This window comes from Lycorma delicatula, chromosome 6 (genome assembly GCF_047948215.1).
Source record: "Lycorma delicatula isolate Av1 chromosome 6, ASM4794821v1, whole genome shotgun sequence".
Taxonomy (NCBI): Eukaryota; Metazoa; Arthropoda; class Insecta; order Hemiptera; family Fulgoridae; genus Lycorma; species Lycorma delicatula.
This window is the reverse complement of record NC_134460.1, coordinates 118625836-118914193: the sequence shown is the minus strand read 5'-3', so window position 1 is coordinate 118914193 and position 288358 is coordinate 118625836. Positions and strand designations below refer to the sequence as shown.

Sequence of the window (288358 nt, the reverse complement as noted above, 5' to 3'; positions counted from 1 at the left end):
ATACCACAAAAATTAAGGTTAAATATCTTGTTAATTTGTATAATTTTGTTGTCCTATTTTTGTACTGATGTTCTCCAGAGTGTTTCAGGAACAGTAAATAACAATACTTTAAGCAATTTAAGTTGGAACAGAACAGTAAATTATGCTTAGATAATTGTACGGTAAATTGATGATATTATAACCAAAAATAACATGAAAATGCTAATTTCAAAACAATCAAAATGATGACCAGATTATGACAGTGAACATCTACATGAAATGAGTGAGTATATATTTAAAGTTAAATAGTTTACAGGATAACAATGTAAAATCTCATGCTTTTAAAAAAGCAGTAAAGTTTCTGTTTTTTTTTAAAATTATTTATTTTTATTGATATAATAAATGGTTAATTATTTCATGGAATAATGCTTTGGAGTTGAAATAGTTTTAAGTAAAATCAAACAAGTATTATAAACTAACCTTATTTGATAATAACACAAATTTAAAAATATTGCCCAGTACTTTATATTAGATATTACTGTTGCCCTATTTGTCGTAGTAAAAATTTACTGCATTCACTATAAACGCATTATATTAGTTATGTATGCATTATTGAATTACAGTCTAGTACAAGTTGTATTTTATGTTAAATTAGTGATTGGCTCTCTCTTTGTCTGTTTAATGCCAAGAACCACCGCAATCATTGTGCATATGCTGCTGGTGCGTTGAAAATATTATGTTTTATTGATCCTCATTTTCTCATATTAGTAATTGATCCTCATATTAGTAATCTTTTGAAATAATTCGTTTATATACATAAATTATCCCGGAAAAATACATAGAAATCCACATAAAATTATAAAGAAACTTATAGAAATACATAAGAAATGGACTTAACAAAATGTTATCACATATAGATGATTGCATAAATGTGATGGCGTTTTTTTCTGTTAACATAAAAGGTTACATTGTTAAAAATATGAAACTTTCATTTAACAAAACCGGTGTTAATTTCCGCATTTGCATCATGAACAACCCGAAAAATTTGATCGTTAAACATTCTGGCAAAGAGTGTGAAACTTTCCATCCCGCGAAGACATTACTGTAGATATTTTCACCATACTTTTTTATGATTCGTATCTAATTTCTTCTGTAATGAAAGATATCATAACCATATGCAACGCTCTCGCACATTATTTAATTTAAATCCTTTTTTATTAAGGCTTTGATGCAATGTTTATAAATCAATATGATACTATTTTTTGAGGAAATGTAAACTCATGTGTGAAAGTTTATTTGATATTTTTGTCAATAAGATATACTGATTTATGTAATGGCTTTCTTCAACTGTTATGTACATTTTTAATTATTGGTTCCATTTTAATGATTATTTAGTGATTTTAATGATTATGTTATTTTTTGTTAAGTATTTTCGATAAATTATATATATATATAATAAATTATATTCTATTGGTTTTTTTTAATTATTTTTTGTGTTGTGTATTTTTTTTTTTTTGGTTTAAAATGTATTTATATTTTCAATGTAAATACTATTGATGGTAAAATATAATATATGTACTGAAGAACAAAGATCACATGAGAAAAAAATAATAGTGTGGACAAACAAACTTTGGAAGAAGCAACCAAACATTAATAATTTTTGTTTTTGACATCACACTTTGTATAAATATTATAAATAAAGAGTAAAGAAATATAGTGTACTATAATAAAGTCATTCAATATATAGAGACAAAACATGTTTAGTTAAAAATATATATAAGTAGGTGTATGTTACTTTCAAAATCATAAAATCATTAGTCAGGAACATCTGTGTAAACTGTTAAAACTGTGAATAATAAATACTCTTGTATATGTAACTATCATAATTGCTCAATAAGTCCTCTTGAAAAGTACATTTTTGAATAAAAAACTTTGATGGTAAGATTAATGTTTTAAAGGGTGTAAAAACCACCTAAAATGTATTATCGCCTTATTAAGTTAGTAATACAGGTGTTAATCGTGCAAATTTTTACAAGCAAGTTTAAGAGTTCAAAAGTGCCCGAAATTTTAATAGTAAATATTTAAAGTTAAAAGTTTCAAAATAATTTGATTTGATAATTAACACAGAGGAATGATCAATCAAAGTTTCAGCTGTAAATGTGGAATCATAGATTGTTAAAATTATTTAAGGAGACAGACAAGTTATAGAAAAATGTTTTGATGGAATTAGTAAGATAAGTACCAGCTGTTGTTTAGAACAAAAATGGATCAAAAGAGTAATTTTCATTTGATCATACAATAAATGCAAAAATTCATTCAAATGTACATTGTACTACCACTGTAAAACAGGAGTGAGACTAATTTTATTACAGCTTACCCATAATTTTAAATAAACCAGATTTCACATATGAAGGGAAATTAAACAACACTATCCGATTTACAGTGGTTTATTATATGTCTTAACTTTATAATAAAGAGAAGTAAAAGTAGTCAAGATAGTATGAGCTTGATTAAAAAAAAATGTAAGAACTAAACCGTCAGAAATTTTAGCTAAGTATGAGGTTAAGGTTAGCTAAGTATGAGGTTAATTTAGTCATATTTTTGTTTATGTTGGTAGTACTGTCGTGTTGCGTAGATGACCCATGCGTGGTTTAATTGTTGCTATGTCTGTGCAGGTTTGATACTGCTAGGTTAGTTCCATTATCGCTGCCCTGCCGTTAACCATGGCCGCTTCGCTTTCTGTTTGCACCAAAGCAAGAGCAACGTTCAGTGATCCGTTTTTTGTGGTCGGAAGGTGTATCAGGGGGCGAAATTCATCGAAAACTTCAGTACAGTACGGGGACAGTGTGTTGCCGCAACGGTGTGTCTACGAGTGGGTTGAAAGATTAAAAAATGGTCGTACAATTGTTACGCACGACGAAGGAGCCGGACGACCGTTTACCGCCACAAATGAGGAAAACATTGAGCGTGCACGTCACATGGTTTTCTTAGACAGACGAGTAACTATCGATGAAGTGGCACTTCGTCTGCAAATTAGTCACGGTTCTGCCTACGAAATCATCCACAACAGAATTGGATTTCATTTAGTCTGTGCAAGATGGGTCCCAAAACAACTCGCACAGCTGCATAAACAAACATGCTTGGACATCTGCCAGAAACATTTGGATGGCTATGGTAACGAACGGGACATCTTCTTAGACAGAATCATCACTGGTGACAAAACATGGATCCATCATTTCGAGCCGGAGAGTGAACGGCAGAGTATAAATTGGAAACATCCAAATTCGCCTTGCAAAAAAAAGTTCAAGACCCAACCATCCGCAGGAAACTGAGGCTTACGGTTTTTTGGGATTCACAAGGCCCAATACTGGAACATTATGAGGAAAGGAGCACGACAGTAAACAGTATGCGTTACAGTGAGATGCTTACTGCCAAGCTGAAGCCTGAAATTCGAAGCAAACGCCGAGGACTGCTGTCGAAAGGTGTTGTTTTGTTGCACGATAATGCCCGTCCACATACTGATGAAACGCTCCAGAAACTCAATCTTGAAGTACTGGCTCATCCTTCTTATAGTCCTGATCTTGCCCCTTCTGACTACCACTTGTTTGGTCCACTCAAAGAGGCATTAAGGGGCCGTCGATTTACCTCGGGCTAAACGGTGAAAGAAGCGGTGCATTCCTGGCTCGCAACTCAACCGAAAATCTTCTTTTATGAGGGCATCAGGAAGCTTGTGCAATGATGGAACAAGTGCGTTGAAATGCAAGGGACTATGTTAAAAAGTGATGTACATGTAAGTTTCCTATTTGTATTGCAATTTCATTTTTAACTTCATTGCAGATAATAATTGACTTACCCTCGTATAAACTGGTCATAGAGAGTCTGGTGCTTCACTGCCATTGGTAGGCTTTATAGTCTGTTGGAGACGATGTTGACCAGCAAAACATCATGACAAGAAGTGGCCGCCTTGGTAGAAGGTATCTTCAAAACCAACATGCAGAGGAATTAATGCGTGAGGGCTAGCCTTCAAATGGCAGATGCTGAGGGGACAGCCTGTAGAAGAAGGAGGTGGTTGGGGGTTCCTTGGGGTTGTTACAACTGTTGAGGTGTGCAGGACTCTCAAACTGATCGGCTTGGAGGCAATGATGACCTCTGCTTGTTTCCAGCAGCTATGTAGCGTTGCTCTGACTTAAATATAGACAGTGACCCCACTCCCCCTCATTGTGGTGCTGTAGATCGAACTCTGGACCCTACTGGACTGGTTGCTCCACGGGTGAATGGATGTAGTAAGGAAGAAGTTCTACTGTGAATGGAGGCGACCATGTGTTTTGCCGGAGCATGCGAGGTGGGTGGAATAAGGATAGTCTATGCATGGAGGTGGTTAGAGGCCCTTGGGTTGCTGCCACTGGTGATGTGGATGGGACTTCCAACACCTCCTTGTGTGTCCCACAGGAGAAACAGCATGCCCCAAGTAATGCCAATAGGTGGGTATTGTGGTATGTTGTCTTAGGAGGAGGTTGTTTATAGAGTCCCTGTCTCTGATTGGAAACCTCACACACCCAGTGGTGCAGGCTGCTGCAGTGGTTGTAGAGTTTTCCTCCTATGCAAAAAGAAAAAGAATAAACTGGTAGTCAAAAGGATTTCTTTTTAAAATTCATAAAAGAGGTTTTATATATATATTTACAAAAACATAAAAAGGTTTATGTAAAAAATTATTACAAAAAAGCAGATTTTGCAAAAAAATGAAAAATTAACAGAGGAAATAATTTTAAGGAAGAAAGTGACCTTAAATAGAAATATTTTTAAACAAAATTACATATTTTACATTGACTTTTGGAATTTTTTTCCATTTAAGTTCAGTAATGTAATTGATAAGCACGATGAACGCTTTCCTCAGCATATGTTATAGATGGAAACATGCTTCTAGGGAAAATGGTTCCCAAAGATGCTTGCCGATTACTGCTGGAGACTGATAAGTAATATTTCTGATGATGCAGAAGAAAAATAAAGAAAAACAGATATTAGGGAAGGTATACTTTAGGCTATATAATTCCGTAATCAGGTTTTCTTTAAATTTGTGTTACTAAATATCCTCCCTCCGATTTAATTTTGGTTTGCAGATTTGAAATTCCACAAAAAAGTACTACTTACCTTATTAAATTCACATAAAACTGGAATAACATTTTTTTTGTTTTAGAATGGTGGGAATCAGCAAGTTGTTGATAGTTATTTGTTTTTAATTTGTGTCTACTTCAAAAGGTTAAAATTTTTCTTTAATTTAAACAATATTGTGTTTTTTAAAATTTTATTTGAATTTTTTGATTGTTTATTTTATATAAATGCTAGAAGAGGTGTATGTATTTAAATGATTTATAGAAGTAAATTTGGTGTAAAATCAAGTCAAACATTCTTATTGAATGCTAGGATAGAAATTATTTGAATTGCAGAAAAAACACATGGTATTAAAACTATTTTTCTTTAGTGTAATTCATGATAATAATTTTTAACACTACATAATGGTGAAGAGAGCAATTTGTGTTTTTTTTATTAGGAAGGGTAAAATAATCCTCTGTTTATTCAAACCAAATGTGTAATTTTTTTTTTGTAATGCTATTTGACTTTTGTCAGGAAGAATGAATTAAGGTGATCGATATCTTTTATTAAATTTTACAATATTAAGATAAAATATTCTGATAAAAATTGATAACTTTCGTTGCTCTTCTGCTGAGGGGTTTAATATACTTCTTTTTTTATTTACAGCCCTGTTTGCCATGATTTCAGCTTTTCTTGTTCATTAACTTTAGAGAGAGGAATCTGAAACAATGAGCAAGAAATTTTCACCAGATTACAGTTAAATTATTTAATATTGTACGAGACAAGTGCACTGTTCTGCGATCATAAGTAAGTACAATATTACTTAAATTTAGTAGAAAAAAAAATTTTATTTTTCAATAAAATTTTTTAATAGTATTGCAAAAGAGAAAGCTGTTCTTTGAAGTCCTTCTCGATCTTGATCATTGGTAAAAAATAAGGTCACTTCATGTTTGTGTAGAATATTTGTACACTAGAAATACGTATTATGCTTATTAGTACAAATTGTTTTTCTACCCAGCATAATGAAGTGATGACCAAGATTGCCAACAGTTTTAGTGAAAATTCTTGTTAGATTTACCCTCCTTTTTCATCTTTATTTTTTTTGAAATCCGGAAGCTATGTACGACACTAAATGTTTATGTAATAATTATGAATTCGTAATTTTCAGAATTCCTAAAGATTTTCTTCAAACTTCAGATAAATTGAAACTCAACAAGGCTCGGCAGTAAATATCCAAAAAAGAAAGAGTATAATGTATTATATCACAAATTAGTATTTATTCCTGATTTGTAAAATATAACTTTTCAAATAGAAGATATTTTGTTAAAATGAATACTATAATTGATTTTCACCTGTCTGATGGCATGGCTTAAACCCAGTCTAAATTAATGAAGTTTCTTTTGCAGTTACTTTAATAGAATAAAAAATTATATATTGAAATGATTTTTCATAATTGTGACAAAAAAATCAAAGAAATATAGTATTTATATTTTTAATTAGAAGTCATTATTATTTGTAAGAAAGAAGTAATGTCTCAGGGTAATAATCACTTAGAAAACAATTTAGAATTTTTTCTAAATCCTTTCAAATTTTAGTTCTTTTGTTCCATATTTTATACTACCCCTCTTTTTCTTTCTTGCAACATTATTATTTCATTTCCAGTTTTATAAACTGGAACTAAGAAACCTAAAAATTCTATAGAATTTTTTTTCACTAATCGATCATTTCTGAAAAATAATGAAGTATTTGTATATTTGTAAACAAATTTTATGATTTTTTACATTCAGGAATATCATTATTTTTTATTAGAGCATTCATTATTTTCAATAATTTTATTTATAGAAGCCCTTTTTTAATGAACTCAACTGCAATCTGGTAATAAATATAATTGATTCAACTTATTGAATAAATATAAACATAATACATAATGCTTTTAAAAAAGGGAAAAAAAGACACTCACGTTTAATTAAAAACAAAAAAATATACAGTTAAACATTAAAAATTCAAACAAATCAGGACATAGATAATTTGAATCCTCGATACATTCAAATTTTTGAACGTACAGTATATTATTATAAAATAACATTATAATAGAACACTAAAATTAATTATGGAAAAGTAGTAAATACACAAGTCATTTATATATTTTTATTGTGGGTAGAAGAAAGTTACAGCTTGAACAATATAAATTGGTAATTTTAATAAATTGCAAAGAAATACCTTACAGCAGGCAACAGCAGACTATTTTTAAATGACCGAATATTTTTAAAGTAATAGACTATTAATAAAATATTTATTTTTAACAAATGAAAAGTTATTTGAAATTGAAATATCTGCTAATTTTTTTATGCATCATTAATTTACATTTTATTATTGCAAAATTTTTACCTTTTTTACATTAATAGTAACCGCATAAAACTCTTTAAGGCTCAAGGTTGATGTCATCTTTGTCAGAATCATTTTCACTAGTGTAAGTTAATTTTATGGATTTCTTTTTATCATTTTTATAAATCATTGATATATTTTAATAATATTTTGATATATTTTACTGATATAAGTGGTTGTAAATCTTTATTATAGTACTTTTTTTCACAGGGAAAAGGATATCAGATATGGAAGAAATTTATAAATCATAAAGATGTATTTATAATTAAAATTTGATTAGTATCATAATGTATAAGTGTTTTTTATATTATGTGCCTGTAATATGATTACAGACATAGATATTGTTAAGCTAATTCAAGGTTTTGCCACGATTTCCCTTGATACAATAGGGCAAATGCTGGAACAGTTCATTTCATTTTCCGTGGAATTTAATCTTTGATATCTTTATTCATACTTAAAATGATAAAAATAAATAATATTTATTTATAATTTTATTTCCTGTAATTAATTTCATTACCTGCTTACTTAATATGTCCTGTTAACCATTAAAACTTGAAATTTAGCTCAAATATTGTGATATATCTACATATAAATATAAGCCATTGATAACAATAAATTTTGAACTTATTTAAAGAAGTGGGGTATGTAACTCATTTAAATTTTTTTAATTTTTGTAGAGGCATCATAGGATCTACAAATTTGGTACAGTATTACACGAGTTGTTTACAGTATTGAAATCTGTCAGTCGATTGTACTTATGGGTGGGAATATAATTAGATTAATTGTTATAGAGTTTTTGTAATATATTTATGAACGAATAACTAAAAATTCATGAAGTGGGGAAAAAATTTGTTTATATAAGTTGTAATTCTATTAAATTTTATTCTCGGTCCGGCAGAGGGATATGGTCAGACCCTAAGTAAAGTAAAAAAAATAAAGTTATTCTTTGGTGGAGTGAATATTAAATAAACATTTCTGGTAATTTCTCATATCGATTAAAAATACTTTTCAACTTTTGTCAGAATGTTTTTTGTTAAAGTGCCTCGGTAAGCATTGAAATTTTTTTTTGGCCAAAACACCCTGACCCCTTTTCCAATTTTTGCAAAATTTTAATACATTCTGCCCACCCTTGAAGGTAGTGCTGTTGTCTACCAAGTTTAAAGAAAATTGGTTTACAGTGTCCAGAATTATGAGACTAAATACAAGGCCATCATACATAACCTACGAGATCTGTAAAGAAAGTAATGAGACTGGTTTAGAAGAACTTTTTATTTATAATCAAATTATACATGGACTCATAACCTTTGAAATTCTGAGTACCAGCAGTGCTGATACTCAGAAACCAGAATATCCTTCAGATGGTCAATTACATTTTTGTTAATGTTTTCTACTATTCCAAATGGTTTCCTTTGAAGTGTTTTTTAAAGTCGGGAACAGGAAAACGTTGCAGGTACTTGAGGCAGGTGAATAAGGTGGTTGAGGAACTACAGGAATGTTTTTCTTTGTCAAAAACTTATTAATTGAGAGTGCAGTGTGGCAGGTGCATTGTCATGATGCAGCATTCAGTTATCTTTGATGGCTGGTCTCACGCGGACAACTCTTTTCTGCAGTCTTTCAAGAATTTCTCTGTAAAAATATTGATTTACAGTCTGTCTTGTAGGCAAAAACTCCTTATGGGCAATGCCATTACTATCGAAGAAACAAATTAACATGGTTTTGATTTGCTCATTTTTGCTTTTTTGGGACGTGGTGAGTTTGAAGTGGCACACTTCAAAAACAAAACGTCAGAGCAAGGAATGGCACACTCCTTGCTCTGACGTGTTGTTTCTGAGTCGTACTCAGATATCCAAGATTCATCACTAGTAATAACTTTTTTTTAGAAAATCAGGATTAGTTTCAATTCGCCCTAGAAGATCGCGGCACACTTCCACTCTGTTGTTTATCTGTTCAATAATGAAGTTTTTTGGGACCAATTTTGCACAAACTTTTTTCATGTCAAATTCGTTTGTCAAAATTTGACTGACTGTGGTACGGTTCAAATTTAATTGTTCTGCAATCATTCGGACAGTTAATCTCCGGTCGTACCGTATCAAGTCTCTGATTCTCTCAACATTGTCGTCACTTTTTGATGTTAATGGTCTTCCAGAGAGTAGATCGTCCGCAACTGATTCCCGGCCATCTGAAAATTCTTTAAACCACGTAAAAACTTGGACTCGTGACAGAGCGTCATCTCCATACGCCCTTTTCAATTTTTAAAAAGTTTCAGGAGCATTCTCACAGAGTTTAAACAAAACTTGATTGCTCAACATTGCCTATAATTAGTATCGCTCATTTTTGTAACGCACAACAAAAACTCGTTTCACGAAAAGTTTGTTTACGTCTCACGTGGCAACAATGGACTAAAAATATTAATACCTAACATAAATCACCTGTTCATATAACCATTTGTTTACTAGTAATTTTCAGTGTTGCCACTTTGGCCGCCAAAAAAAAAAAAAAATAATCTCATTACATTATTTACAGATCTCGTATCGTTTAAAAACCGCGTCCTGCTACAGTTTTGGATGTCCATAACTAATATAAGCTACAATATTATAATAAAACGTCCAATGAAAAACATTTACTAAAAACAACATAGTAACCAAGTAATAATAATAGAATATATTGTATTGTTATGAACAAATAATATGCGATTCATCAATCTATGTTCGAGATGTTAATATGCGTAACCTAATATATTTTTACTTTATTTTTCGTAATGTTGCAATCTGTTCAACTAGTGAATAATAAGCAACCCCTTCCATGGCCCAATGAGATGTGGATGATATATAAATGAAGTCTAGTCTTGTACAGAATCAGGCCGATCATTCCTGAGATGTATGGTTAATTGAATCCGTACCATCAACATGCACAGGTATCCAGTGTCTAGTATTCAAATGAGTATAAAAGCAAGTAACATTTACTAGGTCTTAAAACTCAGAACCTTTGACTTCGAAAATCAACTGTTAAACAACTGATTTGCGACGACGAGTTTACCAGTGGACTAGGCCCAGGTGGTCTAACTTATTATATTATGAATTTGAATATTAACATACATCTATAAAAGTAAAAATCATAAATAATCCTTCAATTTTAATTTACCTTCATTAATTGTTTAAAATCGTCAAGTAAAATTAATTTAATTTTAATGAAGGTGTTAAACATTAAGATATTCTCTGTCTACTCATTGTTTTTTATTTTACGGCCAATAAATATATTTTTATTTTCTGTAAGTATACCGCATTTGCTCACGTAGGACGTCCTTTTTTTTAAATCCCAGCATAAAATATATGGGGTGGGTTTCAATTGAAGATTTATATTCGTATTGCACAACATATTCTCTTTGTTTCCTGTATTTGTAGTCTCAGAAAAACGGTTCTCATTTCGTTGGTAAAAATGAGTTCTGTAATACGTTAGCTTGCATTCATTACTGCGGGTAAAAAATAAAAAATAATTTGCGACGGTGAGGAAATCAAAAATCGTGCAGCAGCCGTAAATATGACATTCTGGAATCGTGTGTAAGATACTCGCGAGAGAGAAATTTAAAAATAGTTAAAAAAATAGAAGGAAATTTCACAGCGGAATACAGAAATTCCCCTAAGTAAAAGAGCACCTCAACTTTTTATATCTAAGAGATAAGTGCCAGCAAGAGTTGGCTGTATTTACAGATATGGCTTGATTAAAGTGTTGAGAAACTGCGAAGGAACTTCAAATACCGAACCAAGATTTTAAAGCAAAACAAGAATGGCTACGTCGTTTTATGAATAGGCATGGACTATCTGTAAGAAAAGTAAGTCGGATACTTCTGATGAAAAATTACGAGAACAAAATGGTTTGTTAATTGTGGTAAATAAGAAATGCCGACCAAACCCCGGTTTATTTTGATATGCCGGCAGATTCAACAAAACTTAACGTATTCGGGGAATAAAGCTATTCACGTACGCACTTTCGGTTATAAGAAAGTGTCATTAATGTTGAAACTATTCGGAAATGACATAAAACCTCCGCCATTTACAGAATTAAAAAATCCTTTATAAAGAATGAAAAATAACTAACCGGTGCAATTGTTAGGTACTAAGGAAAAACAATGGCTAGATAACGCGCAAGTACTTGATTGGGTAAGATGTAGATTAATTTTATTTAGCATGGCCCGTTGGTATATATAATATATAAAAAGTTTTTATAAATTGTAATTAACGCTTACCAACAATTATTAATAGTAATTATGTTCTAGTGCTTTTGGAAAATATTATTTCCATCTTCAGGAATATATGTTAATTAAATATATATTATAACGGTTTTATAAAAACTTTGGGTAAAATGTGTGTGGAAATATGGTTCGGGCGATCTTTACAAATTGAAAAATATGATACTGTTGGGATAGTTTCCTTGGATAAAAGACAAAAGAAGTAAAGAAAAGGCTTTGGGGAAAATAAAACAGAGCAGGTTCGTATTACATGTATATTATTCCACCAACTCTATGTTTGTACCGATTGGCCTTTCAGAGCTCATTTAAAATAATTATTTTATTCAAAGTGGATGAGACCACAGTCCGTGAAACGGCTCCTACCAGAAAAATGAAAAAGTTCATTTTTATGCGCAGAGTGAATATTGGCTATTTTGATTCTGAAGATCTGAAGAGCTTCAAGAAATGCCGCATTTCTAATAGCCTTGATAGAAGTGAAGATGATGCCGTATGGGACGACGACAACGATCTCGAACCTTCTGAAAAACAAAAATATTTAATCGGCTATGAAAATCAAAATCACGTAAGATATTCTACTTCAGATTTTAGTAATAAAATTTCTTTTGATCGTATGATGTTGCTACAGTATCGTCGTGTTTTTTGTTTCATATTTTCAAAAATATAGTTTTAAGTGTCGCAATACACGGGAATTTGTGTACTTTTTGTTACAAATATGAACCTTTACATAAATATACAAATATTATCATTCAACATAATTTGCTGTATTTATTGTGAAAAAATGATTTCAAAATAATTATTATAATAAAATAAATTAAAATTAACAAAAACATTTAACTTTTTTCTAAAAAAATAATTCCCACTTCGTGTGCACATCGTGCGCAAGCAAATGAAATTTTTGTTTATTTTAGAGAATATAACAAAAAGATCAACAAACTGTAATGTATTGTATTAGTGAAATAAAACAAAAGTTAAAAGTCGTTGTTTTTTTAACGTAAAAAGCAATTAACACTAAGTGTTGTTGGTATGTGTATGCGTGTTAACGCATCCATGCATGCGTGTAGTAATGCAAAATTTAGCCACTGTTTTCATATAATTGCATGCCCTAATGTGCAATGTTGGTTATGTTTGTATATTACATAATGAAAATTGTTTATTGAGTGATTACATTTTAATGTTTTGGATGCTTTCAGTCTGCATTACAACAGATAAGAAACAAAAATTTCTGTAAACTGTGTTTATTTGTTACGCAGTTCTTGTATTTTGGTATGAAAAGATTTCATACAAAGAATTTGTCAACAATAAACAGTCTTTACATTGATCTGTTTGTCGTACGTTTAGAAATTACAAACAATTGTTATTTATCAGCTTGCTTAAATAATGAACAAAAATAAATAACAATAACAATAGTTAACTAAAATTTATTACTTCATTTGATATTTTATTTGAACATTTGTACCATATATAACTTCTGTTCAATAATGCAGTTTTATTTAGTTGGTCGTTCTGTTTCACTTTGTCGATGCCTGTTAGCTCATATTAATTTTGTGAGTATTTTTTATTTTTCTGTAATTAAAATCCAAGTATGTTATAGTATGAGGATAAACCGAACCCTGAAAGAGAAAACATAACAATTGTTTGTGTAATGACTCTAGCTGTTTTCATCTTCACTCTTAATGCGACCTGAAGGAAAGCAAGCTATCAATGAAAAGCTTTAGACGTTTGAAATGCGGTTCTATTGACAAATTTTAAGAAACTCTTTGACAGGTCAGGTTGAAAATGTTAAAGTTTAGTGAAAAATAGGGAAGTAAGCAGAAATTATGGAAACAATTAAGAGCAGGAAGCTATTATAATCTTGGTCACACAATACTAGGAGGAAGGAGAGATGTAGGTAGTTTTTAAGTATTTTTTCAATGGAAAAATTAAATTGGTATTGTAGCCGAGTAATCTGGAACAATAGTGTGGAATAAACAATATTGGATGTTTATCGAGTGAACTGTTCCAAGCAGCAGTTTATAAAATTAAGATCATATGAAAATCGTCAACCTCCGTCGTGAAGTCATTCAAACACTTGAAGAAATGAAAACTTGACAAAACCGCTATGTAGGATATTATGTTGCATTAACACACAACAAATCTCCAGAATGGGCCGTGTTCAGCACAATGAAGATGAATCTAAAAGTTGAAAACAATTCCCTCGATTTATCAGTAATTATGATAAAGCTTCTAATTAGCTTTATCATAATTAAACAATAAAAATAATCTGGATATCAAGCTTCTTAATGAAAGCATGAACTTTGTCGTTAATAAAATATTTTTATCACGTCCTTATAGATTCACATTCAAGCCTTAAAGTGCGAAAACCCATCAGCTAAGTAAATTAACAGCAACATACACTCATTATTCCGTAAAAAAATTGAGAATAGCCTTCATTTATCCTGGAAAAATATTATTAATTCATCTCGCAATTCCAATAACCGGGTTAACATTTTCCCCGCGATAAGCATCTGACTTCTGTATGGAAAAGATGAGATTTTTTCTTTTCGCCCATTTCATTGCATAGTTTAGCAAACAGCCTATTTTGTAAAAATTAACCATTTTTACAGTTTTACAAAGAATTTGTTTGAGATTTTCCAGGATATTTTTTGTGGCAAGAGCATGTCTATGAAGGAAGCAGTGGTTCCATTTCGCCCTTGGTATAAGACGAATTTTTTATTTTTTCAGAAATCCTTTGTTCTTTCCTGTTATCGCCTTTGCACATCCCTACAGACTGCAATAGATTTTGTCCAATGTATGTTGTAGTTTTTTTTATTAACTTCATAAAAAACATCAAAAAGACATTGTCTTGTTGCATGACCAGGTATTGATTGCATAACAACATATTATATGATCGCCAACATTGGAAGCCACGTCATCGATTCGCCTTAATATTGTGTCGTTAGAACACGGAATTTTTTCTAATTTTTTGCTTCTTTCATGCCTATTAAAACATTGACCATATAAATTGCAGCAGGCAGTATGAGATTTTCTGCGATTGTATGGTTTTGGACGTCTTAGCTACTCTTAATGCTACCAGATAAGATGCGTTAAGTGTACTTTCATTAGTATGGTTTCATTTATAAATAACCCACCGGATTGGTCTAGTGGTGAACGCGTCTTCCCAAAATAGCTGATTTGGAAGTCGACAGTTCCAGCGTTCAAGTCCTAGTAAAGTTAGTTATTTTTACTCGGATTTGAATACTAGATCGTGGATACCGGTGTTCTTTGGTGGTTGGGTTTCAATTAACCACACATCTTAGGAATGGTCGAACTAAGACTGTACAAGACTACACTTCATTTACACTCGCACATATCATCCTCATTCAACCTCTGAAGTATTATCGGAAAGGTAATTACCGGAGGTTAAACAGGAAAAAGAAAGGCTTCATTTATAAATAGAAGTTTGTTGATTTCTCAGATATGTGATTTACTTTCGAAAAATTCAAAGCGTTCGCTTTTGTGATCCGGATGTTCAGTTTCCAAGTGTCGAATGAATTTTGATGGCTTCATGCTTTCATCGGAGAGAACTTGAAAGCAAACGACGCACCGTGGCTTTCCATCCGATGAGATAAACCATAATTTAAATAACTGTCATTGTGCGATTTTGTCTTTTAACGGATCGATTTACTGGATATAGATGGCTCATTTTGTTTTTTAAAAAAATTATCCATTTTGCATAAGAATATAATTAAAAAACAAACAAAAAACACACCGTTTGATCACACATTAAAAAACCGAAACTCTCAATTTTTATTATTTTCTATGAAACTACTCTTTTGTGACCCTCGCTACGCATTCGAACCTAAACTGAAAGAACGTCATTTCTGGGATTAGTATGGAATTCCTTAACGTCTCTTTGTCTGCTGAGAGCACGACGTGATCAGACGTATTATTTGCATGTTCGAACGTGACGCTGTTACAGCGAATATTATACAAGCAGACAAAATTACAAGGAGCACAAACACATCAGGGTTGGAACCTGTAAAATTGCTCATGTCAGTATACTCCATATGCATGTTAATACCAATTGCTATTAAGGCAGTTAAATAGTTAACTGCTTAACAGAGTTAGAAGTTTCATTAGGTTGCGGTTGGAGGGTTGCGATATTTCATTATCTATTTTTTTTTTTTTTTTTTTACTTTTTGAGGGTTGGTTGGTTGGTTGCTTTGTGGAGCTTGCTTTTTGGGGGTCCGACTACATGATCGTCGTACCCGAGGAAGTTACACAGTTCATTGCCGGCTTTTGCATATTTTTTCATGTGGTAGTTAATTTTGCTTTTTTTGTGTAGTGTTGGTGCTGAAACAACTGATGTTAATTTGGTTACTTACAGTAGTAGCATATTTTTTTTTTTTGTCTTCAGTCATTTGACTGATTTGATGCAGCTCTCCAAGATTCCCTATCTAGTGCTTGTCGTTTCATTTCAGTATACCCTCTACATCCTACATCCCTAACAATTTGTTTTACATATTCCAAACGTGGCCTGCCTACACAATTTTTCCCTTCTGCCTGTCCTTCCAATATTAAAGCGACTATTCCAGGATGCCTTAGTATGTGGCCTATAAGTCTGTCTCTTCTTTTAACTATATTTTAACAAATGCTTCTTTCTTCATCTATTTGCTGCAATACCTCTTCATTTGTCACTTTATCCACCCATCTGATTTTTAACATTCTCCTATAGCACCACATTTCAAAAGCTTCTAAACTTTTCTTCTCAGATTCTCCGATTGTCCAAGTTTCACTTCCATATAAAGCTCCAAACATACACTTTCAAAAATCTTTTCCTGACATTTAAATTAATTTTTGATGTAAACAAATTATATTTCTTACTGAAGGCTCGTTTAGCTTGTGCTATTCGGCATTTTATATCACTCCTGCTTCATCCATCTTTAGTAATTCTACTTCTCAAATAACAAAATTCTTCTACCTCCATAATCTTTTCTCCTCCTATTTTCACATTCAGTGGTCCATCTTTGTTATTTCTACTACATTTCATTACTTTTGTTTTGTTCTTGTTTATTTTCATGCGATAGTTCTTGTGTAGGACTTTATCTATGCCGTTCATTGTTTCTTCTAAATCCTTTTTACTCTCGGCTAGAATTACTATATTATCAGCAAATCGTAGCATCATTATCTTTTCACCTTGTACTGTTACTGCGAATCGAAATTGTTCTTTAACATCATTAACTGCTAGTTCAATGAAAAGATTAAAAAGTTACAGGGATAGGGAACATCCTTGTCGGACTCCCTTTCGTATTACGGCTTCTTTCTTATGTTCTTCAATTATTACTGTTGCTGTTTGGTTCCTGTACATGTTAGCAATTGTTCTTCTATCTCTGTATTTGAACCCTAATTTTTTTTAAATGCTGAACATTTTATTCCAGTCTACGTTATCAAATGCCTTTTCTATGTTGGTTTGTTTTTCTTTAATCTTCCTTCTACTATTAATCTGAGGCCTAAAATTGCTTCCCTTGTCCCTATACTTTTCCTGAAACCAAATTGGTCTTCTCCTAACACTTCTTCCACTCTCCTTTCAATTCTTCTGTATAGAATTCTAGTTAAGATTTTTGATGCATGACTAGTTAAACTAATTGTTCTGTATTCTTCACATTTATCTGCCTCTGCTTTCTTTGATATCATGACTATAACACTTTTTTTGAAGTCTGACGGAAATTCCCCCTTTTCATAAATATTACACACCAGTTTGCATAATTTATCAATCGCTTCCTCACCTGCACTGCGCAGTAATTCTACAGGTATTCCGTCTATTCCAGGAGCCTTTCTGCCATTTAAATCTTTTAATGCTCTCTTAAATTCAGATCTCAGTATTGTTTTTCTCCCATTTTATCCTCAACTTCCTCTTCTTCCTCTATAACACCATTTTCTAATTCATTTCCTCTGTATAACTCTTCAATATATTCCACCCATCTATCGACTTTACCTTTCGTATTATATATTGGTGTACCATCTTTGTTTAACACATTATTAGATTTTAATTTATGTACCCCAAAATTTTCCTTAACTTTCCTGTATGCTCCATCTATTTTACCAATGTTCATTTCTCTTTCCACTTCTGAACACTTTTCTTTAATCCACTCTTCTTTCGCCAGTTTGAACTTCCTGTTTATAGCATTTCTTAATTGCTGATAGTTCCTTTTACTTTCTTCATCACTAGCATTCTTATATTTTCTACGTTCATCCATCAGCTGCAATATATCATCTGAAACCCAAGGTTTTCTACCAGTTCTCTTTATTCCGCCTAAGTTTGCTTCTGCTGATTTAAGAATTTCCTTTTTAACATTCTCCCATTCTTCTTCTACATTTTCTACCTTATCTTTTATACTCAGACCTCTTGCGATGTCCTCCTCAAAAATCTTCTTTACCTCCTCTTCCTCAAGCTTCTCTAAATTCCACCGATTCATCTGACACCTTTTCTTCAGGTTTTTAAACCTAGTAGTAGCATAGTAAGAGTTAAATTAGTTTATTAATCTAATGTAATTATTGGAATTACTGAACCAATTTGAAAGAAATTACTCTATTTTTGGAGTTATTATCCAAATGACATAGGCTCCATAGTAGTCGTGTGACTATCCATCTTTAATTTCTCCTCCCTTATATGAGTTAATCATATAATATTAATATTAATCATATTAATATTACATTAAGATCTAATTGCAAGAAAAGCAATTAGATCTCAAACTTTCCTTTACTAAATGTAAGAGGAAATTGAAACATTTCAGTATGTGAACTGTTCTTTTTAAAACATTTTTATGAGAAATGGAAAAAATTAGTGTTTCAAATAGTTTGAGAATTCTTTCCCCAAGCCTCCTAGTTCCCCTCAATTAACAAAAATTAATTGAAATAATGCTGCATTTAATCCATTGTTTTTTAAAAATATCCTCTTATAAATTGGATCCTTTTGCAACATATACTCTCTGGCCCCCACTTTAATTAACAAATTTAAATACTATATTTGAACTATTTCTTTCAAAATAAAATAAAATTAAAAATTCTGACCAGTAAAAATATTTTAAAATTATTCAGAATTTTATAGTTTTAACTGTTAATATTGAGATAAGTTTTACCAAATAGCACTCGAGCTATTAAGCTTATTGCACAGGAAAGGAAGAAAAATCCACGGATCGATCCACCAATATCCCTAATCTCCTGGTGTCTGTACACAGTTGACACATAAATCACCAATTAGATCAAAAAAGATTTTTACATGGGTGGGAGCAGCATATGACTGATCGATCAACTGTGTTGTTTGACTAGGTTGATATATGCTGCAACAAACACTTTAAAATTATCCCTCAGAAATTTACAAGCCATCTGAGAATAAAATTCAAAGAACAACCTCAACTATCACCTGAATTATGTGGCGTGTGAAATGATTGAACTGACCTATAAAATTTTCAACTCGTATTTTTTATGACTATTTGATGTAATTTTTGCTACTAGTTAAGTAAACCCAGATTGATTTGAATGGAATAGGGCATTTATAAATTTCAGGGAAATTATCAGAGAATTTATTCTCTATTGTGTATATAATCAATTAATTTTGTTATTACAGAAGGCTGACCATGACTGGTTTTAAGAAGATTCTTGGTATAACTGATATTTTAGTTCTAATTAGCACATTAATAATATCAGTATTAATTGGTATTTACTGCAGATTTACTGGTGGAAAACAGAAAACTGTTCAGGTACTACATACATTGTATTATACACTATATAATACATACCTCATTACATTTAAGAGAAAAAGCAAGTAGAAAACAGAAATTCAAAGGTGTCATATGTAAGCTTTCTTTTAGTCTAAAATCTGACTTATGATGGGGTCAATATCTTTCTGATTACTTTGAGATATAGTTGATTCATTAACAGGTTCCAGTAACTTTAAAAATTTCTCTTAAAAAGCAATTGTGAAGTTGTGAAAGCACTATTAATAAATCAGAAAGTATAGTCATCATAAGATAAAAAAAAAAAAAAAAATTGAATAGTTGTATTGATAAGAACAATATTGCTATAACCTTTTTGGCTTAACATAGTCTTTTTTTTTTTTTAATAACTGGATTTGAAAGATCTTGATAATTGAAAGTACTACCAATCCTTAATTTGAATAAGTTTTATAAACTTATGGTGTACCATTGAAATTGGTTTATTTAATTTTGAATTTATTTAAATTGTATGATAACAGATAAACCAAAAAAAAAAAGAAAAGTTTAATGTTTCTCTAAGTGTGATACCATTTCTTGTACATTACAGATCTATAAATACAATTTTTCTGTCACCCTTAATTCAAATAAATTACGCTTCAAAAAAAATTAAGGAAAAATATAGTTAAAATTGTAAAATTTATAATTTTGCATGGCCATACCTGTGTTAGAATGATTTCGTTGATGCTTTTCTTTTATAAATAGCCTCAGGTACATCCTGAATTAATGTCTAATAGTAATTGGCTAACATGTTAGTATTCCATTTCCTTTTATAGGGGGGCTTTCGATCACCGAAATGTCTTTGTGGAAACATTCACCATGTTCTCATCACCTATGTCTCCAAGGTTGTCTGGGAAAATATCCAGGTGTGAGTGGAGGAAATGTGTTTACAAAGACATATTACATCCCATAGCTCTGTATGAAGTAAGAAGTTGATTAACAGTATCATGGTAATTGTCGGATTTTTGTTTGCTGAGAAAAGTTTTGCAAACGTCTTTAAATGAAGCCAAAGCTGCACTTTCTACATTATTTAACATTTAGTTAAATACGTCATTTTTGACCAATTCTCTTATTTGAGAACCAACAAATATTCATTCCTTCTTTAATTTTTCCTTACTTACATTAGGAAATTTCTGCCTGATGTACAAAAATCCAGGGCTGTCCTTCTTCATTGCTTTTGACATGGAGAGGGGTAAAAATACTTTTTGGGTTCAACTAAGGGCTCATGAATAATATTTTTCCCATTTGGAGTTAAGTTGTCTCATTTCTTTCACTCTTTGGTAACATAATATTTATCCCTAGCTCAGCTGTCCCATTTGCAAAGAAAACCATGTACTTAGTATAGTCTAACTGCATGCCTAACAAACTACCTATAACTTTCAAATTACCACACATATTCCAACTATGTTTTTATAATTTATTTTTTCATTTCAAGAATGTCTTTCATCACATCATACGTCTCTTTCAAATTAATACCAAGTGATTGGTATCAAAGGATATTTGTTACTGTTGTGTAGTAGAACCACTTGTAAACTATATTTGGACAAATTATGGAAAGATGCCACACCTCAGGTTTATGAACTTGTCTAAGGGCAACATAAGCTCATCAGTATTTGTGCAGTAAACAAAATTATTTTCATCAATAAAATACTGAGTAAGTTCTTTTTGTTGGCTTCGAAAGCCCAAAATTTTTGTATTTTTTTGACGTAAATTCCAACCTTCCATGGAGTCTTGATCCTAACAGTTCAGCTTGATTTTTTGATAAATTTAAATCCTTAACCAATCATTTAATTCACCTTGTGATATAAGAAGTGGCTTATTGAAAGATAATTTAAAATCAAAATCATTGCTTTCTTCTTCAATACTGCCCAATTCTTCATTGCTGCTTTCAAAACGTACATTCACAGGTGGCTCAGGAACTGGGATAATTTCACTGTGAGGTACAGGCCTGATTGCAGATTGCAATGAAGGATATTTTAGAAATTCCAGACACACTTGTTAAACAATCAGTTACGTGATCCTTTCGTTCATGCCAAACCATAGGTACACAAAATGGCAAAGCCTTCTGTGTACCTTTCATATGATGTCATAATATGTGACTATGATATGATTTAATTCTTTGTCTAATATTGTTTATTTACAGTTTACAAATTATGTTAATAAAGTTAAATAATAAAAAATGAGCTAACAAAATACAATATAGAAGCTTAAAATGCTAACTATATGTTGAAAAATGAAAAAAAATCCTTTAGTTAAAATTTAAAAATTTTTCAAAAATGGTGGGTGATAAAAAGATTCTGAGTTCTTATTCATTTTCAGTACAAAAAACAAATTAAAATCATGTGTCGCATGTTAGGAAACAAAAATGATCTTTATCAGTGTAATTTTTTTTAACTATCTAAATAAGAATAAGAGTAGTAGAATAATATCAAAATATATACACGTACATGCATACATATTAATATTAATATATACACATATATTTTGTTGGGCTGATGCTTTTATTGTTATTATTATTTTAATTTTTTGAAATCATATTTTTAATTTTTATTTATATTACATCTTATATTTATTGAAATAGATAATTATAATATGTTATAAATAAAGAAAAATAAGATCAACCTTACTAACAAATCTAATAAAATTATCAATAATAATAAAATGGTTGAATTTTTACATTTCTTTTAATTGTTATGACATACTGAAACAAACTGTCATTTGATAAAATTATCATTTAAATTGATATTATAATTTTTAATTTCAGGAATATTTATTTGGTGATCAAAAACAGAATGTATTGTCAGTTGCATTTTCCTTAACAGCTAGTTTATTTTCTGCTGCTTATTTATTAGGTTTACCATCAGAAACCTACACATACGGACTGAGTTTTTCGGTTACATTATTAGGAAAACTTATTGCTACACCATTAGCTGCTCATCTCTTTATACCCATTTACTTTAAATTTAAATCTATATCTCCATTTCAGGTAAATATTTAATAAATTTTTTTTTATTAATTTTAAAAGATATAATATAGTGTATTTTTTATTTTAAAAATACTGAATGTTATGTATTTGTATATATAACATATTTTATAAGATATGTAACATAGTGTATTTTTATTATTACCGAATGTTATATATTTGTAAACTGTATACATACAGATATAAATAAATATTTTATTTTGGTTAGTACCTTAAGTAGATCACATCAGGAAGAGTATGTGCTACACCACAGAAATGAAAAGGAACTGCCCCAGCATCAGAGAATATTTGAAATTAATACTAGACTTTATGGAATGTGTTCTATTGGAAAAGGGCTTCAGGCTACAAAAATGTTTCATGGTATTTTGAATCTGCCTAAGCCTTCACAACTTCACAAGCCTTCTGCAACTTCACATTACACAAAGATGTATAGGAAATCTGTTGAAAAATCATGACAGAGTCTATGAAACGTACTGCTGATGAAGCTGAATTCAGTTACTACTGAAGGCTACAAAAATGTTGTGTGGTATTTTTTATATCTGCCCAAGCCTTCATCTGCAACTTCACATTACACATAGATGCATAGGAAATCTGTTGAAAAGTTGTACCAGATTGTATGAAATGAGCTGCTGATGAAGCTGGAAGAAAATGTCATTGCTGGAGATGAAAACTTGGATCCTGTGATATTACTGTTGTGTTTGATGGTATGTGGCAGAAGCATGGGTTTATGTCAAAAATGCTGTTGCAGCTATCACATCCCTAGGTGTAGATAAGCCAGGTAAGTCCTTAATTATAGAAGCCTTATCAAATTTCTGCAGTTGATGCATGAAAACGAAAACAAAGGAAAAGAAAGACTATCATGCAAAATATTGTGTGAAAAACTATGATGCAAATAAAAGTAGTGGCAGTATGGAAGTCAAGGGTGCTGGCAAAATTTTTCAGAGGTCACTCGAGACGTGAGACATTGTTGTGTAAGGTTTTTGGGAGATAGGGACTCAAAAGCATTTGATACTACCCATGAAAGTAATTCCTATGAAAATAAAGGAGTAGTGAAGATAGAATGTATAAGCCATGTGATGAAAAGAATGGGAAGCAGACTACGACAACTAAAAAAAAACATGTGGGAAGACTTATCTGCTGGTAAAACTATCGGAGGAAAAGGACAATTGACGGAAAAGAAAATTGATGAACTACAATTCTGTTGTTCATCAATTTTCTGCTATAGCAAAGCAATTAGAGAGAATTGCAATGATTTGAACAAGATGAAGGAGGCTGTTTGGGCCATCTATTTACACAAAATTTCAACTGACAATAAACTGCAAAATAGTTTTGCCAAAAACTGCAACATTTGTTTTGCCTCCCACCACCAGACACACAGTATAAATATAAGAAAGCTGAAGGAGGTAACATACCTCCTCCACCCCAAACAAATTCACTTCCAGTTGCAGTCACGGAAGTTATAAAACCTATTTTCAAGGCACTGAATGAGCCTGAACTTCTAAGAAACTGCTTACTTGGCAGAACGCAGAATCTGAATAAGAGTTTTAACCATGTCATTTAGAATCGCATTTCAAAGAATTACTTCGTAGGGCTCAAGACTCTTCAGCTGGGTGTTTATGATGCTGTAATTACCTTCAGTGATGGCAGTGCAGGTAAACTAAAGGTGCTGCAAGAACTTGGTGTGGTAGATGTTGACGTGAACATGATTGCAGCACTACGGCAAGCTGATAATGTCAAGTGTGAGCAGAAATGGCAGCAAAATTGTGCACCAAAGATACAAGATTGAAAGGAAGAAAGAAGAGATTGAATTTAAAAGATGATGATATTTACAGTCTGGTATTATTTTAAGGATCAGTTGTTATGTGAGTAACAAATTTTCTTTTAATGCCATTTTCCAAAAATTAACTTTTTCAATATAAAATTAACCCAAAATCTTAGAGCCGCTTCAGCTCCAGACCTCAAATTTGGACAGTCTTTTTAATTAATTAATATGAGCATTTGGTACAAATATTATCAATAGTGCCTTAGTAGAACAATTATTTTGAAATGTCTTTTTATCAAAATTTTGGTTAAAAAATGGATAAATTAAAAGAAAATTATATAATATTTGTATGAATTATCAATCAAGATATCATTTTTACCACACCTTTAGCCAATATTGATTTTTAACTGGTAGCAATTCCAACATTTTAGCTGAAGTAGTTTCCAAGATAATGGGTCTTTAAAATCATCAGTTAACATGGGTAAGGTAGGCCGTAGAACTTCCCTTGAATAATGTCATAGGATGAGATGAAGAAGCTAAGTCCGGAATATATGGTGGGTGATCGTAAATATCCGATCCAAATGTTCTTAGTAAGTCACGTGTCGTACCCGCAACATTTGACGAGCATTATCGTGTAGGACGACGCCATCGGTCAGCCGCCCATGGCGCCGATTTTGAATTGCGCGCCGTAACTTACGTAGAGTTTCGAAGTAGGCTTCCTGCATTTATAGTCGTTCCACGTGGCATGAAATCAATCAGCAGTATGCTAAATTGACTGTGGCCATCAGTTTGCGTCCAAATGGCTGTGGCTTGACCTTTGTTGTCCTGGTTGATGATTGTGGATGACGCTATTCACTTGACTGCCGTTTTCTCTCTGGCGTGTCATACGAAACCCATGTTTCATTGCCGGTAACAATTGAATTAAGAAACTCATCACCTTTTTCTGTGTAGCGCATCAAAAATTCCAATGCAGATCCCATTCGGATTTTTCTTGTTCCGTTAAGACTTGCGGCACCCAACGTGCACAAACCTTTCTGAAGCCTAAATGGTCATGAACAATGCGACCGGTAACAGCTCTTGAAACATCAGGAAAAAGAAGGGCCAGATCGGAAATCGTTGAACGACGATTTTTTCTGATTTCATTATCGACGCGTTTCAATAAGTCCTAGATGATTATCGAGGGCCTCCCCAGTTCTTCATCACGCACATGAATTTTGTTATTTCTAAACCTTTCACATCATTTTCGGACGTTTCTTTCATTCATTACATTATCATCTTACACAGCAACCAACTTCCTATGAATTTCAGCCGGATTAACGTTTTGATGGTTTAAAAAAAGTATGACCAAGTATTTTCCAATTGGCGGCAAGATCAACTTTCCTATTCATTTTATAACGTAATAATTCGCACGTAATCAAAGATACTACAACGCGAAAAATTACAGATAATAATGCAGCGTATACATTACTAGCTTGCCCATGAACAACACAGGTTCGCCAACCTTAAGGTAAGAAATTTCCCAGCGGCCTTTATTTTAGAGATATCCCTCGTACATTCAGTAAATCATTTTTTTGTACGTCAAACAGTTAAACATTTTTGGTTGGTGTTTCCATTTTACTGCTGTGATTTACTAGTGACTATCACAGTAAACACACATTAAAAATTATGGTTACATCACAGAAGAGTAATAATATATTGTTTTTTGAATATTTTTTCTTTACTTTTTAAATTTTATAAATTAAATTACTTTTATTTTTCATCATATGTATTAAGTCTGAATTTGTTTTTCATTAATATTGACATGAATATTTTTACCAAATTTTTAAGTTGAATCTCAATTCTGTGTAAATTGTTTTTGAGAAACAATTTTAAACTCTTTTAGAAAGTATTTTCTTTTTAGTTGATCCTTAGATTAAAACCCTATATAGAACTACTCTCTGAAACAGTGTTTATTCTGAAGCCAATTAGTTATTAAATGCAATAAGATTTTAAAATATATACATATTTATACACATTACTACTATAATATGTAATTAAACAAAAATGATTTAAATAAATATGTTTCAGTATTTACAGCTGAGATTTGGTCAAACTACTAAGCTAGTAATATCACTAATTTCTTGTGTAGTAGCTGTTATGTATATGGCTATTATGATTTATGGTCCCGCTATAACTTTGGAATCATTAACTGATATATCACACACATATTCTATCATTGTTATCGGAATTATCTGCACATTTTATTCAACAATTGGAGGAGTAAAAGCTGTCATATTTACCGATGTATTTCAGGTAACATTTTAATGTTTTTAATGTGTTTATTAATGTCAAAAATATTTATGAAAATCTTCACTGCCCAAGAACATTCAGATAACTTTTTACTGTTTTTTTGTCAATAATTTTTTAATGTGAAAATCAGCTGTGAATAGCCACTTAAATTTTTGATATTTTTGTGATGTCAGTATATGACAGTGAATTGTATCAGATGTAGGCATTTTAGAACTGATGAAATATGACATTATAGTATTACTTTTTGTGTGCTTTAATATTAAATCCCATAATTACAATTATATTTACAAGGTAGACTTAAATTTATATTGATTTATATATGTATGAAGATATGGTAATGAAACTATCCAAAATGTTTTACAAAAATTATAAAAATAAAAATACCCTAGCATTGCAGGTTCTATTATATTATTATTAGTCACCCTCCATATTAACTTTTTTTTTTTGTGTAATTCACTTGAGCGATGTTTACTGAGATTTCTGTTATCTTATAAAAACATAAAAGAAAGAATAGGGACAATTTTCATAAAGACCATTTTTTATAGATTGTTTTATATAGACCATTTTATAGATTGAGGAACATTAATTGAGAAAAAACTTCATACAAGGTTACCACTTACAATGTAATTGTAAGTAGGAAATCATATTCTCTAAATATAAGTGAAAGACTGAGGATGGTTTGTATGTCATTCTACTGGAGGTGAATATACTGATTTATACACCAGCACCAGAATTGTAATAAATAACGTTGATAAACCCTTAAGTAATTCATACCTGTACCATCACTGATTTGTCAGGAAGGATCAGTGAAACCATTTTGAAGTAAACCTCTAATGCCAGAATTTTCAATTTTATTCAGCAGTAGGTGATTGATTATTCATTGATATGAAGGTTTTTCTTATTTCTAAATTTATTTCTTTAGGAGGCTCATCTTAACCAATAGATCCCCCATCATTAAGCCAATTGTCAACCATCAAACAAGAGATTCCTGAAGTTCCATGAGTATATAGGATACCCTCTGTCAGACAGTGCTGAGTGGTTTGGTTCTTTCATCAAGATCTCCCATCCTCAACAAAATGGAGGATGTTGCAGAGTTAGACCTATATCTACAAATTGAATAATGGGGAAAAAGAATAATTTACCAATCATCGGGTTGATTAGTTTAAGGTCTTGGCAAGGATTCAGTGATGTAGTTAGCTTAATTATTGTAGGTTTATTTAAACCACCATAATTTCAGTTATAAACATTTGTAATGCCATTTTATGTTATTGTTATGGAAGCCAAACTGAAAATTACAGGAAAATACACCTAAAGTAATGTTTGAACTATTTTTCATAAATTTTGGAAAAAGCGGGTGTTAAAGAGATCTGTTTTTAATTGTGTTAATTTTCAATATACTTGTAGTGGTTTTATCAGTTTTCATATTTATATGGCTTTCATCTTTCCTTATTTATGAGCTGTATCTATTATTTTGCGTTTACTAATGTCATCTTTTAACCATTAGAACAATTAATGTTTTATTCTAATTAAATTTCATGTGTTCATGCTTGAGTTACAAAATTTCTGCGATGCAAAAGTTTGTAATTAATCAGAACACATGGAAAACTACTTGTTTAAATGTTGATTTTTTTATTTTCTTGGATTTATTTTATAATGATCAAAATGTGTGTTAAAAACTTGGTATTGGTATTATTACAGCTTATCTTAATGTTTTTGGGACCATTAAGCATAATTTTTACTGCTGTTCTTGAAAGTGGTGGAGTCAAAACAATATGGAAAACTGCAGAAGAAAGAGGTCGGACACACATCTTTAAGTATGCTTTTATCTGTTTGGTTTTTAATATTTTCTTCATACTTTTAGATTCATTATGCTAAACTAGATTATTATTGTTAAAAATTAAATTTATTACTACAGTAGCATTATTATTTGATGTTTGGAAAAGCAGGTACTAAAATATCATAAATTTCTTTGAGTCATTGTATTAAGTAATTAATATATTACTGTTATTTAAATTTAGTTATGTTATGTAACTAAATGTATGTTTGATGCTGTGTACATAATTTATGTATTTTTCTATAGTTCATGGTATATATACTTCCATCTGGACTAACAGTAACGTCACAAGGGCATTCAATGGCAGTACAATTTTGCATTCTAGGAAGAATTTTTAATTTCTATATTAAACATTTTTTTGATTTATTCACTATAAAGAAGGTCATAGTTATAAATAATAATACAAATTTTATTGGAGAGATCTAATGCTTAAGATATTTTTTGTGGCTTATAATAAAATAGAAAGCGAATGAATATCTAGATGCAAAAAATGACATTTTCACCTCTGCCAAAATTGAGAAAACTGAAGAAATAAATTCTCAAAGTTGTATTTTTCTTTGAGAAAAGAAAAACTTTTGTATTTTTAATCATTAATATATTCATTAAAAACAATGAGAATAATAAAATTGAATTCATTTTGTTATTATTTGGATTCATTTATTTTAATTCTTTTTTTCTTTTGGGGAAGGGCGATAAACTTGTACATTATCATTACCCAGATATGATGTTTTGTTTCAAAAAACTAAATGTTAAAATTTCACAATTAAAAATTAATTAAAAACAAAAAAATCTTTAAAAACAATTAAAATATATCTTAAAATGAAAAATTATTATAATAAAATTACAATCTGCTTTGTGGCAAATGGCATAAATAGCTTAAACACAGTAATTTAAATTTTGGATATAATCAGATGGCCCTAAAAATCATAAAAAAGAAGATAACTTTGTTTTATTATCCCCTAAAATTGTTTGTTTGTTAGCCCTAAACCTGTGTTGTAATGCTGCATAACAGATACAATCTACAAGGATGTAGTGCACTGTTAGTTGACAGTCCCAGTGAGCACAAAGGGGTGCATCTATTTGTGTCAACAGATATCCATGAGTGAGCTTAGTGTGCCCAATTCGTTAACAGCAGGTAATAACCTCCTCTCGATGGTTATTTCTACATGAGGAGCTTCATGGTGAAACAGTGTTCTTAACTGGACAAAGTTTATTGTTCATGGTAGCATTCCATTCACTTTGCCAGTCACCTTGAACTACCCTCTTCAGGAAACAAACAAGATCATTTGAAGCAATGCAGTTGGTAAAAGTAGGCTGTAAAAAAGCCTCTTTTGCTGCACTATCACAGCGCTCATCTCCTGAAATTTCTATATGGCTGGGGATCCAGCAGAAGCTCACTGTTGTATTACATCTGGTCATTTGTGAAATAGCAGACTGAATCTCACATACAACAGGGTGTCTGGAGTAAACTTCACTAATCACCTGTAAGGCACTCATGGAATTTGGGCAAACAAGTACATATTGAAATGTTGGGCTAATTATACTTAAGGCCTTATTAATAGCAAAAAGCTCTGCAATGGAAATGCTGGGAAGGCTAAACATGTATTGTCTGTTGTCAACCACCTAATCATACCCAACGGAATCATCGTTTTTAGACCCATAGGTAAAATCTGTAGCATCTAGAATCAAGCTATTTATAATATCATAAAATTTGTTTCGCAGAAAAACTGGATGTGTGTTCTTCTTATTATACTGACAGATCAAAGCAGTAATCAACAAGAGAAGGCCGCCAAAGTGGACAACAACATGGAGCAAGAGTAAAAACTGGAGACAACTGTGCATTCCCAGAGCCGAGTATAGGCACCGAGCTCCGATGCCCAGTGGAGCAGCAGATCTCAGCCATTCCCACCAACATGTTGGTCAGAGAACACTGCACCAAAGGTTGGACGAGTTGGCCGCGCGCCCTAACCCGTGCCAAGGAAGAGCATATAATTCGTCTCCGCCCATTCCAAAGAGGTGGCTCACTACTGTCCACCACCAGACCCACCATGAGGCTTGAGCGAAACGTGCCTGTGGCAAGACGGATGAATGAATGATAGACTGCATGGAGCATCTTCAGTGTGGTGACCCGTGCTGACAAACAATACTGTAATATCCTATTTTACATTAAATCATGGTTTTCAAACTGCTGTAATCTGTAGAAGTTCACAGAGCAATTTAAAGCTATAAGAAATGCAGAGTTTTGCCTCTTAAGATATTTTTTGTTGTGTATGAAAACAGAAAGAAAAAATTGTTCAGTTTAACTCAAAAAACAATGAAAATCCTACTTTTGCATCTAGGCAGCTTAAAAATGTTTTATTTCTGTAACTTTAAGCACCAAGCTATTCTAACAGTAATAATTCATTTTATTTTAAATATTTGAAAATTAGTGAAAATGAAAATTACCTACCTCCTAAATTGATAAAAATTATCTATTACAAAATTTTGTGGCAATATTTTTGATGTTGCCTTTTATTAAAAATGATTAGGAAAACTATTTAATTTATGTTGAATGTTACATGAACATACTTGTTGATCTGGTCATTTAAATAGCTGTTTTTGTGAAATTTAGTTGGTTTATAAATGGTTTAATATTTTTTAAAGAATGTAAAGTTCAGGGATTTTAGGTGCTATGTGTAAAATATGGATGTAGTAGTTTAAATCTGTGTACGTGTTTCCTGTCTGTAAGAGGTTGATTTGATTGCTTGTACTACTTGTATGTGACCTTTGTGATCAAATATGCATCTGGTCTGCCCAATATATACTGCAACTAGTTTGCACCATGGGATAAATAAACAAATATTTAATTCTGATCAGTACTTAATATTATATTACAAAACACACGTTAAGAATGGATAAGTAGTACCCTTGAAGTAACACTTCAAGGATAAAAAAAGAAACTGCCCACACATTTGCCTGGATGAATCATGGGAAGCCATGGTAAAACCTCAATCGTAGCAGTCTCAAAATGTTTATAAAAAAATTGTTTGAAGATGCAGAGGTTTTAGGGGTTTTTAACATTTTATTAATATTGTTTAAAATCTCATTAAAAAAAGTAATATTATTTCTGCAAAAAATCTTCTAATTTTATACAAAATAAATTGATGGGAAATTCTTTTAAGTGGGTTAAGTGGGTTAGTAATTTATTAAAAATGACAATGGAACCATTAAAAAAGCTTTTTTTTTATTAAGTTGTTTGAAAACTTATTCTTATTTTTTGAGGGAGCACTTAGAGATATATACTTTAGGTAGGACTATACCTTGACATAATAAATATTTAGTAATAATGACAAGTTTAACATTTTATTGAAATGCATCAAATCAAAACAGCATGGTTTTATTTTGTTAAAAGACAAATCAAATTGATCATATCGTAGAATTTGTCAATAAATACCCAAATTTGTTTGTTTTGTTAATGTATCATATCTCTTATCTTATGTACTTTATTACGGTTTTAAAAGCAACATAGTACCTTTTTCTCTAAAGCATTGACAATTTTATGTAAATGTTGGTTGATACATTGTAACATGATATTAGACATTGCTAAGTGTGTTATTCATTTTGTTCTGTATTTTATGTACTTTATTTAAATATTAAAATTTGTTAAATGATTTATTTTGTTGAATTTTTCATCAAATTCATCTCCTGACACATTTGTAGACAGTGAGGAAATTAAGTTGCATTTAATATTTGTGGAAGAGGGTTATATGTATTGTGAATTATTGTATCATGTGTGTTCAGTTTTTTCTACATTTTTGTAAGTGTGCTAAAAGGTTTTCTATAATCTTTAACTTTTTTCATTTGTTTTGTGGTATGATATCAAAAAATGTTTTCAGTGTTATATTTTATTTCTATGTTCTTCATTATATATATATATTTTTTTTTAATTCTGTAATTATATTTCAACCAGGAGGATAGAAGCACATGAATCCACGGGCAAGCTTGTTTGAGTGTAAGATTTATTTTTTTGGGTAAATCAGATTTGATCTATAATTGCTTGATTTTTAAATAACATTTCTGTTAAATGATGTAATGTTATGTTCTCTTGTGCAGATATTTTAGTGCAATGTAGGACTGTGTGTTATTCAAATGTAGACTTATGTGCACTTTATTTATTATGTTAATGAGGTTTTTAATATACAAGTTGTTTAATGTCTGAACTTCTTTATGATCTAATGATTGTATCCATATTCTAGCTATCTTATGTATAAGGAGTTGAGTGCAATAAAATATTTAAAATTCTTATTGAAATTAAATCTCAACTTGGTGTTAGTTTTCATTAGATTAATATTGCTAGTCATTACATTTATTTATTTTTTATTTTATAGTTTAACTTTGGATCCGACCGCTCGTGATTCTTTCTGGTGTTTATTGATCGGTGGAGGCATTACATTTCTTGCAGCACTTGTAACAAACGATTCAATAGTTCAACGTTATAAAGTAGTCAGAGATTTAAGTGCAGCACAACTGGTATTATACTATGTCTTCCCGTTAACATTTATTTTAACGACATTATCGTTATTTTGTGGACTGACAATTTTTAATAAGTATAAAGATTGTGATCCAATAAGGTAATGTACAATTTGTTTTAAAGAATAAACTAAGAGATATATCTAGAAAGTGATATAGATTTATGTATTGTTTCTTGCTTTCAAGGTCTCCTGATTTTAGTTGACTAGCAATGAAACTAGTAAGTTGCATTTCCTTCCTAAGCTTCCTTTGAAATACAAACTGGAAGCTGAATAACATTTAACATACCTTGTCATATTGTGTGAACTGTTTGTATATATATCAATTACTTTTATAAACGATCAAAATTGTGTTTGAATAAAAGCCAGTAAGCACCACTTAGAATACAATGCTGCCAGTTAAAATAGATATTTATTCTTATGGCTGGATCTAATGAATAAGTAAACATTGTATACAAACTGCTATTACTTTATGGAGAACTCTGTAATGGAGTAGTAATTAATTAAGTAAGCATGTACAAAACATCTTTTTGAAATCAAATTGGCATATCAAAAATGTTTGAGAATAATTAAATTTGCAATTAGTGTAAAATTACTAATGAATATATTATTGTGCTGTTCACAAGAATAACATTTAATATAGATATGCGAGTGGAAATGTATTAGTTATAAAGGTAATGATTGAAGGTAGTCCTACTTTACTGAATTCCAATACTTTCCATGCTAAGTTGCATAGAACAAGTATCAGTCTAATCAGTGTAGTGAAATTATTTGCCTACGATCAAACTATATTTGATGGTAGCAGAAATCAAGCATTTAACAAGTTTATATAATTTTCAGAACTTTCTATTTCTTAGCAAGCACTGTAGAATGGCTAACTATCCATATGCATCGTATATTGGTTGACTAGAATTACAAGAAAAATCATGTGTCTTGTGACACTTATTCAGAAGTACCATGCCCACATTTTCAAGTAATTTTTTGTGTAAGTTATAGCAGTTTTTTACAGATTTTTTTGTGATATTAATATTATAGTAACCAAGTACAGGCACAAAGCTCCTTCCCTATTATTATAGGCATGGACTTAAGAAATGACAGGTACATTGACACTTCAGCTATGAAACTAATTTTATACTCTCAAAAACTAGCCCAGTTTATTCAGTGTGGTAACCGAATTAGATGGCTTCTTTTGCTAAGTGTGTTATTGGTTTTGTTCTGTATTTTATGTACTTCATTTAAATATTAAAATTTGTTAAATGATTTATTTTGTTGAATTTTTCATCAAATTCATCTCTTGATGACATGGTTGCAGACAGTGAGGAAATTAAGTTGCATTTAATATTTGTGGAAGAGGGTTATATGTATTGTGAATTAATGTATCAGGTGTGTGAATCTTACAAGAATAGCAGAAAAATAATTATTACTATTTTATTGTAACTTTTATTAGAAATGAAATCAAAGTTCAGAAATTTTGTGATTCTGAATGTTGAATGTGTAAATATGACTATTAAAAGTAGTAAATTAGTTTTTTTTTCAAAAAGTAAGTTCTATTTGGCTATTAAAAAAAGACCAATAATCACATTTTAAAATTTGTGAACTTATTTACAAAACTATTTTAGTAATTAACAAAATAACAAACCTATACATCTATAATTTAACAAAACTAAAGTATAAAATTGTTCTTAAGAAATCTGTTATGTATATGTTTTGATTAAGGATATTGTGAATGAATTTATTAAATTTTGGAGTACTTGTCTGCATTGAATGGCCTAAAGCTTTGGACCCTGATAAGTTATATTTATTATTGATGAAGTTCAAGTTAAGATTTAGTAAAATTCTCTTATTTGAATATTATTTACAAATGCCAGTATATTTAAAATCAAGAATTTTATTTCATTTATTAGCAATAATGTTTTTGATTCTGAGGTCTCCAAAAATCATACTAATCCTTCTTATTTTTAGTTTTTATAAATAATATAAATTACAAAATGTGTTTTGTATGTTAAAGACAATTCAGAAAAAAAAATTTCTAACTTTTTTATAATAGCTTTTCAATTATTTTTCTTTGACTAGTCTGAATTTAAAATCTTAGTAAGTCACAGTTAATTTGTGTTCATGTAAAACTATCTTTTACTAGTAGCCAAGCAGATGGAAATTTTTGCAATGGTCTTGTGTAATTAGTATTATGATATTAATAATGATATCCAAACTGTAGAATTATAACATATTCATATTAATTTCCATATAAACTGGGCCATTCACATTGAATGTCTACTACCAGTCAGCAAAAGATTGCATAATTTTTTTCAGACTTGTCTTTGACAAATTTTTATTTCAAATACGTCACAAAGTTTTCAAATATTACTGGCTTAATCACGCAGTATTTAAAATATATAATTCCAAAATAGGTCAAAATAACCAAAAAAAGTAATGTGGATCTGATTGGCCTTCTTGATCAATTGATATTATTACCTTAAAACTTATGGTGTTTTTTTCTTTTTTTTTTCTCTTATGTGCACATCGAATTCTAAGGTCATTAGCCCTCATCATATTCTTTAAAATAGATTTTAATTCACTAGCAAGTTCATCAGATGTAAGGGTGTAAGCCCTTACATTTTATTGAAAAACACAAAAACACAAAACATTTAAACACACACTAATATGCCCTGACACTTATATAAAAACACAATAAATAAAATCAAAAAATATTAAAATACCTAAAAAATAAATAAAATTCAGAAAGTCTTGACAGTACTATGAAGACTAAATAAAATTCATATAAAAGCTACTTCACATTGAGAATTCTTAAGCAAACATGAATCATACTGACTTTACAAACTTGTTAATATTCTGCTGGCATGTATCTATCTTTTCTTCTTTAGCAAGATAACAAGCAACTATCTTTTCTTCTTTACCATTTTCTAAATCAGCAGCAATATTATTTCTTAGTTCTTGCCTCAGTCTGAGGTCCTCATATGTAGTATGCTTTTCAAGTAGATGCTTGACTGTAAGCTGTCTATCAATATACTGCACATAGGCCTTTCTTTGCCATTTAACAAATATGAATTTGTTGTTATTCATGTGTAACAGATTCTGAGTCTGATCACTGCTACTTGTTCTTGGTTAGTCAGTTTCACGTCCTTTTTCCCTTTATATGGAGAAGTTTCAAATGCATTTAATTTTGTATTTAGTTTTCTACATTAATTACTCCATGTTTTTTGGATAATGTTGGTTAGACAATTTTAAACAACTGCCACACAAGTAGGAATTGTATCCATATTTTTCACAAATTGTTGCCATTCTGGCAGCTTCATGTGCACTTTCATTTTCTGAGAACCAGCATGCCCTGAAGTCCATACAAATACACATCGCTAGGCTCATCAGTTTAAAATATACAGAATGGACAGGATGTTTACAATAAGGACATCTTTAATGTTCTTGTTCTGAATAGCAGTTAGTGCACTTGATAAATCAGAACATATGAGCACACTCTTTGCAGAAATTTTCTGTGTAGTAAAGAGTTACTGTTTATCAGTGAGCTTTTGCTGTATAAACACTTGCCATATATGGCAATTTCCATGAATGGGCTTTTCCATTTATATAAATAGAGCATCCATCACCATGTTCAGTTTTAGAACCATCAGTATAGATTTTTGTATATCTTCATAACTATTGATGGTTGACGAAAATTCTTTTTGGATAATTACTGCTGATTTCTCTTTATTTTTCCATAAGAAAGATCCAGTCTTGTGCTTACTGCTGGTAAAAGCTGTAGCGGTATTTACCCTGTAGAAATTACTAATGTATTTGGTAAAGCAACTGCATATTTCCTTGTTAATTCATGACATTGTATTCTGACTGGTCCGAAGTAGGTAGCATGACATTCATATAATGCAGCGAAAGGATTGTTAAAGGTTTTATTGTTTATATGGGTAGGAAAGGCCCATATATTTGTTGCATATCTTAATAGTAAGATCTGTCTTCTATAATGTAGAGGCATTATACCAGCTTCTGACATTTAACTAGTCACTGGGCTTGTATGGAAAGCACTTGTGACATATCTGATATGATTGCATAGACATATCTGATTCTACTCTGTATTATGTCTAACTTTTGTAGATGGGACTTTTTAGCAGATGAATGTACATACACCCATAATTGAGCTTTTATTGAACAAACCCTTTATATAACTGCAGTAATATTTTTTTATCTGAGCCTCAAATGATGTTTGGTAAATATTTAACAACATTTAGGGGTTTCTTGCACCTAACTTTCAAGTCCTGTAGTCCTGTGTCCCCATGTAAGGGATTTACCTAATAGTAGACTTAAAAATCGTACATTATCCTTGTATTGGATTGGATGATCATTGATGGTGAAAATAGGACTACGTTGAGGAGTTCTCTTCCTACAGAAGTGTACACAGCACATCTTCTATGGTGAAAATTTAAACTATTATTCCTTGCAACTTCATTAAGGGCGGTTATCACTTTTTGCAATTTATACTTCATCATAACTGTATTGTTACTGGCTTATACAATTGTCAGATTGTTGCTGTAAACGCTTATGCTGATTTCTGCTGAATGGCTAATATCAGTTTGTTGATGGTAACCACGAACAAGCTACTGTTAAATGGCAAGCTATTTAACAGCAAAAATTTTGTTCCAAAATTTTGCTGACCCTTGAGTTCTGTTTTTGATTTTTTTTTTTAAATCATCATAATTAATTTTATTAGCTTCTTTGAATTGATTAGCTAATAATTCAGCAATTTTGTTTGTATTATCTAATTCATATTGAAGGCAAATTATGGGAGTAAAGTTTGAGTTTGTATGCCTACAAATAGCCTTCACTTTCTTTCAAATGTTGATGCAGTAGTGTTTCTGTTAGTGGATGGCGTATTGTTGCCAGAATTTTTTTGGAATCTGCCATTAACTTTTTGCTTTGGCCCTGTATTTTTGCAGATAAAACAGCTAATCTCATTGTTTGCCCTTTGATTATCCTTTTTTCCTCCTTTTTTTTGTTCGTCAGATAGCTTTGTGTTCGGTAAGTATGTCGTCACCTGTGTAGCTCCTGGTCTTCAAGTCATAGACTAAGGAAAAACAGATATTGACAGGCATGGTTCAGCTCTGTTTAGGTGCAGATTGAAAGGTGGGAACTGGGGGAACATTCATGGCAAGAATTGCACCAGCTGCCACCTTAATCAGGTGAGAAACAAGTCCGCCCTGTGCGGTTTTAGGTGGCCTCTGTGGTTTTGGTGAGACCGCCTCAGATGTACATGGGTTTCTGAGCCTTCTTAGGGGTCTATGAAGTAATCGTCCTCTTGAGAGGCTCATCTGACAGATAATCAATCGAACTTGAACCTCAGATGTGTTATCCTTCTTCCTCTGTTCAGATTCTTTCTTATTCTTATTCAATGCATTGTCTGGTGGCTGTGCCTTGGTCGGTCTTGTAATTTCTATTTAAGAGAGTGATTTCATGTTTTAGTCAATCACTTTCTCGTTGTCATTATGGCTAACATTGAAGCAAGCTTACTAAGGAGCTGGTCTGGATCAACTGTATGAGCAGGAACAGTAGCCGCTGCCTGAGCACAAGTTGTTGTTGCTCTCGGTTTGCAGTTGTTTACAATCTTTTAATTTCATAGTAGCTATAAAGTTTTCACTTTTTGAATAGCTACCTCATATTTGTAAACAGGACAGTTCCTCAATCAACATAAATGCTCTGTCCTTTGCAGTTATTGCAAGTGGGAGGATTCCTGCATGGCTCTCCATGAGTTTCTTCACCACACACACATATTTGCATTCTTTGACATTGAGCTGCGGTGTGGCCAAATCATTGACATCTAAAGCATTGCATCGGTTGTGGCACAATGCTCATTCATCCAGACAATGTATACCTGCTTGCAGTTTCTCTGGCAGGGTTGGTCTGTTAAAGGTGTGAGCATAAGAGGCAGAATGTAGAACTTCACCATTCCTTGTCATGTTCAGCATTTGGCACTCTGTTACTCCCTACAGTGATAACTCCTCTACAATCTCCTATTCAGAGCAATTGAGAAGATCTTAGCAGATCACAGCATCCTTTGAAGTATTGAGGATGCTATGAGAATCAACTCGTACAGTAAACAATTTTCTTCACCCCAAGAATCTTTGTCAACTGCATGTCATTGGTTGTTTCATTGTATATATCGTTCAAAGTTTTTCTTATTTTTTCATTGGGCCTCCAGCACAATTTTTTACTTCAAGAATGGTAATGAAAGGACTTACCTTCATAAAGTTTCCATTTCCTTAGTAATGATCAGGTATTTAGGTCTTTGTACAAAATTCTTCATAGCAGCTCTCTGCATACCTTTTTAAATCACTATAAATTATTATTCCTTTCTTGAAACTCTACTTCTGTTTTCCTTCTGGCAGCACAGCTGGTTCTATATGAGGGCCATGACAGCCATGACTCTCTGCCATGGTAGCTTGTTCAACTTGCATGATGATTTAATCCTTTCTGTAGCAAGGCTAGCAGCTATGGTAAACCCCCACTCTAGGCTATCAACCCTGGAAGTCCGGCCAAGTACTCCTGTGGAACCAGCATATGTCCTGGCAGAGACTGGATGCACAACCACTGCACCGACTCCATGCCCCCAATACACCAAAGCTTTCAGAGCTCCCATGCATCGACATACATGAGCACCTTAGCTACATGCTTGCCATTGGAAGACATGTGGATAGCAGAAGGGTCCTCTTCATTATACTTGTAATCACTTTGACCCTAGCTGCCACATTGCCAGCTCTAAAGATGGTGTGAGTCCATTTTCAAAATTGTTTTCAGTTTTTCATATCTGCAGGTGGTCGAAAAGTCCAGTCTGTATAATGACCTGAAGATGGAAGTCAGGTCACAAGACTTTGCTCAAATAGAACTTACTTTTTGTAAAAATGCTCATTTAACTGATAAATATAAGGAAAAGTTGTTGGAGTATTGTAACAGTTTGAATTTCTGAGAATAATTTGAATAAATTTTTATTTTGTTTGAATAGATCAGGATATATAAAGAAAAACGATCAGCTACTATCATTTTATGTACTAGAGGAAATGAGTGAATTCCCTGGATTATCTGGTTTGTTTGTTTCTGGTATATTTGCAGCAAGTCTCAGTTCACTTTCTGCACGCCTTAACTCAGTTGCAGCTGTTATAATCAATGATTACTATGAGGTAAAGATGTTTAAATGTTAATGTCAAATCATATTTACAATCTAGTTTAAAAGAGAATTGGGGCAATTTTTATATCCTCCACTCCACCACTTGTCTTGTGTACAGAGATCAAATTTTATAGAATCTTTATTATGTAAAAATAAAAAAAAAAACTACGTCAGGAATGTACTGTTTATTTGTTACTTTTTTAAACATACATTATTCATATTTTTAACATAAAAATAAAACTATATTTTTATGAATAGCTTACAACAGTATCAGCAGCAAGGTATATTAAATTTATGCAAAGAAAGATAAGAGATCCAAGTACATATATAATGTTTATTTTATAGTCATCCATCATTCAGCCAAACTAATAGTGTTGAGAAAGTAAAACAAAGTTATGAGAATCCATATCCAGTATCAGCCCCGCCTAGGGATGTTTAGTAAAATTCAGTTATAATACTCTATATACAGTTATACGCATATACACAAAATGATACATTTAGTGATATACACAATGATGCATTCAGTTTCTTCCACCTCCTTAGTGGAAGAAAGAATAAATTTATTAAATTGTTTACATAAGATGATTGTAAGTTAGTATTCAACCTTTATGGTGGGCTAAAAGTTATTTTCCCCTCTATGCAGACTTAAATTGTATAACATTTTGTAATAAGTCGAAAATGTTGGTTTTTCAGTGTGGATTCAATTTTTATTCAGTTCTTACCTTTTTATCTGTATTGAGAGTAATGGTGTTCAAGTACATAAGATAACAATAGTTTACACCTCATTATTCATGGAAAAAATAAGGATACTGTCCGTGAAGAATTACATGCAAAATTCATTAATTCTCCATTATTGATCTGTCAACATTTGTTAAGTCAAATATAAAATCATTTAAAATTACTGGATGTGTTGGAGGTGGTCCATTGTTAGGCCTAGAACTAATTTCATTTAAAAAACTTGTTATAGAGACATTAATAAAGAGGTCTCAAAACATCATCCAAAATGCTTCCATTGGACAAGAAATAAGTAGAACAAATTTGCAAAAGAGACTAAAAGCAATTGAAGTTTGTTTATCAGCTAAGAAATTTTGGCTGAATAAAAAATCTTGGGGTGAAATTTAGTGAGGTATTTATTAATTGTTGTGAAATACAGTCGCCGCCAACTAATGGTGAGCTTGGAGTGATGATGATTACTACCCAATGTAAAAACATGTTCCTTACTCTTAGTAATCTCCCTTACCAAATAATTGTTTTATTTTTAATAAATGAATGTAACAATTTTGAAATAAAATACAGCTAATTCGGTACTGTACATTATAAAATGTAATAACGGATGAAAAAGTATTATGTTTTACTAATTACATGGTAAATATTGCGATAGATGGTTAGAAAATAAATCATTTGTTTAATTCCTCAGCTAGAATGCTCCCTGAAGCTAGAACAAACATTCTGGCTCCTCGGATTGAAGAAGTTCTATTTTTTCTTTTCTTAGGCTTTGAACCTAAGTCGTGGAAATGCCAAAGGCAGCTGCAGTTTTTCCTTCATATCTTTGTATAGCAATTAAATGCTTTCATTTTTTAATTTTCATACAGCTAAGGATTCCTTCTTCATGAAATCATACACATTGTTTATAATTTTGCACACTTGTCCTCGAGGTTTTCATTTTTCACAACAGACTTAAATTCAGCCATAACTATTATGTATGTGAACGAACTACTTTAACAAGTTTGAACCGTATACCATGATAAAAACTTTTTACAAAAGTATCTTATCGTACATTGATTATATAACAAAATACATGACATGCCAAAAGAACCGTACTGAGAGGTAGAACCACAGAACTGAACTCTATATACATGGAAAACCAAAAAAGAAACAAAAATAAAATAGAACAATTTTTTTGTATTTAAAAATTCATATCACTTTCTTAACACTGAAAACACACAAAAATGCATTGCTTGTAAACAACGACTTTCCTGGCTACACCAGTCAAGTCATACAATACCTTACACAGCTTTTTCAATGTGAAAACTTTCCAGATCTGCTGGAAAGTCCTTGCAATTCAATCTAGATTTGTTTGTAATTAAAAATTCATAGTTTTATATACTGTTAATAACCGTAAGTTTGTGCTTTTCATTAAACTACACCACAGAATAGATACTGCATTGTTAATAGCTGTCTTATTTCTACTACAGTTTATTGTTGGTTTTTAATGTACTTGTATAAATACAGTACAACCCCATTTTACTGCAGAATATACTATATTGTCATACAACTAGTCTATTAGGACTTACTATATAGAATAGTATTTAAAGACAATTTTTGGACACATGGAGCTATTTGAAAGACTATCTCCTGAAGGACTATTGTTGCCTAATGGAACTTATTTTATCTTTATGTATATAATAAATACTGATTCCATATAGAATTTTACACTGGTGAATTTTCAAAATTACAACATGGCAGAATAATTTTAACCCTTGCAACAAATGTTTTATGCTGTTAAAAATGGGCCTACCGTCCTCCCTTATGGGGCAGGAGGTAACTGTATATATTTTTAATGAAACTATATTAGTAGAGACTGGATTATATGCAACATAAAAAGCTTGAAATATGCATGCAAATATGAATGAAAATTGCTTAAAATATGCAACTTTAAATAATAAAAAAATAGTAATTTTTAGTTTTTTTTTCAGAATCAGTATCCAATTAGTAAGTAATAGAATAACATATTGATAAATTCAATAATTAACAATTAGTTACTTTTTAAACATAAACAATCAGAGGTACTATTCTGCGGTTACTAAGTGCGCTCTAGGAGCCGTGCAGCTAATAGGTTTGGCCGGCTGCAATGTAAGATTTCATTTATTAACAAGGTACTCTACCAAAAGTATTGTAAATATAGCGAAAATATGCAACATCACTAGATTTTAAGGAAAATATGCAATAACCGGTGAGAATGAGGTTAATATGCAAATGCATCTAATTCATTCTCTATGTATTAGTTATACATCAGTTGAATGATTAAATGAAAATAAACTGATGTAAAGAAATTATTGCTCTGATAATTCTAACTAAAATGTAAACACTATTTTTCAATGATGTGTCTCAAATTACAATAAATTGTAATGAACAGTAAACAGCTTTTCTTTTAGGTATGAAAATTAATTCTTTTATATTGTATTATTGTATTATGATAAAGAAGAGACAACGATGCACAAATTAAATTGAAAGCAAAATAAACCTATTAGAAGTTTAAAGTGAATAAGCAGAAGAGTATTCCTAACTCAGTTTACCATTATCTAATATATAAATTTATAAATATTTTAGAATTTTTTATAGCATTAATTTATAGTCCTACTAAAAAATCTACTAAATTTTAATAAAATAAAATAAAATCTACTAAAAAATTTTTCCAACCATTTCTTCTACTTTTTATTCTGAAAATACTAAAGTAAAATATTTAATTGTTTTTTGTGATATAATTTACTGAAATCTGAAGATATAATGGTAATTGCTTCTTTAATTGGCTGCCATTTTGATGATGATTATTAATTGAAAGGGTGATTTGATACACCAATATTTTTCCCTCAAGATAGTTAAAGTGGTATATTATAACTTGGCTACAATTCTCATTAAACCAGAAATAATAACTGCTAATGAAAATTGTGATTGAAACAGTATAGGGCAGAGAAAAAGTAATCAATATAAATTAATTTTCAGTGTAGAATCTTTGTTTACCATTTGATGTAAATAGATATGCAATAAAATATTTAATGATCTCTCCCAACATTTTGCTTATATGAGCAACAGGCAATAGATCATTTGGGGTGTACTATCAAACTTTGAATTGAGGACCACATTCTTCTTAAATAAGATATGAGTGCATACATACAGTGAGGATATTTTTTAGGAGACTACAGTTAAAAATATAGCACACTGTTATTTAATTATAAACAGAAATCAGGTCAGAATACATATACAGAAATTTAAACTATTAAACACTTCTAAAACCAAATTTATAATGCACATGATAGATGACAGTAAAGCTAGAGCAGCATGGTGATTGTGAGCTAAGATGAATTTATTTATTAATTTAATTTTAAAATGAAATGATTGCTGCTTGCCAGTAATTACAAGATGTGTTCATTTGTTTACTGTAAAATAAACTCTACAATAACCAATAATCAATTTACCACAGAATAAGCATTTTTTTTTATTGAGCTGCAAACACTGGTCACTTACATGTTACATTACAATTTTATTGATAACAATTTTTTTCAATAGTATATATAATTTGCTGGTCTGTTCTATGCTCTTGATGTCTGTCACTAGATGACGTAATTCTACAACTGTTCAGTATCCTCCATAAATTATCAATCATATGTATGTAGATGCACAAACATATCTTCTGATTCCCATTCTAGGTCATTGGGTCTGGGTGTTAACCAATCCTCAAAGCCTCACCATCACCACTCACTCCTTGATCATTTCCATTGAAACACCTCTTCTTTCCACACCCTCTAGATGCTATACTATAATAGTATACATTATGTAGATGAGTATTGATATATAATTGCACTACACTTTCAAAAATATCATAATTTTTGTACTTATGAACCTTGGAGTCTAGTGAACATTATTGTTAAAATGATGTACCTTAACTGTATATAAAAGTATATGGGATTGATATACTGTATCAGGGTTCACTAAAAGAAGTAAATCTTTCTGTGAAGACAAAAAGAATTGTTTGTTTTAAGTTTAATGTATTTTACAGACTGGACTAAAAATTATTTATCCTGCCCACACTAATAACAAAACACTCAATAAAAAAGTTAGAGGTTTGACTTATTAAAATTTTTAATACATATAGAGGAAATGTTGAAGTATTAGCCTTCTTACTTTATGAATTCATCATAATAGCATTTAAGCTATTACTACTGAATTAAGCATTTTTTCCAATAAAGTTTTATCCTGACTTATAAATCAACTGAGTTGAGTTTAAGACAACTTTATGCAGTTCAGGTAATTTAAATTTGAAGAAAATATCATGTCTTTGACATTAACCTAAAAGGAAAAAATCACATTAACATGGTTGCCATTCAATTATTTCTCTGTATCTTATCCAATCAGAAAAGTTTGACTGCATTACTTTCTAACTTGAAGAGCATAGTGAAGATGTGCCCCATCTTAACGTCAGAATTACTGATGACTGTTTTCAAATACAGGATTATTTAATAGCTCAGGAATAATGGCTTTTTAAGATATAAAACAAAATTATGATAGTTTACTAGGCCGTTCAATTTAAAGCATTGTTCACGTGACTATAACACTGAGCTTTAACAAATTAGGATCTGCTTCATAATGAATAATGAAAGCCTCACTAAATTCTACTCTTCTGTCAATATTATCATCATGAAGTAATATGGCTTACCACACATATGCTTCAGTTCTCTTATCTTTTATAAAATTCCTCTGGATATTTCCAGCCTAATGGAACTGTTTTAGTTGACATTTGAGAGCTCTTTATTAGTATTTTTATAATAAGCTATGTGTTTTTTTAAAGTGCACCTAGTTTTTGAGTCTGATTTTGGAGGACTTCCAGTACCTCCAGAATTTTAAAATAATTTACTCAGTTTATCAGCTTATACAAATGTTGACAGGTCAGTAAGAGAAATTAGGAAACATTCCATGGAATTCTTCATGGACAGTAGTGATACCTTTATTATTTTTCCACTAATGCTGAAGTGTAAAAATCGTACTTGTTTATGTACTCAAACACCATAATTCTCAATATAGGTAAGAGAATGAACTGAACAACAATCGACTAATGATTATATTAGCTGATTAATACTTACTACAAATCTGTAATTTTCACACCTGTTTGATAATCTTAAGGACTTTAAAACTACATGCTAGGGAAATTGACTTTTAGCCACTGTTTTTGTGTATTTATGTTGTAATTGAGAATTAATGCAGTATTTCCATTGTTCATAATTCTCCTGTAAATCAAATAATTTCAGTAATATCTCATATTAACTGTATAAATGAGTGACTAGCCTAAAAATATAAAATCTTATGCTTAATAATAAAGATTCCTGTACGTTTAATTTTATGTAATTTTTCTACATAATTTATTTTTATTGATCAACATCAGCATAATAGAGTACAATTACTGTGTATACAGTATTATTTTGCTTTAGTAATTATTCCAACAAAGAATATCATTACACTAATTATTTGATAATTATATTATATTATGTTTTTAGAATATTGTTAAATGTAAGTCAGATAATCTTAGTTCATTATAAATTAAGAGTACACTTATATACTAATCAATATTTTTAAGTGAAAAGTACCTAAAAATAATGACTTATGTTACAGGAATTATTACCAAATCCTGAAGAACCCAGAACTGCAATTTATGTTAAATAGGAAAAATTTCTTAATAAGAAAAATACTGCATTTTATAAAAGTTTAAAACATATTTGTACATAAATACTACCTACTGAAAATTATTATTGCAGTAGAAGGTTCTAAAGAATACTAAGGAAACAAACTGTGTTTCACAATTAAAATTTTTCTATGGACAAAATTCAATTCTTTTAAAATTCATAACTTTATAACTTACTTTCTTCTATAAACGCAAATTGTCAATTCTCATTTATAATTCATTCAACATACTGGTATTGTTAATTAGGTGGCATTTCATTAGATTATGAATGGTAATAATAAAGTGCTTTTTTTACTTCAATGTGGGATGGAGGTATGGATAAGGTGATTAGAACCTTTTAAGATGTAGTCTGTAGAAGAATCAGGTAGGTAAATCATGTAATGAATGAATTTGTTCTTGTAAGAATACAATAGCGAGGTTTTAGATAATGTGGAACAAAGAAACTGAATTATTTACACATTATATTTGAAATGATAGGAAATTATGAACTCTGCATTTTAAAATTTAGGGTAAAATTTGAAATTTTTTAGCCAGAGTTGGAGCAAATTCATAAATATTTTTAAACATCTCTCAGTTGCTCAGAATGGTCACAAAGACAGCTGAAATCATTTAAAAGCTTAATTCTCTAAAGTTTTTAAGAATGTTTTATTATACAATTTTGTCTGATTTGTCATTAAAAGAGTTTAAATTTCAAATTAATATGATCTCTTACTGTCGTAGACAAGAACGTAGCAGGATAAAAGTAAAAATAAAAGACAAAGTGAAAGGACTTCATGGTTAAATGATTTGAGAAAATGAAATATCATAGATGTCTGTTTAATTGTTCAGTGTGATATTTCTTAAGGTTAAGATTGCCAACACTCAGTAGTATATGATCAAAAGAAGACACTTGCAACTTCACATAAATATAATTAATGATTCCTGTTAACTCTTTGCCAACATTTACTCTCAAATTAATGCTTCCTCCATAATGCTACACAAGAAGCAGATTAGAAATGTTTTTTCTAACTACCATATATAAGTTAGAAACACATTGAACATATCAATGAGTATAGAAGGTTTAAAGTTTTATTGTTTTTGATTTAGTGTGCAATCAACATGAGTACGACTTGCTTCGGAAAAAATATCAAAATGGTAGTCTATTTTTACCACACAGAATAATAATTGAATTCGCCGCTTCAACAATTCAGTGTCTTAGATCTTGAAGAGTAGCAGACTCAGGTGATAGAAACACCTTTTTTTTGTACCTCCACAGATAGAAGTGTCTGGGAATAAGTCCTGGTAATTAGAGATGTCACAGACGATAAACAAGAGCTTTTTGTTTATCAAAAAAAGTTTGATAAACTTTGCTTACAGAAGTGGTGCAATAAGTATTGCACCACTTTTGTGAATCGCTTTCATGTTCAGTGACTATCCACGGATTTTCACTCACTCAGATTCTAACATGCTGAATAAATTTACCAGATAGATGAAACATTACTTCATCTGAAAGAAATAGTTGTTCAGACAAATTATCTTCTTCCATATCCTTTATAACTTAATATCTAGATTTGTTTTAAGAACATGCCATACCATTGTTTAAAGAATTCTGAATTCAATGCTTGCCTGTGTTCTGGATTTCCTAGGGTTTCATGTGAGTTTATCTCAGATACACTTTTCATGATGTGGTAGGACAACTACTGCATTTCCATTTGGATATGCAACCACCTACTATAAATTTATAAAGAGGTGGCTTGTTGAATTGACAATGAAATTTATTTTGCATTTGAACAGTGGATTCATTTTTCACAAACTACAACTTACAAAATGATTTTTTCTGTAGATAAAAAATCAGTGCTACTATATGTTATTTAATGGAACTAATTGTCAAACTTTTAAAACTTTGAACCTTCCTCTGTCTGGTGGTGTGTAGTATGGATTTCAAGCTTTTGTAATTTCTTGGAAATAAAGATTAGAATCTCTTCCTCCTTTCTGAATATCCTGGTATATCACCTTTTAACAGTTTAATCACTCATATCACCACTATGCATAAATAGGTCATAAGTACTGGGTGGTTCAAAAAGAACTTCAAAATCACATAAAAATTTATTTAGATAACTTACAGATTCAGTTGAGATCTCTTTTCATAGCAAAACACATTAAGTTTTGACTTGTGTAGCTCATTTGTACCAAATTTGGCCACCAGTGTTGTTAAAAATGGGTATATATACTAGTGCAGAATGTGCTTACTGTGTGTTTGGTTTCACGATTTGCAGTCAGCAACTGCAGTGTAACTTTCATGCAGAGTGTGGTAGGGAGCCTCCTAGTAGGCATACTATAAACTCTTGGCACCAAATCTTCATTGAGACAGATTTTTCTGTTTTAAACATACAAAATCACCAGGATGCTCGTATGTCCCTGAACTGGCTGTGGAACAATTCAGAGAAAGCTTTGTACGTAAACGATTGTATGTAAACGATTGCACTTGAAGCCATATAGACTAACTAACCATGGTTCAACACATTATAGATGATATCAAAGTTGCTTGACTGTAGTTTTATGTGAAATTATGGATGGAATTGCAGACAACGATACATTTTTAGACAATGTAATTTTTAATGATGAGTCAATGTTTCACATTAACAGTAAGGTGAACACTCATAATACTGATTATGGGGTAGCGAAAACTCTCATGAAACTGCAGCACATTTGTGACAGCCCTAAGGTCAATACTTTTTGTGCCCTAAGTAAACAAAAACTGTACAGCTTGTTCTTTTTTCAGGAGGCAACCATAAATGGTATTGTTTATCTGGACATGCATCAAAATTTTCTAATTCCTCAATAAGATGGTGGTGACAAAGATGGATGCCATTACTATCAGAAAGACAGGGTACCTCCTCATTACCACCTAGAAGTCAAATATTTTCTTGACACTTGATTCCAGGTCGGTGGATTGTTGTGTAGGTCCAATTGCATGGCCATCCCGTTCTCTAGATTTCACCCTGCTAGATTTTTTTCTTGTGGGTTTCATTAAAGATTGGGTTTTTGTACCACCTTTGCTTGCTGATATTATTGAGCTAAGACTCAAATTAATGTTGCAGCTGCAGTGGTAATACCTGAATTACTGGCTAAAGTCTTTAATGAAATCAACTTCAGGTGGAATATATGTCGTGTTACAAATGGAAGCCATATCAAACCAAAGTGAATGTTCGATTACAAATTTGATTTGTTTTTCTATGAAATGGGACCTGAATGAAATCTGTAAATTATCTCAATGAATTTTTATATGCTTTTAAAGTTGTGAAGTTCTTTTTTAATCATCCGGTATAATTGCCTCTTGAATGGCTTTATGTATTCAACATGTACATACTTTTTATTTGTTACTGTAATGAATCCATAGGCTAGTACCTTGTATTTTATGAGTAAAGTCTTCTGATAAGAATAAAGGCTCAAGCCAGCTGGACAAAAGTGATAATGTAGATTACAGATTACACACAGCTTATATCTGTTGTATAGACCAGCTGTATTGAAAGATCCGTGAAGCTGTACTACACTTTCTTTCCTGGACTCTGATGTCTCTTTATTGTTTCATATCGTTCTGAATAATTGCCTTTTATAATTGTACCTGTTATGGAGTTTTGGAATATTACAACTTGATTTTATTTTTATTGTCTTTTACCACTTGTAACAATTTATTGATATTAGCTACTCTCCTCGTGGACAGTTTTTAATTAAACATCTCTTCATGGTTTACTACTTGGTTTTATTTCTTACTATTTAAAAGATAATTAATTTGAATCTTTATGTAAATTTTTCTCTCCTTTGAATGTTTATCTCATTCCTACTCATGTAATTTATGGTAACAATCTTTGAACAAAATAATTCAAACATATTTTGTTAATTTTTCTTGATTGTATTTGTTTATATTCCTTGATTTGTTATCTACACCTTCATCTAGTAGATAAGGATCTGTATAAAGTGAATGATATCTGCTTTCACTTAATTTGAATTCTAGATTCATATCAGTTCTGTCTGATAAAACCTACTGCCAATTTCATTTTTTCTTGTGGTTTCACATTTTAGCAGTCCATCTTTTGATATTTGTTAACCCCAAGTTTTCAAATTATCCACCATCTTTTAAAGATTCCCAATGACTTTCATATCTCATCTTTTTTCCTAATTTCTATTCATAATTAGTGATTTGCTTTATTGGTGCTAGTTCTCATTTCTCCCAGTTTTTGTTAATGCCAATAACATTATTCAATTTTATTCAGATATTGTGTAGTCATCTAATTTGATACTACTACATGGTTTGCCAATGTATAACAAGGGTTCTTGTTATACAAATTAATTACAGTGGCACTATTTGTTGAAACTATCTTTACTGATGTTTGAGAATAATTGCTTTACATATTAACAAATTACTGTAGTTTTTTTTATTCATCAGTCATCTGAGTGGTTTGATGCTTTTCTCTTTCTTTTCTGTTCATTGTTAATATTTTAATATCAACATGTTTACTACATCTAAAACCTCAGTTATATGTTGTAAATATTCCAATCTTTGTTTAACCTCAAGTTTTTTTTTTACCATCTACTCATCCCTCTGTGATCAAATTACTGACATATGCCTTAATATTTTTTCTAATCAATCTATTTTATTTCTTTATCCAAGTTTGTGTCACATTCTTACTATCACCTTTACTTATTTATGAAGATGAAGACGGTTGTAATGAAGAGGGTCTTCATAAAATACATTTCAAAAGTTTTTAATATTTTTCTTTCTAAATCTTTCTCTATCATTTATGTTTTGCTACCATTAAGTGCTACATTTTACACAAATATTTTTAAGAATATATTTATTATTTTTAAACTTATATTTAATGCTACTAATTATATCTCTCTACACAAAAGTTCTCTTGCTTATACCAGTATGTTCCTGATTTTTATCCTACTTCCTCCATCCAGGAATTTTATTACCTAGGTAACAAAATTTTGCAACTTCTATTATATTATAATTCCCTAACTTATACTCAATCTCATTCAATAACATTTCATAATATTTATTTTCAAATTAAATTTCTCTCCTATCAATGAATCCATTCTGTTCAGAATCTCTTTTAATTGACTTTTGGTTTAAACCAGCAGAACAGTGTCATCATTAAATCTTAAATCTTGTATCCTTTCTTCTTAGATAGTTATTCTTCTTAGATATTAATTTGATCTGATATTGGAGCTAGAAGGTCATAAAATGTAGAAATAGCCTCCCTACTATCAAGTAGTTTATTTGGGAAAAAATAAAAAATGACATTGCTACACATAATGAAATGAATGAAATTAATAAACTGAAAGAATTGGTTGGATAGAAATTTAGACAACTAGTACCAGATTATGGAAAAAATGTTACGATCACATTTTAAAAATAGAAGATGAGTATTATGAGGCAAACAGGGCTGTAGACATTCAGTCGGAAACAATGATAATTTTGAATGCTGACAACAACAATAATGATGAAGAATCTGTGCATTTGAGAGTGAAAATGTGTAATCAGATGAAATGGATGGGATTGTGCCATTATAATAGATTATTTGTATTTTAACTTTTAAATAATTTTCGTATATACTTGTTAGTGTAAATAATTGATCATTATATTAGGCTAAATATTTTGTATGAAATAAATGAGTTTTGTAATAAAAAAAAATTCTATTTTCTTTTACGGAAATAAACAAGATTTTGTTAATTTTATATAAGTAAATAAAAGATAAACAAAAAAATAAAGAATACATTAAAAAATTAGGCAAATATACAATCAAAGAATATACACACCAGAAGACAGACTTCTGCTATCTGCAAAATGGAAAACACGCACATAATCAAGCGAGTGCATGTGTATATTTTGTCAAACTTTTGTACTGCAATCCTCACCTATATCTAAAAATACCTCTTTCAACCTGCATGAAAATTACATTTACTAAACTTAAGCCTTGGCTTCATTAAATTAGTTGTTTCACACTACCTGGCCCTGATGCATCTCACTGAAGCCTGATGTACTAGGCTAATTTGCTCTCTCTAAGAGAAGTGGTGTTTTCTATATAAATAGCTCCAGTGGTGAGCCGAGTACAAAAATAATAACTAATTTGGTTACCACAAAAATCATGCAACAAATATTGTTTAGTTCTTTAAAAGCTTCTTCAGTACATTGTATTCAGATATTCTGTTTGAACTGTTTGAAGTAATGTCTAACTTACTAGTAATAGAATATAAAATGAACTCATTTATTCCCAAATTATTTGTTTTTTTTTTGTTTTTTTTAATATATGACGTCATTCTTTGTTTGGAAATTCTTGAACTCCAGGTTTTTTAAATGATGTTTTTAGATTGCAAAAAGGATGTGGTGCAGTGTGTGTTTGTAGAAACTCAGATTTGCAATAGGGTAAGTTTAAATATATGCCTTTGACAAATGCAAAACAATTTTGAAGATAATTCAATAATGTTTTTTTAGAAAAACATGTAGTTTAATTTTAAGTGGTAATTCTGTAATAATGTTTTATATTTACTAATATTAAGCTACAGTTTTTTATCTGTTTACTTTAAACATAGGACATCAATTTTACAGAAATGTTGTAAGTTTCCATATTTTGTCTGTCATTTTCTTTTAGTTTCATATTTATAATTAAACATTAAAGACTTTTCAGCAGTTTTCTAAATTACCTCTCTATTAAATTTAGGGGTACTTGTCAGTTATCCCTCTTTTTCTGTTTAGTCTCCAGAACCACCACAAGGTATTACTTCAGAAGATGATATGTATGAATGTAAATGAAATCTTGTGCAGTCTCAGGTCAACCACTGCTGAGATATATGGTTAATTAAAATGTCAGTTATCTGGATGCCATGCTCTATCATGTATTGTATTGTTCACACAGCTCATATGCCACCACTTGCCAAACAAGCTGTACACAGAATCGTTAGTTACTTAACCTTAATCTACAATCTTATCTTCTTTGTTATGGCAGTTTTTGACTAAAATAAAGTGAAAAATAGGTGGTGTTCAGATAATTGACAAATATATATACCAATTTAGGTAAAGCAAAAGTATGTTCTCTTTTTTTCTCCAAAAAGAGAATAATAGTGTATATTAACTTTGGTTACCTGGTTATTTCATTAAGAAACTAAGAAATATATAATAAAAGAACTACAATAATTTTATTTAAGTTTCAGAATGATCTGTTGATATATATATATATTTGTATTTTCAGACTTTATCATAAAAGTGATAATAATTAGTTTTCTATTTTAAGAATAAAAATTGACTATTTAAATTATTATTTAATAATAGTTAATTATTTAAATTAATAGATTATTTTACAATTTCATTTTTAAAGATTTGTTAAGAAATTATACGCAAGTTTCTTCTTATTTCTCCATGTCAGATATCTGTGAATAAGTTTCTAATTCAACTATTTAAATTTAAAAAATGCTGATAACTTTAAAGCTAAAATTGTTACAGAAATGGAACCTCAGATTTAAATTCTTTATTTTGTTATATGATTAATATATTATGGTGGGAAAAGTTGGAATTATTTTGAGCCTCTGGCCAATATAAAGAATGCTGTTGAAGCAAATTGCATAATTCCAGTTGCTAGTTGTAAGCATGCGTAATTGTTAACCTCTGATCACTGTGAAATCCTGGTATGGAACATTCCCCTTTGATGAAATGATTAGAAACATAACTCCTTTCTCAGCCTTGCAGATTAGTTAACCTCATGTTACCTTCTCTCACAGAAGTTGCTTCAAGATCATCTAAGTTATAGTATCAAACACACAGTAACAACAGAGAGAAGTTTATAAGGTAAAAACTGCTGGGGTAAGTTAAAGCAAATAACTAACTGACTGAATGAAGTAAAGTACAGTTTTAATTCTTGACCTTTTTGTAATTTCTTGAGTGTTTACAGTATGAAGTTTCCTTGCTATTTACTACTAACTCTTTCACAAACTTATAATATTTCATAAAATTTTATGTAAAAATGATGGCTGCTGTAATAATCTGAGCACTTAAAAATATACTAGTAGTACTAATCCTCCTAAAATGCACACTACAATTAAAAAGTCAGTACTAAACAGACACTAAATCGGTGTTAAAAATTTAACAGGTAGTGAATTACTTTAGTCTGGAGTGTGAGAAACATTATGAATATCTGACAGTTACTGATAAAACATAAAATACTAACAACCAGTAACTTCTTAACACATGCTACTAAAGGGTGTTTTAAGCAATCCATTTCCATTAGGAGGAGTACATTTCCCTCCACTGTAAAAAAGGTAAGGCTGTTTTTATTATCTATTTCTATTTTGGTAGTACATGAAAAGAACATGGATCCAGATGTTTGGTAACAAATGTGCATGCTCAAGCCAACACATTTTAATCATTGTGTAATCACGTAATTTATAATGTGAAGCTGTTAAGAGGTACATTTCCTCTCAAGCAATTTGAGTGAGCAAGATTTATTTATTCACCTGCACTTGGCACTGTATTATACAAATCCTATCCTCCAACATTTTAATTTTGTTTTCAAGGTGAAAGATTGTGCCTCGTTGAGCTGTCACCACCAAATTTAAGTAAAAGAAAGAAATTAGCCAATTAAGATCATTACATTAATAAAATAATATAGCTATAATAGCTTCTGTTACATTTCATAAAAAAAGTATGGATTAAAATGATGTTATGAAGCTGTTGTAAATAGAGTTAACATGTTAAATAAAATAGGTAAGATGACTAAATTATCTATAAATGGGTGAAACGTCTTTTGAAATTTTGTTAAATAAGATCGCACCTATCATTTTGAAACAAAATTCACTTTTGTATATCACTTCAGAACTCATTAAAATTTTGTTCCAGGCTAAAGGTACTAAACAATTCACCATCTTACATACTTTTGGCATCTAGAAAATGGATTTCATGCAGGGGAGTGAGTGAGCTGCTTTTGTCTCACGCACCTTAACAGTAACAACAGAGCTGTGCAGTGAGACTATTCGTGAAATGTGATAACATCTTGCCTTCATGGTATTCGTTAGTCACTATCTGCAATCCTGACTCTTCCTTATTGTAGATATAACTGTAGCACAGGACAAGCGCCTCCATGACACTGAGCTGCACTGAAGAAATTTCCCTTATAATTGTAGCTGCTACATTGACGCTTTATATTCATCTGCCACAGTAAAGTTGTTCCTACTAACCCCTTCCCAATGTGATTATGTGGGATTTTCTCGCATACGATATTTTATAATTTTATCATAAATTTGGGTGATATAAAATTAAACTCTAGAATTGTAAATATCTGTAAAATGAGTTTTCATATTTTAAAAACAAATCCTAACAATAATTTTAGGAAGATGTGTGTATTACAGCTGATAAATTATAATTTTAATAAATAATATGAAATGGCTTAGTAGCTTACAGTTTTTCATGTTTAATCAATTTATTCAGGTGAACCTTTTGGCTATCTCGCCCAGGAGAGGTGATTTTGCTAGCGACATGGAAATATACTACTGGAAAATTAACCCTATAAAATATAAAGTTGGTTGTCTTGCATCTAAATTTATGTAAATACTCTCATAGGAAAAAATCAGATTGTACCAGTGGAGTTTTAAAGGAATCTGTATAAATACTCTGATATTTGAGGAGCCTGGATATCTTTGTTTTTCAGGGAAAGAAAACAATGAAGAAAGATAAAATATAAGTTACTAGGGTTATTCAATAATTAAGCAGACAAACATCTGTAGTGAAGGAAATACTGAATGCAGGCAATTAAAACTTTTGTAAGTGTTAGTTGCGAAGAGTGTGTCAGCTGTTCAATTAACATATACGTAAACGTAACCTCTAGTCTTAGTTACGATGGCGTGTCCACTCGAATAAGGTACTTTTGAAGAAATGCGTTCTGTGAACCAATTTTTACTTTCGGAAAGTGTGCAACTGTCTGAAATAATCTCTCGGATGAACAAACAATAGGGCAGTAGTTCCATGAACCTTGCGAGTTTTTACTCGTGGGTGGAAAAGTTTAAAAGTGGCCGAAAAAACGTGACCGACGAGTACCGATCCGGGCGTTAGATTCTCGTATTGATTCACTAATCCAAGAAGACTGACGACTTACAGCCGAACAAATTGCTGAAAAATGTCGAGTGATTGTTGGTACAACTCATTCCATCATTCGAAACAAACTGAACTACAGTAAGGCTTGTGCAACGTGGGTTCCCAGAGAGCTTACCGTTTATCACAAAGCCAAGAGACTTCGCATTTGCATCAAACTCAAAAATCGTTTCAATAACGAAGGTTGCGTATTTTTAGATAGGATTTTAACCTGTGATGAAACTTGGATACATCATTTTGAACCGGAGTTCAAGCTTCAAAGCATGCAGTGGAAACAACCTGAATCGCCGTAAGAAATTCAAAACTCAACCATCGGCAGGTAAGGTCATGTCAACCATTTTTTGGAGTGGCCATGGTCCGATTTTCTGTGGTTATTTGAAGAAGCAACGCACTATCAACAACCTGTACTACTCGGCCATTATTAAGAACAAAGTCTAGCCCGCGTTGAAGAGGAAATGTCTGGGATGGCAGAAAAAAGGCGTGCTTCTTCAAGACAAGCTCGAACTCATACGGCACAACTGACGCTGGAAACTATGGAAAAGTTGATTGGGAGCACCTACCTCATCCTCATTACAGCCCTGATCTTGCCCCCTTCGGATTTTTATCTGTTTGGTCCCGATAAATGAAGTTTTGGGTGGCATCAAGCTCAACAACAACAAAGAGGTAAAAATAGAAAACTGGCTTTGAGTTCAAGGTAAAGAGTTCTTCGCTGAGGACATAAGAACACTTGTAAAAATGGACAAGTGGAGAAAATTTGGTGGCGATTACGTGGAAAAGTAGACAAAAAAATTATCTTTATTTAATTAACCATTTTTGCTGTACAGCTATTTGTCTGCTTAATTATTGACTGACCCTCGTACTTATACAATTTAAGTCGATTATTAAAACTCATCAGCTTGGTAATGAAACAAAATAATCACAATGAACAGTAGGGCCTCCCTTAACCGAGATGACCTGCCGCCGTGGTCGAGTAGCGTCTTGTCTTTCATCCGGCGGTTGCGAGTTCGAATCCGGCTCTCAGGCAAGGCTTCTTTTCACTATGCTACAAATCATTCATTAAATCCATAATTAACCGTAGGTACAAAATATCTGAAGTACATTAAACTAAAAAAAAAAAAAAAATAACTGAGGTGCTGATTACTCCATGCATAAATTTTATTATAGCCTATTACTGAAGATTATTCGTTTTACGCAATTACTATTTCGTAGTAACTAGCATAATATCATTTTTAATTTGTTGCTTATTTTGCTACCAATTCGATATAAATGTGGCTTGCCCGAATTCAAGAACTAAACTTAAGGTTAACCGCGAATTCCGTTGTCCGAGCCGGCACCTACAACAGGTTAGGTTGGCACAACAACCTAATTACTATTGTGCCAAACTATCTGCGCGTACGTCCAGGCCGGCCGACTGAAAGGCGGCCGGGGAGAGGGTTCTCTTCCACAAACATTGTGTTGACTGTCTGTCACTAAATCTTCAGTACCTCATTTGAATCATATAAGTAATGACTCACCACAGTTAACGTATTTCTATTGTATTATTTTATTACGTCATCGTATTTAAACTAATATTTATCCAGGGATTTGCTGATGCGATAAAACCGTAACAATTTTTTAACTATTTCATTGTAGGGTAAGTACAGTAAAATATCACTTTTTACTATTATTACAATAAAATTTATAAAATAGTTATAATAAACTGGCAGAAAAATGTTTTTAAATATTACACTACCTAATTATTTTTAGTACTATTACAATAACATACTTGGTCATCGTATTTTATTAAATAATTTCGCATTTTACTGGATAAGTTTGGATTAAAATAATATGTGTAGTTCATGCGATTGGTAAAGTACCGTATTATAAGATCATATTTTGATTTTAATATTATTCAAACTAAATACATTAATTAACGAATTCATAATAATTATTTCTAAATTACATACTGAGGTGTATTATCAAATAGTTTAATTTTGATGAATGTTAGTTTAGCAATTCACATTGCCGTACTACATGTGTCAGCGGATAGAAGCGATCATGATGTTTTCAATTAGCGACACGGCCGCGCACACACATAGTTTGGCTCAACAGTACCTTGGTTAAGAGAGGCCCTACTATCTAATTACGTAATAGGGAAATGCAGATTGTGACATATATCGATTAGTATCGATCTGTGACATATATCGATCGATAGATGTGTGGGATCTATGAATCAGAGACGAAGTGTCGGTTTGTTAATACTATACACTAGCTGAATGTATATTTTTGTACAAATATTTAATCATTATACTAATAAAATTTATTTAACAAAGGTGAACGTACTGTTAAACGTCACACAGATATTTGACGATCAGTCAATATCAATGACTGAATTTTATAAAGATTCTTTTAAAAATAATCAAATCCAGTTTCACAACAACGCTGCATATCTGTAACTTCATAACTTAAACGTTGTTGGCCTGGTGGTGGGGAAGGCTTCTAAGCAAAGCGTTATGGATTTAGTCAAATATTTTGGGTAACTTGTAGTGGAGGAAAGAATCTTTTGAACGAGACGCTCATGACTAGGTTGTCGTAAGCTGTTAGTGGTGGGGAATGTCTTTTTCTTTCGCAAATGGAAACTACTCGTCGTGCTTCTCATATCTATCATTATCTTAAGAGCAAAGTAACACGCAGTCGTATGTTAAATTAGTTTTGTTTAATATAGTATCCTGCTACAAGCAGAATTTTTTCAATATCACGCTCTGAATATAACCTATACTGACAGGTTTTTAGTCGTTACTCGATTGATTGAATTTTACTACCAGCATATTTTAAAATGTCCAAATTACTACGAAAAATTATTCATATAGCTAACGCTCCGAAACCAATCGGACCTTATAAGTAAGTAATTTTGAGTAAAAATCAAAAGATTAATTACTTTTTATTCTGTTGATTAGAGCTCTCTGAGTGACATTTTAGTTTTGTATTTTATTGATGAAAAGGAAGGAAAGGTTATTTCTTCGGCAGTTTATATTTTTATTAGCGCTCATACCCAATATTCTGTTTTTCTTAAAACAATGCATAATTATCAAATAACGTTATTAGCGAATGTTACAATTTATTTTAAAATTACATTTACAACGATTAATATAGAGTATATGTGAACACGGTCAGGTATAATACATTTTTTGAAATCGTTAAGGTGGTGATGATAAATGTATATTACGAATTGTTTGTTGTAGCCATAACTATTTCGTTGAATAGAATATATATATATATATATATATATATATATATATATATATATATATACAGACATTCAGACACGTATTTCTATACTTACATAAAAGAAAATCGCCCCCCAACTTTTCAGTCAAAACTGTAGATTGAGTTTAATAAAAACAATTCTAGGACTCGAATAATTATACATTTTAATGCGTAGGTTTTATGTGTATATAGTACCAAGTAGTTTAAAATATATAATAAACTAAATATATTATTTAGAAAGATCTAAAAGAAATTTCTAGTTTAATATTAGTGCAAGCTGTAGAAAACAAACATAATTTTTGAAAATATTTTATAACAGCGTTTTATAAAACATATAACTTAAGTATGTTTGGGTAAACTTTTTATCAAAAATTAAAAATCTGTAATGTATTAAACTCTAGAATTCATTATGTTAACATTAATACTTTCGTTAGTGTATAATTAATTTGCTTTATGTTTATTATTATTTTATATATATATATATATATAAAAAAATTTTTGAAAGTATATGTTTGGAGTGTCGCTTTATATGGAAGTGAAGCTTGGACTATCGGAGTATCTGAGAAGAAAAGATTAGAAGCTTTTGAAATGTGGTGCTATAGGAGAATGTTAAAAATCAGATGGGTGGATAAAGTGACAAATGAAGAGGTATTGCGGCAAATAGATGAAGAGAGAAGCATTTGGAAAGATATAGTTAAAAGAAGAGACAGACTTATAGGTCACATACTTAAGCATCCTGGAATAGTCGCTTTAATATTGGAAGGACAGGTAGAAGGAAAAAATTGTGTTGGCAGGCCACGTTTGGAATATGTAAAACAAATTGTTAGGGATGTAGGATGTAGGGGGTATACTGAAATGAAACGACTAGCACTAGATAGGGAATCTTGGAGAGCTGCATCAAACCAGTCAAATGACTGAAGACAAAAAATATATATATATACACACATACACACACACACAATAAATATATACAAAAGAATAAATGAAATATACATATATATATATATATAAGCCACAACTTGGAAGCCAGTATATATATATATATACTGGTTTCACTATATATATACCAAGTCACAGCTTTGTCTGGGCTGTATGGTTACTTGCATTTCCCATCATGGGTAGGGTAGGGGTTATTTAGCCAGTCAGTCCTTTCTCTTTAGCCAGGGTGTCCCCTGGACCCCTCCGTGTTTTTTAAACTCATGCTTGTGAGAATAATGATAAATTAAAGCCTGTTCAATATATAAAAACTATCAGTGTATTGTAATTTTTTCAGAGCAACAGTTTGGTCAGTACAGGACCACCAAACTGACTTATTCTTTGGTGATTGGGTTTCTGTTAACTACACATCTCATGAATGGTCGACCTGAGACTGTATAAGACTACAATTCATTTACATTCATACATATCATCCTCTGAAGTAGTACCTTGTGGTTCCAGAGGCTAATCAGAAAAAGAAAACCCACTAATTGATTTTTAGATTTCCCATCGCAGTTTCGCTCGTGAAATACATTATCAGAATTATAAACATAAATTACCATTACTAAATCTCATCAAGATTGATTCAATAGTGATAAAAAATGGCAAACATATAAAAACAATTTATGTCTTTTTACCCCTTAAGATATTAAAATTAAAAAAAACTGAAAATGATTGCTAGATATTTATCTGAAGAATATTTGCAAGCCCCAGTCCAGTGAATATCTCGTTTAGTATAGTTGGAAATGGGGAAAATTTTCAATCATTGGTTGAAACTTTTTTATCTTTCTTCACTCCTTTTACGATTGAATTGCAAAAATCTAGAAATTGGTTTTTAGGTATTCATATGAAGATTACACACATCAAAATTAAAGTTGATATTTTCATTTGTTACCGAGAAATTTAAGAAATGGTAAATTTCATTGTTACTCCATTTTAACCAGTTATATTCAGGATTTCTAAAAAATCCTTTTTTAATGTGCTCTTATACCGTAAGAAAAATGTATACAAGTTTTTATCAATTTATCTTCAGTAGTTTTTTACTGGGCATTGATGAATCAGTCAGTCAGGACAAGTTACTTTGTAGATACAGATAAACATATAATAAATAATTTTTTTAATTGTTTTGTAATTATGATTGTTTTCAACTATAAACTGTGTTATTAATTTTATATACTTTTGTTATTAATTATTTTTATTGTTTTATGTGTGATTTAAGGGTACAATTTGTCCCAGTAAGATTTTTTTTTGTCTTCAGTCATTTGACTGGTTTGATACAGCCCTCCAAGATTCCTTAACTAGTGCTAGTCGTTTCATTTCGGTATACCCCCTACATCCTACGTCCCTAACAATTTGTTTTACATATTCTAAACGTTGCTTGCCTACACAATTTTTTCCTTCTACCTGTCCCTCCAATATTAAAGCGACTATTCCAGGATGCCTTAATATGTGGCCTATAAGTCTGTCTCTTCTTTTAGCTAAATTTTTCAAAATGCTTCTTTCTTCATCTATTTACCGCAACACCTCTCATTTGGCACTTTATCCACCATTCTGATTTTTAACATTCTCCTATAACAAGACATTTCAAAAGCTTCTTCTCTTTTCTTCTCAGATACTCCGATCGTCCAAGTTTCACTTCCATATAAAGTGACACTCTAAACATATACTTTCAAAAATCTTTTCCTGACATTTAAATTAATTTTTAATGTAAACAAATTATATTTCTGACTGAAGGCTCGTTTCACATGTGCTATTCGGTATTTTATATCGCTCCTGCTTCATCCATCTTTAGTAATTCTACTTCACAAATAACAAAATTCTTCTACCTCCATAATCTTTTCTCCATGTATTTTCACATTCCGTGGTCCATCTTCGTTATTTCTGCTACATTTCATTACTTTCGTTTTGTTCTTCATGAGTAGTTCTTGCGTAGGACTTCATCCATGCCATTCATTGTTACTTCTAAATCCTTTTTACTCTCAGCTAGAATTACTATATCATCAGCAAATCATAGTATCTTTATCTTTTCACCTTGTACTGTTACTCCGAATCTAAATTGTTCTTTAACATCATTACTGCTAGTTCTATGTAAAGATTAAAAAGTAATGAGGATAGGGAACATCCTTGTTGGACTCCCTTTCTTATTACAGCTTCTTTCTTATGTTCTTCATTTATTACTGTTGCTGTTGGGTTCCTGTCAATGTTAGCAATTGTTCTTCTATCTCTGTATTTGAACCCTAATTTTTTTAAAATGCTGAACATTTTATTCCAGTCTACGTTATCGAATGCCTTTTCTAGGTGTATAAATGCCAAGTATGTTGATTTGTTTTTCTGTAATCTTCCTTCTACTAATAATCTGAGGCCTAAAATTGCTTCTTCCTTTGTCTCTATATTTTTCCTGAAACCAAATTGGTCTGCTCCTACACTTCTTCCACTCTCCTCTCAATTTTTCTGTACAGAATTCTAATTAAGATTTTTGATGCATGACTAGTAAAACTAATTGTTCTGTATTCTTCACATTTATCTACCCCTGCGCTTTCTTTGGTATCATGACTATAACACTTTTTTGAAGTCTGACAGAACTTCCCCTTTTTCATAAATATTACACACCAGTTTGTGTAATCTATCAATTGCTTCCTCACCTGCACTGCGCTGTAATTCTACAGGTATTCCGTCTATTCCAGGAGCCTTTCTGCCATTCCAATCGTTTAATGCTCTGTTAAATTCAGATCTCAAAAATTCAGTATTGTTTCTTCCATTTCATCCTCTTTAACTTCCTCTTCTTCCTCTATAACACCATTTTCTAATTCATTTCCTCTGTATAACTCTTCAATATATTCCACCCACCTATTGACTTTACCTTTCGTATTATAAATCGGTATACCATCTTTGTTTAACAAATTATTGGATTTTAATTTATGTACCTCAAAATTTTCCTTAACTTTCCTGTATGCTCCGTCTATTTTACCAATGTTCATTTCTCTTTCCACTTCTGAACACTTTTTTAATCTTGCTTCTTTCACTAGTTTGCACTTCGTGTTTATAGTATTTCTTAATTGTCGATAATTCCTTTTACTTTCTTCATCACTAGCATTCTTATATTTTCAGTAAGATTATGTCATCATTTATTTTCGACAGATTTACCTATATTTGTGCATTTCAGTTTGTTAAAATGTAATGGATATTAAAGTTTTTACAAAATATGGAATTTTTAATGTTTTTTTTAAAATTTAACTTTGAATGTGTATGGTGAAATACAGTGTGTAGTCGCATGAACATTTTATAAAGTTTGCTAATAAGTACTTAACTCTAAAATTTATAAAAGCATCTGCTACATTAAAATTTATAGTTTTTTTTATTAAATGTTTGCAAATGGGAGATAAATATTTATTATTAAGGAACACTTTTTATGATTATTAAAACAGGTTCCATTTTCACTGCTTAATCTTTTCTCTTGACTAATGCTTTATCTCTGATCTTTTGTTTGTTTTTTCTCCAAACATGTCTGTAACATGTATTTTAAGTGAAGGGCTAAAATTAATGAAATAATAGGCTAAGAAATTTAATTTTGGTGAAAACGTCTTGTGTTAATTATTATCTAATTGTTCAAAATTAAAACAAAACTTCTCAATTACAAAGAATAATATATTAAAACAGAATTATTATTTTAATTGCTTAAAAATGTCCAAAAAATATAAAATTTAAAAGGACATTCGTCTAAAAAAATTGTATTTTTGAGATCTTGTCAAATTTTTATCTGGTTTTAGTTGATTTTTATCTTTTTTACTTTTAATTCCTAGCCTTATGGGCTTTTGTTTAATGTATGCATTTTGAAAATTAATATATATAACTATTTTTTTTTTTTGTGATTTTAGTCAAGCAGTGCGTGCAGGTAACACAGTTTATGTATCAGGTATGCTAGGTGTTAATCCTCCGACTAATAAGCTAGTGGAAGGAGGTGCTTCAGAGGAAGCAAAACAAGCTTTGAAGAATCTTGATGCCTTACTTCAAGCATCTGATTCATCTTTATCAAAGGGTGGGTATCTTAATCTTTTTATGTTACCCATACTTATGTACATTCTTAAAAAATTCTAATTTTTGTGTATAGAAATTGAATTAAAATAAATTTTAATAAAATAAGTAGTTAATTCTTTACAAAACACTTCTGTTATGTATTGTGGTTGATAACAGTTAAATGACTTTGATACTCCTGTTTATCGTTTGTTCAAAGGTCATGATTCATCCTTTTTTTAATTATTTCAGTATAATTAATGAGTTATTTATAGTTTTGGTTTAATTTCTGTAATAGGAATATCTGAATAAGTACACATTACTTTTCTTAATTACATTTATGTTTTGCTTAAATAAAAGTTAAAAATTACATTTTTACTATTGAATGGAATCGGTAGATCATTTCTGTTTGTCTAGATTCAGTTCTTATTATATTACATTATATTACACAATTTGTGTTCCCACTTACAATTATCTTTCTTAAAGGATGGTGGTCTATTCATTGCCTTATTACTAGCAATAAAAGTTTGGTGTATTTATTCTACAAATTATGCAGAAAAATTTATTTATTTTCCTGCAACAGCTTTTAAAAACATTTCTCTGAGGAATAACTTGGCCGAGCTGATATTTACAGTAAGAAAAAACTAGACGTACATCTATTTTAACAGTCAAAACCTCATTTTTAATTGGTCATGACCTCTTAGAATACTACTGGAGCAAACTTCACACATATAATTTTTTTCATAAAACTGCTGATGTCAAGTTAAATTCAATTTTTCCCCACCAGTTTCATCGTATTTTCCTGATGGAATTTTATTATAAAAAGCTTTATATGCTGCTATTACATAGTATAATCCAAAATTACAACTGATATTAGTTACTGATTACTAGTTCAATACGTTGATTGATTAATTTTTATCACTTTTCAGCTCTGTGCAACTGAACACAATGACCATCTTTTCGTAATACTTTAGTTAATATAAAGGAGGATTTTACTATTTAAAACAAAGTTATTGTAGTTATTGTTTATTTTGTTTAATATAACACTTTAAAACCACCAGAATTATTGCAGAACATAATACTAAAATGAAATGTATTCATTACTCTTACTTGCACTTGAGTTACAATTAAGTTAATTAACTCAATTAACTTTTTAACTTACTTTGTGAAGAAATAAGTGTTTACAAAACAGTAAATTTTTTGTTTAAAAGTAAAAAATATTACCATCCAATAAGAGAAAAACTTATGAATTGTCTTTTAATATATATATTTTTTTTAAATACATGATACATGTTTTAATGTGGTAATATATTTAGATTTTCTAGTGTAAAGTATGTAAATGTATATCAATTTCATTTTCCTTTTTATCTTATATTCTTATTTTATTATTAATATTATTTTTGTGTATTATTACATTATTTCCTTTTTAAAATATTTTTAAAAGGTTTATATAAAACATTACTGTTCACTTCCTGAATATGAAATTAGGCTTACAGGATATCTTTTTTGAACTGTTGTGTAGCTCTTTTGCCATTGATGTTGCAGGTAAAGATATTGTTAGTGTTGCTTGTTTTGAATTAGTATGTAAACTTTTTTGATAAATGGTTAAATTAATATACTCAATGTGAGTCATGTTTTTTTTTTTTAAACATCGTGTTTTTACCAAATTAATATTTTGTAAGCTTTTATGTTATGTATAAAATTTGCCTGCTGTGCTTCAAAGATATTAGCTTTGTAAAATGTTCAAAACATTGAATTAAATTCAGTATTTTAGCTGAATATAGTATTTTACAGTATTTTAGTATGTGTGATAGAGATCAAAACCACATACTTGTCAATAAAATTTTAGTGTACCATTTCTTAGTCGTTTCATTTTCCATTTATTATACTAATAAATAATACATATATATATATATATATATATTGTTTTATATATTTATTGTATATAACTTATTTATATGATACAATAATGTATTTTATCTTTTACAGTGGTTAAATCAACTATATATCTTGATGATTTAAATGATTTTAGTGCAGTAAATGAAGTGTATAAACAGTGTAAGTAATGTTTAATTATTTTATATTTATTTATTTTTTTAAGATAATATTGTATTACAATAACTGCAGCTATGAATGAAAATCCAGGAAAATTATTTTTACAAAAATTGCTAAACAGTACTATTTGTTTTTATTATAAAGTCAAAAACAAGATTATGTTGAAATACTTATTAGCTATTGACATGTAAATTGTTCGTTACAGTTTAATCATAGCAGGAGAAAAAAACTGAAAAAATTATGTGTAATTTTGTTCCCATCCGCTGTTTACTGCTGTTCTATGGTGTGTAATGATGAATCCATGTTTCATCTACTGTTGAAGAAACTACGCAGAATTGTCTTTAAATAAGTATAAACGTCCTTGATGAGTGTACAGTGAAATGTGTTTTTGGTTGACTTTAACAAACACAGCACCTGTCAAGGAAAACCTTTTTATACTCAAATCATCACATAAAATGAACTGAACATGGACTATTGAGATTTTTGCAATATCAGGAAGCTCACAAACGGTAGTTACATTCATTTAATGTGGCATTATGATCATTTAATAAAATGTAATGGATTTTTATGATGATTTTGTCAGTTGTAGCAGTTTTTTCTCTTTTTTTTGGGCAATTTTTATCATCTTGAATGGATCTAGGACCACATTTAAATTCAGCACCCACTGTTTTACTGCTGAAAACTTTATAACAACTTGAATTTCAATTTTATCCATTTTTCAGAAAATGTCAAAATTTATTTACTTTAATCAACTGACACAAACAAGCAGTTAAATACAGACATTTATCTGATGCCATCTAAAGATGATACTTGACAAATATCATAATTATTTGGTCATACTTGGGCTTTGTCTGTGTCAGAATTAGAATTTTTCAAAGAACCCTTTTATTATGGACCTAAACCTTGATTGTACTGAAAACATTATTATTATCAGAAAAAGCAACTTTGATTGGTGAGTTGCTTGTGACTTAAGCTTGTTCTATAAGCATCGTAGCCATGCCAGTCTTTAGACTGAGATAGATAACTAAAATTCAAAGTTGAAAGTTCTAAGGGTCAAATCCTAGTAACTTTTATACGGACTTCAATACTACATCATGGATACTGGTGTTTTTTGGTGGCTGGGTTTCAAGTAACCACACATCTCAGGAATGGTCGACCTGAAACTGTAGAAGACTACACTTCATTTACATTCATACATTTCATCCCCATTCATCCTTCGAAGTAATACCTTACAGTGGTTCCAGAGGCTAAACAGAAAAAGAAAGAAAGAAGATAACTAAAATTATCTTTATAATTATTTATAGTAAAAGGCACAATACAACTTATAGCAGTAATTAATAACTATTTATATCTGTATTAAGAAATAATTTAATTGATTGTTAATAATTTTTTTGGATAAGATGTAAACTTCATTCCATTTACAATCTGATGACATTGTAATTTCTTGAAAATCTTAGAATGCATTATTCTGGAAATTAAAACATGTGAAGTAAGAATAAATGAAAATAGGAGAAACTACATTTAAAAACTGAATTTAATTAACTTCAGATTTAATAAATCCAGTCTAATAAAATAGAAGTAGTGCACCAATACTTAAGCATTTATTCAATTACATTAGACTAATATTTTTATTAAATTTAAGTACATCAGCATTAGCTGTCATGATATATTTCTTATGTTATACTTTGTTTCATTCTATCTTTTGATTCATTATTTTAAAACTTTCTATAATAAAGATCCATTATTTTTTATGCTTCTCGGTAAACGGATCATGTAACAAAAGTTGTGACTTATTTCCATTCTTTACATCTTTATAGAATTGAAAAAGATAATGAAATATTGACTATAAATCGTTGATCTAAGGATGAAGAGAAAACAGTTAGATGTAACATAACAAAAATAATGAGTATGTATGAACAACAATTAATGGTTTATGGTGATCCAACAATGTTAGGAAATGATAGATTATTTATTAATTATATAAAACAGATTAAAACTGATTTATCAGTATGGTTTATTTTTTTTATTAGATTCAGTAAATATTTGATACAAACAATATAAGAATTTTAACTTACACTTCTTCTATAATAATATGTCCCCTTCAAAGTAGTCCCCCCAGAGATGCAGTGCCCTTATGCCAGCATTTCTTCCAATTCTCAAAACATTTGTGGAAAACATTTTTTAGTGTAGCCTTAAGTTCACTTAATAGATTTTTATTCTATTTCATTGTTATTGTCCTTTTAATATTACTTTAATTAGAGGGAATAAGAAAGTCACAGGGCGCCATGTCTGGATAATATAGAGGCTGTGGCATCTGTATGGTGTTATTTTTACTAAATAATCACAAAAAAATAATAGTGAAGTTGAATTGGAACATTATCATAGAGTAAAATCCAAGATTGTTTGCCTACAGCTTTGGATGTTTTCTTCAGCTGCCTCACATAAACAGCATAAATCTGCTTAGTAACACTATTTATTAACCATACAACCTTGTGGTAAGAATTCATAATGGGTGATGCTGTTATAATAAAAAAAAAGAAGAAAACAGTAAGGAAAATCTTAACATTTGATTAATTTTTGCATGTTTTTTGGTGTTGGTTCTTTAGAAAGATTCTGTTGGGATGATTGGATCTTCATTTCAATACCATAACCATGTATCCAAGTTTTGTGACCTTTTATGACAAATTTCAGTAATTTTGAGTCATTAGCAGTGTCAGCTAACAATTGATCTGAAATTTTGCTTTTGTTCAAATTCAGTAGTTTTGGAACAAATTTTGCTGTACTTGTTTCATATCCAAAATGTCAGTCAAAATTGTTTCACGCAAGCCACACCTGATTTCACCTATTCAGCAACTTCTCTAATAGTGATTTGGTGATTATAGACCAAAATACTCTTTATTTTGTCATTTTTTTCATTGGTTGTTGATGTATTAGGATGTGCAACCCTTTTATTGTTTTCATGGTCGTCTTGAAACCATTTGTACCTCTCATAAACCTTTGTGTCAACAGAACAAAGGTCTTCTTTTCCTTGCCAAAGGCCTTCTCTTACATCTTCACCAGTTCATTGTACTTTATTCCATTTTAATGTAAAATCTAATGCAAAGTTTTTATTCTATAATTTTCTAACAAAATAAATCTTCACTCATAATTACATGTCCTAATTCTTGGCTGTCAAATTTGAACTGTGTGTCTAATATGTCTGAAAATATTGATCTACATTATAAATAATGATTCTGTTACGTGGGAAAAAGATGAAATCCATCAAAAAGACATAGTGTACAGAATTTAAAAAAATTCTTGTTAAATTTTGGCGAAACCTCATATAACATGTTTATTTTTGTCTTAGATTACTGAAACTGCAGATTTACTGATGTTCTCATTTTTATCTATTTCATTTTTTCCAGATTTTAAAGAACCATACCCTGCACGATCTACATTTCAAATTGCAAAGTTGCCTCTGGTATGAATGAATATTTTTATTTTTATTAACTTATTTTTCTGAGAATAAATTTTGCCAACAAATAGTTGTTTGTCAGAACTTTTAAAGAATTCTGTTGTTAAGTCATACATATCAGTTCCTTGAGTTAAGCATAAATGCAATTATTTGTATTATAAATTTGTAAATATAGTTAAAAAGACAAGAGTACTTACAATTTATAAATTCTATATATATTATTTCATTCTAATCTTTACTATATTAAAAAACTTAATTTTTATACAAAGAAAGTATTAGTAGTAGAGAATTGACTATTCTAGCACATCCTTTGATTTTGGACCAGTGACGTCACCAAGACAAGGAGCCAATGACATTGGGTGGTCAAGGCATTGGATAGATAAGTGATATCAGATGACCTTGATTTCAAGTCAAAACCATTGGATAGCATTGATTTCAAGTCCGAGGCTGTTGTAAACCTTGAATTTTATGTCTAGGTGATTCTGTGATTGTGTTCAAGGTCACAGCAATAATAAAGGTCATTACTGATGTGTTCTTGACTCTTGTACTGGGATGTCATAATAGTGATTGATGTTTTATAAATAGACCAGCTATTCTCCATATTGCTATGCATTCATTAATTGATGCTACTGAGTGCTACTACTTCTATCGGCAACTACTAAATGCTGCTATGCAGGTAAATGCTTTTATTAATTAGTTAACTGTAAGGACTTGAGGAAAACTAGCAGTGATAATGAATCTCATTCTTATGTATGTCTGCATGTAAATATTGGACTCTCTGTATGCATGAACAGTATGTCTGCAGTTCTCTGTAGGAGGACATTAGATTGTGTCTTTGAGGCAAGTTTCTGATACTCATTGTGTTGCTGTTAAACTTGTTATGGGTGGTCTTCATCTCTGTGTTGTTAGATCAATATTTTCAATGTAGAGATCCCACTTGAAATAATTTAGAAAAGTGAATAGAATTTGGTCTTGTTGGTAACTGTCCTATAATACTAGTTGCTGATATAGATGCTTAGTCACTTTTCTTTGATTAGTGGAGTCACATATTATATAAGTGAATTAGTTAAAGGCTTTGTTATGCGGTATGCATAACACGACGTGGTATGCAGACGTCTTTAATGTACATGGTAAGGAATTGACATAAATGTCCACAGATAAATGTGTTTGTATATACCTGGTTTGATAATTGTAATTTATAATCCAGTCAGACGGAAAATAACTCAGTAATTCGTTTGTTGGACGCTGACTCGTTCCAACAAACGTTTTCGTTCTGACTAGTAATGTATCCAGTATGAAGACCCATCGAAAGTCGGTTATTTTTAGTAGTTTTTTCGCGTACCATGTCAATTCGATAGCACACGCATGGTATTCCCTTTATTGAAGACGGCATCTACGACGATGTTTTTTATTCTTCCCGCCTATCCTCGCCGAACTTCGCTTTGAGTTTCATCGCGTTTGTAACTGGCAGTGCAGTAGCCTTTTCCGCGATACTCGAATCTCTGGCGTTGTTCCCAAGCGTGGATCGGCTGATTTACGATTGGCTGCTGCTTTGTTTGCTGTGTTCTTTACAGGCGGCGTCCAACCTGTTTATACTCGGATCGCTTCTCTGTAAGCGTTTTCTTAAATTCGTTCTCGGTCCACAGTACTGATACCCCGGAATATGTAACTACCGGCAATAGATCTATGTCTGTTTATCACTTACCAGCTATGATGTGGCACGTTTGAGTGCTTTTTTGCAACATAAGATCCTACCGTTTCTAAGGCTCTGGTGGTTAGACTTGCTAATTGTCTGCAACCTAGTTTACGACTGATGATCCGTTTGGATTTCCTGACCTTACCCTTATAAATCTGATCAGTGACAGTAGGTTTTGACGTCACCATTCCCTTGTTGGAGTGAGACTGAACTGTTTGCGATTATGCGATTATTCACTATAGTAATATATATATATATATATATATATATATATATATATATGATTGATGGAGCTACTTCATTTTTGTGCAGCTCCTGATCTGCAATTGTTATGTGTACTTCAGAAGTATTTAGAAACTTATGCGAATGAGGAAGGATCGGTAAGATTTCTTCTTTTGTATTCGGATCTGTGTTTGGTGCGTGTTCTTCACTTTAATTTAGATCTGTGTTTGTGTGCTATTCTTCATTATCAGACTCTTGTCTCGGTTATTTTTTTGAAAATCGATGTCCTCTAAATATTGCATTATAGGTCTAAAATCTGAATAAATATTTGACAACGTAGCCCTTAGTAGTTAGATACGATCAATTTAATGATATCCTAGCGTTCGTAACAACACTTCGTTTGGCATCTACCATTCCATCTTTGCTAAACAAAAAATTTTCATTGATTCTTTGGTTAATGCGATGGCTCTAAGATCAGCATTCCACCTTGTGACAAGATGCTTCGCTCTTGTCACCTCTCCAGAATTCATGATAACAATTTCTTTGATATCAATGTATTCTGTTCACTAAACAAGTTATTGCGTAAATAACTGAGGTTTACAATGTAGTTCTTATTAACGGATTCACTAACATGACATAAATGCTTATTTGAAAAGGACAGGACGTTGTTGTCTGATGGTAAAACTGACGGTATGGTCAAATCGTTTTGTTTTACATACGTGTAAAATCTCGTAAAACTTGTTCACATAACCATCGTCATCGGGACTTTCCACGTTGCACAACCGTCGTTTTTTGTATTGAAATTTTTGACAGTGGTTATGTCAAACGTTTCAATAATCCGTGTAAGCGGCAGTCTGTTAACGTACGCTCCACCGTGAAAACGTCCAAAACATTTGATATTCATCTTAAGACTGGTGAAAATAAAATATTATCTCTCCCCTTTATGTATCCGCCTTCTTGCAATTCTATAATGAAAACTATTTCGTTATTATGACCGACATGACCTACGCGGTTTAAAGCCACCAAAAGACGCAGAGGTGTAAAGCAGTCTTATCGCAAAGTTTGAATGGATCTTCCTAGTACACGTAATCTGGTCTATTTTGTTTGTCCTCATAAGCAGTCCTGATCCGGTTACAGGGCTTTCGTCTTCTTGACTTCCTAATCGCCTTGATAAAAACAATTCTTCAATAATAATATTGTATTTGTTGGATTTATTGGAAATTATGTTACTGGTCGTTTGACTTTTATGCACTTCCGTTTATTGTAATATTTTTCTATAATTGTCTAAATTCTTGGTTGTATAGTCAGCAGGTTTGTTCAAAAATATCAACTGATATAAGCTGTCGGTACCTTTATAATTTTTATTATCGATAATAGTTTTATTTCCTTCGGACAAAACGTCATGTTTTCCGATCATCCACCGGTCGTTTACGTTTTTATCCCGTAAACATTGTTGATTTTCTTCTATCCGTTACGACCAGATCGAAGTAATACTTTGCACGATAACCTGGTGAATTGGTGACGACGGGTTTATAGGTTTAGCGAGCTTATGTTGCGGTGTTTAAGAAAGTCTTCTCATAACTCGGTGTAGATACGCTCTCTTCCGCCTCTTACTTTACATCCACTTCCTCCTTTGTTTCTTCTTATTTTTTAACATCATCTATTTTTGTTTGTATGTCTGATTAAGTTTGCGTAAAGGTTCGACACGTTTAAAATGCTTTTCCATCACTTTTGCTACAGTTTTGTTTCAATTGAAATTGAAAATACTGTACATCTTTGCATGTAACCTACAAACTCACGAATCTGTTTACCGTTCATATCGTCTTTAAATTTACCAAGTTGCTTCTTGTTCGTTAAAGTAAAGCGCTAATGGTCAGGGGGTTAGCCAGAAGTATTGAAGAAGTCTTCAATACTTTGGCAGCTTTGGCAATACTTTGGTCAGAGGGTTAGCTAGAAGTCTTCCAGGATATCCTTATAGACATCTTGTCTGGATTTTGTACATTAGACTTTGTATCGGTCATTAAGTGCTTAATGTTATGACCATACCTATTCAACATGTAATCATGTGAAATCAGTACGTGATCGTTTTGCTAATGTGTAATACCGAAAACCCAATGTAGATCAGGTGATTAAAACACATTTTGGTTTTTTCAGACTAACCCAGCAGTATCGGTGTTGTAAATGAACCAAGATTTTACACTCGTTTAGCGATCATCTAGTCAAGTTTTCGTTTTCGTCAGTCACTAGTTTAAAGTCAATTCGATTACGTATGAATTGACTTTAAACTATAAACTTTAATTCTACGGTAAAAGAGATTTACCGCACACTACGTTGTTCATCAGTTTAAAATAATCTTTCGTAATTTTTCCTAGCTTCCGCCCCACGTTGAGCATTGAATTTAATGTACGGTTGTAACCACGAGATTGTAAGAACTCAATAGTCCTATGGAATTTGTTACAACCAGTCCGAGACGTGTGTACAGTTTTAAGTTTTTGAAATGTAGTACGTAACATTCCTTTTCTGAGTGTTGTCAAATGTTTTGGTACTAGACAACGGTTTGTGGCCTAACGTGTGATGAAATCATACCATCGGTTGGAATTTTCCGTTTGGGGGCAAGCGGGTAATCTTTATGAAGATCGTGGGGATGTTCAGGATACAATACATCAACCTTCAAGATGTAGCCATTGTCCCCGTCGTCTTCGATCGAATGAACGTGTCAGAATTGTTAATCTCCGTTCATACATCGAAAACCCCGATAGGGCAAGGGCTCCACCATGGCGCTCGTGTATTTTACCATAGCGTTCCAAGTAAAATGGAGGTGGTCGAGAAGTGACACATCTAACTCGCAGAAATTCCTAGACGTATCACGAAAACTCGGACATCGGATGGAAGTAGGATATCGAACAGAACGTAGAGGTCGATACCTAAGGTGCAACAGCCGAAGGTATTCCATACATTTTGAGCGTGGTCGTAGTCTTTGGATACGGTGTTCGGACGGTTTGCTGAAGAATGCATCTATTAGAGGTAGGGCGGTTTCGTTAAATTTACATTCGTCTGTTAGTACAGGTAAACCCCCTATTCATATGAGGTTTTGTTTGTTTCGGTCGTTGTAAACTGTAGTCATTCGTATAAATACGTTGTCCTTATCGGTAAAGTCTTTTGCAAGATTGCCACCGGACGCGTCAATCATTTTACGCCGGCCGGTTGAGATCAGGTATGGCGTTCGGGCGCGAAAAAAATAGGCGGGACAACGCAAGGTCATGCGGTGATCGTCAACGGTTCTACTGACGGAGTCTATAACTCGCTTTTGAACGAACATTTGCGTTGCTCCAATGACCCCCGCACTTGCAGGCACTTCCTCTTAGCACGACGGCCATGATGACCAGGATTATCCTTGAGGTACGTTTACTTTTATTTACCCACAAAACCTAGCAGACGACTGCAACGCTGTACGTCTGGGCTACCGACCTTTGAAATATTTAATATTAAAAACCGAAAAATAATTATTATATTTAAATATTATTATTTTTTAAATATTTTGCTAACTCCTCGAAGGGAAAAGAGAATTTCCCACAGGGTAAAGGGGAATTCCAAGATGGCGGAGGGTGGCGGGCTAGGTTAGGTTACTAAATGTTAGGGAAGATTACTAACCAACCGGGTTGGTCTAGTGGTTAACGCGTCTTCCCAAATCAGCTGATTTGGAAGTCGAGAGTTCCAGCGTTCAATTCCTAGTAAAGCCAGCTATTTTTACACGGACTTGAATACTAGATCGTGGATACCGGTGTTCTTTGATGGTTGGGTTTCAATTAACCATACATCAGGTATGGTCGAACTGAAAATGTACAAGACTACACTTCATTCACACTCATACATATCATCCTCTGAAGTATTATCTAAACGGTAACTGGAGGCTAAACAGGAAAAAAAAGAAAAGGTAAGATTACTAAACCCATCGGGTTGGTGTAGTGATGAACACATCTTCTCAAAATCAGCTGATTTGGAAGTCGAGATTTCCAGTGTTCAAGTCGTTGTAAAGTCAGTTATTTTATATGGATTTGAATACTAGATCGTGGATACTGGTGTTCTTTGATGGTTGGGTCTCAATTAACCACATCTCAGGAATGGTCGAACTGAGACTGTACAAGACTACACTTCATTTATATCTATACATGTCATCCTCTGAAGTAATACTTGAACGGTAATTCCCGGAGACTAAACAGGAAAAAGAAAGGTAAGATTACCACACTAAGATGCCACAAGATGTGATGTCAGAAGAAGGCAGCGATGGCATCAGAAGATGGTGGAGGGGCTGGGTCAGTGTCACGTGACCCAAATCCTGCACTCATTGGCTCACGCTGGCCCTACCTCCAACTTCTTGTGCCGTCACCGCCTGCTATCTTGTGAAGTCTTAAGATGGTGGATGCAACACTAGCGCTCCTGATGGCAACCAGGTAAACTATTGTTGCTGTTGTTTATTTCACTAGTACTTATGCGTGCATTAGTTTTTGGTACGATGCAGAACAGGATCCTAATATATGTCTTGTCATGTTTATGGATGATATTCTATACTTTTTCATAATTGTGGAGTGATCTGACAGCTACATTGTTTAAATATGATTGTGTTCACGATAAGACGATAGAGTGTGGAGAGCAGCTAAAGATGTACGGTTTGTGTTTATCCGGTTTTGAGATTCATTTTGGATGATAATATAAAACGCAAGGCTTCTGTTCTTCAAGTTGCAATAAGTATCATGAATAAGCAATAAGTATTCATGAATGAGTTGTCAAAAATGAATGTAATTTTTCTAGATGAATAAACGCGACAGCAACTCTAGTGATAGAACGGAAGATGAATTACGCCCTCAGAGACCAAAGATGATTTGGACTGAATGTTTGCAACTGGCTGTCGTTGAATGAACTGTAAAAGAAGGTGATTGCACGGCAGGAGTGCGCGAAGAAGCATTGGAACGGAAAAATTTCTCTGGCTGTCAGTGAGTGTATACGTGGTTCTTCGTGGTTTCTATTGCTTATTAGAGACAGCAGATGTTTATAATACATTTTTGACTGATTTAAACTTTTTGTTGTAGGATGAACGCCAAGCTTTTGAAGAAGTTGAATGGTCTATCCATCATATCGATTTCTAAACAGGAAGTGATGAAGGAGTAAGAAGGGATTCTTTCGGGTTTCTATCCTGAAACAAATTTAGATGCTAGTCTAAAACAACCAACTCACTAAAGTTTATTCTCCTGAGACCTACTTCCTTTTAAAGTCGTAGTACTTTATACCTAAAGTAGGTTGTAAAGTTGTAACCCACCGGGTTGGTGTAGTGGTTAACGCGTCTTCCCAAATCAGCTGATTTGGAAGTCGAGAGTTACAGCGTTCAAGTCCTAGTAAAGCCAGTTATTTTTACACGGATTTGAATACTGGATCGTGGATACCAGTGTTCTTTGGTGGTTGGGTTTCAATTAACCACACATCTCAGGAATGGTCGAACTGAGAATGTACAAGACTACACTTCATTTACACTCATACATATCATCCTCATTCATCCTCTGAAGAATTATCTAAACGGTAGTTACCGGAGGCTAAACAGGAAAAAGAAAGGTTGTAAAGTTGTACTTTACATATTACTGGATCAAGTCCTTAGAATTTATTTACTTCGTAGAGGTCAAATATCCTTTGTAATTTCCAGTACTTAAAGCAAGGTATGTCTCTATGCATTGTTTACATTGGCTGTATCAGCCATTTTCTTTAGAATGCCCTCTAGATAGTCGTATTGTGTAGCTGATCTAGTATGAAATTTATCTCATTAATCATAAACTAATTAAAGCTTTCTAATCACGTGCTAATTGTGGCTAAAAACTGATGTTCTTTTAAAAGTATAGTAGGTTTCAGTTATATGTCTTTTATAATACCTTAAGGGTTCAGTTAATATAAGTGATTATTTTTTATCTATGAATTTCTTTACTCGATTGATACTTGCCTCGTTAACATCTCTAGGTGTCAATGGGCCACACTCAACTTGTTATTACCGCTAGGTATCATCAAGTTCTCCAACTTACGAAGAACGCGCTTTGTTAAGAACACTAGGTATTCACGAGCCCCAAATCTTTTTATAAAAACAGATAAAAACGTTTTCACCGCTAGGATTCCTTGGGTCCTTATAGTTAACTAATTAATGAAAGTAAATAGCCCTGTGTAAAGCCATAGCCATGTATTAATTAAAAGTAAAGTAATTAATAAAAGTATAATAGCCCTTAGTAGTAGTCGATAAAACTAGTAGCACTTAGCAGCATCGATTGATGAATACATGTCAATACAGAGAATAGCCGGCCTATTAATACAAACATCAAGCTATCACCATTCCAACACCAAGGTACAAGGGTCAGGAATGCATCAGCAACTGTTGCTGTGATTGACTCAACGTCACCGAACGACCTCAACATTGAACTCAAGACCATATAATGGTTTTGGTGTTTACCTTGAGTTCAAGGCCATCCAATGACATTAAAGTTGATCTCAATTTTTTCGAATGACTACCTTGGACTTAAGGTCAGTAATAGCATTGACATTTGCTTCAAGATCGTTCAGTGATCTGACCCTTGACCTTGGAACGTCGTCAGTCCAAGGTTCGAGGTTGTGCTAGAACCGCTACTTCACTTACGCTAAATCAGTAATTTTTTAGGAAAACCAAATTATATTTTTAATTGCTTAGATATTTTTATGAGTTCTCTCTTTTTTACTTTATTCTGGTGTTTCTCTTGTAAATTATGTTGTAACTTAATCTAATACATCTCATCTTTGCTCAGGTTTTATTTACCGGTTTTATTTCAATATATTACTTTAAAAAATGTACTGACAAAATAAACTCCTGGGCTATAAATGAAAATGACCCTACTACTCTGACTGCATATATTTGAATCAATTGTAAAACATTAGGTTAAGCTTCAGGATTTTATATCTACATTAATTTAAAATCGCTAAATTGTCAAACCTGGCAGAACGGTTCACTCTTGAGAATTTCATCTTGCACAAGAAACATATGTCAAAAAATCAATTAAATATCAACAAATATAACTAATTAACAGTTTTAATCATACATTTTATACCTTATTTTTATATCTGTCTAATAAAAAAATAAAACTGCACGGCTCAAACTATCGTAAAGCTGAAACCAATGTGGAAACAGAAGCACCAGTCACAGACAATGGTCGCATAGTTGTATAGAACGCTTTGACGTTTGTTGTTTTAAAATGTTTTACTATAAAATTTGTTTTGGAATTATAAAAATTTAGTTACATTCACTATTAGGAGAAAAATTTTAGTTTAAAATAATAAAACAAGGTTAACATTAAATGCGATTGAAAGAAAATAATGATTTAATTAATATGATAGGTAAATATGTATTAATAATTGAGGAATTTTGTATTTTTGGGCAGTAAAACTGCAAAAAAACGAATAATACTAAGAATTAGTTATAACCAGTTACTTTTTTACAGTACTTCATTGATGTTAGATGTCTATATTGGTTCTCATGGCTTATCTATATTGGTATTTACAGTATCTTATCAGTAGATATATATGGACGGTTCTGAGACAAATACTTGACAACCGTACAGGACCAAAAGTCAAGAGCAGGTCAAATGCCAAATTTCTAGGGTCAGATCAAAGATCAAGTTAAAGGCCATGGCGGCGAGGGAGCTGATTTTCCGATATAAAAAGGGAGTGGTTTGTTTGTTGATAGTATTTGTTTCGCTTGGCTTGACAGTAAGCGAGTTATTTGTACTATCACAAGATCGAGACTCCATCAACAATACAACTTTTATCAAGGGAGCGTAGATACCTGGCGGTATTAACGAAATGCTTTTGGAAATATTTTATTGAGGGCTGCATTGGTTACTAGAAGGGGGAACCTCTAGCGGAATCAGATTTGTTAGCAGAATTGTCTACAGGACACATTAGTGGACCTGCTAGCGTTTGGAAAAGCCTGCACGCTAGCCTGCAGTTTTAATAAAATAATGATTTTGACATAATCAGGTAGAGGTAGTTAGTCATACAGATAGGTTAATCAATCATAAAGGTACACAGATACGTAAACTTATGGGTAGCTTAATAGAATGCGGGTGTCTGTCTGTTTCAGGATGGAAAATCCACTCTAATCGCTATAAGAAGAAATTCTTTTTGCGACAGATGGGAAGTCATATATCTATACGTGCAACCTTAATTTCCAAGGTTTATCTTGTAGACCAAATGCTTGCTCAGACGTTTTGCCTTTTTCTGGTTCTTTTACACTGGTACTGGTGAACGAGGATAAGTAGGACAATAAAGATTGTAATGATGATATCTCGTCATGTGAATCATCAAATATTTTGCAATGTAGTTTACTGTGAAAAAGAGAAGATTGTAGTATTCATAACATGTGCCTATCTGGTGATGTGTATCCTGTTCCTTTACAGTGACAAGGTGTATCATACGCAAAAAACCTTTGAAAGGGCTTATTGTTTATATTCGTAGAACTTTATTGTATATGTTGCTCGTATGCGTATGTAAGTACAATATAATAAAATGTAAATACTATCACTCTTCAAAATGGCTTTGACGAGGCCGCTTTCGGCCTCGTCAAGCAGATCGGCCTTGATCTCAAGTAATCAAAGAGGAGGAGGATTGGGATGAAACGAGTTCCCATGCTGCAGTGAACTCAGAATTCGGAATGAGTGGAGGATTAGATCTAGTCGTTAGCCAACGCTGTCCTTATGGTTCGATGCAAACTTCTCCAGCTCTCAAAAACAACATCCGCCAATCAGTCATATATGAGAGGATTACGTAGTTTTATGCAACTGCCACATGCGTCCCAACGTCGTGAGGGTATTCTTCATGATAGATACATTACGCATCATGAATGAACTGCAACAAAGAGGCGGTTTTACTCCAAGCGTTAGCAGACCAGGGAGACCGTAGGATGGAGGAAAAGTACTTTCACATTGTTTCTGTGGTCGATACTGATATGAAATCGCCACGCATAAGATTCCCTTGTCACTTAGTGACTGTATCACTGTAGTGTCATACGCCTTTATGCTGATAATCGGAGCAGATGGAGTGATGTCAGATTACCCCCTACATCATATACCAGAAATTATGAGGAGATCGATGTGATAACTCTTCACAGATTCTCACATCGGTAATTAACGTGCTCAGCCTGAGAAACATCATCCCCGCTGGGGAAGATGATAACATCCTGATCTCCGTAGGGGAAGACACCCGCCTTGTGATGATTCCAGTTATCACACCACGCCCTCCGTTCCTAGCCATAATAGGCTTTATTGGAGGTCGTCTGATAGACTCTAAATGTGATTACATATCACAGTCATCAGTGTGGCTTCAGTCAGGATGCCACCGATGCTTTTGTAAACATTTCTATTAACCCAATTTTGCTTTCGCCTTCGCTGTAGGCTTTTTCCAAAGATTTTTTGCTTATTTACTCTAATTTATAGCTCTACTATAAAAAATTTAAATTATATACTCATACCATTCACTCATCCATCCATGCCCACGATTTCTTAACCCACTCAGTGGTCATCTTTGGATGGTAGGCTATCTTTCATGGAAGAAGAACTTCCATATGCAACATTCAAGGGGTATACCTTTACGACTAGACCAGCTGATGGAGCGTGCTGGAAAGACGGCTCTCCCACCCAAAGAGAAGTTCTACAATCATTTAACCGGTGAGCTCGTGTCCGATAAGGATTACAAATGGGCGCAGAAACCGAAAAAACACATTAACGACAGGATTCTTGGAGAATGCAGTGGTATGTACCTCAATTCTGACGTGTTCGAAAGCTTCAGGAGTTTGAATGAGGGAGTACGGTCTAGACTTCACTCACCGATCACTACTTTACAGCCCTCGCTTTCGCGTTCGATGTCATGCTCCTGAAGATAAGGGTTGAACTCAAAACTGAGTATGATATGCACATATTTCTCGAGAAGGGAATACTGGGTGGCATAACAATTTGTGAGAAGAAATACGTCTCGCTCTTATTCCGGGCAGATTTATGACCTCAGCTCAACTACCAACAACTATCCTCATAAAAATTGCTCGTCCTGATATCGTAAAAGAAACTACCAGTATCCATATAAAGCAAATTTATTTCACGACTGTACTTGCGTTTCATCACACCATAGTAAAAATTGTACATAAGGGTTTTGTTTAGTTCTAGCATTTCCAGTCTTACATAGACGTTGAACTTGAACTTGATGTTCGTTTTGTGCGACTGGACCGCATACAGGTTTTCTGTATAGACTAACCTATCTGTCAGTTTTTTCAATCGTTTGGGGAGGATACAAGTTTCAATTTGATTCATTTGCGCACGTTCTCCATGCAATTTCCGAACACTGCACTATTCAATTTAAATAAAAAATTCTTTTCGAAGTTATTTTTAGCGATCTTCGGTTCACCGTACTCAAATCAGTGTAGCGGTTTAGCCATGCTTTCTGTGGACTTTAAGTATCAAAGTACTCTATGGATCTTGGTGACTATCAGCTTATCAGTCCATGCGCCATTGTTTGTTTCAAACTGATGTAGTGGTATACATATTTCTTTTTATGGAGAAGAGTGGTCAAAAGCTTTGACTGGTTGGGTCCGGGGTGTTTTCCGTTTTCGGGAAGTAATGTTAGGTCATGTGCTTGTCGTGAAGCCGCTCAGGATACTTTACGTCCACTTTGAAAACGTACCCTATCATATAGTTGTCGGGACCTGGGCGATCATCTCGACTGTTGCGGTCAAGTCCTTTTCCAACAGCCAGGCGAAATTTTTATTCAGGAGTAGATCTTTGATACTTGACCTTTTTGACCTGACTCTTGACCTTTGACCTGGCCCTTGATCTTGGACGGTTGGCAAGTTTTTGACCCAGTACACCATCCATATTTATCTATTCTCATCAGTTTTTATATCATCTTGTGATACATGCTCTATCCTTTTCTGTATTCAGATTTATTTATATAAATATTTTTCTTTTAATAAAGTTTATTTATGAAAAATTACATTTGTTTTGGCTAAGGACTTGTATTATTTATCTGACAAAAAAAACAATTAATCATTATCAATCGGCAAATATCATTTACCAGTTAATTAACTATCTAAACAGTGTCACTTTCATAATTACTTACAGCAGTAAAACTAACATTTCTTCATAAAGACAGTTCATAACATTGATGATAATTATGCATGCAGTTCTACAGTAGATGTAGTTTAATTGTTTTCTTTTTACTTTCCCGTAAATCTACGGGAAAGTAGATTTAGCGCTGCAGTAGAGCTATAGCTGTTGAAGAGAAAGAATTGTTAGCGGTCCAATATGGGCGTATGCAGTTTTCACCAGATCTTGATGTTTTGACACCCAAAGAACTCAAAAACCGGATGGAAATTTTCCGGATGTTTTTCACATACACATGATTTTCATGTGTATGTTGCCCTCTAATCACCATATATCTTCAGAACTACTGGACTGATTTTGGCCAGACTTGGTCAGATTAGTTCTCTATTTGGGGCATTGATGCCATTAAATTTTCAAGTTGAAAGGTAAAGGGGATGAAGGTGAAGAGCAAAGTCAATGTTAGTATCTCGAGATTTTGCGTAATTAAGGTCTTATTTTTCTTAGGCACATTTGTTAACAATTAAAAAATAATATTTGCAAAAATAGTTTTTTTCAAAATCACACCCCTATCCCAACAAATGCTCTGAACTAGTGGCTAAGTGGATATACTGTGTCAATAGTTCATCCTGCCACCACAAGTAGTGCTAGTGTAGCACTGACATACAACTGTTGTAGAAAAATAAAATGATAAATATCTTAAATTAAGCTGTGTGTGTAAGCGGTGCATCAAAAAAGCTATGTGACAGGAAAGTGCTACAACTGTGTTGTCAGCTTTTCCTTTAAACCACACTATATGTTAAAGCGATTTTTGTTGTATTTTAAGTGTGTTAGGCAAATAATTTTACAGTTTTGGCATGTTAAACCTTCTTTAATGTTTGTTTGTCTTTTCAACAGAATGCAAAAATTGAAATTGAAGTTGTGGCTCTTTCTGGTGAAGTTGTTGATGAATGATTACAGAAAAATATCTGAACCAAATAATTTACCATTTTATGTAATTAAAAGAACTTTTAGAGTATATATTGCATTTAAAAAAGAAGTACTTCTTTATTCGCAAGGATTTTTTAAATATTCTTTTAAAATTGCATTATAAAAAAATGAGTTATGTTATTTGTTAATAAAATGATGTAGTTATTAATGACATGTTTATAGTTAAATATTTGAATCCTTTAAAAACACCAACAAAAAACCTTGAATTAATGTTAAGGAAATATTTATTTACGTAGCCTAATTATAAGTTATAGATGCCAATATCAGATAATTTTTACATGTTTTCTAATGTAATAAATTGAATTAGTCAGTTTATAATTATTAGCATATTGCATTATAATCAAATAAAAGTTTTTCAAGTTTCAAAATCTCACAAAGTTTTAGATTCCACAATGAATAGAAACATACTGTTATTTCTGTGAAGGGTAGTTTTAAATATTTCTTCTAGTGATTTGATATTGTTATGATGACTGTTCATTTAGTATGCTAGTGTGAGATAATGGTTGCAGAGAAGTAGTTCATGTAGAACTCTGTTTTACATTTATCAATCTCTTTTTAACTAGTAAACTGTTTCATATAAGATATACTTGCATTGTGTGATTGCGAAATGCAAATATCTAATACCTACCTTTTCTTGTGAAATACAGACAGGTGAAGGCCCAAATATACCAGTTAAATTTTAATGTAATTAGTTTCCCACCATCATTTGTTATTTAGTTTCCTGTAAAGAAAGGAGTTTAGCTAGCATAAATCCATTTAATAATGATGTTAGTGCCAAGAAATAATATATTATTTGTACTCTTCGTGATGAAATCTCAGTTAATTGTTTTCGTATGCTACATCTGGTTTCTATGAGTGATATATTAAATAAACAGTACACTATAAAAAAAAAATTATGAATTTATCATGTCAATTGATTTTGTACAACTTGATAAGTAAAATTGTACTGTATTACAATGTAATAATTTAAAATTCTGAATTGTTTAAAAATCTTTTAATAATAATATTAATGAAGTCTACTGTTCTGTATTTTTAGCCAGTTTTTATTTAAAAAGTACATGTGGGTGAAAAGTTCCTTTACATGTTAACAGCGTAGTACAGTTATACATGTATTTAAACATTGTTATGAATACAAAACAATACAAAAATCAGTATATTTTTTATTTTATTTATTTTTTGTATCTTTCAGATTGGCTCTTTATTTCCCACCATAAGCTGAGTCCTGCATTTGTCACTTCAGTTAATGTGGGAGGGACATGATAGTCTCGAATTAAACCATGGCGGATGCAAGTACTTTCACTGTCAAGGAATGTTTGGTGGGTTCATGAAAGTCAGAACACAAAGAAGACAGTGACAGACATTTTGAGGGACTTTGCTTTATGGTTTGGAACACCACCGATCACAACCAATGTTATTTGCTTGGGAGAAGAAAACCTTTGTGACTCGATGCACCATGTAGCGGAAGGCCTATGACTCACACCTTGTGCATGCATATGAAATGCTGCTCACCTGTTTTCCGCATGCAAATGATAAAAAAAAAAAACATTATGTTCTCTGACGAGTGTGTGATTTATCGTAGCTTTTGAAATGGTAGCGGCTTTTTTTGGGCAAAAGACAATTCACACTTTTATGAGGAAATTGAGTGCAATCCGCTGCATGTTATGATTGGGCAGGGATATCATGATTTGGGCAGACCATCTGCTTGGATCTTATTTCTTTGACGGTTCTGTGAACCAGCACAGCTATCTTCACATAATTAACACATGGTTGCTTCCAATATTAACGGCAAGAGGAATAGCTGACATCACATTTTGCTGTGAGTGTTTGCACACAGCTAAATGAACTACTTCCAAACCGCTGGATTGGACGTGGAGTTCGAGACCTTTCAGCACCATTGCCATGGCCTCCACAAAGCCCAGACCTTGTCACACTGGAAAGTGCACCATGGGGGATAATGAATGAATACATTCGTAAATAACAATACGTGACTGAACTGAAAGACTCATTATCAACTGAAAGACGGAGTTCACTTCACATGGCATTTGAAAGGATCACCCCCGATATGCTGCAGCAGATGGACATAAGAACATGGCGACGCATCAACCTTTGCATCAAACATGGAGGAGTGCACACTGATGTTGTTGATAAATGGACCTTGAACCTTTGTAACAATGTTATTCACAACAAATGTTAATGTTAACCAAACATAAAAGTTGAAATATACTGTTTTTTGTATTCTTAACAATGTTTATCTACATATTTAACTATACTATGCATATAAAGGGACTTTTTGCCTACACTGTATGTACCCTTGAATGTTTTCCTAATTGAACAATGACCATCCAGAGCTGAAAAAAGCTTTGTATAAAGTGAGCAGTATTTACAATCCTCATCCTAAGAAGCTTTTACTGTATAGAGATGTCAATTGAAATCTTCATAATTTTGCAAAAAGCAATTTTTATTCTTTTTTACTTTTCCAACTTTAGTGATATATGCTGCTTGTAGCAGCTATAGCTGTAAGGAAAAACTTAACAAATTTGTAAAGAAAATCTAAATAAATTGGTCTTTTTTAAAGTTTTGTGCCTTAAGAAGAGATTAAAAAATATTTTCTAACAAAAAAAAACTAATAAATTGTAAATAATCTGTGAAACATTTTTTTATTTCAATGCTCCCAAATCTAAAAGTCTATTTTTTTCATACCTTTGGAGGAAAAGAATGTATTAAATTTTTGTAAAAAAATGTGAAAAAGGGTGGATGTAATACAGCCAGACCTAAAAAATGATGAATTTTTACTCTTACTGAAACACAATCACACCTATCTTATGTAGTATGATATTGTATCATAATTTTATTATAAATATTTTTAAAAAAAGTTTATCTTTTACAAAAATAATGAAAATCTATGATAAAAATGAATAAAATATAAGGCTTTAGTTGACATGCAATAAAAATCTTTGTTTTTATTTAGATAAAATGTTACAGCTAAAATTGCATGAAAATATGTAGCATGGTAATAATTTTTTTTTAATTTACATCTGAAATTGGCATAATTGACATTTTGTTAGAAATGTATTTTAATCTGTTTGGACATTATTTAAATTATTGTGCCATTTGTTAGGCTATGTAAGATTGCTTACTTTATATAATTTAATAAGGTTATCTATCAATTTCTTCTACAAATCATAACATCATGTTAGTTAGTAGGTCTGCATTTAGAAAAACAGAAAGCTTTTGATGCAATGATAACAGGTAGGTACCTATAGAGAGGCTGTGTGACAGAAAGGTTCGTGAAATGAGATTGCAGTTCCTTCAGTATTGGTTGGGGTGCCAACTGAGTAATACAGCTGGAACCTAAACCATTGTGTGCACTGTGGCCTGAATACTATACAGCTAAAGGCAATGGAGATTTGTAATTGTAATTTCTGAAGAAATATTTTTACTTTCCTGTCATCATAGCTCTAGAGCGATGCTACAAGAAGGAATGTATGTCAATCAGTGAAAAAATGGGGTGTGGATTTTTTTGCATTTCTCAGTGTTTCATGACCCAGGGACCCAAAAAACAACAAAAAGAGTGAGGGTAGTGTTTGTACATACGTGTGTTGGCATGTTTGAAGCTTAATAACTTTTGACTAGATCAACAAATTTTGTTGAAATTTTATACAGACTCCTGTGTGTGTGGAAATTCGTTGGTAAAATTTTTCAGTCAATATCTTCAAGGGTAGATAATTTTTTGGGGTCAATTTTCTCAAAATTTTGTAAACATAGTCCCACTTTATATTAAGCTCAGTACATGCTTATAATCTTATTTTAGCATTTAAAAAAAAAGTTGTCCTCAAATTCTCCCCCTTCTCCAAAAGTAAAAAAAAACAGTATCTTTTTATTTATTGCAATTTTTTTTACCAAATTTTGTTCTATGTCTTCCTAGGCATGGTAGTAGTGCAAGCAACCCAAAAAGATACTTTTGGGACAATATTATATATGAGGGAGCCAGTCAAAGTTAAAAATATCAATTTTTCAAAAATTCTATTTAAACTTATAATGAAAGTAAAAGTTTATTATAATCAACTTTTAATAATTTTACAATAAAATTTAATCATAATTCACCCGACAACCCCAAAAAAGAAATCTTAGGTTATTTTTTATTGATTTTACATTTTTATTTTAGTTTCTTCCATTTAATATAGAAAAAGTAAACAAAATTCTTGGAAGGGGATTTTGGAGGTGGGAGCAGAAAAAATAAAAAACATACAATTTTTAAAACTTGGTTTGTTTAAACAAACAGTGATAATTTTACAATAAAACTTCATCATAAATTATCTCTACTGCAAAAAAGAAATCTTAGGTAATTTTTTTCATGTATAATTACTTTTTCACTTCATAAGAATAAATACCCAATGCCAGGAAAATATTACAACTTTGTTGTCAGATTTTTTCATTTCCCTTTCACTTTATAAAATATGATGGTATTGTCCTCTTGGATAAAATATTCTGGAGATAGAATATTTACTAATGAGATCTCCTGGTGAACTCTCACCAGAAAATATAAGAAGCATAGCATTCTCTGAACAAGAGTATTAATATATAAGTAGAGTAATAGATTAAGACAGATTGAAAAGTGAGATGGTTAAGTTTTTAGATTTTATAGAAATTGGGTATGGTGGAAAGAAAGCAGAAGAATTATTGGAATGTGAAATCAGATGATGGAAATGTAGAAGAAAATAGTTATAATTAAGAAGGTAGGACAGGAGTAGGTGTGCTATTATAAACAATGTGACAAGAGACATTTTTTTTTCATCAGGATGGATTCAAAATCCAATCCCATTATTATTCTGCAGAGTTTATCTGCCTACATTAAGAGAAGATGTTGGAACAGAAAAGATGTATAAAGAAATAGATAATATAATTCAGTACATAATAAGTTTACGAGAAATTAATAAAAGTAAAAATAGTAGAGGAATATTGTATTAATAACTGTAAGGATTATTCATAATAAAATTTTCACAATATTTTGTATTTCCACTAGGATTATCATGATTGATTTGAGTGTTAATTTCTGCCATTCCTAACATTGTCACTCTAACATTCGTAGTTGACACATTTTGGAGTACCTGTATTCTCAAAAGCACTGAGTGCTAAAAGTAGTTTTGAGAATGAAACTAACAGTCATAAGTTGGGAAAATAACTCTCAAATCAATCACAATTATTCATATATTTTATAATCTGTACAAAATTAAATTAGTTATGAAAATACTCTTTATAAAAATCATTAAAAAATAAGATACATGTAGATGAGGCAGGAATGTTTTAATGATATATTGATTGCATATTTGGCAGACACAGATTTTAAAATCAAATAATATTTGGATCATTTAATATCCAGAAGCAGACATGTATGTTGATCTTAATGAATTACATTTTAATGTAAAAAATAACTTAATGAATGAATTTTATTTAATTAAAGAAGGAAGTAGGTACTAAGGTGTGGGATAAACTGTGGTTAAATAAAACACGATGACATACAGTACTGTGCAGATTAATCCAAACACAGTCATTTAATAAAAATTAGCTTTATTTAGAAAAAATCATACCTGTACAATTTGTGATTATCTAGTAAATAACATGTCCTTCTTTAGCCTTAATCACTTCACGTACAAGATTTGGTATCAAATCTGCACATCAGGTATCAGTGTACTATACATTTTTTGATTTCTTCATCATGAAACCATATTGATATTATTACTTCAATCAGGTAAATTTTAATGGTACTATTTATTTTGTAGATTGTTTTTTGTTTATTGCCAAAGATTTTCAATTGGGTTTAAGTCTGGGGAGTTGCCTGGCTATGGAAGCACTTCAATATTTCATTCTTCAAAAACTTCTTCCATTTTTTTTTTGGCAATAGTAACAAATCTTGTTGGAACACTATGTTGCCTTGTGGGAATTTGTTTTGAAGTTGAGTCATAACCCTTTTTTTAAAGAATCTTGGATATCAACATACCATCTACAGCAAGTAGAGAAAAATGGCCTTGGAATGTGAAACAACCCCAAAACAATTTTTCCTGGGGTTGTTTTATTGATTGTTGGATATGAGCTGGTGATGCATTTTCATCTGGCGCTTTTTGAAATTATAACAGCAAATATTGTTGTAGAAGATAAATAAGTGAATTAAAAAAGATAATAATTAGGTGGGGAGGAGATTACCAAGAAAGAAGGTGAAATGATAGAAACCTTTAATAACGAAAGATACATTAACTCATAGATGATGTTATATAAAAGATTACAAAATAAGAAAGTTCAAGAAAACATATTAGCTTTTTTTTAAATAAATAGGTAATGCTAATTAACAAAAAAAAATAATTTTAAAATAAATTTTGGTGCAACATAAAGAAGAATAAGAGGCATGTCAGTTACATGAAACCTAAAGTGTGCAAATATTAGAAAAGCAGAAGGAAACCCACTTAAAAAAAAAGATTGATACAGGGGAAAAACTATTTGATCATATGATACGAAAAAATAAAAATATGTGATAGAGTTGAGAGAAGATTCTATAATAAAATCAGAATTTTTAGCTCAGAGTGTTTTAAAAAGAATAAGATAGTATAAGTGGATGACATATCATGCAAATTATTTTATTTTTTAGGTTTTGAATACAAGTTTATGAACTTTGACTTCTTAAATTTCAATTAAACTATAGAAATAGAAGACCAAAAAAGGCTTCCAGTACAGAAAAAGGATTAAGACTAAAAATGTAATGTAGCCCTAACTCTTTTTAAATTATAAATTGTAAGAGGTAATAAAAGTTTTGAATCAAAAGTTAAAGAATGCAGAAATAATTCAAGGAGAAAAGATTAAGTTATTAAGATTTAATGATAATATTGCTTTAGATGAAGCTAAAAATGAGTTAGAAGATACTGAGTGATATGGATTCACTGATTGGTGAGAAATTTAATTTAAAAATAAATAAAGAGTGAAACATCTTTGTAGGTAATTATTATATACCAGAAAATAAAGCACTTTTTTTATTTAGATAGGACAATAAAGGATGAATAATAGATAATTAAAGCAGCTAACACAAGAAAATAGAGCCTTTATACAAAAAGAAATATCTCTTAGCATTAAACATAGAGTTGAATTAAAAAGAAATTCAAAAAGGTATTGAAATCTTAAAAATTCTCTTTAGAACATCTCTATAGCCTAATGGTTGTGGCAAATGATCGTAGGAAAACTAGAATGTTGGTAGATTACCTTTATAGTATTGTAGGAAAATTTTAAAACTACGTCTAACTTTATAAGGTTCAAATTTAACTTTTTTTACAATGGATTGTAGAAAAAAGAAGCCTGTGGTAAATTTTTACTTGAAGCAGAATTATATTCATATGTCATTAAAATGACTTACCAACTTTATTGAATTATAAAAAAAATAGCAACCATTGTAAAGGTTTATTAAAGCAACCAGGCTTATTTAAATTAATAATGAAAGAAGGTGGAAAATGTGCAGAAGACAAAGGTATATATAAAACAAATAATTGAAGATGTAGCATGATGTAACAAATACAGTGAAAAATACAAAGAAATGGGATAAGATATTGCATCAACCATCCAAGTAGCTAATGAAAAAAATTTATCAAAATTTTTTAGGTTACTCATAATATGGAAAAAAAAGAACATTAAAAATAGTGCAATATATAGAATAATATCAGTTTTGTAATTTGATATTAGTTTTTAATAGCTCTATCTAATTAAAAAATGTTTAAATGTTATTTTTTTAACATCAGTAATGGTTATTATTTCCATTAATAATAATTAGAATAATTTCTTATCAGTAATATGGAGAGGGAATTTATTATCACCAGTCTTTATTTGTACAGTAATTACAATTCTTTCATATCATTATAATTAATGAAAATTTAAATGTTTACGTGACAGTTATCATAGGTCACTAGTTAAGATAGTTTTGACTTCAGTTTGAACAAGTATTTCTGAATAGTTTTAGGTTTATTAAAAAATTCTCTTAATATTAATATAATCCAACTTTTGTAATATTTATTTTGTACATTATAATAAATTATAAAAAAAAATGTCTCAAACAATTCGTAAAATTATTACTGCAAATGATGCGCCAAAACCGGTTGGTCCTTATAAGTAAGTCAGTTTAATTATAAATTTTATTTTATTTCCTATTTTGATTATAATATTTAATTACATATGTTTTAATTGTAGATGTATTAGAACATAGTCATATGTTCAATTTTTTTTTTTATTATCGGGCATCGACTACTAAGGTCATTAGCCCATGTTAGTTCTTAAAATAAAACCATAACTAGAAGTAAAATTAAATAAATGAAAAAGATTTTTTTGAGTTAATTAATATTTTTAAAAATTTATTTATTTTACAAGGATTAAAAAAGTGTTTTCCCTATGAATACACAAATAAAATATAGTTTTTAACGCTTATAAAAATGATTGAAAGTACTTGTTATACATTTTATACTACCAAGTCAATAATATCTAAACTTTGGTTGTCATGCAATTATTTGTTTACAAATAACAAAGTAATGCTGTTATTAAAAAAAAAATTACAGCATATAAAAATTTCAATATTTAACAAGTGGACAATAAAGTAGAAATAATCACTCTAATTAATCAAGCTAAACATAAATTTAAAAAAATAAATAAATTGATAAATTAAAACTTTGCTATATTGTTTTTACTACTTTTTGTAAAAGAACACCATATGATTGAATTGTAAACATCTCTTTAATTCAATCTAACAGTTAAAAGTACAGTTGCATAATGGATGTATCAAGTTTCAAGGGTAAATTAATTAACTATATTCATTTGAGCTTAATTATTTTTTGTATACATTAATTACATATAAATTCTTAAGAAATGAGGATATCTCATATATTTAACAAATTGGAGCTTTTCACTTACTTCACTGCCATTATGTAATAATTGTTTGTGATCTATTATCATATTTATATGACTCCTTATCGATAAACAATTATAAATGAATTGTGATGGCATTAACTCGGCTCTCATTTTATGAATAAAAACAAGAAAATTAATATTAATAATAATGATTATATAAAAAAAAATTGTAATTGTACAAGCGATTATAAGTAATCTGCAATTATTTAAATGTGAAATACATAATAGATACAGTTTTGAAGTAATAATTTATAAATATTATCAGGGAATATGTGGACGTGACATTTCATTTATCAGTGTAAAATAACTTGTCATATTTTGTATGCTAATTTATTTAATAACTTAAACATGATATAATAAAATAATTATGATTTTTTTACTCAAAATATCTAAATATTACTCAAAACCTGGAAATTTTCTCTCATTTCCATATAGTGATCTATGTAATTTTATCGTAACTATCCTCAGTATTATAGGTGTTGAAATAAGTTTTGTGAAGCCCTTAGCAGATTAAATAACCAACCTATACTTATTATCTTGTATGAAAATTATATAAAGATGCTTATTTATTTTATCACATCTTCATTCATATTTAAATGTTCAAATATGTAATACAGAAAATTACATTGTAATTTTGTTTTTATAATTTCAGTCAGGCAGTACAAGTGGGAAATACAGTTTATCTTTCTGGTGTGTTGGGCATTGATCCATCAGCTGGTAAATTGGTGGAAGGAGGTGCATTAGAGGAAGCAAAACAAGCACTGAAGAATCTTGGAGCGATACTTACAAAGGCTGGTTCATCTTATGGGAACGGTGTGTTTTACTAATATTGAGTAAACATGTACATTATAAGATTTGTTGTTAGTATAGTTAATTGACTGAAGAAAGTCACATTACTAAGACTAACAACTTTTTCTCCATAAAACATACAAGTAGTGACTGAAATGTAATCCACAGTTGCTCATAACTCGCAAATGAAACAAATATTGTATAAAAGTAAATTTTATTTGCTATAAAAACTTGCATTTATTTTCCTATATAGTCACCATTAACAAGTGCATATTTCTTCCAATGGTAGCCCAGTTTTTCATTCCATCCATGAAGATTGCTGGTTTTCCTTGATCCACAAGCTCTCGGCATTCTCAGTTCATGAAGGTGAAATGAACACCCTCTTATTTGCAGAAAAAAGTGAAAATCACAGGGTGCCATATGTGGTGAGTATGAAGGATGTGGAACAGGTTCAGACTTCAAATTCACAAGAGTCTCAGTGGTTGCATGATGTGTGTGCCTGAGCAGTATTGTATTTGCAGAATTATCAGCTTCCTTAACCAACCCGGTGGGGTCTAGTGGTGAACGCATCTTCCCAAATCAGCTGATTTGGAAGTCGAGAGTTCCAGCGTTCAAGTCCTAGTAAAGCCAGCGATTTTTACACGGACTTGAATACTAGATCGTGGATACCGGTGTTCTTTGGTGGTTGGGTTTCAGTTAACCACACATCTCAGGTATGGTCGAACTGAGAATGTACAAGACTACACTTCATTCACACTCATACATTTCATCCTCATTCATCCTCTGAAGTATTATCTAAACGGTAGTTACCGGAGGCTAAACAGGAAAAAGAAAGAAAAAATTATCAGCTCATGGATTGGTGAACATCACATACACACACACACACACACACACACACACACACACAACTCTTAAGCTATTTTAATGTATTTATATATTGTATAAAATTTAGTCGACCTAACTTCCAGATATCTGTCATGTACAGATATTGAAATCCCAGAACATTGATAAAAAAATTATTTTTGTAGTTTCAAATTTTTTATTGTGGTGAACCATAGTGCCAGTATTCCATGCTCTCCCATTTTTCTTCTGCATTGTAATGGGTAATCCAAGCTTCATCTACCATCTAATTTTGAAAAAGTCATCTTCCTTGTCACAATAATGTTGTTTTAGATGCATTGATATAGCAGCCTTATTTGACATTACAGCAATGGTGACTACAGAAAATGAAAGGGTATGGATGAATAAGTATTAGAATGCTAGATGTAGAAATATAGAACATAGAACTGCAATATGCTTGCACTTGTTGCTTTGCGAAATATTTTGTTTTCCTGTTATGTTTTAGTGTGCATTAGACTTCAGCCGCTCTTTGTATTTCTTTTTTTCTGTCAGGACAGAAACAATCTTAATAATTGAATTAAAAAAAAGTTCATCATCAAATAAATCACAAGTTTAGAAATGTTTCACAAAACTATTCCTTCAATATTTTTAAGAAACCAGGTGACCAATACAAAAGATTAGAAATTATAAAAGTGATGGAAAATTATCTAAGTTTTTAATTTAGATAAGATTTAAAAAAAATATTTGAATGCTATACTGAGTTGTGATAGGTAGTGTCTATAATTTTACATTCTGATTAACACTGTAACAAGCTTTGCCTGAGCCATCCATTGTTTCTAAAAGAAGTGATCTTTGTAAATTTTTCCAATGAAATTTAGCTATAGTATCTAAATGTAGTGAGTTTTATAAAAACCTGATTGACCATTTATTCATATTTGATGCAAACATGAAGAGGGAGAGAATGGTGAGATACTGATTGACTTATGACAGATGATATTCTTGTAGACAAACAGATACTCATTCTCATATTAAACCTATAGATATTCAATGAAAGAAACAGCTATGATAAATGGTTATTGAAAGAAAAATAACAGAGATGCTCAAGAACAATTTTCTGTAGATATTCAGATGATGCAGCAATCACACCTGAACACATGCATCTCAATTCACTTGTAAGGGTGTGTCTTTTCATTATGTTTGTCATATTTATATTAGGTATAAAGAAATAATGATGGTTAATTTACTTACCTTTGTACTAGAAGCAGTTACAGTCATTGTGAATCACTGTTGATGATGGTGTAATGTTCCTTTGGTAGTAGGAAGAAAGTATTAAAGTTGAAAAGTATTGCGTCAGTATTATACATAGTCGTGTATATATATATATATATATATTTTTAGCAAATGTTGCTACCCTAGAATCATTATTTACAGTATGCTACAAGTCCCACTGGGGATAACTCAGAAACTTTAGACAGAAAGGTGACCATTTAAAAATTTTTCACAGTAGTTTCAAAGTGGCTTTTATAAACATCAAACCAAATTGTTGGTTTAAGGTGGTTTGTACCAAAAAATAGATCTTTTTGAAGTAGGAGCATTTGCAATTAAATTTGTTTAATGTTTCATTGTTGAGCAGTTATTTAAGAGATTCTGTAGATCACTTTGAAACTATCTGTGAAGAAATTAAATGGTTACCCTTTTGGTTAACTTGTAATGTCATATTTTTTAACATAAAAATTTTGTATTTCAATGCCCTTTAAAAAACTGTATCTTGACTTTTTATGTAACAAAAGACAGCTACTGCTTTAATTTATCAGTAGAAGCTATAATATTACCTGTATTACAATCATTGCAGTAAAAAATACAAATTAATATTATTTTTTAAATATATGGTTGACTGATACATGTAGTGAAATACAAAATAAAGAGGACTGCATGAATTTCATTATTATCCCTTAAATGTATTTTGGTGTACTGAATTTATTATTAAAACTATTTTAATCTTTTTAATTTAGGCCTTATTGAAAAGCTCCCATGCTCATTCAATTAGGCAATTTATTGCCGGCAACCAAGTTCATGACGATGCAAAGGTTGAGTTGTGATAGGTATTGTCTATAATTTTACATCCTGATTAACACTGTAACAAGCTTTGCCTGAGCCATCCATTGTTTCTAAAAGAAGTAATCTTTGTAATCTTTATATGAAATTATATTATTATTATTAACATGATCGATGCACAGAGTAATCAAGTGGATGCGTTTTTTCTTTTTCTTTATGCAAGTTCCAAAATTTGTATCCCTTTCGCTTATTGTTGATCTCAAGATATTTAACAAATCATCAAATGATTTTGTAGACATTCTTAGAAAATTAAAAAAATTAACTTCATCTTACCTTGTAAAAAAAAATACTGTAATGATTTCTTTTTTTTGAGATTCTTCCAATAAAGGATGAACCCAGTATTTTACTTTCTTTTTAAATATTTATTAATAATTATACTTACTTCCTCAACATCCACTCTGCTGACTGGTTTGTGCAGCACAGATAAATTCTGAGTTGCTGATTTGGTCTCTTACTCTGGGTCTCACTTTTAGTTTCCTTCGTTGCCAGCAACTGATCATCAAATGTGCAATGAGTCTTAATTTAAATACTGTTAGTTCCTCACAATTGTTTATGAAAAGAAATTAAATAATTCAAAATTTTTGTAAGATATGCAGTAATTTTTTTGTATACTCTATTTTTTTCTGGTCTTATACTATCATTTGTTTTGAGAATACTCTTTCATATTTCACAGTGTCTCAAATGGCTTATGTTTTTTTCATATAACATATATTTTATATTGAATATATTGTGAACTAGTTATTTAATAAATTAATTTATTTGTAAAACTGTCAGTTCAGTAGAACAACAATCTTATGTTGGTAGCATATTCAGATTGTTGCAGTCATCTTCTGTCAATTATAATTAAAATTTTATGAATAAAAATAAAATAATTAGTGTATTTAATTGCACTAGTCACAGTTTTATCACTGATTATTTAATTATCATCTCAATTAAAATTTTAGCTAGAGCTGTAGTAGATTCCTACTATCTTGTTTTGTAATTCAAAGAAATTTAATTCCAATTGGCTGATTTATTCCAGTTGACTGAAACTATGTGAATATGCTAACAGCACCATAAGTTGATTGGAGTTTTACAAATTTGTTCCTCGTTTTTTTATTTCAGAAAAACCTTCTGATGTGGATACCTCCCATGTATGACAACTTTCTTGTTCTAACAGACTTTTGGAATCAAAAAATCTTATATATGTAATTAACATCAGTTCTCCTAATATGGAAATTTAAATTCTGTTGCAGGAAATGTACATCTGATAGTAATCAGCTACATGATTCATTTTTTTATATTGAGAATAATGCCATTATAAAAAACAAAAATGTGTTTTTCTCCTTCAGTGCTAGTAAAATAAAGGTTACTCTCCATGAAAAATTTGATATGAGATTTCTTAATTATCCAGTAGTAACCGATCAATATGTTGCTGAACATAAAACTTGTAAGTATGGAGGTTTTGCCAGATGCTTCACCATTAGGTAGGCCCAGAACTAGGTGCAGTTTAGAAAATAAACAAGTTGTTGCAGAGACATTAATAAAGACCCCTTAAATGTCAACAAGAAAGGCTTTTATTAGGAAATAAATAACTAGAACAAGTTTGTGAAACATTTTAAAGCAGTTGAAATTTGTTTATTGGCCAAGACTACTTCATGAAGATGGTTTTGACGGAATTATATATTTTTGTAAGATATTTATTATTGTTGTAGAGCAGATCCTCATTTTTCTACTCACTGCTAAGTGATATCACCTGATGAAGCATGCTTCAAATCAAACGACTTAGTGAACCATTATAATTGGTTCATTTATTAATTGATTTATTTCTTGAGGTATTATTTTTCCTGAGCTAATAAATAACGCTGTGATTTTATTGTTGGCAAGAAGATGGAGCACCTCCTTCTTATGCTCTTCAAGTTAGCAATTACATTAATCAAACATTTCTTGAATAAATATGGATATATAAGAACAATTGGATATCATATTAATATGATTTTTCATTCTGGGAAATTATTAAAGATGTGGTAATTTCTTCAAACTCAAACGGCGTAAACTGCCTCAAGTTAATGGTTGAAAATCAATTAATTTTATAAATTAGGACAAAACTTTATTGGAAACGCATGTAATTAAGGTGTTAAATGTTGCCATGAATGCATAAGAGTGGAAGGATGATACTTTGCACACTTCATCTGATGTATATTAAATATATGTAACAACAAAGAACTTCTTTTATTAATATTTTATTTTAATTATTAACTATTTTCTTATTATTAATTGGGGTAATCTTTAACCAACCTATTTTTTATTATATATTTTGACCCCTCTGTATTTAAACACTGTTTTGACCAGATATGATCACTATAATTCAGATGGTTCTAAAAATCAGTTTCCTCTATCTGAACAATAAAATGTTAACATAATGATTGCTTAACTGGTAAATTAGTTAGATTATTATTAAAAGGCAATAAGATTAGTCTATTTTATTTGAAATAATGTGATTGAGATAATCTTGCAGTACATTTCTTACCTTTATTGTATGGAGAAAAATAAAATTCGTAAATAACGATTTGCAACACAAAAACTTTTTAACAATAATAATATAATATTAATGAATATTGATATGCTCTAAACCATCGTTTTATTTATTTTTTCCAGTGATTAAGTCAACAATATTTCTTGAGGATATAAGTGAATTTGGTCCAATAAATGAAGTGTACAAACAATGTAAGTACTTTTTTTTTATATTTACTCCTACAGTCATAATGTGACAAAGAAAACTAAAACTGATGAAAAGGAGAATAGAATAAAATAGGATAGATAATGTTGACCTATTTGTTAATTTAATGCCGTAAAACATGTTTACCACAATCTGAAAACATTATATTAATCTGTGAAAGAACATCTGACAACTATCTCTACTGAAGTTGTATATTGCTATACCTTATTATGTCAACAGTTTTGTTTAATCTTTATTTTGGGATCCTGTTTTATTAATGAATTACATTATAGTATATATAGATTTTATATCCATTTATTTATTTCTAAGATTTGATTTTCAGCAATGTTCTGGCATTTTTTTATCAGTTTATCTAAAATTATTTTAAAAAACTAAGGATTGTAAACTACTCATTCATTTGCTAGTAGTTAATTGTTAAATAAATAAATAATTTTTAAATAAACTCGAATTTGGATTAATTTTTTTAGTTGCAGAAAGTAAATAAACAAGTATTAGCCAAATGATCTGACATAAAATAAATGGTACCTTATTAATAGTTGTTAGTAATAAAACAGATTTTTTTCTCATTGTCTTCCCATTTTTCATTGATTTCTCAGTTTGACATTTCTAAATTTTTAAAGTTTTATCGGTAATTTATTTATGAAGAACGCCTCACCTCTGATTTTTATAAAATTTTGAATATATATTTACGACTTAAGTTACTTGTTACAAATGAAATTATTCATTAGAAACACATTTCACGTTGAGTTACATCCCTCATAAGTTACACAATACCCACCCAAAATTTCATTATTTAAACATTGTAAAGTGTAATGTATATTATTTTTATAAACTAAGTAATTTGGATTAGTTAAGATAAGAATAAGGTTAGTTTTGGTTAAGGTTAAGTTGGGTATGTTTAAGCGTAAGGTATGCATTTTGGTAAATATGCTCTGTAGATTATTACAGAATAAATAATTTGGTTTAAGTGAAATTAAGTTATGGTTCAGTTAGATTAGTTTTTTAATTTATGTCTTCTGAGAAATTGTTTAACTATTTGTTATTCTTATTTTGTGTCAAGATTTGAATATTTGAATAGAGACTTTCTTCAACATTTTTCCTCAATGAGATTTAAATAATGTCAAAGAAAATAGTAAAAAATTAAAAGCTACCTGTTAGACTGAATGAACTATATTACATTGTTATTGGAAAAATGATCTATTTAAATTACTTAGGAAGCAATAAAAAAACTTTAATTTAAAAAATGTAAAAACAAAAACTAAAAAAAGTTTGTAATGCAACTTTATTGAATTGTTAGTTATTAACATTTTGAAAAAAGAAACTAATAGTAGTATATAAAAAATAAATTACTTTAAAAGAAAGTTTAAAAAACTTTTTTCTTTTGGTACAGACAAAAGTTAGCTTGAGATAAGTAAGTAATTTTTTATTATTAGTAATCTTTTATTATTTTTTCTTTTGAATTTTACATAAAATTGATGTGGTACTGTGTACTAGCATTTAAGCATTCAGTAATAAAATTGAAATAATTAATATTAATGGATATTTTGAAATGTGAGGAATGAAATGAAGAATGATTGAGACTTATTAATTATCAAGGTATTTATCTTAATTATATTTTACTCATCTGCATAATTAATTAGTCATTGTTAATAAAGTGTTTTTGGATGTACTATATGAATTTATTGCAGCAATTTAAGTATGAAAAGCATCTTCTCCATTTGTTACACTTTTTTTATCTATTCTGAAAGCAGATGTAACTTCTTTTTGTCATGTATATTTCTAGGGGATATCAGTAGAACAGTGTTTAACATGTCAAAATGAACATAATACGCATAAAATATTTTAATAACAATATTAGTTTATGATGACAGTACAATGTAATATTTTCTTTGTGTTTTTTTCTTTTTTAGATTTCCAAGAGCCATATCCTGCAAGGTCTACATTTCAAGTTGCAAAGTTGCCTATGGTAAGAGGAACTAGTTTTCTTTTTATATGTTTTAGTGATATATATTTCTTTCATTTTCTTGAACAGCATTAATTCTGTTATTAGATTTTTTTGCAAATGTGAGTCATTTACAGAACCAAAGAACTGCTATTTTATTTACAGATGGATGATTTGATTGTAGTTAAACTGTAACACAGTGATTGTATAAAATCAAAAACATAAAATTTTTATCGTTTTGTCAATTCATGTAATTATAGGTTTTACTATCAGTTGAGCTTAATTGTGAAGTTTAGAAAAATAGATTACAAAACAATACATTGATTGGATAAAAATTTGCATAAATTTAATTTTAAAAAACTTGCCTTTAAAAAAATGGTGTAAAAAATTTTAATCTTTTTAAGAAGTATTTTCTGTATTATTTTTTGAAGCTTATAGAATTATTTTTTTTATATTTACCTCTTGCCCTAATTTTTCTTAATGTATAATAGATAAAATTTTCATTATAGAAAAGTTCTTCAGGTTTTCCTGAATCCCTTATAAAGTTTTTTTTACGTACTCAATGATGATAACAAAGGTTTGTAAAAATATCTGGGTAATCAAATTCTTGAAAAATCCAGAACAATATAAAAATAAAAATTAAATTACAAAATCATTTGTTTTTATCATGTGAATTTTGAAAATCTACTAAATCTATTTATAATTTAAGTAGTTGTATAATATGTACAGTTCTACAATATGTACAATATTTGTTTATTTGTAGAGTATTATAATTAATTGTTTGATTAAAAAAGTTTTTTTAATAATTTTTAACTCATTTAATAAAAGAAGGTGGTGGTTCTGTCTCACCAGTACTCGTTTATTTATTTTCTCTTAATAGAGAAATAACTTGCTGAATTTGTTATATGAATTATTAAACTGGAAAATAATGAAATTTGATTTAAACAATTTTTCAGTAAATACTGAAGAAATAGTATATAAAAAGAAAGTAAACAAAAAGTGAAGTAAATCTATTAAAAATAATGCAATAATAATTAACAAATTATTAATTAGAAAAAATACAATATTTATGAAATTTATAAAATAATATTTCTAATAGTGATTATAGAATGAATTTAAAAAAAACCAACTCTTGTTCTTTAAGACAATGCCTATCCTACTGAGCAATGTCTAATCTGAGTATGTTGCAGTTTGTTCAACTTGTGAGTAATAAATATCCACATGGTCCAGTGGGATGAGGACATTACATGTGACATGTAAATGAGGTGTCTTGTACAAACTCAGGACAACATTCCAGAAAAGTGCAATTAAAAACCCCACACTACCAAATTGCACTGGTATTAACTGTTCATATTCAAATCTATATAAAAGACAACTTCCTTTACTAGGATTAGAACCTTCAACATCAAACAAAAATCAGCTGTTAAAGCGATCATCATCGCTTTTATCAACAGTTGTTTAAGCTCACTTTATGCTTTTTATTGGGACTGAGATTTATTAAAAGGTAACATTTTTATAGATATTTCTAAAAAACACTTTCACGTCCTTCCACTGTGCAAAGTAGGGATAAAAAGTTTTTATGTCCTTTTTTTTCAATATAAGTAATTACTTTTAAACATGCATGGGAGTTTACATCTAACCCACATTATTTCCTTTTTTAGAATAAATCTTTAGCTATTTTTTTTCTGTATTAAAGTAAGTAAAATAGTAAAATAATTTTTCTATAATGAAATTTATCTTTATCTAAAAACCTTCTGAACTCTTTGTATACCCAACTCTTTAGTTACATATAAAAAATTCTTCAATTTCTTTAAATTCTTGTATCATTTATTTATTTATTCTTTTTTATACCTGTAGTACTGAGTATTTTTGTCTTGATCTTTACTTTGAATTCTTGATGATAGTATTGTTCTTTCTGAAATTGTTTTCAATCATCTTTCAAAACAGTAATGTGTACAAGAAATATATAATTTAAATTTTAAGTAGAGTACTTTGTAATATTATTTGCTGTATTTTTTTTCATGTTGTGCAATAATAGATCAATTGCAATTTATTAATTTCTTCTAATAGTTATCTTATATATATATATATATATATATATATATATATATTGTTAACCAGTATTGAATATCATTGGCTGTCACAGTCTTCAGAGAAATTCCAGGTATAAGACTTACCCTGATCTTAGACACACTTGTAAGAGTCTTAAAGCATTATTTAAATGACTTGCAGCTGTGCCATAAGGCATTATTTTGGTTAAAAAATTGGGAAATGCAAATTGGGAAAATGGGGAATTGCTAGTACAGTAGAGTAATTCATTATCTGTTTTTTTTTCTGTGCAGATTACATCAGTGTGTGATGAAGAATATCTATTTTACATTAATTATCGTGATGAAATATGAATATACCAAAAAAAAATCTAGAATTTTGCTTCCTGATCTTTTCTTCCAAAAAAGATTAACACACACACATGCGCGTGCACACACACACACACACACACACACACACACACACACACACACACACACACACACACACACACACATACACACACAGAGCACATGTGTACAGTGTTTAAAAATACTACTTCTTGTTGACAAAATTAAGTATTTAAACCTCATTCTTCACTATACGGTACTTGCATTGTTTGAAATAAGAAATTAATGAAATATGAATGAAATATTATATGCATACATATATACATGTATGCAGTATTAGAAATTAACAACTTATACAAGAAATATTAAAAATACAACATCAGTAACAGACATAACTTAAATTATAGCCATAAAATTCTTTTGGGTGTCTCCTAAATTCTAGGAACAAACGCCTACCACTCTTTTTTGGTAGTTAGATCTGCATTTAGAATCTTTTCAAGAAAGTTTCATAAATTATTACAGTACAAATAGAAGGTGCTGTAATTTCCTGAGATCTCATCTGTACAGTCTACAAAAATATTTTGAGATTTTCTTAGAGAGGAAGGTTTTGCTTTTCAATCAGTGAACAGTAAATTGAAGCTCATGGGTGGTATTTAAATTTTAGTGCTATCACATCCTTAGTTCTGTCTCCTAGCCATCAGTTATGGTTAGGTTCTCATAAATAAAACAACATGATCTGGTCTTAGGATTGAATGTGTTACGAGTTAAATCTGTAAAGCCATTTCATGAACAGGGCTTGTAGGTGTATACAAATCCTGACAAAGCGAAGCTAATCTGTAAGTAGGTAACCTAAAAATCCCAATTTATTATACGAACCAAATCATATTTAGTGTATAACATTACATTTCATGTGATAAGTATTATAATTTTAATGCTTCATAAATCTTTTAATATTTATTTTTTTGTTTTTCTTTCAAACAGAATGCCAAAGTTGAAATTGAAGTGGTGGCTGTGGCTGGAGAAATCATTGATAAATAATTACATAAAAATATTTTGAATACCATGTCAGTGGACAACATATGACTAAGTGCAGTATTTTACATTAAACATTTTTTTATATACTTATGTTACATTTGAAACATAAAAATGTCTTAAAATTTTTCCTTATATTTTTTTTAAAAGTAATTTATTACACTGAAAATAACTTATGTTGTGCATTTATTTAAGAATAAGAAGATTTTTTAGAGTCTATTTTAGGTATTTAATGATATGTCTGACTCCTCGTTGAAAAGAATAATTAAATTTGTATAAATAAGTAAATTTGATGGATTGATTTTATGATGTATTAAAGAAGGAAATTTCACTGTGTTAACTTCCTATAATACTGTAAGGATAAAAATATATCTAACGGTTCTCTGTTTCTGATAAATTATATTTGCATACTTTCTTCAACAAATTTTGTGCAGAGTATTAAAATTTTGAATATATTCTTTGTGAATTGACTGAGTTCTTAGAATATCAAATGTATAGAAATAAAAAACAAATCTGTATATTGTCTTCAAAGTGTATTTACAATAGATGTTGCTGTTCTTGGTTGGTTAAATTATTTTTAGCACATCATATTTCCATTTCCTATTGTTCTTTTTTATATTCTGTTTACTTACTAGCTGCAGATGTGTGCCACAGGCACACCCTCTGCAGCTAGGCCCTCCGGTTGGGTTGCCCTGGCAGGCGGCATCTCAGAGTGGGATTATTAAGTGTCCAAAATTGATTACCTATTGTATAAATAAATTTTTTTTTTTGAATGATGAAAATTGATATAAAAAGTTAAATTAGAAATTTAACTCTAGAAATTGATACTAATTAATCAGGATTTTCCGCTAGTGATCGGTACATTCTGGTGCCTACTTTTTGGTTATAGTTCATTATTTTATAAAGAAAAACAATCACATAAATAAAAAAATATGTTATTAGTATGTATTTCACATATATATCGATATATAATAATATAACAAGTATACACCTGACCACCACGAGACATGTACTAATGAATTAGGATTTTCCACTACTGATGGTACATTCTGGTGCTGTGCTAGGGGACACATGCACACATACACATGCACGCATGCGAACACATAGAGAGACATACATACAAATGCACTTTAGTAGGATAGGATAATTATCATGTATAGTCATCAAAGATTATTTTAAGAACTGATAATCAATATTAATCAAAATGAGGTTGTTATATATAAATACAATAATACATGTACCCTTTTATTCCTTTTCACTGTCTCTCTTGTCAGGTGTTTTCAGAGCTTGTGACTGGATAATTGATATAGTTTCTTCGATATTGACCTTCAGTTGTTCTAGTGTTTAGGGCTTTTTTTTTTTGGTAACCCCGAAGAAAAAATCTGGAAATATGAAATCTAGAAATCTCTGTTACTATAAGCCACGACTGATGACTTAATCACAATAGAATTGTTAATGAAAGTAGTTGTTGACTTTGTGAAGTGTGTTGTTGCACCAATATGTTGTGACCAACAGTGTTGATCTTTTTCTACCAAGATTATAATGAATTGCAATAAAAAATATTCTAATATCGATCTGCATTAATGATGTACTCAAAGAAGATAGAACTAAAAATTTTTTTCTGTGATATAACTGGAATTAGAGGCAAAAAACTGAATTTTTCAAGGTTAACTAATACTGAAATCCACCCTTTTGACTCTCTTACTGCAAGATAATCATCCGCCTATCATCATAAACAAATTTTATTATTTAAACCACATTATTTTATTATTATTTTTACATATTTGACATAGATATTGATAGTGAAAAATTGATCAGTGAAGTTTATGAAAAACCACCTCTATAGAATGTAATAGACAAACATTATCATTCTCAAGATATACGATGCAATCTACCGGCAGTCAGTAACTTTTTCAATACCTTAAAAAAATTACAACATTCTAAAAAACAATTAGAGACATCAATACTATAAATACTATATTAGCTACAATAATCTAAAAAACTGCAGAAACCGATATTATAAATACTATGCAAGCTTTGTAAAACACTGATTGACAGTTACATAAACTAGCTGTTGGTGATTCTAGTCTCTCAGTCATATGAGTCAAAGTCAGCTGTAGTTGCTCATAGTATCTTCCACTGGATGAGAAGCCTTAAGGTTCTCAGGGTAGTATGATGAATATCTGAGTGTGTTCCTCTGTATGATAATACTGGAGAGTCTTTAATTATATGTTCAACACCTTATTGGTGGGTACTGTCACATAAAAATTAGTTACAGGATTATATAAAAATAAGATTTTTTTTTGTAATGGTAAAAGAATTTTAATTTCTTTTTCAAATCTGCTCAAAATACAATTATTGATTACTTATTATCATTATAAATTAACAAAACCTTTTAATAGTATCAAATAAGTAAAATTGATTTTAAAATGTTATAGACAGTTAGAGAAACAAAATAAGAGTTTGGTACAAGAAGGTTTATCTTCATTTTTGAAAACATATTTTCCAGAGAAAATAAAAATATTCATTGAATTAACTATTATATAATTTAAAAAAATAATAATTTGGCTTAACTATAAGTTCATTAACTGCATCTGTGTCAGTAGGCTATAGACGTTTAAAATTTAACAATTTTTTTTTATCTTTACATAAATAAAAACAACTCAAATTTTAAGGATACCAGTTCTTGCATATAATACATTTAAATAATAAGAAAAATTTTATTTTAATAAATTTAAAAATTATTTTTAATATTATTCTACCCATCTACGACCAAATTGTTATATCTCTGCCATTGATTCTGAAGATTCTAGAATCTAATCCCAATCAGGTTTGGTATTTTTCACAGGCCACAAGATTCATCTTGCATTATGAAATTGTAATTCAGCATCAGCCAGCAGTTTCTAGAGAATAAAATAAGTAAATAAATTCATTTAAGTGAAGATTTACACGTAATAAATTATTTTTATTTTTGTATTTCATTTTAAAACTGTTAAAGATTTAGCACAAGGTAAGTAAATACATAAAATGTAACAAATTTTTGCCTCAAAAATCCTCTTTTTTTTACAACTTCATTTTTTTATACATCTCAGCAAAAGATAGCGTATATATATATTTTTAATATCCGTTAAAACAGCTTTTACATAAGTACACTGTTACAAAAACATTAAATTTGAATTAAAGGTAAGATAATCAGTTCTTAAACCAAACTCTTCAAATGTGGTATTTGAAATTATTTTATTAATACATACCAGTAAAAAATATATGCTAACATTATGTTGGACATAAATGTTTTAGGTAAGGTAAGACATTTCATTTTGGAGAGCAAAAAATTATTAACTACTTTTTCATACGTAAAAAAGCAAGTATTGTAAATCAAGTGAAAGTCTAGTTGGATATTGTAAATTACTATATTCTTACTCCTTATTGTTGCTATATCATAATACTAAAAAAAAGAAACAAAAAATGGTAGATTAGTTTAACCATTCACTTCTTAATGAATAAATTCTACAGATTTTACTTTGTGTGGTTGTAAATACAGTACAGCAATTAGGAAGTTAATAAATTTTTTTGTTAATGAAATAAGAAAATTTATTTTGCCACAACTCTACAACTAAAAATAATTAAAGATATTCAAAGTACTTATTTCTTATAGTTGAATTTTACTATCTAGAAACAGCATATTTGTTGAAAAAATACATATAATTGTTATTTTCTGTAAATAACTTAACTTCAATTCAATATTAATCGATGTAACATTAATTGAACATAATTTAATGATCAATTTTCCTTCATTAGCATAGATAATGTATACAAATTATTATTGGGTGACATATATACACGCATTTTTAACCTGTGATAACATATTTATTTTTAATCTTAGACGTGCATTAATAAATATCTTTAAAATTAAAACTTTATAGCATTATGAAAATAAAAAATCAGTTTTAATCATTGTTTATATGTAAATTGAGCAACTACTTTACATTCAATTATATGTAATATTCTACTACACTAAGTTTATTTTAATTTGAAGGATGATTGTTGAAAAAAAAAAAAGTATAATTCATCCATTTTAAAAGTAGCTGTTGAACTGTTTTAAGTTTCCTTTGTTATCTGCATTTTAGTTCAGGGGTTTTTAGTTTGGATTCTCCTTGATTTTTAAGTACTCATATAAGAAATAACTATAATTTTTATAAATAAATCAAATTTTACCATTCACTTTTTATATGCTTCATTTGATTACCAATCAAAACTTATGATTTATCATTTATTTCAACTGTATTTCAAACTTTTGATGTATATCAACCGTTTGCTTGTAGGTGGTTTTCTGATTTTTTATGTTTAAGAAGAATCATATCATACAAATTCAAATACACTTTATTTTTTTTTTATAAAGTTTGGTTTGTGGAGACCACTGGTGAAGTATATCTATATGATCAAAAATTCATTCTCCAGCTGTTTTAATCTATGCATTCTTTTCTATAATTTTTTTCAATGAGAAAAGGTTTAAAAACCTATTAAAATAAAAAATAAATAAATACAATTGCTTGTTCAAAGCTCCCTAATCCTCTTAGAATTACTGAATCAAAACATTCCATCCAATGAAACGGGCACAAAATCTTCCCTAAACCATACAATAGATATGACCTGTTTTTATAAAGAAACAAAATACTCTTTAAACATGCAATGTACCACATAAATCAGGAGACTAAATGTATGTTTATTAATTTATGTTTTTTCATGTTAAAAATATAGAAACTTTCTATTATTTCCATGAGAAATATAGAAAATATTTCATTAGCTTATTTTGATTAGCTTTTTTAATCTTTTGATCAAAGTTAGACTATATATGCTCATAATCATTTTACAGTTACTTTTTGAAAGTTTTTTTATGTTAAATTTCAGTATTATTCTTGAATTTGAGAAAGAAATTGAACCTACAGTTGAGTTTAAATGTACCTACAGTTCAGTTTATGGTTTAAAAAGTAAGTGTGTATGCGGTTTAAAAGAACTCTACCAAGCAAAGAAACAAACAGCTAACCCAAATGCATAGAAAAAGAAAATCAACCATTCTGTATTAATAATCAGAAGAACAAAATCAGGGAGTTAAGTAACAGTACATAAAATAAGTGTGAATTGTGTCAATCATCAATGGATTTTCAGAAATAAACTTTCTGTGAACGAAACAGATTTTCTTCTTTTGGAAACAAAGTCATCATAAATGATAAATTTTTGGATTTATTCTGTTTTTTATCAGTCGTTACTGTTATTGTAATAAGTAAATTTATGCTTTATTGAACTATGATTTGACAGCTTGAATTCATATTCCTATTTAAGGCACTTAAAGAACAAATAGTTGTTTCAGATCAGCACGATGGAAAAATCATTACAGGAATTAATGAATCTGAAATTAATTGAGTGATAGATGACAATGATGGAGTAAATTAAGATCACTGATCAGTAAGTAACTATCAACTATTTTCAGTAATTTTTTTGGATTTTAATTTTTTTATCTAAAGCTAATAAAACAAAAATGATTTGTTATAATATTAACACTTTGAGTGCCGCCTATACAGGAAGTAAAACGATTTTAATGGCCAATGTTTTTTTCTCATATAATTTCATTCAGTATCACAAAAAAAATGAATTGGTAATAACTATCACTCATTTGAGTAAAAAATACGTTTTTAGCGATTGTTTTTTTGTGTGGTGACGCATTGGCTTCACGCGCCCAGTAACAGTAAAAACATTATGATTGGTCATGTGATACCAATGTGTCACCACAGCACGTTGTCGAATATATTTGCTGTTTTAGTTTATGTTCACCAATTGAGTTAGTAGTGTTTGAGTTACAAGTAGTTCTGTGTTCAAGTCTGTGTTATTCTGCATTTACAATTTTTATATTACATATCGGTTCTGTATTCAATGTTTATTATTCTGTATTTCGGTTTACGTGTTTTATTTATTGAAAAATGAACAGAAGTTATGAATCAATGGAAAAAGAATTACAAAAACTGTGGCAGGATTTGTTGTCTGATGAAGAAAAAGATGACAAAATTTTCGGCAGCATTTACCTATCGGACGAAGATCACCCTTCAACTTCTGAGTCTGAAGAAGAGGAAGATGAACCACCATCTAAAAAGAGAATGTTCATTCAAAAAACAGGTAGGCCTAGCCTAGTATTACTGATAAAATTGATAATAATAATCATCCTCTTTCGCCGATTCCAAGTACATCATTTGCGGAGATGATAAAGGTCAAAGCTCTGTTGCTACTAAAGTAACTATGGCTCTCATGACCGATCTACTGGATAAGGGGCGTATGCTCTGCACTGATAACTGGTACACCTCAGTAGCACTAGCCCATGAGCTACTAAAATGAAACACTCACCTGGTTGGTACTTTGAAACGAAACAGAAAGAATAAGGAAAATTTTGCTGTTGAAAGCAATAGTAGTTGTGTTAAAATGGCATGACAGAAAAGATGTCCTAATGTTGACAACCAAACACACTGATGATATGATAGAAGTTGAGAGACGAAACAATCCTGTTCAGAAACCGAAGTGTGTCATAGAATACAACAAAGGAAAGGTATTCATCGATAGTTCGGACCAAATCAAGAGTTATTGCTCGTCTCTGAGATGTGGAGAGAAGTGGTACAGAAAACTTGCTGTGGAATTGCCTCCAACCAATGTTAGTAAATGCGCTATACTTATACAATCAGCTTACAAATGGAAACATGCAAATCATCGCATTCAAAGAATTGACAGGAATCAATGTTAGTGCCGTTGCCCCTCCTCCGACACCAGTAGACCAACCTCACCTCCTTGTTGATGTTGGCAGACAAGGAAGAAGGCGATGTCATAAATGTTATGAAGAAAAGTCAAAGGCCGAAGGCAGGAAGATTGCCGTGCGAAAAACTACTCAAACCAAATATAAATGTGTAGTGTGTGAAAAACACTTTTGCTTGGACTGTTTTTTTGGTATACATTAATATTTTGTCTGAAAAGTTATTTTTTTTTTATTTTCAAGTTGAAATTTTATTATCTATATTTTATTTTCAAGCCCATTTTCTAGCAGATTCTTTGCAATTGCTTTTGTATAGTTTTTGTCAATAAAAATAACATCATATTTTAATACTGATATTCTGCATTATTTCATTACATTTATCATAAAGTAATAGCCATGTGACACCAGTGTGGACTCACTATCAACAGGCCAAAAACAGTTTCATGACATACTGGCCATGCTCTTTCACTTGCCATGTGTTTTAATAGGAACTTTGAATCCAGAGCGGAGTTACACGGCCATATAACTAAACCTAACATGTGGTGACACATTCGACTCACACGGCCGTTAGATCTGTAACTCTGTGAATCCACGTTGGACTCACGGTGCACTTGTGTAACAAGAAAAAATGATTATCAAGATATTTACAAGAAGAAAAGATGATTTAAGTTTCACATCAGTAAGGATATTATTTTTTTTCACTGCATTGTATAGAATGAGTGAATAGTTACACTACTCTGAATTCATTAATCCAGGAAAGTGTGAAATTTGCTTTTAGTTTGATACTAACGAGTGAGTTGGTAATGATTGACCTTGTGTAGCAATAGTGTGTACATATCAATCAAATAATCTCCATATTTTGTCAGTTGCAGGTGTGCAAAAAAAGACTATCATGCATTTTACACAGTCCCAACATGCATTAATTTTTGAGAATTATTTTAAATTTCAGTAATTTTTAAAAACCCTGGAAAACTTTGCTGCAGCTTTTCTTCAATCAAATATACGCAATAAGTCAACAATTTCATGCATAGCTGCTTATTTTAGAAAATCCGGTAGTGTAGATTTATAAAGTAGTTTGGCTGGCCAACAGTTTTAAATAAAAAATCTTTCGAATCTGCACGCACATCCTTTTAAACATCTATATCAAAAGTCAATAAGAGGGCTATCTCAGCTTGGAATTTCATACGGGAGTGTCCGCAAATCCACAAAGAAATTAAAATTGCACATTGTACAGGAATTGTGAGAACCCAATCCAGAAAAAAAGACTCGATTGTTGAAAATTTATTATGCAACTTGTTCATGGCAATATTTGTATCTTGGATAAAATTTTCTTTAGTGACAAGGCTTGCTTTCATCTAAGTTACTATGCAAACAGCCAGAACAACAGATATTGGAGAGCATAGAACCCTTACATAACTACAATACTACATTACAATCAAAGAAGATCAGAGTTTAGTGCGCGATTTCTCAGAAGAGAAATAATAGAAGAGAATAATAGGTCCAATATTTTTCACAAGAGCAATAACAACTGAATACTACCAGCAGATTATAATTGATGTCGTCCACTGCTAGAAGAAGATGAATGTGATTGCTGGTTGCAGGAAGATGGTGCAACAGCCCGCACAGCAAATAATACAATGTTGCTGCTGCACGATCTCTTTGGGGAGAAAGTCATTTCCTACAGTTTACAGCTGCATAGGTCATATACCTCCCACAGATTTTTTTCTTTAATCTTATCTTAAAGAAAAAGTGTTCAGAAATAATCCTTGCGTAACTGATCGACTCAAACAGAACATGAAGTCAAAATATCCCACATCAGTACAGCAACCATAAAAAAAAGTGGCTGTTAACATAATGATGACTGTTAAGTTGTAAATGGAGGACATTTTGAATATTTATTATAACAAAATTACTGTAAGTTATAAAGTATTTAATATTTGTTTTTTTTTTTACAATTAATTGAATTTTTTTTTACATTGGTTCTATGCATTTTTTCCAAATGGTTTGTGTAACTTTTCTCTCATTATGTATTGTACATTTTGGAGTATTATATTTTGTTATATATTTCTTTTTATTTTGTAACTGCTTGTTTTATTTTACTAAATAATTCTTTTTTGATTGATCATTCAACTAAAATTGTTTCAATAAAAGCATAACATGTTTTGCAAAATCAGAAAAATGAGTTAAAAGGAATAAAAAGAATATTTATTAATTAAGACTTTTTTTTATTGGTGCAAAGTGTTGTAAATACTAGTTAAGATGAAAACACATAATTTTTTCTACTATTTAGTGCAAAACCCTAATGTAAAAATTTCTTAGTCAGAATTAATAAAAAAATAAAATAATTCTGCAATATTTCTGCTAATTTTGCAATTAAAAAGAATGATTTTCTGTATTTTTCAAAAATAATAAGATCAGTTGACTATCTTGAATGATTTATCACCATACAATCAAAACAAAACCTGCACATCTACTTAATTACTAAAAGACCATTGATTTTTTTGTGGTTTATCCAAAAAATAGTTTTTATACATAGGGTTTTGCCATTGGGCTTCTTGTATGTTGATTTGTTGGTTTCAGTAAGTGAAATAAATAAATGTACTTAACAGGTAAATAAATGGTAGCATTTATCTGATGCTCAATTACATAGTGGACAATCATCTCCTTAGAAATTGTAATGACAATACTATCAGTATGTTTAAGGTAGACAAGCAGTTCAACAGCATCATTGTGGAAGGAACTATATTGAAATATCATTGTACAGAAAGTGGGCCTCAGAGTTTTTATGTATTTTCAAATTCATCTTCTCACTTTGTCGTGAACAGTTTGAAGTAAATAATACTGTAAAAATAAATAATTTTACTTGGGTTCCTCCTAGTGATCAGACTTTATAATTTTTTTATGTAAGCATACCTTAAAATAATAAAAACAGATCAGGCAATCTTTGATCTATAAAAAATGTATATTGGAAAAAAATAAATTTATATCAGATTAAAATTGTTATGAAACTTCTATTACAGGTTGTGTTATTTCTCCAACATTTGTAGAATTTTTGTCTTCATCGTTATTATCATCATCATTTATATCCTTATTTTCTTTAACTAATGACTGTGTGTTATTATTTACTTCTTCACCGCTATTTTTTTCATTTTTATCTAATTTATCGTCAATATCATTACTATCATTTTCGTTATTAGTTGATCGATTAGTACTTGATTCATAATTTTCATTATATATGTTTGTATGTGTATTGTTGTCACTCATTTCTTCTGTATTCTTATTACTTGGTTCAACATTATTATTATTTTCTATTGTTTGTTTTTCAGTTACTTCATCTGAATCAATAGTCATATCATTAACAATTTTCAATGATGTGTTATCTTTTTCCTCATATATGATTGTGACATCCTGTTCAATTTCATCATCCTTATTTCCTGTAATTTCTTCATTTGTTCCTAGTGGTGAATCAGATTTTGGTGAGGGTGATGCCGATTTAGAAGGAAATGGAGGTGATGCAGATTTAGGAGGAGCTGATGGTGACGTTGCAGACTTAGGTGGTGGTGATGCAGACTTTGGTGGTGATGGTAATGATGCAGACTTTGGTGGAGTTGGTGATGATGCAGACTTTGGTGGTGATGGTGACAATGCAGACTTTGGTGGAGTTGGTGATGATGCAGACTTTGGTGGCAATGGTGACAATGCAGACTTTGGTGGCAATGGTGACGATGCAGACTTTGGTGGTGATGGTGACGATGCAGACTTTGGTGGAGTTGGTGATGATGCGAACTTTGGTGGTGTTTGTAATGATGCAGACTTAGGTGGTGGTGATGGAGATGCAGACTTAGGTAGTGATTCTGGTGAAGTAGACTTTGGTGGTGGTGATGGTGAAAATCTGTTTTCATATACTGACTGCTCTATCATTATTTCAGTTTGATTATCCAGTTCATTTAAAATAGCCTTATCTTGATCAATTATCACTTCTTTTGATGATACTGGTTCTGTTGTTTGTAATTTTTCATCATTCATCGCAAGTGGTGATGCAGAATTTAGTAGTGACACTGAATTTTTTTCTTTATTTACCTCAGCTGATGAGTCAGATGTATCTAAAATACCATTTTGGTTATCTTGTTTAGTTAAAACCATTATATCATGTCCATTAGTTATTTCGTTTGCTGATGTCGGTCGTGTCGGTACACTTTCTGATTCTGTTTTGTCATATTTATTAGTTCCATATTCACTATACCCATTGGATGTGATCTTGTGTTTTGTTATAGTTTCGGTCTCAGTTTCTGGAACTTGATGCCTTGGCAAAGGTGGTGGTGATCCTATGACATCATCACCAATAGAAACTGTTGGTTTTTCTAGTAATCGTGGGCTACTATTTAATGTTGTATTGCTAGTAGTAACGTTATTGTTTTTTTCTGATATGTCATCAGTACCTACAACTGGTTCATCAAAATAAACTTCAGTAATAATTACACCAACAAATTCAACATCTTGAGGAGTTGTCAATGTCTTACGAGATGAATCATCTGGTACTTGATTTAATTCAGGTGTTTTCTTACCCATCTGAAAACTAAATGAAAATATAAGTCATTAGGTGTTCTGAAACTAATACTTTTGAATGTAATAAATTTGTAATCCTATTTATGAATAAATGGTATCAAAATTTTTTACGATTGACAAAGACAATATTTTAAGATAACTTACCAACTTAACACCATGTTTTATAACTTACTGAAATCTAAATCTGTATTTAACATTTTAACATGTAAAATTCTTTGGGTCAGTTATAATCATTATCAATTTTGTTTGTTTATAAAAATATATATTCTTACTTATTGAATGTATAATTCATTACATACTCATAGTAGTACAGAGAATAGTATAATTTTTCAGTACCAAATGTGGATTTACCATTCAAAAGGAAAACTGGCAGTCAATGTTGTCTCACATGAAAAATTTCCTTGAAATCAGTTCATTGTAACGTACACCATCAGTATTATGTCCAGATGCCAAAAATATCTTTATATGTTTTGTGCTGCTGATCTTGGATATAGACTAGTCTGTCACAGAATTCAGTTAATTTTATCACTGAGGATTTGTTTTATATTTTTTTAAATTAGCAAAGACTTTTTACAGTTTAATGATTTTTTTTCAATTTAAACCTGACTTCTGTTAGAAAAGAAAGGACTTACTGTAAAATAATAATTTTTAAATGTGCTACTTTTTTATTTTCTGTTTATAATGTTATTTTTCATATATATTGTTTAATTTATTAGTTGATCAGATATTTATATTTATATTTAAGAAATATGATTTTAGTAACTTATGCCTTATTAGAGAGAGATATTTGTAAATTCTATATTTTGAGAATTGGGTTTCTACATATTTACTTTTAGCTTTTAAAATCTTCATTTCATAATATTATTTTTCTTATGATTTACTTTCAGGTTCTCCCTCTTTTATAAACAATAGCTGTCAAAATGTCTTAATAGAATAGCAATTTATTCATATGCAACTCTGTCATAAATTTATTGTTCATTTTGTCCATTCTACTATTATTAGATGTTTAGACTATTCTTGTACATATACTTATTTTTTCTCTTTTACTGCCAAGATACAGAGTAATTCCAAATTGTTCGGCAATTTCTCGGTAGATTATTCTGCAGTCAAAAATAGTAAAAAAATCATACAAACAATAGGTCAACCACCGTATTGGGGAAAGCTCTCCCAACTGATTTAGTGGTAAAAGTTCGGGCATCCATGTGGAGATTGCGAAGAGGCCAGGAGGCCTAAGTATTTGGGATGTGGTTTCAGGTTGGGCAAGTACCAGAACGGAATGGTGATCACAATGCATCAAATCTATATTTCATTCAGTTTCCCATCTCTTGCCTGTGGAAGAGGCTGCAAAGCCTCGTGATGGAAACATGGCAGCTGGAATAGGACACCACAACTAAGGAAAGATCCCTGTACAAGTTTATATGAGATCTGGGGGGATGGTATGCCTCAAGTTTATTTTTAAGGGCAACAGGTGCCCAGGTGCTCACCAACCATGTTAATTTGAATCAATATTTATTTTGGTTCCACCTGGCAGCTGATGAGCTGTGTGTCTGCAGGGAGGCCTAGTCAAATGAACGCCTGATGTTTGACTGCCCTGCTCTTGGAGGGGGGAGGGCAGAAACTGGGCCACCCTGGAACTTAGAGGTCAAGGGGAAAATTGGCCACTCACAAGCAGCAAGTTAATGTGGTGAGAGCCGCATTGTCGGACCATGTGGGAGTTCCTTGTTGTGGTTGCTTTGTTCAACCAACATCAGTCTACTTACTTAAGGGAAAGACTCTTATCGCACTGCTGTGGGAAGCTAACCTAGAGATATATGGTTGAACACCAGCCAATTAAGGCTCCAAGTACTTTAGTATGGTGGGCAGGTAATTGTAGGCATTCAGCGACCTAGGCGTGGCAGCGAATTGCTGTTTAGACGAAGTAAATCTCAATTTATGGACATCATATATCTTTTTCGTAGTTGACGGAGTGCGCCTACCCATTTTAGTAAATATATGACTAGTAAGCGGTTGGGATACGTAAGCTGGTGGTGTATGGCACCGCGCTTAGTCTGCTCATGCTATTAGGTAAGCTCTAGGAGCTATTTAGGACACTGGTCGCTAAACTGTTTCGAGGTTCACTAGCCGTTTGTGGCATAGACATTCGGTTTTATGCTTTAGGGCGACCTAATGGGGTGGTGGCGGGAGAAATGCCAAGCAAATAAAATATACGTCAAAAACCGGTTTGTTAGCATGTTTTCAGTTTGTGAAACAGTTAGCCATACTATCTGCTCCCTATGTGAAATTAAACTGTATTAAAATTACTGGGGTAAAAATCGAGGGGTAAATCTGATGCTTCTTTATGATTTTTGATCTCAGAGGTTGATAAAAGTGGTCTCAGACCTCTATTTCAATTAGATTTTAAGAAAAACGGGGTAAAACACGAAAAGAATCCATTACTAAGATCCAGTATACTGGTCTTGTTACAGTATTTTGTTTCTAATTAAAGTTGAATTCAAATCTGTGTTTAATTTTAATAGACGTTATTTACATCAACTATCTCAACATAAAATTCTTTACACACACACACACACACACACACACACAATGCTTTAATTTAATTATATAGTAATCATACCTTTTGTAATTTTGTATAACAAGTGAATATCAGTAGACATGATTAATATCAATAAATTTCAGTATTTTAAAATAAATAAATAATCTATTGTTGGTATTACATCTATCTTTTTGCCATCAGTTATTACTGTTAGCTACTAAACACAAGAAAATATAAGCTCCATTAAAAGAGTAAGCTTCATCAACTTTTTCAAGTTTTTTTTTTATGATGACCTGTGGAAACAAATTTATTAAATTCGATTCCTATTTCATGAATTAGTTATTTTGTGTAGTTCATATCCTTATGTACTCAAAGATGATGCTTCTCGAGATATTGTAGGTGATATGCATACATTATTTTCAAAATTTTCAGCTTGTAGACAAGTATGAGTATATACCTTTAGCTGTAATACGAGGGTCATTCAATAATTAAACAGACAAATAGCTGTATGGCAAAAATGGTTTATTAAATTAATACAATTTTTTTGTTTACTTTTCCACGTAATCCTCACCAAACTCTCTGCACTTGTCCTACCTTTTTACGAGTCTTTTATACCCCAGCAAGGAATTCTTAACCTTGATATTGAAGCCAGTTTTGTACTTTTTTCTTTACCTCTTTGACTCGTTGAACTTGATGCCACGCAAAGCTTCCTTCATCGGACCAAACAGACAAAAATCCAAAGGGGCAAGCTCAAGGTTGTAAAGAGGATGAGGTAGGAGCTCCCAACCTTCTTTGCCAATAGTTTCTAGCGTCAGTTGTGCCGTATGAGGTCGAGCGTTGGCTAAAAGAAGAAGCACGCCTTTCCTCTGTCATCCCGGATATTCCCTCTTCAATGCAAGCTTGACTTTGTTCCCAATCATGGCTGAGTAGTTTAGGTTGTTGATACTGCGTTGCCCCTCCAAGTAATCACAGAAAATCGGACCATGGGCACACCAAAAGATGACATGACCTTACCAACCGATGGTTGCATTTTGAATTTCTTACGGATAGGCGATTCAGGGTGTTTCCTCTGCATGCTTTGAGGCTTGAACTCCAGCTCAAAATGATGTATCCAAGTTTCATCAAAGGTTAAAATCCTATCCAAAAATGCATCACCTTCGTTATTGACACGATTTTTGAGTTCAATGCAAATGCGAAATCTCTCGGCTTTTTAATGAACGATAAACTGTTTGGGAGCCCACCTTGCACAAGTGTTATGGTAGTTCAGTTTGTTTTGAATAATGTATGAGTTGTGCTAACACTTACTCAACATTTTTCAGCAATTTCTTCAACTGTAAGTGGTCGGTCTTCTTGGATAAGTGAATCACAACGATAATCTAATGCCGAGGTCGACACTGTTACCAGACGTCCGGAGCGATGCTTGTCGGTTATGCTTTTGCAGTCACTTTTAAACTTTCCTATCCACGCACAAAAACTTGCATGGTTCATGGAACTACTGCCGTATTGTTTGTTCATCCGAGAGAAATTTCTGACTGTTATACACTTTCCGAGAGTTAAAATTGGATCACAGAATGCTGCTCTTCAAAAGTACTTTCTTCTAGTGGGAACACAATATCGTAACTAAGACTTTAGAGGCTATGTTTACGTAAAAATTAATCGAACAGCTGACCAACACTCTTTACAAGGTCTAACAGTAGTAAAAGTTTAGAATCCCAGCATTAAGTATTTCCTTCACCAGAAATGTTTCTCTGTTTAATTATTGAATGATCCTTGTATAAAACTAAACACCGATAGGGTAGTTAAGTAGATGATTTTCCATATTGAATATCCTATTCCATGTTGAATAAGTTATTATTTTTTATTTTCCATGTTGAAGCTTACTTATACTTAATTATTGCATTTGTCAGCTGAACACATGTATCACAGAAACACATAAGTATTTGTGCATCAAATCATTAATTTCTAACTACAGTGAGTTCTTGTATTTTAACTTTTACATAGTGTACATGATATCGTGTGAACTGAAATGAACAAAAATGTGTATGCAATTTTAACTGTGATGTGCTGTGCTTTATATAATTATTTTTAAATTTGTACTGTGGTACAAATTTTGTGCATTGTAACAACTGTAATATGAAGCGTAATACCCATTACAATTTATCTCATTAAAACACAATAATAATATAATACATCTTTTAATTTAAATTGTATCAGATGTAATCATTCTTATTCTTAAATTTGTTTGATTCATTTGAAATAAAGTGATATCTATAATCTAAAGCTTTTCTTTTCCTGTTTAGCCTCCGGTAACTACCGTTTAGATAATTCTTCAGAGGATGATATGTGTGAGTGTAAATGAAGTGTAAGTCACAAACATTCTCAGTTCGACCATTCCTGAGATGTGTGGTTAATTGAAGCCCAACCACCAAAGAACACCGGTATCCACGATCTAGTATTCAAATCCGTGTAAAAATAACTGACTTTACTAGGACTTGAACGCTGGAACTCTCGACTTCCAAATCAGCTGATTTGGGAAGGCGCGTTCACCACTAGACCAACCCGGTGGGCTATAATCTAAAGCTAAATAAATTTATTTTAACCTTACTGAGTTAGACATAATAACACCAAAGATTGACTTTTTTTTTACAGCTGTCATATTTTTTATATTATTCTAAAGAAAATTGTACAACAGAAACAATCTTATCACTTGAGACAAATATATTTGGTACAAATAGTTTTACATTTTACCTTCTATTCAATATAGAAAGTATTGCTTTCTTTTAATTTTTAAACTCATAATTCTATTGAGTATAAATAAAAATGTTTTGATGTCAAATAAATCAGGATGTGCTAAGTGCTGGGACTTACCTTTAATTATGTATCTGACTGGTTTTCATGAATAACGTAAACGTGAAATAACTGAAGCGTAAAGAAATTCTTGCCACAATGCTTATAATAATTATGTTGCATTAGATGTTACATAAATGTTGATATTTTAAATTATATTTAATATTTTAATTTTTCCTCCTTTTCTTAATATCACAATATGTATTATGCTTTCAGCCTTAATGCTGCATCATTTTATATGTTACAGTTGTTTTGTTGAATAAATTTCATTAAATACGTAAATTCAGGTTGTTGCCATTATTTGAATTTTTGCATATCATAATAGCATCATCAATAGCACTGTCTCTCAGTAAGCCAATGCTGAATTTATATAAACTTTTAAAGTAAAATAACATTTTTAAATGATGTATCTTGTCCATTGCTGAAGAACTAAGCTAAGTACAATCTGTAACAAGTTTTTATAACTTATTGTTCATAAATAGAGAGTTATGCTAAATGGTTATCTAAATAAATTAGAAAAGAGAAATACTACTCAACAACTAGTTGTTTTTAGTTTTAAATACATTCATAATTATGCATTATTTTGGCTTCTATGCACCACTGATTTGCCTATCAAGTGTGTTGATTTTGATTTAGTGTTAAAAATAGTTTTAGGCAATATTGAAATTTATTGTTTGAGTTATTATAAAGTACTGATTGCTGCATTATTGAAAAATAATAAGTTCAGTCAAAGTAAAATAGGCAAAACACTATCAAACAGTGCTAAGTGATTGAAGACGGAACATTGTCTTAACCACATAAAGGCTCCCACTAGGCATAAAGGCAACTGTTGTATGTACTCCCACTATACACACTCACCAACAACAAGTACGCAGACAAAAATTAACTACTGTGCAGCAACCAATTACAGTTACAAGGCATAGACTTACTATACTTTCAAAGAATAAAATGAATTGTGGAATCAGCTTATCTGTTGAAGAATGTGGCTTGAGCTTCCTTAAAATATAAAAAAAAAAACAAAACTAAACAGGTTATATTAAGAATCAAACACTTTTTTGAAGTCTGTTAATAAGTAAATGATTTACTTAAAAAAAAGGTTAACTCCTATTCATTCAAAAAATATTTGTTGGACATTTTTCTCTTTTTTCACACAACACATTACACATCAACTTTTGTAGATGAAGATACTATAAAAAGTAGGTTTTCTGCATGATGCACACAAGAATTTTGGCTATTTACTTATCTGCTGTGGTAAACCAAGCCGCTTCAGAATTAAAACCTTGTACAAAAGGGTTATGTTTCCACGATTAAAGTTTTTAAAATACTGACAAAATCAGTCCTGTTTTAATGTGGTAATCATCTTTACTCAATTCATGGGAAACTTGAATCCGATACAGATACAATTTAATTCTTTTTCTATCAGCTTCATGAGGACAACCACATATAAAAATTTACTTGCCTAATTTCCTGAAAGTTTATGTCAAAATAAAATGTTTTTCTCCTAAACATTATTCATTACTTCCATTAAATATTGATCTTTTCCTGATTAATTTTTATCACTAACAGAACCCACACTGCAATAGTTTTTAAACAATTTATTAATAACATTTTTTTTGTTAGTAGTGTCCTGCCAAACATTTTAATAAATTCATTTGTACAAAAATAAGAGTTTGTGGTAAAATTCATTTAATATTGAACATTTTCTTCAGTTGATAAACATGTTTATCACAACATATATAAACCAAATTAATCCAGAAACAGTATACGCTAAGAACTGTATTGATTCATTGAGATATAAGAGATTTAATCGGATGGTTTTCCCACTCATCAGCTTCCTCACACTAAATTTCCCTCATTCTAATTTGATGTCGAATATTATAGTGTATAAATAAATTCATATGTAGAATAACAGCATAATCTTACTTGTAAATTTATTACCCAGTTTATATAAGAATTGTAAAGAAATAAAACTGGTAAATATTGTAAGCCAATACAAAACTTTAAGAGCAACTTTGAAACAACCTAAAAATATAATTTTTAATTAAAAGGTTTTTTATTTTTACATTGAAGTATGAAAAAATTTATCAAAAAATAAGAATTTATCTCCAGTGCTTATCTTATAGGTTTCTGTGACACTCTTTTTTCTTATTAAAAGAAAAATAGGGAAATACCTCAAAATCTTTTCTGTTACTATTGTTGTAGATAAAGAGATGGGTTTGAATTTGTAAAATAATGAAAAATATACTAATGACTATTAAAGTATGTGAACTTTTAAATAGTCATTTTTATTGAATATTCTATTAACTGTTACAAAATACTTTTAGAAGTGGCTTACAGTGATAATAACTTTTCATAGGAATAATAACTTTTCATTTTTTACTCTAATTATGATAAGATATTAGTCCTATTTATTTTTACCAGATCACTAATTTAAAGATTAAATAAATAGGTTAACTTTATAATGAACTTTTTAAAACAAGGTTATATTCACAAGAGTGCATGTACACACACACACACACACACACACACACACACACACACACACACACACACACACATATATACATATACATACATACATACATACACACACACACACAAAATCAAATAGTAAGTTAAATGATAAATGCTAAAATATTTTCTAACATTGTTATTGTTTTCATTGTATTATATGCTGCTTACTAGCTTGGTGACTCAGCAATCAGCTAATTGCTGAATTTCTATAATAAATGTCTTAAAATACTGTTATGATTTCTATTGCAGCAATGGCGTATAGAAAGGAAGTTAATTAAGTTGAAACCTTATTAACATTTACATAAATAATCATTTAATTAAGATAAAAGTGAATTTACAAAGAACAACTTTTAAAATTACCTTAATGTATAAAACTATTTAATAAATAAAGATTAATTACATTTCTTTTTAATGAAGAATCAAAGTTAATTACAAAGGATTTTTTTTGTCATAATATTTTGATTTCTGTTTCATTTATTGAGCAAAATTAAATTTGATATAAAAACATGGGCTTTTACAATCACATGTATTTCTTGGAAATGGATCTTTATTTAAATAAGAAATTGAGATGTTAAAAATTTTAATATTGAATTTAAGAAGATTAAAAATTTTCTTTTACATTTTAACAAATTTATTTAATTTTTATTTTTACAACAATAAAAGCCAACATCATTTTACATTACTCATTATTTATTAAACTACAAATCTAAAGGTTAAAATTTACTTTTTATCCATATTCAGTGAAATTAATGGTTTTATTAAAATGTGATTCTTATCACTGACATTATGTTTGAAGTTCAGCAATAGAACTCTAATAAAACACTAAAATATACTATGAAACAGTATTCTAATCTTGCTATTAATACCATTGACATAAATCAAACTATGGCACAGTGTAAATGACATAACTTTTAAGAGTAAGGGTGAGGTTAGGAGACATGGGGAGATTTCAACTGTATTAATTGTGAAATATTTGCTATACACATAATTTTATAATTTTGTTATGTAAAAGGGATAATGTTTTTAAAAAAACTCAAAATATCTTGAAAGACCTAACATTATTCCATTAACTTGTAATGTCAGTGATTTTGTGGTACTTTCACAACATTTTGAGAATGTCAATTTGGTAAAACTATATCAAAAGTAGAGTGTTAAAAACCAAATCCTACCATACAAAAATTATTAATAAGTGCACACGTCTAAATTATTTTTTAATGAATTTAATGAAAAACCTTATTAATTATAACAGACTAATGTTAAAAAGTATAGGAATTTAGTCTATCCTAGATGACATAATTAACATAACACTACTTTAAAACGTTTTACCTGCATCCATATATTTCTTGTATAAATATTAACACTAAATATGAAATCTTAAATTTATTTAATGTTTTATTAAAAAAAAATACTGTAATATAAACCTGCTATGTTTGTTTTTAATCTTTTATGTATTAATAGGATAAGAATAAGATAAAAAACTCTTGATGATTTAGGAATCAAATATTGTAGGTTTTCAAAATAAATTTATTTGATTTGGATTGAAAATTTAACAAATAAAGATCATGATTTTTTTGTATGGTCTTTCATTAGTAAATAAAATGAAATTTTATTACATTAAACAATTATATATCTGTTTAAAAGTATATATATATTAATACTATAAAAATATTATCCCGATGAGAAAAAATAATATGAAGCAAGAAAAATACACAAGTAAAAGTGGTTGTTACTTTTAATTTATACTATTATTATAATATTTAATAATTGACAAAACTGTTTAGTTAATGGATACAGTAAACTCCAGATTAAGCCAGGTAATGCGCAGGATGTTGATTTATATATGAGTATAAAACAAAATTATAGATGATTCTAAACATTTAAAAATCTATAACAGAAGTTGTAGCAGCAAATAGGTTACACTTTGAATTCACCAATTTACCAGGCTCATTAGAATATTTTTGCTAGATCCCTTCATGATGCAATGCACTAAAAGATAAAATGGGTAGTGATTATATCTATTTATTTATAATGTTTGTTGTTACCTAGCTTCAGTTCTGGATGGGGACAGCTATATTTATCTAAATCCATTAACAAATGTTGAAGATTCAAAAATAAAAAACTTATAAAAATATTTTATCTGAGAGTAAAATTACATTAGTTAAAAAGTACAGTAACAAAAAAGTTTCTGCATTTAAAAAAATATATTTTAATTTATAATTAATATTATTTGTGACAATACCATTCCCATGCATTTTTTGTTTTCTGGAATTTTATTTTTTTACAAAAAGTCAATTGCAACCAATATAGTATTTTCATTGGCAGTTGAGTGAGGTACTATTTTAAGGTGCAAGCCACCATGAAGTAGGTCCAGTTGTATGATGCAACTGAAGACCAATGACTGAAATGAACTGATGAACAGACAGCCACTTTTGTACTTTTGTTTGGTGGATAAAGCACTTAATTTGACTCATAAGATTTTGAATCGATTACAGTACCATATTCTAAACATATCAAAGTTTATTTTTCACTATAAAGAAAAACATTAATTTTTTTGTAGTTTGGTTATTTGCGTTAATCTTTAATAAATCAGGAGTTTACTGAATGAAATTATACAAAGTATTTTAATTATACATATAAATAACATAAATACGCTATATGCTGCTAATTATATACATATATAATTTTTTTTTATATAGAATCTTCTGCATCCATTAGCATAATTAATTATTATTACTTAATACAACAATATATATAAATATTTAAACTGTACATAATTATTTGATTAGATACTATACACAGAAAACACTTGAAACTTAACAAACTCTAAATTAATATTTTAATGCCTTCCAGTAATTAGTGTACGATTAACATTTATCTATACATAGCAAAATCACAAAGCAACTACTACAAAACATCTATTCTATAATATACAGGTTTAGGTGCAATAGAATGACCCAAATAATTGTGTTTAATAGTATTTACTGACCATGTACAGTGTGATACATTCAAAATTATATATTTAAATCAGTATGATATAAATATTTTTAAAACATGTTTTTAAATGTCTTTTTCTAAACTGTTAGTTTTGGTTAGAAGTACTGATTGTTATAGAAATTTAATATGATAGCAGATCAAAAATTTCACAAGAATAATTTTTTTTATTGTAAAGATATACATTTTTTAAATTTAAACTGAACCAAATTTACTTAATACAACAATTAAAAATTTATATTACAATTCTTTCATCTGTTTTTGGCATCTCCAGAAATTGGTGCTGCTGATTTTTCCAAAGCATCAGTAAATATTAATTAATGTACATGTTTTTGTTTTTTGAATTAGGAAGGCACATATTTCCAGTGGCTGAGAAGTATCTTTATTTTAATTGTATTGTTCATTTAGTATATCATTGTTATGTTTTTATGTATTTTGTAAAGTTTGTGTTAAGTTATAGTCTTTGTTTTATATATTTGTAGAATATAAAATTTGTTAACATATTAATAGATTTGCATTTACCATCTGAGGTGATTGATTAATATTAATTCTCTAAAGAGAGTTTTTAGAAGTGTTCATTGTATCTTTGTCTGATCCACCTCTAATTTATCAATGTAGAACATTATGCAGTTGGATTAATTTCATATGAATTAATCAAGAAAGGGCAATCTATAATGAAATATAGAAATACACAATAATGATCATACACAAATCGAATACAACACATTTTTGACCACATTATGCTTCCATTATCATTTTTAATAAATAACTCACCCATCTATTTATTAACTGACCTATCAGTCATATATAACCTATCATCATATATACCATCAATTTATTTAAAATAAAATTAACTATTATTTTTTTAAGGAAACAGCATTGCTCTGGCAACAAGTTTTAAGTATAAAAACTCTGTACTTTCTGTATAACATTTTTGTGTGTGGTCAAATTATTTTTGTTAATAACTCAATTCTTATTTATTTTGCAGTTATTTTATTTATTTAGTGTCTTCAATTATTTAATTTTATCATCTTTTCATGAATTTATATCTTAAATCTTTGATATGGATTTCAACGCTTCTATTTTTTATTTCTATAATTAATTGTATTGTATATTTTGTTAAATAGATCTAATCAAGATTTTACCATGACAAAATCTTAATCCATCTTAATTCATAAAATATTTGTATTTTTTTATTCATTGAAGATGACCACGAAAGTAACAAAAGTGTTATGATTTGAGTTTTAAAATTGTTGTATTTAATAATTTTGGTTTGGTTTGTTATTAAAAATACTAATAGGTATATGCAATTTTCACCACTGTCATGAAAAATTTTAAATTAATTTTTTTCATAAAAAAAAATAATTTACAGAAAAACATATGTGAAAAACAAAATCATTTTAAAAAATATTTATTTTGTATTCATTGTTTTTTAGTTTATTTGGGCTATGGCAAGGAGTCATTTATTCATTTATAAATTGCACTTAGTATTACTTATCTTTGATTGGCATTTTGTCATGTGGTATTCTCTAGTAAACTAACAATACTAATCAACTCGCTCTTTCTTATACACTATTTATAATACAAAATTCTAACATCAAAGTTATATTTCATGAAGATCATATTAAGATATTAAAACAAAATAAAAATGTAATAAAACCTTTTTTACACAACATACTTTAAAGTGACACTTTTAATCTACACCAACCATTTATTTTAATTTTTCAGGCAATATTATTTTTCATTATTTTAAGCAGTACAAATTATACAATCTTTAAAATGGTGATATTTTGTATAGCAGAATTAAAACAGTATTTAATAATTGAGTATTTTTATTAGAAGCTAGAATATTAAATCAGGAACACCTTTGGATCAATCTATATGCAACAATCTTTACACTGCAGGGACAGTTATTTCACACGGCACATATGTACATATTCAGTTGACACAGCAATAAACAAAAAATAAAACTACACTAGACAAATAGCTATATATATTTTTAAAACACTGATTAACTAGATGAATTTATAGTTGAAAATAAATGTAAGCAATACATTTTGTATCTTAAATATCAAAATATTAAATAAAAACAACAATTTATTTAATAAATTTTTTTCTGAATCTCATCTGACATTCCAACATGGATTATGACCAGGATGATGGCCAGTCTTACCACATTGCCCCAATCTCAGCCCTGAAGCTTAGAAAAAATAAAGTTCTACAAATTGGTTTCTTCTGTGTCAACTGTATTACATATACTATCATACATTTTAATTCTTGGCAATCTGTTCTGTTGTATTGTTTGCATGGATTAGAAGAATGAATAAAAAACATGGCAAAATTTAACAGCTTAATTATGTTGTTTTGTTTATTGTTGTGTATGTCATATATTAATATGTATATATATATATATATATATTTTTTTTTTTGTTTCATATGTTTTTATAATATGACTTGGTTAATTTAAAATCAATTATTACAGGCAATAACAAATCACAGCACATTAATAAATTACAGCACAGCACAGCACAGCATTCACAAATTGTTTCATGAAATCATTGTTCATTTTGTAATTACCAACTTACTCAGCTTGTTCTGATGATTTTTGATTCGTTGAATCGTGCATCTTCATTTCTACTGGTGGCAAAACTTGTTCTAAATCTTCTACCATTGTATCCACATCTTTATCCACTTCCTCTGCTTTATTTTCTATTTCTTTTATTTCATCAACTTTATCTTTTATTTCCTCAGCTTTAGTTTTTGCAAAATCAAGTTTTTCTTCTGCCGCTGATGTTAAACTTGTAAACGTTGAACTTAATTTTTCTTCTGCAGTAGAGATTGTATCATTCATCTTCTCTTTAATAGTTTCACTGGCATCTGAAAAAAGAAAGTTTTTTTCAGAAAAATAAAGGTAAACTTTAATAAAACTAGGTAGCACAAACAATAAGCATAGATAAGTTTTTAGCTAGCACAGATTCTGCAAATTTGTGTATAAAAAGATGAAATATTTAAAAGGAAATCACCAAATTTGTATGTTCTTTTTTCTAAAGGTAAACATAATTGCTGCTGTTAATGATAGTTTTTTTAATTATTTAAAGGTATAATCATGGTGAAACAAAGCAGTATGATTTTACTGCCTTTTCATAGTTAAGATAGATGAAAAGTATTTTGAAAGAATTGTGGTTAATCGGGTATATTGAACTAGAGTCTATTGAAATAGAGTATAATTAAACATCTAGTTTAATTATTCAATGGAGGTTAAGGTTTTTTATTAATTTAATTAAAAATTGAATGAAATATGTTCATTTTTATTTTGTACTTCTAATGAACTAGTTATTTTACTTTTATCAAAATTAAATATAAATTTGTTTTAAATTTAATTAACACCCACAGAGATTTTTTCAAACATTACTGTTTTAAAGGTATGTCAGCAATATCAATTATATGAATAATGTTGACTGGTATTTTCAAATAGTGAAGTACTAGAAACTGACGGAATTATTTTGTAATTTGAGCATAGGCTCAAGCTAGAATTTTTCATTATAACTCAGCAGTTCGAAGTATGTTTTGGATAAACTCTGGTGTCATTTTATACACACTGAAGCTCTTAAAACTTTAGCTATTAAATAATTATTTCTTAACATTAGTAATATCTGAATTATATTTAGTGAAAAATTAAGATAGTCACTATTTTGAAATTTACAGAAAACAATATTTTCTTATTTATTTGTTTATAGAGAATATTAGTCTAAAAATATATGCCATATTACATATAATAGTTTGGTCTTGAATGTGTATTTGATCTATTTCTATTTTTAAAGGTATCAGTTGTTTCTATTTTTGTTAAGGAATTAAATATTTCTATCTTTTAAAATGATGGAAAGGAAGATGAAAAGTTTCTAGACCTACATTTACAAGAGTTTTTTTCTTGTACTGATGTTAGAAACACACTACCAAAATACAGGATGGGCTTTTTGTATACACCTTATAATGAGAGTATAATGAAAATTTCACAATCTATATATTAAATATTCTTTTGTAGTTGTATCATGAGTTTTGGAATAATTAAAATATGTTTAAAATGGAAACAACAGAACAAACAAAATTCATTTCCAAAAACTATGAAATTCTTATAAATTACTTAAATTTTTTAATGTGAACTTTATAATTACTCTGACACCAAAAAGGTGGTTTTGGATGCCAAATAAATTGTGTAATTTGGGAGACATAATCACATAATTTTTTGTGAAAAAAAAAATACAAACATCTAATAATTATAGAATAATTTTTTTATATTATTATAATTATTATTTTCATAACAAATCTTTTTTTTTTTTGCTTGATTAATTAATTCACCACAGAAGTTTGTGAAGCTTCTCTCTGGTAATATGAAAACAGAAATTTTGTAGTTTATGAAAAATGTCATGCCTGATCAGGATTTGAACCTGAAACCTGTGATTGAAAAGCCGAGACACTACCACTCTGCCATGGAGATCAGCAGAATGGTGAAAATTATATACAAATTTTTGTTTATTAATTTTTCAGTATTTTCTGATAATTATTTATCAAAAAAATTCCCTATTTAATTATCAATTTTAAGTCTTTTTTTTGTAAATAATTTTTTAATATTTCCAAATTTATTTTAATATATATGTATTTGAATGAACTTACAAACATTGCAATTTTTCAATAATTTAGTAATATTATTAACTATTAGGTCTATTGCACTTTTTTATCACAAACACAGGTCACAGTAGGTCAGCCATTCCAATGCTTTGGGGGTAAGATCATGAATGTCTTGTAGTGAGCCTCTAAAAGATGTATTTGGACAAACCAGGGCCAGGTGGGCGATGAATCTCCTTTTCAGCTCCACATCAGCTGCATTGTGGGCTTTCCATAGATATTGGATCAGTCTCTTATTGCAGATACCATGATTTGTGCAAATACTGTTGATTTTGCACCGTTGTCTTCTGGGAAGAGTAAATCCTTGTACCTTCAGAGTTGAATCTGTCACATGGTTGGAATTAGTGATATTCTGACCTTTCAATAGTGATGTCCGGTGATCCTTGTGTTGAAATTGTTAACCCAATCGGCAGCTGCTGCAGGTGGATGTCTGGACTTCAGTCTTGGGTGCTGCTGAGTGGGAAAATCTATATTGGCATGAAGAAGTAGAGATGGGATAACATTATATTTTCCTAACTGTGACTTGAGGGCTGCCAGTTGTCTAGTTTGGAGGAGTGCGACATTACTCAACAATGGCAGCCACTGGAACAAAGTTGTTCCAATGGTGGTTCTCATAGCCTGGTTCAGATATGTGTCGACAAGCTTGATGTGGCAGCTATTAATCGAGACAGGAGCACAATATTCTGCGGTTGAATGTATGAGGGCTAGTGCACTGATTCTTAGAGTTTTGGTGGTAACTCCCCAGGACGAATTGGTCACCTTCTGAATAAGGCTGGCTCTAGTTTTAACTTTAGCTGATAATTTTTCAAGGTGTTGTTTAAAGGTAAGTGTTCTGTCAAGTGTGGTACTGAGATATGTCGGGTGTGGGTTATGTTTCAGTGTGACTTCTTCATTGTTAACGGTACGGGTTCGTTGAGCTTCCCTGTTGTTAAGATGGAACTCCAAGACTTCAGTTTTATTCATAAAACTGAATTTATCGTGGGGGGAGGTGACCAGAACGTCACTAGGCAGTTGTCTTCCTCTATGGGGTTGGGTTGTACTGCCTTCTACAACGTTTCAAAATTATTACTATTTTTTGGAATGGGGGTGCAATTTAGCAAAAATGATTTTACACAAAAGATGTTATTTTTATAATTATTCACAAAAATATTTAAAAAAAAAAAATGCAACGAAAATCATCCCTTGTACTGCCTTCTATAATTCTTCAAAATTAAAACCATTTTTATGGGTGGGGGTGAAATTTAATAAAAATTTTTTTACAAAGGTTAATGTTCACAAAATTATTAAAAAAAATATATAATCTTAATTATGTAAAATCTGGCAACGATTTCGTTCTTCCCCCCTGTACTCCCACCCACTGACCTTTTGGTTTGAAAATGTAATAGCATCAATGCACTTCTATAGAAATATTATAGCCAAGTTTGGTGAAAATCAGTCAAGTAGTTCTGAAGATATAAGGTGATTTACACGTTAATATACACACATAGTGTGGACATTTTGTTGTTAAAATTTTGATGTCATTTTTTGGTTTTCTGGGGTCCTTAGGAGTCAATTCGTCAAGACTCGGTGAAAACCGGATATGCCCAATTTTGACTGATCACCATACTTCCCCTTCTACTTAGGGAAATGGGAAAGTAAAAATTTTTTAAAATCTAAAAGTTAAATCTTTATTATTTAACGTACATTGCCCAAACTAATATTATTATTTATAATTTTCAAATTATTTTTAACATTTACAAAATACTAATTAAACTTGTTTATTCACCAATTCAAGAGAATATAAATAAATTACCAACGGCATGGTGCATCAATTACAATTATAATTGCATCAATGACAATAACATCATGTTAAAAATCTTATTAAAACTAGCCGCTACAATAAATGGTTATCCTAACCTTGTGACCTCTGATTTCTTCTTGTTTGGGAAGTTAAAGAAATATTTTGCAGGTAAATGATTTTCACCTAAAGAAGACAAAAGTGTTAAGTTGTTAAATTGGGTGACAAATATAGATAAATTTGTATGCTAAGAGAATTTTGAGAAATTTGTCACATTGAAACAAGTACTTATAATGGCCAGATGATTTTATTGCAATGGATAGAAAATAAGTTTCACTTTGATGTTAAACTGAAAGTAATTTGAACAGTTATTTATTTCTAAACTGTATCTCACTTTTAACCTGGGGGAGGCTCTGGTCAAAGGCTGGTTAAAGGCACTGGCAGGAAAACTGATGTCAGATAGGTTTCACCATTAAGTGCTGGCCAATTTATACTATTTCTGTCAAATCGGATAGAGCCATCTACTGGATAGTTGGTCAGCTCTGTGAAAACTAACAAATTTAAAATTATTATGGTTGAATTTGCATTGTACTGATGATTGCATGATAAATTTATCACAAAACACTTGTCAATCCTGGAATGTGTTTCTTTTACAAAAAGATTACAGGCATTTTAAATATTGTTTAATCATACTGTTACTTGGTAGAATTATAAATAAGGATTAAATGAACAACATGTTAGAAAATCACATTTTTGATACCGTATGTTATTTGTTTATAGTTTTCTAAATTTTACTTTTCTGAAAATTTCTTGCAAATTTTCTCTTTTCAGTATAATATTTTACCTAGAAAAGACCAATATCTAATTATATCTTTTACTATACTGTAAAGTGTCCGTTAAGTTATATGGCGTGCAGTATAGTGAATTCCCAAATCAACTGATTTGGAAGTCGAGAGTTCCAGTGTTAAAGTCCTAATAAAGGCCTTTTATTAAAGGTTACTTTTACATGGATTTGAATACTAGATTGTGGATACCAGTGTTCTTTGATGGTTTGGTTTCAATTAACCACACATCTCAGGAACGGTTGAACTGAGACTGTACAAGACTACACTTCATTTACACTCATACATATCATCCTCATTCATCGTCTGAAGTAATACCTGAACGGTAATTCCTGGAAGCTAAATAGAAAAAAGAAAGAAAAGTATATAGAAGAAGATGAAATCTAGCTGAAAATTACGCAATAAAATTTCTTCAATAACTCAATTATTTGTGGATTGATTTTCAAAAATGAGTTATTTGTTTATTTTGAAAAGCTTAATATTTTAACTGATGAAATAGATTTTGATAAAAGTATCAATTACAGAGATATAAAAGATTAAAAAATGAATTGAATGCTATTTTGAAATATGTGAACTGTATTTCAATTGTAATTTTATATTTATCAGAGAAAGTTAATGTAAACATGTGTACCAAATATTATAATGATTCCTCAATTTGATTTTGAAATATACATTTTCTTTAGAAAGTGGTGCGTATAAGAATAAAGGAAAGGAAATTGCAATTTTGATAGAAAACATTTTATTCATTATGATTTGTAGAATTGGAAAATAAAAGGCTAGATATACATTTTTTAAATATTTTGTATATTGTCAAGTCTGTTAGATCACAACTAACATGTATTTTACCAAGAAGAATACATCAACAAATATACGTAGAGTAATTTTACTTTCATGTGAAAATAGGTTAATTAACAGAAGTGTGAAACATTTCATTCATCAATTTCCTTCATTTAGTCTATTAATTTTGTTTCAGTTCTCTTACACTTGTTATTGTATAAAATGCAATCTGTGAACAGCAATTTTCATTCTAAATCGGTGTTGAACTGTGTCACTTTAGGTGTTGTCACTAACCTCATTTATCAAAAGAAAATGTTGATAAGAATGCAGAATTATAAATAATTTGTTATTGTTAGGGTGCATTCTAATCTATCATAAACAACCTGTTTTATGTAGAATGGTATTATTACTAGCGGTAATAGTGTTCAATATGTTGTTATCAGAAGGTGCAGTTTGTGATTGATATAAATTGGCTATTATTTACCATGTACATATTGTATCTTGCTAATATATATAACTTACATGCTGACAAGTGATGAGGTCACAGTTTATGAACTAATATAATGGAAGCCCTATTTTGATTTCTGTGAGCCAGCAAATTCCTTTCAATAATAGCATAATTTTTTTTCTGTTACACATACAGAAGCTGAAATAATAAAAATAATGTCTGGGAACTCAGTTATTTTTTATGTATTTGTAAAACTTCAAATCTGTTTCATAAAAAAATTAAATTTTTCATAATAAAAAATAAGATTGATGAAAATAAATTACATTGGTTAGATTTTAAAATCACAGAGTTTGTTTTTGATGAGTAAGTTCAACAATAAATATTTTCAATAATTAAACATTTTAATTTTGCAGTTGAAGTATTTCTCTTTGACCCTTTAAATGTTAAATATACTACTTGATTTTATAAATTTCACCTTAAATTGTGCTTAAAAATAAATTATTCTGTTAAAATTATTGAATTAAGGTTTTAAGTTAATTTTAAACCCTTAAATTGGAGATGTAGACTTTATGCAAGGAAGATGAGAAAAGATTAGAAGCTTTTGAAGTGTGGATCTGGAGGAGGATGGAAAAGATAAAGTGGACAGACAAAATTAGTAATTTTGAGATGTTAGAGAGAGTGGGAGAAGAAAATCACTACTGCAGATTTTGAGAGATTGAAAAAGAAACTGGATTGAACTATGTTGTGGAAGGATTGTTCATTAAAGGTTGTCTTAGAGGGTACAATGAATGGTAAGAGAGGGAGAGGAAAACTGCTCAATGATATTAAGATAGAAAGAAGTTATGTTCATACAAAACGTTTTGCTTCAAATGTGAAGCTTTATCAAGTTGATAAAGCTTGATTTTATTTTATATTACATAATAATTGTAATATTATTTTAAAAAATATAATTTTTGGTTTACCTAAAGATTTATGAAAATGGAATATTTGTAATCTAAGCACTTTAACTGTGTAGTTGTATTTAATTTCCATCTTCTACGTAGTGATTTATTTGTGATCTGAATGTTTTGTGTTCCTGTCTTTATTATAATATTCAACTGAGAACTATTCATTTATATATATGGGTATATATCACAGCCATAATGCTAGGAGAAATAGTTAAAAGCAACAAAATTTTCTATGAGAAACAAACATTTATATGTAGTGCATCCACTCAGAAGTGGAAAGTTAATATAGTTTTATTTTCTTGGCTGTATATTTTTACAGAATATTATTTAAGGGAAAGTATACTAATAGAGTCAAATTTTGCAGCCAGGGTTTATGCAGATGTTGATTTTTCATAAATTCCTTTACCGAAAAACACAGTTTTAGCATTAAAAAATTTCAGAAGGATGTATGAATGGGTATATGCACTTGTGTTGGCCTCTTTTTTACTAGATACCTAGAAAAAGAATGGACTAATTTGAATGAAATTTGATTTCTGTTTATGGGACATTAATGTCATTTAATTTTGGTTAAAATTGGTCAATGGTTAGGGAGATGGATCTTATAGGTCCCATATGTCAAACATTTACTCAAAGGGTAAGTAAATTTTTTCAGATTATTTAATATCTTTTAGATAGCTTATCTAAAGATATTAAATCTTTTTGATGTTAAGATACTTTCTGATAATCACCAACTGATAAAAGAATTTGGAGAAAAACCACCTTTTTTGATATTTCTGGATTCATTCACATTCTTGTATTAATTAGATGATTCCATTTTATTAGTATGTCATTTTGATTATTTATTTGGGCAGTTCATTCAAGGTTGGTTAATAAAAAAGTCTTATTTTTTGCTTTGACAACTAAAAATCTTTTGCTTTTATTTTTTTATGATAGCTGGTAATGAAGATATCAAGGATATTTTCAGAGTAGCTTAACCAATTTTTATGAAATTTTGTACATCTTATTTTGTGCTTCTGAATAATAGTCACTGATACCATTTAATTTTGGTTTTAAGTGATCAAGGAGTGCGGAGATATGGCTAGCACTGGGCCAGATATCTTAAAATTTTCCCTAAATTTTTGAATACTTTAATACTTGAAACTGAATACTTTAATATTCCAGTTAATTCTCCTCTTCAATAGAAACCTTTCACGGGTGATAGCCCTCAGTATCTAGAGTTGCAAAAGTCAGGCTAATTTCTGGTGAAGTCAGGAAAATTAAACAATTTTTTGTCGGCTTTTTAAAAATAAGTCATTCTTGATTTTTAATTATATGAGTAATTTATGTTAAAAATTTGACTGATTTCCTAATGAAGATTTTTAACAGTAAGAAATTCGATTATGACAATAATTATAAACAATTTATATCATTATTTGAGAACATTGTTATATGTCAGGGATCGATTAATTATGGAGAGGTGTAAGTTGTATTATTTATTATTTAATGCTTAAATGCTTACCTACAAGTAATCATAATGAAAACTCTTGGATCTGGAATAAGCCAATGTGAGAATTTAAAGAAAATCAATAAATAATGATAATGAAATTTGCTGATATTAAAATTGTAATTGCTGATATGTGGATGTTTAAAAAATATTAGTTTGCAGAGAAGCAGATTGATGTTAGGAATATAATCTACTTCTTAACACTGTTAAAAAAAAATTATGATCTTTACTAAAACATTAACAACCATGAAATTTTGAGAGTTGCAGGTGGACGGATAGAAAATTAAAATATTTAGCTAGGCACTGCAGTAAGTAAGAGCATTCCTGAACCTAGAGTAGAATTAGAAAAAGCACTAGCTGATTTTATAAAGATGTAAAAGGTTTAACATAGTAAATAACTAACTTTACAGTTAAGGATCTGTTTTATGAGATGTTATATGGCTCACTGTATTGAGGTATGGTGAAGATGCAGAGCTCTTTAATTGCTTTAAATAAAATTAAGTCTTTTAACATATAGATCTTCAAATTCCTTCTGAGAATATCATGGCTGGGTAGTGTTACAGAGAATGGGGCATTGAGATGAATGTGAAATTATAAAAATATAATATATAGTAGCAAAAACTACAATACTTAGGAAATACAGTGAAAAGTAAAACATAGTTTTTCCAAATTATTACCATTAAAATGATAATTCAAGGCAAAGGGAGAGTTGGAAGAGAGAATTAGAAGGAAAGTTAGAGAATGGAAAAGGAGAGTTAATATCTTAAACATGAGAAAGAGTAATTTGAGAACAGTTCCAATAAATTATTTCAATAGCAGTTTAAAACAATGGCAGAAGGTTGCATATCATTCCCGGCTTCTTCCTTGGCAGATTTTATTTGGAATGCACCACTGGGTATTTAAATATTATTTACTTTTATTTTTACTTAAGTTCGATCAAATCAATTATGAAATACAAACAAAAAATTATTTTGGAAATCAATTTTACACAAAAATTTGATAAAAGATTTTAGAAATTGGTTTCTACATAGTGTTCCCAAAGGTTCTGGAGATATTCATTACTTGGTAGAGAGCACTAAATGTAGCAATGTTTACCTCATGTAAAAAAAAAAATTAATAACCCCTTTCATTATTATCTGATAAGTAAATATTTTAAGTAAATTTTGCGCTTTAATAAAAATCTATTTGATGTAAATAGAAGAAAATTAATAAAATGTGAAATCGGGTAGTCAGTAGGTGTCTTACCTGCTTGCTGATAGGGTACAGACTATAAACTATATTATCTAAGAATTTTAGGTCTGTTTTCATGCATAATATTTGAAGTTCATTTGAATAATGAGGATACATCATATCCTCATGACCTCATTTGAACAAATGAGGTCATTTTATTCACAATAAGAAGCTTAAAATCATTAAAAAAAAAAACCATTTTATAAAATCTAGTATTTACAAAACTATTAATAGTTAAAAAACTTTAATGACCACCATTTTTTAATTTCAAAAGGTTAAACTGTAAAATTTATTTTTTAGAAGACATTGCTCGGTACTTATACATCAAATTTCATAAAATATTTCAATTTGCTCTTAAGATATATATTTTTATTGAAAAAACACAAAATGGTGGACAGACGGGAAAATAAAATAGATAGGGCATTTGCCCACATAAATCTATTTGTTTATTTTGATATCCCAAATCATTCCATTATGTTTGGCCAACACCTCCTTGAACACTCTTTGTACCTATTTCCAAGGGAGGGGGAAATAAAAATACAGTGTTCAAAAAGTGATGGAACCTTATACAAAATTAAGTACGTTACAATAGTTGTTGAAAGTTGTCTCCATTATGTGATTCATAAAATTGAATATGGCATTGCATACTAAACACACGTGGTAATGTTTGTTGAGAAATTGCAGTGATACATCAATCAATTTCGCTCTGTAATTCGGGAATGGTGTGAGGATGAGTTTTGTAAGCAGCACATTTAAGGTATCCCCACAAGAAAAAGTCAGGAGGGGATAAACCAGGAGACCAAGGCCACAACCCTCTTGAAATCACTTGTCCATGAAAACACTAATCCAAGAAAGTCATTCTGTTGTTGGCTGTTTGAGCTGTAGTATTGTCCTGCTAAAACCTTGTGTACTCTAGCTGGTCTGCAGATATAGATAGTGATTACAAATTGTTGCATCATCTGTATGTAACACTCGCTGTTCACTGTGTCATGAAAGAATGTCATAAAGATTTGCCTACTTGAAATTGCATACCAAACACCCACTTTTTGTCCCTGTAGACTCATGCAGCAGATGTGGATTTTCTGTATACCAAATGCATGAATTCTGTGGATTCACATATTCGTCAAGGTGGAAGAACCATGACTTGACAGACCAAAACTAGTCATCGAGTTTTTCCCCATTTGATGTTACAGATAACATGAATCAATGACAGAAAGCTACACGTTTTCCATTGCATGCAGGTAACAACTTGTGAACAACATGAATTCTGTACAAATGCATCTTTAAACATTTGCGCAATGTGGGTGGGCACTACCAATGGAGAGATCAGACTAGCTAGATAGGTGTTGCAACAATCAACCTTTCTGGTATTAGCACTTTCGGTCAACCACTGTTACCTACATCTGCCACATTGTCTCTTGGAATTTGTCATACAGCCGCTTGATGGTGGACTTATTTGTTGTGCATGCACACCATACTTTTCTGTGAAAGCAGTCTGGGTCTGGGCATAACTGGCACATCTAATGTATTGAAAGATAATGAATATTCTCTGCTGGATTGTGTAACCATTTTTCCTCACTTTTTCAACACTGTATATGGGTACTGTGATGACCCTTGTTTAATAGAGTCAACTTCACATGGAGTACATACAGGAAAAAACAACAAATGAAGAGAAGAAATTCAACATTTTCTCCCTCGTAGAACTTCTCGTAGTATTGAAATCCATATAAAAGTAAGTAGTAAAAGCCTTTACTAGAATTTGATCCTTAGAAATTTTGACTTTGATTTCAGCTGATTTACGATAACTAGTTCACCACTAGACTAACCCGGTAGGTTTCCATTTATAGCTATTATGTTGTAGGAACAGAACTAAAGCCGGAAAAATAAAAATGAGCAAAGCTATTATGATTGCCAACCATCATAACAGGATTGGTATATAAAGTGTTATATAAAGATAAAGAAATTTTGTAAATTTGTAGTCTAATTTATAATTCAATTAATTAATATTACTGTTGATGGAATCAGCAAAAATAATAATAAATAAATATTTAAAAAGCCATTTAAACTTTAAAATAAAAAAAGTAAATAAGTGTCCTTGGTTTTTTCTCTTTACAACAGATTTTTAGTATTAAATGTCTGTTTAATAACAATGTAGAAAAGAGAGTTGAAATGCCATTCTTGGCTCAGTTGATTTTGCTGTTCAGTTAACCAATTAATTTAATAAAATTTCTGTTTTAATCCTAAAAAAACAATCTTTTGCCTTAAAGATTACTGCAGATTGAAAAAATCTATTTTTATTTATTTATTTTTTTTTAGAAATAGCTGGAGACATCTCGACCCCCCCCCCCCCCCGAGGGGAGAAGAACCCACCTCGTAGCGTGTCCGGTTGCTACACCACCCCCTCCGTTCCTAGCCAGCAGTGGCTTTAACGGAGGACTTCTTCTCGACCTCAAACTGATGCACACCACAGCTTACAGTTTAGGCCCCGCAGAGATGCCACCGATGCAGATGCCCCAAGGGACATCTACATCGGTAAAAGTTCACCCCGAGATAGATTTACAAGTTTATGCCTTCAGAATGAAGACAACGGACACCTGCAGCTACCACGTCGCCCTCAAGAACTAAGCTAGAAACCTAACCGCGGAAAGAAGACCCCGCGCCTAGATCCTACTATAATGAGCCACTTTCTGAATGTCTCAAATCCGCACTAACAACCTCAACAATAAACTTCCCACTAAAGTTTAACATCGAAATTTAGACCTAGTTCCCTTAAGAACCCCGCTTAATACTCTAATGAGTTTCTATCTGACTCCGTTCCGGTCTGCCCGGGAGAGGAGAATAAACGCCTACTCCCGTACAGCGCCATCGCGGAGTCCCGCGTGACATTCACCATCTTTCGCAATTGCCGCCGAGACTCCCCTACGTACCACCTGAGCAGCACCCAGAGAAGCCCGCCGACAGTGACTTTAGCTCAAAATGCCCTCGTCGGAGCGCGATCGCACCCGCCGGGCAAGAATAATCCCGCCCACCGACAACGGTCGCAACTCCGCCGACAGCCTGATTCAATGCATACCACCAATACATCTAACCGAGGCACGCTGCCTAAGCGCCTACCTTCGGCCAGTCAACTGCCCAGGCGGTCCCTAGCCACCCAGGTTCCTAACACCTACTAAATTCCTTCGGCGGTCCTGCTCAGGGCGAGGAAGCGAAGGAAGCCAGCAACTATTTTCCACTCACTACGAGTCCTCCAGTTGACTCGTAGATCCAAAAAGGAGTTTACTCTCTCGAGTTCCCTAATAACTCTGGTACGTTCAGCTTCGTACCGGGGACATATGTAGAGGACATGGTCCACAGTTTCATCGACCCTACAGTCCGGACAGAAGCCGGAATCAACCAACCTAAACTTAGCCAATTTGTCCCTAAATGCACCATGTCCTGAAAGGAACTGAGTGGTATGTCGATTGGGGGATACCCAGCTAATCGCACGCAACTCTCTAACATCAGGGAATATACCATGCGTATAACGACCTGTCAAAGAAGTGTTCCACCTATCTTGCCAAGAGTCAAAACCTTGGTCTTCGATCTCACGCATACGCCCAGTAGTAAGAAGGCCAGCCTTCCTAGCAACATACCGCTGGCTACGTTCCGTAGCCGAAATATCCGCAGGTTTGATGCCTGCAATCACAGTTACTGCCTCTCGCGAGACAGTCCTGTAACCACCGACAACCGCTAATAGAAGAAGACGCTGGGCTCGTAAGATAATGTCCCTATAACTTTGGTGTTGTAAACGATGAGCCCAGACGGGCGCAGCGTACAACATAATGGCCTCACAGACGCCTTTATAAAGAATCCGCATGGTACGGAAATTCAACCCCCAATCGGGATGGACCACTCTTCGGACGCCGAAGAAAGCATCAATTGCCTTCTTCGCCACATACTGAAGGTGCTCCTTGAAGAGAAGCCTCTCGTCAAGGATAACACCCAGATATTTCTGAAAAGTGACATACCTAATAGACCGACCGTCCATCACAACCCGCGGATGGCGAGTTGCAGCTAAACGGCCCTTCAAAAACATCATAGTGGTTTTCTCCGCACTGAAAACCATCTTATGCTGAAGACTCCACAACCGCAAAACCCTACATGCCTGTGCCGCTCTAAGCTCGATCTCAGCACGCGAATTACCCTCAACCTACAGCTGGAGACAACTGATTTATTTCATGTTACGTTATTGATTTTTTTATTATTATTATTATTTCTTTTAAAAGAAGAATTTATATGAAGACAGTCAGCCGATAAAAACTACTTAAATTACACCACTGAATACTTCTTATAATGTGAGTCGTCAGCGGGAGGGCTATGGATAAAAAAAAAAAAAAAAAAAAAAAAATTATATCACAACTAATTCGCTTTTCCAGAAATGACGTTCAGATTACGAGAAGAGGAGTCGCTAGGGTCGATTTTACTATAACTCGTGTTAGTGAATCGAGGAGGGGATGATAAACTAGTACTTTCAACACGCAAACTGACCACCGGCCATCCAACCCTTTTTTCTCTCCCGACTACCCTTCCACCCTTCTCTACTCATTTACCGCTTGCTTTGCGTTTATACAACACAAATTTTCGTTCATGACCTCTCCATAGTCCTTCTACCACCACGAAAGGTCAAAGAATCGTGACCTCGGGTTATGCATCGCTACTCGTCCGTTATTAAGCGATAAAGATACTAGATATGTATCGAAACTAGATCGATTATCGTGTAATTTTATAAAAAGATCGTTTACGTGTTTGTAAAATTATATATTTTTTTTAAGAAAAACTAATTCCACACTACATTATCTGATAATAAAGATTTAAAGACTATTATTTATTTCTAGTTATTTCCCTCATTATGTAAGAATTGACTTTGATCAAACGGTCAGTGACTAATTCACTACTATATTCCGTGAGATATTTTAAAAATGAGGTGACCTGGAGAAACGGGTGGATATACAGAATGTATCACGAAGTTCCCCCGGGACTTTCATAACCTATTCCACTCGTGAAAATAATGGAATGATTTCGTATAAATATATGTCCTAAAATGCTTCGTTTGTAAATTATGGCTAGAAAGATTTCTCTCGGATTTCAGCTACCCCAGTAAAATGTGGGCGTACTGATATTCTTAGGATGTTTATTAAGAGATACAATTAGTGGTTTATTAAGGTTTTTGACCTGAAAAATTGAATAAAATAGGTCCCAGAACCGTATCTACAGTAGCTTTTGAGAAATCCGGGATGAAAACCAATAAATTGGGGGAAATTCCCTGTTTACGTAACATAACATTGTTAAATGGGTAATACACACATAAAAGGTTTAAACAAAACTTGTAGATAATTTAATTGTGAACAAATTGGTGTAAGATAAGTTGAACATAACAAAGAAAATTTAGAAAAATTCGTATCTTATTTAAAAACAGTTCATTATTGCATTTGTCAGAAAACTACTTATTTAATGTAAATAAATACCAGATTTTTTTTTTTTTTGGTGATGTGAAAAATTTTTTTAAATAAAATTTACCGTTAAAAATTGTTGTTAAAAACTTTAACAACAGGGTAGATAAAATCCGAGAGAAATCTTTCACTACCTGTAACTCGCAAACGAAGAATTATAGGATATATGTTTATATTTACTTTGTCCATTATTTTCACTAGTAGAATAGTTCATAAAAGCACCGGGAGAACATCGTTGTATAATAAACGGCGATTCCGCCGTGGTGAGTTTCAGCCAACTAGATTCAACTATAATCTGATTTTGTATTCAGTAATAAAAACTATTAAATTCTTTTTTATTGTTATTCTGCATGTATTTTTCCTTTTGTTATGTATTTACTTTTCTGTCGACTAATAAAAATGGAGTAAATAGCATACGGTAATGATGTTTTACTTCAGTCTATTATACCTGGAAACTGAAAAGTCACGTAGAGTTTGTTGAACGCATTAAAAACAGATATAATATTTCAAACGTTAAAATAAATTAATGAATCAGTAGAGTCCTATTACTGACATTATTTATTATTGTATTATCAATAAGATAATCTTATTACTATCATCGATCATTATAATAATGCGTTACGACTATTTTATTTACGAATAGATTTACAGTATAATTTTATCTTATAAATTATTTAATAATTGCTTCATATTTGATAATACCGTATATATACTCATGTACCACGCGTACCCAGATTTGGAAAACTGAAAAAAGTAAAAAAAAAAATATTGTTACTTTTTTACCAGTATAACAATATTTTTTGGTAATTACTCATAGCCAACGTTTTTTGTTTAATCTAAATCATTTTAATTTCACCGGATAGGTCCGTAGCCAAATCAAAGCAATTTCTCTTACAAACCTGCATAGGTTGATATGTATATACTAGCTTATATACACGGATCAGGATCACAATTTCTTCGTAAGCCCATTTATTTCCTTTTTATAAAAATTGTTTCTAACTTTCACAACAAACATAAATTTCCTTCGCATTCTTTTTTTGAATTTAATCTTTCAAATCCAGCCTGTTTAGTTAGATCTTGAGTTAATCTATTAGATACTTTTTTACTTCAATTTTAGCTATGTTCTAGACATTTTTAGGAAATTCTACGATTTCAAAAATATATTAGTGTTCAAAAATAGTCTAGTATATACCTATATTTTGACCTGAAACAAAGCAAATAAAGAAATAAAAGATTGTCTAAATAGAAAAAAATTTAGAGAAATAATCCGCAGAATAGAATTTCTTGTGAATGCAAAAAAAGAAAAGAGAGTGCATGCGCTGGACAGAAGAACGAAAAACACAGCATAGTGAAAAAATGAAAGAATTCTGGAGAAGAAAGAGGGAAAATCAGAACAGAAAGAATTGAAATTATATTTGCGTGGTCCTCGCAGGGCTGTTCGGAAAAAAGTTGTACATCTAACCCATTTTATCACTCTACTGAGAACCGATTAAGAATTTTGATTTTATCCGTAAAAATATTACTGTGCATTCGACTAAATAACAATTTTAACGACAAAATTTTATTGTTTTACAAAAAAAACTCTCGTAATGGTTGTTTTTTTGGGGGGAAAACGAATCTGGTCTTTTTGAGATAAGTTTTTTGAAATTGTCTGTGCAGTATGAATTTGCCTACAACAATTTGAAATCGAAATAAAAAATGGAAACGTGCGTGAGTAGATTTGAAAACTATCTTATTAATTAAAAAGACACAAATAGAACGGTAGATATCTCGTTTAATTTCAGTCTGGTTGCAATATAATATGTGTGTGAAATTCGTTATTATTAAATTATTTATAAATTTGTCACAATGTTATAATGTAGTTTATTTTAAACTATGTGAATGCAATGTAAGTCTTCCACTAAGCTATGAGACAATCAGATAATGAATTTTCCTTGAGGATTCACTTTTGTAAATGTGTGTAAGTAACTAGAATCTGCATATAAATTTCCGGAAATGGGGAAACAGAAAAAATTACATTACTGCCAGTTTTATTTGATAATCATTTGAATCGGAGGGCTTATTTCGATTATTTAAAACTTCTTGATTTAACTAATACTGAAATTTTTCCGACTTCTGTGGTCGAATAGGTAGCGTCTCGGCATTTCGTAGAAGGTCCCGGGTTCAAATCCCGGCTAGACTTTCAGGCATGGCATCTCTTCATACGCTACCAATTTCCACCGGGCTAATGACCACAGAGCTATTGATGCCCGCTCTCTAGACAAAAAAAAACATGTTGAGCTGAGAACATCTTTGCACATATTAATCTAACGTCATACAACTGTCCCGGAAGGTGTTCACCAGACTTGAAAGACTGATTCTGGATAGAAAAAAAATTAAGCACACAATTCGAAATTAAATTAATCAAATTCTTTATCTCGTTTCACTTACCGCCATTTTGTGTTGTTTTGTTTCTATAAAAATCTGTATAAAGTTTTTTTTTTATAAACATTTATTTTTTCAGTCAAAATTTATATATACAGAGTGCAACAAAATTGATTAAACAATTTAAAATTGCCGCCATAAACATACACCGGTAGATAGCGCAGTGTTTGAATGGTTGGCTTGTACAGCAATTTAAAGTCTTCAGTCGCCATGGAGCGTTGGTGTAGTGAGAAGTGTGCGTTCGCTGTTGAGCGTTTTTTTTTTAAATGGCGATTCAGCTACTGTAACGTAACGTGAGTTTAAGCGTCGTTTTAATATAGGAAGAAATGGAAGAGTTCCAACACGCCAAACGATTTTAAACAGAGTAGGAATCCTTTGATTGAATGCTTCTGTATTGCCTAAGAAGAATTCTGGCCGTCCACGAACTGTTCCCACCCCAGTAAATATGGAAATAGTGACATCGGCCCTACAGCAGAGTCCACGACGTTCTGATAGACTACATGATGTAGCCCTACGCATGTCAGATAGGAGTGTTAGGTGGATGTTACACATGGATTTACATTTTCATCTATTTAAAATGCAATTGGTTCAAGAATTACTGCCTCGAAAGAAGTGGTTCAAGAATTAAGTCTGTGAATGGAATTTTGTACAAAGCTCTTAGAAATGATTGAAGCACATGACCACAGCTTTTACCCAATTGAATTATATCAGATGAGGCCCATTTCCATCTAAGTGGATACGTAAATAAACAAAATTTCAGATATTGGGCACAAGAAAACCCACTTTTACTGCATCAGTCTCCTTTGCGCAGTGAAAAGGTGACAGTTTGGTGTTGAGTGAGTTCATTTGGGATTTTCGGACCGTAGTTTTTTCAAGACAACGAAGGAGCAACAATAACGGTAACATCTGAGCATTATGTGACTATACTGGACGATTTTCTCTTACCAGTGCTAAGAAAACATAATGCTGATTTACGCTTGTATGATTTCAACAAGATGGTTGGACATTTCCATACGGCACGAATCTCAGCGCGTACTGTTTGACGATTGTTTCCAGGAAAAGTCATTTCTCGTAACGGTGACGTAACTTGGTCTTCACGATTCCCTGATTTATCAGCATGCGACTACTTCTTATGGGGGGTATTTAAAACATAAAGGCTATGAGAATCGACCTCACAGCATAGACGATTTAAATGAATCAATTACGACTGCAATTCAACTGCTTCCATAAGAATTGCTGAGAAAGACAATGGACTCTCTTAAGCGAGTCCATTGACTTGTTTGCCAAACAATTGCGCACATCTTAGCGATGTTATTTTTAATACTTAAGACTTACATAAAATGCTTTTCTATGGGCTTTCTAATTATAAATTATTATCTAAATCTAACAATAAATTACTTAATTTACAATTTAAAATCATTTCATCAATTTTGCAGCACCTGAAATTTTAATTAAATTTGATTATTTACGGAACAAAATTTTCTGGAAATAGATTTGAAAATTTAAATTGGTAGTCATTTAAATTACTTAATCACTTTCATTGAATTATGTTCTTATTACATAAACTTTTAAGGATTTTATTGTGAGCAAAATAACAAATTATTAAAATCAGTAAGTCGGTTGTTTAAATTCTAGACAAATAAAACATATCACTGAAATACTGATAAATTTAATTCCTTTTGATTTCTACAACTGAATACATAAATCTTTAAAAAAAGGAAATAAATAAACAGTTTAAAAGTTAACATTTGCTTTGAATTAAAATTCTATTGTAAAATTTATTTTATTTTTAACAAATATTTTATAATTATTATCTTTATTGATAATTCTACCATGATAAGTAATAAAAATTTAATGATAAATACAAGTACTACTTCAACCGATATTATTTTCCCGAATATAGAGATGTATATTTTAGCAGTTATAACGAGAAAGTATACAAATCGGTAAAAAAAAATCCAAAATAATTGGTATTTTTTAAGTTTTATCCCTAAAGGAGACATTTAAAAAACAAAAATAGATTTAGATAAATTGCAAATAATCTGCGAAAAACATTTTATTCCACTGCTCTCGAGTTCAAAAATCGATTTTTGTCAGATGGGACGTAAGCTGGAAAATCTGGACTCTGTTGACTAATTTTCTTCAAACTTAATAGATAGGTACTACCTTCGGGGGGAAAGAATGTATTTAAGTTTTGCAAAAACTGGAAAAAGTTTTAGTAAAGATTTGAAATAAGATTTCAAATAACTTTATTATATTATTTATTAATCTATTATATTTGTTATTAATCTATTTTATTTCACAAATTAATAAAATATTTACCGCTCCCCAAAAAATTATATATTTTTCTTTTTTTTAGCTTACCTTGCATCAAAAAAAGAATTAATAGGAGTTTCTTGCATCTATATTTTCTACTTCAATAGGCTTCCAAACCACTATAAAATCTTTTTGCTCATTTCACTTCAATGGTGTGTGGTTACAAAAAATTAGCCAACAATTTCACCCCTTCCAAAAAAATTATAACTTTCGTTTATTTAGAATTATGCCGTACCGTTTTATTTTTTTAAACAATTTTAAAATGTTCTTTTTTTAAATCTATTATTACCATTTAGAAATTATTTTTTTTAAAAAGTAATTTTTACCGAATTCTTCGCTTTGAATATGAGAATCCGCAAAATAAAAAATAATTTTTGCAATTTAAAATTTTTAATTCTCAAAACGTATTTTGTTAATAAAATCACTAAAATAACTTAATACCCTCCTGACAGGGAGCTCGCAAATTTAAAGAATATAGAATTTTTTTTTTAATTTCGGGTTTAATATATTTAAAATCAATTTTAGTGAGTATTTTAATAATTATTTCAATTATAGTGAATATTTTGAAATGATTTCCACATCTGGACCAGTACAGCCGGAAAAGTTATGATATTCTTTGCGGGCTTTTTTTTAATTTTATCTACTTTATACAATGTATTGTTTTCTGAGATTATGAATAAATTAATAAAACAGGTATAAAATTTATGGGTTTTACTGTTGTGTTTATACTGTTTACAAGATTTCTTTGGCTGGTTTCACCCACCCGGTTATAAAATAATATTTTTTTAATAAATTAAACACTTAAGAAATATGTACTAAATGTGAATAAATAATTTGAAGAAATATGTACTAAATTTGAATATTTAGAAATATATTTATTAAATATGAATACGTAAAAAAGCACTAAATTTTAGAAGAAGGATATATAAAAATTAATTCTGAAAATAAAATTGCACAATGAACATTTCAAATAAAATTTTCATGGACAAAATGATGATAATTATAATAAATTATATTAGCGTGCAAGTCTAGTTTACAGATAATTACGATCATAATTGTTAGTCAATAGCCGTTGTCAATGATAGACAGCTAGACTACTTATTCTGTTGGATGTAAAAAAATAAAATTCAATACAAATCTTTTCCCTACTTCAACAAAATTTTTATCACGGCAAAAATAAGTTCAAGGATTTTGTTATATTTTGATAGAGGATCGTTTGTCTATACATATACACCATTGTTTATAAAAACAATGTCCATCGTAAAAACGGAAAGCCAATTCTAAAACCGGTGTATTATTAATGGATATTAAAAAAAAAAAAAATGGAAGTTTATTGTTTATTTTGATGAAAAACTTACTTCGGAAGGGGTGAAAACTAAACAGCAGGGTAATAATCGATATTTATAAACTTAATTTTCTTTTTATAGAGAAAAGTAATCTATGTTTTTTCTTTTTCTTTACCGATCGGTCATTGCATGTTACCGGTAATCAATTTTGTTATAACATCGAAATAAAAATATTTATTATTAATCATACCTAATCTTCTGATTATAATATTTTACGTTATATCTTGACTAATTTTTTATCTTTATTAAAAGCCCCATTCAGTAACAACTTTGCTGGCTGAATTCACATGAAACTTTAAATCCATCCTAGAATTACCCTCAATCTGTTCAATAACACAGTATTAGCAAACATAAATTTCTTACAAACTACAGAGAGCTGTAATCGAAAAGATGTATAGAACAGAAAGATCAAAATAAATGCCCGAATGGGCTCCCATATCGAAACTTTTTAATAAGGATCTTTTTCCCAGTAAAACCAATGTTTTCTAACCTTATTTCACTGTTATTTAAAAAAAGAGTTTATAGCACTAAGCAACCTAAATTTGAAACTAACAAACTTATTGTAAGCTACCAAGCCTTATTTATACGAATTATTAATTTCAGGAAAGATGATAACTGTGTCGACGAAATGCGCATACATAAAACTGTTGGCTTAATCTTATAACATCGATTGAACATTTTGAATGAGAGTTTTATTTGATCTTTTACATGACACTACCATGAAGGGCAAATGTTTTTACCATTTGTTTCAACTATTATTTCGGTTTTCATTACACCCTCTCAATTATTATCACTAAAGGCTTTTTAACTGGAGACCGTCTTAATGGCTTTCAAACACTGATTAATTTTCGTAAACATTTCCTAGGTCTCAGTTAGGATGCCACAAATACAAATGCTTCAATAGACATTTTCATCAGTGATTCATCTCGGCTTATTTTTTCGCTTAGTCTTCTTTGGATATCATCGTTCTTCTTTTCTATTTCGTTGATCTCACAATTATGAATCGTACCACGGAAGCACGAATCGGCGCCTAACCTTATTTCAGTAGCGAAGAAATCTTCTACCTTCTTTGCAACTTTTCTTGTTTTAAAGACAGCAATAAGCTAATTGCCCCATCTATATTTGAATCTAGATTGAAACTACTCTACTTGGATCACTAACTCATTTTGCGCAGAACTGTTTGTTCATGTTGCAGAGACAGCGACATGAATTTAAATCTAGTCATAATACTGCATAGTCCTCTATTTACTGTTAATTAATGATGACAATAACTTGTCTTCGTTAGTCCCGGGATCTACTACACAAGCTAAACCTTGTTCCACGATTTTATAATGGTGATTCTTAGACCATTATCAATAATCCTTTATTAAGAAATTTTCCTATCATATAACTAATTAATAATATTTCTTTCGCGTTTTGTATATCCGAAAAGTATTTCGTAAATAATCGTATACTGTAATCCTTAAAACAAATAAGAATTAAAAAAATAATTTAAAAAGTAAAAATAAAAAAAAATAATTTTCATAGATTTACGGTTTGATATGGTAAATTAGGATTAATATTACAAGGCGTAAAGTTGTTTCTCTTATATTTATCTTATCAATGAATGACATTAGTACGCTACAAGATATATAAGAGTAAATATTTGTATTAATACCTGACTATTGTTATTTAAAGGTCATTTAGTACTTGCTGGTTCTTTGCTACCTGATACCTGATGATGACGAATACAACTAAAATGGTAAATATACAGAGAATGACATTTTAAATAAAAAAACGCAAACCTATTGTCTACATAGGCACAGGTATAACTAAAGTAAATATGAGCATCTAATTGTCTTTATCACTCGTCTCATTTTCCACTCTCTGTATCTGTGCGTATGAGCGTGCGCGTGTTTGTGTGTATGATTATTTGCATGTATGAATCGGTTATTAAAAGATGATCATATACAAGTGGCAATGACAATAGTATAGAACCGCGATCTACTAGTAACACGAGAGCTGTTTTAATTAAAATTATTTACTAAGAAATATTATTTAATTACTTTTTATAATATTTATTACTTTCTATCGCTATCGGCTTTTAATTTTCTGGCATAATAGCTCTACAGCTATGCTGTAAATAGTAAAGTGTGATAAATCATTCGAAAAATGGGATATGATATTTTTTTAATTTCTCGACGTTTCATGACTCGGGACTCCAAAAATAAACAAAAAAGTGGGAGTAATGTTCGTACGTACCTAATTGTGTTTGAACCTTAATAACTTTTGACTGGATAAACCGATTTTGATGAAATTTTATTCAGAGATTCGTTTGTATGGGGCTATCTGTTGGTAAACGTTTGGGGTCAATATCTCCAGGGGTTGGGGCAGATAGTTTATTTGGGGTTAATCTTCACAAAATTTTGCAAACATAACCCAGTTTATATTAAACTCAGTATATGCATACATGCTTATTTTATATTTTTAATAAAAGGTTTTGCCCCAAAACCTTTCTTCCTCAAAAATCGAAAAAAGCTATCTTTTTATTTATTACATATTTTTTAACCAAATTTTTTTATATCTTTCTAGGCATAATAGTAGTGAAAGTGACTTAAAGAAAATACTTTAGGGGCAATATTGTTGGTGGGAAAGCCGATCGAAAATTAAAAAAAAATCGATTTTTTTAAAGTTTTTTTTACTTTTTTCATGTATCATTACTTTTCCACTATATAAGAATAAATAACTAATGCCAGGAAAATATTACAACTTTTTTGTCAGCTTTTTACTTTAAAATTAGTTCATTTCATTGTTACTGATCCATGTAATTCCAACGCTACATTTCAATGGTTCTTATTCTTCTCCTTTTTGTTTTTTTTCTGTTGCCCATGTTTCACTGCCTTAAAGCGTTACATTCTGCGCAAACATCTTCAAGAATTTCTGGTGAACGCATAGTTTATTGGCTGCTACTATTGCCTAGCTCACCCTACTTACGGGATTCCGCAAGGAGCATACAGTACTTTACTTTGCTTTCGACTTTGCACCCGTAGCTTCCACTAAGAAGGCGCATATTACTACTAATGATTGAGACACCGTCTCAAATGCGTTTTCTAGGACAAGAATTTTTTCTTTTTTTTGCTGATTTTTTGTATTCATTTACATAAATTATAGTTTTGCTTGTATGTCGGTCAGAATACCCTTTTATATTAAATCTATACGCATAATAAACATGTTAAACAAACTAGTAAATTACATAAAGATATAACTAAATCAGGGTACTTGAACAGATTTACACACAAGTACGAGTACTGTATTCTACGCTTACTTGAAGTGACTATTACTTTTTTATTGACGATTAAGATTCCTTCCTGCTTTAATGGATTTCTTCTTCTTTATTCACAACAATGTTTCCAAGCCGCAATTAAACTAATTTAATTTAATTTAAAGAAAATTAAATTAATACAAGCCATAATAAAGACGTGGAATTGTCGTAATCATCAGTAACAATTTAATTTGTTGTAATTTGGTTTCATACAACATGTATAGAGAGCTATAAGCGCAGATAGTTATCGAATTTGTAAACGAAAAAAAAATTAATTAAAGTATAAATGCAGCAAAAGCTATAAAATATAATCTCATTCAACAGAATACGAAATATACACACAAAAAAATGGAAGTAATTCACAAAAGGCTATCAAGGAAATACAAATAAAACTATAAAATTCTTAATTATAATAATATTTCTCTGCTGTAAAATTTTTCTCTGTTTAGAGTTGAGATTATTAAATATTTATTTCGTCTGAAATTTATTCCGGGTCGTATGATGTTCGACACTGCTACAATCATAGCAGTGGTGACGACATGGTGGTGGAAGTCTGCTCCAAAATTCCACTGTTACTTTCCTACGAAATACGCCAATCTCAATTTCTAAAATTTTAAGGCGGTGCACTTGAAGGATTTTTTAATATTTTTTTAAGAGTTTCCGGCTCGGGTAAACTATATGGTTTACCTAATACCAGCCTGAGAATTATTTTTTTGTATTCTGAATAGAACTGTTCTGCATCATATGAAGAGAATTATTTCATTATAAATTAAGGATTATTTATGACAAATAGAGATATTATATCTATAATAAAAAAAAGTTTGGAAAGTCTATTTATTAAAAAACAGAGACTTTTAATACTATCTGAAAACGTGCACGGTCAACATTCAAGATGTAGCCTGAGAAAAAAAGGAGGTCCAACCAATTAAATTATTAATGAGATTAAATTTTTTTTTTCAGTTAATAATTACACAATCTCAGTTGTAACAAATTCCTTTGGTGTAGTTAAATGGTTAGACACAAATCTGGAAAATCTAAACCAGCTCTACAGGCTAAACTAGCAGACCATCGTAAATTACATCTAAACTCGTGCATTGAAAGAATTACAATTAGCCTGAAAGAAGGAGAAGAGAACTCACAGACCTAATTACACAACAAGCAAGTTGAAAACCTAAGATTTTGTTTCAAGAACAAAAAAACATATCACTCCACAAAGCAGTTAACAAACCAGAGAAGCAATATACACTACTCAATCTACAACAAAAGGACACATATAACAATCATACAACCACAGTAAAACATAAGAAAGAATCACGAGCAGAAAAAGCTTCCATGGTAATCACTACAACCAAATGCAAGACCCAAACATAGACCAAACATTGTCATATAAATGATTCATAAGATAACTATTCGCAGGGACTGAAGGATTTGCAATAACCATATAAGATAAAATAATAGTCACAAAAAAATACAGAAATATATCATGAAAGAGAACATAGAAATAGACACATGCAGAAAATGCCTACAATTCAAAGAAACTATTGAATACGTAAAAGGAAGTAGTAAAAAACTTGCTGGAACAGACTACACAGGACACCAAGAACTTACAGTTAAATATGGATTTATCACAACACACATTCCACATTACAAATACACACCTGAAAGTGTATTATGCTTAGTAAATGCAAACCACAAACCGTACTGAAACAGATTGATACTAACAGATAAAACAAAACAATTAAATTCAATAGACCAGACAACATATTAATCAAGAAATTAGAAGAACAAACGTACAAAATAGATATTGCTATACCGAATGACAATAATTTAATATTAAAAGAAAGAGAAAATAGAAAAATTTACTCCCCCTGCAAAAGAGTTGAAAGAAATCTAAAAATAGAATTTAATAACAACAGTACCAATCATAATATCAGTTATAGACATAACAGCAAAAACAATGACATGATACCTGAAGGAATTAGATCTCTCAGTACGTAGTCACACCAACATACATAAAGCCATAATTCTAAAAACAGTTGCAATAGTCAGGAAGTTCCCACAACAGAAGAACATGTGACTTGGTATATATACGTCATGTGATCTGAATAACCACTACCGTGGGAAACCATAATGAAATAATAATGTTTCATTTTTATATTTCTACCCACAAGTTTTAAGCTAATGGAAGGAACTAGTCTAAAAGAAATTTAAATAATATTTGTACGATAATACTCTGATAAGGAACTGGAATGAGATTTTGAGATGTGGTTATGGAGAGAGAAGATGAATGAATAAAGTGAGAAATAAAAAAATAATAAAACCATTTAGACAGAGGAAGTGGAATCTTCAGAACTACATTGGAAGAGTCACTAGAAGGAGAAAGGACACAAGGAAGAATGATGAAGTTAATAGGTGAGGTGAAGATTGGAAACTTCAAGGGGAGAAAAAAGAGCTGGCCTCTGTGGTGCGAGTGGTAGCGTCTCGGCCTTTCATTCGGAGGTTCTGGTTCGAATCCTGGTAGTCAGGCATGGCATTTCACACACTGCAAAAATTGTCATTCATCTCATCCTCTAAAGTAATACCTAACATTGTTCCCGGTGGTTAAATAAAAAAAAAAGAAGGTGAGAAAGGAGAGGCCTTGTGATAGAAATGGATAGAGACTGCAGTGCCTGATGTAATCTGCCATCAGGCAGAACACTAGATGATGATGAACCTGACTTCTTGTTAAGCCTTTATGTACTTTTTAAAACAAATCTGAACCAAATTACCATAAAAATTCTACCATCTGTTCGTCCGGATTTACATGACATGTGCATATGTTACATGCTACAACCATGATACTTATAGCTGACATGACATATTATAAGTCACTTCAAAAAATGACATAGTTGTTTTAAGAATAAGAAGTATCCTGTGCCAGACTTGATGGGAGTGAATGAAGTAGTAAAGTGGTTTCCTATTGCTTTCTTCACTGAGATGTATACACTGTTTTATATTACAATGCTAAGCCCACTGAACGCTGTACGTGACACATTCATTCCCTTTAACATTAGAAATAAGCATCAGTACTCTCAGAGAAACTTTCTGATGCTTTACAATGACACTTCGATTATCTGCTACAATTTGTTTATCTCACATGTTTATAAATCACAGTCAGGCTATGAAAGATGGTGTAAAAGTTTGTGAGGAACCATAAATCATTATACACATTGCCTCCACTCAGTAAGGGAATTGCTTGGCATAAGAATTACTAAATGGATTTTGGGGAAATATACAGGATTAAAAAGTATAATAAAAGCTTTGGAGTATTGTTATTTAATAATTATTTATTTGAAATCTATCCTGATTGAAATCGTATTAATATCTTAAAATAATTACAAAGAGCTTTCCCTCATTATTGCCGAAAAATATATTTTAAAAATGTATTTGCTTAGAATGATGTACTTTAAAAAATAAAATATTGGCAGACATCATTCTTAGAAAACATCATAAAATTCTGATCAAGTATTCTGTTCTTTACACGAATAAGTTTTTTTTATGATTTACTTTCTTTACGGATGTGTTTTAGGGGGGAAAACAGTGACAAACAAAATAAAATTTAAAAATAAGTTTTGTCGATTTGTTTTTATTATGAAAAGGGATTCCCTCATTTTTTCATAAAAAAACCTAGTTAATTAAAATAACAAAGAACTTCTTCGCAATTTTTTCGGTGCAAATTTTAGTAAAAGAATTTATAAGGGAAAAAATAAATGTTAAAACAAATTTTGTGTGAGAATTTTTTATAATTTTAATTGAGGTCCTCTCTCCTGATATGTGATAAAAATTCTGGTCATTTCAGTCAGTAATAACAATAATAAATCTTCAAAGAGTGACTCAGCACAGACTATAAAAGAAAGTAAAATTTGCAACTTTTATTGTGTGGTATTACTATTTTATTTTATTCGCAAGAATAAGAAATGGCGTTTCTTTATCAGATTTGTTATCTAAGTTTAGTACTGTTTGAACTGCTGTTTATAGTTTGCGTGCGCACAAGTTGTCCGAACTATAGTACTAAGGGGTTTGGCAAGGGGTGAATGCGGGGTTAGTAGTTTGAATTATTATTAGAACGTTATTAGCATTGGAAACTTACACGATATCTTATAATACGATCTGTGTGTACCTTCGTCAAACTGTGCTATCTCACACAAAATCTTATTTTGCTGGACTGTAATGACCGTATATCTATTAATTTTTTTACATTTATTTAATTTTAAAATAACTAATTTTTATCATGCTTTTACTTTCAGTTGAATACAAATATATTAAAATAAAAATAAACATTGAAGCCGAACCAATATTAAATTGAGCGCTATATTTTCCTAATCGGCATTCTTCGATTTTATGGAAATAGAAAATCAATTATAAAAACAATAACCTTAGCTTGTGTTAATTAACTAGGAAGTGAAAAAAAAAACATATTTTTTGAAAACAAACAACTATCTATCTACGTAACGATTAATCGTTGTCATCAGTCGGTATTAAAAATTCCCTTTTTTAGAAAAATAAGAAAGATACAAATAAATTATGATTCGATCCCTCTTGGTATGACAGTGTTAACAGTTCATTTAAGGATCACATGCGGCAGTGTTATGAATCTAGAAATAAAGGATGTGAATCATACTTTTTTATCGAAATTAGAAGCACGATAAACAACCATTCTCAATTTCGATGGAGGTTAATTTAATACGTTTACTTATGTGCCACCTCACAAAAAATTAAGAGCCTCCACGCACTGGCGACAGGACAGTCGCACCATTCATCTCTGTATATATAACATTTAAAGAATATGAAAAATGCATAGTGTGGAAACTGAAGAGAATCGAGAAAAAATGTGTTTTTTCGCAATAAAATAAAATAAAATTGTCCGCGACTATTTGAGATTAAGTGCTTTTATATGAAATGTCTTTCCGTCGGAACAAAACTGTTTGTAGGTGTTAATAAAAATGTTGAATCCTCATTCTGCATCTGCCTTTGCTTCAAGTAATAGCCTGTTTTTTCTTTGTGGGTAGACTGTCTACTTAGTTATAAATAATATTAAAACCATATTATATTAAATTATTAATTACATTTAAAAAAAGTAAAAAAAACAAAAAAAACAGATCTTTGTCTTTACGGCTCGCGCAGGAACATGAATGGGCTGTTGCAAGGGATACTGACGGAAGAGGTGTGGGAATGAAATCGTCGGTCAACATTCGCATCTCTATAGTCAATACCGTCATGTTAGAGCAAGAGCTTCCATCGTCGGTTGTGCAACGTATTATCGTGAGATTTCTTACGATCATAGGTGTCAGATTCTCAGATTTTGTGTAGAGTGCCAGCGGAATTTGACCCACCCAAATTCTATCACGCACCCAGATTTGGGTGCGTGATAGAAAATTTAAAGGAATGCCTGAAACTGTAGAAAATGAGTCACTGAAGGCGTTCACGGATATACAGCCGGTATGTGACCTCATTTCTCCACCTTACAGTTGATGAAACTGCTTCGGAAGTGAGCAGCAATCACGGTAGAGCTCATTTTCATTATCACAAAGCACTTCCAGTTCCAAGACTTCCAAGACTGAATTCCAAAACCTTTGATCCAAAATCAGAAACAAGGAAATTTTTCAAATACTACTGAATCGATTTCCATGAGAGAGATAACACTTTTTGCATCGGATAGTCAGCTGTATGAGATATGGGTCCATCACTCCAGTCCCGAGTCGAAATTGGCGAGTATGGAGAGGAAAGGTTTGCTCTGTAAAGGCGAAAACGCGTCCGCCAACTAGAAAACTTCTCGCAACCGTCTTTTGAGACTGAAAAGGTTCATCAACTTTCTCAATATACGTCACCCTGTGAATACTGCATAATACTGTCAGCAAAATACAGGAATCATCTTATTGTAAGTGCCGATCTTCGACTGAATTTGACCAATATTGAACCAGATATCCAGGACCTCTAAAAGGACCAACAGGCATTTCATTAAGGTAAATAACATAATTATACTATATGACTTATCAATTAATAAAGGTAAAATCGTTGTTTAAAGATGATTCATTTTTAATAGTTTACTTCCAATTTAATTAACTATTTTTCATGTGTAGTCAAAACATGCTTTTAGATTTTTTACATTATAATAACACAAGAGTGTCCCAATTGTTGGTAATACTCAACAGGTATAAAAAGTTAGCAAAGTAATTGCATGACTTTCCCGGCTAAGCTGGTCAAGTCTTGATTATCAAAATAAAATTTAAGCATCAAAATCCCCAAATTTCCAATAAAAAAATTTGGATTTTAGGAGCTCTGCTACTCTGTGGGAAGAATTTATGAGAAATTTATTAATAAAGAAGCAATACCTAACAAAAAAGTAATTTAAAAGAAAATTGCTTAAAAATATTGAAAAAATATAACTTTATGAAATTGTCGAGAAAAAAATTGTTTTTCGTTTTGGGCCCGGAGTAAATATAGATCCCAATAATTTTAATAGTCCTTTAAAAGATGTAAAAAATATTTTTAGTAATAGAAATTAAGAGCCAAAAAAGGACATACGAGTATGTATCTTCTTTTGTTTAGAATTGTAAAAAAATTTTAAATTAAAAAAAAAAATATTCCTAAAAATGTTCATATAAAGGTTAAGTTTGACAAATTTGCTTCAGTAAATTTTTCTAGTAAATCTAACATTCCCTTCAACATTAATAAGAAAAAAGAAAGTAAAAAAAAAACAATTTGTGCATTTTAGGTCCGGGGTTCTATAGTTTAAAAGAATTATAGACATTTCTTGATAACTCTATGTACGAAGCATAAACTTTCAAACATTTTTGAAAAAAATATTTAAACAAGGGATACAGAGCAAAAGAACAAAATCATGTATTTCAGTTTTAAGAGGTGGGAGTTGTTTTTTTTTTTAAAAGAATCTTTTTGGATGCTATAAACCAGAAAGATTCTCGGATGATGTAATCAAAAAAGGTTCTTTCTTCAAAATATAATGTAATGTACAATAAAATAAATAATATACGCATTATGGGTTAAACAAATTACCTTTAATAAAGTTTTCTTTAAAATGCCTCTCAAGAAAATCGGAATTGGGTTTTCGCGATAAATTTCTTCCTTAACGAATTGTAAAAGAAAAATTAATATGATCAAGGCCCCATATATAAAAATATTTGAGGCAATTTTGAAGAAAATTGGTTCGGCCAATGCTGAGATGTAAGGCCAAAAGGAGAGCGACATAATGCGTATATACATATGTACGTACGTACGCAGATACATACTTATGTTTTTTGGTCTAGATGAAACAGTTGGACCCTAAAACAAAGTTTGTTTTAAGGCAAATTTTTTAAAAATTTGCCTTAAAACAATCCGTTTTTGATATGATCACCATACTTTCCCCTTTATTATAGCTATTCAAACTATATTCGCGGGGAAAGTAAAAATGAGAACAACTTAAGGAAAAAACCGCCGTTGTCCGTAGAATGTTTGAGATATTTTAATGGTCCTTGGGCTTAATAAAGTTGATAAACGCTGGTCTATTTAATAAACTACTAGCTGCTACAAAATCAATAAATCGTTTCAAGAGAGTGATTTTTCATGTCTAATTGAAAATGCTATTATACTGTGAAGAGTTCTTGAATAATATAATTTGTAACGGTTGTAATAAGGTATTAATGTTACTGTTTGTTAAAGTTCAATCTATATATACACTCGTATTTTTTATTTTTATTGACATGTCATTTGCCTCAGATTTTTTTAAATTTTTTATTTACCATATAAGTACAAAGCTTGTATCTGGGAATATGGAATGGTAATTTTGCGACGTATGAAAAGTGTGAAGATTAAACGGGATTCGAACCCACGATGTTCATTCATTTTCCTATTTTTAATATTTTATTATTTTTAAATATTGAAATTAAATACTCATTTATTAAGGTGAAACTCGTGTTTCAGTAGAACGACTAAATATTTCAACAGACTATCATAGAATTTATTTATGAAAAAATAAGTAAAAATTTGCTTTAATAAAGTTTTTCTCTAAACGCCTTTGAAGAAAATCGAAATCGGTTTTTTCGCGGTATCCTTCCACCTTTTCAACGAATTTTGAAAAAAATATAATATGATCAATCCCCCATATACAGAAATATGTGAGCCAGATTTGAAGAAAATCGGTTTGGCCAATCCTGAGATTTAAGGCCAAAAATAGTGTGATAGACATACATATGTGTTTTTGGTTTAGATGAACTAGTTGGATTCTAAAACTTAAAGATTTGCAAACAAATCTGATACCTAATTTTTGACGTGATCACTATAATTTCCCTTTTAATATAACTACGCTTGCTATATTTATCGGGAAAGTAAAATCAATTTGTGCTTTTTCTCAGGGTAAAAAAAATATTATATGAAACCTGTTTAATCCACGATGTTTTTTTATTTTCTATTTACTGTTGTGTGACGAATTTTATTATATGATTTATCAGAGTTTTAGATTAAACTATCAGTTTTATGCACAACGGTACAATAAATTATTGTGTGAATTAAAGCAAAAACTTAGTTCAATTGCTTTACAAAAAGTCCGATGAAATTCCGTTGAACTTCGATGAAAATATTACAAGGAAAAAGTATCTAAATAAATTATAAGATTATACGATAGGAATAGCAGTTGTAATTTTAAAGTAAGCAAATTTAAAAAAATTAAAACTGTGGAATTAATAATCGCATTCCGTATACGGTAGGAGGCTGATCGTCGTTCGCAAGGTATGACCGTTTAACAGGGTTCAACTCCCTGATTGGTCAAATCGGATTCGATCGCAAAGTATCAATAAATAAATTACATTTCGAATATTTAAATAAGGGTCAAGGTCAATAATAAAATGAAATAATAGACAAAAAACCATCCTTTATCGGTTGTCGGCGATGGTATATAAAACCATGTGCTTCCAATATCCTATTAAATCGCACTGCCTACAAGAGCTAACCGCCCCATATAACTTGTCACACTTCTCAGAATTCTAACTTTTATCTTCATAAACGTTAAATGAAGTATTTTAATATGAATATTTCATTCACATTAAATGAATCATTATCGATTAATCAGTAAAATACCGGCATCTATTTATAGATATTTACGAACGTATTGCTGAAATAAATACAAAGGTGATACTTTTGTAAAACAATGTTTTCATCAAAATACTATAGAATGTCTCGTAAAGTCTTGGCTAAAATTAAAGGACTGATTCATGATTCGGGATATCAAAATAAACAAAAAGGTTTTGTGTAGATAAATGCCCTCTCTTACTTCATTTTACTTATGTCCGCCGATTTGAATTTTTTTTTTTTCAATAAAATTACTTAAAGAATGATTGAAATATAACGAAATTTTGTGTATATATATTCAAGTCTTCTACAAAGAAAGTTTGAAAAAATATTAAAATAACGTTTAATCTGGAGTTATTTATAAACAGATATAGCCTTTGATAAATTTAATTTTACAATGAATAAGAATGAAGCAAAATAATAAAAAAGGATAAAAAATATTTAAGGAAGTAAATTTTCTTTTATTAATAAATTTAGAAACTACGAGGGTCATTCAATAATTAAAGAGACAAATGATTAAAGAAAAATTACTATTTAATTCCATGACAATGAAACTAAAGCTACATTTAAATATAAACCTCGGCTACATTTACATTTACGCATTTGTCTTATCTTTCTGTAAACTTTCTTACACCATTAATAAAGAAATGTTCACCTTGGTATCTGACCGCCATTTCTTCTACCGTATTTTTGACCTGCTAAAAGTTGCAAAACTCGGTATCACATAAAAATTCTAAAAATTCTTGGTCTTGAGGACCAAGCAAACAAAAAAAAAAAAAAGAATCTGATGGGGGAGATCAGAACAAAAAGACGAATATGTAACAACCCCCAACCCAACTTTTGAATAGCTTACCGTCTTTTTTGAACGGTATGAGACCGAATGTTATCATGAAAAAAGAATACGATTTTTTCGGGAGAACCAGGGATTTTATTTACTATCGCGTGACAATAGTATTTACTGTTGATTGTAAGTTTCTTCTTCCAAATAATCGCAATAAATTAAGTCTTTATATCCCAAAACACTGTTAGCTTTACTTTACCGGTTGACGGTAGGTTTTGAATCTTTTCTTTGGCAGGTGAGCACAGATGTTTATATTCAGTACTTGGAGTTCGGATTCCGGTACAAAATGTAAAATCTAACTTTCAATAGAATTTATTCTCAACAGAAGGTAAATGCTTTTTAGATAAAAAAAGCATATACCTTCGGTTAAAACGATTGTTTAATTTCCACATGAACGTGAATTCGGGTGTCTAAGTTTTTTTTGAATCAACCATCTGGAACCATACCCAAACAGATTTTGCGGTAATTCAGGTTATTATGGATAATGAAATGGACAATGCCGATAATTGCACTACAAATTTCAGCGATTTCACAAATTTTTGTGGATCTGTCATGGCAAATAAGATCGTAATTGCGATTTTTCAAAGCATCAGTTGAATCTTCCACTGGTCTTCCGTTACAATGAAAATCAGTGATACTTGTGACCGATTTAAATCTTCTATCTACTTATAACAAATTTTTCACAGTTTATCCACTTTTTATCATACTGTTTTAACATCCGCGAGTGAATTTCGGCCAGTTTTATATCTTTAGAACATAAATAATCATATTATGTTACGCAGTTCTTCCACGGTACACGTTTCAAGCGAAGCCGAAATTGTGAAATATACAAAATCATACATATATATATATATATATATATATATATATACAAAAATGAATATTTGTTTGTCCCGTATGAGTTCCTATACCATTCATCCGATTGAGTTGAAACTTTCGTGAGTTGTGCGCACGCCCGTGACGGTTTCTGAATTAGTTTCCATCCGTTAGGTGGCGCGGGGGTCAAGATATTTAAAAAAAATTGTATTTATGGTCTAATTTGGTTCCTACTCAGCATATCTATTAGATACGTGAAAAGAAATATTTCTGCAAAAAATGGAAAAAGGGAAATAGGGAAAAAGGAAAGGAAGGAAAGGAAAAAGGGAGATGGGAAAAAGGAAAGATGGAAAAAAGGAAAAGGTTAAATTTGTGAAGTTCCGTAATATTCAGTTTTTTAATGTTTTATCAAACTTTTATTTGTGTTTATTTATTATATATTCAAATATAGCAATGTCGAGGCATTTTCGGGTCAGCTAGTAGGTTATAATAATGGTAATTCTTTTCAAACAACTAATATTTTATACGTCAGGGGTGCGACCTTGAACGTTACAGAGTTTTAGTTTATTCTTTTGGATAGTTTTACCGCTGTTGTCATTTGGCTCTTTAATTATTAAACGGCCTTCATATATTCGAGTAAAATGAAAATGAACTACTGCAAAACAAACAATGAAATTATTATCACACCGGAGGGTTTAATTACAAGAAGTTTTAAGTCGAATAGGGGGAAACATTACTGAGAACCGGAAAGTTTGCCAAAGGAAATAGTAGAAGAGGGTTTGATATTCAGGATCAGAATGTGCTTCTTCCTTAATTAAACAAACTTTTAATACACATGATCAAAATATGTTAGACAAATTACCTGAAACGTAATAAGATAAATTCATTACAGTTAAATAAATAAATAGATAATTTTTTTTTATCAGTACGTAAAAGTAGATTTTATAAATCCCAGGAGTAGATAGATATGTTACTCTACAATTAAAATACACGATAAATACATGAAGATATTAAATTAAAAAAAAAAGTAACTACAACGTAATTCAAAATTTGGAAGGCTTTAACGAAAATTATTTGAGTGAGTTATTTATCTATTCATTGAACGCATTACAGAAAATTGAGAGGATTTTTCTATTAACAATTCATCGAAGAATAATAATGTTTCTATAAAAAAATTTTTCAATTGTATGGAAGATTTTTTAAATAGTTTGGTAATTTATTAAAAATGGCAACGCAAAAATAATAAGACTACTTCTCTTAAACCGAAGTATTGTCGTTACAAATAGTTGTTTGGGTTGGTAGATGTGGATATTGTTTTTTTTTAAATAAGTACTATACTTCTTAACAAAGATATCACATTAATGGTGATAAAATGATAGGTCTAGAATTTAAAGAAATGTCCAAACTACGTTTTAATTAATACAATTAATCGACAAAAAAAAAGTTAATAATAAATATAAAGGTAAAATTTAAATAGAAAATGAAAATATGTGAGAATATTAATGCAAATGTTGTATAAGGTCAATACTAATATTGCGTGAGCAAAAGAAAGACGCAAATTCCATTCATTAAACGCGCAAATGCTCGCATTTATTGATTCATTTTACACTGTTCATTGCCATTAATAATAAAACAAATAACACTTCAAACAATCAAGAAAAAAAAATTTAATGTAATTGTAGTTTTTATTAGTTTTCTTAATTTATAATTTAAAAAAATAACTTTATTTAAATAATTATTAGTTTCTGTAATTAGGTTTCAATAATTACCGATCACTGCGACGGATTGGTAGCTTCTCAGCTTTTCATCCGGAGGTTCCGGGTTCGTTTACCGTCAGGTATAGCATTTTTCACACGCTAAAAAATTCTATTTCCATATCCCACACACAAGTTTCAAGCTTATGAGGTAACTACATCAAGTCAAACAAAAGTTTACTTTTAAATTACTTTCATTAAAAAGTAATTTTAAAATATCTGTAGCTGTATTAGCTTTGAAAGAATTTATTGTAAATTGTACTCCATAGTTTTGGTCAGTATCTGGTAATATTTTTAGATTAAAAAATCTAACTTAATTTAACTTAGTTTTACTTTCCCGGTTGTGCAGTCATGCCGAATAAATGTTTTGTACTACACAGTGTCCCACGAGGAAACCGACATATTTCACATACGTATTCTTCTCATCAAAATAATTAAAAACGTTCACGTTAACACAGGTCTGGAAACGCGTCGTTATCGAGTTACGGCTAGCGAAAGATTTCGCTCGGAATTCAGCTCCCCCAGTGAAATGAGGTTGTACTGAAATTTTTAGAACGTTAATTAATGTTTTCTTATAGTTTTTGACCTGAAAAATCGAATAAAATAGGTTCCAGAACTGAATCTCCAAAAGTTTTCATGATATCCGAAGTAAAACTGAAAAATTTGTTGTCTGTAAACAGTTTATTTTATGTTTGTAATACAGTAACTTTGTTAAATAACTAATAAACGCGTAAAATCTATTTACAAAACTTTTAGAAAATTTAATTCTGTAAATAGTGATGATTCATTATGTGAATTTTGTAAAACGATTTACTGTAGTTCCTTATTCCGAATTGACTGTAAATAAACAAATTGTGAAGCAAAAAAAAATTAAATAAAATTAATATTTTTGTATAAAAACTGTAATTTTTCATATTTTTAAAGTACATTATTATTTCCTCAGTATCTACTAATGATTGTTTACCAACTGAATTGGGAATTTATATTTAAATTTTTTAAATAATTCTTTTATTTTTCTGCAAACGTTTTCTTATTTTCCAATTTGAGAAGGCACGGGGACTCCCAACCCCTGGGTCAAAAAAAAAAAATGGAGAAAAGACCGAGTCCCGGTGGAGTGGGCGGGGTCCCGGGAACGGCTTAGCCGGGCCTGGTTATCCCCGCCTCTGAAGTTAGAGGCGGGCAAATTAAAATAAGAAAATCCAGAACCAGGGGGCCGACCTGCCATACCGGACCTATTGCCGGCAAGCGGGGAGGCCCGTTAGAGTCGGAAGGACACGCCCCTAGACTGAGTCATGCTTGATTGCAGATCAGGTCCAGGAGTGTAGGGGAAAAAAGAAGGTACAGCTAAGATACATTCTGATGTCTTCCCCATAAAGGGATAACAGGACAAAATCGTTTTTTTGTCATTTCTGAACTCAAAGTCATATTCTTGTATAATTAGATGATTTCAATTATTTTACGTCGCTTTGGCTATATATCTGGGAAATTTAATTCAAGGGTGAGGGATTACAAATCTAATTTTCTGTTTGTGTCTTTCATTAATTATCGTCTTACTTGATTCTCAGAGGTTTTTATGAAATACCACCAGGTTTTATGAAATTTGTGAAATGACCTCAATACTGGTCACTGACGCAATTTGTTTTTTGTTTCAATTAGTAAAGGTGGTCAGGAGATAATATTGTCACCATAGGTTCGTATATCAAAATTTGAATTAAAGAGTATAATAATTTCTACTTTCACGGCTATGGCGATAAAATACTGCTATAGATATAACTGGAAAATACAGATCAATCAAAATAAAAATTTACATTAGTCTTTTTATAAGACTTGTAGCTTAAGGAGACGTTAAAAAAATTAACAAATAAATTTATATTAATTGTAAATAATCTGCGAAAACATTTGTTTATTTTAATGCTCACAAGTACAAAAATTAATACATATGTACGTAAGTTGGCCTGTATTTGGTATTATTTCAGAGAATGAGATGAATGGTAATTTTATAGCGTGTGAAAATGCCATGCCTGACCGGGGTTCGAACCCGGGACCTGCATGAAATACCGAGACGCTACCACTCGTGCCACGGAGGCCGGCGGTCTTATAATTCTGGATCCAGTTGACCTATTTTCTTCAAAATTGGTAGACAGATACTAACTTTGGGGAGGAAAGAATGTTTTAAATTTTTGAAAAATTCGGTACAATGGGTGAAGTGTTTCGGCCGAAATAAGATTTCAAATCTTTACCGGAATATTTTACCAAAAAGTTTTATAACAAAAATTTAACTTTTTTTAATCAAGATCACAAATTACCAAACCCTTTTATTTAATATTCACTCCCTCCCTAAAAAATTACTATATACACACACATATATATATTTCTTTTTTTAATATACCTTGCTTCAGAAAAAAGTTAATGGGAGTTTTTTGCAACTTTTAATTAATAGCTCTTCAAAAAACCATATAATGTTGTTGCCCAACCCGTTCAATTGGTCTGTACTAAAAAAAATTTAAAAAAAAGTATATTTTAAATTTAAATCCATCTCGCAAGTTACCAGTGGATTTAAAATGTAAAAATTTTAATTTTTTGATAGCCCTTTTCTCTTTAGTATTCCTTGAAAAAAAGAGTTAGCCATCTTTCCATCCCCTTCTAAGAAAATTACAACTTTGATTATTAACAATTATGGCTGAATTTTTGTATTTTTTAAACACTTAAATTTTTTTTAAATTTTCTATTACCATTTAGAAATAATTTTCTTAAAAAATAATTTTACCCGAATGTTTTCCCTTGAGTTCTCATTGAGTAATAAAAATTTTCGCAAAAACTGTATTTTTTTAAAAAAATTTAAAAAAATTCAGTAAAATATTTTAATATTCCTTTCCTGATGGGAGAGCTTCTAAATTAAAAAAATGAAACATTTTTTATTTCAATTTTAATCAATTTGAAACCAATTTTAGTGAAAAATCTATTCTAATCATTAAAATTAGAAATAAATATTTTTAGATAGAAATATGAAAAAAATTCATAATTTTATTGTTTTTAAATAAAAAGAAATTATTTTATCATTAAAATACAAATAGAGCTTAAAATGATTCAAAACATTCATTTAATTTAATATTTAAAATTAAATTTATTAAAGTATTAAATTTAATACTTTTATACTTTAACTTTTCGCTTAATTTTTCTCCTAAAAAGTCGTTTTTCGAGGCAAAACCTTGGTAATCACAGTTGAGTTGAATAACTCTGGCTAACTTCCGGTAAAGATAAAGGAAAGTTACGAATCTGTTTATCTACTTTTATTTTAAAGTTAATATTCAGTTTTGCTTTTTAATAATAATTTATATTGAAAGATTTTTTCAGTAGATTTACTTCATATCTTCAAATTGGGTTAAATGATTTTAATCAAATCTTTTTCGGCTTTACAGGGAAAGTTATGCAACTCTATGCCGACTTTTTTTAAATAACATATCACTGGAAAACATATCAATAATATGAAATTAAAGCATATAATTATTGAGGTACTTATTTCACTCTATTTGTTTACCGAGTTTAGACAAGAAAAGAAGTAATGCTGTTTGTAGCATATATTTAAAATAAATGAAAAATACATTATTCTGAATTATTTAATTTATTTAATAAAAGATATAATTTGTTAAATGAGACCGCTGTCATTTTCTAAGGTGTAGAATTCTGAATATGCATGTCAAAAGTAATTTTCGTTGCATGCCACCTCGTTCATGACAGTGAATGGATTAGGATTAACATGTATATAATATCCAGTGTCCATCGTTGCCATGTTTACTTAGCATGAGTTGCGCGACTATCTTATCCTTTTTGTCAAATTACTTGACGTTCTTATTTGTTATCTTAGAAGGGGAAGCTCGAAAAAAATTATGAATAAATTTTAAAAGAAAAGCTGTTCAAGGGCATCTGGTTTCGTTGGTTGAGTTATATTTTAATGATTGTTATTACCTCTCTCTTTTTTCTGTTTAGCCCACAGAACCACTGAAGGTATTACTTTAGAGGATGATATATATGAATGTAAATGAATTGTAGTTTTTTACAGTCTTAGGTCGACCATTCCTGAGATGTGTTATTTACCTGTTGTTGAAAATATAATAATGTTCTAGGTGTAATAAAAAAAAAAAATGTTTCAAGATTGGTGGTATTCAGTTTAATATCTGTTCCCTGACATTTTTAAAAGAGTATTTATTCATCATGAAGGCTTAATTACTAAGAAAAAAAAAACAGATTTGCCAAGAGAAGAGAAAGTTTTTTTGAGATATATATATATATTTTTAATTTCTCCACTGAAAGGTTTGTTTTCATGATTTCTTTCATGAGGCTGGACATCATATAAGAACAAATTCTTTAAAAAATTAAAATATCGTATGTATATCTTAGTTAAAAAAAATAATTGATACAGATTTTATCACAGGGTAGCAATTACTTTCCTATCATTTTTTGACAAGTTCATCTCTCTAAAATAGCTATAAAAAACATGTTTTTTTTTTCATCAGAAAGAGACGAATCTGTCTGTGGTAAGCATTTTAAGTTCATACGTAACCAGATCTTAAGTCGAGGTTAAGATAAATTCAACCTATAAATTTTACTGAAATCAATCTGGTTCCTCTGAAGAAATAGAAAGAAATTTACTAATTTACTTCTACTCTGTTTTATTTTAAAGTATAAGATATTTAAAGATTATGTCGTAATATGGGACAGGGAAGTAGAACTACATATGAATACAATAACTTACACAGTATTTTTTCTGATTATGCGACCTTGATTAAGGAAAGATTAAATTAAGCCCAAACAGTTTAAATTCGGTCAATGTTGTATATATTTTTATGAAAAACTGGTACACGATAAATATTCACTATTTTCCGTTATATAAATAAATAATTTAAAAAAATTAAACTTGACCTTATTACATTGATAAAGAAAAAACTTTTCTGCTCAATGCTCAGTGTTTTTGTTTATATACCTTTATCCTTGAATAACTCAAAACTTATTATATTGATTGACATTTTTTTCAAATCGTTAAGATTTTCATGAAGTAGAATTAATTTAATCTTTAAATGTCCAGTTTTCTGGCAATGAGAATTTTAAGAAAAATTATCGAATGCAAACCACTTTCAGGAAAACGACTCCGTGTCACGTCAACCGTTATAGTTAATAATTGTTTTATTTATTTTTATTTTATTCTGTGACATATTCGAATTAATTCATATCAAAACAAAGAAAGAACAATTATTAGGTAATTTTTATAGTTTCCCTACATAAGTTTTCATAGAAATACAACTATTTATTATGTAATCGATCTAATTATTAACAATTAATCGTTTCAAAAATTCATTTAGGTTAAGAATTAGTGATAAATTCATTACTGTTTACTGATGATAAGGCGGTACTTCAAGAAACTAAAGATAAGTAGCAATATTCCATTTTCCAACCTTATAATGAAATATGTCAGGAATACAACTACTAACTAATATCGATTGATAAAATAAGTATACGATTTAAAGGAACTTTAAATTTTATTTCATCAATTAAAATTTTTTTTAGAGGTTTGAACATGGAACGTCCCTGCTGTTATCAAACAGATTGATTGCTAAGTGGTTGACGTGATTTTCAAGTCGTTGCTGGTATATAACAATGTGCTGTCTCACAACCTCACGAACCGTCAGAAGCTCTAGATATTCGTGAATTTCATCATCCCGTGTGAATCATGATGCGTCTGCAGTTACTCTCGCTACTTTGTTTTGGAAGCGTTGTGTGTGATATCTATGTTACTATTACTTGCTGTTCCCCCACAACTCCACGTCATAAGTCCAAATTGATCATAAGATAACCTTGTAAATCAGTACTTTATTGGATAACGTGAGGCGTGAATTTCTTCGTAACAGCCAATGAATTTCCCTATACTTCGCGTTTAATTGTTTTCTTTTCATCCTCACGAGACACTTTCAGTTTAAACGCCGATCTAGATGAAGTCCCAGGTACCGCATACTCTGTTTGTGGGATCAAGACACCATCCGAGTACTTAAATTAAAAATTAAATTGAATTTCTACTTTTGTAAGATTCTGTGGTTTAACTGTAACAAAATAATTATTTAGTTAAAGAAAAATTCAAATATATGAAGTATTTTTTCTTTTACCTTAAATAGAATATTAAAGAAGTAAAATGAAGCTCATCTACAAAAACTTTAAATAAAACATTAATTTAAACTGGAAGGTTCAATGAATAATGGTTAACGCATTAAAATTTACAATTTACTGTTAATAGAAAATAATACTAAAGAAGTAAGAACGTGATGAAAGAAATTATATGAAAGAGAAGAAAAATAAGCATTAAGGTGAATGAAGAAAAACGTTAGGAACTGGAAAATAGAACATATAAAATAAAAATAACTTCGTCTAATATATCAGGGCAATATAGAAATTTCAGTGAAATAAAATTATCAGAAGAATTTGCTCAGGATGGATATGTTTAAAGAATATCATTTTACGAAATTACATTGAAATTGAAAAAAAAATCTATTTAATTTGTGTCCTACAGTTTGTTCCTTGTAATAATAAAAGGTCACAAAACAGACAAAAAATGAAAAAATAATAAGAAAAATTTTCTTGTACTTTCCCACCAAATGTTAAATTTTAACCGTTTGTAATAAAAAGCGCGGTATTTATGTAATTTTGTACGGGAAATTCGGAAAAACTAATGAAATAATTATCCAATTAATATATATCACGTTAAGGCTAAGGTTGAGCTTAAGGGTTTTATTATGAAAAAGGTAATACGCTTTTAGACGGTCCAGCTCGTCTAAAAGCGTTTTAATTATAAGCACCGTTTTGTTTTTCATACTAAATAGCTTCACCTTAGCATTTCGCTTTACACTTGACTCTAATACACAAATAAAAATAATAATTAGAAATAACATAATGAAACTGAACTAACCTTTAAATTAAGTTGTTAAACAAATACACAAAAACACGTACACAAATTCACATAATAAATATATAATAACAGACAGTAATTCGATTGATTTATTTCCATAATTACTTTAATTTTTTTGAAAAATCTATTAAAATCAAAAATAAATGTCAGAACTCAGAAGGCTAGAAAATTATTATGTCTTCTAAAATCTGGTCAAATGTATTACATTCACAGTGATGCTTTCTCCATATAAACTCGTAGAAATATAAATAAATCTAAATGACTCCTATTGGTATAGTATTCCTTCTTGTTTCATATTTTCGCGGTGGCCCGCATCGTTTCAACTAGCTGGGTGTGAGCTTCCGTTTACTGATCAATAAAATTTCGGTCTTGATTCATTATCATGTGGCGGTAATTCATGTTAGGATGTTCGGTACACCGTGATAAGAACGCCATATATCCAATATGATAGTCGTGGCCGGGCCAATCGATTCGCGAAATACATTTTGTAATGTCACTGGTCAACGATCGGAGACCGCATACAAAAAGCACTCTTTCTTCTTGAGGCAAACCTCAGCGAATACCCATTGCAGCGAAAAAATCCATCCTACGTTGTTTTTACGCTTCACAAAGCAATATTCGTCTATTTCAACTGTGACTTTAATTGAACGTACCAAAGTAGCTAGAGAGCTTGCGAGGATCAATTGTGGTTTTGATCTGCAAGTTAAATGGAAAACCGAAAGGGAATGGAACATAGTTACTGGCTTCCTTAGATTCTTAGCCCTGCAGAGGATGGCTGGTGTGGTCTGATGTCGTTATAGATGTATAGATGAATAGCAACCCGGGTAGCTAGGGGCCTGCCTGGGTGTTTACTTCGCTAAGATAGGCATTTTGGCATCGAGTTCCGATTAGCTTAGATACTCGCTGTTAAGATGGGATGGATGTATGAAGAACTTTGTGATGGAGCTGCGATGTGTAGCCATTGACCTTGCTTCAGAAAGCGAACTAGAGCAGAGATAAATATATTTTCATTAGAAGCTTATTAAATTTGTGAATTTGTTTCTTTATTTTTAAGTAAATCAAGAGGACTTGAGCAAATTGAATTGCAGGACAAAATTGTTGTTGTTGCGATCAACACTTATTTTGTTGGTATGAGGATAGTATTTTTGGTGTTTAAAGGCTTAAGCAAGTAATGATCTGAGTGCATAGTCTAACTAACGTTAGATATAGGAAGAGTTTTTGTGTGAAACCTTCGGTGTTAGAGAAAGGCGCGGGAATCGCGTTTCCGCGAATCGTTTAATTCGTAGTTGAGGTTTATAAGTTATGGTAGGTGGTCGTGATTGGAAGAGGACATATGAAGGCGATAGTAGGTTGTGTAAATACACTGATGGAAATGTCTGCCGAGGCATTTGCATCGGCGGCATTCTGATCGAGGCCAAACTGATGACTGTGTTATTTTAATCAAGTTTAAAGAGTCTAAAGACTACCTCCAGTAAAGCCATCAAGGCTAGGAACAGAGGGATGGTGTGGCGACCAGGATTGCCCGTCCACAAGGGTGACTTCTCCTATGGGGGTCACGGGATATGATTTTCGTACCATCTACCACTTTTGGATTTCGTAATAAATTCTCCGCCCAAACCTCTCGCAGATTGTTTTTCAGTCGGTCGTGGCTTCACAACTCATTGGCAATTCTTCATCACAAAAACTGGTCGTTTTGTACTCTTTCATCCATGAATAAGTAAATAAATAAAACAACGGTATCGAAAGGTAATTTACTATCTTGAAGCGAAAATTCTCTCATCGATCTTGCTCCTGCGAACGCCTTTCCTAAAACTCCACATATAATTTAATCGGAAAGATACAATATCACTTCTTGTCTATTATTGTAATGTTGCGGGTTACATAGAATTCCTTTTCGCTGAAGAAATTCAACGCCTTTCGCCTTCGAATTAATTTCGCGATCTAATTGAAACTTCATATTAACTGCAGAATAACATGACACCCACTAATCTGACTGTCACGCTATTGTTGAACGTCACCTTAAATACCATACAGACGTAATGCAACATGACCGGTGATTCACTTTTTGAACAAGTTATGTTTCCATATTATCGAAAGACAACGATTTTATAATTAGAAGATACACTCGAGATGAGTTACATCATATGAATTTTTGTAACTAATTTTACCGTAATCCTACCACAAAATACTATAATAAGGGTGATAAAAATAAACCTTGAAAATTAAAATTTTATAAATGGTAGGATATAACAGAAAGACCTAGGAAAATTAAAATGTAGAAAGTAAATATATAATATAAAATCAATGGATGGTTCATCCGACCCGGGGACCAAAATTAATGTACAACTTCAGCCGTGGAGCAATTCGTTGGTTGTAATAATTGTATACACTTAGTACTGCCGGATAAAAGAACAAATGGATATTTTGTAATTTCTTTATTCACATTTACATTAATTAAACAATTGTAAAACAATAAACTTTCTGACTACTACATACATTTTCATGTTAATTGATTGACGTAAAAGAAAGTAAGTATCCATATATTAATAGTTCTAAAAAAAAATTAAATCAGCTGGTTCTTTAATAATTAAGAAGAAAGAAGAAACTGACAGGAGATGTTTACATTAAGCAAGAGAATAAAGAAAACAAATGAATCTAAACAGATATTATTGGGTATTAAAGAGAAAAGGAATTTGACTAACTATTAGATAGCGAAAGAAACCAAAGTAAAAGATACAGGAAACATAATATGTTAACAGGATACATAATCAGGTAATGGTAAAAATAGAGGAAGTACGGTAATTAGATAGAAGGAAGAATTCAGAAATATATGTGAATGAACAGCTTGGCAATGATGGCAGACCAAAGAATTGAATAGATGAGGATGAAGAAGGTGTTATATGCCTATATCATATTTAAATTTTATCGTTATTTTTTTGTTTTTGTTAGGAGTTAGAAGATATTTTATAAGTATATGAATGATTAAATCGTTTTGAAAGTACAAGATAAACCTTCAAAATAAAAGATAGCCACAGCAATAAGCCGAAGTAAGTATTAATAAAATATTATTTTCATAATTGTAACATTTTAGAATAAGAATAAAAGAGAAGAAGCTGCAAATGTTTATTCATGAAACATTTCTAGACACGTCATACAGAGTCATGTTTGTTTATTATTCGTATTTTGTAAATTTTCATTTTTATTTTCATCAAATAAATAAATCTGAATGAATCGGGTACATTGATTTAACTTATTTTAGTATGTATACGAATAGTTTCGTACATTTAATAAAAAAAAAGTTTGGAATTACAAAATAATAACAAAAAAAATTTATTACTCGCATAATAGAAAAAGAACTTTAAAACTAGTTGAAGAACTCAACAAAACAGTTGTACAACTTCAAAGTATGTTTACGAGTAATTAAATTGAAAAATAAATGAAGCAGGAAGAATGGTAAAACAATTAAGATTTATTATTCGTACTTATAAGCTTTTATTGTTTAGTATTTGCACGTTTGATGTCAGTACAAAACGACTGTCTTATTTATCTTTGTCATATTTAAGTTAAGGAAACGTCATTATAAAAACCACAGCACAGCAAAAATTTTGCTGATTGTATTGTTTTTAAAAGTATAACATTTAAGTAAGAAAAGTTTTAACTAGTCCTTGAGATGACGTAGACGGATGGAATCAAGTATTTGATATCGAATTAATTTTTTTTTTATAATAGAATAGCCTAATTCATTGATTAATAGTTAATAAGCAAGCATTGATAAAAAAAATATTTGTTACAGGAAGCAGTCCTATCGATATTGTGTGTTTATTTATATATATATATATATATATATAAAGTGTGTTTGTTTTCTTTGACAACGACGCAATATCTTTTTCCTTGGAATTAATTATTCTTTATTTGATTTATCTACCTATTTAACTTCTTCAATTTTTTTTCTTTTTAATAAAATACACAAACGAAATATATCTATTGTTAATATATATTAATTTTTATTTAAAGCTAGATTTATGTTGTCACCACTTTTACAGTTTTTTAACCAGAATTACTGATTTTTTTTTAATAATTCTGAAAAAAGTATTTAAAAAAAGAACTGTTAGAATATCTCAATTTTTATACGACTGTCCAATAAGTGAAATGTATTTAAGAGTGCATGCATATTTTCTCCGCCGTTGCAGTTTAATGGCTGAACTGATTTAGATGTATAACTCGAGTTAGAATCCTTACGTTACCGGGAGTGTCATAGGTTTTATATACATATATATATGTTTAAATAGATTTAAAAAAATTGAAATAACAATTTGTCACCCAAACAAAAAATTGTCACCCGCACGCTCTTTAATTATCCTGTATTAGTAATTATCCTATATAAAATAGCAATGTTTGTCACTCGCACGTCAACGCGCTCCCGTTTGAAAATTAAATGAGAATTTCAAAAACCGTGCTCAGATGGTTCCGATTTTAACCTCCAGGTGGCGAATTCTACTTTTTTTTAGTTTTTTTTTTTTGGCAGATGTGTTTTTTTAATTTTTAACAAATTTAAAACTTGTTCAGAATTTTGCTATTCAGGAAGTGGCGAGCTATCTAATAAGCTTAAGATTGGATCAACTTCAACATCAGTTTATTTATTATTATTATTATTTTTTTTTTCACTAAAAACATGCTCTATAGACAATTTTATGACGCTATAAAAGTTTATTTGGTGAGAAGTGGCGTATAAAAGATTTTTACAAGTACTTTCTTTACTTAAAATTTAAAGTGACGTATCAGGGTACTTTTGATATTAAATTCAGGATGTTTTCAGGAAGGATTACTGTATTTTGACGTGTACATAATTTAATTATTTTTTTTATTATATATTTTTAATTTTCCTACGTAACCAAGTTGCTCTCTGATTGCCGAAAAAGAACCTAGGATATATTCAAAGCAAATATCCATTTATATCGAAGTTAACCAAATTTCTGATCAGTCTGAATAGTTCTTATGTAAATATATCTACTTAATTTTTTTAAAGAAAGATCTATTAGGTGGTAATTTTATCTAATTATTTAATAACTGAATGAGGAGCATAATTTTAAACTAGAGTTTGTCACATTTTAACCACTATTTTTTGAATACAGATATTATTTTAAGTTGCTGATTAAATAACATTCATAGGATGTAGCTACGTAGTTCCCAGAAATGAAATAGTATGAATTTTTTATTTATTTTCATTCATCGAATAAGTCTATTACATTTTGGAGATATAAGAAATGTTATAAAAATTATTTTTTTAACTTCTTTGATGGCAGGTAGGTAGCTCACGTCCTTTCATGCCGGGAAAGATCCCGGGTTCAAAATTCGGTCAGGCATGGCATTTTCACCCGCTTAAATTGCCATTTTATCTCATCCTCTGAAGCAATACATAACGGTGGTACCGGAGGCTAAAAGAAAAATAAAAAAAATGTCGGTAGACGAATAATTTTTCGTATCGAGTTCCATCTTATTGAATTTGAAATTTTATCGGTACATTGCTTACAATATATTTTCTTATTTGATTACTATTGCATTTCATAAAAAAGAAATAAATAAATATATAAGTAGATCAAAATTACCTTGATTTGTGTGTATTTATTCGTCTAAGTACAGTTATAATGACTTTTAATGAAACTTGCAGGATCAGGTTATCTTAACTTTTATCTAAATTTTAGCTTGTTAAATTAAAATATTAACTGTAAGAGATTACTTCCAGTGGATAAAATAGGTTTTTTGCCATTTACTAGTTCAAGATGCTTTTACAAAAAGACAAACTAGAAGTTTTTACTACATTTATTTTAAATTCTTCCATTTTAAATATTTGAACACGACCTTTCGAGAGAAAATATTATTTTGTATTTTAACTTCTGCAGTTGTATGATAGAAAATAACTTCAAGTAGTAAATTTCTAAAAAAAAATCATACAACAAAGTTGTACTTACCTATTCTTAAATAGTGAAAAAATAATGGTACATGAAAATAAACTAAAAAGGTTTTTAAAATTTAAAAAAAATCGATATTTTTAAGTTTTTATCGGCTTTCCCATCCCAAATATTGTCCTCAAAGTATTTATTTATTTTTGGATTACTTCCAAAAATATCTATTATTACTATACTTAGGAAGATTTTAACAAATTATCCCATATACTCAAGTCTCTGTACAAAATTTCATAAAAATCGGTTAATCCAGTAAAATGTTATTAACCTTCAAACACGTCAACACACAAATATATGTACGCACGTATGACCGTACGTACGAATATTACTCCTAACGTTTTTTTTGAAGCCCCTGGGTCATGTAACGTCGAGGAATGAAAAAAACCCGTACCCCATTTTATGACCGATTATCATACTTCCCTTCTTGCAGAATAGTTCTAGAGCTATGATGCCAGGAAAGTAAAAAAATCAAATTTATTCGTAATTCGTAAGGAATTTTTAAAAATTTCGAACTAGGCTTTTCTCCTCCTTGTGGAAAAATGTTCTTCTTAAAGTTTTACTTTCTGATGCCTATACATTTTGGAAGTACCATTTTATAAATATTTCAGTGTACAATAATTAAAGCAAATAAAATTCAAAACCATTATTTTAATTAAATATTTTCCAAAATATTGACTTTGGGTTTCCTTCTTTCTTATTTTTTTGTTTAGCCTCCAGAACTCTCTCTCTCTCTCTCACTCTCTCTCTCTCTCTCTACTCTCGGAAGGTATTACTTCAGAGGATGAATGAGGATGATATGTATGAATTTAAATGAAATGTAGTCTTGTACAATCTCAGGTCGACCATTCTTGAGATGTGTGATTAATTGAAACCCAACCACCAAAGAACACCGATATCTACAATCTAGTATTTAAATCTGTATAAAATAAATGGGTTTCCTTCTTGGTAGAAGAAAAGAACTGAAAACAAAACGTCATGTATTACCGTTTATTATTGATAAAAAAGAGTGGAGGTTACGTAACCCTGATCGATAATAACACGATCTACCAGAGAAATTATTAACTTTACGATTCCTTTTTACCTTTTTAAACAATTCTAATTGGTAATTTATTTTAAATAATGAATTTAAAATAATAAAAATAGGATAAAAAAAGGAAAGAATGATGATTATGTTGAGGTTGAGTGAAAGTTAAAGTCGATGTACATATGATTTAATGTAGCAATTAACAATAGTAAATAATAACAGATATAAATTGTTAATATAGATCGGATAGTTCGTTGTATAGGAATAGAAAAACAATTTATTAAAAGCTTTTCAAATGAATGATGAAGGTAGAGCAGAAAACTCTTATTGTTCACGATCGATTTGTTTCCATAGCAGTTCATAGCCGGTTGTTCCCCCAACAGTGTGATGTCAATGTACTGCACACATTAATAAACACAAACATACTTACACATACACACATCCAAAACATCTATCTATCAGCTTCGTATAAATAAATCTATTAATGTATTTTGACTATTGATAAATTAAGGAATTATTTTTTAATATTTAATGGTTTTAAATTTTTGAATATGTCAGAAATTAGTAAATTAAAAAAAGGAATTCATAACGTAAATTTGAAAAATATTTACAAATTTTGAGGCGATAAGTATTTTCTGTTTAAGTAATAACTTTTTTAATTCAAGTACGTCAATTGAATCTTGTTTAGTTGTGACTCCACCTTATATTTGTTTATTGTTAATTTACAAAAAAATATACAAATTATAAGATGTATAAATAAATATAGCTAGCTAGTAACCCTCAAACCAAAAGTCAATGACTTGTACTAGTTAGCGAGAGATGGTATTATCCAATCCTGATTTAAAAATCACAAAAAAAATATTGCATAACTTTCTCAGCTTTGCCCTTGACAGATTATTTTAAATATACCATACAATATTTAAATATAAATGACTTAATTATGCATGATTAAGAGTACAATTGCGGAAAAAGGTTAAAATATTCAATAAAAACATTTGGTCCGAATTGACCCAATGATCAAAAGAAATTTTTACCTTATAAAAGATTATGTAGTATAAATTATGTTGAAAAAAAATTCAGAATTCTTTAAAACGTTTTGGGTGCTAGTTGACTGCCTTGAAAAAAATGACATTTGTCATCAAAATTTTCCTATATTTAGAGTATAACTGCTAAAATAAATCAAAGCTTTTTGGTAAGAGAAATTTGGTCCTCTTTAGCATCATCCTTTCTCGAACGTTACCTTATTTAACATTTTTAATAACAGCCATAGTTTGAAAACAGATAAAATTTAAGAAATTATAAACAAATTACAAACATTTATTAAAGTCTTGTCCCATAGTAACTTTAAAAAAAAAAAAAACGTTTCTATGTCATCTACATTAATATTAAATGCAGTTGGATTTTCAGTATTAAAAATTAAAGTTTAAATAGATGGTATTTCAAGTATGGGTACCAATTAGCCCCCTTGTTTTTTGGGGTTTAAAAATTTATTCAATGGAGTAATTATTTTCTTTAATAATTCGGCTTGATTTGATGCGATACTATTCAACAAGGTTAAAAATAATAATAATTTAAAAAAAAAAATATGCTGCCAATTTTAAACAATGGTGGTCAATGTTCAGGCCAAAGCTGTGATATATATATATATATAGGAGAGAGAGAGAGCCAAATGTTTGTGATTTTAATGCCATCAATTAAAATATTTTAATGCAATCAAAAAATAATAATAATTTAAAAAAAAAATATGCTGCCAATTTTAAACAATGGTGGTCAATGTTCAGGCCAAAGCTGGGATATATATATATATAGGGGAGAGAGAGAGAGAGAGAGAGAGAGAGAGAGAGAGCCAAATGTTTGTGATTTTAATGCCATCAATTCCCCATATATAAAACTTTTTAAGCCATTTTCAAAGAATTTATGTTTAGCTAGCCCGAGTATATTAATCTAAATCCAGATCTAAACAAGTACGTACGAAGTGTGACTATTAAATAACGAGACTAATGCTACTACAGAAGAACTGCGCGTGCTCCAAATTCGTACGACTGACAGCTTTGTAGCGTGAAGCCTTCTCTGTCGGTTGTTGCCACTCCAGTTTCTGTAGACATATTAGTCTGGCCGTGGCCTTCTTTTGGATAACATCTGTGTTTTTTTTTTTGTTTTGCCGAAAAAATAAGTGTTTTATTAGAGCAAAGAATTGTCGTGAAATTTCATATAGAAATATGAAAAACCGCTACTGAAACTTATCTTTTATTAAAAAAAAGTACACGGCAATGCATATTTATCATATGCGCTTATTTTTGAGTGGTTTAAGCGTTTCCAAGATAGCCGAGAAGACATTGAGATGATGCTCGCTCGGGTCGACCTACCACGTCAAAAACGGATAAAAATATTGAAAAAATTGGTAATCTAACCGTCGGCTAACTATTTTTGTCTTTATTCAAGGTCCTTGCTCAACTCCGTGAAAAAATAAGAAAAATAAACCCGAATTGTGAGGAACAAATCATGGGTTCTTCATCAGGACAACGCACCGGCTCACACTGCATTGTCTGTCAAGATGTTTCTAGCCAAATATAACATCCCACTGTTAGACAATCCGCCTTATTCACCATACCCGGCATCATGTGACTTTTATCTGTTCCTCAAGGTTAAATATGCATTAAAAGGAACAAGATTTCTGACCGTTGAAGTTATGAAAGAAAAAGCGGCACGCGTTGTGAAAGAGCTCACAGAAGAAGACTTCCAATACTATTTCGAAGAATGGAAAATTCGTATGGACCATTGTAGGGATAAAGGACGGGTGTACATTGAAGGGGATAATAACTAAATATGTAAAAATTTAAAATAAAATATTTTACAGCATTAGTTTCGTTAATTAATAACCACAACTCGTACATACATCATCTGGAACTTCTTTTGTGTTTGTTTGGCCTAAGGGGGATGCTGAAACGTCGACATTTGCAAAAACCTTGACACCCAACATTTTAGCCTATCTCTTACTTTTCCTTTAATTATGCTGCTGCAACACCAATAAAGCTATAGCCGTGGCAGTAATTATAATTACCATTCTGTATAAAACATTTTTTTTTTAAATAGATAAGTTTACAAACTAAGAATCAACAAAGAATAATTAAATAAATAAAGAAAATTAAAAAAAAATGCATTAAAAGACATAAATTTGTAATTTTTCATTAAATTTCCATAAATACCACAGAATGTAATGTTTAAACTAATACTATTGAAATCCAGTATAAATAGATATCAAAATTCTTTAATATATTTTATTTTTACTTAGACACCTAAAATAGAATATCGAAGGATTAAAATCGATAATACAAATAATATTAAAATGTTAATAACTTTAAAAACAGATTTAGGTATGGTAGTAAGCTTAGATTATTAATGAATAAAAAAAATTAATAATAGTAATTAACGAACTAAGAAAAAATTAACTTGACCTTGCTGTGTTCTTACTTTGACCATGTGTAGCAAATAAATGTTATATAATATTCTGAAATTTCTAGAAATTATTTGTGATTTTTTTATTTATTAAATAATAGAAATAAATAATCGAATACATTTTATTTGGTAATTTACGGAATCCAGTGGCTTAACCCTACAAAAAATTGACTTCAATGAATCGTGTAATCACTTTGTAATAATTTCAAGTATTCAAGAATTTATCGTATCAAGATGTGTTTTATAACTTTTTATTTAAATTATAACTATAAAAATAACAGTAACAGATAAATTTACCAACTATATCAAATAATTTACATTTTCTCTCAGAAAATATAGAGGATTATTTGCGCATAACTTATGTCAGTTATGTGTTTTTAACAGTATATAAAATATTCATTATTTAATTGTTGCTTTTTTTCTAATCGTTATGCACGCGATATTGTAATAGTGTATCCCCGCCCTACGTCTCCTTAGCTATATTACGTAATAATTGTAAATATTACACACCACCATTATATTTTTATGTTAACATTCTACAGATTTTTTTTTGTTAAATAAAAAAAAAGAAATCCTATCGTAAAGTTTTTAAATAAACTGTAAATAAAATTTATTACAAACCAGTAGCCCTAATGAGTTAAACCAGTGTATGTAAGACATATTTTCATAACAGAAAAGGGTATGTATTGATTTGTTGCTAACATTATCTATCCTGTGAGCTTATTTTTTGAAAATACTTATCAACTTTTCACTTTTTTTTTATTTTAAAAATTCTTTTTTTTTTTAAGTAACGGTTTGAAAAGTAAAAAACAAGAGTTAAAAAGTGTACATTGCAAGGCGAGAAGTATTGTTTTAAGATTTTTCTGAATGCTATTCTCAAAATAACATTTTGAAGAATAGCCAATGAGAATTAAGGATATGATAACTTTATATGCGGTTCTTTTACTTATTTTGGTTGCATTTATTTAACACGGCAAATAAAATTAAAAAATTTCCTTTCAAAAAAACACAAGAAAGAGCAACTATGAAATTTGAATGTTCTTGAGATCATTTCTAATGAAAGGGACATTATATTTACAAAATTTAAACCGAATATAACCCAAGACATGAAAATTAATTCATTGATTTCTTCAAATCATTTTTAAGCTAAGATAACAACCACCTCCAGCGAAATATTAATAAAAATATAATATAACAGGATGACTCGCAAAAAAAAATCTATTTTTAAATTTTACCAAATAATGAGTAAAGCTAGAGAATAAACATGAACAATTTTAAAATAACTTATATTCAAAAAACAGAGTGCACAAACAATGTGCGGATTTCTCCAGTTTTACACTTTTAAGAGTACTATTCAAAAAAACACTACAAATATAAACGATGCTAAGTTAAAAATTATAAAAAAATAACAGAATCATTTTATAAATACTGAAGAACGAAAAGCGATAATTGAAAAGTTTTCAAGTATTTTTAAAAGCAAAAACCTGTTCTTTCCTGGAAATTCAAAAGCATCAATTTAAGTTGATCTTTTTTTAAACTTAAACATCTGATATCCAACAAGTTCTTTCATTTGGTGATACTAATAAGGTTGAAAAAATAGAGAGCGAAAATGGATGCTGAAAAATGTAGAAAATCTAAACGCTCAGATAAAAGTTGTTAAGAAAAGATTTATGTACGAAAATGCTGAATTATTTAAAAATACGTTAAAACATTCAGTAAAAAAGGAGGTGAAATATATTAAAATATACATTTATCAGAAATTAGTAAAAAAAGAAAGAAAACATTTATTTGTTTAGGACTAATCAAACAGGATGAGTGAGTGCAAATGAACATATCGTACACTCAGTAAAATAGTATAGTCCAGTAGAGTCAGTATACAGAGTCTAAAGTGACTATTTTGATAAAACCAGTTTTAGTATTACAACTACAAAAATAGTTTTCAACTTTTACACAATTTCAATAATACTTCTTAAGATAGATAAAGTTACGACAGTATTTTTCTGGGAAAGAACGCAAATCTCTGAACCGTTTAACATAAAGATTTCAATTAACTAAAATTTAATTGGTTTAAGATTTAATTGACTTATGACGTCATTTTTCTTGATGTGTGATATATTCTATGTCAAGATTATCAGGTTATATTTATTAATGAACCGGATTTAGTTTTAGGTGCATCTATACAGATATCAACAGTATTTTATCATAATCAAATGTTAGAAGATGAAAACTATATTCAATATCCATTGTATTTAACTTCAAATATTGAACCAGCTTCTCATACAAGTATTTACGGTGATGTTATTCACAGTCATTGCTAGCACGGGTAATTTTAAAATGTGTTTTTAGCAAGAGAAAATCGAAGAACTTATCGGGTAAGACATCTAGTAAGTTTTAATGTCGACAAAATGAATATTTATGACTTTCATGTGAACATTTAATAACACACTATTTCCATTAATTCCACTGTTAAGTACATTTCAGTCAACTTCACAATCACTTGATGTTTTAAATTTTTATAACTGGTTATAAAGCACGTAGACTATGTTAAAACGTAAATAAAAATCAGACGTTTACACTACTTAGCCTCTGTGATAAACGGAGTGAAGGTTTCACTTGTATTGCTAAATATTATTTATATTTTGGTGGGCTTGGCATGCAAATTTATGGTAGTATATTCAGTCGGTAAAGAAGGTAATAGAAAATCACTTAACTCCTTCTCTTCTTTAGTAAGCTTGGCATTATGTTTTATTGTCATATTTTTTTTATTTTTTAGAATGGTTATATCATTTTTTTGGGAAAATGACTTATGTCTAATATTAATTCTCCTTCAACCATTACAGTAATAGCACATAAGGTTCATACTATTTGAACTAGGCTTACTTGCTCTTCACCAATTAAATTTTTGAGCATTCCCGGATTTATATATATATATATATATATATATATATATATATATATATATAAATCCGATCCGATTAGAAATACGTCGTGTTCTGTGATCTGGAAAGTTGTCCTGCGATTCGGAAAACGTATTTCATATTCTACTGCAGCAGCTGTATGATTACCATTACACACACCCAAAATGAATACCATATCAGCGTATTCTTCTGTTGTAAATAAGTCTGGCATTACTTCAATGACAAACCGAACTCGTTCAAACTAAAATTCACTGAAAACCTTCACTAACGACAACATAGTTCACAGTATCCGATATAATTAATGTACCTTGCAATGATTTAAACACTAATACAGTATTGCGCATTGTTGATAGGCTGTTATTATTTTATTGTAAATTTTGAAATAATAATTTTTCAAATAATTTATTGTATTTGTCATTAATAACAAAAAACTATCTAAGTAATTTTTATTTTAGAGTTCTGTAATTTCCAGTTTTTTAAAATTATTTAACAGCAATTTCTAACAGTAAATTTTGTTTGTAAAAAATTTTCACTTCATCAAAAAAGAATTTGGTTTTTGTTTATTAAATTAAATAAGTATTTTTCTGAGAAAGGTAGTAATGTAATGTTTCTAAATAAAATTTGAATTTTTCTAACTTTTCTTTTTATTATTCCACTTACCTAATACCATTTTATTCAGAATTAAATTCTCTACACGTTTTGTTTAAAATTTTTATGTGTTTATAACGTATCTAATAAAAAAGTTATTGAACGTTAAACATAAAAAGCAGGGATTTTACCCCAATTTATTGGTTTTCACTCCAGATTTCTCAAGAATTACTGCAGATACGGTTCTGGGATCTATTTTATCCGATTTTTTTAAGTAAAAAAACTTAATAAATCACTAATTCTGTCCCTTAATTAACGTTCTAGAAATTTCAGTACGACCTCATTTCACCGGGGTAATTGAAATCCGACCGAAATCTTTGCCTATCTTTAACTCGCAAAGTATTTTAGGACATAAGTTTATATGACCACAAGTAGAATAGATTATGAAAGCCCGGGAGAACGTCGTATTCGATAGTTTGGAGGACACTTAAACAAAACAAATTTTATCCTTATCATAAACAACCAGGAGACGTAGATTTTTTATCTACACCCACGAGATGGTCCGCTTCGCTTGGGCTTCTGTAACTGGTGGCATACAAATCGACAACTCTACAAGTATGTTTTGTTTACTGACGAGATAAATTTCATTGTAGTTGGCGTCAACAACTTACGTAGTGAGCATACATGGGCAGAAGTAAATCCTCATAAACGGTGGAAGGCAATTTTCGATCCCGATTTAGCGTCAACGTATGGTGCTGCCTTATTCGCTATCAGCTGTTTGGACCGTGCATATTAACTGGCCGCTTAAATGCTGAAATCTACTTGCACTTTCTTCAAGAAGAGTTGCCGCAGTTGCTTGAAGATGTTCCTCTAGCGCTGAGACGCAAAGTATACTTTCAGTACGATGGCGTGCCTCCCCTCTTTTCTTGTGCCGTTTCCACTCACTTAAATCATCATTTCCCTGAGAAATGGATCGGTAGTTGAGGTCCATATTTCTGGTCACTAAGATCGCCTGATCTAATACCACCTTTAGATTTTTGTGTCTGGGATGGATGAAAAATATGGTATACAAAATACAATCTCGTGAGGAATTAATTTTCCGCATTATGGATGCGGCTGAGCAACGTAAGAACAGCTCTGAAGGACTAAAAAGAGCAACACAAGCAGTACAGAAGCATGCGAAGAAATATGTTGAAAATGATTGAGTCATTTTTGAACATTTATTATAAACTGGTACGTATAATGAAAGATGCACTTTGATCTAGTGTACTGTTTCTCAAAAAATTTGATTTTTTCTAACTTTTCCTTGTTTTATTCAACTTATCATACATCCTTTTGTTCTGAATTAAATTCTCTACAAGTTTTATTTAAAGGTTTTATGAGTTTATTATCCATCTAACAAATTTAATGTACGTAAAACATAAAAAACAGGGGTGTTTTATCTCAATTTATTGGTTTCCACTCCAAAATTCTCAAAAACTATTTAAAATACGCTTCTGGGACCTATTTTATTCGATATTTCAGGTAAAACATCATAATAAATCACTAATTCTGCCCATTCAGTAACGCCCTAAAAATTTCAGTAAGACCTCATTTCATCGGGATATTTGAAATCTGGGCGAAACCTTTCACTACCTGTAACTCGCAAACAAAGCATTTTAGCACATACGTTTATGTTAACTTTTTCCATTATTTCCACGAGTAACAAATTTTTTTTGTTCGTATAGGTTACGAACGTTTCAGGAGAACTTCGTGATACACTCTGTACATAAGTAGGTAGACATTTTTTTCTTCTTTTTCTAGAGGATTCAACCTTTTTTTCCTTATAGGAGTTTTTAATAAAAACAATTTTCTTTTTATGATTCATAAATGGAAGCCGATCTTTCTAGAAGAAGTGATATTATATCAACTTTTTATTTGGAAGGTTCTGGGTTCAAAACCAAGTTGGTTATTTCGTTTGAACAATTTATTAAAATACTGAATCGTAAATACGAGTATATAACCACTTAATGAAAGAACTTTGATAGATTGAAATAATAAAAAAACACTAGATACTTTGAGAAATTAGTATGATATATATGAGATAACATATTAAATTTTAATAAAACTTAACATATTGTTAAACCAATTACAATGAGGTTAATTCCATTGTCATTGAAAATTTCATCAAAATTCGTTACTGTACCTCAATAAGGGATGGGAAAAATTCGGGTTTTTACCCAACAAAATACGCCGGTCTTCCAAAATATATGCTGACTCCGAGGCGGAATGATAGCGTCTCGACTTTTCATCTTTAAGTCCCGGATTTGAACCTTGGTCAGGTATGTCATTTTTCATACGCTATCATATCTCAGCACAAGCTTCAATTTATGTAGTGATATCATTTACCAACAAAAAAGGTCAGTTACAAAATATGACTGCTATTACCCTTAAAAAATGGACAATATTTTTTTGTAAAACCTACTTCTTCAAGTGTTGAAAATAATTTGAAAAATTGAAGTATTGTATGCACAAAATTAGTATCATTGATTATTATGCATTACATTAACCAATGGTGATATAAATTTGGTATTCTCATTTTTCGTTCACCTAACCCTTTTGTATTATTACTCTGCCGAGTACCTGTACTATTAAATGAATTTTAAATTGACCATATTGGTTTTTTTAACAAAATAAGCAAATTCTGAGTATCTGGCGGGAGTTTAGAGGGAAATTTAGCTGTTGTTGAAATCATTAGTGCAAACGAATTCGACTACAACAATTTAAAATCGAAATAAAGTTATGATGAATGTAGATTTCGAATTTTATGAATTAAAAAGAAAAATCTGATTGATGCGAGGTCTGAACTGTAAGATGAACCCCCGACCCGACTTTTGAATACCTTCCCGTGTCTTTTGAGCGAAATGGGGTCGGCCGGTTATCATGGAGAATTACGCTCTTGTGTTAGAACCAAGACATATCCTCCTGATTGCGAGTTTCACCTCATTCTTTAGCAACACTATAGTACTTCTATCGATCGTATGTTGTTATTCCAAATAATTTCAATAAACTGAACTTTTATACTTCCAAAATACGGTTAACATCCCTTTATCAGCTTACTCGAGGGTTTTAAACTTTTTCCTGGCTGGTGAACTAGGTGTTTCCATTCCATACTCTGACATTCGGATTCTGGCTGATGAATTCAAGTTTCATCATATATTAGTTGCGATGAAACTTGGATATTGAAATTTGATATTATGCAATCTAAAAGGTGTTACCTCTCGCTAAAAACCGTCGTTTAAGTTCCATATAAATGTGAATTCCAGTATTTTTATGATTTTGAGACAACTGTTTCGGAATCCATCTCGAATTCTTTTGACTAAATTACAAAACAAGTTAATAATTACAAGATAATTCAATTTATCATGGATAATGGAATGGACGATTTCGATACTCAAACTACAGATTATTTTGCTTCTGTCCTTGCGAATAAGATGATCATTAATGCAATTTTACAAAAAGTCAATCTAAACTTCCTCCGCTCTTCTGCTACGACGAAACTTTTCTGCTCCATTTAAACTTTTCAATCCACTTATTACAATTTTTTCAGAGTTAATACATTTTTTACCATACGGTTTAACATCAGCAAGTGAATTTCAACCGGTTTGAAACCTTCAGAAAATAAAAATCATATCATAGCAACCTGTTCTTTCACGGTACACATTTCAAGCTGAGTCGAAATTTTGAAATAAACAAAAAAAGGTTATAATAATGGAAATTCTTTTCGAACTATTGATATTTTCTACGTCATGGGTGCCGACTTGAACGTTAGACAGTTTCAGTTTATTCTATTGAATCTATTGAATAATTTTTCCGCTGTTAACATTTGTCTCTTTAACTCTTAAATGATCCTCGTATTTTTTAGTTGGATTGTTTGTACTTTAACGATAAAAAAGTATTTAAATGAAGTGTTTTTTCTGTATTTAGAACACAAAAAAGAAAACGGGGAATGACGCGTAAGTATTGTTTTACTCTTTTTACGCAGAAAATACTGATGAATCTGATTGTACAAATAAATTTTTTCTACGATTTTTTTTTGACACCATAATTACACGGAAAAGTTTTCCCGTAAGTCACGTAGAGCTTAATTGGATTCTTGTCAGATATAATTTTCATTCTTAAGCATTTTATTTACTTATTCTTCATCCATCGTTGAATTTGTTGATGAAATAGCTCTGAAAGCGACAAAGACAATTGAACTAGTAATCGCAATATTTATATTCACTAATAAATGGGAAGCTTATTGATGACGTATTAATTCAAATCCAAGAAAAAGAATTTACTGAAAATAATAATTTAAATTAAATTGTTTATACTAAATAAAACAAATAAATTTAGAAAGAAGAGAATTTCCTTTCTAGGACATATTTTCAGAATGGAAGAGATCAGACTTATCAGACGGATAATCGAACTTTTCTGGAACAAGAAAAGCAGACCGAACTGGTTATACGAAGTACAGAAAGACATGGAGGAATTAGACATAACCCGTGAAAACCTAAAAACGAAAACCGGAAACTATGAGAAATTAAAAAATAAAGAAACAAGATTCCTATCAAAACCCAAGAAAACAATAAGCCGGGTGTACTCTGAACAAGAAAGGGCAAGATGATCTGAAACCCTTAGAAATTACTGGCAAAAAAGAAAAGCTGAAAAACAACAAATCAGCAAGAAAAGAAAGAACTTGCCAAAAAAAAAAAAATGGACTAAAGTGATCCATTATGGTCTTAAAAGTAATAATAAAAAAAATTAAAAAAAAATAAAAATAAAACAAACAGGTTGCTAAATTGTATTTTAAAACTTGAAAAGGATTATTTTATTTTACACTTAATAACTGGTTTAAAAATATATCATTAATTAAAAAATATGAAAATAGATATAATTTAACATTTAATATTACTTCTTACGAGTAGCATTACCATCATGAGAAAGCAGATTTTTTACATAAACCTAAAGAAATTATTTTATACAATTCTATTATGATACTCTTTCTGTATTTATAGCAACTAATTTACTTTAAAAAGATGATTTCAAGTTCTAAAACAGGAGTCGCACACAGATCGACTTTTTTCTATACTTACAAAAGATATAATAACTGATTTTTAAACAGTATTATATTCTAGTCAACCAATAATTATCACTCAGTTTTAGTTTATTTTATGTTTTAATAACTTCCGAATTTAAATATAATTATACAAGAAAATTTAACCTGTAGTCTCTTACCTAGAATACGTTTAATAAAATGTCCATAAGAGCCGACGTAATCTGGAATACATTACTAATGTTTAATAAAATTATGCTTCTATCTTAATATTTATAAAAATAAGGCAATGAATGTTTTTGTTATATTTTGGCGAATTATGCGTAATATTTAATCTTTTTATTACTTTTAATTAAATAATACTTTTTTTCGGTAATTAATTTTACTATTTTTGTATTTTTGCTTAGCAAAAATGTGTAAAAATAAGATAAAAACAATTTTTTTTCGAAATTTTGGTACAATTCCATACAACTTAGCGCTGCTGTCGTTCGAGTTTTGAATTATTATTAGTTAGTATTTTAAAATAATACCAATAATATTATGAAATCTTAATTAATACCATATATTTGTAATTATGATGGTTCATGTCATGTTTTTTTATATTATCGACTAAACAGCTGTTTTTATCTGATTAAAAAAAAATAAAAACATTGATTAATTACAATAATTTGTATAAAAAGTAAGTAAAAGATTACTTACATATTATCCAGTTATTCAACTCGCTGAATAAAATATAAGGTTATTTATAACCTTATGATTCTTTATTTTATTTGGATGAGAAAACAAAACAAGTTACGTCAGTTTACATGTAATAAAAGTTAAAGTATTATTTGTATTTAGAAAATAATTTTATTTATTCAGGAATATAAATAGTATTACAGTTTTTTAGAATAATTCGTATTAAAGAAAAATTCAAACGAATGAAAATGTAAACAATATTCTGGATAATTTAAATAAAAACTTATAAATATGGAAAAGACTATCAAGCGAGAGATGGTTGCGTGAATTTTATACAATCTTTTATTAAAAATATCATATTAAAACTTTGTTGTAGGTTATTATTTTCACGTAATTTATTTTTGTAACAATAAATTAAAAAAAAATAAAAATAACGCTTACCGTTCATGGCAGTTGTCGCATCGTTTTTCAGATTGTTTACATTAGTTCCGATTACTTGTTGAATATGACTCGATTCGACAATATCCTGTGCGCTTTCCTTTAATTTTGATGTTAACGTTGATTCTTCGTTCGGTTTTAAATCGTATGGAGGCGCATCGTTCGCTACACCCGTTTGGCTTCCGGGAGTTAACGGAGCACTACTCGCGCATCCCATTTTTTCCGATTAATTAATTCGGGATAGATTAAAGTAACTTTAAAAATAAAATAAAATAAATTTATATCTTAATAATGAATTTTTAATAATAATAATGAATCCCAGAAAAAAAGAAAAGAAACTTGCTAATCTTTTTCAAGATAAGAGTTTATTTTATAGTAGTTTTAACGTTCGGCGGTTTTGTTTTTCTTTCGGCTATTTAATTGTTATTAGCGAAGGTATAACCGACCAATAGAACTTACTTGTGAGACCGGCTTCTAATGTCTAACAAGTGGGTGGCAGGGTCCGTGGCCTACTGGACGGACGCATGCGTATTGTTGAACACAATCGATCATTTGTATTTTGTCACTTATTGCACAATCATGTATACCTTTACATATTATACTGTATTACGTTAATGTAGAAGAAGAATCGATTTTTTTTTACTCATAATAAACTGTTCCAACTTCTCCGAAATTTCCATTGTTCATATATTCGACCGTGGGGAGAAAAGATGACGAAGGTCAAATTTCTTGATAAGGACTCTTATATTTTAATTTTAAAAACATTACAAGAACTAAATAATTTAACCTTCTCGCTAGGCTGTAAGGGCGTAAACAGTAGATCGGATATTAATATAAGATGTGTGATTGGGTTACTAGTAACCTGAGGTCTTTATTGAGTTTATGAACGTAAAATTAAATATTTTTTTGACTACTAGCATGGATTGGACGAAATCGATTAACATTTATTTAAAGAATATTTATCTTAAAGTTTTTGATAACCGGTAATTACAAAAGGAAGACATTTTTGATAAGTCGTTGTGCCCTCAGAATTTATTAATTATCCGAATCATTGTGTGCGTGTGTGTAGTATTGGCCAACCATTGTGGATACCGGTATTCTTTGTTGGTTGGATTTCAATCAACCACACATCTCAGGAATGGTCGACCTGAGACTGTACAAGACTACACCTCATTTACATTCATACATATTATTCTGATTTCATCCTCTGAAGTAATACCTTACGGTGGTTCCGGAGGGTAAACAAAAAAAAAAAATGAGGATTGTCCTATTATTCGAGGCTAAAAAATTTGAGTTCCTGTCTTTTTTCGAGTTATCTTCAAAGTAGAATTATAAAAAAGTAAAGATCGTCTTAAAAATGTATTATTTTAATAATAATGATTTGGATACCCGAAGTAATTTTCAGAATGAAAGCATAACTTCTTTAGTAACTTAAAATTTAACTGCATGTTCGTAATACTGTTATTCATTATTGTTAATTCGAGTATATTCATTGTTAAATATATGAATCTCACAAAAAAAATGTAATTACAGCAACTTATAAATATGTTAGCGGTATATTTAATTCCACTGATTTTCTTGAGAAATTCAGTGTAAAAAATAACAGAAAAATTGATAAAATTTTCTCGTAGAAAAATATTTATTCTACATAAACTTTAATAATTTATTACCTAATTAATATTTAATTTTTAATTTCACGACCAAACGTTAGAAAAATATTAACATTCTATATCCATTATTGTAAAAACAATTATAGGTATGACTCAATACTTCTTAGAATTCAAATGTAAGTTTGTTAGATGCTGATTGTTTTATTTTTTATTATTTTTTTTTAAGATAAGTTAAATATTTCTAAACCGAGACAATTAGAATTTATAAGTACTGTTATAATTTATTAAAAAAATTTAATTTAAAAATAAATATTATACTTTTTAATGATTCTATTAATATTATAACATTAACATGAATTTAATATATAGTGTGCTTATCTGTGTGGTAGACTAGTAGTGTGTCAAACCTTTTCACCCGGAGGTTTCAAGTTTGGGTCCAAATTAAGCCATGACATTGCATACGCTGCAATAATTGATTATTATTAATAAGCAACTCTTACTTTGCTTCAACCTGTTGTTATTACTACTAATACAAAGTAGTGAAACTACTAATTAGTACTATACATAAGTAGTGAAATAATAATTATTAATTAAAAAATTTATTTAATATTAATATTTTTTTATATTATTATTGGACATACCTTTCTAATAATAAAAACTAATACTTTATTAATTTAATAAATATAGCATTATTAAACAGTCACTTTACTGTAATCTATAAAAACTGTTATAAAATCTATTCTTTACTGTAATAAAATAAATATATATGTATTTACATTGAATGACTAATGTTAGTAAGTGGTGCGTACATCAAGTATTTCTTACCAAGATGCACTACAATTTTAAGGTCTCTTTTTTTCTATTTTCAAAAGACATCATTTTTTATATAATATTACACCTTTCAATAAAATGATTTTATTTCTATACTTTTTTATTAAAAAGCTTGTTTGAACGTGGATCAGATTTTGCATTTGTATTGCAATCATTTTGTGAACTTCAAACCTGATTTGTAATTATTGTTATTAAAAATGGTTCGTATAAACAATAATAATCACCTCCTGTGCGGGGGAGGTTGTTCTGCTGAACGGTTGTAGTTCAACCGGATGCACTCACATATCACTTAATACTGAAGATGGACGATCTTGTTCTTTTAAGAAACCTGTCATCTATAAACAAACCTGATGTAATTTCTAGAGAAAAAGTAATTTTTATTGCAGAATGTATGTAAACTTATCTGAATAAAAGTACCTCATTCTCCCAAGGAAGTTTGGACGGGGTGGTGACCTTTAATTGAAGGAGTTTTCATATCTCAAGGTGGGATTGTTTGTCTCGTACCGCGTTTCCTCCAAGGATAAAAATATCACTTCTCGTTGCCTCTTATACTTATTTTTTAAACCCTTCTTTTTTATATTTGATCCAGAGACTGAAATTATTCGTTTCGTGGCTAAAGGGTAAAATCAGACCCCCTCCGTCTAAATTTTCCTAAGATATAAAAAAAAAACATGTAATAAAAAAAATAAGTATTTAAAAAAATGCATATAATGTTAAATTGACAAAATATTTGTTTTCATAAAAGAAAGTTTCCGGATATGTATAAGAATTGACAACTTTTTGGATAAAAAGGAAAAAACTAATATAAAAATAACAAAATAAAATTATAAAAATAAATAATTTAATTGCCGATAATATTAATAATAAATATTAAAAGACAGTATAAAACTACACAAAATAATAAATCACAATACGCTTAGCACAATTGTTACTCAGTGCACGTAAATAAGGGTAGTAAAAGGTATTTTTCATAAAACAAAACGGGAGGAAATCCTTAAGAATATTTTGTACAAAATTATCGGTCACACTATTTAGTAAATAAATCGATTTTTGAGCACTACACAGGATATTGTGGTAATCTACGTAACTAACAGAAATCTATAATAATGAAACATTATCTACCTGAGACACTGACGACGTGTTATTTGTTGTTAATTGATAAAAATAATCATTTAATTTAAAAAAGGAAACGATAAAATATTCTGTTTATCCGCAGTTTAAATATATATATATATATATATATATATACTCGTATATATAAAATTAAGCGAGCGCACGTCCATCAGATCTATGTTCTTGAACCGTTAAAAAATAATAACAATGATGTAAACTTCGAAATCCTGAATTGGAATAATATAATGAATAATATATAAAATGGAACAAAATACAGTTCGATAAATATCAATGACATGCATGATAGCTGGAGTTATAAATTAAGAAGCTTTTCACAAGAATTAAAAAAGAAAATATTCTTCGGCTTTATGAAATACTTAAAAGAGGTTATCAAGAATTGAAGCTGTACCTTCAGCCTCGATCTGAATTTATAACCGAATGAACTGGAACGAGCAGGACGGCCCCTTTAGCACAGAATAGAACATCCAAATTGATTCATGCAAGGAATGGACGATCTTCGGTCGAATTTATTCAGTCGATAAAACATTGAAATTTATAATACATACGTTGATAATAATCTGTCCAGTATGATTACCGTGAATTGAAATCAGAATTAGAAGATTCTTTAAGGTCGGTTTCGTTGTCAAACGATCTAATAATTTGTTTCGATGCTTCCATCGATAGAATCCAATGTTCTAGCTCAGCAGTTGGTGTTGGCGGTTGTGGTAACGGCCCGTCGCTGTCATTATCTTTTTCAAATAATCCGTTTATTGTTCCCGTCAAAATTGTCTGTCTGCTTAATCCAACTGCCCTTAAACAGCCATCCATTGTCTTAAATTGGTGTTCCAGATAAACGTTCCTAGTGTCCCAATAGATCAACTGCAAAAAAAAAAGCATTAAAATAGTATCAGTTCGATTACAAATAAATATGATTTATAGAAAAATTAAAAAAAAGGCATAAAATTATAGTACGTGTAACATAATATAATGGAAATGTTTAATATCTATAGCGATCAATACAGAACAATATGTTACGAAGATGTATTTCGGTAGGTTCCCTTTTTAAACATATAGTGAATTCCGGTTAATAGGACCACCGGTTCAATTCACAGAAAAAAAGTGCCAAATTAAAAACAACTCGATAACCTTTAATTGGCGCTATAAGACAAACAGTAATCCTTAATTTGCGATGAAAATGAAAAAAATCGAAATTTAACGAAAAATACTTTTTGTAATAATTTTTAACGTGTAATTTTAAATTTCGTTTTATTTTAATTTTAAAAAGTTTATTTTACAGTTATTTCCTGGTTAGAGCGATATAATGATGTGTTGTTACAGCAACAGTAGCTATAACGGGAAAGTATACAGATTGCTCAACAACAACAAAATTTAAAAAACTTATTTAAATTTTTAAAAATAAATTTTAAGTAATCTGCGAAAATATTTTTTTATTCCACTGCTCCCAGGTCTAAAAAATGTATTTTTGTCAAATGGACGTTTATATGTATGTACGTATGTACGTAGGTATATTGGCTTTTATTTAGTAACTCTAAATTTTGCAGACAGATTCAAAGGGGAAAGAACATATTAAATTTTTACAAACACTGAAAAAAGTGGTTGGGATGTTTTGGCCGAAATAAAATTTTAAATCTTTACTGGAGCATTTGGGAAAAAACACTGCTGTATTTTGCTTCCAAAAGGGAGTTAACGGAGTTTTTTGCATCTATATTTTCTACATCAGTAGACCTTGTAACTACAACAAACATTTTCTGCCATCCTTCTCGAATGGTCTGCGGTAAGAAAATTAAAAACAAATTAAAGCAAAAAAAAAAAATAATTGAAATCACTCTAAATTGCGTGTAAAATTTAAAAATCTTAACTTTTGACAGCCTGTAGGCCTACTCTTTTGTAATTCTTGAAAAAAAATTTGCTAAAAATTTTCACCCGTCCTAGAAAACTATAACTTTGTTTATATATAATTACGGTTGTATCGTTCTATTTTTTAAACCATTTAAACAATTTCTTTTTTTAAAAATAAGGATTATTTTATAATTAAATAATTTTATCCGAATGCTTTCGCTTGAGTATGGAAACCCTAAAATAAAAAAAAGATTTTTCGCAATTTAAAATTTTTTATGCTTAAAACGTATTTTTTTTTTAACAATAAAGTCGCTAAAACAAATTAATACCCCCCCCCACCCGAAGAAGGGAGCTCCCGATTTAAAAAAAAATCGAAAAATTTATTTAAATTTCGATTTTAATTTATTTAAAAGCAATTTTATGAATATTTTAATCATTAAATAAAGCCCCCTGATGCATAAGCTCCCTCAGTTTTCAGAAGGTCGAAAACATATTTTTCGAAATTGTGATGCAAATATAATTATATTAAAAATAATAAATTTGTTGAGCACATTTGTTTCAGAGATTTCAATTTAAAGATTTAAATATAACAACGTAGATTTAAAGCCTTATTCAGTTTATTGAATTGAAAAATGTATAACTTGATCGGCGTGGCCGATAACGTTATGTAATTTATTGCTGGTTTTTTAATTATATTTTCATTTAAAGTATAAGATCTTCCATAAAAATAAACTCCACATAAGAAACAAAGGCTTCAAAAAAATCATAATGTCTAAAAACGTGCGCTGAAATTGAGTAGAATAATATAAAGATATTTGTATTCGTTCATTCGAGATTGAATAAGATTGAAATTCGCAAATGATAGTAATTTCTACTCTAAATTTTTTCTTAGTTTTGAGTTAATCCTTCAATATAACAACGACATAAGCGCTTATAACATAACGGTCATAATTAAGCGACGATATACAAAAATAAGAAACTTATCTTCAAATCATCTAAGATACAACGAATATTTGTTCCGAGTTGAAGTGGTGTATATAGACGCATTTTTTCACCACAAAGGTGTAAAATAATTTGCTGCTTTATGCTACTTCTTTCAGTTTTTCTCATGGCTGAGCCATTCAAAGCAACTGAAATGCAAGAGACACAAATCAAAGTTGATTTTTTTCTGAAAGTAATGATGTCCACTATACAGCCAGTTCTTATGATGTTCAGAATGGAGGGATATCACCTGCATTTCGGCAGGCTTATAACGTTAATATGCAACCGTATATTTGGCTCAGTGAAGATGGCAAGGGGAAACCACTGAACCCTCATTTTCCTTTATAAATTTGGCATGGGATGTTTATTATTCTTAAGGATGTATGGGTATATCATAGTTTTAAGGTATGAAAATATTGTTTATACGTCAATTTATATACATATATGTTTTTTTTTCATTTATTTTCTTATAGAGTGTCCCAGGATGTATTGGCCAAAAGTAAGGAACTAATTTAGGATATCAAAAGAAACCAAAATGTTAATATAGATAAAAGCCTTATTTCATCTCATTTTCCCTCTGTTCACCATTTTATGTTTTTTTTTTTAACTTGCATCTTAAGAACGGATTGAGATAAGTACTCAATAACATCTACGAATAAATAGGTTTGAAAACATTATTTTTGAAAATTTAAAAATGGCGGCAATTTAAATCTTTTAATCGTTACTAGGTGTGAATATTTGTTTTATCGAATTATAATTCATTAAATAAAATGTTAAGCATTAATTGTGAATAAAATATCTTACTTCGCCAAGATAAGCGTTTTGGCATCGGGCCCTGGTTAGCTGAGATATTCGCTGTTAGGATGAGAATGGAAGACTGGAGAACTCTGTAATTGAACAGCGGTGTGGGAGGATGTAGGAATTGACCTCGCCCTCGAAAGAGGATCAAAACAGTGAGAAATAGGTTATGTTTTCATTAGAGGCTTATTAAATTTGCGAATCTGTTTCTTAACTTTTAAGTAAATCATGAGGACTGTGAATAAATTGAATTGTAGGACAAAATTGTTGTTGCGATGAACAATTTGTTTTGTTGGTACGAAGATAGTATTTTTGGTGTTTAAATGGCAATTTATTAACAATAAAAGCTTAACATTTTATCTAATAAAAACATAATTCAAAAACTAATATCTACAAAGCAAAAAAAAATTACAATGGCTTTGTAATTTTCAAAGATAAAATTTTCAAACTTACTTATTTTTTAGAAGATATTTGTTAGGTAATTGTACACCAAATTTCATTAAATTATCTCATTCTGTTTTCTAAATATAAGTTTTTATTTAAAAAAAAAAAAAAAAAAACAAACTAACGGACGGAGGAAAATTAAGCAAGTTAGGACATATGTCTCTCCACATGAACGTTTTGTTCATTTTGATCTCCTCTATTAACTCAGATTCTGCTGATGATTGATTAACTGTTGAAATGGAAATCTGATTTTAGATTTTAAATAAAATCTTTATTTCCAATTTATTTCATTAACAGTTAAACACAGCTCTTTACTTGAACTATATTATCAAGTAAATTTTAACAACTATATAAAACAATAAGATCTACTATTACCTTAGTTTGTATTTGATATGCGGCGAAAAGACCGATAGATTGTCGATATCTCATACAAGAGGCGGTCTGTAAAGTTATTGTTCGATTGTGGAACAATCTTCTAAATAATCCAGTCCTTTCGTAAAAGTGATATCTGGCAAAATCTAGTTCCCTCAAGTACCTAGCATTATTCATATGGCATAACATCATATCCACATCGTTCGTCAAACAAATACCTGCCAAAAAAATGAATAAATAAATAAATAAATAAATAAACATAAATAACAAAAATTTAACGTCAAAATTCTAAGGTTAACATTATTTACAATTCTAAAGCAAATACTGTTAGTTCGATTAACACTAACATGTCGAACATAATTTTGTTTGCGGTTTTTTAGATCGTTCATACATATTCATCGGTATAAGGATTTCCTTTCTAGTTTAATAATGAATCCTGTTTTACTGTTAAAATGTGCAGTCCTACAGTAAACATGCAGAGACAGAGCTTACAGAGTTATAGCTAAATATCAGCAAAGGTGTCCATTTATTAGTTATTATGTATTTATAAGATGGAAACAATAAAAAAGTAAAGAACGGCACTTGTTTATTCCTTATTTCTCCTTTCAATTTTCTTGGTTTTATTGAAATCCAATAGATTTTTTTTTTAAATAGGAGTTTAAATTACTGTTCCAAACTTCAGAAAGTATTTTAATTAGAAAATTATATGGTGTTTAATTTTGTTGTTCGTTTTTAAAATGCGTTTTGAGTAGTCTGCAGAAATTATTCATTTGTTGTTAGTCAAAATAGTTGTTAATGTTTTTTTTTTTGTTTTTAGTTTGGTCTTAAATTTTAATTACGGTAATTAAAATTCATTCTTCATGGCCTATAAAATCAGTTTGTTTGTCCTTGGATAGTGTGCAGAATAAAGTTAGAAATCATTTGCAAAATTTTTTAGCGAATGACAAGTACAATAACTGAGTATTCTGATAAAAAACCGGCAAAAGGTTGTACAACTTTCCCAGTTTTACCCAGAACAAATTTTTATTACAAATACGTGGTAGGAGTTTTAATGACTTATGATTACAGAACTTGTAATACTTATATTAATATAATACTTATTATATCATATATTATTGTAGTATTAATGATTTAATTATGTAGTATTTAAGGTAAAATTGCGATATGTTCATAGAAAAAAATTGAGTTCAATTTTATTCCTTTCATCAAACCGCATGTTTATGTTAATAGACTGATGTATTACCCCCAAGTATTTCTTTTTCTTGAATCACTTGCACTACTATTATATCTAGAAAAATATAAAAAAAATATTAGGTTAAAATATGCAATAAATAAAACCCTTTTTCGATTTTTGGGAAGGGAGGAATTTGGGGGAAAATTTTTTTACTTCCTTGTATGAAGTAAAGAAAGTATTGTGATGGCGAAAAATTTCGATTTTCAGATTTCAACGGAAATATTGATTTTGACCATCCCTGAATCCATATTGACTAGTTTCGGAGTGACGTCTGTACATACGTATATACGTGCGTATATGCGTACGTAAGTATGCATGTATTTCACATAATTCAAAAACAGTTAGCCGTAGAATGTTGAAATTTTGGATTTAAGCCTGCAGTAACACAGAGTTTTGCACTTCCCCATTTGATTTCAATTGACTAGACCAAAAACGCCCAAAATCCAAACAAATTTCGATTTTGGAATTTTTCTTAACTGCAGTAATAAGCCCTCCTTGAGAGCTTTTCAACGATTTATCATAAATCGAACTTATTTTCATTGGTTCCAGAGTTATAGCGAAATAAAAGTTTAATAAATGAAATATTTGTATATAAGGGGAAGGCACATCGGTTCGAATCAGACTTCATCTCCTTTTTTTTTTAAATTTAAATATATTGATTTATTAATCTCTGATTGTAAAAAATGTTTTACAGTAAATAATAGTTCAGTAATAACAATAAAAAAAATATCAGAAGTTATTAATGAAATAAAATTTTATGTACTTTTCATTAAAAAAAAATGTGTATATGTAATTTAATAGGCGTACAAGGGAGTTATGTGGTGTCCACATCAGATTTATGTTTTTTTAATAGTAAGATAAGGATGCAATCATCTGCTGAACTTAATATAAAGTGGGATTATATTTGCAAAATGTTGAGAAAATTTCCCCCCAAAATTTACCAATAAATTGTTCCATTTACACAATCCTCTGTATAAAATTTCATCAAAATCGGTTTATACAGTCTATTTATTTTGATAACAACACGTTTAAAAGTAAGATACGCTTGTTTTTATTTTCATACAAACGGGGAAAGACACTATTTTTATCTCTTTTATGTTGGTATACACAATTTACCATCTTCATAACAAGGAAACTTCTGTAAAATTTATAATCTGTTATTCTTCATATATAAATTTTGGACTTAATTTAGATTGTTTCATTTATAGTTAAATTGTAATTAATGAAAAAATTAATTTCACAAATTTTCACTTACATGTTAGATTATTCTATTTTTATAGCAATCATATTTTTCTCTATTTTACTACATAATTTCTTCAACCAGTTTTCTATTATTGCTTTGCACTAACTAATTATTTATTTTATTTTTAAAGAACCTGTATGTATATTTTCTAGTCCTTCATATTTGTATTTTTACATTTATTTATCAATTATAAAATATCTTTTATTATTTATGGTATTCAAGTAATGAAGTTATCTCTCCATTCCTTTGAGTTAACAAAAATTAGTAAAATTATGTTTTCTTTTGTAGTTTTTTAAATATGTTATTTTCTTAATTTAATCATAAATTTATTTAATCATTAACTTTTGCAGAATCTAATTATGAAATTCAACCGGCATAAATGCTAAAAAAAACCTTGGGTTTTAAGCCGTGGGTGAATAAGAATAAGCGGAGAGGAATGTTGTCATCAGGCATTGTCTTTCTCCATGACAATGCTCGGCCGCACACTGCAGCTGTAAGAAAGAAGCTCCTGCAGCGTTTTCGTTGGGAAGTGTTTGATCACCCACCATACAGCCGGACTTGGCTCCATCCGATTTTCACCTCTTTGCTCACATGAAACGCTGGCTAGGAGGACAACATTTTGGCACAAAAATCGAGTTGCAGACCAGCGTGGAAACATGTCTGAAAACACAGGCGACTCCGTTCTATGACGAGGGTATTGGAAAGTTGGTACCACGCTACGACAAATGTCTAAATCGGAGTGGCGACTATGTAGAGAAATAGCGTAACTATGTAAGTACTTGTTACAAATAAAAAATCTTTTTTTCACTGTGGTTTTAATTTCGTGACCGATCGGACCTTGAAAAAAAATAACCTTCGTACTCTCACATTATGATTGGTTAAAAAACAAAGAATACGATTGGTTGGAATTTCGGGCCTGATAATGATAAGAATTACTCTCACCTTATGATTGGTTGGAATTTTGTGCCTGATAATGATAAGAATTACTCTCACCTTATGATTGGTTGGAATTTTGTGCCTGGTAATGATAAGAATTACTCTCACATTATGATTGGTTAAAAAACAAAGAATACGATTGGTTGGAATTTCGGGCCTGATAATGATAAGAATTACTCTCACCTTATGATTGGGTAAAAAACAAAGAATACGATCGGTTGGAATTTTGTGCCTGATAATGATAAGAATTACTCTCCCCTTATGATTGGTTGGAATTTTGTGCCTGGTAATGATAAGAATTATTCTCACCTTATGATTGGTTAAAAAACAAAAAAATACAATTGGTTGGAATTTTGTGCCCGATAATGACAAGAATTACACGTAAATTAAGATAAAGTAATAAATTTCACAATCTGGGACACTAATCTGTTTATTTTTCGCTCAACAATAGACTTGTCAATCAAGTATTTAACTTTAAAGCTATAAATCATCAATATGTATTGATAGAAGAATATTTCAATTTTATTAATTAAATATTTTACAGGATGAAATATTATGTGTATATATTGAACAATTTCAATACATCGGTAACGATTCAATAATTATATAAATTTAAATATTAAAAATATATTATTATTACACTTCCCATGTACTAGAAATCTGATTTTAGGGAGATTAAATTTCTGCTATATAAGTCGTCTTTTTCCAAATATTTTTATTACGAAAAATTCCTAATGTCCTAATGGTTTCCAATAATTAAATTCTTGATTTTTACCGATTCAACAATTAGGTTGTCATCTATAAAACCCTGACAACAAAGTTTTTATACTTTCCTAGCATTGGTTTTTTTTTTTTTTTTTATTTCCTTGTACCAAGTAAAGGAAGTCCCTCGGAGTCGTCGTTCGCTGATGATCCCCTGGGGACGTCACTCTGGCTATTCTAATTCGGTGACAAGAGCGCCCGGGTGGTTGCGCAGGGGCTGTGTACATATCATGTGGATTAGGTCTGTCCCCTGCGTGACTAGAGGGGGAGGTTTTTTAGCGGGCGAGATCCCCGCACTTGCCTGGCGGTGGCTGGCAGAGCTTTTTCCTCCTACGGAAAAAAAGGAGTATTCTGCGGTATTGAAGAGTGAACTTGTGTTGTCATTGGTTTTGTTTTTATCAACTTCCCTATTCTGATTAGATAGTTACGGAAGTAATCTGTGAGGGTGGTGAATATTAAGAGTAATCTGCGTTATTAAAGAGTGAATGTATGTTGTCATTGGTTTGTTTTCCTACTCTGATTAAACAGTTACGGAAGTAATATCTGAAGGCGGTGAGGGGCATTCCATTTAATTTCAACAAATTTTCAAATATTTTCTTGCATCACTATTTTTTAATTTTATGATATTTGTTGTATGATAACTACTCACTTTGTCGTGATCAAAAGATTTTTTTTTTAATATTTAAAAAAAATATTTTTCTTGAGTAATCTACTATTTTCTTATTTTCCAACAGGTAAAAACAGCCATTTTCGTCACTTTTTATACGAGCTGTAGCATCCTATTTTACATCATAGAGACAACAGAGAAGAGCTTTTTGGAAAGAGTAAAAATGTATTGTCATCCTAGTGTACTCGCACTTAATTTAGTTACATAACCAAATCTTGCAATTTTTACTGAAATTACGTTCACAAATTGGTTTTTTTCATATTTTGAGCCCAAAATAAATAATGAAGAACTTAGGGTAACGGACCTTTTTTTATCTTTTAACTCTTATACCGAGTTACCGAGTGTCCTTCGTTGAAAAAAATGGCCGCCAAATCATAAGATTTTGAAAATTTCTCATTTTAGGGGGCTGTAAACCACATTTGGGAAGGTGAAAAAAGTCTGAAAATTTTGCAGCGGTAAGTAATTTTTATGTACTTTAAAACCATTTAAAACTTATTTTTTACTTAATGGGGTTGACGAGTAATGAAGCCATCAATGCCGCTAAAAACATTGTTGCCTTTAACCGTGAACATGTATCCAAAAAATTCACAGCATGTATTTTTTTACATAATAATTTAAGCCTACTATACAAAACATTTCGACATCTCTATGACTCATACACACACACTCATGTTTAAACACGACTAGTTTCAGCGTGATGTCTGTACGTACGTATAGACGTCATGCTGATACGTATATATCACGCATAACTCAAAAACGATTAGCCGTAGAATGTACAAATCTTGTATTTAGGAATGTTGCACCATCTCGTTTTATGATTGCAATCGATTAGATTAAAAATGTCCAAAAAAGCCCAAAAAAAAAAAAAATGGATTTTGGATTTTTTCTTAACTGCCTTAATAAGCCCTTATTGAGAGCTATTCAACAATATATATTATATTGTTGAATATATATATTGTTGAACAATATATATGATATATCTCAAAGGCTGAACCGATTTAGATGTATGACCTCGCGTTGGAATCCATACGTTCCCGGGAGTGACACAGGCTATATATATATGTTTAAATAAATTTTAAAAATTGAAAACAAAATTATAATACGAGGTATGCAAAATTGTCATCCGCACGCTCTTTCATTATCCTATATTAGTAATTATTCTGTATTAGAGCAATCTTTTTTTCTTTTGGCAGTCATGCTTTTTAATTTTAAATATTTATTTCTTATTGATGTTATTCTCTACTGTTTATATTTAATATGTTATGACATTTTTTAAGATACTCTCTCTCTCTATTTCTGTCTGTCTGTCTGTCGGTCTCTGTCTGTCTGTCTCTGTTTCTCTCTCGCTCTCTCTCTCTCTCTCTCTCTCTCTGCCTGTATGTCCGTCTGCATGTGTGTGTGTGTGTGTGTGTGTGTGTGTGTGTGTGTGTGTGTGTGTGTGTGTGTGTGTGTGTGTGTGTGTGTGTGTGTGTGTGTGTGTGTGTGTGTGTGTGTGTGTGTGTGTGTGTGTGTGTGTGTGTGTGTGTGTGTGTGTGTGTGTGTGTGTGTGTGTGTGTGTGTGTGTGTGTGAAAATACACCAAATTTATTTAATATTCATCTACTTATGAAAATCTAGTTAAGTATACGTACTAATTTTGGCATATTCAAAAACCAATATTTATTTACGAGTGAAATTGAAATAGCTAACGAGATAATTCGCAAAGATTCAAATATAAAAAAATCAGGTGCAATAACTCAGTAGACATTTTCCCTACCAATAAATTTAATCATAAAGAATAAAAAATTTTAATTTAGCCAATCCATATAAAATAATCACAGTATATAACTGATGCACATAGACCTTGCGTAAATTTGTAGTTAAAAAAATTTGTCGTGAAGTAAATCGTCACACAAGTAAAATATGACAATTTTGTGTGTGTGTGTGTGTGTGTGTGTGTGTGTGTGTGTGTGTGTGTGTGTTCTGTTTAATAACAAAGTACAGGCTAAAAATTATTTTTAGTATTATAATTAAGTAAAGAATAGTCATGTATTATGTTGTAAAACTGCGTGGTAAATGATATGTGCTACTAATAATGTCTCTGGGCCGTTTTACTTTTATAGGCTACGTAATCGGTACGACAATGACGTGGCTCTACTGTATGGATTGTAAAGTTAGATAATATATAAATAATTTTTACTTAATTATAGTACAGCATTTTTTAATGCCGGATGCAAATCACCAGGCACTAATTACCGACAACTATTTTCTTAAAACTCTTCTATTACTTTAGGTTAGTTCACGTTATATAATAAGCGTTAGGTAGAGGTTTGTTTATAAAACTTATGTGACTCAAGGATAAAAAAAACTGTCCAAGTTTTGTTTCAATGAATGAGCACATATACAATTTTTGTTTCCGTCAAACAGAAAATGCGTTTGGTGTTTTTTACAAGCTAATATTACTTTTTACTTCTACACGCTTTATCGGTTTGCAAATTCTCTTTTAATGGATCACGTCTCATCATGGTTGGTCATCTCACCTTCTTTTTGTGTGCAATATGTTTAAAATACTTTGTCACATCATTTACGATCGGTTACAATGGTTAACCAAAAAACCATTCATCGAATGGATCATAAAGTCTTTTTCCAAATCAGTCTCATTTGACGATAATCTCCATCTCCTTTCTATTCTGTGTTAATTTTTTAACTTCAAAATATATGTCCAACATCCATCCTTAATTATTTGTTTAATACATTTTAATGTTTGTTTTCCTCTTTATCTGTTACTATCTTCACATCCTGTCACACCAAATTATTTACAGTTTGATATTTTAACATATGAAAAACTAAATAAATATTTTATATCGATCAGTACATAATAACACCGTTTCGAGAATGAATAAATATGCTATTCCAAAGATAAAAAAATAAAATGTCACAGCATTTGTTTGAATAGGTCAAGAAAATTCGTGGCAAAACCTTCTTCTTCAGAGCAATATCACAGAATACACAATTAATTATAAAACAAACCAGTTATCAATGAAAAGTCTATTAAGAGTTTCCGAACGAACATTATTATTATTATTATTTTTATTATTACTGTTCTCTCAACTATTAATTCATTTCTAACACAGTATAATTGACCTCTAACTTCTAGTTAACTCAGTTCAGATTATCACACATTACTTTTGTATCATATTTTTGAATATTATTATTTGATTTAATGCAACTGCTATTCATAGATTTTATGTTTGTATAGTTTATTTTATTATTACTGTATGAATTAATACAATCGATATATTACATTTTACATGTATGTATAGTATATTTGAGTATTATTTTATTTAACACTATAACAAGTTAAAAATAAACTATTTATTTCTACAATTTTTATCTATTTTTGTAGTTTTTATTTATTTTTTACAAACTAACGGGATTTCTATAACTTATCGGATAGGGTTGATTATTTTTTCTACTCGGAATGATCCGCAGACTTATCATCAAGCGTCATCGGACATCATACTTGAGTCTCCTCAGAGAATTTCTCAAAAAATTCTCATTTAATACTTAATTGAGAAAAATTTCCGAAGTTATTAATCACAGAAAAATCAGTTGTTGATACTTGTTGATATCTGCGGACCATTCCGAGCAGAATTAAAAAAAAATCAGCAAGATCCGTCCAGTAGAATATTTGGACGGAATGTGAAAAAGTTTTGAGCATGCATTTTACTTGCGGTTGGAAAGGAAAGAGAAAAACAAGGAGGTTGGGGGTAAGACGTGTTGTAAATGGAATAGGTTTTTAGCCGATTTTTTTAAATATATATCATTACTTTGTAATAAAACCACTGTGGAACAGCAAGGGGCCACTAATTTTATAAACATTTAATATAATTAAATTTTAATTATATTAAAATTCATATAATTAACTTTAATATAATATCCCAAGTTATGTCATTTATTTATCTCGGGTTTTTTCAATTATTCAAAAGTTAGTTTTTCCGCCATTTTTGGGTCTTTCACTTGATTTACAAAATTGATATTTATATATTTTAGTAAACCTTTCATTAGTGTGTTAACTTGATAGCTTACATTACTGCGTAATGATTATTAAAAAAAATTTAATTGAGGGAATATCAATTTGAAGGGAATCCGACGGCCTATAGCGGCCATTCGTGTATTTTTGTAATCTTCTAACGATACTTAATTTAAATCCGAAATCAAAATCAGAGACAAAAAGTGTTCACACACATTCATACACACTGAATCCAATAATGAAGTATTCGTTCATTGAAAACTGTTGTGATTATAGTCCATACTAATTATTTATAAACACATGATATAATAATGTTATGATCAAATTATATGAAAATAATAAAGCACAACTTAAAGTTTTATGTACGAGATGTTATTTATTTAAAAGCTGATAGCAAAACTTTAATACTTTCCTGGTATTGGTTATTTATTTTAAATTCTTGAAAAAAGTTACCTAAGATTCCTTTTTTTGGGAGTGGAGAAATTATGGTGAAGATTTATTGTAATTATTTGATTTAAATAAAAAAAAAAAAAAAAAAAAAAAAAAAAGACTTTTTTCTGCTTCTCCACCACCAAAATCACCTTCCAACAATTTTTTTTAATTTTTCTACGTATTTTATAATAATAACTGGGAGAAACCAGAAAAAGATTCCTCCTGAAAAATGTACAAAATTATCCAAGATTATGTTTTGGGAATGGGGAAGAATTATTGTGAAATTTTATTGTAAAATCATAGATAAAGGTAAATATAATTCTATACGAATCTGAATACTAGAAAGTGGATACCGGTGTGTTTTGGTGGTTTGAGTTCAATTAACCACACATCTTAGGAATGGTCAGCCTGAGCGTATAAGTCTTCACCTTATTTATATGTTATGCACATCATTTTAAATGATGTGCATAACATATTGATTTTTTTAGAGAAAACCTTTTTTCTTCTTCATCTATTCAAGATATGATTAACCTAAATAACGATAAAACCTTCTTTTTTACATAAATATAAGTTTTTTAATTATTTTTTTATTTTTAATAAAATATTTCTTGAAAATGAAACTACGCCTATTTTGCGTGGTTTTTATTAACTACTTTTTGTAAAATTATACTTTGTGTTATTTATATTACTTTCAAAAAATCAAAATAATAAATAATTAAATATTTTACTGAAATAGGTATATAATAAATAATACATTATATAGAATGAGAAGAAGCTTCAGATAAAATATTTATTTGTCCCAATATTTGCCTGTATGGATAAAGGAAAATACTTCATCAGAGCAACATCGCAGAATACACAATAAACTCCAAATTAAATAACACATTTGGTTAAATTCTGTATTAGTTATTAAAAATATAAAGTCGTATTAAGATAAACGAACAAAGATACCAGGTATAAAAAATAATTACAAAGAAATTCACAATTCAGAAGACGTTAATAAAAAACTATTTGAGAACGTATTTATCTAAACGTTGAATGAAGCTACAAAAGTTCAGGTTTAATTTTTAGTAATCTAATTTAAAAATTCATCGATTAAATAATTGTTTTTGTAAAAGAAAATCTTTTAGTTGTATTTAAAATAAATTTGTAGGAAAGAAAAATTTAAACAATTCAGTAATTAATTAAAAAGTGTAGTAGAAGCATAATTAGGCTCTTTCTCATCATAGTAATAATAATAAAAATATATTATTATTACTATTTATTTATTTGTTTGTATTTTTTGTGCAATAGGACAGCTTTCTATAGCCTTTGTATATTACACAATAGTACATAAAAAATATATATACATTAAATATAAATTTAAAATTTCAATATAAATTATAAATACAAAATTTAATCATAAGTTCATAATAATTATTAATCCATTAGTTCATCATCATTAGTTCATATAATCATTAGTTCATAAAAATAAGTGTAATACTGGTGTTTTAATTATGTTACACAATTATATTATTATATGTCTTTGCATAAATACAAGATTACAGATAAACATGTACACATAATTAAAAATACACATAATTCAGAAAACAATTTTAAATAATATAGTTTAATAACAATAATAACAACAGTTATAAATTCAAAAATTTACATCTTATCTCCTTCACCCAATTACATTTAATTAGAATTTCAGATACTTAATACACTGTCAATATATATATGTACAGGTAAAAATAGACACAAAAGAAATTTACATCATTGTCATACAATATTAACTGATTTTAATTATTAAAATATTTATTTATTTATTAATAGAAAATTGTTTTAATTTATGTAACTAAACTATGGACAAGCAGAAGAGGGTTAGTGTAGTTCTGCAGTAATCCAGTATTATGGGTTTATATGCTTTTAATATCTATATCATACCGGAGTAAAACCTACTCAGTTCAAAAACAAAATTCTTCCTTGGTTGGAAAAAGTCTATTTTATCATATTTGTTTACAGCAGTTAAAGCGCATCTCTCTGTGGGTGAGATAACTTGTGTAGAGTATGCAAGAGTACAAACGTTTTTAATATTGCGTCCGGGTATACGTAACTGTATTTCGTTTTCCGTAGGATTACACCCGTGTAATGCTTTATGGAAAAACAGTAAATCAAAGTATTCTCTTCGACATACAAGAGATGGTAAATTATGTAGTAACTGAAGCTGCTGTTTGCCAAGATGCTGACGTTTAAATTTGTGAGTCAGCCAAGAAAGAAAGTTGTTCTAAATGGATTCGATGTTATTCGATGTATAATTCTCGAAGAGAATAATAATAATAATATTAAGAAAATATAAATTTTATTCAGGTAGGTGTATAAGCATATATTTAATTGATAATTAAATTGCAATTGTCAAGTGTTTCTCTGTATAAATTAAATTTATAAAATAAATAACGAAAAAAAAATTAATTAGTATATAAGGTATTCCACAGGATATCAAATAGATTTCACCGGTATTTACCCGGAAGGATCAAGGAAATCCGTTAGAAAACCTTCATTACAGCAACATCAAAAAACAACTGCCAACAAAATTTTAATACTTTCCCGGCAAAGATTATTAATTCTTATATAGTGAAAAAATGATACTTGAAAAAAGTTACCAAGATTTTTTTTTATGAGCAGGGGTAATTTAAGATAAAGTTTAATTATAAAATTATATGTTTAAATAAACCAAAAAAAGTTTTAAAAACTGTATTTAAAGAAAAAAAAAAATTCTGCTTCCCCATCACCAAAAACCCCTTCCAAAAAATTTTTTTCTACGTTTACTGTGTAAAATAGAAGAACTAAAAAAAAAAATTTCCACTGAAGAATGTACAACTTCAAGTAGTAAAAATCTAAAAAATCTGAGAAAAAAGTTGTAGTTATTTATTCTTATATAGTGGAAAAACAATGTTACATGAAAATAAACAAAAAAATCAATATTTTTAAACTTTGATCGGCTCCCCCACCTTAATAATGTTCCTGAAGTATTTTTTGGGGTCACTTTCACTACTACTTTGTCTAGGAAGACAAAAAAAAATCGCTTAAAAAATATACTATCAATAGATTGATAGCAGTCGATTTTTGGAGAAAGTGGAATTTTGAAGCAAAATTAAAAAAAAATGGTAAGATAAGCACGCACGCATGGGTTGAGTTTAATATTTAACAGATTATATTTGCAAACATTTTAGAAAATTGACCGCAAAAAGCGATCAATTTGCCCTCCCCCCTGAAGAAATTGACCTCAAACTTTTACCAAAATATTGTCCCATAAATACGAGTGTCTGTACAAAATTTCATCAAAATCGGTTACTCCAGTTAAAAGTTATTAAGCTTTAAACATGCCAATACACATACATATCTTGTATGTACACGTATACATTGAACGTGTATGTACGTACGTACGAACATTAACCACACTTTTTTGTTTTTTGGGGATCCCTGGGGTCATGAAACGTTGATAAATGCAAATAAACCCACTCCTATTTTTTTACTGATTACAATACTTTCCTTGTTGCTGCATACCTCCAGCTATGATGCCAGGACAGTACTTATTTATTTATTCATGTAATACCAGATTACAGAATAACAGAGGACGTGACACGATGTCTTCAGTTCTCTGAAGAAATGCCAAGACATTTGTAGGCTGTCTGGCGTGTTAAATATAAATGTACCGGGAAATGTAGTTTTGAAGACACACAGGCCAACCATTCCTGAGACATGTGGTTAATTAAACTCCAACCAAAAATGAACACCAATATCCACGATCTAGGATTTGAATCTTAGAACTTTCGACTTCAAAATCAGCTGATTTATAATGACGAGTTTACCACTAGATCATCCCAGTCTATATATATATATATATATATTTAAAAATTCAATTAAAAAAATATATATATAAAAAACCACCATGTTTTTATTTTTATTTAAATATTTTTTTAATTTAAATTTTAATTAATATATATATATATATATACACACAAAATATCAATATAAAATAGAAGCAATACAGTTTATATATACTAAGACAAAATGTAGTAACTATATCAACTATATGAAACATGTGGCGGGAATGTAAGAATGTAGCCTGATAAGGAAATAGAATTAACAGGAAATGTAATAATAATTTTGAAGATGTTTGAAAAATAATTTGAATACACATTTAATTACACGTTAGATAAGGTTACAGAAAATTCTAACTCATTTTGTTTAATGTAGTAAATAACCGATCAAAATATTTAAGTAGTCTTCATTCAAGTATCTCCATTAAATAAAGATGTTTTACGCAATTCATTTTTGGTAAAAAAAAGGGGTTATTGTGATTGGCCTTGGTATCTATGAAAATAAATTAATATTACATATAAATTAAAAAAAGAAAATGTAGAAAATTTAAAGTAATACTAATTAATCAGTATTACTTTAAAACACGGTAACAAATAGCATAACTTTCTTGACTTTTTGTGAAAATCTTATCCACAAAAATTGATTTTTAATGAAAAATTTATCGGCGTCAATGTTTCATATGTAGATGTAACATTATCAGATTTCAATTTTTTTTTTTTTGTTAATGGAGTTCGAAAGTATAACCAATTAATAAAATTCGTTACTCTGACCAATCCTTTTAAAATATTAATAAAATTAAGATACTTAATTATCTTAATAAATAATAAACTTAATTATCGATTTTAGTGAATTAAGTATTAAACTACAACAGAATTAATGAAAACCAACACTGATTAAAATTTGTATATTTGAAATATGTGGGAAAGGGAATTTTTTTTAACCTTTAATTTTTCGTAAATATTAGTCTACTCATATTGAAGAAATAATAAATAAGTCGAGAAAAAAATTGCACTCATCCACAACAGAATTTTTCAAAACATTATTAGAATCAATGCTTCCTATCAATCCCATCAAATTTTAACTATATATATTAATGCAAATTTTGAAATGTGAAATATGACCTTATCATATTTTTTAAATTCATCAAAATAAGATTTTTCATGGCTAAAAAAATTGCTACGGTTGCGTATTTAAATTCTACAGAAACACAAAATAAAAGAGTTGATAACTATGTGTATATTGTTAACAAGATATAAAAATTAAAAAAAAGAATTCCGTATTTTCCCGGCTTTACCCTTTACACATTTTTATTTTAAAACCGTCATAAGGGTTTTTAATATTAATGACTTAATTACACAAATTTACCGTTCACTTGTCAAAAAGATCAAAATGTTCAGTGGAAAACCTTTTAGTTCTATTTCGCTGTCTTATCAAATTATGTTTTATTTTAGAAATTATACTGTAATAAAAGTATAATTTATTTTCGTAATGTGTATGTTGCAATCTGTTCAACTATTGAACAATAAGCAACCTCACTCTAGGCCCAATGAGATGAGGATGATATGTACTGTGTATGTAAATGAGGTGTAGCCTTGTACAGACTTGGCAACCATTTCTGAGACGTGTGGTTAATTGAACTCCAACTTCGAAAGTTCACCGGTGTCCACTGTCTATTATTCAAATCCATATAAAAGCAACTGACCTTTACTAGGATTTGAACCTCAGAACGTCCGTTTCCGAAAATCGAGTTAACCACTAGACATGGTGGGATAGTTGTTCACTAGTTGACGTACACATTAAGAAAAATAATAATAATTTAAAAAAATTAGAATTCTTTGGATGCCAGTTGACCCCCATAACCAAATGATTTTTTATCTCAAATTTATAGGGACTACTGTATTTAAAGTATAATTTCTAAAAAAAAATCCAAAATTTGGGTCCGATTTGACCCCCTTGCTTTATAGCTACCTCTAAGATTTTCAATAAAAGCTGTAACTTAAAAAACAGATAAAATATCAGAAATTATAAAAAATTGAAACAGTTTTTTAAGTCAGATTCTATGGGACCCGGCCTTTTAAATAAAAACGACGTGGGAGTTTTTTAAAACCTCCCATGTTGTCTACATTAATAGTAAGATACAGTTGGGTTTTTAATCTTGGAAAATTAATCGTAAAAAAATTGATATTTTAAGTAAGAGTCCTATTTAGTTCCCTATTTTTCCCCTTAAAATTGTATTTATTAGAAGTAGTTATTTACTTCAATAAGCTGGCCTTCTATTTGGTGGTGCAATGTTATTCAACTATTACACTTTACTAAAAAAAAAACTGTTTAGAATTCATGATGAATATTCCGATCAACTTAAAACTTTGGAATTTTATATAACTTAATCGAAGTAAAGTTCAATTTTCTACGACCACCATACAAAAATTAAAAATTTCAAAATGACGAAACCTTCCCTCCCCTTTTTTAATTTTCTCTAAAATTTAATCCCATCACTTGACCCTCTAGAGGAAGACTTTCTCCTTGTGAAGATCTCGGTTGAAACACCACCCTTTCCTTTCCCAGCCCTGATGGGCTTAACCGAAGGTCGTCTTTTAGATCTTCTAAACTTGATAACACAATACAGTCATCAGTTTGACTCCTGTCAGGATGCCATCAATGCAAATGCCTCGGCAGAGATTTCCATCAGGGTATTTACACAACCTAGTATCGTCTTCATGGTGCCTTTTCCAATCGAAACCATCTACCATAACTTAACCCTCAACTATCAAATTAACCGATCCGTGAAAGCGCGATCTCCGCGTCTACCTCTAATACAGAAGGTTTTACACAAAAACCTTTCGAATATCTAACTTCAGCTAGACTATGCACTCAGATAATTACTTGATAAGAGTCTTTAAATGTGAAAAATATTACTCTCATACCGACAAAACAAGTGTTGATCGAAAAAATGACAATATTGTCCTACAATTCAATTTTCTCAAAGTTTTCTTGATTTACTTAAAAATCAAAAATGATTCACAAATTTAATAAGCGTCTAATGAAAACATAACCTAAGTTTCTCTGTTCTGGTCCGCTTTCGGGAGCGAGGTCAACTGCCTACATCCTCCCATACCGCAGCTCCATCATAGAATTTTCCACAAATCCATTCTTATCCTAACAGCGAATATCTCAGCTAATCGAGGCTCGATAGAAAAACGCCTACCTTGGCGAAGTAAGCACCCAGGCGGGCCCCTCGCCACCCGTTTTGCTGTTCCATCTATAACGCATCAGACCTCCTCAGTCATCATCTGCAGGCTAAGAATCTAAGAAGCCAGAAATTATGTTTCATTCCCTTTTGGTTGTCCAATTAACTTGCGGATCAAATCCAGAATTGATCCTCGCAAGCTTTCTAGCTGCTTTGGTATGTTCAACTTCGTACCTGGTGCAGACATATAAGATATAACGCACACCATCAATGTTCTAAAATCCTAACACAATCCTTAATTAATCAAACAAGTCTGGCCAACCTATCTCGAAAAGCACTATGTCCAGAAAGAAACTGTGTAATATGCCGGTTGGGGTAAATCTACCTAACTGTATACTTTTTTCACATCAGAAAAATACTAGTTGAACGAAAAACTGGAAATGTATCTCAAAACCCCGTTTTTTGGCTTTAACTCCGGTTCCTGTGAACCAATTCGCTTAAAAATCAATAGGGCTTTATTTCCAATAGGATTACATCCCCCCTCCAAGTTTCGTAAAAATCGGTTGAAGTTTGCGTCCAATACAGCGAACGAAAAAATCTTTTTATATATATACTTACACACGTATGTTATAAATCCTTTGACCGGGTGCAGTAACGATTTCTAAATCCTTTGGAAAATGCTGCTAATAAGCAGTATTACTTTTAGTTTAATTGAGAGGAATCCGTGAATAAAGGTTAGAGATAAAATAAAGGTAGCACAAAATTTGGGCCTAAGTATAGAGTAATTTAAAAATGACAATTTGTTGTTATTGAACATACTTTGTTTAGATTGTGTTTTCGATTTTATTAGTATACAGATCAGTTAAAGATTTTACTAATTAATTCTTCACAAACTAGAAAATCTATATGGAAAATATCAGCATTGATAAAGGAGTATTAGCTGATGCAGGTTATTTGTTTTAAAATATTCATCATCAACATTGAAAACTGAGAAATTGTAAAATCAACAACTATAGACCTAGGCTGTTGTTGTATTCAAATATAGTAAGTATGTCGTTTATCATTAGCGGTCGGTTATAGAAGTTTTATGTAACTATTGTATAGTTGTTATAGAAGTATAACAAACAGCGATAGAAGTCGCTGTAACGATTTAAAAAAATAAAAATTAAATAATTTACTCCATCCTCTTATTTGCCTTGGGTTTTAGACTAAAAATAAAACATATGATCAGATTAAAAGTATCTAAAAGAAATGCAAGTCTATATTGGTTTAATGCGATGGACTGAGCATACGCACTTTTTACTAAACGCTCGCATTACCATCCAACCCACAATTCTCAGTATGCTTCATATCATGCATATAATAGATATTTTGTTAAAATGTACTACAGAACAAGAATATACAAAGAAACTTAACGTAATACACTACTACACACGCATACGCGATATTAGCACATATTTATGATAAATAAAAACATTTTACTCCGCAGCCATTATAACAATAGCATTTATTGGAATTAATCTATAAGCAGTATAGTATGTTTTAACAGATATTTTCAATTTAAATATGAAAATTACTTGTTTATTATATATTTAGCAATACTGGTTTTTATTATGAAGCGCATTATTTACATATATCAAATAAACAAAGCTGTAAATGTTATTCAGTGATTTATAACAGTACTCAAAAATTGTTGCGAGTACTGATGAATGATATTTATTACTCTTACATAATACCGGAATAACGTGCTCTAAATTGTTTAAACGATCCATGTAATTCAATAATACAACCAATTTAAACAAAAAAATAAATCAGGTTTCTATTAAAAAATTGTAGTCTAGTTACATTGTTACAAAAATGTACCTGTTTAGTCACTAGTAAGCCAATGTTCATTTGGTAACGGACGTTTTTTTTTATAGAACTGATTAAATGAACAATAGTATCTATTTGCACACATTATTATTATTTTTTTAATAATATAGTTAAATCTAGTAATCCTAAATTTTTCGAGATTATAAAAAAAACTCGGTGAAAACATCAGGAAATACTTATTATTGATAATATTTTTTTATTATGTTATTAAATTCTACTAATTAAATAAATTATCAGTAAATATTGAGTTGTGAAAATAATTAGCAGAATTATTCAGATGTGAAAAAATCTAGAGGCGTTAATTTATGTTATAAAAATAAACATTTCCTTTAAGTTGGTTTACCTGAAAAACCGGTTTGTTCTTCCGATTCTAACATCAGCCGAATTTAAACAACAGAATACACTATAGTTGTGATGGAGTGGCGGTCTTCGGATTCCTTTCCACAGTATTTAATTCCTTTTAGAAACTGGAGAGTCATTGTTTTACGAATATAAGTTGAAACACCATTTTGATTATGTACTTAAACTGCTGAAAATGCATAAGAATAGGTTACCAAAACTTATTGCATCAGAAATAATAAAGAATAATAGCTTCTGGTTTAAAGAATGGTCGGTATTAGCTTTAACATTAGATGTCAATGTAAATTTACCATTAGATAATATACCAAATTGGACAGGCGAGACGGAGAGGTTGTTGGAAAGAATGAAAAATAAGTAAGTATACAAAGGAGATCTGATTTTGAAATCGGGGGCTTCATTGTATTATACTCATTATAAATTGCTGGATTCCAATCTTCTGGGAAGGGATAGAATTATCTTAAGCAAATAAATTCTCCTCAGTTAGATGGATTATGAAAGCAAGGTATAAGCTAATCGATCTAAATTATAAACCGTGGGTCAGGGATATAAATGCGCTGTTCCTTACGTAATACAGAAGAACAAGAGGTTACTTTTCATTTTGTTGCTCGATGCCCTGTCCTCGTCGAATAGAGGAGTCTGCTAACTAGGGTGAATCTAACTGTCCCGTGATTTATTTATAACTTTTTTTGAGTGGAAAAAACTGATATAAGCCGACAGCCTATTGCAGAGATGCGTGGCATTGTAGATGAGAACTAGTTCGTAAGTTCAATTATTCACTGCTTAAGACTTCTATTGAAAATTGTTATAATATTATGTATGGTGTTGTTGCAATATTTCACCTTTTTATTTTTTTGTAATAAGTAAGGAAGTATTGTGATCGCGAAAAATGTCAGTTTTCAGATTTTAACAGAAGTATCCAATTTGACAATCTCTGAATCCATTTTGACTACTTTCAGCGTGACGTAATGTATATACGTATCTCGCGTAACTCAAAAACTATTAGCCGTAGGATGTTGAAATTTTGGATTTAGCGCTGTTGTAATATCTAGTTATACACCTTCCTTTTTGATTGCAATCGACTTAACCAAAAGTCTACAAAACAGCCCAATATCCCAAAAATTTGGATATTGAACTTTTTCTTAACTGCAGTAATAAGCCCTCACTGAGAGCTTTTCAACGACATATGAAAAGTGGTACTTAGTTTCATTGTTTCCGAGTTATAGCTAAATAAAATTTTAATTAATGAAATATTTGGATCTTACAAGGGAAGGCACGTCGGTTCGAATCGGACTTCATCTCCTTTTTTTTAAATTTATTTTTTTAACATTTTTTTTTTAATATAAATATATTGATTTATTAATAATTATTAACCATTGATTGTAAAAAAAATAGAATAACTAATAATCAATAATAACAATAAAAAAAAATGTATGAAAAAAATCAGAAGTTATTAGTGAAATAAGAATTTATGTAAAAATGTGTACATGTAATCTAATAGGCATTATTACATATGTGTATATGTAATAAATTTGGTGAAACATCTGATTATTTAATATTAATTGAAAATTATAATTTAGAATCGTACAATTTTTGAATTTTCTAATTTAATTTTGTTTAATTATTCTGGAATTCCTTTTAATTTTATCTACATTGAAGTTAATTACAGAATGATTGAAAAATAAACCCTCACAAAAACAACATATAACTGAGGCATACAAGCCCGATCTTTAATAAATAGCAAAAAATTCTTATATTTTAATTCGTTACTCCTCTGATTCGGTCGGACACATTCTTCTTCTAGTTTTTGTAGACTTCAGTAAAGCTTTTGATACCCTCATTCATAAAATCCTGCTGATTGGTTTGAAAAGAATAAGAATCTCCTTCGAAGTTATTTAAATGACAGAAAATTTGTTGTTAAAATAACTAATAGTGATCCGATGAATTATAATTTTGGGGTGCCACAAGGAAGTCACCTAGGCTAGATTTTATATCTTATTTATGTTAATGAGATTTTAAACAGTCTAACCCATAGTTTAGTTATGTATACTGATGATACTGTATTTTTAGTTGTAACAAAGAAGAATTTCATGCAGCAGAATCTTTATTGCAGAATGATTTTAACAAATCTTTAATATGGTCTCATAGTAACCAACTCGTTATAAACAAAAACAAAATTATGCTCGTAGAATTCAAATCTGCTCATGTGAAATATGATTCCTTGCCTACATAAATCTTTCTTGTAAAATTAGAGCTTGTCTGAATAGATTTCATTACCTGAAAAATGTCCTCTCACATAAAAGTCATGTATAAAGTCCTAATGGAATCTTTAATAAAATTTGGTGTGGAGGTATGGAGTTTGGCAGCCGACTCGTATTCAAAAATTATAACTTAACTTCAAAAAAGAGCCCTTAAAGTGGTTTCAGGTTTGTCAAATGACCCAAATTTAAATATTTAAAATTGTAATACGTTAACTCCTCTAGAATATAATTTTTTGTCTACTTTGTAAATTATTTTTCTAGCTAAGCTACATCTACAGCCCTTTATTTGGGATACAAGAGAATGTACACGGTACCAAATTGTTTTAATTTATATGTTAGAAGTCTTTAAAAATCCAAATTCTAACTAATTTTTAAAAAAATTCCTCCACATATTTTAGAAAAAAAATAAAAATAAAATATTTGAAGAAGTTTTTAATTATTTATTAGTGGGAATTTCTTAATAGTTATTTTTTCTTAAATTATCGTATGTTTATTTGTACTATGTATTAATTATTATTTGTTTTTTTTTTTTTTATATTATAATCGTCATTTCTCTTTTATTGTAAACTGTATGATCTATGTATTATTTATTTTTTGATAAAAAAATTAAGTATTGGATAAAAGTTTAACTATTATCTAAGGATATAAGTAAATTTTTCATTATATTTTTTTGTAATGTACTGTGTGAATAACTTGTATTCAAATTATATTAATATGGTTATCTGCTGGAAAGACTAATACCTTGGCGGGACCCAATATCAAATAAGTAAATAAAAAAATAATAAAATATAAATAAAAATTTTGGCGAAATTTTTTTTTTTAAACTTTATGATAGATTTTAGCAAAATAATTAAATGACTAAATATTAAAGCATTATAAATATCATAAACGACTTTTTCATATAATTTTATTAGGAAGAGTTCCATCTTGATAATAGGTTAAAATTTAACTAATTAAAGATTCTTTTGATAGGACACCTTCGGATTATCCTATTATAAAAAAAAGCTGTGCAAACGTTAATTGTTATTAATTAAATTTTTCTCTACTCACCGTATAAAGTTGTAGTATCAGATATTTTACATCTCCTGTGAAATAAACTTCCAAACGCTATAGTTAATAATGCCCGTAAAAAATAGTTTACATCGAAAAACATATAAAGTAAGGCCACCAACCATATCGTACCAGTAACCATAATTTGAATTACGAAAACTTAACTTTATATAAATTGTAATGCATAGGGTATTTTAAAAGAATACAAATTTACAGACTGAATATCTGTTATATAACCGACCACTTTTCCTGAATAGTTAAACACAAGTCTGTTAATTCTATCCGAGTTATAACTAGCGCCTTTAATATTTGGAAAAGTTAGAAACTGCGCCAATATAATAAAAACCGGTCGAGACGAGCTGAAAAACTAGATCGCGTCGCGTATTTAATTAAATACTGCCGATTCACGACGATATCGCTTTTTGTCTAAGTCGGTATAAACGTCCTTGCTATCTTGCTGCTGTCGAATCACGTGATGACAACAGTTTAGTGTTCTCCTACAGACACATACAAGTTAAACACATACTGCTTATTAAATAACTCTCAACCACAATAACGACGATTTAAAAACATAAATTTAAATTATCGAATTATATTAATGTGAAACATGTTCCTTTTGTTGTAAAACTCAATACTTCCTGAATCCGTTTTATTTTTCACTGTCCCAAAAATAAAAAAAATGTGATGTGGAAACCACATTACTTCCTTGTACGCCTATTAAATTACATAAATTTTTCTTTTTTCTTTTTTTTATTATTGAATTATAATTTGTTGTAAAAATGGTTTTACAATCACAGGTTAACAATTCTTAATAAACCAACATATTTAAATTAGAAAAGAAGTTAAAAAAAAAAAGAAAATGAAGTCAGGTTGAACCGATATGCCTTCCCCTTATAAGACGAAAATATTTTATTAATAAAAATTTTATTGCGCTAATTTTATTGGACTAATGAAAATAAACACCACTTATGTTATATCGTTGAAAAACTCTCAATGAGGGCTTATTAATGCAGTAAGAAAAAGTCAAAAATCCTAATTTTTTTTGGATTTTGGGCTTTTTTGTACACTTTTAGTCCAGTCGATTGCAATCAAAAGGGGAGATGCACAACTAGATGTTACAACAGTTTTAAATCCAAAATTTCAACATTCTACAGCTAATCAATTTTTGAGTTACGCGAGATACATACGTACGTACGTGCGTACAGACGTCGCGCCGAAACCAGTCAAAATGGATTCATTGACGGCCAAAATGGATATTTCCGTTGAAATCTGAAAACCGAAATTTTTCGCGATTACAATACCTTCTTGTACTAAAAAATATTCAACAAAAAACTTTTTTATTATTTAGTTAATAAATAGTAACAATATTCGTGTATTAAGAATTTTTTTATGAATTTATATGTATCTTAAAAGTTTATATTTTATTACAAATAAGTGAATATTTTAATAATTTTAAATATTTTACAATGTTCTAAATGAATTCAGATTTTTATTTTTTATTTTTCTCCATAATTTTTACTTTCCTGGCTACAGCTGTATTGCTGTTTAAGCAGCATAACTATAAAGGAAAAGTATAGCGATCGGATAAAATATTGGGTATCGAAGTTTTTGCAGATTTTTATGTTTCAAGACCCATTTGGTCCAAACATAAAAGTCTTATAGAAATTTCCGGTATTTTGACATTGCATTCACGGGAATGCAGGAATGTATGGGTGTGAGATTAGTTAGAGATAAAATGCAAGAATAAAATTACGAAATTTTTAAAAACTCGTTTTATACTTTTTAGTCATACTTTAATCAAATTATTATCATATATTGCATGAGTTTAATTAGTAGGTTAATTTTGGATTTCAAAAGATAACATCATATATTTAAATTTCTAATATATTTATAAAATATCAAACAAATTTTCACTAAAACATTTACTATACAAAGTACTGTAATAGTGTAGTTTTTACATAGTGAAATTTTATGGAGCCGAGTGAATCGTCAGGAGCTGTGTCTCAACATACTGCCCGCCAAAAATCATATGCATATTATACAGAGTTATCATAAAAGAATGGTGCGGTTTTGAACATGGTTTAAATTAAAACAGAATTACTTACAGTTTATGTTTTTTATTTTTCAAATTTGTCGTCTCAAACATTTTTTTACATAATAAATAAATTTCAATATGTGCGCCCTTAATCGCTCGACAAATGTCCAAACGATACTCAACTTCTCTCCAAACATTGGTTAACATTTCTTCGTTAATGGTTGTCATTGCTTCATTAATCCTGTTTTTTAAGTGGTTTAGGTCGCAAATTTTTTGTGTATAAACAACGCTTTTGATGAACCCCCACAAGAAAAAGTCGCAAGGTGTCAGGTCTGGACTCCTTGGAGGCGCAAGTATGGGTCCTTGCCGGCCTATCCATCGATCTCCAAATTTTTCGTTCAAAGCGTCCGTGACCAATGCATTGAAGTGCGGAGGAGCACCATCTTGTTGGAAATAAAGTTGATGAATGTTTTCGAGTTCATCCAGCTGAGGAAAGGAATAATCGGTTAACATGTCAAGATACGCAACTCCATTAATTGTTTTTTAAGCAAAGAAGAAAGGCCCTATTACACGATTATTCATCACACCACACCAAACATTAACTTTAGGCGAATTGCGTTGTTTCTCAATAATTGCGTGTGGGTTTTCAGAGCCCCATATTCGTGAATTGTGTCTGTTAACACATCCATTCACATGGAATGTAGCTTCGTCTGTAAAAATTATATCATCTAAAAATGAGTCGTTTTCACTTATTCTGTCCAACATTTCAACATCGAAATTGCAACGTTTTACACCATCATCGGGTTTCAATTCCTGCAGTATCTAGATTTTATAAGCGTGTAATTTCAGTTTTTTATGTAAAACTTTGTGAACTGTTGATTTTGGAATACCTAATTCGACGCTTCGACGGGAGATGGACTTCCCAGGACTTCTAATTGCCGATTGTCTAATTAGTACAACCGTTTCGTCTGGTACACTTGGTCTGCCGGTTGATTTCTGTTTCTTAACTGATCCAGTTTCTTCGAATTGTTTGAACCAACGTGCTATGTTATTTTTGTGTGGTGGATCTCTTCCGAATTCACGTCGAAACGCACGTTGAACTAAAATTACGGATTTTAATTCAGGTATCAATAAAACACACTTTGCTTTGTCTTTATCCGAGAACATAGTAACTCGCTAAACTCACCGCAACAACTATACAAGAACTGACGTTGTGGTTACAACTGCTGATAAACAAACTTTTGGGTTGGAGGCTTTCAGGGATACCAATAAAACATCTAAAATTTCCCTGCAATCTTGCTATGAATTACTGAAACCGCACCATTCTTTTATGATAACTCTGTATATGAGTGATAACGAAATGTTGCCAAATTCGAAACCACAAAAACTCCCCCACCAAGTTTTTGTCATTTTTTTATGTCAAACGGCTATCGGATTTGTCATCTGCACCCCAAAAACCCCGCATAGCCGTTTGCAGATTTTGAAATTTTTTACACCCGCACCCTTAATTTACCTCCGTACGGGGGGATGTTTGCAAAAGTAATGGTGGAATATTGTATTCACCCGACCTTAGGAACTGTACAAAATTTCATCAGTCGGCAATGTCAGGAAGTATGTTAAATTAAGGATGCAAGATTTGAGGACAAACATGAAAAAAAAAAAAACATTGCGAGTTAAAAAAAGCAAATTAAAATGACATTGGTTCAATTTAATACACTAGTTTCTGTCAAATAGTACTGATAATCATTTGAGTGTGTCGAATAATGGTCGCGTGATTGATTGCCGCGTGGTATAAAACGAAATAACTGATGAAAAAAATTGTAACAAACCGTTATTTCTTTTAATAGTTTTTATATATTTTATATACTCGTATTTTGATTATATTTTTTATTCTGCGTAAAGGTGGTCTAACCGAAGACAATTTTTCAATGTAGTCTTTTTTAAATGGGCAACCAGTGTGTTCGATAATATCTATTAAAGTTTTATATGCATAACTACTCACAAATAAAAAAAAATCTTAAAATCATCTTTGTACACCGTAAAATATTTCTTTTCGAAACTTTTTTTATGAGTGAAAGCTATTTACTGTACACAGGTAATTTTTTTAAAATTGCGCAGAACTGCGCAAGAAGATCGACTTTTCGTTTTTTTATTTTGTAAAATTATTTTTTTCATTCACCACTTTTGACTCACTGCATAAGCGTGTATGAAAAATACACAAATACGAAGTCAACATAACTGAAGAACGACTAAACCAATCTCGTCAAATTTTCTCAGGCAAAACTACAGATGCACTACTAAAGCATATCTAAATTTCAATGAAATTGATCAAGTAGTTTTTAAAGATTTTCGATCCCAAATTTTATGCACATGATCTTTTATATAAATATATATATATATGTAAAAGTAAGGAAAGTACATTTTAAGTGAATGTCATTTTCGTACTTCTTATACCTCAAAACTTAAAGAAAATTCAATCTCAGCCCCCCTCCACGCTACCACCTTGCGACCGAAAGTAATGCCGTTCTTTTCTTCTAAAAGTTGGTAAAAAAGTAAAATTAAGAACTTATTTATTTATATTTTAAAAATCTGTAAACTGTTGGAAATATTTTACCAAAATATTTTGATAAACAGCTTCGCTTTTCGTGCATGGGACATGTTTTCTTCATTGTCTGTTTTATATATTTCTGCTTAAGATCCAATTAAGAAATGAAGGCCGTTTTCAAGTATATACTTGAAAACTTTTACCGGTTAGGGTTTGCAATCCTTGTTGAAAATGTTTATCGATACTAATATTATATTTTATTTTTAGAAAATTGCGTTCGTGAAGAAGATAACGAATTGTTTACAATAGATACGGTCCAGTTATTTTTATCGTGAGGATCTTTAACGCGGACCGAAGATGAGGTGCCCTCTACACGTCACAAAGCGGGTAAGACAATTCATTAAATAAAGTATACCAAAATTAATTTCTGTAAACACCGTTATTTAAGAACATCGGGTTGTTGTAATTTATTATCATGCCTCTTTTTTAAAAAATACATCGAAAATAATAAAACAAAACTTTTTGTCATTTTCTATTGACTAATGGACGAATTTGAGCCGATAGATACTCATAAAATAAGTTAAGTACGGAGACAAGGCACGCAAAAGTTTTTTCAGTAGTAAGGAGGTAAAAAGTTTTAATTTAATTACTTGTATATTCGGTTATTGACTAAGACCGATTCTATCTATCTACTACCTACTACTCAAAGCCTAGAATATTAGTTCTAAGTTTTTTTATAATTATGCATTATGTGAGTAATACGATACTATTTTAACATGTAGGCTATAGTAAATTAATAAATTAAAATTTGAATAGAGACAACCCATGGCTTTTATCGTGGGGATAGTAGGCATTTTTACAACGGACCGAAAATGAGATGCGGTTAAGAATTGTAAGACAAAAATGATATCATCCATTCTATTGAAACATAAATTACCGAATGATAATAGGATAAAAGTCGAATAAAAACTGCAACTTCAGACAGAATTAATATACTTTCATCGGTTTTTTACTTATTTAAAAAAAGTATATTTTTTTTGTAATTTACAAATTTTCTCCTCGGCCAGATTTTTTTTATAACTGAAATGGAATACTGATATTATGAGGTAAGAAAACCAATAAACTAACAGATTATTTTAGGTTTACGTTTTTGTATGTAATAAATTATTTAAGGCTCATTCTACATAAAAAATGAATAATTTTTACTAATCGATTGATTTAATAGCGATCAGAATAAAATATTTATTTATTTTTGTTGTTTAAAGACAAATCTATTCGTTTTTAAATTTTATATTATACGATCAATTATTCTATTTGACCATATAATACACAGTAATCGGTTAACTTACGTAATAGACGACCGTACTTAACAAAAAGGTCTTTTGCAATTGCGTCTGAAGAAAGAACTAAAATTATAAATCTGAGAGATCTCTTAGTCTGGATCTGTGTTATAATAAAGTTTTAGATTGGTTTTAAGGGATTTTCTGTTCTTCTAAAGAGATAGACGTCATTAGAACTACTGTTATAATCCCATGAAATCTTCCCTGCAAATTTATAACACGGTTTAATTTTATTTTTTTCAAATTTATTATAGTATTTAATTTTAAATAATACGGTAGATTTTCGGTTTGAAATTTTCCATTTTTAACAAAAAAATTTGTGTTTTATTACATAAATAAAAAATGTAAAGAAAGTCTAGAATAATAGTATAAAAAATAAATTAATAGAATAATAATAATGGTGTTTTTCTTTTAATGAACACGTTACTTTAAAATTTGGAAAATAATCTTTTTTTTTAATACATTACAGTGTTTACGTAATAGACCGTATTTCAGAAGTGATCGTATAGTATTATGTAGGCTAGTGTTTCCTTAATTTAAAAGAACGTTTGTTCTTGTTTGTTAAATGTGACTTGTTTAAAGCCTATAGTGACCTAAGAATGAAGTTGACATACAGGTTTCGTTTTTCAAGGTCTTTCATGACCTTGACAATAACTCCAGTGTTTTAAGAATTATCAGCAATCGTCTGTGTGCTCGCTTGTGTAGTACTTTTTATACGTCTACAATGAAACTAATTGCTAATTGTCTACTCTTACACCTGCTTGCTATAACCGGTGGGACATAAACCCCTTGTGACGTTTTTTATAAGAGCTTACCAAATCACTTTTTTTAACTTCTTTACACACATTCGTAACTCATTTATTGTAACGTATTTGATAAAATAGCGTCGTATCACTACTTAATGCACAATTACGAAATTTTTATTAAAAGTAATTTTGAAATCTGATATTTACATTTCATTTCTTCAAATATATTTCGCTGTTTTTCTTCAAAATAATCGGGCAAACTGTTACAAAATTTTTTTCTATTTAAATTCTTTATGTTTTTAATTAAATAAAAAGTATATATATACTCATACATATATACACGAGTATATAGAATATTTATATATATATATATATAAATCGTTACGCATTTCGATAGTGTACTTCTGAAACCACTTCAAGAAAGAAGTTCGTCTAAAGATAGGTCTGGAGGTATTCCAGATTACCTATCTGTTGTATTATGTTTTAATAGAAATTTAATTTATTTAATCTCTAGAACGGATTGAGGTATTTTATAAAATATGATATATCACCTTTTTAACTAATATTTTCTATAAAATACGAAAAAAAGATAATTCTGATAAAATGTAATTTATATAATGGGTTGTCAAGAAAGTAATTTTGGTTTTTTAGCACGAAATAAATATCGTACAACAATGGATTTGTTGTCAAAGCAGCCCGCTCTAACCATGCACCTTATATAGATCATAAATAGCCTTCCAGTAAAATAATCATCAAAATCAATCAGCAATTGCATGAGACTGGTACATTTGAATCGCTGATTAATGATTGCCATAGATTTAGGATTGTCTTCATACCTGAATAAGGAGAACGGGTTTTGGACGAAATTGTAGAGGATCAAAAATTGTCACGGAGAAAAACCGCTCGTTAGGAAGTTGTTACCGAAATATTTCGTATGAAATATTTTTTTACCACCACAGACTTACAAATAAGGGCCGATTTCTATCACTGGCTAGTGAACCATCGTGTTCGTGATCTGAAATTTTTATCGAATATTTACTTTAAAAATGAGAAAACACAAAAAATGGAAAAAAATAAATTTCTCTAACAATTCTTCGGGAAGAAGAAAATGCATATTTTTGTTTTGCGCCAAGGCATCAATATCGGTTTTCTGTCGATGCACGGGCATCTTAGAAGATTCCATGATTGAGCTTTAATTTTTGCGTAATACATTAACTAGAAGTATATCACGAATTATTCACCAAACATTTTTATCTATTTATTCTCAAAACAACAACAGACTTACGCCAATCATAGTTAATCTATGGTAAATGAATATTAACGAATGAAAACTGGAAAGCATAGCCAAGATTTGAACCTAGAACCTTTCGGATGACAGGCCGAGACGCTACCACCTTTGCAGTTTAGTAATAGCAATATCACTTCACGATATACTGAAAAATATTCCTCGAGCACACCACACACAAGTGTGGTTTCTAAGCGATGGTAATCCTGATGTTTCGTTTATGCTGGTGGACTGTAAATAAAACAAATACTGATTCGAATTAACGACTGTATATTATATGTTCATGATTTAATTTAATTTGTATTATATTGTTGAAAAATACATTTAATTTAATGTATGTACATGTCTACTGTATGATGTGTAAATCTTGACTGAACAATATGAGTCTTCAAATGATAGATCAAGACTAGACTAGACGAGACGAGACTGACTGACTGATTCTAGCGCAGAGCCGGTTTATATAGTGTAGATGGTGACGAATGATTCGCCAAGAGCTGTGTGCGGTACGGAATCGAGTGAATCGTCAGGAGCTGTGTTGAATTATAAGGAGCTGAGTGAATCGTACGGTGTTGCGCCTAAACGTACTGTCCGCCATAATTTAACTCATCTTACGATAATATAATAAGATTGAATCCAACAAGCTTGGTGACTAGGCCGTATCGTATGGTTACGTGTTACGCACTAACAATTAATGAATAAAATCACATGTTTAATGAAATACAAATAAATTATGTTGAAAAGAAGAAAATCTAATATTTAACACCAGACGGTGCCAGACAACAAGCAGCGCTACCTGAACCCCTAGTATATGTGTATAGCGCACTAATAGCCAACCTGGATGAACTGAGAGCTAAAATAATTAATGTTTGTAACAAATTAGACCAATAATTCCTGGAATATATGAACCTGTTTGAACTTCAGGGGTCACAGAGACTGAGACCTGCATTAATATAAATGAAGATGGACATGTTAAGCAACTACTTAGTTTATTTCATACAAGTATTAAAGTAATGTTCCATTTGTTAAAGTAATAAAATGAAACGTTAGACCTAAATAATAATGAAATTTAAACTGTTAGAGATTTTGTGAAGTTTTTCGTTTCTTTTTCGAAGCAAGGTTAACAGGAGTTGCTTATTTGAATATTCTGCATACATGGCTCTTTTCACAACTGGAAGATGAACCAGAATTTTTTTGTGTAATAATACTGTGCGCCACCTGACTGGCATAACTCTGTAAGGCATCGGTTGAATGACGTTTTCCCTGAATGCTGGATAAGTCGGTATTGAGATTGTTTGAGGTGTGCTCCAAGGTCAACCGATTTACAAGGTCTAACCCTAAGCAATTTTTTCCTTTTGAGGTTTATAAAAGATGCCACCTTTATCTACTGATCTACCCGATTTGAGACACAGGATTGAAAGAGCTGTTACTTCCATTACTCCAGACATGTTGATTAAACTATGAGGCGAATTCACCTATCTGTTGGATGAGTGCCGCGTGAAGAAAGGTTCTCACTCACATTGAACACTTGGAGGAAAAAAGGTAAGTTATTCTTTCATACTATTTGAGATTCTTTATTGTAAGTAACAGTTAAGAGATATCCTTTAAAACTCCGATATTACATTTTATTTATTCTGTATAATATTTAGGCTTACGCACAATAGATATAGGTATAATTGTAATGATGGACCGAAAAACATAGTTCAGTAACATCAGACATAATAAGTAAAAATAGATTGATGATCAATAGTTTTTTACATCATTGATATATACATTTTTATCGTCTTTACAGTTTTCTGTTCTTTAAAAATATTTATCTTTAGAAATCTATTTTTACGCTAATTTTTTTTAAGTTATACAGGCTACAAGTGATAGAAACAGTCACTTGTAGTCTGCATAACTTAACAAAATTAGCGTAAAAATATTTATCGTAAAAATATTTTTAAAGCATATAAAACGACGATAAAAATACATCAATGGTCTAAAAAACTCCTGTCAAATATCTACAAATATTTGTGCACATAATTATAGAAATATTTATATCGATCGTGATCGTTAAGTTTATTCAACGGCACTCGTGTACGTAATAATACTCTTTTGCTAACTCAACATCAGAGAAAACATTAACATGGGCCCGTAGCATTAACAGAGGCCCGATCTATTTATAGAATTCTACTCGTATCTAATAAAACGTTTATTTTTGTTTTTATTTTAATAATAAAAGTGTAAAACGTTCAGATTAGTTTATATTTCCAAATTAACTACCGTTTCACACAATTTCAATTTTGTTATTCAAATAACTTTACCAATAATCGTAAATTCTATTTTAATTTCATAATATATTATATCAATGATATTCCTAAGCTACAGAAAGAAGATTGATTGTCTACGTTATCAATACTGCAAAAAATACTTTAAATAGTTCATCATTATTATTATTTTTTATAATAAAAGTAAAGTATAAAATTTTTACTTTACAATAGTGCCCTACTTAGTGGTGACAGTGTATATAACATACTTTTCACTACAGAAAGGGGTGCAGCATTACATTATCTACCACAAACTGTCTATGTAATAACCTAATTCAGTTACCTTATAGAGTTTAAGTAAACAGACTGCACGTGTAAGCGTTCAGGCGGCCGATCACAACCATCTCCTGTAAATCCTTATAAATATAAAAAAAATACGCGACGTTAATATTAGTAACTACGCGCTGTTATATTTTACAAAATTTTTTCATATGTTTCAAATTTAAATAAATTAAGAAATGTTAAATGATCAATAAATATTTCTTACCTTGTTCGGCACGTCATACTCCATGAGTATTTTATTCATTGAAGTTGTTTATCGTGACGTAGATTTCTTGAGTTTTTTAAGAGTTATGAAATTATTGTCACTAATAGTAAAAGTTCATTAAAATCTTAGTTTAAATTTCTGTGATAATAAATTCAATTTAATTTTCGTCATCCGATTGCGAGAAATATTTTGTGCTGTATATGTTAAGAGATTCAATGAGAGGCTCAATTCTGTTTTCTATTATATTATCCAATTCCCAATAATTTGGTTCGACAATATCCTTGTATATTTTATATAACTTTTTCTATTCCTATTGTTTTATCGATGGCTTTTAAGCATAAATTTTTAACATCAGATATTTTAAAAGTAGTATTTTCTGTCGCTACGTAACTTTTGATGAGTCGTCAAATTAACTCAATTGGTTTGAGTTCGCAATGATAGAAAGGTAATTTTTAAGCACGGTTTTACCACTTGCTATAATTGGACCTTAAGTGCATCCTCGTCAAAAATTACTCCTTTTGAAAGCCACATTTAGTCACATTTTGATATTCTTTTTTCATGATACGGCTAGATTTTTTCCTTTTTACATGATTATAAGGGACGTTGTCTAAGGCAGTAAGCCAATTATCTTCCATAAGAGGTAACATATCCCTAAACCATTTCTCAAAAGATTGTTGTTCATCTCGTTATGATATTCTCCTATAGATTTGAATTCAAAATTCCAGTGACCACCATTGATAAACCCGGTATCACTGCCGATAAGCAAAATTATAAGACGCCTACCTTTACCCGATGGAGCCTTTTTTTTGTTTAACCTCCGAGACCACCATTAGGTATTGCTTCAAAGGACGAGATGAATGATTTGTAGCGTGTATGAAAATGCCATACCTGACCGGGAATTGAACCCGGGACCTCCGGATGAAAGGCCGTGACGCTATTACTCGTCCACGGAGGCCGGCGATGGAGTCTTATAACCGATTGATAAGCCACACAGAAATGCTTCTTCTGACGAATTCACAGCTTTATCTTTCCAAACGAAACTTTTCGTGTGGCCTTCGTTGACCCAAGTTTCATCCATGTAATATATTCTACGCCTCATTTTCTTTATATCAGTCTTCGTCATATAAAGATTCATCCCTATTAATTAAAGCTCTTTCCCAGCCCCGTTTTTCGTATTATAACAATCTATAAGTTGTTCTTCGGAAATCTGGTAGATCGTTATCATCATTTACAACTCATAACACTTTGTGTGTTGTAGGCAGTTCGTTTCGAAAATAAAATTTGTGTCCGTTTTAATTCCTGGTACAAAGTAAAGGAAGTACTGTGATCCCGAAAAATTTCGGTTTTAAATTTCAACGGAAATATCCATTTTGACCATCCCTGAATTCATTTTCACTAGTTTCGGCGTGACGTCTGTGCCCACGTATGTATCTCGCATAACTCAAAAACGATTAGCCGTAGGATGTTGAAATTTTGAATTTAGGACTGTTGTAACATCTAGTTGTGCATCTCTCCTTCTGATTGCAATCGACTAAACCAAAAGTGTCCTAAAAAACCCAAAATCCCCAAAAAATTGGATTTTGGACTTTCTCTTAACTGCAGTAATAAGCCCTTCTTGAGAGCCTTTCAACGATTTATCATAAGTGGAACATATTTTCATTGGTTCCAGTGTTATAGCGAAATAGAAGTTTAATAAATGAAAAATTGTTTATAAAGGGAAGGCACATCGGTTTGAATCAGACTTCATCTCCTTTTTTTAAATTAATTTTTAATAAATTTTTCTTTTCATTTAAAAATACAGATTTATTAATTATTAACCCGTGATTGTAAAAACAATTTTACAATAATTAATAATTCAATAATAATAATAATAATAATAAATTGAAATGAAATAAGAAGTTATTAGTAAAATAAAATTGTACGTACTTTAAAAATGTGTGTATGTAATCTAATAGGTACTATTACATGTGTGTATATGAAATAAATTTGGTGAAACATCTGATTTAATACATTAATTGAAAATTATAATTTAGAATTGTATTATTTTTGGATTTTCTACTTTAATTTCTGTTTAATTTTATTTAATTATGCTGGCATTTCTGTTTAATTTTAACTACATAGTTAACTCCAGAGTGACTGAAAAATAGACCATTACAAGAACAACATATACACTGAGGCATACATGACCGATCTTTAATAAATTACAAAAAATTCTTATCTTTTAGTTCATTATTCCTCTGATATTGTCGGACAGTATTCTCCCTAAGACGGAGTTGGTCTTCATTTCGTTTATTAATCGCTCTTTGATTTGATATAATTCTTCTGATATTAATTTTTGTACACGTTCTCTAGTTTTCAATTTTCTCTCTTTATATTCATCATTCTCTCTTAATCTTTTTATTCTTTCCTAGGTCTTAACGCTTTCTTCCTCTTTATATCTATAATCTTCTCTTAATGTTTTTATTCTTTCTTTCTTTCTTTCTTTGTAGCATTTTCTGATCTAGTAATACAAGTAATAAAGGGACTTTTACTTTATCCTAATATTTCATGTAAGATTGTTGAATTAATAATTGTATAAATATTTGATGTTAATCAAAGCTAATATTTCAGCAATTGTGTAATTGTCCACTTTATTTAAGAATTGAAGAAACGTATCTCACTTTCAAATGAAATAAGTTTAAAAAATGAAGTGCAGCAAAAAATGTAATTTAATGTAATTAAATGTTTATATGTAATTTAATAGGCGTATAAGGAAGTCATGTAGTGTCCACACCAGACTTTTTACGAATCGTGTTTTTTCGAAATCGTCTACTTTTTCTTCAGTTATCTTTCCTTAGGAGGCCGTAATTCATTAGTAGATTTATACTCGCGAATTGCATTGTACAGTGAAGCAGGACAACTTCAAGTTATGTTAGTACTTTTATTAACGACATCCGAAATCAACGCCGTTGGATTACTCTAATTTGCTTTTATAAGAATTTAAAATGATATGTTTTCCTAACCATTTAAGGACTTTTTACGCGGCCTTTTTTCGCTGGGGATATAAATAATCGTGCTCTATTATTAGCTGAAGCGGTATCAGACAACACATTATATAAACGTTTGATTACATTATTACTATATAACTAATTATACGTGACTAATATATGAGAAACAACTGTAGTGTTGTAATAGATATGGCCGTATTGTGATTCGGCATTGATATACGGGACGCGACTCAGCATAATCATGACGAACTCATTCACACAAACGAACGTTAGTTTATTCTTCATTCTATAAACTAAATGAATACAAATAAGAAAATGTAACGTATGTAAAGCTTTTGAGTTACATTATACATTACAACAGGCACCAGTCAGAAATGCTTTCTCTGAGAGTAATAATGCCCATCAAACAGTAGTCCCTATGGTTAACAGAATAAAGGTGTGATTTTATTTTATGACTAATTTTTATTAATCAGTGTTTAGGTTACTTAAAACTATTACGGTTACAGTCTTCAATATTCATACATTTTATAATAAAAAGAAAAAATAAGTAAAATAAAATTAACCAGTTACATACTCGTACATTAAAAAAAATCAATGCCATACGACATCGTTTCCAGTCTTCTTGTCGATTTCATATTCAGTTCATCGGGAAGAACGTCTTTGAGAAAACTTTTATCCCAAACAATAAAAGAGACCAAGTCATCCTAACGCGGCTGAGGATTGGACACACAAAGCTAACCTACGCCCATCTATTTGGCTGTCCTCAGCAACTGAGGCGTACAATGTAAATGGTCCGTAAACCACTTACTCCTAGATTGACCAATATTCGGGACTATTCGTCGTCAACTAAACCTGGGTTCAGACGTGAAGGATTTGCTCAACCGGAAGAAATGCATCAAAAGACTGTTGCGATTTGTGTGACGAAGAACCCAATTTAACGGGTTTGCTAACGTGAGATCCCTTACGGAGTATTACGTGAGTAGTGAAAATAGTCTAGTGATCATGTTCCTGTTTCGACATTTGTTATCCGATGACTGGTGTTTATTGCCTAATTATTTGTGAACACTTAATTTTATTTAAGTCGCTAATAACTATTATCTTTGATCAACTATAAACAACAATGATTCAGTTAAGCTATTTGATACAGTGAAAAATAAATAAATGTAATCTATTTATTAATAGATCTGTAAACAATTTATTAAACTAGATCTTATTTTAACTACGATTACAATTTTTAACTACTATAATTATTTTGATTCATCATAACATTTCGTAACTATTATTAAATATAATGAGTATTAATTTATCTTATGAAACAGCTGAATAAAATATCATCACATTTGTTTTATAGATTATTTTCAAAACTTATGGTTGTACTGAAATAATAAATAATATTTTGTAACTGTAATAGAAAATTCAACTAAAAAAATGCAAAGTAAATAATAATAAATAAATAAAATAATATTCTTTTTCATTATTTTGTTTATTTTGGAATAAAATTCGTCTATATTTAACTTTCATTTTATTTTTGCAATTTTATGGGGCATCAACTTATTTGCTTTTAAACAACATGCATGACATGTCTACATAAACAAAAACATACACATACATTTTGCATAATTTATTTTGTATGAATTTCATGTATTTTTTTAAATAAATAAACAAACTATATATTATTGTATAAAAAGCTGAGATTCTTATAGAAAACATTATTTCTTGACTTCTGTCGGGCCACTTTTAACGATTTTTGTGGTGTTCAAATCCTTTTTTTAATAATTCTTAAATATATTATTAAGTGATTTATGATAATAATTAAATATAAATTAGTATGCTTTACTCCTTTCTATACCAATCAATTCTGCCCAGGTTCACAAGTTTAATTTATTAGTCAAGCTGTTCAGTCATATTGTGTTCATTTATTTCCACTACATAAATCTTTACAAAGAATATAAAGAAATCTTTCAATGTGTGTAATTGTAAATTTATGAAGAAATACATTGTCGCGTGTTCGCAGTTCGACAAGAATATTGAGAGACTAACACATGTAAAAATGTCTTATAAATACAATTTATTATTCTCATATAAATAAATAAATTAAAATATATATATATTATATATATATATATATAATATATATATATATATATATATATATATATATATATATATATATATATATATATATATATATATATATATATATATATATATATATATATAATATATATATATATAATAATAACGAATGTATAATATGTTACGGTAAATTGATTAATCGTCTCCATTGTTGGAGTATTTAATAAATATATAACAATTTTATTAAATATATACCGGTTATTTTACATATTCTCCATATTAACATATTTTACATATTAAAATAACTCGATTATAAGCAGTAATTACTGAATTATTATTTAAATAATCAATACATTACTATTAAATAGACGAGGTTAGCAAGCGAAGCGAGTATAATTTATGTTTGGCTAGATTATGCTGATTCCGTGTACTGATCGATCGTATAACCTAACCAAACATAACCTACGGTCGCTTCAGTCGCTAGCCTCGTCTAATTAACGTTAAATATACAAATTATATATGTTATTCTCCAACACTGGAGGCGATTAATCAAATTTACCTAACAACAAAAAAAAAAAATATTAATATGAAAAATTATAAATACAGTCCGATCCACTAAAATATTTATAATGACTAATAAAAACTGTTATTGATTAAAAATAAGATAACAATAGCAAAAAAAAAAAATCTATAGAATTCACTTTCTTCAAGTATTATTCACATATACTGTTTACGAAAGAACTACCCTACACGTTATAAATAAATAGAATAAAGTCGATTTCAGTCCTATTTATAAATAACTCACTGAACACCTTATTGTTTTCAAACCCGTCCATATTGGAATAATCGTGACGCACTCTTCACTCGTTGTTACCAGACAGTTACTGTTATCGCATGCTGCACCGAACTCGGGCTTGCAAAACTATGACTCACTCTGTCCGCTGGTCTTCGACAATATTTATTCCTCCTGGCCTGCATAAGTAACACCCAACTTGTCCTTTTAATTATTAAAACGTATTAATTTTCATTGTCCGCGCCTTTACGTTTTTCTATAAGTTCTTTATCCGATCCGGCACTCCTTCTTGTCGAACAGGAGCTTTTGGAGGTGCCATTGTCTGTATTATAAAGAAAGAAAGAAAGCTGACAACACAGTTGTACGACTTTCCTGCCACGCGGTTTTTTCTGATGCACGACTTACACACACAACTTAATTTAAAATATTTGTCATTTTATTTAAATATAACATTTTTGTTTATTTAATTCAATGATTCTAACTAAAGAGCGCGCGCATACCGTACTTCATTTGCGCGGGTTTAGCGGTAGTAGCGCCCACTTTAAATACTTTTTTATATTTTAAATATTATCCATTTATTTAATTCTACCGCTCACCTGTGAGTTACAACATAGTAAGGTTCAAATCCTAGTAAAGGCAGTTATTTTTATATGGATTTGAATACTAGATTATGGATACCGGTGATTTTTGGTGGTTGGGTTTCAATTAACCACACATCTCAGGAATGGTCGACCTTTACAAGACTTTATTTACTTTACAAGACTTCATTTACATTCATATACATCATCCTCATTCATCCTCTGAAGCAATTCCTTACGGTAGTCCTGGAGACTAAACAGAAAAAGAGAGAGAGAGACGACTACAGCAGCTGTACGTCAGTGCTACACTAGCGCTCTTTGCGGTGAGAAGGGGTACTATGATACACTATACCCACTTAGCCATTAGTTTATTTACAGCATCTTTTGGGGTGCGAGCGCGATTTTTATTATTAAAATTTATTATGGAAATATTATTATTTTTTAATTTTTAACAAATGAGCCCAAGAAAAATAAGACCTTAATTAGGCGAAATATCGAGCTAGTGAGGGTGACCTTGTTCTACAGCCTCACCCCGTTGATCTTTTAAGTTGAAAATTTAATGGCATCAATGCCCCCCATATAGAAGAAATCTGATCAAGTTTAGGCAAAATCGGTCGAGTAGTTCTGGAAATATAAGGTGCTTTGAGGCCTACACCAGTTTTCAGTGTAGGCTTCTAAGTCACCTTAGGAGCGGAGAATATTTCAGATTTCCCCGAGGGCATTTCGGTGGTCCTGGTTTTAATGTATTTGACGGTGTATGTCTAACTCGGATAATATTGTATCGAACGTCGAAGACTGTAATCCGCTGGCATCTCTTGATCGTTTCCATCCGGCTGTCAAACTATCGATTACTCGTAGAAGATTGCTTCAGAGTTGAACAGTTCATCATTCTTTAAATTTTCGCAGTGGTGATTATATTGGTTTCTATGAATATCCGTGTGATACTAACTCGATCAATATACTTTTGCAACCGAATGTTAACGGAGCTGCTAAGGCGTTCAGCAACTTCATTCTCAATACTATGAAAATTTATATTCCGTTGAGGAGGGGGCTTCATTCGAGCTACCTAGTTCAGTTTTCTTCTGCTTGTATTGCCTGCGTCAAAAAGAAAAGAAGCGCTTGCAGAAGATTAACGAAAACGGGTAAACAAAAACATTATGGAGAGTTTTTACGGCTTATGAAGAAAGAATATAATATTGCAATAATAAGAATACATACAATATACATTGCAACATATATTGGAATATACATTGCAATATTATAATATAATATTGCAATGTTATAAGGACTATGTTCGTGTCACGGAGGCCGAGCTTTATGTTAACAACTTGAAGTTCTGGAAGTATGTGGATCGTCTTAGAGATGATTCGTCTCGCATCACTGCGGTCTCAGTTAATGGTGAAGTGGTTGCTGATACTGAGCGACTGGCTAATAAATTTGGTAAATATTTTCAAATTTTTTCAAATCAACAATGAGTTTCTGAGTTCTTGACTGAAAAAGACATCTTCCTTGAATTACGGAAGTTGAAGTTAGGGAAGCGATTGCCAGTCTTAGACCCAAACTTCCTCTAGGGTTGACTGTATAATTGGAATTATACTTTGGAGTTTTTCACCGGTTGTGGAGAACTCATTTTTAAACGAAACTGGACCAACAGTTGAATCCGGGGGCAAGTTGATATTGTATACGTAGACTTCAGCAAAGCATTTGATAAAAAATCTCTTTCCTGAACAAATGTAAGTCTTTACTTGTACTCGTTGGTCTGTTTATATGGCTAACTAGATGTATTAAAAAATTCCTATTTAAAAAATCGCTCTTTTAAAGTAAGACACGAACGTGTATTGTCAGAAGCATACCATGCTTCATCGTGTGTGCCGCAGGGTCAAACCTTGCGTCAAACTACCCAGGGTCAACCCAGGGTCAAACTACTACTCTTCTTTTTTTTGTAAATGACGTCGCTTCTTCAATCAACTGTGATTTTAAGACGTATGCGAATGATATAAAGCTACACTACCAAATTAAGAGTTCTGCAGATCATGATAGCCTCTAACGAAGGTTTGGTGAGGCTGCGGCTTGGGCACGTACAAATTTTATGTGTCTGAATTTGGATAAAACGATTGTTGTATCTTTTACTAGGAAAACTAATCCATCCATATTTAGATACACAATTTGTGGTGTGGGGATTTCCAGGCGAGAGCTTTTTTCTGATCTTTTTACAGTATGTGTTTTGAAGTTATAGTTGGCAAAGCATGTTGAAAAGGCTGTATCAAGGCAAGACGAATCTTGGTGTCGTGAAGTGGATTTGCAGACCGTTTACCTACACTAGTCGTGTCTTACCTTTTACCGTTCGTTGGTAAGACCTCATCTGGAATATGCTTGTGTAATGTGGAACCGTGATAAGAGGTTACTATATAGATGTGATTAAAGGAGTGCAACGAAATATTCTTTTATGGATGGCCATAAAATTTCATTTGAATGATCGCCATCAGACAGAAAATTTCGGTTTCCTGGCTCTTAAGAATCGTAGAAGTCAATTTGACCTTACTTTCGTAAAAAAAAAATTATTAATGGAAACTTTGGACGTTTTACGTGGAGAACGGACTCTGATTGTGTGACAACAAGTAGATGTGTACGAGTATACGATCAATATAACGAGGCGTTTGATTTTTTTGAGTCCCAAAAAATTTTTTTTAGAGTGGTAAGGCGTGAGATCTGACAGTAGACTTGCCAAGAACTATATGATGTAATAATCTAATAATGAATTTTAGTATATACTCTAGTTTGCTGCATGTACTATATTTAGGCTGTTACTGTATACACACTACATATAGTAAGGTCTATCGCTGTTCTGTTTTAAAATAATAAATAAACTATCTATTATTATTATTATGATTATTATTATCATTATTCTTTTAAAGATACTATATTGTAGCGTTAAAACTATATTAAATTGTAATAATTTTATTTTAAAACTATTTTTAATTATAAAAATTATTTCAATTTTCATTTTTATTTCAATTTCAATTTTGTTATCACAATTTTCATTTTGTTTACAATTAAATATAATCTACGATCTGTTCCATTGGAACAATGAATGGATGAATCGATTGCCGATAATTGACTTAAAGAGAGAAAGCAATTAACGCCTCTATATTTCATTTTTCTTTCTGGCAGCCCTATAAAAACTGCCGATGGATGATAAAGAAATTACTTTTTTGTAGCGTGTGGCTGACCGAAACTCAAAACCTAATTCACCTAATTAAACTTATTAATATTAGTGATACTGCAGTTACATTTATTTCTAACTTTTTAAAAAAAATTTAGATAGATCTGAAATTAAATGTTATGAGGGACACAGAAACTTTGGGTGGCAAATTACAATATAAATGCAATAAAGGAAAGATCAGTATGATGAAGAGAAGAAACTTAATAGTGTTACATATCAAGAAATACCAGTGTCTGGTCAATGCCTAATTTGTCTCTGATAAATATATTTTATTTGAAATATAAATCACCAAAACAATTAGACAAGTTAAACTTGTCAAATTAATTTCCACTGACTGTTTTTCACAGTATCCTTCATCTTTAGTCTGTATTAAATTCTATTCTTATTACTTATTAAAACTTTTTCTTTTTAATGATTTCTCTTTTTTATAATAACTTATAATGTTACGTATTGTGAAATTCTAAATGATATTATTGAACATAAATGTAGTTGTGAAAATATTTATAATTTAAAAAAAAATAATATAAATCAATTAAAAAGAATAAATTATAATTTAATACAAACTGAACTGCAAGATACTGCACAAACTGGTTATTGAAAATAAGGTAAGTATAACTAATCCAACTACTGTGTTTGTGTTTAGATGGTTTATATTTCACATAATTTAAAATTTTATATATATATATATATATATATAAATTTTTATGTATTTTGTCAGTTACAGCAATACAACTTCATAAGCTTATCATGTATATTTCTTGGCTTATGATATTTCAATAAGACTGGAATTCATATTTTTAACTTTTCTATTAATATTTTGAGTATTTATCAGTTAACACTGTCAGTTAACAGTACATCACTTGATTTTTTTTCATCATTGTACTTATAATTTATGCAACATGTAAACATATAATATAAGTAATGCAACATGTACTTATAATTTAACTCAGTTATTCTTTTTGTAGACGACACTTATTCGTTTATAATGTAAAGAATAGCCATGAAAAGCAAGTGATTTTGTGAGATTTCATCATGTAAAATAAATGAGATAAGAATCAAATTATGGGCGTGACAGTCATCTTTTCACCTAGATACCCCCAAATTTTTTAATTATAATAAAAATGAATTTTATGTACGTTTACAGATAGAGAATGGGATTTGATAAATGAAAAAAAGCAATATCTTTATTTAACATATTATTAATAGAAGATATACTATGTAAAAATTTACAAATGTTTTCTTTTTTGATATGGAAATTCTGTTTAGTCTTCTATTGTTTTGCTTACTTTGGTGATGAATCTCTTGCATGAACAGCAGATTGAAAATATAATGAAACCATGCTCGCACCTCTTTGCCAAAATTGTTGTACAATATGCTTACAAAGTAGTTGGTAATAAATATTTCATGAATTTTAAATACCAGAGCAAGCAAAGCAAGTGGAAGCCTATATAAAATTGTAAAAATAATAAAATAAATGATGCAGTTCATACTATATAAAATTTAAGTCTGATGTAAAAAAACAAAGAATATAGAATATTAGTAAAAGGAAGATCAGGTGGTGTACTGATATCCTGTATTGATATCCTATATTTTTGTTATGATTCAACATTACTCTTAGTTGAAAATTTTAGCTCAGCCGAGTAGGTTCATATAACACACATTCCTGGATGCGATGTAGATCTGTTACCACCTAACAGATCAGTTTTTAGTAAGTAAAAATGGACCGCTTAATCATTCCTAATAAATATTTCTATAAGAAAAAGTTCAATGCTATCATAAATGAAATGAATTTTATAATTAAAAAAAAAATTATTAATTTCAAACCGCTATGGAATTTGTGTTATTTTCTTTTGTTTCAGGTAACTCAACGGTTCATTTAATAATCTAAGGGAGAGCTGCCATGTTAGTGGCCCTCCTTACATTGTGGTACTCCCTTTTACTATAGGATAATTTTCTACTAAAGGTACTTACTTTTGTTATTATTGTTTCATATTACAATTGAGTTGTGTAGGTTTTAAGCTGATAGTATAATATTTTGATAAAATTGCAGTAGGTCCCAAGTCCCAGTAGGGTCCCCTGATAGGAACTTTCTTGTAGGAAATTTTTTATGTGTACCTTTGTGTATGTTTCTGTTTCAGGTTCAACATAAATTTTACATTAAAATTACTTAGATAAGCAATGTAGATTAAGTTTATGAAAGTAGGTGTAAAGTTTTGTATATGGTGTATATGTTTTTCAGGTACAATGTAGATATTATTTTATTTTTACTTAGTTAAGTCACGTCCGCGATCCCAATCCCTAATAGGGTCCCAGTAGGTTTCCCCATTGACAGGATATGATTTTTTCAATGTATTTGTATCGTACAGTAACCGTGCTCATGCCTTGTGGTTAGGTCCAGTTCCTATGTCATAAAGGGGGAGGGTTTTTAGTTGGTGAGAGACCGACACTACCGTCTGTTGCGGGTGCAGACAGTGGCTGGTAAAGCTTTTCCCTCCTCCTATTCAAAAAAAAAAAATAAAAAAAAAAAATTTACAATTCATATTATGTACATTACTAATCATTTTTCCAAGTGATTTTGAGTTGTAGGTGCTGTACTGGAAGTACTTTCAAACTTATGGAAGCTGTGAGAAAAAAAAATGGTTCCTGATTACTCAAATGTAATGTTGAAAGGGGAAAATGATTATGGAAACTAAAGAAAATTTTAGTTAAAATGACTATCACCATAGTTTCAAATCTGGATTGAAGAAAGGTGAGTACCGTAAATTACTAATAGAATTTTTAAAATGCAGCAAAACATGCATATCTAGAATCGAACATGGTGATTTTAACAAATTTTGGGTGCTGAATTCAAAACTTATAAAATTTTGTGTACTACATTGCACTTTTAGATACATACGATTTATTTACTAATAAATGCATAATCAGTCCGATAACAATATTTCAAAAAAGCTATTATTTAAGTGTATTCATTTATAATTTGTTTAAATCAGCTAAATTTTTGTATATTCAAATACAGACGAATTGAAATATATTCAATACAGTTTTTAAACGTTTAAATCATTGGAACTGAATTTTTAAAATTTGTTGAAAAATCTTTTCACTTCCCCAAATTTTTAGGATAAAAGTCTAGGTGGGAATGCAGGAAATGAATTTTTAATGACATCCTACATACTAAATGTTTGTAGTTTTTTAACAGTTTATTAACAAAAAAATATAGTTTTCATCTTTTTCTGTTGCCTTAAAAAAACACCAACTATCTCTCTGAAGGACTTCCACGCAGCTAATGCACATTCGCTAAGTTTATCCTCAAACGTTAAATTCTTAGCATTTTTTTATTTTTATTTGTGGACTGATAAATGTATTCTCCTTGAACTTACCATCACTCAATTTAGGAAAACTTATTGTTAAATGATTAAATCCTCATCCATCTTTGTCTAGTGCCTTTACAAAATTTTTCATTGGTCCAAGTTGTATGTGAAATTGTGACTGTATGATCTTACCACTCTTAATTAATGATAAATTCTTTACATTTTTTTCACCAGGCATAAAGTTCTGCTGGAATGGCCAGTTCTTTACTTAGTAATGACTTTTTGTACCATGACTAACTCAAAATCAAAGAAAAACAATATTTTGTAAACCCTACTTGTAAAGCAGGAAGTAAAGCACAACTTTCAAATCACTGCAAACTTGCCACAAATGCTCTTCGTATTTTATCGCTTCTAATACTGATGCCACATTTTCATATATTTCTTTCATGTAGACTGCATGAGCTAATAGAACGGATATCTGTTTGTAACCATTACCTTATAAAACTGCTTTCATGCTAACTTAGTTGAGTCAATAAGCAGATGCCATTCTTCAGGAACATGCTGTATTCCAAGCTCTTTCATCAGGGCATCGACATCAGTACAAATGCACAGTGAATTTCTCATAGTAAAGTAAGTTGAATAGTTTTATTTCATGTTCCAAAACACAGTAACTTTTGTTTATTCTGCTAAAAGATTCCACTGTTATAGTCTAGTTGTCAGGCATTCAGCTTGCTGCTTTAATAACTTTAAATCACAATATATCATTAAGTTCATATTGTTGAATTAAGTGAGGAGATTTCTCATCGGATACAGGAAGAAATTTTTCACCATCCACTACATTTTCAGATTGTTTTTCTAAAAATGTTGGGTTAGATGGTGGTACAGGTACAGGTAACTTCTACCCCTCATCTGGTACCAGCTTTGGACCTGAGGATACATCTGCATATTTTATGAACTTTTTTTTTTGAATGAAAATCGAAATATTTTGTAATACAAAAGTAGCAGTCTGTGAAGTGTGATCCTTAGGTTCACACCAAACCATCAGTACAGTAAATAGTAGGGCTTGTTGTTTCCCCTTCAACCATTCAGTTACTGAGCACAATATAGAAATAACATGAGGCGCCCAGATTTTATTTTGATCCCTGGGTGCACAATCGACCGTATAAGTTACGGCTAATGAAAGATTTCTCTCAGTTTTCATTTACCCCGGTGAAGTAAGGTCGTAATGAAATTTTTAGGATGTTATTTAAGAAACAGAATTAGTAATTTCTTATGGCTTTTGACCTGTAAAATCAAATACAGAACCGTATCTGCATTAGGTTTTAAGAAATCTGAGGTGAAAACCAATAAATTGTGGGTAAAATACCTGTTTTTTTATATTTGACATACAATACCTTTGTTAAATGAGTAATATATACATAAAATTTTTTAAACAAAATTTGAGAATTTAATTCTAAACAAAATGGTGTGCGATAAGATGAATAAAACAAAGAAAAGTTGTAAAAATTAGAATTTTATTTAGAAACAGTACATCATTTCATTTGTCAGAAAAGTACTCATTAAATGTAAACAAAAACCAAATCCTTTTTTGGTGATGTGAAAAATTTGTTAAAAATTCGTATTAAAGAATAAAAGAAAAAAAATGGAAATTACACAGCAATTGTAAAATAAAAAGAAAAATTACTTAGATAATAATCATTTATTTTTGACAGAAATACAATAATAAATTATTTGAAAAATGATTGTTTCAAAATCGGCAATAAAATTACAACAGCTGATCAACAATGCCCAATACTGAATTAATTTTAAAATCATTCTGTAAGGCACATTAAGTATATCGAGCACAGTGAACTGTGCTGTAGTTAGGGAAGGTTTTCTTTGAATTTTAGTTTGAACGTGATCGGTTCGTCATTGAAGTAATGCGTTACTTATTTTCAACAGAAGAATACTTCGATGTGGTGCATTCATTTTGGGTGTGAAATGGTAATGCTACAGCTGCTGTAATAGAATATGAAATACCCTTTTCCGTATCGTAGGATTCCAGATCCCAAAACAATTAGCGCGACTTTTCGCAATCTTCAGGAAGTTTAGGAAGTTCACTTCCTAGTATTCGTACCAGCTACAAACGATCTGACCAACACGACGCTGTTATTGATGAAATTACTAATGATGCATCCAGGCGTCAGTGAAATTAGAGCTTATGAAACGTCGACTGTAGACATCTAAAAATAAACAATTCCTTTATTCTGAACAATGCATAATAATACATTGTACTGTATAGACATCACGTCAGAAATTTGTACGTATGCTACTCTATTGATACAGAAAGAGACTGCCCTGGTAATTGCTTGGAAGGATCGAGGGAAAAAAACTGTGGTAAAACATTGATCAGAGCATCATAAAAAATTACATTTAATTAATAGAATAAAAATGTGACTTTTTTCCATATTAATTATTTGAAATGTAAAACAGAATTGGGGTAGATACATAAAATTACCAATCTAAAAAATAAATCACAATTCAGAATACATAAATGAAAATTATTTGAGCAAATATTTATGTATTCATTGAACGGGATGTAGAGCAAATCCAGATTTATTTTTAAAATTTTTAATTATTATTATTAATATTTAAAAATTCATAAACAGAGCAATCAAAATTGTTTCCGTAAAATAAAATCTTTTAATTATATTTTAAATAGATTTTTGGGCAGATTTTAAAGTAGTGTAAATTATTTAAAATAGTAACAAGCATAATAAGCCCCTTTTTCGTAAGACGATGTATATTATGTTAAGTAACACGAAAAAAAGTTCTATTGTCGAGTTTTTTGAAATGCATGCTGTTATTTTTTTTTTGTCAAAAGAAGTGACTTATGCAAGTCGTTGAAATATTTATTTTTAAGGAAGTAATACATCAGAAAGGGAACGCTATGAAATTAAGGTATAGTAAATTTTGTCAATGCGTTCTATAAATCAAATAGTTGAAAGGTACCGAAAAATTGATGAAATATCTTTCAAGGGTGTCAGTTAGTTATTTTCTAATACGTAACATCACAAATCCTTTAGTGGAAGATAATTTAGGACCATCAAGGAAACGCTGGATGCCAAAATAACGATCACTGATGGATTGCTTCTATTACATTCAAAAATAAAATCGTTTTCCAAATACACAAAACTGCGTTAAAAAAATTATTTCATAATTCACAGTATTAATTAAAATTAATAATTTTTATTGTATATTTTTTAAATTTTTAATTCAGTGATGATAACTACTTCCTTGTATGAAGTAAAGAAATTATTGTGATCGCGAAAATTTCGGTTTTCAGGTTTCAACGGAAATATTCATTTTAACCATCTCTGAATCCATTTTGACTAATTCCGGCGTGACGTTTGTACGCACGTACACACGTTTGTGCGTATGTATCTTGCACAACTCAAAAATGATATCATGTAGGATGTTGAAATCTTAGATTTAGAACTGTTGCAACATCTAATTGTACACCACCCCTTTTAATTGCAATCGACTAAATCAAAGTGTCCAAAAAAGCCCAAAATCCAAGTATTTTGGATTTTGGGCTTTTTTCTTAACTGCAGTAATAAACCGTCATTGAGAGCTTTTCAACGATGTATAATAAGTGATACTTATTTTCATTAATTCCATAGTTATACTCAAATAAAAAATTTTAATTAATGAAATATTTGGATCTTAGAAGGGGAAAGTACATCGGTTCGAATCAGACTTCATCTCCTTTTTTATAATTTAAATACATTGATTCATTAATAATTATTAACCTCTGATTGTAAAAAATGTTTTACAATAAATAATAATTCAATAATAACAATAAAAAAATGAAAAAATATCAAAGTTATTAATGAAATAAAATTTTATGTACTTTTCATTTAAAAAAAAGTGTGTATATATAATTTAATAGCCGTATAAGGAAGTAATGTGGTGTCCACATCAGATATTTTTTTAAATTTATTTAGCAGATAGAAATGTGTGAATAGCCTTACGCTAAAATCTTAATATAGTAAATATATTTAAATAAATAAATATATAAGGTTAATTAATAAATACCAATAAATATATAAGTGGTAAATATATTAAATCGATATCGATAGGTTATTTTCTTGTACCGTTAATACTCTACGAATAACTTATTGAATTTACGATTATTTTAAAGAATCGAGATCGTGTCGAAGCGTTATAAATAGCATAAACAAATCTATTTCTTAACTGCAGCTGCAATAATTTCGGATCTACCATCTGTTATTACTAAAAAATTGTTCAATACCACATTAAAAGAGAAAGAAAAATAGAACGCCATTCACTTAATATATTACTAGAATGTTAACATACATACATCCAACGAAAAGTGCTCATATACTGACACGTGAATGTACGTACAAAAGCAAATTTTATATATATATATATATTAATTTATATACACGAGTATAAAAATAACGTTTAAATATATAATTATTCAATAATAACAATAAAAATAAATCAGAAGTTATTATAAGTGAAATAAAATTTTATGTACTTTTAAAAATGTGTAAATGTAATTTAACAGGCATTATTACATATAATAATATATTTAAGTTATTGACGCCATCTAGAGTGAAATTTGCCCCGTCGGTAAACAAAACATTCTTAGAGGTGTTGATTTGTATCCCACTAGTTGCAGAATTCCAAGCGAAGCGGACCGTCTCCTGGGGGTAGATGTTGAACTGGCTGTTTATGATAAGGATAAAACTTGTTTCGTTTAAGTGTCCTTCAAACCATCGAATGCGAAACTCCGATCCGCTTAGAAAGACGTTGTGTACTGACGCCTGGATGCATCATTAGTAATTTCATCAATAACAGCGTCGTGTTGGTCAGATCGTTTGTAGCTGGTACGAATACTAGGAAGTGAACTTCCTAAACTTCCTGAAGATTGCGAAAAGTCGCGCTAATTGTTTTGGGATCTGGAATCCTACAATACGGAAAAGGGTATTTCATATTCTATTACAGCAGCTGTAGCATTACCATTTCACACCCAAAATGAATGCACCACATCGAAGTATTCTTCTGTTGAAAATAAGTAACGCATTACTTCAATGACGAACCGATCACGTTCAAACTAAAATTCAAAGAAAACCTTCCCTAACTACAGCACAGTTCACTGTGCTCGATATACTTAATGTGCCTTACAGAATGATTTTAAAATTAATTCAGTATTGGGCATTGTTGATCAGCTGTTGTAATTTTATTGCCGATTTTGAAACAATCATTTTTCAAATAATTTATTATTGTATTTCTGTCAAAAATAAATGATTATTATCTAAGTAATTTTTCTTTTTATTTTACAATTGCTGTGTAATTTCCATTTTTTTTTCTTTTATTCTTTAATACGAATTTTTAACAAATTTTTCACATCACCAAAAAAGGATTTGGTTTTTGTTTACATTTAATGAGTACTTTTCTGACAAATGAAATGATGTACTGTTTCTAAATAAAATTCTAATTTTTACAACTTTTCTTTGTTTTATTCATCTTATCGCACACCATTTTGTTTAGAATTAAATTCTCAAATTTTGTTTAAAAAATTTTATGTATATATTACTCATTTAACAAAGGTATTGTATGTCAAATATAAAAAAACAGGTATTTTACCCACAATTTATTGGTTTTCACCTCAGATTTCTTAAAACCTAATGCAGATACGGTTCTGTATTTGATTTTACAGGTCAAAAGCCATAAGAAATTACTAATTCTCTTCCTTAATTAACGTCCTAAAAATTTCAATACGACCTTATTTCACCGGAGTAACTGAAAACCGTGCGAAATTTTCAGTAGCCGTAACTCGTAAATAAAGCATTTTAGGACATGAACCTTTCCATTATTTTCCCGAGTAGAATAACTTATGAAAGTCCCGGGAGAATATCGAGATACATTCTGTACACAGTATAATGTATTATTATGTACTGATCAGAAAAAAAGGATTATTTATTTTTAAATATGTGCAATCGACTTTTCATAAGCCCTAAGTTAAAAAGAATAGTTATTTCGTAGGAAGAGGGAAGTCAATTTTGAGATCATCACCTAATTTGTCGTCTGTTATATAAAAAAATAGTCGGGAAAGTAAAAATTGTAAAGTTAAGATTAGCATTCTTGTTAACATAAAACCTTCATGAATAATATCTTATTTGATATAGTTTCATTATTAAAACAATTTAGATTTTATAAAAAGATTTATATTTGATGTTTGAGGGAGGGGGAGATATTTAGAAAATAATAAAATATGGGTGTTAGATGTGCCAAACAGTTATTTAATTTTTTAAAGTGATTTATTGACTATTTTCTGACACGTTGATGAATTTGGTCCAATTCAAGTCAGTTCACCTCAATCCAATCTCATTTTCATAATAGTTATTCTGGTATGACACGTCAAAGTAATTTTTTACTGATAAATTGTTAAAAATAATATATTACTAATAATTTGTTATAAAACTATACCATGTTTCAACAGTTTATTCTAACAATTTTTTACCATTAACGTCCAGAAATAATAGTAAATATTATCCATTTTAGTCATTTCTTATTTTCAATTATATAATCAATACGAGTTAATGTTAAACTTAAAAAAAAAAAGTATAATATATAGCAATATAATGAAATATAATTGCTTATTGAGAAGAGAGGAACATATACCTTAAAATAATGTATACCTGATATTGTTGCCAACAAAAAAGGATACATTATTTTACAATTTTACAATATTCATCCCAATTTTTTTTAAAGCTGGAATGTATGTAAAGCATCTGAAGTAGAAAAAGCTTCAGTTTTTAACAAGTTTCATAGATTGTTTTCTTTCTATGAACGTAATGATGTTTATTATTTGATAAGTTCTAACCGGAGGTTTAATTCAATTAAATACTTAAAATCAGTGGATAATCTCCTTGGAACGATTGGATATTTATGGAAAGGAATTCCTGATAAGTTTTAAGTTATGGGATTTGAAAATAAATAACTAAAATTAGTGGGCCTCGGAGCAGTTGTAGGACAAAATTCGTCGCTGTTGCGTTTAACAGTATTTAATAGTATGAGTTTGAAGCTTTCAATGTTTAGTAAATTTAAGACTCAATAATGAATAAAATTTTTAAAGCGGTCTAGTTTAGAGTTTGTATTATAAAATTTAAAATAATCTTCGGTAACTTAGAATGAGGCGCGGAGTTCACGCTTCCACGAACACGGTTTACTAGTTGTATAGGCTAAGAAATAAGATAAAAAAATGAAAATGTTCGAAGAACCCCGAAGGTAAAAGCTGAGCGTAAATCACCGATGGAAATGTCTACTGAGGCATTTGCATCCTTAGCACACTGACAGAGGCGTAGCTGATACTTCCATAGATAATCAGTGTCTGAGAATCAAAATACCACTTCCAATAAAGATCATCAGCGCTAGGGATGGAGAGGATGGTGTAGCGACGCGAATTGCCACAAGCGATTCCGCCCAAGGAAGTCAGAAAGTACGTTTTATTTGTAGGCCAAAGGAGCAGCTGTATTTAGATTACTGATGTTTAACAGTATAGTTAAATTAGTGAATAAATCAACGGAAAATCACTTTTCTCCCCGTCTTCCCTATTAAATCTAGCATGGAATCTGATTTTTTTTAAAAAGGGCTTAGTAGTTTTCCCGGGTAAAATCAATTATATTGTAATGTTTGATATAGTTTTATTGAATATAAAGGACCTTTTGTTATACAACTACCCAAAAAGGAGTGTAATGTATTTAGGATGTATGTAAGTAGCTTTGTTTCACCGTAACAGCTCTACGGCTGAACCGATTTAGATGTACGTGACCCTGCGTAGATGTATATGACCCTGCGTTGGAATCCTTACGTTACCAGAAGTGACAGAGGCTATATGTTTAAATAGATTTGAAAAAATTATACTATATACAAAATTGTCACCTGCATGCTCTTTTATTATCCTATATTAAAGAGCAATGTCTTTTTTTTGGCAGACGTGTTTTTTAATCTTTAATATTTACCTCTTGTTAATTTATTTATTTAATAGCAGCCTGTTGCTGCTATTAAATAAATATTCATTGAGATAGATGGATGATTATGAATCTAGTAACGTGTGGAACAGGGCTATAACTTTTCGGGACTCGAATTCGGAACCTCCGGTTTATATAATTATTAAACTAAATATTTATTTAAAATTTAGAGTATAATAAAAGAGAAAAGGAGGCATTTTTTAGAACAACGCAAGTATCATAGAAACCATACAGTAAATTATTTATCATATATCAGCTCAATCTTGCCGTTCTTCGAAGGGGTTCTACAAATTTTCATCTACATTTTTAGAATTTTTAGACCTTTAGATTTTAAGAAAACGTATCTATCGAAACAAATTTATTACCGCCGTATGGTACTGTATTTTAAGATATCCTTTAAAATTTACTTTTTAATTATTACTTTAAAACCAAACAGAAGAGCTCTTATTTAACCGCGCATGAAGCCATTCCAAGTAATTTTCACTTAATTTGAGTTTACAAGACGTACTAAAATCATTCATTCTGCAGAAATTTTTAAATTCATTTTCTGAAATAAGCCATCCCAAAAATGAATATAGTGATCCCAAAGATATTATGAAATACGAAATAATGATAATAATAAAAAAATGATAATAAAAATGATAGTCGATTTCATTACTGGAGTATATATTTTATGCAGTTCTGTTTTTTTTTTAATTTCTGCAAAAGACAAGAGATTGATTTACGCCTGATTTCACGACTTCCATACATCATTTTAATAAAAAGTTCGCATAATCGAGGTAAACGATTCCGTACATTTTTATTTTAAATATAAAATAAATTTAAATTTAAAATAAATTATAAATTTAAAATTTATCATTTTAAATTATTTTATACATTTTAAATTATAAATGTTGTTTCTCTCAAGAGATATACTTTCTCTCTGTAACAGTCACTTATAGTAGAATAGCTGAATTTTGTGTAGGAAAACGATATCAAAAGTTAAATCGTTTCCAAGAAAACAATAAAATAATGAATGTACTGCCTTACATTATAATATGTTCGGATTTATTTTTTTTTATTAAAACTTTTCTATTGTTTCTACGTTAAAAAACTAAACAAGAAAAGAATTTCTTTACTTTAAAATGAGGGTCGTGTGTTGTTTCCCTCGTAACTGGAAAACAAGTCGAAAACGAAACGAATCTATTCTAGAGCTATTGTGAATTTTTTTCCTATATACATGTGCGCGGGTGTATATGTGTTTGTATTTAGATCTTGTTTGACAGTGACGAAGAATTAGTTGTGTGTTAAAATGCTATTTATAAAGATATAGAACAGTTAAAGCGAGATCGCTAGTTTTCTCCGGTCGCGGCACTGCATCTCAGTTCTTCAAACGAATCGAAAGCGTTAATACATATGTAAATTTTTTTTCGAACGCTCGGGTAGTTAAGAGGATAAAAGTGCGCAGCTGATTTTTACAATGGAATTTCTTTTGTATTAATTCGGATATAAAAGAGATAAAATCTGTGATTATTACACAATTACGATTACAATAAGAAATAGCTATATTTTTTGTGAAAAAAGTTAACAGTTAAATCAAAGTATGTTATTGTTTATATTGCAAAGAAAGAACTAGACTTAAAAATAAATTTAAGTAGTATCAGTGTAACAAATAACTTTTTTTTCTTAAATTTTATTTTTTGTATTTATTTTTAGTAAAAATACGAACCCTTAAAAAACCGACATTTAAGGTAGCGTAAATAATATGTTTTCCATTGTTCAGTTTGCATAGAAATCTCCCTTGTTTCTATGTAAAATAAGGATTTTGATATTATTTTATCGCTAAAGTTGTTTGAAGGAAAAAAAATTACGATGAAAACAATTAGAAGACATAAATTTTGCAATAATAATCGTGTAAACCTTTTTCTTTTATGAAACTTTGAGATGAGTCTCGGTGTAACAAGAATATTATTCTTTTCATAATTCGTTCATTCGTGAACGTCAACTTCACAAATTCAGAAGTTAAATTGATGGCTTTTTAATTTTCGTTTAGAATCAAGCGTTTTTAAATTCTTATCAAATATATATATACAGAAATATGTATAGAGGTGTTATTTATTATTATATTTTTATGATTTCAATAATATTTTATTTTACCGTAATTATTTTCAATATTATTATTATAATTTATTACATAATAACATTAATAAAAATATTCCAGTTAGGATCGTGTGGAGTTATTTAATTTTATTAGTGAGGAAAACAAAACTGGTTTTTTTACTTTCTTGTACGAAGTAAAGGAAGTGATCGTGAAAAATGTCGGGTTTCAGATTTCAACGGAAATATCCATTTTGACCCCATTTTGACCCCCCTGAATCCATTTTGACTAGTTTCGGTATGACGTCTGTACGTACGTAGTTTATCTTGCATAACTCAAAAACGATTATTCGTAGGATGTTGACATTTTGGATTTAGGACTGTTGTAACATCTAGTTGTGAACCTCCCCTTTTGATTGCAATTGATTGGACCAAAAGTATCTAAAAAAGCCCAAAATCCAATTTTGGAATTTTGAAATTTTTCTTAACTGCAGTATTAAGTCCTCAGTAAGAGCTTTTCAACGATATATCACAAGTGATCTTATTTTTATTGATTCCAGAGTTACAGCTAAATAAAATTTTAATTAATGAAATATTTGGATCATACAAGGCAAGGCATATCGGTTTGAATCTAACTTTTTTTAAATTTAACTATACTGAGTCATTAATAATTAACCTCTGATTGTAAAAAAAGTTTTACAATAAATAATAATTCAATATTAATAATAAAAAAAATATATATGAAAAAATATCAAACGTTATTAATGAAATAAAATTTTATTACTTTTCAAATTTGAAAAATGTGTGTATCTAATTTAACAGGCGTGCAAGGAAGTCATGTAGTATCCATATCAGATTTTTAAGCTGGTGACACACTTCAAATGTTTTTGCCGTAACTTTGCTATTTATGAACGGATTTGAATAAACAAGCCGTTATTTTCTTCTTCCTAAAACGGTTTAACATTTTGTTGTAATAACATAACATTTAAATAAAACCAGCGGTTGCAAAGATATTAACAATTAAGAAATTTATATGGTCGCCATTTTGAAATAGATTGAGAGACCAGGTTCATTATTTTTATACAAGTAAACCTCTAGGTACCCTAATGGTAAATGAAATTTCAGCTAAATAAGATTAACCAAGAAATAAATGTATATGTTAAAAATAAAAATGGCAGATAGCCGGTAAACTAAGCGTTTCCGGATATATGTTTATATAAAGTTTTTTCTTTATTTCGATATGGAGGACCATTCCTTTTATTCTTGAAACGGTTTTTATAAACACTGTATATGTATTTCTATTTTAAATAGTTTACGTTCTGTTCTGAATCGATTGTAATCGACTGATTTAATGCTATTCTCCATTCTTTTCTGTTCTACGCTAAACTTTTTGACTTCAACATATTTATTACATTTCACGTCCTTTCACATCCACAATTATCTGTTTTATTTTGTTCAATATTTATGTTCCTCTACAGCTTTTTTAATCTACATATCCATCTAATACTATGTTAACTAAACTTGATTGACTTTATATATATGTCCCACCAATTTAGTTCGTCTCTTTATAAAATTCTGCCGTGTAAATTGTTCTACTATGTAATATTCATCATCCTTTTGCGACACTACTTTTCAAATTCTTTTTCTTTCAGGTTTCTCTTTGTTAATTTTTTATTACCAGCGCTGTATTCAATATAAATATTATCAAGAATCTTTTTAAACCTTTGATTAATTACCAAATTTTTTCTGCATGAAATTTTCTTCTTCTTCCTTCCACCAGTATTTTTTTAAAATCTGCATCTCCAATTCTTTATAATTTTACTATCTAAATAAGAAAACTGTCCTACTTCTGATATATTATGTACGCAAATCTTAATATCTAATTTTTTCGTAATCCTTCTTTCTGTCATATTTCATTCTTTGTTTTACTGTTATTTATATTCAAAATGAGCTTATCTCTTAAAAATAAATCGATCCCATACAGAATTTAATTTCTTCTTACTAAAAAGAACAATATCGTAAGAAAATCTTAAACCGTTTTATTTTTCTTTCCTTGGATAATTATTCAACTCTAAAACTTTTCCTTCGATTTTTGTATTTCTTCTTCTAAGTACAAGTTAAAAAGCAACGGGAACAAATTACATCCTTTTCTTACTCCTTTCTGAATCAGAGATTATCCTTCTTTTATCTTACAAGTGCTTCTTGATTTTAATGCGAATTATAAATAATTCTTCTTTCCTTATATAACGTCCGAATTTTCTTAAAATATAAAAAAATATTTTCCATTATATTATCAAATGCTTTTTCAAGAACTTCAAATGTCATATAGATTTTATTTTGCTTTTTAAGACTGTTTTATAAAAGTAATCTTATTTCTAGAATGACCTCTTTTAAAACCTTCTCCTGAATTACGTGCTCCTTCTGAATTACGATCCATTAAATTTAATTGTGAAAAAAGAATAGCTTATATGTATATATAACTATATCTGCTGTAAAAATGAAAAATGCATAAACAATTGCGATTAAAATTTTTATTTTTAAATTTGCATAGGTTTCTTGTTTTATTTTGATGAGAAATTTAATTCTGTTTTTTTATTTATTTTTTTAAATTATTATATTTTAGGCTCATGTCCATAATAGAAAATTAAATTTGGTGCCGATTTAATTTTTGAAAAAAATTAAAAAAAAAATCATTAGTCACTTACGGATGTGTCAAAAATAATTTAACACGTTCAGTGCTGAGCATTTGCAGGCGTGTGGTCTATGTATAAATGCAACTTGCTGATCATGCACATACGCGACTTTTATATTTCTACTGCTGGTGATACGCATGTTGATTTGGTGTCGTATGTTCGTGAATCAGAAAGGTTTTTATTTTGTAGTTGTGCAGTTCGTTCGATATATATATATATTATATTATTATTAGTTATTATATTATTTAATATATCCTTTACAATAAAATTTAAGTTAAATAAATATTTTTAATTTTTATTATTATTATTTTAAATAAAAATTAAAATATACAATGTATTATTTCATTATGTGCTTAAAACATAAATAGTAGTACAGTTACTTTACTTGTTTGTCAGATCTATTCTAAAACTTACAGAGGAATTTACGTAAAAACTAATTTTCAGGTCGTAAACAAGTCAGATGATAGATGAAATCAGATGAAAATAAATCGTAAATTAACCTAACTGATACAAAAGTAAAATAAAAAATGTTAAATCAATTATTGATATACGGAAAACATTGAGCATTTATTGCACGTAAATTTAACACAGACTTTTTATAAATAAAATCCACAAACTCGAAGAAATAAACTATTTTTAACTAATTAAAATATTAGAAAATTATTTAGCATAAGTTGCCATAAGAATACGATAAACTACGTGTACGAGTGAGTGCTCAGAATGGACGGTATAAACCCAGTGCTTTTCGTCTCCCGTGTACACGATGCGCTAGCGCGTGGTCATGTTTTTCGGATTTTTCAATGTTTTATGTACGAAGACATATATAAATGCTGATAATTAGTTTATTTAAGTGAATTAACAAAACAAAAAATAATTCAGCCTAGAGGATTAATACACCGATGAGAAACCAGCAATGAATGTATTTCTCGTTCGATGTTGTTTTATTGTATACAATTATTTCTAAACTATTAGTTGAAAGAAAAACTTAGTGCCAATTCAATTTTATGAGTTTATGAAAATGAGTATTTATATGATAACAATAAATTGTACTAATCCAAAATCAAACCAGAAATTAAAAAAATAAAATAAAAAATAAAACACGTAAATGACTTAACTGTAAAAAAATGACTACGATAGTTTTTTCTCGTTTCTCGTTGGAGGAGAAAAAGCTCTGCCAGTTTATCCATATTATTTTTAATATTAAAAACGATGTTTCCAAAATGACTGAGAGTTATTAAATTACTGAATTCATGCTGATTCGATTATGTATCTGTCCGATTTAAAGCAGTTTCTTTTTTTTGAGAGTAAAAAATTAAACTAATTTTTTAGTCACGTATTAGATTCTCATGTATTACTAACAACTGATATGTTGCGATATTGTTCTGATATTTTTTATCAGAACGAAAGTGGGTCAATTGTAACATGCGTATAATTTTTCTGAGACAGCTGAAATTTTAACTCCATTATTTTGACTTTATATCGACTTCTTCAGAAAGTTATTATGTGTTTTATTAAATTTAATGGCATCGTGTAATCTGGCGGTGACATGCGAGAACTCATTTTCACGCTAAAAGTAGCACTCTTTAGGTTTTTCTATCCTGAACTAAGAAATTTTATCAGGATAAGCTACACATAATTGGCATAGGTTTGACTTTTAATTTGGTATTAATATTTTCATAACGCCTAGATCACTTGAGGTTACAGATAGGAAGAAAAACGTCTAGGAATACTATAATTTATGACCGTAGACTACGTGAATCTACGTTAGAGCATCCTCAAAAGACTTGAAGAACAACTTATACGCTCGATTCAAAATTGAGTTCAACCTTCCAGAAATATGTTTGCTCTCAAATCGGTTTTTGATTGTCATCTTGCAATTGACTATCTAAATTTGAAAAATATTCAAATAGCTAACATGTTTAAAAAAACTGACAATATAGTTGTTTTTGATTCACGGCTTACACACAACTTAATTTAAAATATTTTATCATTTTATTTAAATATAATATTTTTTTATTTATTTAATTCAATGATTCTAACTGAAGCGCGCATACATACCGAATTTAATTCGAGTGGCTGTGGTGACAGTCGGCACTAACTAAACTAATGTAATTTAACAACTTAATAGAACAAATTTCGCTTGTACGGTCGGCAGAACGTAGCCGCGAGGCTTAACGCACCCGGCACCGAGTCAACCGGGCGATCGAGTTCGAGACCCAGTCAGACCGAGTTACTCTTTTACGCATTAAATATTATTCATTTATTTAATTCTACCGCTCGTCTGTGATCTCACAACATAACAGTAGTTACAGCATTTTTTGGGGTGGGGGTGTGATTTTGCAAAATATTTTTTTCAGATATTGCTATTTTTTAATTGTTAACAAATGTGCCTAAGAAAAATATGACTTTAATTAGGCGAAATCTCGCCTAATTAAAGTCTCTCTACAGCCTCACCCCCTTGACCTTTTAAGTTGAAAATTTAATGGCATCAATGCCTTATATGTAGAAGTAATCTAACCAAGTTTGGTCAAAATACGTCCAGTAGTTCTAGAGATATAAGATAATTTAGAGAGCAACACCGAACACCACCACGTACATACGAACATTAACATCCGGAAAAATTCCATTCGGTTTTTGGATTTTGGAGTTCCTTAGGTGACAAAACGTCAAGGTCCGGTGAAAACCGCATATGCCCAAATTGGACCGATTACAATATTTTCCCGTCTAAAGCTATAGCTCTACTATAGAGCTATCTAGGCGGGAAAGAAACGTGTAACTACGGCAATGCCAAAAAATGTAATTATGAAACTCCTGCTGAGCTTTGCTGTGCTAGGGCCAATGTAGTTCTCGAACAACTTTAGTATCCTCCTGATTTTATTAAAAATTTGATTTTGGGAACACGTATTTTTATCTAAACACGTAATTACTAAGAAAAAAACTATTTCCACTTTTTAAGTTTTGTACGCATATAGTGCAGGCGAAGACGTGACTGGGAATGCTAGTTTAAAGAATAATTTTAATAATTAATCCTAAGAATAATTAAGTAATTATCAACAAAAAAGCGATTAAATAAATTTAATTTAATTGTAATTGTATTCACAATGAATTAATTATTTTAATTACATTTAAAATAATTATACTTAAATGTAATTAAGTAAGAATAATTCTATAATTTTAGGGAAGTACGTTTTAAAATAAATTATAAGTTTTTACAGGTCGACGGTTGGAATTTTACGGCGAATCGAACCAATAGTTTATGTTCAAACGGTAGAAAGAATAAAACAAATAAATTAAAAAGTAATATGGGTGCAAAGAAAGAAGAAGACGAAGGCTTGATAAAAGTAGTACGATCATCGGATTCGAAAGAAAAAGAGAACAAAATCGGTTGGAAGAGAAGATTGAAAGCGGCGTTAAATCATTCTGGTTTATTATTAACACTAATGATTTACACGGCTGTAGGTGGTCTGGTAAGTAAATAAATAACATCTTTTATCTTTTTACCCTTCTACCAACTAACCGTTTATTTAATAGCCCTTAAAATAAAAAAAATTAAAAAAATATTTTTTCATTTTATCCTTCCATTAAACAATGTAATAGCAGTAATCAAACTTTTATAACTAGAGGTTCTTCCAATAAAATTTACTTATTCATTCCTTTTAGATATATTCTTTTGGTCATATTATGGGATTACCGCCATTATTTAACTTAAGAAAAATAAAAATCTAAATTATTGCCGATTGTAAAAACTGCAAAATCGGAAAGAAAAAAATTCATTCTGAAGGTAGTAGAGTTAAAAAACAAGTGTATTAAAGATAATGAATACATTATATCGTTTCATTACGTGTAATATAAAGCTTAACTTCTATTCAAAGCAAATTTATCATAATATGTATGTTTTAGTAGCCAAATTCGTTCCAGGCGTTTAATACATATTAAATACACGTAATAATTTTCACAATATTTATATTTCCGCTAGGATTATCATACTTGATTTAACTGTTATTTTCTACCCTTCCTAGCATTGTCACACAAATATCGTTGTTGACACGTTTCCGAGTAACTCCATTCTCAAAACTACTTTTAGCACTCGGTTAAAGAATGTTCACTAAGCATTAAGCTTAGGTTTAAAAACTTTTAATTTAAGTTATCCTTTTTAATATATGTAATGTTACTTTTTCCATTTTCACCCAGTCTTTTTCTACTTTTCTAATAACCTTGGTCAAAGAGTAATAATTTGTTTTATTCTTGATTTTCGCATGAGCCGGAATCATGTTATTTTCCTCACACTGTTTGTTAAACCAAATACTGGCTACCGACTTACATAATTTCGTAATATTAGATTCAAATTTCTTCGCATATTTACTCGCAAATTCCTTCAAATATTCTAGATGACAAAGTTAAAATTTTCATAATATTTTTTTTATTTTAGCTAGGATTATCATAATTGATTTGAATGTTATTTTCACCCTTCCTAGCACTGTAACAATAAAATTTGTAGTTCACGCATTTCGAAGTACCTCCATTCTCAAAACTACTTTTAGTATTAATGAGAATGTTAAACGGAAATGTTAAAAAAGAGTGCTAAAACTTTTGTATTCATGTATATTACACGTACGTAGTGTAAAATAATGTAATTTTTGGTGAGGGTACTGTGTAACTTACGAAAGATGTAACTCGGATAAAAGTTGTTTCCAATGAATAATTTCAATTGTAACGGATAACTTAGGTCCTAAATAAAGTATATTCCAAATTTCATTAAAATCGTAGGCGAGTCCATAATTATATATAATTACCCATATTTTATGCATGTTGCTTAATATGTACTTAAAAATGTATATTGTAATATTTTCTATTAATACTTTCAAAATTTGTACTTTAAATTACTCAGAATTGAATTTAATGCTATCATGGAGGTAAAAATTGATATTGTGGTTTATAATACTGGCTTCAATCATTGGTTTCAATTCTCAGACAGGGTCTGTAATTTTACAATGCAGATAAGGTTATTTTTCAACTCTCATTGTAATTTTCATTGCTAAAATACATATGTAAATATAAATTTACATCTAAGGTCATAAAAACAAAGGTAAATATATCTTAAGTATTGTTATCACACATTAATATTATAACAATTTTAATGTAGGTTGCATGAGAAACAAATCTTTTTTTAACTCTTTGATAATCATGTTTTTCTATAAAACTTATGAGTTGAAACTATGTTTACAGTAATGTTAATAATATCAAGTAAATGCTTAATTACCTGTAGATATTAGATATAACTTATGGTTCCAGTAGATACACAAAATAGATTTGGAATCAAGAAGAAACAAAAGTGATGGCTCGCTGCCAAATATAATTATACTGTATAAAAACAATAATAAAACTAATGAAATAGTTTTTTGCTTCTAATTTTAAGAAAATAATGAGAAATTAACTGTGCAAAACACAAACATAGATTTGGGCCAAAGTTCAATCACTTTTATAAATTTTTTATTATTCAACGTTTAAAATAATACAGAATAACCAGGTCACAATATTAATTTAACATTACCGATTAATAATTAATTATAACGTAATTCCTGCTAATAACAATATTTATTTTATAAAGTATTCCCCATGATATATGTTACATAACTTCCACAAATGTTTCATGTAGCGGTCAATTTGGTACACAGTTAACATAAAATAAGTACTGAAATCTATTACATTTAATATAATAACATTAAAAAATTAAAGTGTGACTAAGAACGTTTTTATACTTTACTGTATGTTATTTTTGTTGACAAACTAGTCAGAATGCAGTACTTATACTTAAAAATACTTAAAAAGCTTATTATATATTTTTTTTAAGTATCTTTCTTAAAACTAGACTTAGATTTGGTCTCTTTTACAACAGTACCAAGGTGATTAAAGTGAATAAATGAGCAAAACAGATCGCCTAATATCCCAAACCTGTAGGGTAGTACTATGCTATTGGTTTACATAAAATTTCCTGTTTTTTTACAGAGAAATTGTGGCAGTCAATTTTTAGAGATAAATTAAAATTTGTTCTTATACGAAGAGATAATAAGAAACTATCTGCAGTCAAACTAAAAAACTAAGTCTTGCCATACTCATTCAAAAGATGATATAACAAAGACATTTGATATTAGACTTTAATGTGGGCCCCACCAAAAAATACATATATTTTGTCGTAATATAATAAAATGTTAGTTATATGAAACTAACCTTATTGGAAACAAATTCTGTAATAGCACATGATGTTTTATACTCTGGTATTAGAGAAAATTTTAAGGAATCTAGGACATTACAAGTTGTAGATAAATAATTCTCGATACAAGAAACAAGTGAGGAACACTACCCAGTTCCTTAAAATAAGATTGACAATTATTTTCATTTACATTTAGAATTACTGCTTGTTTATCCTCTACTTAAACTGTGATGAAAATCAGGCCAATCGTATTATCCCAAACTGTATCTCATGATAAAAAATATCATGAACTATGTGATTAATCCAACTTTGAGAGGATACATAAAACTCTGAGATAGACTAACACTTATCCGGAATATCAATAAAATGTTTAAATTAGTGTAACCATTTGTTTAATAAATAGGTATCAATGAATTGTTGTTCTCCTTCTGTACAAACCAAATTGACCAACCATCAGTAAAGCATGCCTATCATTTAAAGAAAAAAGTTACTGTAATGCAAACTACTCTAAATCTTCCAACAGAAAGTGGAAGTAGGTTCATAGTTGCTCATATCTCTCTATTACCTTTTTTTTTATATAAAGAAATGATCTTTGTATATTAAAAAATAGACTTTAATAAATTAGAAATCACCTGCTCTTACAGCTATTGGATATGTAACGTTAGTACTATTTACAGGAGTATGTAGCTTGGTTTAAAAAATGAAATAGAAAAATAATCAAATCTTCCTAACTTTTTTTGTTTTTAAATCTATTATATTTTAAATGTCTTCAAGTTTAGTATGTAGTTAAAAATTAAAAAACAAAAATTACAAATGGAGATGTGGGTTGCTTATTTACTTTTTAATTTCTGTAATTAGTTGGATCAAGTTGGGTTATGTATACAATATATTAGTACAGAGGGATATGGATCTTGAAAAGATTGACTTTACAAAAAAATAAAAATTAAAAAATTAAAACTTTACAAAAAAAACAATAAAATCAGTCAAAAATTCACAACAAATCGTCAATCTCCAATTCATGTGCTTATCAGTTAAAGATAACTGTAATATACTTTTAAATACATTCTTTAACATTGGCTGCAGAAAGTATGGAAAATTGGTAAATGTATCTAAATACATTTTCACAAATAACTAATGTAAGCCAATTGCCCAGTAAAGCTCATACAGAATATAAAATCATATCCCATTCTTGCTATTCGTTTTGACTTCATGAGTTCCTGATCATTTGTTCCATTGGCCCCATCTTAGCGATTTTAACAATTCCTAAATTAACTGAACTCTATTTAATTTACATGAAAAAATTGGTTATCTGTTGTTGTCTTGATTTTTTCATTTCAGATTGTGTTTTTAAACAAATTAGATGTGGCATATGCCTATTATCCTTGTATTCCAACCATAATTTCTCATAGTCTTGAATTTTGTGTTCCAGCTGCTACATCTGGTATATCACATTTTTTTACAATGTCTAATATTATAGGTAGGTTTTTTGTATAAAGTTTTTTAGTAATGATATTAATCTGTATAGCTTTTGATTGTTCATTGCTGGAAATTACATACATTGATACATAACTAAGGACACGTGTGCTGTGATTATTGTATTTCTAATTAAAAGAGATATCTTCTTCTGATGAAGAACTTCTTGCTGAAATAAATAAATAAATTTATTTATTAATAAAAATGGCAGTTCTATTTTTTTTTTAAAGATAATCTTTATAATATCCAGAATTCTTTTAGTTAATTTTTAAAATTGGGTGAAAAGTTTTTGTGTCTGAATAAAGAAAAAAATTATACATCTTCAAAATTCTAAAAAAAAACACTTTTGTCATGTCGACAAAATTAAATCTTCTAGTTGTTAATAGTATAATAATGCTGTTGACGCAACTCAGAATTTAATTCAGTTATAAAATTTAATATTTTATTAAAATTTGCTGAAATGAAGCAAGTACAAATTATATAATTTCATGTAATTGTTTCCCATAAGAAAAGTTAATCAGCAATACTAGCCGAATCAAAGGAATAACCTATCATTCAGCTAGAATTTCTGATCTACTCTTCAGATGAACTTTCTTCTTTACTTTAGAATTTTTGATCACTCTTCAGATGAACTTCCTTCTTTACTTTCTCCAATAATAATAAAATGTCCTGAAAATTTGTTACATTCTTAGTAAATCCTCAGTACATGTGTGTCCTCTATTTGTGTATATATAAATGTGTATATAATTTGTATATAAATAAAGAAGAAAGCGCATATAAACAGAGGGTCAGAAATGTTTTATTAGTGAGTATCGGCTTGCAAAATTTTTTCTCACTGATTTGGCACCTTCAGTAAAATTAAGCCAATCTGTAATTATTGGTACCCAAATTAAAGGGTCAATCTAGTGGTTTTATATAAAATCTGATCTGAAAAACTGAAAAAAAAATATGTTCTCGAATAATTATATTTTTAATATTTTCAAGAAATTTTGGGTTAATGACAAAAGATTGGGGTCAAAAAATAATATTTTATGTTTGGCGTAAAATAACTTTGTTAAATGAGTAAAAACACAATCAAGTTTTAAACAAAACTTTTAGAGAATTTGATTCTGAGTAAAGTGTATGAATAAAGTCCACATAAAGTAATCGCCCAATGTACTTTTATGCACAAATGTTTCATTTGATTATCTCTTTTAATTTATAAGTAATGAGCAACTGTTGATTATATTTCAGCCACTCGTTTAATGTTTATATTCATAACTAGCTTTTTTTATATACTCATTGAAGCTAATTATACTTTATAAAAACTTACACCGAACCTGTAATATAATGCATAGTATACAACAACTTGGAAGCCGGGCATCTACAAAGGCATTTTTTATACTCATTCCTTGTGATTTATATATGGTGATAACACAGCTTAAACATACAGGAAATTGTTTCCGCCTGATGAAAACTTTGTCTGTAAATTCAAATTTAACACTTATTCTTTCAACTGTACGTTCTTCCTCAGAAAATAAAGTAATTGTTACTTGTTGAACATCATATTTATTGTTTTTTTTTTATACTTTTTACAATGCCTACAGTACCATTAAAAAATCCTTGAGATACATCAATATTTCTAGTCAACATGACTAGCACCAATTTTTATAGTAATGACCTTAGGAAGACCTCCAGTCTTAGAAAAATGTTCATCATCTGATTTTAAAGCTTTATTGATTATTTTCTCAAATAGGTTTCACAGTCTAATGAATCATAATCACCTAATTTAATTTTTTCAGAAGAGATGCATCTTAACAATTCAGTATTTAATGTTTCACACATGTAACAGGTTGCTAGAAGACATAACGTATCTATTGGTAGTTTATCGATGCAATTGCACAATTCAAGCAAATTCTTATAGTAGTCAGTATTTGTTGAAACAAATTTTCTAGAATTAAGTTTTTTAGATTGTCATTAAGTAACCAATTCTAATTTGAGATAGCACTTTTGAATATTCTAAATTGTTTTTTTGTTGCACATTGATAATCAATTCATCGTAATGGAAAAGAATCTTCCATAAATCGAAGGAACCAAATGATCCTAATTATTAGTTGTTTTCATCTGAAGTAATTTTGATGTAAGTTGGTTTGTCACGCACTGGTTGAAGTTGCAACAAATTTCCAAATAGTAAAATGTGTTGTTTTCCACACCAACCACCATCTTGTTCATCGAAAGTGTCAAACTTCACATAATCTAAGATTTAAATTAAAAAGATTCACATAAAAAGCGTTAAAATAATATATATTTATAATAATATATATATATATATATATGAAAGTTATGTTAGGTATTATCAAAATTTCATCAATAATGATTAAAGCATATTTATCAAGTTTCCTCATATTGATTTCAATGCCATGTCTGACAATGGTCTATATTTTTGATTAGCATCATGTTTTACAGGAAATTGAAAAAATCTATGGATTGTTAGTCTTTTGATGTTGTGCACAGCAAAACCAGTTGGAGCAGTTACAGAAACACTTTTATTCAATTATTGTTTAACCCAACACCTTATTGCATGGATAAGAAAACTTTTACCAATCCCTCCTTCACCACTAACAAAAAATCTTAAAATTTGATCATTATAGTTTTCTATGCATTTTGTTACTGTATCAAGTATACGTTTCTGATTTTCATTTAATTGCGCAAGAGTATTGTCCATCTTAAAATCTTCCAAGCTGTTGTCAATTTCTCTGTAATCTTTCATTGCTTCATCGGCCTCAATAGGGCATCATTCTAATGATTCATCAATTATTTCAGAGTCTTTTTCGTACTCTTCTAAATTTTATTTTGAAGAGTAATTCTATTGGTTAATTCTCTAAGAGCGAAATTCCATAGCGACTGCACAATGAAGTTGAGTTTTTAATATTGTCGAAATGATCTTGGGCAATATTGCTCTTCTCTCCTTTTTTCATTTTTGTAATGTATCTATTGATGATTTTGGTTTTATCACCACAAAATTGAATATCCATATTTCCTTCCCTTGCAAGTAATATTGATGGATAATAATCCATCAATATAATAATAATTAATGTATTCTTCACTTTCATTTCTTGGTAAATCATATAATCTAATTTTTGTTTACAAGGTTTTCCTGCTCGTAATGGAAAACACATCCCTCAAGACTATTAGTCTGAGGTTGTGGAAACCCAAATCTGCAAACTTTGATGAAACCTCTTGTCATTTTTTTATTACGTTGACAATAAGAATTATGATTATGTCTTTGATGCGTATTAACATGTCGGTTAATATTAGGAATATTAGGATATTAGAAATATCAAAACTTTATTGTATTTCTTTGGCTGATCGAAGGCCTCCCTGAACATTCTTCATGCACATTCATACACAAAACTAATCTACTTTAATGAATTTGTGTAGTAAAAAATACAATTTACCAAAAAATGACATAATTATACAAATATTATATATTGTAAATTTTGCAGAACATGTTTGAATAACCTGAGGTAAATTCTTTGTTCATGTAAAATAATATTATTATATTATGCACATTATATTATATTATTATTACAATGATAACTTAATATTTTAATAAAATAAAAAATTAAATTTAAAAAAATAAAACTGCAGTCTTTATTAAGAAAAAAACGTTTTATAAACACTTTTTGTAAGCCTAAAAATTTGAGAAGTAATATTTACTAATGATCTTTAAAAAAAAAATGTTTTATTAAATTTAAGAAAGCGTTTTGTACAATTCTGTTAAGGATTAGCATTAAAATGTCCCATATCTCTTCTTGATATCAAGACAGAACTTAATTTTTCCAAACAACAACTTCAAGAATGATTGATTTCATGTCAGATAATGTTCCTTTGTTAAAAATTGACCACATTTGCAAGAAGTCTCTAGGATACAAATTACAGTATTACTATAAAATAAAACTTCATTTAATTTATTATTATTGTATATCATTTTAATGACATCAATACAACTAAACTGAGAATGGATTATCAAACTGTGTTGTTCATCTTTTAAATAGTCATAGTTACTTATTTTAAGTTATAAATTATTTTATCAAATAGATTTTATAGTGCAAAGGAAACAGTCATAAAGGAATAGCTGGAATTTGATAACCATTAATTTGAACATCTATGTAGTTTATGCATCTATGTACACGCGCGCGCGCGCACACACACACACATACATACATGCACTCTCATCGACTTAACCTTCAGATTCTACAATAAGCTGGATAATTTTATTTTATTACACTGGGTAATTAACAGTCAATGGAGAATTAATTATAGATATGTGGAAGATATATTTCCCAAAAAGTGATAAATTCATTTCAGTAATTATTCTTATTGTTTTTATTGTGCTTAAAAAATATGTTTTATCTTTAAAATTAATAACTAGATTTTCAGGTGTTCTGTGAGCTGGAGTACCCAGTTGAACTGTCACGATTAAAATATCTTAAATCAGTTGTTAAATTGGAGAGAAATCAATTTATAATATCTGTTCAAGAAAATCAATGCACTGATACCAATTTGAGTATTAGATTAAAAAAATATGAATTAGCAGTACAAGAGGCAGCCAAATCTGGTGTGTTGGTACCATTTATTGAAGGAGTTGAAACAGAATCTTTGACAAAGTGGAACAACTTGCAAGCTGTATTTTTTGCATCTACAGTACTTACGACTATTGGTAAGTAAAACAAATCTAAAGTTGTTTGATGTAGATTATGTATTGATCAGGTCTTATTAACCAGCTATGAACTGTCTTTGCAATCTGATGGTTTACACTGATTGCTGACAATAACTGATGTAGTAACTAATCTTTTGTATAACCAAATGAATTACCTGTGAATTCTGTTAGTCAGTTTTTGATTTATATTTCCATACAAATGTTATTTTTAAATTCATATACTTCACAATGACAGACACTCAAGATAAAAAATTTGATATCCATAGATTCATGACATTTTTTATTTTTTATTGGCAGTTCTGGTTTAACAGTTTGTGGTTTAGCTCAAATATTTCATACTCAACACAATTCAGGGGATGGACAAGAATTTTCCTTAGGGAAGCCTGAGGCTGTTCTTGAGTAAATACTTAGTATTTGAAGGAAGCGTAATTAGTTGGATCATAAACCTAACTTAAGTCGGTTGATGAAAAATCATTATTCATTGATATAATACTTCTATCCTGGGTAAAGCTATCTCAATTTACTAAGAATTTGTAGATGGGATGGATGTCCATTGCTTCAAAGTCCTTGAAGCATTCCTTCTGGTAGGATTGTTCATCTCTTTTCCAAGAGAGGTACTACCTCTTTGATACATTTTCAATTTTTCTTTATTCACCCCTTTCCCTTGTCTTCTTTTTCTGCTTTTTATGTGTGAGTTTAAACTAATGCCTATAGGATTTAACTAAAACCATATTAAGATTATGGATACCTATTTAAGTCATTCGAGCCCTGTTGTTATTGCAGTTGGTGCAAAGGTCTACAACCAGTGTATAAATCATGATAAGTAATTTTGATACAATCTTTTTTTTTTGTGAAAATAACTGATGTTGAACAATGCTTGTAACATAGAACTTTGTTAAAAGTTTAATATCACCTGAATTGAAATGATACATAAGAATCAGCTAGAATATGGTTCAATACTATAGGGATTAAGCAAACAGAAAATTGATACAACCACTTCAAATGGACCTGAACTTTGGTTGGGAGTGATCAGTCTGATGTTATAAACCTGAAATTCGATGAAAACTACTTATTGAAAAGGTTAACTACCTATCAGTTTAAATATTGATCTTAATGAAAAAGTTTGATATTTTATCATAAATTAAAAACATCACTTAAATATCTAAGAAAAATCATTATTCAATGATATATTTCTTCTATCCTGGGTAAAGAAAACTCACTTTACCAAAGAGTTTTGGATGGGGGTAGATGACTATTTCTTCAAATTCCTTAAAGCATTCCTTTAGGTAGGTTTGTTCCTCTCTTTTCCAAGAGAGGTTCATTTTCCTGTTTTCCTTATTCATTCCTTTCCCCTTGTCTTCTCAATACTTTTTCTGCTTGAGCTACTGTGTGTACTTAAACTAATGCCCACAGGATATGACTGAAACCAGGCTAAGATTATAAATACCTATTTAAGTCATTAGAATCCTGGTGTTTTTGCAGTCTGGTGCAGAGGTCTATAACCTTTGTATAATCATTATAAATAATCTTATATTGAAAACAATACTTTACTATCTGAGAAATTGCTGATGACATATTGTATTCTACTGCACAATTTACACTTGCTGTGATCTGTTGGGGGTTTGGTAGGGGCAGATATTTTTATTTTCAGTTGTATAAAATATGGGTAACTTACTGATGTGTCAGACAAAAATTAATTCCTACTTAATAAGATTTAATTTATTAGATATCAGTCATAAGATTTTATTTATACATGTCTAACAATAACATCTACTTTCTTCAGATGCCATTTTTATATTCCAAAACTAAACTGACTTTTTGAAGGAGCCCCAAAATATTATTAAGTTTCAGATGGTAAAATGTGCAAGCATAATAGATATTTAATACTAATTGCAAGCATTCACTTCTATTAAGCAAAACAGTATGCTTTGATTCTGTTGCAAACCAAAATAAATTTGATCATCCTCTGCAACTAACAAGATATATATAAATTTCATAAAATGGACAACAGAATCTGATGTAAAAAATATTTTATGCTGCTGGTGTGCTGATGTAAAAAAAAACCTTGTTCCTAGATTATTTCTGTAATACCATTTAACAAAATATTGTTTTTATCATGCGTTAAACTGCATTTCTGTGTAGCGTATGCATTAAATACAATACACATACAGAGTGTAGTTAATAAAGTATAGAAACTCTTGAATAACAAAGTAGATGCATTAAAATGTAAAAGAATGAAACTTAGAAAATGTTCCTTTTCTTTTTCCAGTTTAGCCTCTGGTAATTACCTTTCAATAATACTTCAGAGGATGAATGAGAATGATATGTATGAGTGTAAATGAAGTGTAGTCTTGTACAGTGTCAGTTCGACCACTCCTGAGATGTGTGGTTAATTGAAACCCAACCACCAAACCGGTATCCATGATCTAGTATTCAAATCCATGTAAAAATAACTGACTTTACTAAGACTTGAAAACTGGAACTCTTGACTTCCAAATTAGCTGAATTGCAAAGACACGTTCACCACTAGACCAACCCGGTGGGTTTAGCAAATGTTCCTATTTTGAAACAATCTTTTTTTTTCAGTAAGAGAACACCATACTACATTTTTTCTGGTAGGAACATTTGTTAAATTTAATTTTTTTATGTTTAATATTTGAAAAGTTATTTAAGGGTACTCATATATTATGAACATTTTGCATAACATGTATTACATACTATGAACTACATATGAACAGATACATTTGTATGGACAAATGTATCTGTCTATACCTAATTTTACCTTATTTATAAACCTAATTTTACAAGTATTAATTTTTTCCTGAAGCATGTATGCTTCTTATTTAAATGATCTTGGGTTCAATTCTTTCAAAGTTTGCACTGTTATTCACCCCTTCATCACAAAAAATGAAGACTTTACAATAGAACATCTGACTATTGATGTTTAATAATTACATGAATAAGATTTATATAGTGAGTTTATTGAGGGGTTATTAATTTCTTATTGATTATTATGCTTCATACAAAAAGCATAATCATTTAACAATATTCAGGCCTATATGGTAATTAATACTAATTGAAAGTGCTTTACCCCTTCCTAAGGCATACAGATTCATTTCTATTTAACGAAAAACATGTATTCTCAAAAAAATATATAATCTTGACAAGGGAAAAAAATTCCTGCATTTTGAAAAAAGATAGAAAATTAAAGGATAACTCCATGAAAATATTTGAATTTGTTTTAATTCACTTGTAATTAAACTTTCATGTTTTTAGTGATCCTTATATGAGTGTGAAAAATAATTTAAAAAAATAAGTTTTTTTATTTTGATACAATAATGTATTATACAGATTGCATTAGAAATGGGTTGATATACTACTTCATGAATAAAAAAGGTACTGTTTAAACAACTGTCTGGATGGATCAAAGGAAATCATGATAAAACCTTAGTAGTAACTTATCTATTCAGGCTATATTCTGAAAAAATGGGGACCTTGCCTTATGGCAAGGTCCCCATATTCTTGGATAAATGCCTATTATTTCAATTTTCTGAGAAATTGAATGTTTTGGGTCTTTTATATGAAGCATCCTGCTTTCTTAATCCTGCTCTGAAATCTGACAGAGGAAAAAGGATACATGATGCCTTACTGTTTATTAGTTGTTTTCATTTAATTACATATATTTTATAACTTATGTAAATTATTTTGTTACGTGTCCAGGTTACGGCAATATAACACCAGTAACAACAGCTGGAAGATGGTTTTGTATATTGTTTGCTCTAGTCGGAATACCTTTGACATTAACAGTGATAGCTGATCTTGGTAGATTGATGGCCAGCACTTTACCTAATCTCCCTGAGGCACGCGGTGTATGGGGTTCACTTCTTTCAGCTATTGGAGCACTGATATTATTGGTAATATATTTAGCAGTTGGCGCTGCTCTTTTTATTACCTGGGAAGATGAATGGAATTTTTTTGAAGCATTTTATTTTTGTTTCATAACAATGACAACAATAGGATTTGGTGATTTAGTTCCCAGTAAGTATAATTTAAGACTATGAATTAAAAATGTTAAAATCAATCATGTATGCATAAGTTAGTTATGGTTTCATCTTCCTTCTTGCTACATTCAGATGTTATACAACGCATAAATTACACCTTTGAGATAGTTCTATTCAATAAGTGTAACTGCAGTGGTTATGGGTAACACTTACCCAAAGTTTATGAAAAGGAAGGCTTGTTCTTTTCCCTTTCAAAAGCATACACAATCAGATAATGACTGATCTAATACGTGAACAAAAGTACATGACAAAATCAATAAACTCTACCCTAAACTGTTACCAATTAGCTAGTAGGATGGTAAAAAACAAATAGATGACCCGCATGTGATGCTAATAGTCAGTGACAATGACTGATAATGGCTGGGTAGAATGTTGGTTTCTGTGACCTTTCTCTAAGCCAATAAACACATTACGATTCAGGAACACCTTCCTTATAGGCCAGATATTTGGTACTATTTGGCTTTTCTCTAAAGTTAAATCGATTAAAGGTATGTGTTTTTTTGAGTCAGTTAATGCAGTAAAGAAGAAAACAGTGATATGTAAAACAGATAACAGAAACTGACCTGTTACACACCTTCAAACAGTATACAAGAAGATAGCATTGGTGTGCAGGTGGAAATTGAGAGTGTCTGGGGGTAAAGGTATCCAAAAGTAATGGCCCATGTTTAGAAAACCAATCATCATAATCTCTTAAACGTAAGTCAATCAACAGGAAATATCTTCAAGATTTGTTTGGTATACTCAAGGTCAGCGGAATACACATGTGCAATCAAGCCAACTCATAATGCAATAGTCCCTTTCATTTTTTTGTTTCTGTATAGGGGTTTTCAGTACCCCAAATTCAAAAATTGTGTCTGTTAACTTTCCCACACATATGAAATGTTTCCTTATTACTAAATAACATCATATCAAGATAATTAACATTGTTTTTAAAGTTGTATATTACCTCTGCAGCAAACTAATATCATAGAGGGTGATCATTTGATTTAGTGTGATGAGTTGTAACTTGTACATTTGTAAACAGAGCCGCTTATGAAAAATGTTGTAAACAGTGGAATGTGAAATTTGCAAATCATAATTATCCTGCCTAATTGACTTTCTAGGATTGGCAGTGAATGCATTACATACATGATCCACCATCATCTTGTCACTAACTGAAACTTTTCGATGATTTCAAGTTCGTGAAACCAAGCTTCTAGTCTCTCTTAAACTCATATTCCACTGAAAAATAGACTTGGATATAGAAGGATCAATATTCCATCCAGTTTGTATATGACATTGAACATGTGTACCTGATTGAAACTGCACAAACCAAAACATAAACTGAACCTTCTGTGTGGGATCCACAACATCTCGATTGACTAATACTGACTACAACGGCATTGAGAGTCACTTGCCTGAGCATACATATTCCTCTGACCTTCAGAGTACACAGGACAAATCTTGGAGATATTTCCTGTTGATTGGCCTATGTTTAAGAGATTACAACTGGTATACTAAATATAGGCCTTTAGATTTTGGATACCTTTAACCCAGAACTCTATATATTAGAAAGGTGAGTTATTATATCAGTCTTTTTTTTATTTCGTGTTTGGCCTCCGGGAATTACCATTCAGGTATTACAGGTATTACTTCAGAGGATGAATGAGGATGATATGTATGAGTGTAAATGAAGTGTAGCCTTGTACAGTCTCAGTTCAACCATTGCTGAGATGTGTGGTTAATTGAAACCCAACCACCAAAGAACACCGGTATCCACGTTCTAGTATTCAAATCCATATAAAAGTAACTTTTCTAGGACTTGAACACTGGAATCAGTCTTGTAATTTAATAAACACACCTTTTATATACACTATTATATTTATATAAGTGGTAAGCATACTTCATATAAAATTCATTAGCAAGTAAAGGCAGTATAATGTACTGATTCTAGAGAGAGTTCATTAATTTGATACTTAAACCATATTTCACCGAGTCTTTCATGTGAGTTGATGTATGTGAGACGCAAAAGGGAAAGCGTAGAGTTAATGTTAAAAATTGTAATATTGTCGTGTGTTCATGTTTTGATCATGATATTGAGAGATGAACAATTTAAAATGTTTGTATAATAAGAATCTATTAAAGAATATAAGTAAAACTAGATAATATAATAGTATTAACAATAGTAATAATAATAAGCAATAATAATAATAATAAACAACTCACAATAATATTTAGAATAATGACAATAATAAATAAACAAATAATGATCATAGTAATCACAACCACAACAACCACAAGAATATAGTAATCACAACCACAAGAATAATATTGATGACAACAGCAAACAATAATAATGATAATGATAATAATATTAATAAATGTCAATAATAATAGTAAACAATGATTACATACACACACCTGTGATTAATAAACACACCTACAGAATTTAAAGTAATATACAGAATTTAAAGGGTTTACAGTAAAGTAATTTACAGAATTTTTTACATTTATGTGCAGAATTTAGAGTAATTATCAGGATTTATTCACAGGTAAATAAATAATGAAAGCAGAATTCAGTCCCATTGACGAAAGACATTAGCATGATCGCTAGTCTTAACACTTTTAACCATTAGTCTTGTATTAACAACAATAGTGCAACAGATAAGACAAGTATACATTTTTTCACTGCAAATACCTTTTCAGTTAAGAAATAAAACTAACCTAACAGTTTATGAGTGAAGTTTAGTACATTATCTCTTTCACTTATAGTCTTATAATAACTCATTGAACCATTTCTCATTTTCGTGTACTGAAATTACTTGTGACATCATATTAATTGCGTTGAATTTAATTCACTAGAAATTCGCTTCTTCACGGACCTTCTCACAGAATACTCTCGCAGAATGACATCATTATATAAACTTAGATAATTTTGTAAAATTGATTTTTAACTGGTCTTCCCCGGAGTATTTATACTCCTATCTCCTTTACCTGCCGACCAGACCCAACTGGAAGCATGGGAATTGATTGACTGCCCTCACATTTTCCCATGAAATCCCAAACCTTGGACCAGTAACTCTTATCATGGCACAAGTCTGTTCAGGTGTGTCAGTAGACCATATTACAAAAGACCATTGTTAAACGAACTTGTTACCGTTACTAAAAGGGTTTCTTTTAGCCCCTTTTTGGATTCCTCCTATTATTATATTTTCTACTACTTCTTAATTGGTGGGAATCTATTACTCAGGTCTGTTGTACCGTTCTTGTTACAATATTCTTTCTAAAGAGTTAGCATCAAAATATACATTAGTATCATTATATCAATAGCTAAGTTTACATTTCTGATTACAGAATTGTATAGATAAATAGTATTGCAATTCTTACTATCTAACATTACTCTATTAGAAAATAAACTTTTATGTTTCTGTTCTTACTTTCTTAATTTAAATCTACCTCATCATGAATGTAGATATTTCCTTTTTTGATGGAACAATACTAGAAAATTCTCAATTATTATTTAACCATTCTTACATTACATCATATTACCACAACTGAACTTATATTCTTTTATCAGGTGCACCATTATGAAAATTCTGTTATTATTATTTTTAGATTTTCAACTTCTAAAACATATTTATTTTTTTTTACATTACTATTTTTTTCAGTTAACTTAAATTAACAACTTAATTATGAGAACATTAAACATTTATATTTTCTTTTTTCCTCCGCTTTTTCCTTTTTTTCTCACTTTAATATATTAAAATATTAAAAGTAATTTAATATTGTAACAAAATATAGTAGAACTAAAATGCATCAGTCATTGTATGATTGTTGTAATGGAAAAACAATAGCAACAATGGAAATTATTATTACATTATTATTATTTTATTACATTATTATTATTGCATTCCCTGTGATAGCATTTGTATTTTTCATCCAAGGTTTCAGGTTTTCAGGTTTAAGTTCCTGCCAAGCATGGAATTTTTCATGTGTTATAAAATTTATTATTTACATCACAGTAACTATTTGTAGGCATCAGTCTGTTGTCGATTTATAAATGAATGAAGAAATATTACATGCATGCATTTTCTTATAATATTGTATGTATGTTAAATTCCATAGCCATAATGGTGTTGTAGATGACCTGACACAAGACCAAGTAAGTCATAAAGAGAGCTTAATCATAAGAATAACAAGCATTTCTTGCTAGGATTACTTAGGAGAGTGAGAAATGAAATGGTCCTGGTTACCTTTTTTAAACAGCCAAATAAACACTAGTTGTCATATCTGCATGCCAAACCCAGTGAAAAACAGGTAATATTAAGCCACAGACTTGAGAGCTTCACTCTTTTAGTCATAGGAAGTGGCTATATAATGAGCATCATTATCATTAACATCAAAGAAAGAAACTCTGACTAGTGCCATTTGTATTTCAGGAGCTTTCTTTATATGCTTTACAGCCGTAAGATGTGAGAAATTGTGTAAAGCAACACACAATCCTCTTTTATAGTAGTTCATATAGTAGTTCACAATTCTCTCAGTAGGCGAAGTTGTATTAATTTAATTTTTTTAATAATATTTAATCACTATTTTTAATGACAGTGAAGTGTATTTATGAGTAACTGATTATTGTTTCAGAAACACCAAAGTATATGCTACTATGCACATTATACATATTGGTAGGTTTAGGTCTGACTTCGACGATAATAGAATTGGTCAGACAACAATACGCTCGTTCATGGAAACGCATTCAAGCGCTGGCAGAGACTCTTGGACGTATCGCTGCCGAACAAAACGCGGGTGACGTTCAAGGTGAACTGAGGAAAGTTTTAGCCGTACTCACATTACCGAAAGTAAAACAAGGAAAAACAAAAGATTGGGAAAAGGCGGTTAAAGAACTAGTAAAAGAAATCAACAACAAACCGAAACCGAAACCATCTGTCGTACAAATAATTATTTACGAGTCCTCTGTATAATTACGATTTATAATCGCTATTATATTGATTTTATTATTTCTGGATAATAATGAGTAATAATTTATATAATAAATTATCACTGGCTTAAATCTTCTGCTTATTAAATTTTAAAATCTATAAACCGAAAACTATAAACCGTACTTTACAGAGATTGTTTGGCAAAGTAATTGTTTAAAAACATTGAAACTTTTGTTACAAACTTTAGCCTAGATTTTATAGGATAATTTTTTATTAGTCTATATTTTATAACTGGGAATTTTTAATGTACCATCATATAGATTAAACTTTCTTCCTAGGTTAATCAGATCAGTTAATATATTTTAATACTGAGCGAGATAAACTTAACTGTTTGTTAGAAAACCCTGACGGTTATGTAGAGTATGTCAATCTGTAACTTCTTTGTTACCGGGGTTAATATATTGTATTTTATTTATTTATTTTTTGATAGCGATATTTATTTTATTTACTAAGTCATTGTTTACAAAATTCAATGCAAAAATTTAGATCATAAAATATTTGAATGTATAACATACATTCATCATTCAAAAAGAAAGTTCTAGTGTAGAGAACAAGAATAGTTATAAAATTAAACATTAAGTTAACAATAAAATATAAATACTGCATATGATTACGTCTACAATGAAAAAAGAAGCAACTTTACGATGATAATAATAAAGATAAAAAAATGTAATATAACATATATAAATCATAAAATTCTTCAGATCATTAATAGAGGTTTACATAGGATTCCTCTATGAATATCAATAGAATTAAAGGATATTAATGCATTAATGGGCGAAAAATCTTTTTTTCGTTTAAATGTTAGTCAACGAATTGTAATAATTTAAGATGAAGTGCTTTCTTATTTTGTTATGTGTTAACCAACTGTGCTGTGTTGCCAGAGGCCAGAAGTCTCTTTTAACACCTGGCCGCCTATTTAAACGCGTTCATGTATGTAGCTATTCTATTCAATTACAAAAGATTTACTCGTTTCCACCATACTTAATACACGATGTAGTTGATGTGAACTACTCACTCAAACAGTATATGGCTCTTAAGGCGATAAAAAAAAAACTTCATAAATTCGCATGTTAATATTTGTTAACTTTCATCCAGCAAGCACTCTTAACTTCGGATTCCAGCACCTTTGTACGCAGTCAACGTAATATATAATTTCATTTAATAGCCTTTCCCACATAATCTATTCGCCGGTAAAATACAATTTTGTTCCAAAAGCGAGACGAATGTTTCTTCGTTATTCGGCAAACTCCAAATATTAACTTTTAATCGCTTAACTAATTCACTGTTAGCGTCCTATTGCAATAATTGTACGGAACGAATGAGACAATGCATGTTCGATTTTGAACTTAAAATAACAGTTATTAACGTTTAATCATGGTTCTTTCAATACTAATATTATAAGAATATTCATTATCATTGAGTGCTTTTAATTTACAATAGACTAAAATAAAGAAGCAGATAAAGACTAGTGTATTGTAATTTAATGGAAATAATGAAATCGCCGTCATTGTTAGTATAATGTGAAAAAGAATCCTGTGGCTAAGACAAGAAAGAACCACTGGTTCCCTCCCTTTAACAAAAAATATTAATTAAAGTTCTGGACGTCGATGTTAAGACATCGACGATGTAATATTATACATATTCAAAACTTTCTTTCTTTTTTCTGTTTAGCCTCCGGAATTACCGTAAGGATTCAGAGGATGAATGAGGATATGTATGAATGTGAATGAAGTGTAATCTTGTACAGTCTCAGATCGACCATTCCTGAGATGTGTGGTTAACTGAAACCCAACCAGCAAAGAAAACCGGTATCCACGATTTGGTATTCAAATCCGTATAAAAGTAACTGCCTTTACTAGGATTTGAGCCTAGAACTCGACTTCGAAATCAGCTGATTTGCGATGACGAGTTAACCGCTAGACCAGCCCGGTGGGCACATGTTCAAATCTGGATGTTTCATATCACACATCCAATCGACATTGTGGAATGCGTCAAGTCGAACAAATCTCACAACCTGGTCGTCTATTGTGCAGTTGCTACCCATCATAAATCGGAAGCGGGCGTTAATTTTAATTTTACTGTCATACGGGAGTTTATGTACGAGAAAAACATGAATTTTATTGTGTAAAAAATTGGTTGACAGAGAGGTACTTACAGTTCTGATTTGCTAAATGATTTAAAAAGTAATTCAAAAGATAATTTTTAGTTATCTTCGAATTGATGAGGAACTGTTTGAATAACTTTTGAACCTGTTCAGGGCTTTTTGTAGCTTAAAAAAACTGTAAAACGGAAATCAATATGCGCTAGGAGAAAATGTTTGATTTTCATTTTTAGAAAAAAGATTTTTCTTTTTTCAGAAGAAAGATTTTCATTTTCGATGATTTGAATCGAATCTTGTTCGAATCCTGTTTTAAAACAATCCCTGAATTAATCCTATTCTTTCTAAAATTTACTCTTAGAAAATTAACCTTTATCACCAATGTTTTTCTAGTTTCATCTGGATATTTAGTTCTGAAAATTTAAAAGTAGTTTTATCTTTAGGTGCAGTCAATAGTTCATGTGTTCTGTGTTTTTTAACATCAATAATAAATTGTTTACTCATGGGTTTATGTTATTAAATCAGCAAATAACCAACAAAGATATAATACATGTTCACATGTTCGTGGTAAGATAAGGATATTGAGAGATAGCACAAGTAAAAATGTTTGCAAATACAATTTCGTTCGCGAAGAGATCTTCTGCGAACGGGTCTCGTCATGCGAACACTTTTTTTTTAACCTCCGGGACCACCGTTAGGTATTGCTTCAGAGGATAAGATGAATGATTTGTAGTGTATATGAAAATTCCATACTTAACCGGGATTCGAACCCGGGACCAAAACAATGCGAACAGGTAAAATTGTTTACCAACACGAAGAAAGAGGACAGATCACCCGTTTACTATGTAACGGCCCTAAAAATAATATCTTTTCCTTATCTAATTTTATTTTCTTTCTTCTTCTTCTTTCATATCTAAATTTATTTTATTTATTTTTTTATTAATAAAAATTGAATCTAATACCAGATCACTTATGAACTTTAAAAACTCACAACACGGTAACGAAACAATATTCATTAAATCTTGAAATAATGTTCTGCGTTTAAGTTCATAACATCGATACAATGTAGAGGTACACTGGTGCTGGAACTCTTTTCCTATGCTGCGTTTTGGGAGAAATAAAAAAAATATCGTTTCGCATAAAATTTGTTTTAACTTAAAGTCCCTTGTCTATGTTTTATTTTAACGTTAAAAATTATGTCATCATATTTCTTAATGAATGATATTATTAGTTTCTTAAATGGTGTGCAAAGAAGGGGTCACTGCTGTAAATTATAGTTATCAAACTGCATGGAAATCTTCCTTAGTTTTGGATATTATAAATATCAAACCACACAAAAATTGTCCTTGTTTTCAAATATCTGTAGGCAGAAAAAATAAGTCACAAAAAATCTAATTCACAAAAAGAGAATTAAAAGTTTGATATTGAAAAGATAAGTTTTGTTTCATATCAATGAAAACATCGAAGTGAATATGCATTTTTCATAATATTGTCATGTAGCTTCTTGTGGTAATGGACTGTCTATTGTCTGCTATAATACAAAACCAAATCTTCCAGTACTGGAAAATTTATGCGTGTACCCTTGATACAATGAGACGTTTTATGTGACATTGTAACTTTATTTTTATAGAAGTTATTATGAAATAACCATTCAGTTTTTAAGTGTATATATTTATCTTTTCCTTCCATTCTTCTCTTTATATTCAAAACCACTCTTGTGGGGTTTTCTTCTTATTAATAGATACATATTTCATATCTATCAACGTAATTTTAGTAGGTAGATGGATAATTCAATAAACATCAACATTTTTTATCTTTAGTAGTTTTCATGATATATCTGAGATAAATACAAAATAAGTGCATTATACTATGTCATATATAAATATCATAAGTATAAACCCATATAGTTTTAAGTTTTAATATTCAAAAGAAAATTTTAAATTGGATTTATTATATTATAGTGTAGTTAAAATCATTAGAAATTGTTAAATTCAAGTTAATAAAAACATATATTCAAAATGTTTTTTGTAGATTTATTGATCACAACTTGACAGAAAAAGAAACAGGATTTAGAATAACCCTACATATGTTTCAAAAAAGAATTGTAGGATGTCATCATTACTTGAGTGGTTTTTTCCAGTCTACATTCCTTCCCGTTCTATTCTAATCTTTTGACCTCAACTTATTTATTATATCTTACATTCTAAACTTTCTATTTTGTATATTTGTCTAGTCTTCCATAGGTTTTATCTTTTACATGTCCATCCCTCTGCCACCAAATTAACTAAGTCTAGATGTATTAATATTTGACTCAAAAACTTATTTCATCTCTCTATAAGATTCTATCACAAATTTCTCTCTTCTATTTGTTTTTTAAGACAAATAGAAGTTTTTCATTCCAAATTCTATCAACTATCCAATTTTCAAAATCTTCCTTAAAACCACATTTGAAAGGCATTATTATTTTACTTTGTTTCTCCTATTGTCCATGTTTCACTACTATGAAGTGCCGCTTGCTCACAAATATTTCAAAAATTTCTTTCTTATTTATAGAATCATGCAAAGTACGTATTAGTTTGATTTTCCTACATTTCAGTCTTAACTTTCTTTAAAATTTTAAACTATTTATTCTATCCCACATAATAAAATGCCTTATCCAAATCTGTACATGTTCATAATTTAATTTTGAACATTACAATTGGAATTTTTTTTTTTAAACTTGCTTTGTAAATTAATCTAATATGATCTCTCTTGCATCCACGTTCTTTCTGAAATGAATTGGTCTTCATCTTCTGTACCTTCTACAATTGATTCTATGTGCCTATAAACCTTATTTAACCTACTAATTTGTTCAACCTAGTACAGACCCCTTTTTACCATCAAACTAAAATTTATTTTTGACATTTGTCTAAAACATTTTTGAGTTTCATCAAATGATAAAAAAACATGTGGTTTTTTATTATTATTAATTTTAAAACTATTATGCTACCCCTTTGCCAGTTGTTCCAAATATATTGTTATTGTCATTGAAACCTAGTTTGGAAATTGTTAGGAAAAATTTCATAAAGTATTTTATACTTTTAGCATGTTGTTTCTTATTTCCATTTTACCACATTGAATTCATAGATTTCATGAGCAAATAATAAATGTTCATGTTCTGGTTTTGAGCTCTACTTCATTTGATTCAGAATGATGTACGAAGGTCTATTTTGTTTGCTTCTTATATACGTTTTTAAATCAGTACGTGAATATGTGGCTGGTCTGTCCAGTGTAATATTTAATGTAATCATTTGGAATTTAATTTTATTTTAATACATTTAATTTAATTTTTATACTGTTAGATACCTGTGTTTGCATGCCTTGGTGTGTAGTATTTAAATAGTTTGTTTTGTTAATATTTTACCTTTACTTCTAATTTTATAAACAAGTGCTTGTAGACAAATTTATGAACATAGTATACAAATATTTTTGAACATTTTAATTTATTTTAACATAATTTTATTTCCTCCTCTGAAATTATGATAAAGAATTGTAGTACATCCAAATTTTCTGTGCAGCTTTGAAGTATTATAAAGCTTTATAACTGGACAATGATAATGACATGTTACAGAGAAAGTACTACGTTTTAAGCTTACAGTTACAAACTTTCACTAAGAGATTTTTTTTAGGCAAGGTTTGTACAAATCATAATCTATCTCTTGTCAGATACAGTGAACATTCTACATCAATCATTTTAGTTGCACTTTAAATTCCTGTCTTAAGTTCAACAAGATTGACAATTCAAATCATACAGACAGAATATTTAATGAAGCCCCTGAGGAGATAGTCACAATGTGCGATGTCCAGATATTTTTTTGCTCGATACATGGGCTCATAACAACCAATTCAGCTACCTGGGATTTTATCATCAGGTGCTTGGCATGCAAAGCTGGCTCAATAAAGTCTATTTAGACAACAATAAGTGTTCTCACACTATAGTGAAATTCTACCAGTACCAGTGACAAAAAATAACTTTGTCTCGTTTTGTAATCGACATATTCAAACTTTCCTGTAACAGTATCGTACCACTGCTAGTTAGTGCACAGTTTGTACAGTACTACTCAGTGCTCGGTGCTGATATTGAAAATAAAATTAGTTGCCAACAATATTTTTCGGTTTTCACTGCCATAGTAATACATGCTTCCATTATTGTTATTTTTAAATTGTATATACTTTCTTAACTAATTTTATATTACTTTCCTGTTTATGTAGTGCTATAGCTCTAGATGGGAAAGTATTGAAATCAAACCAATTTGGCCATATGTGGTTTTCTCCGGATCTTGACATTTTGACAATTAAGGAGCCCCAAAAAAATGAAAAATCCGGATGGAAATTTTCCGAATGTTAATGTTCATATG

General features: G+C 30.1%; 6 protein-coding genes across 7 annotated transcripts; 4 read left to right on the top strand and 2 right to left on the bottom strand.

The window, feature by feature from the left end:
- The first annotated feature begins 19317 nt into the window (after positions 1-19317).
- LOC142326925 (putative sodium-dependent multivitamin transporter) lies at positions 19318-46319 on the top strand. Its single transcript, XM_075369655.1, has 7 exons — positions 19318-19440; positions 22217-22396; positions 26265-26489; positions 28185-28300; positions 32688-32930; positions 39847-40021; positions 46278-46319. Exons 1-7 carry the CDS (start codon positions 19318-19320, stop codon positions 46317-46319), a joined length of 1104 nt encoding a protein of 367 aa, XP_075225770.1.
- Positions 46320-59095: 12776 nt separating this feature from the next.
- Positions 59096-84526, top strand: LOC142326175 (rutC family protein UK114-like). Its single transcript, XM_075368428.1, has 5 exons — positions 59096-59462; positions 64679-64839; positions 66804-66872; positions 70274-70329; positions 84283-84526. Exons 1-5 carry the CDS (start codon positions 59398-59400, stop codon positions 84337-84339), a joined length of 408 nt encoding a protein of 135 aa, XP_075224543.1. The 5' UTR covers positions 59096-59397; the 3' UTR covers positions 84340-84526.
- A 7749-nt stretch (positions 84527-92275) lies between these two features.
- On the top strand, positions 92276-105695 carry LOC142326176 (2-iminobutanoate/2-iminopropanoate deaminase-like). The gene is made up of 5 exons (XM_075368429.1): positions 92276-92517; positions 93959-94119; positions 99688-99756; positions 101680-101735; positions 105071-105695. Exons 1-5 carry the CDS (start codon positions 92453-92455, stop codon positions 105125-105127), a joined length of 408 nt encoding a protein of 135 aa, XP_075224544.1. The 5' UTR covers positions 92276-92452; the 3' UTR covers positions 105128-105695.
- An 8991-nt stretch (positions 105696-114686) lies between these two features.
- Positions 114687-130033, bottom strand: LOC142326924 (uncharacterized). Its single transcript, XM_075369654.1, has 3 exons — positions 129948-130033; positions 122716-122853; positions 114687-116487 (listed from the first exon to the last, which is right to left on the bottom strand). Exons 1-3 carry the CDS (start codon positions 130031-130033, stop codon positions 114912-114914), a joined length of 1800 nt encoding a protein of 599 aa, XP_075225769.1. The 3' UTR covers positions 114687-114911.
- A 160-nt stretch (positions 130034-130193) lies between these two features.
- LOC142326173 (protein THEM6-like) lies at positions 130194-224320 on the bottom strand. Of its 2 annotated transcripts, XM_075368427.1 has the most exons (5): positions 223918-224039; positions 220593-220775; positions 202045-202259; positions 198182-198465; positions 130194-130239 (listed from the first exon to the last, which is right to left on the bottom strand). In XM_075368427.1, the coding sequence occupies exons 2-5, from the start codon at positions 220624-220626 to the stop codon at positions 130230-130232; spliced, it is 543 nt and encodes a 180-aa protein (XP_075224542.1). In that variant the 5' UTR covers positions 220627-220775; positions 223918-224039; the 3' UTR covers positions 130194-130229. The 2 variants fall into 2 exon arrangements, with proteins under 2 accessions (XP_075224542.1, XP_075224541.1); XM_075368426.1 differs by lacking the exon at positions 220593-220775 and having other exon boundaries at positions 223918-224320.
- A 32699-nt stretch (positions 224321-257019) lies between these two features.
- Positions 257020-281931, top strand: LOC142326172 (TWiK family of potassium channels protein 7). The gene is made up of 5 exons (XM_075368425.1): positions 257020-257248; positions 263653-263904; positions 272544-272823; positions 276544-276861; positions 281505-281931. The coding sequence occupies exons 2-5, from the start codon at positions 263740-263742 to the stop codon at positions 281840-281842; spliced, it is 1101 nt and encodes a 366-aa protein (XP_075224540.1). The 5' UTR covers positions 257020-257248; positions 263653-263739; the 3' UTR covers positions 281843-281931.
- Positions 281932-288358: the final 6427 nt, after the last annotated feature.

Excerpts from the sequence above, each read along its gene's own strand:
- LOC142326173 (XM_075368426.1), bottom strand. The coding sequence starts at position 224,059 with ATGGTTACTGGTACGATATGGTTGGTGGCCTTACTTTATATGTTTTTC. Across the intron at positions 202,260-223,917 it reads TGATACTACAACTTTATACG|GTATTTGTTTGACGAACGAT; the intron begins GTGAGTAGAGAA and ends TTTTTTTGGCAG. Across the intron at positions 198,466-202,044 it reads CATATCAAATACAAACTAAG|TTGATCTATTGGGACACTAG; the intron begins GTAATAGTAGAT and ends TTTTTTTTGCAG.
- LOC142326925 (XM_075369655.1), top strand. The coding sequence starts at position 19,318 with ATGACTGGTTTTAAGAAGATTCTTGGTATAACTGATATTTTAGTTCTA. Across the intron at positions 22,397-26,264 it reads CATTAGCTGCTCATCTCTTT|TATTTACAGCTGAGATTTGG; the intron begins ATACCCATTTAC and ends AATATGTTTCAG. Across the intron at positions 26,490-28,184 it reads TATTTACCGATGTATTTCAG|CTTATCTTAATGTTTTTGGG; the intron begins GTAACATTTTAA and ends GTATTATTACAG.
- LOC142326175 (XM_075368428.1), top strand. The coding sequence starts at position 59,398 with ATGTCCAAATTACTACGAAAAATTATTCATATAGCTAACGCTCCGAAA. Across the intron at positions 66,873-70,273 it reads AAATGAAGTGTATAAACAGT|ATTTTAAAGAACCATACCCT; the intron begins GTAAGTAATGTT and ends CATTTTTTCCAG. Across the intron at positions 70,330-84,282 it reads AAATTGCAAAGTTGCCTCTG|AATGCAAAAATTGAAATTGA; the intron begins GTATGAATGAAT and ends TCTTTTCAACAG.
- LOC142326176 (XM_075368429.1), top strand. The coding sequence starts at position 92,453 with ATGTCTCAAACAATTCGTAAAATTATTACTGCAAATGATGCGCCAAAA. Across the intron at positions 99,757-101,679 it reads AAATGAAGTGTACAAACAAT|ATTTCCAAGAGCCATATCCT; the intron begins GTAAGTACTTTT and ends TTTCTTTTTTAG. Across the intron at positions 101,736-105,070 it reads AAGTTGCAAAGTTGCCTATG|AATGCCAAAGTTGAAATTGA; the intron begins GTAAGAGGAACT and ends TCTTTCAAACAG.
- LOC142326172 (XM_075368425.1), top strand. The coding sequence starts at position 263,740 with ATGGGTGCAAAGAAAGAAGAAGACGAAGGCTTGATAAAAGTAGTACGA. Across the intron at positions 263,905-272,543 it reads ACACGGCTGTAGGTGGTCTG|GTGTTCTGTGAGCTGGAGTA; the intron begins GTAAGTAAATAA and ends CTAGATTTTCAG. Across the intron at positions 276,862-281,504 it reads ATTTGGTGATTTAGTTCCCA|AAACACCAAAGTATATGCTA; the intron begins GTAAGTATAATT and ends TTATTGTTTCAG.
- LOC142326924 (XM_075369654.1), bottom strand. The coding sequence starts at position 130,033 with ATGGTAGAAGATTTAGAACAAGTTTTGCCACCAGTAGAAATGAAGATG. Across the intron at positions 122,854-129,947 it reads AAATCATCAGAACAAGCTGA|GAAGCTCAAGCCACATTCTT; the intron begins GTAAGTTGGTAA and ends TTATATTTTAAG. Across the intron at positions 116,488-122,715 it reads TGTCTGCGTACTTGTTGTTG|TTTTCAGATGGGTAAGAAAA; the intron begins GTGAGTGTGTAT and ends ATTTTCATTTAG.